This window comes from Chrysemys picta, chromosome 8, assembly GCF_011386835.1.
Source record: "Chrysemys picta bellii isolate R12L10 chromosome 8, ASM1138683v2, whole genome shotgun sequence".
Taxonomy (NCBI): Eukaryota; Metazoa; Chordata; order Testudines; family Emydidae; genus Chrysemys; species Chrysemys picta.
Window position 1 is genome coordinate 55242247 of NC_088798.1, and position 284216 is coordinate 55526462.

At 48.7% G+C, this 284216-nt stretch overlaps 7 protein-coding genes and 2 long non-coding RNA genes across 23 annotated transcripts; 6 read left to right on the forward strand and 3 right to left on the reverse strand.

The window, feature by feature from the left end:
• The first annotated feature begins 6942 nt into the window (after positions 1 to 6942).
• Positions 6943 to 14834, forward strand: RGS16 (regulator of G protein signaling 16). The gene is made up of 5 exons (XM_005290751.4): positions 6943 to 7179; positions 8597 to 8698; positions 9492 to 9553; positions 11050 to 11216; positions 11510 to 14834. The coding sequence occupies exons 1-5, from the start codon at positions 7139 to 7141 to the stop codon at positions 11708 to 11710; spliced, it is 573 nt and encodes a 190-aa protein (XP_005290808.1). The 5' UTR covers positions 6943 to 7138; the 3' UTR covers positions 11711 to 14834.
• A 13212-nt stretch (positions 14835 to 28046) lies between these two features.
• LOC103305973 (2-5A-dependent ribonuclease-like) lies at positions 28047 to 69337 on the forward strand. 3 transcript variants are annotated; one of them, XM_065554491.1, is made up of 8 exons: positions 28047 to 28186; positions 41270 to 41375; positions 47208 to 48860; positions 49183 to 49274; positions 49718 to 49935; positions 50042 to 50177; positions 55731 to 55885; positions 63677 to 69337. In XM_065554491.1, the coding sequence occupies exons 3-8, from the start codon at positions 47411 to 47413 to the stop codon at positions 63813 to 63815; spliced, it is 2190 nt and encodes a 729-aa protein (XP_065410563.1). In that variant the 5' UTR covers positions 28047 to 28186; positions 41270 to 41375; positions 47208 to 47410; the 3' UTR covers positions 63816 to 69337. The 3 variants fall into 3 exon arrangements, with proteins under 3 accessions (XP_065410563.1, XP_065410564.1, XP_065410565.1); XM_065554493.1 differs by lacking the exon at positions 28047 to 28186 and adding an exon at positions 36551 to 36649; XM_065554492.1 differs by lacking the exon at positions 41270 to 41375 and having other exon boundaries at positions 28083 to 28186.
• LOC101946660 (2-5A-dependent ribonuclease-like) lies at positions 28115 to 94138 on the forward strand. 8 transcript variants are annotated; one of them, XM_065554486.1, is made up of 8 exons: positions 71538 to 72879; positions 73949 to 74194; positions 85065 to 86718; positions 87045 to 87136; positions 87580 to 87797; positions 87904 to 88039; positions 89549 to 89703; positions 90736 to 94138. In XM_065554486.1, the coding sequence occupies exons 3-8, from the start codon at positions 85269 to 85271 to the stop codon at positions 90872 to 90874; spliced, it is 2190 nt and encodes a 729-aa protein (XP_065410558.1). In that variant the 5' UTR covers positions 71538 to 72879; positions 73949 to 74194; positions 85065 to 85268; the 3' UTR covers positions 90875 to 94138. The 8 variants fall into 8 exon arrangements, with proteins under 8 accessions (XP_065410561.1, XP_065410554.1, XP_065410558.1 ...); XM_065554487.1 differs by having other exon boundaries at positions 74139 to 74194; XM_065554489.1 differs by lacking the exons at positions 71538 to 72879; positions 73949 to 74194 and adding an exon at positions 28115 to 28186.
• A 1504-nt stretch (positions 94139 to 95642) lies between these two features.
• LOC135973071 (uncharacterized) lies at positions 95643 to 102179 on the reverse strand. The gene is made up of 2 exons (XR_010589777.1): positions 100597 to 102179; positions 95643 to 96177 (listed from the first exon to the last, which is right to left on the reverse strand). It is a non-coding gene; the product is annotated as an uncharacterized LOC135973071 (long non-coding RNA).
• Positions 100202 to 127533, forward strand: LOC103305975 (2-5A-dependent ribonuclease). 5 transcript variants are annotated; one of them, XM_065554496.1, is made up of 8 exons: positions 100202 to 100805; positions 107896 to 109575; positions 110688 to 110779; positions 115352 to 115563; positions 115742 to 115871; positions 118885 to 119000; positions 120643 to 120740; positions 127213 to 127533. In XM_065554496.1, the coding sequence occupies exons 2-8, from the start codon at positions 108093 to 108095 to the stop codon at positions 127263 to 127265; spliced, it is 2184 nt and encodes a 727-aa protein (XP_065410568.1). In that variant the 5' UTR covers positions 100202 to 100805; positions 107896 to 108092; the 3' UTR covers positions 127266 to 127533. The 5 variants fall into 5 exon arrangements, 4 of the variants coding, with proteins under 4 accessions (XP_065410568.1, XP_065410570.1, XP_065410569.1 ...); XM_065554497.1 differs by having other exon boundaries at positions 100204 to 100805; positions 110715 to 110779; positions 115739 to 115871; XM_065554495.1 differs by having other exon boundaries at positions 100206 to 100805; positions 115739 to 115871.
• LOC101947203 (regulator of G protein signaling like 1) lies at positions 122248 to 150467 on the reverse strand. Its single transcript, XM_065554499.1, has 15 exons — positions 150241 to 150467; positions 148703 to 148810; positions 148125 to 148233; positions 146922 to 147115; positions 145668 to 145785; positions 134905 to 135001; positions 134231 to 134360; positions 133052 to 133232; positions 131141 to 131279; positions 130293 to 130417; positions 129998 to 130110; positions 126109 to 126204; positions 124184 to 124259; positions 123759 to 123873; positions 122248 to 122391 (listed from the first exon to the last, which is right to left on the reverse strand). The coding sequence occupies exons 2-14, from the start codon at positions 148797 to 148799 to the stop codon at positions 123837 to 123839; spliced, it is 1512 nt and encodes a 503-aa protein (XP_065410571.1). The 5' UTR covers positions 148800 to 148810; positions 150241 to 150467; the 3' UTR covers positions 122248 to 122391; positions 123759 to 123836.
• On the reverse strand, positions 149653 to 171111 carry LOC135972954 (regulator of G-protein signaling protein-like). The gene is made up of 10 exons (XM_065553641.1): positions 171099 to 171111; positions 166405 to 166487; positions 163569 to 163643; positions 162573 to 162702; positions 159655 to 159759; positions 159242 to 159403; positions 156350 to 157350; positions 154243 to 154305; positions 150241 to 150472; positions 149653 to 149717 (listed from the first exon to the last, which is right to left on the reverse strand). The coding sequence occupies exons 1-10, from the start codon at positions 171109 to 171111 to the stop codon at positions 149653 to 149655; spliced, it is 1929 nt and encodes a 642-aa protein (XP_065409713.1).
• A 9306-nt stretch (positions 171112 to 180417) lies between these two features.
• Positions 180418 to 198160, forward strand: GLUL (glutamate-ammonia ligase). Of its 2 annotated transcripts, none has more exons than XM_065554500.1 (7): positions 180418 to 180482; positions 191279 to 191469; positions 192885 to 193046; positions 194035 to 194181; positions 194701 to 194828; positions 195046 to 195245; positions 196495 to 198160. In XM_065554500.1, the coding sequence occupies exons 2-7, from the start codon at positions 191304 to 191306 to the stop codon at positions 196811 to 196813; spliced, it is 1122 nt and encodes a 373-aa protein (XP_065410572.1). In that variant the 5' UTR covers positions 180418 to 180482; positions 191279 to 191303; the 3' UTR covers positions 196814 to 198160. The 2 variants fall into 2 exon arrangements, with proteins under 2 accessions (XP_065410572.1, XP_005290809.2); XM_005290752.3 differs by lacking the exon at positions 180418 to 180482 and adding an exon at positions 188326 to 189063.
• Positions 198161 to 266489: 68329 nt separating this feature from the next.
• On the forward strand, positions 266490 to 271962 carry LOC135973072 (uncharacterized). Its single transcript, XR_010589778.1, has 2 exons — positions 266490 to 266593; positions 269959 to 271962. It is a non-coding gene; the product is annotated as an uncharacterized LOC135973072 (long non-coding RNA).
• Positions 271963 to 284216: the final 12254 nt, after the last annotated feature.

Genomic DNA, 284216 nt, shown 5'->3' on the forward strand with positions numbered 1-284216 from the left:
CCCGAGCCCGAGCCCCACTGCCTGGGGTCGAAGCCAAAGCCAAAGGTTACAGGCTCCCTGCCTGGGGCTGAAGTCCTGGAGCTTTGCCCCCCCTCCCCCTGGGGTTGTGTAGTAATTTTTGGTGTCAGAAGGGAGTTACGGTGCAATGAAGTGTGAGAACCCCTGGACTAGATGACCCTGGCAGTCCCTTCTAACCCTATGGTTCTATAAATCAGTGACACACAGATTCCCTCCTACAACTGCACATGCACAGATGTGCATACAAACGAATGTATCCATTTATCAATATATTAGAAGCAAGAGGAAGACCAAAGACAGGGTAGGCCCACTGCTTAGTGAAGAGGGAGAAACAGTAACAGGAAACTTGGAAATGGCAGAGATGCTTAATGACTTCTTTGTTTCGGTCTTCACCGAGAAGTCTGAAGGAATGCCTAACATAGTGAATGCTAATGGAAAGGGGGTAGGTTTAGCAGATAAAATAAAAAAAGAACAAGTTAAAAATCACTTAGAAAAGTTAGATGCCTGCAAGCCACCAGGGCCTGATGAAATGCATCCTAGAATACTCAAGGAGCTAATAGAAGAGATATCTGAGCCTCTAGCTATTATCTTTGGAAAATCATGGGAGACGGGAGAGATTCCAGAAGACTGGAAAAGGGCAAATATAGTGCCCATCTATAAAAAGGGAAATAAAAACAACCCAGGAAACTACAGACCAGTTAGTTTAACTTCTGTGCCAGGGAAGATAATGGAGCAAGTAATTAAGGAAATCATCTGCAAACACTTGGAAGGTGGTAAGGTGATAGGGAACAGCCAGCATGGATTTGTAAAGAACAAATCATGTCAAACCAATCTGATAGCTTTCTTCGATAGGATAATGAGTCTTGTGGATAAGGGAGAAGCTGTGGATGTGGTATACCTAGACTTTAGTAAGGCATTTGATACGGTCTCGAATGATATTCTTATCGATAAACTAGGCAAATACAATTTAGATGGGGCTACTATAAGGTGGGTGCATAACTGGCTGGATAACCGTACTCAGAGAGTTGTTATTAATGGTTCCCAATCCTGCTGGAAAGGCATAACGAGTGGGGTTCCACAGGGGTTTGTTTTGGGACCGGCTCTGTTCAATATCTTCATTAACGACTTAGATATTGGCATAGAAAGTACGCTTATTAAGTTTGCGGATGATACCAAACTTGGAGAGATTGCAACTGCTTTGGAGGACAGGGTCATAATTCAAAATGATCTGGATAAATTGGAGAAAGAGTCTGAGTTAAACAGGATGAAGTTTAACAAAGACAAATGTAAAGTGCTCCACTTAGGAAGAAAAAATCAGTTTCACACATACAGAATGGGAAGAGACTGTCTAGGAAAGAGTATGGCAGAAATGGGTCTAGGGGTTATAGTGGACCACAAGCTAAATATGAGTCAACAGTGTGATGATGTTGCAAAAAAAGCAAACATGATTCTGGGATGTATTAACAGGTGTGTTGTGAGCAAGACATGAGAAGTCATTCTTCCGCTCTACTCTGCTCTGGTTAGGCCTCAGCTGGAGTATTGTGTCCAGTTCTGGGCACCGCATTTCAAGAAAGATGTGGAGAAATTGGAAAGGGTCCAGAGAAGAGCAACAAGAATGATTAAAGGTCTTGAGAACATGACCTATGAAGGAAGGCTGAAGGAATTGGGTTTGTTTAGTTTGGAAAAGAGAAGACTGAGAGGGGACATGATAGCAGTTTTCAAGTATCTAAAAGGGTGTCATAAGGAGGAGGGAGAAAACTTGTTCACCTTAGCCTCTAAGGATAGAACAAGAAGCAATGGGCTTAAACTGCAGCAAGGGAGGTCTAGGTTGGACATTAGGAAAAAGTTCCTAATGTCAGGGTGGTTAAACACTGGAATAAATTGCCTAGGGAGGTTGTGGAATCTCCATCTCTGGAGATATTTAAGAGTAGGTTAGATAAATGTCTGTCAGGGATGGTCTAGACAGTATTTGGTCCTGCCATGCGGGCAGGGGACTGGACTCGATGACCTCTCGAGGTCCCTTCCAGTCCTAGAATCTATGAATCTATGAATCACGCATGCACAGACATAGCTACTAGCATAAACATATGCACACACACACAAACACACACACTCGGAGAACACATCACAGCAAAGCAAGCATTAACATACTCTGAGAAGCAGCCCGTGCCCCATGCACACGTGCAGACACATAACCAGCACTCCCAGGAGAGTCTGAGACAGCCCACGTGCCTTGACGCTGCACTGTGGCTGCAGCAGCACTTCCTCCTACAAGAAGCTGGTGGATGTTTTCTCATTGTGTGTCTGAGCAGAAGAATGGAGAGGAAATGGTGAGGAACATGCAGATTACTGAGGAGAACAAACATTACAGGCTGAGGGCAGGTAGTCTTTTTTAAGCTTCTCTTTCCTCTTCTTCTTGTTTGATCAGTATGGTACGCAATAAAAAGAGGCATGCAGCCAGATCCCCATAATTTCCAGTGCATATCCAGGCAAATGCAGTGTTGCATCCTTCACATATTCACTCCTCCATTTCCTTTGTACTCCTTGAAACCCAGGGAAAAAAACATATACAAGGGAACACATAAGAAACAAGACCTCAAATCCCACTTTTAAGGCATAGGGATACATTAACATACACCCCCTCTAGCTCTAAACATATGTCTCTACAGCTAAAGTAAACAAACAAAAATCTTTAAACTAGTTTATTAAAGAGAGCCATGGAGGAGAGGGGTTGGTCTTCTGATTAAAGCACTGTACTGGGGCTCAGAAGAGCTGCACTCAATTCTTGGCTCTTTTGCAACTTTTCTGTGTGACCCTGGGCAAGTCTCTTCATCTTGGATTTCCAAAGGTGCCTAAAGTACTTAGATGCCCAATTCCCATTACATTTCAACTCCCTTAGGCTAGGGTGACCAGATATCCGGATATTAGGGGCTTTGTCTTATATATGCAACTATTCTTCCCCCCCCCACCCCAAAAAGTGTCCTGATTTTTCACACTTGCTATCTGGTCACCTCACAGGCGCTGACTTTCCGAAGTGCTGGGGGATGCTCAACCCCCTGCTCTGCCCCAGGCCCTGCCCCCCCCTCCACCCTTTTCCCCCAAGGCCCTACCCACACCTCGGCTCTTCCTGCCCCTGCTCCACCCCCCCCCACTCTTCCCGCCCACTTCCACCCCTCCCCTGAGCCTGCCGTGTCCTTGCTCCTCCCCCCCTCTTCCCCTGAAAGCCTCCTGTGTGCCACAAAACAGCTGATCATGGCAAGCGGGAGGGTGGGGAGGTGCTGATCTGCTGGGACCGCTGGCGGGCAAGAGGCACTGTGGGGGATGGAGGGAACTGACAGGGGAGCTGCTGGTGGGTGCTCAGCACCCACCATTTTTTCCCCATGGGTGCTCCAGCTCCAGAGCACACAGGCGCCTATGGGTCACCCTACCTTAGGCTCTTTCGAAAATCCTAGCATTAAACTCTCTGTGGCTCAGTTCCCCATCTGTTACATGAGGTAGCACTACTTCCCTACCTCACCAAGATGTTGTGAGGATAAATTCACTAGTGTCTGTGAGGCACTCGGATACTACAGAGATGGCCATATAAGTACCTAGAAAGAGTTAACCCTATCAAGTGTGTTACATACCTATCCTATTTCAGAATATCTCCAGGGCTTTTAGGAATTAAAGGAAGAGAAAGATCTGAACTTTCCTGTGTGCTCCTGTGCTCCAGGGGCCTTTTAGTGCCAGCTGGCAGAAGGCACAAGGGATGGCATGTGAGGGCTCTACTGAGAGCCAGAAGCCCACTGGTTGTAATAATCATTGTGAAATGTATGCACAGGTAATATTTAAGGAGTTATGTATCAATATTGAAAATTAGGTTCTTAAGATCTTGGAGTTAAGGCAGGTCACCATGACTTACCTCAGAGATGTTCTTTGAAGGCAGGAGATAACTGTTACTTATCTCCCTGTCTGGCCATTTTTGTACTGTATTCCTAGTTGCATACTAAGCCAGGTACAAACGGAGAGACTGCAAAATCTACAGAAGACATCTACAGGAAGAAACAGACAGCAGGGGGCATCCCATTTATGAATGAAGACAAAGGATTGGTCCGGTATATCATAGAATGCAAAAGGAAACACACTGATTCCTTCACCAAGGAGGGAAACTGACAGCGTGCTTGTCCCATGAAAGGAGGGTCATAGCCAGCCAGGCTGTAAAGTGCTGCAAGGATTTGGGGTGAGTATTACTTTACAAGACATAAGAGTTACTTGTTGATTAAGTTCTAGGCTCTAGAATGTGTGTTATGATTTTATTTTATATGTAAGCATTTGTTCCCGACACTTCTACTTGCTCTACTTGAATCTCTGTGCATTGTTAAATAAACATATGCTTGATTTCACCATAAACATGCCTGAGTTAAGCCGGAGTGGAGTTCTAAGGAGTGACTACTAAGCTAGGGTGTTGTTTCTTTGGAAGCAGTGGCTCTGAACAGTGAGAGTGTCCAGTGGACCAGGGGCTGAACACTCCAGGGAGACGCTCAGAGGGCTCGAGGAGTGGAGTGTGCTTATCACTAATCTGCAGAGTGACAGCAGGGCCTGTGAGACCAAGAGGGGGCACTGCTTGTGTAGCCCCTGGCTGGTGGAGGTAGAGAGCTGACCCACGGCAGGCACAGACAAAGTTACCTCATGTTAAGGGCAGGTGGTAGCAAGGTTCTCATAGCCCTGGGTATTCCCAGGAAACATCACAGCCACTGCCCTACCCTGGAATAGACTGAATACAGTGTTTAGTAAGTGACCGAGCTTTACCAGATTCCTGTGCCTTTGTGGAATGGAGTCTAAGACAGTACAGGGTCTATGACAAATATCAAGGGCAAGAGTCACTGGAATGCTCTGGATATTTCCGGCTGTTCCAGTGATCCAAAGCAGCTATAAACCCAGTATAATAGACCAGTTAAGTAACCCATTGCTACCAATGAATCTGGCCCCTTATTGTTTCATTGTATTTATTATTTCTGTATACTACTTCAGTTCTACTATTCCATTGCTGGACAGACAGACATAGCTAGGAAGATGAAAACGTGCTTCACGGGTTCTGCTAAAGCAGCTTAAATGAGCTGTTGTCCTGAGTTCGCTGCAGCAGACAGACTGAAATCTCCATCATGCTGTGTTGCTGCCGCCACAGACGCTGCAGCTCAGGCAGTCTAACGTGAGCGGCTGTCGTGGCAGATGCAGCCCATGACAGATGCAGAGGAGGGTAGTTAGCGTTTGTGAAAAATGTCCAACCTGGTGGATGGGCTCACAGTGGCCATGGGGCTGGTTGAGAGGCAGGCAGGAAGGAGCAGACGGGTTTAGAATCACCGCTTACAGATTTGTATTTGAAAGATGAGGAATGTAAGAGCCGTGATATTATGAACTCTGATGCCCAGAGAATTCAACGAAAACAGTGAACCACAAAGTGTTAATGTCCAAAAGCCGTCATGGTGACTGTAGTACTAGAGGGAGCAGGTGTTACTCAGAGAGAGAACTGCATTTCCCCAGCAGAGAGCTTTAGACTCTGCTTGTCTGTCTGTCATGTTTGTCCACCACAAGGGTTTTACACCTTCCTCTGATACTGGTCACTGCTTGAGACAGAATGTTGGTATGGCAATTGCATCCTATCCATCCATCTATCCTCTGCTATATCCCTGTTTCCCATTGATCTCTGTCTGCAGGTGTCTCTTGCTTCCCTTTCTCGCTCCGGCACTGCAGTACAATATGGCATATGAGATGGTGCAGCAGCAGGATGCTGATTCTTGAGCCGCACCTCTGTCAGAAGCTGTTTTATTACGCATTTGGCTGTTTCAGTGGAGCCCTTGGCATGGCCTTAGAGGGAGTGACGTTCTGCTTGTTATAACATTGTGGGAATGTGGGGGCACTATCAGGTTGCAGTACAGTCCCCTACCGTGATAAATTTTCAGAAAATTGACCTTCTTTTTCTACCTCTTTGCCCCATTCTCTTCAGCTCTTCTGTCTTGATCTCCTGCTCCATTCTCTCTTTCCCCTGATTTATTTTCTCTGTTCTTCTGTTCTCTCCTAGTCAGGTTCTTACATTGTGCCTATTACCATGGTATCTTCTCCTTCTCTCCCTTCACCACACGCAGAGCAGAATGAAACAGAGTCTGCAACTATGATCCAGTGTACACTACACATTGAACTATATCAGGTGATCTGGTTACGATAACTAAAGTTGTCCTTCCACACGGTTTTCAAAATATAGGTGAGGCCAAACCCTGTTTTAACAAGTGTCTCTGAGTTGTGCCACAGCTTGGACGTATAGCGTGATTTAGAGGCATGGTTAAAACACCATTTTGCCCTATTGACTATGCAAGGCAGACACTGGGCCTGTTTCACTCGCATGCTGCGGCTGCTTTGCACTGCTCTGGAGATTGTAAACCATTTAAACTGGGCTTATAGTTACTTATGCCAGAATGCTGCAAAATTGCCTGAATGTACTGGTGAATCTGGCCCATTGTGTAAACCCCCGTGAGGACAAGCACATTGTACCTGGTGTTCTCCCAACGTGCTCATATCTGTACTGCAGACAGGACTAAGTGGTCTCCAGCCAGTGGTACTTAGCTGATAACTGCTATGCTTTTCATATATTGTATATTAAACAGATTGTTTTATTTTAAGAAAAAGAAAAGCTTCCCATTCTCCACACACCTGTAACGGCATATCCTCCTTATTTCACGGCAGAAAGTCTAGGGGCAGTCACAATGCTAGAGGCTTCTGATGTTTACATAGCAGGTATAGTTTATAGGTGGAAATTAGTCTGTTTTTCCTGTTATCTGGGAACAGGTTAGGACTGTGATGTTCAAGGACAGCTCTGATTCTCCCCCACTTCCCTCTCAACACACACAAAAGAAACCCACCTAAACCATTATCTTTTCTTACTACTGTCAGAGCTTTTGGTTGGCTAGAGGCTGGAGTTGTGTGTGGCTAACCCCTCCCACTTCCCATGTGATATAAAGCACAGCTCCCAGGCACCGCTTCCAGGCTACAGCACAGGACTACATTAGCTGCTTGTTGCTTTCCAATCCAGTGACAAGGACTAAACCTGTTGTCAGCTACCTACCCTCCTGCTTGTCCAGTTCTCAGCATGTGCCGGGGTTTAGCTGCTCTTTCCACCTGCTTGGAAAGGTAAGAGTTTTTGAAATACTGGGACTCTGGGAAATAAAGGACTTGTTGATACAGAAATATTAGATTCAGTACCAGACCTTATGGCCCCTTTTGCATGGGCAATGATGCTGTGTTTGTAAAACTGGGACACGTGTTGTAGTTAAATCATAGCCAACAGTGGTTCAAGCAATATAGTTTAGCACTATAGTACCAGGGAGGAGGGGAATGCAGGGGTAAGCAATATGAAGGGGTAGTGCTGCTTTTATATTTTTTAAATGCTTGAGGTTTGTCTTGCTATTCCCTTCAATTGCAGAACTTGCTTCGCCCTGACAGTAGCAAATATATTTAAAATAAATATTTCTGCAGACACATTTCAAATAAACAATGATGTGGATGCAGAGTCTTGTGCTACTTGTTTGGCATTGAATCGATGATTTTTATAACAGTCCTCTGAGACGCCTTGTATAAGCAGTAGTATAAATAACATTTGACCTGTACCTTTTCTTCGGGATGGTACTCTAGGGAGAAGGTGATATAGCAGGTAGCTGTCTCTGTATTGTCGCAAAGATGCACTGGCAGGGAGGTATCTCAATACTGTCGCAGAGATGCTGTGGCATGGAGCTGTCTCTGTGCTGGCGCAGAGACGCCACTGCAGGCAGCTGCACCAGTACTGCCGCAGAGACCATGTGGCACAGAGATAGCTCAGTAGTGTTGCAGAGACACTGAGGCATGGGGCTGTCTGTGTAGTGTGGCAGAGACAGCAGGACAGGGAACTCTCTCAATACTGCTGTTGAGAAGAGAGCGGTTTCACTATTTTCCCTGACACTCCAGAGCAGAAGGAAAAAGTACTGAGGACAAGAGGATCAGGAGAGCAGAGCAGAGATTGACCAACAGACACCAGAGTGAAGAGGAAGCCAGAGGGATAATGAAAGGGCCAGACAGGGCAGGCAGCTGCCTCTATACTATACACTAACCAGACAAACACCTCCACACATGCTCTATATGTGTATACAGGAGAAGTGTATACAAGAAAACGATCTCCCAAGGAACTACTGAGAGTTTTCTAGTGGCTTCTGGTGGCAAAGGGTGGGATTGGCGAAGAAAGGTTTTAATTCATAAATAGGAACTCAATGACTAATACTAAAGATAACTGTGGGTTAAACCAATTACAGCAACAAGGGGCTGAAACTTCACTAGAGTCATGGAGCTGTGCCTGTTTCTATCAGTGTTTAATTTGACCCTGTGTATTCATGCTGGATTCAGACAGAGTGCTAGCTAATTGCATCCTGAGGCATTTTTCTGTAAGGATATAATGCTAACAAGCCTGTCCTAACAGGTCTTCCCTCAGTTTGATGAGCATGCACCTCTGCCCCCTAGTGGCCATTCCTTGCCTCTTAGAATCTATTCCATACCCATCTGCTCCTCTTCTGTCTTTCAGAGCCAAACAACTCAAGACTCGTTTAGGGATCCTGCTTCATAAGCCAGAGTTGGGACATGAGGCTGAGAGCTTCAGCACGTCTGAGCAGGGCACCAAACTGAGGTAAGCCACGCCTGCCTTTTCCCCCAACTCAGCACAGGTCCCCTGCTGCTGTACATGGGTAGACATAGGCAGGAGAGCACAGCAGCAGAGCACTGTATCATGGAAGAGTTATATTGGTCCCCAAAGGCTGCCCTGGGATTGGATCATGTTCATGCCCCTCTCCATATGAGGAAGAAAGCACAATATATCAGCAGAACTCGCAACTCTTCACCCACTAAGCCACACCCCCAAATTTTCAGAGGGGAATGTTTATTACCCAGCTCTACCAGTCATAAAACCAGACTGGACAACAGGAGCCCTAGCGAGTGGCATCTGGGACACAGTGTGGTGTCCCAGGTTCAGGCTAGACACCAGAGTGGATTTAACTGATTACTGGAGTCCCCCAACCAGCTGCTGGACTCTATCTGTGGACTGTAGTCAACCTTAGAACCAGGACCCTGAAGGCAAACTCTTTGCCAGAGCTTGTACCAGCTGGAATTGACTCCTTTGAATATCTATATAGAAAAACAACTGGCCATAGCTACACTATGGAGCTAAGATCTGGTGAGTCATCTGGGAGAGTAAGAGAGGGAGAAAGAAAGAGAAAGGAAGGAGAAGACCCAAGAGGTAATGAGATTGCTGGGTCTCTTACTTTAGTTTTCTATAGAGTGTTGCAATCCTCTCCTCTTCCCCTAAACACAGTAGCCTCTGTCATGGAGCTTTTCTATCCCTGAGAATTTGGCCAGATTGAACACTTGTTAGAGTTTGTTTCCATAAAACAAGGTTAATACTTAACTTAACTTTTCCTCTCCAGAAACTCCTCAGAGGAAGTACTAGAATGGAAGAAGTCCTTTGATCACCTGCTGAAGAGTAAAAGTGAGTATGAGTCTCTTGTATGACAGAATGAAGGGGGAAGTACACCAAGACTGAGTGGGAGGGGAGACTAAGGGTTAACAGTGTACGTAAGTTCAGAATAATAGGTAATGTTTGTCCATTCTCAGACTAGAATAAAAGAAAGGTCGGTCTTTAAGAACTGCTTCCTTCTCCCTCCTAAGAGTGCTGCTTTGATGCAAAGAGGACAGTGGAGCAGATAACTGTCTGAACAAGCTGGGTAAAAACCAAACAGAATTGCTGCATGGCCAAGTAGGGTTGCCATTTTTCAGGCGTGGTCCTCTTTCTGGCAGAGACGTTGCATCACGTCATGTTGTTGGGGCATAAAAGTTATCATGCTGATGTTATGTCAGTGGGATGTATCACTTTGTCAAAACCTGGACTGTAAATTGTCATGCAAGCTAAGGTTATTACCCATCTCAGTTTCAATGGACATTCAGTAGAGACCCATGAAAATGGATATTGTTCTTCAACTTTGGGGTTGAGAGGCAATGCTACCACTTGTACTATTCAGAATTTTCTTAGAGAGGGAGAATTCAACAGCTTCCCTCCAGAACGGTAGGAAATGCCCAGCAGTGGAGAAGTACTGATTCTGTGTGATTTTTAGTACATCCATCCTGCCATCCAGACTGTCTGTACTTGCAGAAGTACTGGCTGTGCTATGCACTAGAGTCCCAGTAAGAAAATCTCTCTCACACACAAACACATACGTAAGTACTTTTCAGGGATACACTTTGCAATCAGGTGGGGATTATCTCCTTCCTACATGGCCGCAGTGCCCAGGAGTTGGACTATTAAATAAGTGACATGAGAAATCTTCAAACTAAAGTGGACTGAAAATGTTACTGACATGATAGAAATGACTCCACAGAGGAGAGGCCCTTCTCTACTGATGTGCTCCTTGTTTCAGCCTAACCCAAACTTTGTCACCCATTTTGGTTAACAAATACATTCAGTGGTGTGACTTCATAGACTCTCTTGAACATGGGGCATGTGTGCTTCTGCACTGCTTGTGACTTGTTCCCTGTACAATTGAGTCAAGAAGAAGGAGAAAGTCACCACTCAGATCTGCTCAGATACTCGTGGAGGGCATATAAATTCCTAGATAGATCTCTGTAGATCTATCTATCTGTTCCAAAGCCACAGGGAATACACTCTGGAGAACCATTATAGAAGGTCAGACATGCAGAACATGCTGGAGACACAGGGTATGCCCCATTCCATGCTTGTCTGTGGGAAAGTGGTTTATTGGAACCCAGAGGCCAACAAACAATCTGAGAAGGGTGGAATCTGTCCAGGGTGAAGTAGAATATTATGTCATGGTCTGAACTCCAAGAGAGACTTTTCAATAATGCTAAATTACTCAATAAGCAAGATATATTTTAAAACCTGGTAGCATTCCTTATCTCCCAAAGCTGTATGAAGCTGCTTCCTTTTCCCATTCTTCCATCCCTAAATCTAATTTTCCTTTTTCTTCTCAGGTGGGGTGGCTACATTCCATGCCTTCCTGAAGACAGAGTTCAGTGAGGAGAACCTTGAGTTTTGGTTGGCTTGTGAGGAGTTCAAAAAGTCCCGGTCAAAAACTAAACTGTCATCCAAGGCCCACAGGATCTTTAAGGAGTTTGTTCAAAATGAAGCACCTAAAGAGGTCAGAATTATTTCTAGCTTTGCATTTTATGGTATTGGTGTGGAATTGAGAACTGTTTCACTTATTTAACATAAGTTTGTGACAGTAATGTGCTTTCCCCGCTCAGACAATGGGAAAATTAGTTCCCACACACCAAGCGCCATCTTATATGGAAGACACATCATGTGATTTCCCAGACCATACATAATATTTAGTCATGCCCCCATTTTATTTATGGAGGGAAATCATTTCCCTCTCCATATGGTAATGTTCCCACACCAAAAGAATATTATATGTCCTGTCCTTCCTCACAGGTGAATATTGACCATGAAACCAGAGAAATAACCCGGAAGAACCTGACAGCTGCTACTTCTTCTTGTTTCGATGCTGCACAGGCAAAAACCCGCACTTTGATGGAGAAGGATTCCTATCCCAGGTTCCTGAAATCTACCTCCTACCAGGACTTGACAGAGCAAATCACCAGCCATAGCACCAGCAAGCGGTTGCATACCTGATCCAAGTCACCTGCACTGCCAGAAACTGGGGGGTGAGGGGAAGAGCCACATAGTGAAGCAAAGGTAGAGGAGGCAGGAGCCTGAGAAACAGCGACTGAGGCAGAAAGAGCTCTGAGCAGTGGGGTTTTGGCTAAAGTCCTGGGATTTTAGCCTTATCAGGATCCCAAATGCTTCAATGTACCTCTGAGCTGTAGTGAGAAGCACCGTCCCCCATCACTGGCATGGGAGATGGTGAAATGGGAACTGTTGGGAGAGAGATATGGGTGGACAGTTTCTTATATGCAAGCAAGCGCTCCAGTGACGGGTAGTGGGGGAAAAAAGTATGCAAGAAGAGACTTGCACTAAAAGCAGAGAGAGAGAGAGAGAGAGAGAGAGAGAGAAGGGAGCTGGATGAGAGGCTCCACCTGAGTGGCAGGTTCCATTGAAAACAGGGCAGATTCAATTCCCCCCCCCAAACTGTCCACCATCTGATGTTGAACTTTGTGCAGACAGACAGACGTGCATAAAGAGAAAGCCTCAGTCTGCTCTCAAGACCTTGCCTCTGTACCGACACAAATTACAAACTATACATAGCACTCAGAAGTTTGCAATTTCCACAGTGCTGGGGCCAATGAACCCAAACTTGTCTGCATGTTCCTGCACCAGCTGTAATTTCCAGCATCTCAAATCATAAAGATGCAAGCACAATTTTGGGTTTTCAGCCACAGGAGTCCTGCATCTGCTTTGTTTTGATTGAGAGATTTCAGGTTCTATTCTGCCCTCTCCAATGCATGCTCTGGGTGATCCTTTACACCTCCTTCCAATAAGACATCAGCATAGCATGAACATTTCCCCCCCCCCCCATATAAACTACATGAGCTCATGTTTTGGTCCTCTAGATCATTGCGTGCAATCTTGGATTGCATGCCCCACTTTTTTTATTGTTGATAAAATTTCATAGATGAGCACAGCACTTTACAAAGTATATACTTTGGATAAGCCCTTGCCCTGAGGAGCTTACAACTGAAATTGGATTTATTGTAGATACCACAGTCCTTAGATACCATGGTGACAGGCACTACATAAAAACCCAAGAGAAGTAGGTAGAGAGAATTCCAGTACAGTCAAAGGATGAAGCACAAGAGTGGCAACAGCCAGAGTCCTAATTGGTCAGGGCTGGCATTGTTTTTTCAGAAGACATGGGAAAGGGGAGGGTTAATAGATTTATTGTATGAGTGTGAAATTGGAGAGTGATGTTTAAAAAGGCCCAAAGGGCCAGATTTTTAAAGGTATTTAGGCTACTAACTCCCATAATTTATCATTTGTGTTTTCATCTGCAAAATGTGCCCTTTGGTGATTGTGCCGGGGCTCCTCTTTTTATGTGCCTTCTTCAAATACAGAAGCTCACTAAGACCATGCCTCCTCCCCTGTGCCTCTGCCTCAGCTGCCGTGAAAGGAGCCCTGCAAAATATAGAATAGGAGAGAGACCTCTTCTCCGCACAATCTTCCCCTAAGAGGCTCGTGGAATTTGTTTCTCATGCATGTGCCTACAGAGAAAGTAAAATAGGTCCTTGAATGAAATGTGGAAGAGGAAATATAGAGATTTCCCTTGGTTTTAAATCTGGGCTTAAATCCTCTACCTGGTGAAATCAATAGGCAGAATACTGAGCAGGTTACTTGCATTTAGTGATCCACACAAAATAGAGTTCTGTGAGATGAAGCTAAGCATACAGCTCGGAGACAGTGAAAGTGGTTGGAAGAACCCATTTAACCAGAAGTTGCTGCCCAAGGCTTCTCTGAGGGGCTTGTAGAACATTTCATTTGCTGAGATTTCTGGCACAAGACTTGATTTTCAGAATCCTACCCTGATTAGGTATTCACAGATCCAATAGCTGGATTAGATAATTATTCAGACTCTGAGGGTGCAGCCACACTGGTGCTAGCAACAGTATAAATACTAGTGTAGATCAGGCTCAGGTGTTTTCATTGAAAACCTGCCTTGAGCAAACTTTCCTGGTAAGACAAAAGCATAGTGCAATCTTACCTGAAGCAATTCATTCACAGAAGCCAAATCCTGAGATCGTTACTCATTCTTTGCCCAAACAACCTCCTCTTGACTTCCATGAGCATTTGCCTGAGTAAGGACAGAGAATTTGCCCTGGATCATTAGTGGTGTCCTCCTATTGCAATTTGTCTGGCCAGTGGCTTCAAGAATCTCAAGAACTAGTGGCTGGACTCTCTTCTGCATCCTCCTCTCTTCTTCCTTCCCATTCTACCTCTGAGTCTTCATGAGTTCCAGCTGGGTTCTCAGGAGATTCTAGCTGCTTTAATATTTATTATTTATTTTTTCACAACTGGAACTAGCTTCATAATGCTATTGAGATACACATTGTTCTGATTGCATGGCTAACACAATATCATGATGATGATGATTAGAAAATAAAACAAAAAAAAATTGAGATGGCTTCCCTATTGTCTTTGTTTTTAAATTACACTCTTTTTGCATTGGTAATCGTGGGACATAAATTGTAGTTTATGGCAACATCGCACATGGGTTGCATGTCACTCACAATGTTGTTTTAAAAAATAATTACACTACCAGAAGCAGACACACTAAAGGAATGGACTGTGGAGGGGGACAACATTTTTCACGAGATAGCTGTCTTATTTAAGAGAAATTAACCAGTCCCAAAGATGATGAAAGTAATTATTAAGCTTAAGAACATGTTCATTAATAATATTTAGCCCTGTTATAGCACTTTTCATCTTCAAAGCAGTTTGCAAACATTTACAATTCACAACTCCTGTATGAGATTGATGAAAAGTACTACTATTCCCATTTAACACGGGGGGAACCAAAGCAGGAGAAAGTAAGTAAACTAGGTTTGCCAGGTGTCCCGTTTTTCAACTGGAACACCTGGTTGAAAAGGGACCATCTTCAGCCTGGTGAAAATGAGCAAGTGAGTGAGAGTGAGCGACAGGGAGGGAGGATGGATGGAGTAGCAGGGCGGAGCCTCAAACTCTCCAAGTTCAGAGGGAGTTGGTGTCAGATAGAATTGTAACTCTGGAGTCCCAGCTGCTAAGCCTGTGCTAACACCACTAGGCCAGACTGCTCCTTCTCATTAAAAATGTCCTTTACCAGCAACTATTTCTTTAAATCTTCTATTTTACACACACACACACACACACACACACACACACACACACAAAACCCACAACCTAACCCTTGAAATATTAATGTACAGAATCCAAAATTCAACTCAGTGATACATTATGAAGTATGACCATTCCTTTCCTATTCTAACTCTCTGCTGCTGCTGCCAAGTGCCCATTTGAGGTATAGATTTTTTTTTTTAATTTCCCATTTTCTATTTACTTTTTTATTAAATGTAATTTTCCTTAATGAGTCAGATAAATTAGATTCATTGTACTTGGATCCTGGCTTATTTTTGCCTAAGAGAGGAAAGAAGTTTGAGAGAGGTCAGGATTTTCAATAAAATAGTGTTAAAGCAGAAAAAAAAATACTTTTCAGTTAGGAGCTTTGATTTAAAAAGAAATCAAAGTAACTGTGTTTCTTAATACTCGTTAAAGGTTAATCTGAAACTGAGTTATTGTAGACAATCTTTAAATAGAACAAAATATTTAAATTACCATAGAAGAAAAGAAAATATTTAAGAGGCAACTGAAATCTTTAAGAGTCTGAAGAATAGTCTCTAAAAATTAAGGGAGTGATATAGGGCCAAATTCTGTTCTCAATTATTGTCAGTGGAATTCTTCCAAATTTACACTAGTAAATTTACACAGGGCAAAATTTAACCCTATATGAGCGATACTCAAGTAAAAACTAAAGGTTGTCAGGTAGCTCTTTTTACATATTAGGTAGTTAGGGATAAATTTGCTACTGGTAAATAGAGTCAATGGAGTTACACACCCATTCATGCTAGCAGTGAATTTGACTCCCCATTTTTCTTTTAAAAATATGGGGTCTAATCCATCCCTGGTGTAACTTCAGTGAAATCACTGGACTGGGAGTAATTTGGTCCTTGGTGAACAATGTTCTTTCCACTGTGGCTGAAATCACATTATCAAGTTTGCAGTCTGATTTCATGTCACAGTTCTAGCAAGATTCTCTGGAATAAAAGCAGACCAGTATATTCATGGAATCCATGCTGGAACTCTGCAAGTGATAATCATGGAAACAGCCTTTGCTAGCAAAATCCAATCTTAATTTTCTTAGGGCCTTAAAGCTTTGAAAGCACTAAAAAGACTGGAGAAATATAATCAAAACCCTTATGTTAGTATTTCATTTGGACATGGTGATTATGTTTGATTCCAGTAAAGTCTGACAGTTTCCCAGGGAAAGGGCTGTGAATTTGGAATCAGAAAACAAAATTTGGTTCCGGGTTTTGAAAACTCAGAAACAAACTCAAATCTCAGAACCAGGACCCAGCGAAAGAACTTCAGCCTTCTGTGTTTGACATTCCCATGAGAACCTTTACTTGGTGCTTTTCAAAATCACAAGTGGGCGTGACTGGTCCTGGGAACTGTATTATCATGTTGACCTTCTCTAAGACCTGAGAAGAACATTGTGTAATTTTTGCCTTCAGAAAAAAGTCCCTGTAATTCACCCTTTGCTCAAAGTTAGGGCTACCATATGTCCGGATTTCCCCGGACATGTCCGGCTTTTCGGTCTATAAATAGCTGTCCAGGGGGGATTTTTAAAAATCTAAAAATGTCCGGGATTTCCCCCCGGTCAGCTATTTATAGACAGAAAAGTGGCGGCCAAGCACCACTGGGCACCCTAAGCCCTTTCCCGGCTCCCCCCATCCGCTGCAGCCTTACCACGCTATCCAGCCCCGCAGCTGTCTTCCCCCTTCTCCACTCCCCTGAACGCACCGCCCACCTGCTCCTCCCCCTCCCCTGCTTCCCGCCAATCAGATCTTCGCGGGAAGTCTGAAAAGAAGCAGGGGCAAGCGGGAGGCAGCAGCAGGTAAGCTGGGGCCGGGGGGTGAGAATAGGAGAGCTCCGGGGAGGCGCGGCCCTGGCCGAGCGGCTCCCTCCGGCCCGGGCTGAGCGGTGCCTGGCGGCCCCAGCGTCTCTGGTCCCGGTTCCGGCCGAGCGCCGGCCCGGGCCCGGCCCCCAGCAGCACTGGCTCGGGCCCCAGCAGCGCCGGCTCGGGCCCCAACAGCGCCGGCCCTGGTTCCGGCCGAGTGCGCTGGCCCAGCCCTGGCTGAGCACCTCTGGCCCGGCCCCAAGCCCCGCAACCCCGGCCAGAGTGCAGCCCGATTCCTGGGCTCTTTAAAGCTGGCCCTGGTCAGGGGACAGGGAGCGGGGGTTGGATGGGTCGGGAGTTTGGGGGGGGCTGTCCGGGGGAGAGGGGTTGGGACAGTCAGGGACAGGGAGTTAGATGGGTCTGGGGTTCTGGGGGGGCTGTCAGGGGGGCAGGGGTGTGGAGAGGGGTTGAGGCAGGCAGGTAGCAGAGGGGGTTGGATGGGTCAGGAGTTCTGGGGGTCCTGTCAGGGGGCGGGGAGCAGTTGGATAGGGCATGGGAGTCCCCGGGGGTCTGTCTGGGGGCGGGGGTGTGAATATGGGGTGGAGGTGTGGATAAGGGTCGGGGCAGTCAGGGGACAGGTAGGGTCGTAGGGGGTTCTCAGGAGGGGGCAGTCAGGGGACAAGAAGCAGGGCGGCTTAGATAGGGGGTGGGGTCCTAGGGGGCAGTTAGTGGCAGGGGTCCCAGGAAGGGGCAGTCAGGGGACAAGGAGCAGGGGGGGTTGGGGGTTCTGAGGGGGGCAGTCAGGGGGAGGGAAGTGGGAGGGAGTGGATGGGGGCAGGGCAGGGGCAGGGCTAGAGCGGGGCTCCTCCCCCCCCCCCCAGTGTCCTCTTTTTTGCTTGTGGAAATATGGTAACTCTATCAAAGTTCTGAAGACATCACATTCTGCTGAGCTGACCTGTGTGCTCTCTCAGTCCCCTTTGAGAGATGGCTTCTGTGATTCACACCCATTCCTGTTTCCATTCACCCCTCCCCATTCTCACTCCCATTCCCAGAGCTAGCCAATTCACCTCCTCCCATCCCCGGCCCAGAACTTTCTTGACTGGAGAGTACTATTAAATAGCTGGGGGGAAAAATCTTGGAAACACATAAGAGCATGGAAAACCTCACAGTCAACATTGCAAAAAACACATATCGAATCAGTGAGGGGAGATCCCCAAAAGTTTAGGAACTGAGAGTGGTTAGGATACGTAGCCTCAAGTTCAGAAGGTTTTGCAAAACTGCAGAGCCCCCACCCCACCAGGCTCTGTGACCTTTCCAAAACAATCATTCCTCCCAACAGACCTTGGCTTCTCATACCTTTTGTAATTTTCTTTGGGGGAGCCAAGTGGCCTGCCACTCCCAGCTGGTGTGATTGAGGGAGTACCATCAGTCCACACTCCCTTACAGCATTTGGTGAGACATTGCTTGTCATTCCTCCATCTTCTTTGTGAGGCATGTGTCTCTCTTTCTCTTTCACTCCCCTTCTGAGGGTCCAACCTCTCCTTCTTTCCATCTGCCCTGTCCGCGACACAGCCGGAACCCTCTCTCCTCCCTGCCGTGCCCTCTTGTTACTGCCCTGGGATGCATGTCTGCCTTTCCTTATTTCTATTCCAGTAGCGTCCAAACCATGCTAGGCTCTGCACTGACTTATAGGAAGACAAAGTCCATGCCCTATAGTCTGAAAAGACACAAAGCGGGATGAGGGGTAGGGGAAGGGGCACAGCGTACAAGCAGGTTGATGGGGCAGTGATAGGCACACTTCTCATTAGTGCCTCAATGAGCAAGGGGGGTTGTGTTGTTTAGGGGGGGGTTAACATGGGCTAGTGATAATAGGGTGGGGATGGCTTTGGGGGAGTGGAGAAGTGGGGAGGGGACAGATGGAAGGGAAGAAAGCAGAGATGTAGGAAGGAGTATGGAGGAGATTCAAGTGGGCAGGAACAATGAGGCCCTGAAGCAGGCAGGGTCAGAGAGAGGCAGGGGATCTCAGCATTAACAGCCAATTAGTAAAACATGTTTCAATGACCACGGGGCTGGTAGGAGCTAGAGGCCTTGGCTGGTGCTGGCTGTCCCTGCTGACGACCAAGGAGCTTCAAGGGGCTCGTGTCCCCTCCAGCCTCCCTTGTCCCTTCTTGCCCCATCCCCTCTCTGCTCCTCAGGCTGATGCATCCCGACTGTTTTTTCTCCTCCCCTCACTGCCCTGGAGCCAGCAGGGGAAACTGAGAGCACAGGAGAGATTGTCTTCATGCTCCCCACACTGGCACCAGGCCTCTCAGCAGCCCATGGTGGCCTGGAGGAGCAATCACAAAGAATGCCCTGCCTGGTCCCGCCACCTGCTCGATGAGTAAGGGGATGGGCAATTGCGTGATGCTTGGCTGGTCTGGGGCCAGGCCTCCATGGGCTGGGACCTGGGAGGCCACTGGGAACAAGTGTCCATGGTTGTTTGCCTGTGTGGTCCAGGGACAGGTCTGGAGTCTTCTCTTCCACATGCCCTGAGATTAGCTCTCTTCCCCCAGCCCTGAGGGGTCTCCCATGCCCTGCCCTATGCTCAGAGATTCCCCCCAAGCCCTGGAGTATTCTTTTCCCTTGCATCCGTCTTCCCTTCCCCTGTTGGCAGTGGCGGATTAGCCACTGGGCAAATGGGGCCTGGGCCCAGGGGCCCTGGCCAATTGGGGCACCCCCGCACCCCAATCTGCTCTCCCTGCTCACCTGGCGCTCCTGCCGGGGAGCAGAGTCAGGGCACAGAGACTTGCCCCACTCTCCTGGCGCTCCTGCTGGGGAGTGGGGGAAGCCCCTGCATCCCATCCCCGCTCCCCAGCAGGAATGTTGGGCGGGGGGACTGTAGGCAGAAGAGGTGGGGTGGGGCCCCCACTTGCTCTGGGCCAGAAGCCCAGAAACCTCTAATCTGCCTCTGCCTGTTGGCTCCTCTCCTTGCCTCCCCTCAGTGCTTTCTCTCCCTCCCCTTCCTTCTCTGAACTCGCTTCTTCTCTCCACTCTGGCTTAGTGCCAGCATCAGCATGTGAATGAGGCTGATGATAGTTGCCTCTTCCTGCTGGCTTCTCTTGATGCAGCAGAAGCAGAGGCATTGCTAGGAGCAGAGAGCACAGTGAATAGCCAGATAAAGCAGGAGAGAGAGAAAAATGCAGCCACAGGGGAACTTCAGTCCCCATTGCTTGGGACTGGGAAGCAGCTACCTGAATTAGAAGATAGGCCAGAACACTGGGACTTTCCCCACCTGCAGACAGCACTGCTGGTAGCTGCAGGAAGGTGGCTTCAATGTAGTAAGAGCACAGCTCTTACCCTCACTGTATAATATCCATTACTCAGCACCCAAATGCAGAGGTTTTCAACCTTTTTCTTTCTGAGGCCCTCCTGAACATGCTATAAAAACTCCATGGCCCACCTGTGCCATAACAACTGTTTTTCTGCATATGAAAGCCGGTGCTGGCATTAGGGGTAGCAAGCAGGGCCACTGTCCAGGGCCCCACAAAGCTAAGCTGCTTAAGCTTAAGCCCCACGTGGCAGGGCTCCAGCTTTCTGCCCTCGGCCCCAGTGAGTCTAATGCTGGCCCTGCTTGGTGTACCCCCTGACACCTGCTTGCAGCCCCCCAGGGCACCGCGGACCTCTGGTTGAGAACTGCTGCCCCTAATGTATGTGGTGATTGGCACTGCAAAGAAAGGAATAACATCTGTTTGGAAAGGTGCCTGAGGGATATAAGTATAGAGTGGTCAGGATCCAGAGAGGGGGCATAGTTAAGGTTGTTTGCTAAATCCAAATTTCCTAGTGTTCAAAGATTTATTTACTGAAAACTTTACCTTAAGCTTTCCTGGCTTTCATCACTTGTTTTATAACCCACCATCACCATCTACAGTTTCATGTTTATTTGTGTATTTGCTTACATCCGGGTGTGGCTTTGTGTGGGTGCTCATGATTATGTGCATCTGCAAATTATACATGCTTCTGTATCCCCATGTATACACACATATGAGCATATGCATGTGTTTTTGTACATGGTATTTATATATGTGTATGAACTTAGATGTGTGTGCATGCATGAGTGCATGATTTCATATGTATTTGCATGTCTGTGTCTATGCACATGTGAGTTTGTGCATGGGCATTGTATTAATTTAGATGGAGTATGCGGCCCAAAGAGTAAAAGGTGTTAACATGACCTAGTTATTGTCCGACATATAACAATTTTCAACGGGGTTCAGTATGCAGAGGCCTCAGCCTGCTTAGTACTACGGCAAACAGACCATTAAATATCTTTTTAACCTTTTATTAAAAAGATAGAAAAGAAGAAAAACAGTTAATGTTTGAATTGTAAAGTATTAAGTAGGCCTTTCATTTTCACAATATCCCTTGTTCCCTTTCCCTGGAGAGAGTTTTGGAGCAATACCTGACACACACAGTCCCATTTGACAGCCTCTAGATGGTATTAAAGATGTCAATAACTGTCCTTTTTTGGCAAAAAAGAAAAACGTAGTTGAGATGGGCTGAAGTTGCTGTTGCTAGGGAGGCCACTATGGTTTTGGTGCCCGACCCCTGTGCTGTGTATTCACTGTCAGGTTTGGCCTCCCTCTCACCTGAGGAGGCAGGTCCTTTTGTTCCCACGGGCTCTGCCCACCAATCCCAGTTATTAAATAGGCTGGCATTATATTTACTTTTTGTTTAAAAGCATAAAAGACAACTTGTTGTGAGGGGAGTCCTAGCTTCAACGCCAGCATTGGCTCTTTAATCTTTCTTCCCCAGAGAGCAGCTTTCCAGCTCTCTCTTGAGATCTGTCTTTGTAGTGGGGATTGAAAACTAACTAAACTGGGCCTTTTTCTTTTAAATGTGGCAAACATAAGTGCAGGAACCCAGGTAACAGCTGGATGAGTGACAGGCCCAGGTATACAGTTGTATATACCTCTACCTCGATGTAACGCTGTCCTTGGGAGCCAAAAAATCTTACTACATTACAGGTGAAACCACGTTATATCGAACTTGCTTTAATCCACCGGAGTGCGCAGCCCCGCCCCCCTGGAGCACTGCTTTACCACGTTATATCCAAATTCGTGTTATATCGGGTCGCGTTGTATCGGGGTAGAGGTGTAGTTGTTTTATAAGCAGTTGTTTCACTAGAAGCTGTAGAGACATTTATGAGGTGTATTTAATGCATCCAGTTGTTAATCTCATAAATTTTCATTTTAATGCTACATCATTATGAGAGTCTGGAACTATTTCTATGTAGTATGGAAACCAGGGAGCTGATCTTGCAAAAGCTTACAATTGTAAGTGTAAGCAGAGTCAGGATGAGCTCTACCCTGACATCTGGTGGTGAATTATGGCGAGTGTGGAAAAGAACTCCAGGGGCTGATCTTGTTTGCATAGGCACACCCACTCGCCTGGCACGAAACAACAGCAACTCAAAGTGGTTACTTTGGCTGGTGTGGGATCCCCAGTTTCTTTGTTATTGGGGCAGGAAGAATAAAGTTTTGTTACCCTGATTCTGTGAATCAAGGGCAGTGAACCTGTTGTATGACAGAAGGACTGAGTGAGTCCTTCACCATTACCTAAGTAGCACTTGCTTGACAAGGGGCATGGGTTACAAAACCCAGTGAATAGAGAGAGGATGGGGACAGGTATTTGTACCTGATGGTATGGGTCCCTCTCTGAGGAGTTGAAACACCAATTGCACTACCTCCTCTCTCCACTGTTGAATATCAGAGCTAACTTTGATTCTATTAGAAGTCTAGTTACAGACTGCTGAACTGAATTCAATTAGTGCCAATGGTGCACTAGTACTGGGGCTCCCCTACTATGAGCTGAAATTGCAAAAGAGCTGAGATCATTGAGGCTGTGTTAACTAGTGGGGGAGCCTGAAGCTATAATGCTAAGCGGCTGGTGGAGCAGCTAGCAGAGTGGATCCTTGCGGGACGGTTGGAGTGGAGCTGAGCGACTCACAGGTCGGTGAGTGCAGCGGAGTGGCTGGAGGAGCAGCTAGCAGAGCGGAGCGGAGCCTTGTGGGAGTGGCCCAAGGGACGGCTGAAGTGGAGCAGAGCTGAGTGGCTCACAGGTCGGTGAGCAGAGTGGAGCAGCTGCCAGAGCAGTTCGTGGGACGGTGGGAGCAGCTCACGGGACAGCTGGTGGAGTGGAGCGGCTCGTGGTGAAGGCTGTGGCGGAACCCCGTCGGCCTCAGATCACGTAAGGTGCCCCTTAACGCCCTGTGTGCCCCCCCCGAACTCTGGGGCTGCACTGACCAGGGACAGAGACTTTGGGGGGTTGTTGGACTTTTGGGACTTTGGTGATCCTTGGGTTGCTGGTTTCAAGAACCCAAGGGAAAAGACACAGCCCAACTTGCTGGGGTGGGTTTTTTTTGCTCATGGTTTGTGTTATGAATCCTGTTTGTGGTGTTTTTTCCAATTTAATGCTGATGTCGTTTACCTCATGTTATTAAACATTTTTTTGTTACACTCAGACTCCGTGCTTGCGAGAGGGGAAGTATTGCCTCTTAGAGGCACCCAGGGGGTGGTATGTAATTGTCCCAGGTCACTGGGTGGGGGCTCGAGCCGGTTTTGCATTGCGTTATTGAAGCGGAACCCCTAGATACAGAACCCGGCCCTTGTTGCTGCCAACTTAGATGGGCAGAAGGGTTACATAAGTAATCCTGAATCCTGTGAGTAGGCTCACTGAAGCCAAAGGCAGTACTGGCATGAGTAAGTATTACTTATTGTGACGGGGCAAGGCCAGACGGCTACAGTAAAGTAGTGAGGAATAGGTATGTTAGCCCCAGGCTAAACAAATCCCTGGTACCATGGTAACCAAATGGCAGTTGCTCCAGGTTAATCAAGGGTATGTCTACACTACGGGATTACTCCGAATTTACAGAATTTGATTTTGGGCAACCGATTGTATAAAGTCGAGTGCATGCGGCCACACTAAGCACATTAATTCGGCGGTGTGCGTCTATGTACCGAGGCTAGCGTCGACTTCCAGAGCGTTGCACTGTGGGTAGCTATCCCATACCTATGCCATAGTTCCCGCAGTCTCCCCCACCCGTTGGAATTTTGGGTTGAGATCCCAATGCCTGATGGGGCCAAAAACATTGTCGCGGGTGGTTCTGGGTACATCCTCTCCCTCCCTCCATGAAAGCAATGGCAGACAACCGTTTCGTGCCTTTTTTCCTGGGTGAACTGTGCAGATGCCATACCACAGCAAGCATGGAGCCCGCTCAGCTCAAGACAGCAGCCATGAACATTATAAACACCTCCCGCATTATCGTGCAGTTTATGCTGAACCAGGACCTGAAAAACCAGGCGAGGAGGAGGCGGCTACAGCAGCGCGGCAATGAGAGTGATGAGGACATGGACATGGACACAGAATTCTCTCATACTGTGGGACCCGGCACTTTGGAGATCATGTTGTTAATGGGGCAGGTTTTAGCCGTGGAATAGGGAGGGGGAAAATAGAGTGAGACTGGTCACCGAATAGGGAGCCTGCCACGTTTGCTAGAGAACTCCCATAGCCAGGGGGAGCTCAGCCTGAGGCAGTTGCTAACCTTTTTCTTCCATGCGCTCCCATCCTTGTTTGGGGCAGATTGGCATGACAAACTCAATATGGGCGAAGGCTCTAGAGGGCTTCTTCCAGTCAGAAACCTGCGGTGGGACCTGGGAAGCGCTGGCAGCGACTAGAGACAAGGAGACTTTAAATTGGGCTCTGGAACGACTCCAGGAGCGAGCTGAACTGCTGGGAGCAGTAAGATTGCTTAGGCGTGGGGGCTCCTGGAGGGGAGCCCAGGGCAAGAGACTCAAAACTACTGTGGCTGAGCCCGAGCACAGGGTCAGCCAGCTACAAGGACCAAGATGGGAGCTGAGTAGCTTAGGTCCCAAATCTCTGCTAATAATGTGTATAAGGTTTGGATGTCCATAGGCCATTAAAGATTGCTATCTGTTTATGTTGCTTGGATGGGTTTGGGGGAAGGCAAGAGAGACCCTAATAGGCATGTCAAACAGTTTCTCCACTACATTTGGTGCAGCAGCATTTAGTTGCGAGGCTGGAGTTGGCAGAACACACTGCCCAGCAAGACCCTCATAGCCCTCTGATTTGCCCATACCAGTACTTAAATCAGGAAGTCATGAAGGGGAGCTGTCTGAACAACAACACAGAGTGTCTGCCTGTCTCTGTTCCAGGCCCTGCTGGTGATAGACCAGGGGTGGGCAAACTTTTTGGCCCAAGGGCCACATCTGGGTGGGGAAATTGCATGCAGGGCCATGAATGTAGGGCTAGGGCAGGGAGTTGGGGTGTGGGAGGGGGTGTGGTATGCAGGGAGGGGCTCAGGAAAAGGGGTTGGGGTGGAGCAGGGGGTGCGGAGTGTGGGAGGGGGCTCAGGGCAGGGGGTTGGGGGCTCAGGGCAGGAGGTGTGCGGCAGGTGGCTCAGGGCAGGGGCTTGGGGTGCAGGAGGGTGCAGGGTGTGGCGGGGGCTCAGGGCAGGGGGTTGAGGTGCAGGAGGTGTACGGCAGGCGGCTCAGGGCAGGGGGTTGGGTTGCAGAAGGGGTGCGGGGTGTGGCAGGGGGCTTGGCAGAGGGTTTGGGTGCAGGAGCGGTGCGGGGTGCAGCAGGGGGCTCAGTGCAGGGGGTTGGGGTGCAGGAGGGGTGCGGCAGGGGGTTGGGGTGTAGGAGAGGTGCGGGGTGCAGCAGGGGGCTCAGGGTAGGGGATTGGGGCACAGGGTGCAGGAGGAGTTTGGGGTGTGGGTACCGGCCTGGCACCACTTAACTGGAGTGGCTCCAGGGTGGCAGCAGCATGCAGCGGGGCCAGGCAGGCTCCCTGCCTACCCTGGCCCCACGCTGCTCCCAGAAGCAGCTGGCACCAAGTCCCTGCGGCCCCTGGGGGAGATGGAGGGAGGCAGAGGGCTCTGTGCGCTACCCTCGCCTGCGGGTACCTTCCCTGAAGCTCCCATTGGCCACTGTTCCCCATTCCCAGCCAATGGGAGCTACTGGGGGCAGTGCCTGCAGGAGAGGGCAGCATGTGGAGCCCTCTGCCCCCCTGTCTTTGCCCCAGGGGCTGCAGGGCCGTCGGGCCGGCCGCTTCCGGGAGTGCCATGGCGATGGCAATCCCAGGGGCCAGATCCAAAACCCTGATGAGTCGGATCTGGCCCATGGGCCGTAGTTTGCCCACCCCAATGCTAGACTCTGGCTTCCAGTCCTGGTTTCTCCTCGACTTTGCACTTCAATTGCTGTCGGTCACCTAGTGCCTGACCCAGGCATCACAAGGCCAGATCCTGTAAACAAGAGTCAGGGTCAGTCAGGCTGGAGTTGGAGACTGGAGAGCAGAGCAGCACCGGGCTAGAATTTAGTGTCAGGAATCAGGGCAGAAGTCAGGCTGGAGTCAAAGTCTGGCACTGTAGCAGGCCAAGGTCTGTATGGTTGCCTGAACAATCCCTGGGGTTAGGAAGGGGCACTTGGCCAATCAGAGGGCTGCAGGTTCTGGCACTCTGAGTCTTGTGGATGGTTCGTCCTTTGATGCCTACTCTCCACAGTGCTCCTTACAGTTAGTAGCATACATGGGCCCTTTATATGTAAATGACTGAACGACAACATTTCATCAGCTTCTAAAAATCAAAGAGTAGAGATTAACTATAAAAACAACCTGACTGTATGGAAACATAAAGGGCCAGAGCTCTGCCATGACCAGCTCCCACTGGGTGCAGTAGGGAGGGGATGATCCATGAGCTAGCTATGATGCCCTGATTCTCCAGTCAGCCCAGGGTGTAAAATAGAGCAGCCTGTGGGCTGCTCTAACATGTGAGCTGGCAATGGTTCCTAAAGGACGCCTTGCCAGCAGATGGCAACCTCATTATTCAGTGAGACCAAACACCAATTGGAGATTGCTGGAGCATATTGTGTTTAGTCCATATCCCCTGCATTGCGGGCTCTGAGGAAGGGAGTGTAGCCAGCTCTATGCTCACTAAGGATAGCGAGGGGTTTGTGACCAGTCTCTTCTCCACGTATGCTCCTGACCAGTGCAAAGGGAGCAGAACCAGGTAGAAAATCTGCTCTGATTTTTATTCCATTTTTAATAATAGCTCCAATACTTCTGTTTAAATCACTTCCAGATTCCACACTTTTTGGGGGGTTATTTTCCTGAGTCTGTTTTGCATGAGACAGTGAGCAGAGTAGTGACTGAGCAGTCTAACTTTGGGAGCTGACAACTTATATCTGAAAACTATATTGTATTAAATTCACCTCTGAAAATACACAGGACACAACCTGGATAAGAGGGAAGCATTTCCTAGAGAACCTTGCCACTTGCCTAGTACAGTTTTTATGGATTTGTGTTTGCAGGCAATTGTTGCTGTCTCTTGTACTAAGGATAGGCTATACATCGGGGTGGGAAAACTATGGCCCGCGGGCCGGATCTGGCCTGTCAGGGCTTTGGATCTGGCCCACGGGATTGCCACCTTCGTGGTGCCGCGGGCCCCGCACCGCTCCTAGAAGCAGCCGGCATGACGTCCCTGAGGCCCCTGGGGAAGGGGGGAAGGCACAGGGCTCCACATCCTGCCCTTGCCTGCAGGCACCGCCCCCCGAGCTCCCATTGGCTGGGAACCTCTTCTGCATCCTGCACCCCAACCCCCTGCCCTGAGTTCCCGCTGCACCTCAACCCCCTGCCCTGAGCCCCCTCCTGCACTCTGCACCCCTCCCTGCACCCCTTTCCTGAGCCCCCTCCCATGCTCTGCACCCCCTCCTCTGTCCCAACCCCTTCCCCTGAGCCCCTTCCTGCACACCACACCCCCTCCCACACCCCGCACTCCTTCCTGCACCCCAACCCCCTGCCCTGAGTTCCCGCTGCACCGCAACCCCCTGCCCTGAGCCCCCTGTCACACCCTGCACCCCTCCTGCACCTCAACCCCCTGCCCTGAGCCCCCTCCTGCACTCTGCACCCCTCCCTGCACCCCTGCCCTGAGCCCCCTCCCATGCTCTGCACCCCCTCCTCTGTCCCAACCCCTTCCCCTGAGCCCCTTCCTGCACACCACACCCCCTCCCACACCCCGCACTCCTTCCTGCACCCCAGCCCCCTGCCCCAGCCCTACATTCATGGCCCTGCATGCAATTTCCCCACCCAGATTTGGCCCTCGGGCCAAAAAGTTTGCCTACCCCTGCTATACAACAACTAGGAACCCTGATGAAGATTTTACACGGCAAACATATCCATTCGTTAAAATTATCTATGATGTGTCATAAAGGAAAAGACCATAAGGAAGTCTCTGACTTCCTTCCTAAGACACTGCAGGAGAAACGAAACTAAAATACCTCACTGAGCACTCAGTGCACCTCTCTCCTCCATTACTCTGCTTTTTTCTTCTCCGTCCCTTGCAGTCCAATCCTCTGTTCTCCCGCCTCTTTGCTGAGCTGTGTGGCTAGAACTCTGAACAAACAAGAAGGCAAACACTCCTATGTGGGACTGCAGGCCTCTGAGGAAGAAGGGAGGTGAGTGACTGGTATATACAAGGTGGGCTGAGGAAGACAAGGAGAGCTGTTTGGATCCTCAGTGGGAAGGTTGTCGGCTGAGTTATTCCAGTCTTTTTAATGAGGAAATATTTACTGTTTGCTATGATTTTTTTCTTCTAATGTGTCTGTGGTGCCTTAGTAAAGGAAAGAAAAGGCGAGAGGGGCTATGGGCAGACATGCTAACCCTGCAAAAAAAAAAAGGGGGCAGAAATTGGGCTTGGTTTTGGCTTAATTGGCTTCTGAGTTGCTTGTAGCTTCTTCTTTTTTTTTTTTTGATCAGCTCCCGGCAAGGAGGGGCAAGGGTGAGGGGAGAGAGTCAGGTGTGTACAGTGGGCCCACCACAGTCCCAGACTGCACACCGGGGGGATCTAGTCACCGGGGCAGCGAGCTATATGGGCCCGTGGTGCACGGGCTTCAGGGATATTCAGGGCTGGGAGCCCGGCTCCACCAATGTTTGGAGACGGGTCTCTCCCCCGACCCTTCCTGAATCATCCCCTGGCCCCTGCGCGCCTCCTCTGGGCCCAGAGCATCCCTGTCTGATTAAAAGCGGGCAGCTGCCTTGCTGCTCCACCCTGCTCTCCCTTGTCTGCACTGCTGGCTGCTGCTGCCTAAGGCTAGGCTACAGCACAAGAGCAGGGGCTGGCCAAGACAGCTGGCTGCTGCTGCACGGGAGGAGGGGGAGGAGGCGCACACATGATTGGCGCCCTCTCCTCCCCCGGCATTGACAGGGAGGGGGCTTCCGGATGGGAGAGGTCTGGACCTCACTCACCTGGGCAACTGCTGGGGCTTTGGTGAGTGTCTGATCCTATGATCCATGCCCCCGCCCCTCCTGCCCCATGCTGGCAAGGGGCAGCCCCATCCCCCATGAGGCTACGGTGAGGGGCAGCAGGCTGCAGCAGGGGAGGAAGCCACATGTGATGTCAGCCCCCTTCCTCTTCTCCCCCCACCCCCCGGCACCCACCACAAGGGAGGCGGGGGGGAGCCTTCCTGGATCTGAGCAGCTGGGGCTTGGGTGAGTGTTGTGACACCGTGTGCCACCCCCAGTCACCTCTCCTGCCCCACGCTGAGCAAGGGCAGCCCCACCCCCCACCCCCAGTGAGGCTACGGTGAGGGGCAGCAGCAGTGGAGAAGGCCACATGTGATGGCAACCCCCCCCCCCCCCCGGCACCCATCATAGGGGAGCGAGCGGGCTTCCTGGACCTGAGAGGGGCCCTAGGAGCACGTGCAGTGACAGTGGTGCAGGGTGAGTGTGCTGTTGGGGTGGTGGGGAAGAGGTGGGGTCCCTCCCCCGGAGCTCATTGTTGCTGGTGGGGAGAGGGTTGGGGGGAGTCCTCCTCTCTGGCCCTAGCCCTGGGGCAACCTGTCTTCATCCCAAGCGCCTTATCCCTGGCCCGCCTCACCCCACCCCAGAGCCTGTGCCCCCAGCCAGAGCCTTCACCCCCTGTTCCCCAACCCTCAGCCCCAGCTCTGAGCCCCCTCCTGCATTCCAACCCCTTGCCCCAGACCCTGCACCCAAACTCCTTCCCAGAGCCCGTCCCCTACACCCCATCTGCCTGCTCCAGCCCGCACCCAAACGCCCTCCCAGAGCCCACCCCCTGCACTCCAACCAGGGCTGGCTCTAGGATTCTTGCCACCCCAAGCGCAAAAAAACCCCCAACCTCTGGAGCAAAAAAAAACCCACCTCCGGAGCCGCAGCACACAAAAAAAGAAAGTGTCCTGAATGCTGCCCCTGCCGCCCCGCATGTGCTTCGTTTGCTGGTGCCTAGAGCCGGCCCTGACTCCAACCCCTTGCCCCAGCATAGAGCCCGCACCCAAACGCTCTCTGAGAGCCCGGCCCCTCCCCCCTCCTGCACCCAAAATTCCTCTCAGACGCTTAGGGAGGTGTGTGTGTGGGGGGGGGGGAGGAATGACTTGGACCCATTCTAGGCACCACCAAAAATTATATAAATCTGCCACCTCTGCTAGTCACATAGCGTGTTGAGGTTCTTTAGGATTGGCTTGTTTTGAAATGGGATTAGCTTGATTTTTGGCTTATTGTGAAAGTCGGGGTGCTTATTTACTGTGTGAAAGTTGGCAACCGTGGCTAGGGTGGTTGAAGGCATGGTTCAATTTGAGTCTGGCTGTATTACAAAGGCAAGGAGTGCAAGAGAAGACAAAAGCAGAGGAATGATTAAATCCAGGAAGATTGTGATTCCTCTTTCCAAGGCAGTTAGTTGGGCCACAGTGACAGTATTTCCAGAGAAGATGCACACTGCTTAGGTCAGCCATTGTGCTCCCTCCCTCATCCTCCTGCAGCTGCTTTCCCTGTCCCTTTCCCACTGAAGGCCAGTGACATCTGAAAGTGGAGAGGCAAGTCTGACACCATCCCACTCAATAAAGCTTTATCAGCATGATGAGTGTTGCCAAAGTGTTAAAAGGAGCCAGCACCTCAGAGGCGTCAGAGCTGGGAGCCATCTGCCTGGGATAGGGCTTCCTGATGTATTTGAGGTCTGATCCCCTATATCCATTAGTCATTATTGCCCATCCCTGAGGAGTTGACAGAGTTCTCTGTAGCATGGTGTTGTCTGTACTTTCTCTCATCTTTCTCCCAGGCTTCAGGGGCAGTTTTTTTCCTCATCACTCTTTAATGACGAATGCTCTATTGTTGCTGATAGTTGAAGGAGTTCTTCTCACACTCCCTCTGATTTTGGACACTGTGGTAGGAGGGGCCTCTCTGTTTTAGGATATCCTCTATCACACTGGTTGCTCTGTCATTCATCTCTGAGTTTACACTCTGCTTTAGACCTTCTACCTCCAGGTTACAATCACTGCCCATGGATGTAGGAACTGGGAGCTTGTAGGGACTTTAGCCCTTCCAAAATGTTAGGGATTGCGGTAATAAATAAAGGAAACACAGGGTTTGGAACAGAAGCTCATCTGTCTCTATTAAAAGTGGACACATTTAGCTATGATACAAAACTACTGATTTAAAGCAATATTAAACAGCTATTATTTTTTTTAACTCTAGCTCCCTCTCCCCTCCCCCCCCAATAAAAAAAGGTGGCTATGCCGTTGCTGTTTCTCTATTTCATAGCATCATAGGACTGGAAGGGACCTCAAGAGGTCATCTAGTCCAGTCCCCTGCAGTCACGGCAGGACTAAGTATTTTATCTAGACCATCCCTGACAGGTGTTTGTCTAGCCTGTTCTTAAAAATCTCCAATGACAGAGATTCCACAACCTCCCTAGACAATTTATTCCAGTTCTTAGATTTCCTGACAGAAAGTTTTTCCTAATGTCCAACCTAAACTGTCCTTGCTGCAATTTAAGCTCATTGCTTCTTGTCCTATCTTTAGAAGTTAACAAGAACAATTTACCTCCCTCCTCTTTGTAACAACCTTTTATGTACTTGGAAACTGTTATCATGTCCCTCTCAGTCTTCTCTTTTCCAGACTAAGCAAACCCCATTTTTTTTTCTATCTTCCCTCATAGGTCATGTTTTCTAGACCTTTAATCATTTTTGTTGCTCCTCTTTGCAAATAAGTCCCAGGTAACTTCAGCCTCTGCCAGCATTCCAGGCCTGTGAGCTGCTGCAATTCCCAGAGATGGCCACAGGGTGTAGGACAGAGGTTCTCAAGCTGGGGTTTGGGAGACCTAAGGGGGTCATCGGGTTATTACATGGGGGGGGGGGTTGTGAGCTGTCAGCCTCTACCCCAAACCCCGCTTCGCCTCCAGCATTTATAATGGTGTTAAATAGATAAAAATATTTTTTTAATTTATAAGGGGGTCGCACTCAGAGGCTTGTCTGTGAAAGGGGACACCAATAAAAAAATGTGAGAACCACTGGTGTAGGGCAAGTGGCTTGAAGAATCCTTCTAGCAGCTGATGAGGCGTGATGAGCTCTGAGAATCACCACATGGTTCTGAAGCCCTGGGTGCCTCTCAGTTGTGCTCAGCAGGAGCCTGGGGAGAGAGGAGGTGATGCCTGTACCTGGTGAGGCCGTTTAGGCCTCTCTAAGTACAGGCATCACCTCCCAAGCTCCGGCTGAGCACATCTACACTCAATGTAGGCAAAATAGAGGGCAGTCCAGGCCCTGCCTGGGGGAGATCCTAAACAAGGTGTTTGACCTCGTGCTTACACAGTAGAATACTCCTCCAGCATGAGAAGAAGTAGTGAATGGAGATGAATAGAACCCAGAGCTGAGGTGGGAGATGAGGAAGAGAGAACTGTCAGGTTGGGGAGAGGGACAATTTGACATAGTCAAGTGATAATTTTTCCAGTCATGCAGGTGCTGGGCCGAGGTGCTAGAGGGGTTGAGGCCCATTTTGCTGAATTTCAGGCACTTTTCTCTGCCTCTTCCTCAAAAGGAAAAAATCACCTTACACTCAGCAGAATATGCACACAACCCTCCAGAGCCTGGGGTCTCATCAGCTAGACCTCAGCTTAGTTAGCAAATGTCCGTTGAAACCATTTTCAAATGTTGGCAACTCTGGCTAGTGTTTATAAAGCACTTTGATGGTTAAAGGTGCTAGATAGTGTAAGTGCTACATGCTGCCACTAGTGGGCATATCTAAACCAGATGGTAGGACTTCTCGGGCTAGGGTTAGGGTTCCCAAGGTATGGCTTATGGGGTTATGGTTAGGCTACCATATGATAGGACTATTAGGGATAGGGACAGGGTTCCAGATGGTGGGGCTCTTGGGCCTAGGGTTTTGGTTCCAAAACATAACACTCCAGGGGCTAAGTATATGGTTTCAAAGGGTAGTGCTCCCCGGCTAGAGTTAAGGTTCCAAAGGTTATGGCTCCACATGCTAGGGTTAGGCTTCCAGAGGGTTGGGCTCCCTGGACCAGGATTAGGGTTTGGAAGGGGAAAGCTCCCTGGGCCAGGGTTAGGGTTTCTGAGATTAGGATGTCCTGGGCTAGAGTTAGGGTTCCTATGGGTATGGTACTTGCAGCTACGGTTATGGATCCTATAGGTGGAGCTCCCAGCCCTAGGGTTAGGATTCACAGGGTATGGTACTTAGAGCTAGGGTTTGGGTGGCTATGGGTAGGGCTCCCCGCCCTAGGGTTAGGGTTCCTATATGTAAGTGGGAGAATGGTCCTGCTATTGTGGGGAACTTTCCTGGCTTCTGCACTACCCCGGTGAAGTGGGCTAGCAAAAGGATCTGAGTCCTCGCTCCCACTCCCTTTACCCAGAGGCCTCCCTGCCCTTGAGGACTCCCCTTCCACTCTCCTGTCTGGCAGAGTCCTTGTAAACTCCGACAAGGCTGGGCCCAGTTTTCCTGGGGGTCTCGACCCCCAACCCTGCTGTGGTCACCCAGGACAGGGGCTAGGGTGTTCCCACTCCGGGGTACTCTCTTTGCACTGGGCACCTCGGTGACCCACTGATCATTTCATACAATTTAAAGCAAATACAAGTTGTTTAATTAACAATTAATTTAAAAAAATAATAAGGAAAAATGGGAAAAGTTAAAGGAAAACACATCACCCTGCTCTGTGGCAGGGAACATCACAAACAGTGTCTCTGGAACGTCAGGGCAGTTCAGTCTGTTCCTTGTAGGTCCCAGGCTCCTTCTCAGGCCCTGGCTGTGCTGCAGAGATGCTGCGGGTCGAACACTTGCTCTGGCGGTGGCCACACACTCTCAGGCTCTAGGTGGCACGACCCTTATTCCCAGCGTTGCCCCTGCCCTGTCAGGGTTACAATCCACCTCCAAGTCTGGCCTGCAGAGCCTCTTGGCTGAGGTGTCTCCCTGCGCTGGGCCTGCTGCCCAGGGTCCCCCTTGCTCTCCCCAGCTGCTCACCACACCCAGTTCCAGACTGCTCCAGCCCCACACTGCCTCAGCCCGGCTGCTGCTGCTGATCTGCCTTCAGCTCCCTGGGCTGCTTCTCTGGCCTCTCTGGCTCTGGTTGCTGCAGCTCTGCCCCCAGGACAGGTCTGCTCTGCAGGCTGCTTCTGTGACTCTGCTCCCAGCTCTACCCTGCCTCCCAGACTGCTTGTCTGGCCCCTCTGACTCTGGTGGCTGCAGCTTTGCTTCCAGCAACTTAGCTCGGGCCCCTGCTCTCTCCTTAGCTCGGCCCCACTCTGTCTGACTCAGGCAATTCCAGGTCACACAGGGAGGATGGGACCCCCTTGGCCTCCTGACTCTCTGATTAGCCTGCCTGCCCTGTCAATCAGGCTGATCTGGAGCATTGGCCTCTCCCCATTGTTCCTGGGGACTGTCAGTCTCAGGCTCCTGATTTCCCATCGACTCTTCCCCTTTTAGTGCTGGGAGCTAGCCAACCAAAACACTAGGGTTACCATATCTATTAAATAAAAAAAGAGGACTCTCCACGGGCTCTGGCCCCGCCCATTTCCCCACCCCCACCCCACCCCAATTCCGCTCCTTCCCTGCCCTAACTCTGCCCCCTCCTCCCTCCCACTCCCAGCCACGGGGAAAGGGCTGCTCGAGTGCTACCGGCTTCACGGTTTGCCGGGCAGCCCCCAGACCCTGCACCCCTAGCCGGGCACTTCCCCTCCGGCGGCGCAGGGTCCGGAGGCATGGGGGCTGCCCGAAGCCGGTAGCGCTCGGGCAGCCCGGCTCTGTTTAAGAGCCGGGCTGCCCGAGCGCTACCGGCTTCGGGCAGCCCCTATGCCCGGCTCTTAAACAGAGCCAAAGTGTCAGGGGAGGAGCAGAGCCGCGGAGGCTCTGCTCCTCCGCTGACTCTTTGGCTCTGTTTAAGAGCTGGCTGCCCCAGCGCTACCGGCTTCGGGCAGCCCCCATGCCTCCGGACCCTGCACCGCCGGAGCCCGGGAGGGGAAGTGCCCAGCTGGCAGCTGGGGTCTGGAGGCAAGGGGGCTGCCTGAAGCCCATAGCGCTCGGGCAGCTCAGCTCTTAAACAGAGCCGAAGAGTCAGGGGAGGAGCAGAGCCGCCATTTTCCCGGACATGTTCGGCTTTTTGGCAATTCCCCCCGGACGGGGGTTTGAGTGCCGAAAAGCCGGACATGTCTGGGAAAAAGAGGACGTATGGTAACCCTACAAAACACTCCCACTGAATGTTAGTAAGGGGGCAACAGTCCCCTTACATATGGGTCAGGCTCTGTGCCCTAGAGTTAGCGTCTCTAGGGAGAGGGCACTTGGAGCTAGGGTTTGGGTGGCTATGGGTAGGGTACTTGGAGCTAGGGTTGGGGTTTCTATGGTAGGGTTTGCTCCCTAGCATATGGGTTGCTATGGGTTGTAGCCTGAACTCAGGGCCGGTTTTAGCAAGAGCGGGGCCCAATTCCTGGGGGCGGGGCTTGCGGCAAGCCCCGCTCCCAGGAATCGAGGTGCGCTCCGGCCGGGGTCGCCGGGCTTGGGTCCGGCCCGGAGCCGCTCAGCGGCTGGGCCAGGGGGCCGGAGCCACGCCGCGGGGGCCGGGCCGGGCCAGGCCGGACCTGAGCCAAGCCAAGCTGCGGGGGCCGGGCCGGGCCCGAGCCGAGCTGGACCCGAGCCGTGGGAGCCAGACCAGGCCGGACCCGAGCCAAGGGGGACAGGCTGGAGCCGAGCCGGGCCGGAGCCGCTGGGGCCGGCACACTCGGCCGGAACCGAGGCCGGACTGGGCCGCGCCTCCCCGGAGCCCTTCTCGTGCCCCCCGCCACCCCAGCTTACCTGGTGCTGCCTGCCCGCCCCTGCTTCTTTTCAGACTTCCCCCGAACCTCTGATTCACGGGAAGCAGGGGAGAGGGAGGAGCAGGGGGCGGAGCGTTCAGGGGAGGGGAGGAGGGGGAAGTGAGCTGGGGGTGGAGTGGAGAGCTGCGGCGCGGGGCCCTCTTAGCGTGGGGCCCAATTCAGCTGAATCGGCTGAATCAGCCTAAAGCTGGCCCTGCCTGAACTGTAGTTTATGTATTAAGTCCATTGATTACTTAAGAATCCCCAGTTATCACTTTGAGGGTTGACAGGATCTTGTCCCAAGATCAGGCCCAGTATTATTCAAATTATAATATAGTTGGGAACCCCCATGTGCACAGTTAGAACACACACACTATAGGAACTCTTCTGTATTTACATTTAGCACAGTCACAAACACCCCAACTCAGTAAGATAGACAGGGATATCACAGAATGTACATCGGCACATCCATATACTCCCACTATCTGTTGTGGAACAATCTGAAATGTTAGCCATCATCTTCCTCATCACCATCACCTTCTCCCTCATCACCCATGGCCATCATTCTGGCACATCCCAAGGACTACATTTCCTTCTCCTACTACCCTTAGGCTGGGATGCAATTTTTATAATATGATATGCTGACAAAGCTATGTTTGATGCATATTCAGTAGGGATATTTCCCTTTTTCCTTATATGTATATCCTCACCTTACTAATTTTGGTGTGTCCTTCTCCTATAAGTTCGTATATCAATGATCTTAACTTATTATCATATATGTCAATCCACTACCATGGGCCTCTTGTGGTTAGGTATCTACAGATGTAGCTCCTGTACCTGGTAAGTATCAGTTTGTTGCCATGACACTCTTGTAGTTGGGTCCTGTTCCTGTGGTCAGAAATTCCCCTTAAACACTCTATTTTCAGCTCCCCAATACTTGGGGTTTCCATTGGGCCGTTTATCTGTGCAAAGTTTATCTGTTCAAAGCTCATAGGCCTAAAGCCTTATGCTAACTTGCTGAAGCTAATCTCTTACAGGATACAGGCCTGTAGGTTTCTTGCCTTACTGCTGGATATAGTGCAAAGCAGAATATAATGCAAAGCAGTGAATATAATAAAGGCAATCTAGCCCACTGGGCTACAGGGTAGGGTACTTGGAGCTAGGGTTTGGATTGCTGAGGGTAGGGCTCCCATCCCTAGGGGAAGGATTCCTGTGGGTCGGGTAAATGGAGCTAGGGTTACATGGCTATGGTAGGGTACTTGGAGCTAGGTTGTGGGTGGCTATGGGTAGGGTCCTTAGAGCTAGGTTTTGTGTGGCTCTGGTAGGGTACTTGGAGCTATGGTTTTGGTGGCTAAGATTAGGTTACTTGGAGTTAGGGTTAGGGTTCCTGTGGGTATGGCTCCCCACCCTAGACTTAGTGTTTCTATGGGTAAGGTCAAGGGAGCTAGGGTTACAGTTGCTATGGGTAATGCTCCCTGCCCTAGTGTTAGGGTTCTTATGGGTAGGGCTCCCCTCCAAGGGTTAGGGTTCCTATTGACTCGTTGCCCGAGGGTTAGAGTTCCTAGAGGTATGGTACTTGGAGCTAGGGTTTGGGTTGCTATGGGTAGGACTCCCCCTCCCCGCCACCCCCCGAGTTAGGGTTTTATTGGGTAGGGCTCCCCTTCTCCCAGGATTTGGGTTCCTATGGTTAGGGTAAATGAAGCTATGGTTACAGTTTTGATGGGTGGGGCTCCCTGCCCTAAGGTTAGGTTTCCTATGGGTAGGTCTCTTCTCCGCCCCCAGGGTTAGGATTCCTATGGGTTACGGTTTCTAAGAACACAAGAATGGCCATACTGGGTCAGACCAAAGGTCCATCTAGCCCAGTATCCTGTCTTTTGACAGTGGCCAATGGCAGGTGCCCCAGAGGGAATGAACAGAACAGAACCGGCAATCATCAAGTGATCCATCCCCTGTTGCCCATTCCCAGCTTCTGACAAACAGAGGCTAGGGACCCCATCGCTGCCCATCCTGGCTGAAAGCCATTGATGGACTTATCCTCCATGAATTTATCTAGTTCTTTTTTTGAACCCTGTTATAGTCTTGGCCTTCCAACATTCTCTGGCAAGGAGTTCCACAGGTTGACTGTGCATTGGGTAGGGCTCCCTACTCCCCCAGGGTTAGGGTTCCTATGGGTAGGGCTTTCCCCCCAGGGTTAGGTTTCCTGTGGGTAGGGCCCCCTGCCCTAGGGCAGTGGTTTTCAAACTTTTTTTCTGGCGATCCAGTTGAAGAAAATTGTTGATGCCCATGACCCAACGGAGCTGGGGATGAGGGGTTTGGGGTGTGGGAGGGGCTCAGGGCTGGGGCAGGAGGTTGGGGTGTGGGAGGGGGTCAGGGCTCTGGGCTGGGAGTGCAGGCTCTGGGGTGGGGCTGGGGATGAGGGGTTTGCGGTGCAGGAGGGGGCTCTTGGTTTGGGGGGGCTCAGGGCTGGGGTAGGGGATTGGGGCTTGGGGTTGGAGCACGGGCTTACCTTGGGCAGCTGCCAGTCAGTGGTGCAGCAGGGGTGCTAAGACAGGTTTCCTGCCTGTCCCAGCACCGCGGACCCCGCTGCACCCTGAAAGCGGTCAGCAGCAGGTGCAGCTCCTAGGTTGAGGCGCGCAAGTGGCTCTCGTGTGCAGGCATTGCCCCTCCAGGTCCCATTGGCTGAGCCAGTGCTCGGGGTAGGGGCAGTGCACGGAGCCCCATAGCCCCCACCACCTAGGAGCCAGATCTGCTTCTGGCCACTTCCGGGGTGCAGTGTGGTGTCAAACAGGTAGGGACTAGCCTGCCTTAGCCGGCAGTACCGCTGACGGGACTTTTAACGGCCTGGTTGGCAGTGCTGACCAGAGCCGCCGCAACCCATTGCCTTACATTCTGCCACCCAGTACTGGGTCGTAACCCACAGTTTGAAAACCACTGCCCTAGGGTTAGGGTTCCTATGGATAGAATAAATGGGGCTAGGGTTACGGTTGCAATGGGTAGGGCTCCTATGGGTGGGATACTTGGAGCTAGGTTCGGGGTCCTATCAGTAGGCCTCCCTGGGCTAGGGGTCTAGTGGATAGGGCTCCCTGGGCTAGGGGTAGGTTGCAAATGGTACGATTTCTCAGGGTAGGGTTAGGGTTCCAGTGGTTTGGGCTCCCCTGGGTAGGGTTATGATTTCAAATGGTAGGACGTGTCAGAACAGAATATGTTTCGAGAGATTAGGGATCTGTGCACAAGGGTATTGTTCCAGAGAATACCACTCGCCAAACTAGGGTTCCAAACGGTAGGACATGTTGGGATAGGGATTGGGTTCCCGAGGTGGTGCTCTCAGAGCTAGGGTTAGCAGAGGTGCAAGTAGAATCCATTTTTTACCAGTACGGGAGGGGGGGCACCAGCTAAGAGGGGACACATGACCTCCCCATGTGACCTTCCATGTAACTCCTCCCTGCCCCGCTCCCAGTCCATTGCCCCCACGCTCTCCCCGTCCCATCCCCATGATTCATCTGTGACATTGCACACCATATGTTTTATGGAAATCTGCTTATAAGTGTGAATATTACATAACTGGAATATGCTTTATGCAAAAGGTCTCTTGTAAGGTATCATTACAAAGCCTATAATCTACTGAGTGTGTTCATCCTATTTGTATGCATGTATCTTGTATCTGAAGCTAGAAATATAAAGTATAGCTCTAAGGTCCTATTGTAACTATGCAAAGTGTGGGCCATTGATGGTGGTTTAGAATCTTGATGGCTCTCATTGACTAGGACAATTGGTTGTAGATGGTTTATTTACCTGCAAGCCTTCCTGTGGACGTGTAGGTCAGCCCGTGGGTAATGAAGAATGAGGTCTTAGAGTGACATGTGACCATGTCACATGATATTGGGATCCATCTTAAATCTGATACTTTTCCATTTAGAAGGAGGATTGAGGACCAGAGAGATACAAGATTCCTGCCTTGTGCCAAAGCTATAAAAGGGGGTGGAACAGAACAAAGGGGGCTGCCAGTCATGAGAGAACCCGTAGTTACTACCTGAGCTAGAACTAACAAGGACTGTACTGGGGAAAGGATTGGGCCCAGACTAGGAAGGAGTCTAGTTTGTGAAAGAAGCTTATTGGAACATCTCTGAGGGTGAGATTTTACCTGTAATCAGTTTCTTAATATATTAGGCTTAGACTTGCGTGGTTTTGCTTTATTTTGCTTGGTAACTTACTTTGTTCTGTCTGTTATTACTTGAAACCACTTAAATCCTATTTTTTATACTTAATGAAATGACTTTTGTTTATTAATTAACCTAGAGTAAGTGATTAATACCTGGGGGAGCAAACAGCTCTGCATATCTCTCTATCAGTGTTATAGAGGGTGGACAATTTATGAGTTTACCCTGTATAAGTTTTACAATTTACCGCCTCTTTTTACAATTTATGTCAAAAACCTAGTGCTGTGAGCAATTTTTCCATTAAATGTTTTTCAGAAACCAACATTAATCCTGACATATAAATAACTTGAATGGTATGTTTCAAAGTTCTAAAAACGGTGCTTAAGCGATTTAAAAAATTCCAGCTTTTTAAAACAACTACTTTTTAGAATCATTAAAAAAAAATCTGCACCTTTTAAAGAAAAACTATGGTGCAATTTGTTTTGACGTTCCCTGTGATATACACATGACAGCAGTTTGTCATAAATAGAAGTTCAGCAATGTAAAGCAAGTTTTTCTTTTTTATTAAATAAAAGTTTTTATACTTAAATTTAAGCAAAGAATATAAAGAGATGTGACGTCTATTATAACAGGAGTTAAAGTAATTTTTACATGGTTTAAGCAAGATTTATTTTACTCGTTTAGTGGTAAAAATTGTGTCTGAATTTCCATTTATATATGTCAACCAACCTTTTTTGTTTGTCTGTTTGTTTTTTGTTTTTAGTGGCATGGGGAAATCTGCCTCTCTTGCGGGATTTGCAGGATCCAAGTTTTTTGTGTGGCTGGGAGCAGGATAAAAATGCAAGAAATAATGCAGGGGAGGGGAGGAGTGGATATTGCAGGGCAGGGAGAGATGGGAAGGGGACTACACTAGAGCTGGGATCGACACTCTGAGATCGATCCACTAGTGGTCGATTTAGCAAGTCTAGTAAAGACCCACCAAACCGAGTGCATATCGCTCTCCATTTGATCCCTGTACTCTATCCCCAACAAGAAGAGTAAGATTTGCTCCTGTCAACCCCCTGCGGTGTAGACCCCGCGGTAACTTGACCTAAGGTACGTCAACTTCAGCTATGTTATTCACATAGCTAGAGTTGCACAGCATAGGTCGACTTACCGCAATAGTGTAGACATAGGCTGCAAACCAAGGGAATTATTAAATCTGGGAGACATGGATCCTGCTTTCCAAAGCAGCTAGTTAGGCTACGTTTCGGGCGATAAGTGAAAGTGCACTGCCAAACTCACCTCCCTCTTCCTTCCCCAGAATGCAAATGCAACTTACTTCCAAATCTTCAGCAGTGGCCTGAGACTAAAGGTGGAGTGGCAAAGTCGACAACTAAGGCATGAGCAGACTCTCTTCACAGCAGCAGGTAAAGAGCTTTGCTTATCAGCCCTTCTGGTCAGATGAGCCGCTGTCTCTCCCTCCCCCTTTGTCACGCAAGCAAGCGGAGCCAAACTGGCCGGGTCTGGAGTCTGCATTGTGCGAGCCCAAGCCAACAGGCCTCAAAGCTCAGGGGAGACTGACTCGCTTTCCATCCCCAGTCACTGTGTGTATTGTGAGCCTGCACTGCGCCTGGAGGAGATCCAGGAGGGAGCGACTCTCCAGGACGGAGACACATGCTTCCTAGTGTGCTCCTGTGTGCTTGGAGGGAACACTCCCTGGTCCCCTGGGAAAAGTTACTGAAAGCCAGCGTTCCTGAGCTCTACTTCCCTAACTGCCACTGAAATCAAGGGTTAAAAATTCCTGCAGTCCACCCCTTAGCAGGGCCGATGAATTATGCTGGGAGCCATCCTCTACCATATTTCAACATCTATCCATCCATCCATGCATGCATCCTCTTGGCTGTAAGCACTGGACTTTCTAAATGTAGTAACCCTTTCCCTCATTCCGAGAGCGTGTGACAGCACTGCCTGAAAAAGCAGCATGTTAGCTAACTCCCACAAACACCTGCCCTCTATGACATGAATCAGGAAAAGAGGGCAGAATAGACAGTATCATAGAAGCATGTTGTCAGTAGGACTGTGCCAGTGCTCAATAAGTAAACTTCTGAATCTTTGTTCTACCCTTTTTCAAGACTCTTGTTTCCCCGCCTCTTTATATGTTAAGACTCTTGGTAATAGTTCCCCTAACAAGGCTGTAGCTTTTTTGATGGCTTGGAGAAGAGCCTTTTATTTTTACTGTATGTCTCCAAAGATGTAGAAAATAAGCATTGCGAAGTTACTCAAACATACGTAAGCAACTTTTACATTGCTTTTTAAAATTTTAAAAACTTTAACAAAAACTGTGATAAGTGACTTGATTCATTTCTCAGAAGATAATCAAGCTTATGTGAATTAAACCTTTCCTGTAAGACTTTGCAGCTTCTCTGCCAGTTTCCCTTTAAAAGAATTCTTTTCTGTCAGACCCACAAACAAGCGAGCCCAGAAGGAGCTAGTCCTTGGTAAATGTCTTTAACAACTGTCACCTTTGACAGTTAGGCTAAATTTTATTGTTCTGTAACGGCTATAACCTTTCTTTAAAGGGGAAAAGAAGTTATTACTTTTGTAACTCAGTTTCTTTTCCTTCATAAGACAGAACAACAACAAACCTTAACTGGAATAAAATACCCTTTGATCCTGGAGAATATTCATTAGAGACCTTTTTAATTTCATATTGTCCCATTTCCCCTCCTCACATTATATAATGCTGTGAGCCCTTACTCGCATTTGATTATGATATGTCTAAATTTTAACTAATGGCCCATTTTATATCTGGGGGGAAAAAAGTCTTAAATGTACCCACTATTCTTAAAGACTTTCTGATAATGGCCTGTCAGTGATAGGTGTGCCTCCAGACCCTGAATTCCTTCCTGATTGACCCCAAAAAATGATGAAAGGGTCCAGAAAGTCTAACAGACAAATATGGACTTCTCACTGGGCAGAGAGGGAGCAGGGGTAAGGTGGAACTTTTTGTCTAATACTACTTTCTGATTGGTCTCTTCACAGGGCTAAGGGCATAGCCACCTGTCCAAAACTTAATGGGGTAATAGATATGCGTATACTTATATTCTCCAACAAAGAACAGGAAGCATCAGGTTTCAGAGGGGTAGCCGTGTTAGTCTGTATCAGCAAAAACAATGAGGAGTCCTTGTGGCACCTTAGAAACTAACAAATGTATTTGGGCATAAGCTTTCGTGGGCTAAAACCCACTTCATCAGATGCATGGAGTGAAAAATACTGTAGGCGGGTGTAGTATATATATTACACCACATGAAAAGACAGGAGTTGCCTTACCAAGTGGCGGGGGGGGGGGGGGGTGTCAGTGCTAACGAGGCCAATTCAATCAGGGTAGAAGTGTCTTATTCCCAACAGTTGACAAGAAGGGGTGAATATCAACAGAGGGAAAATTACAGCCACTCCAAGTCTTTATTTAGCAAATTAATTTCAGTTCTGCAGTTTCAAGTTGGAGTCTGTTTTCAAAGGGTTTTTTTTTTGTTGAAGAATGGCCACTTTTAAGTCTGTTATTGAGTGTCCAGGGAGATTGAAGTGCCCTCCTACTGGTTTTTGAATGTTACAATTCTTGATGTCTGATTTGTGTCTATTTATTTTTTTGCGTAGAGACTGTCTGGCAGAGGGGCATTGCTGGCACATGATGGCATATATCACATTGGTAGATGTGCAGGTGAATGAGCCCCTGATGGTGTGGCTGATGTGGTTAGGTCCTAAGATGGTGTCCCTTGAATAGATATGCAGACAGAGTTGGCAATGGGGTTTGTTGCAGGGATTTGTTCCTGGGTTAGTGTTTCTGTTGTGTGGTGTGTAGTTGCTGGTGAATATTTGCTTCAGGTTGGGGGGGCTGTCTGTAAGCAAGGACTGGCCTGTCTCCCAAGGTCTGTGAGAGTGAGGGATCGTCCTTCAGGATAGGTTGTAGATTCTTGATGCGCTGGAGAGGGTTTAGCTGGGGGCTGTAGTTGATGGCTGGTGGCGTTCTGTTACTTTCTTTGTTGGGCGTAGTAGGTGACTTTTGGGTACCCTTCTGGCTCTGTCAATCTGTTTCTTCACTTCCCTAGGTGGGTATTGTAGTTTTAAGAATGCTTGATAGAGATCCTGTAGGTGTTTGTCTCTTTCTGAAGGATTGGAGCAAATGTGGTTGTATCTTAGGGCTTGGCTGTAGACAATGGATCCTGTGATGTGGTCTGGATGAAAGCTGGAAACATGTAGGTAAGTCTAGTGGTCAGTAGGTTTCCGGTATAGGGTGGTGTTTATGTGACCATGGCTTATTTGCATTGTAGTGTCCAGGAAGTGGATCTCTTGTGTGGACTGGTCCAGACTGAGGTTGCTGGTGGGGTGGAAATTGTTGAAATCCTGGTGGAATTCCTCAAGGGCTTCTTTTCCATGGGTCCAGATGATGAAGATGTCGTCAATGTAACGCAAGTAGAGTAGGGGCGTTAGCGGACAAGAGCTGAGGAAGCGTTGTTCTAAGTCAGCCATAAAAATGTTGGCATACTGTGGGACCATGTGGGTACCCATAGCAGTGCCGCTGACTCGAAGGTATATGTTGTCCCCAAATCTGAAATGGTTGTGGGTAAGGACAAAGGGCTGGTCTACACTGGGGGGGGATCGATCTAAGATACACAACTTCAGCTACGCGAATAGCGTAGCTGAAGTCGAAGTATCTTAGATTGAATTACCTGGGGTCCACACAACGCGGGATCGATGACTGCGGCTCCCCCATCGACTGCGCTACCGCCGCTCACTCTGGTGGAGTTCCGGAGTCGATGGTGAGCGCGTTCGGGGATCGATATATCGCTTCTTAACGAGACGCGATATATCGATCCCGGATAAATCGATTGCTACCCGCCGATACGGCGGGTAGTGAAGATGTACCCAAAGTCACAAAGCTCAGCCACTAGGTTTGCCGTGACATTATCGGGAATACTGTTCCTGAAGGCTTGTAGTCCATCTTTGTGTGGAATGTTGGTGTAGAGGGCTTCTACATCCATAGTGGCCAGGATGGTGTTTTCTGGAAGATCACCAATGGATTGTAGTTTCCTCAGGAAGTCAGTGGTGTCTCAAAGATAGCTGGGAGTGCTGGTAGCATTGGGCCTGAGGAGAGAGTCTACATAGCCAGACAATCCTGCTGTCAGGGTGCCAATGCCTGAGATGATAGGACGTCCAGGATTTTCAGGTTTATGGATCTTGGGTAGCAGATAGAATACCCCTGGTTGGGGCTCTAGGGGTGTGTCTGTGTGGATTTGTTCTTGTGCTTCTTCAGGGAGTTTCTTGAGCAGATGGTGCAGTTTCTTTTGGTAACCCTCAGTGGGATCAGAGGATAATGGCCTGTAGAATGTGGTGTCAGAGAGTTGCCTAACAGCCTCTTGGTCATACTCTGACCTATTCATGATGACTACAGCACCTCCTTTGTCAGCTTTTTTTATTATAATGTCAGAGTTGTTTCTGAGGCTGTGGATGACGTTGTGTTCTGCACGGCTGAGGTTATGGGGCAAGTGATGCATTAAGTGTTTGGTACATATAATGAAGGTCATGTGTATTGTGCAGCAAGTTTAACCTAAATTTCACAGCAAGACCCATGGTTTCTGTGGCACTATAGTGCTAACTTCTGTAGTGAACTGAAACTTCTGCAACAGCATCTGGAAAATGTAAAAGTTAAGAGAAGCACAGTAGCTGGATCTTTCTAAAACACTTACTGGCAGTGAATAATTAAATTTCCTCATTATGTTCCAGAGTCAACATTCAGTTAAGATCAGCTTCTGTTCAGATCATATTCGAAAGGTTATCTTCACAGTCATGATGACAGAGTCATGTTTTTTGAAAATTAAAAGATTGGAATCTCCTGCACTCTTCTGTACAGAGAGTAATTCTGTAGGAACTCAAGCAGCTTCAGAATTGCAGAATACACAGCCATATTTATATAACCCAAGTACCCTCAACAATATCTAATGACAGAGTAAATCAGATTACAAACACCCTTCCTGGGGTGTCTTCTCCCCACTGATAAGCACACCCAAAAGTACCGTGCACTTGCTTAAAGGTACAAACCACTTTTCCCACCCCTACCAATTCATTATGATTGTCAATCTGTACTGATAAGAAACTCAGAACCAAATTAGCAGGGGCTGTTGCATGTGGACCCAGAGGAAAACTGATATAATCCCCCTTTCCCTCCCCCCCCCCCAATCACTTGTGGCTCTGAAAGCCATGTGGTGTAACCTTCACCGTCCTGTCTCTTACAGATCAATAGACTATCACTAAAGCTGCAAGTTTGTCACGGAAGTCACAGCTACGTGACTTTCCATGACCTCCGTGACTTCTGCAGTGGCCGGTGCAACTGGCTCCTGGTCAGGCAGCCCTTGGGCCCATTGCAATGGCTGCTGCTGGGGCAGTCTCAGGCCACCGCCTCTCCCCACCCAGTAGCAACAGGAGGAGTTTGGATGGAGGAGGTGGGCCTCAGGGCTGGGGGTTGGGCATGGGAGGGGGTGAGGGCTCTGGACAGCATTTTCCTTCGGGGGGGGGAGCTCCCAAGAAGCAGTAACGTGTCCCTCCCTCAACTCCTAGCTCAGTGTGTTGCCTCTGCTCGCAGGCACCACCCCCGCAGTTCCCATTGGCTGTGGTTCCCGGCCAATCGGAGCTGCGGAGCTGGCAGCGCTCGGAGCTAGGAGCTTGGGAAGGGACATGTTGCTGCTTCCGAGAAGCCAGGTAGGGAGACTGCCAGTCCTGCCAACCCCTCTCAGCCCCCCAGCACCAGTGGGGGTCCCGGGCTGCTCTCACCCGAGCACTTGCGGCGCCCTCCCGTGCCACCCTCCAGCACCCATAGTGCGCCCCCGTACCAGCCCCACCAAGCACTTGCAGGCCCTCCCCATGCATCCGCTGCACCTGCCGGGCCACCCCCGAGCACCTGCTGCTCCCCTGAACCTCCACAGCCCCCCACTCCAGCACCTGCTGTGCCCCCCGGGACGTCCGCCTCACGAGCAGTTGCAACCCCCTCATGAGCACCCGCATCACTCCCAAGATTTAGTCAAAGGTATTGTACAAATCATGCACAGGTCACGGGACGTGAATTTTTGTTTACTGCCCATGGTCTGCCCATGACTTTTACTAAAAATACCCATGACTAAAATGTAGCTTTAGCTATCGCCTATCAAGCACAATTGTAAAGTCTTAAGAGTCAATACATAGGTTTGTTTTCTCTCTTTGCTAATAAGGTGGAATATGTGAAGCATGGAGCCCTTGGAGCCGGATAGTGCTGGTATACTTCATGAGCAAAACTCCATTCATGTGCCGACAACAAAGGACTGACCAATCCGTGCCTTCCATCTTAAAGGAGAGCCCAGGAAGTACATTCTATTGAAAAATCTCCATTTGAAAGGGACACAGAACAAGAGCACAGCCACTTATCTTAACAGTCATGGAGGCCACTGGTAACAGCCAGGAGGAGGTATTGACCTCCAGAAATGAAACAGCAGCAGACAAACCCTCTCTGCTAAACTATGCTGTCCAAAACCATTCACTAGAGACAGTCCGGCAGCTGTTGGAGGAAGGAGCAGATGTTAATTCCAAGGTAGAAGGTGGTTGGACACCTCTGCACAACGCTGTACGGGGTGATCAGGAAGAGATCGTTGATCTTCTGCTGGAGAAGGGTGCTGATCCGTGTGCTAGGAAGAAAAACGGTGCCACTCCCTTTCTTGTAGCAGGGATAGTGGGAAATGTGAGACTTTTAGAGCTCTTCCTGTCTAAGGGATCAGAAATCAATGAGTATGATGACAATGGTTTCACAGCTTTTATGGAGGCTGCTTGGTATGGGAATGAGGAGGCCTTAAGATTCTTGTACAGTAATGGGGCAGATGTGAATTTGCGGAGGGTGGTTAACGAGGAGAAAAGGACACTGAATAAAGGGGGGGCAACAGCCCTGATGGATGCTGCCAGGGAGGGCCACCTCTCAGTCGTAAACTTTCTTGTCAGTGAGATGAAGGCTGACATTAACATCTGTGACAACCAGGACAGGAATGCTTTAATCCATGCCTTCCTTCCAAGTGATAACAAGACAAAGGAGTCAATTCTCCCGATAGTTCTTTTCCTGCTGGATTGTGGTGTTGATGTGAACAGAAGAGATGAACATGGGAAAACTACCCTCATCCTGGCAGTCGAGATGCGAAGTCTGGATTTGGTGAAAGCTTTATTGGAGAAGAATGAAGTTGACATCAATGACGCTGACAGAGAGGGCAAAACAGCACTGATGATCGCTGTAGAGAAAAACGATTATGAAATAGCAAAGCTACTGTGTGAAAGGGGGGCAAGGACTGACCTTGGGGACCTTATTGGGATTGTCAATAGGAAATACAATAAGAAAATGGCAGATCTTCTTCGCCAGTACGGCGCCAAGGCTGGTCCAAGTCAACCTCAAGATTGGGAACCCACCAGCAAACGCTGGGGAGAGCAGCTGAAGGTTCTCTACAACATGTATCGTCCTATGATTGGAAAACTTAAAATCCTCCAACATAATGATTTCAGGATTCAGAGAACTTCCCAAGGGGGCATCTACCTGGGACTCTATGATGGGAAAGAGGTGGCTGTGAAAATATTCTGCATTGGCACAGAAATTGCTAAACAAGAGAAAATGTGCCTTGAACAATGTCTGACTAGCAACCATTTAGTAAAACTTTTTGGTGCTGAGGAAAAGAAACCCTGCCTGTACTTGTGCCTCTCGCTCTGTGAGAAAAACCTTGAAGAACACCTGAGTGCATCAGAGAATGAAGTGAATTGCAAGGGTGTTCTTAAGACACTCTTTGAGGCAGTTCAAGAACTACACATGTTTGGATTTGGCCATCAGGATCTACACCCATGTAATATTTTGATAGGTTAGCTTGTGTGCTCTTATCATTCTTATTCTATTCTCCTATTGCTCATAGTTGAGAAAGCGAGGCATTATAGAGCTGACCGTATATGTCACAATGTAGAGATCTTTATGCACAGAGAGGGTGTGTGTGCATTATTGCTCATGTAGTACAGCAGCCATAAGTATCACATTAGTTTTGCCCTCCTACTGAGAGATCAGGTCATCCCACTGAATAATCTACCAGAGAATTCTGGGGTCATGCGAATAATTCAACTAGGTACCAGAGAAAAGGAGCATAACACACAGACAAACAACAGGCTTAACTATTCCTGTTATTTTGTCAGATGCTGCTGGTAAAGTTCGCTTAGCAGATTTTGATAAGAGCAAAAGATTGAGTGAAGGACAGAAGGATGATGTTATAATCAAAGACCTGAAGGTAACTTTCCATTAAACCAATATTATGTTTCCGATTACCCCTCACACCCTTTGTCTTTTGCTTCCTTCTTTCTATTCATTTATTTTCTTTGCTTTCTTGGGGCGAATCAGCTGATCTTCCTGCATATTCAAAAGGAATTGTATAACAGCTTGGTTTCTGGAAATTCTGATAGCACAAGAGACCACAGTACAAGGAAGTGAGAGTGATTAGGAACGAAGATTTTCTCTGACTCCTGGAAGTCACTTCCTGATTTTGCTCTATGCTTTCAGTGTGGTGGGCTCTCTAATACAAACACTTCATGAAGTAATTGCAGCCATACACGTACACACATGCATACACACACTCAGAGTGCTGATTTCAGAAGATAGTTTCTCTGTCTCTGTTTCTCTTTGGTGGGAGGTTGTGTGCCCTGGAATGAAACAGCCATTTGTTCTCATACTCAGGCGCTCAGAAGGCTGGTCCTGTATGTTGTAACAGTGGGTAAGGTCCCCTTTGAGGAAAATGATAGACACAATTTGGATGTTAATTGTTCAGAGGATGTGCAAGACTATGTGGAGATTGCAGACCTTAGGGAAAGTCTGGTCTTCCCTGATGAAGGAAGCCCAGTTGAGAACCTGCTGAGAGACTTGATCCAACATCCCTTTTTCTGGAGCAAGCAGACGTAAGTACCATGAATGAAAATTACACACCCTCAGACAGCAGATTTACAAGCTGTCCCATTCTGTGCAGTGCAGCAGGATATCCCCAGTGTGCCTTTGATTCCACAGCAGGTACAGGTTCCTGAGAGACGTTGGGAATGAGAGCGATATCAAAACACGCAACACCAAGCATCACAACAATGAGAGTGAGATTCTGAAAGCTTTGAATTGTGATGAGCACCCTTTGCAGCAGTGGACTGAGCAGGTAAGCTGTTTTGCTGTGGATGCGCAAGGGGAAAGCTTTCTTATAGGACTTACAGGCCCCATTTTAAACCTTAACTGGAAGTGTCACTCCATCCCTATCCAGACAACATGGAGGCAAAATCTAACCAAATCTAGGAGATTTAAAAACTACCATCACTGTCTGCTGGAGTGGTGTACCCGGAGCTTCCAGAGAGTGGTTTGTAGACATCGCCTTAGCGACTCGCTGCTTAAGTTGTGACAAGCCTTTTAAATGGAGAAGGTGGTTAGAGTAATTTGCCCTGTGTTGGACTGCAGCTGTGAGGGTGTGCAAAGGGAGGAAAAAAGAGGGAACTTGTTAAAAAGCATTTGAGCTTGGAAGGTGCTTGACAACAATGGCTATGAGTGCAGTACAGAAGAATCTTAGACCTGGTTTACACTTAAAAGTTGTATCTGGGTAAATAACTGTCGGCTAGGGCTGTTATTTTAGCTGATGTATTTGTACTGGTATGAGCCCTAATGTGGACACAGTTACATCAGTATAAAGGTGTCTTATACAGGTACAGCCTATTTTGCTTCCAGAACCAGAATAAGCTGTACTGATACAAGGCACTTTTCTATGGATATAACTGTCCACGGTAGGGGGTAGGTTGCTGCTTTAATTATACTAATATAGTTAAAGTGACAAAACTTTCTAATATAGACAAGCCTTTAGAGAGCTTTCACTTATTTAACGAAATAATATACAAAGACTAACATAGGCATCCATCCTAGGCCCATGTGCCTCACAGTTTCAGCACAGTAAAAAACCACAGCTGGACAGTGTACCACCCAGATCCTCTGCCCCAGTTCTGTCCCCTTCAGACTCTTCCGTGGTGTACACGGGATGGAGGGCTGCCCTAATGGAATAACTGAGGATTCCTCTTGGACATAGAAATATCCAGGTGTCATAAAAACAATGTAGTCAGCTCTGACAGTTGTTCCTAGCCCTAGGGTGACCAGACGTCCCGATATTATCGGTACAGTCCCGATTTTAGGGGATTTGTCCTGTGTCCCGACCTTACATTGGTCAGGACGTCTGGTCACCCAGAGGGGGACCGCAGCAAGCCGGCGCCGCCGGCGCCACTCACCTTTTCTCCCTGGGCCCTAGGGTAGCGCGCAGCTGAGCTCCCGGCGCGGCAGCGCCAGCCCATGGGGCCCACCGCCTGGCCAGCAGGAGCCTGCAGAGCACAGCCCTGCCCTGGGCACACAGAGAGGCAGCAAGGCAGCCTCGCTCCCCTGCGTGCTGCAGCGGGGCGGGGCTTGTAGACTCCGGCAGTGGGCAGCGGTCGCCGGGCAGAGAGCCCTCCCGCCCCTGCCCCCCTCCCCTCGACCCAACCCGACCCTAGGAAGGGGCCAGAGGGACTGGGAGGGACCTGCCTGCTGGATGCTTCCTGGGAGCCGCTCCAAGTAAGCACTGCTGGGCTCACTTGGCCTCCTGGCAGGTCCCTCTGGGGGGGCTCCCCTCAGCCCCACTGCCTCAGCCCCCACCCTGACCCTGTTCCTCAGCCTCCCCTGCAGTCCCCCCTGTGCCCCCCACCCTCATTCCACTGCCCTCAGTCCCCCTGAACCTGTTCCCTCTGCCTCCCCCCGCAGTCCCCCCTGTACCTCCCACCCTGAACCCACTGCCCTCAGTCCCTGCCCTACCCCAAATCTCTTCTTCAGCCTCTCCCGTCATCCCACCCCCATCGCTCCCCCTGCTGTCCCACCCCCTCAACTTCCCCCCATTCCAGTCCTGCTCCCCTCTGTCTCATCCCCTCCAGAGCCTGTCCCTCTCCCCAACCCCCCGACCCTCCCCAGCCCAGCCCCACTCTACACAGCTCTCTACCCTGTCCCATTCATGCTCCCCTCAGCCCCTACCCTACTCCACCCATCCCAGTCCTGTCCCATCCCCCTCAGCCCCCCTGACTCCCCCAATCCCAGTCCTGTCCCGCTCAATCCCTCCACCCTGCTTCCCCTGGTCCATCCCCACACACCCACCGACTTCCTCGACCTCCCTCCCCCCCAATCCCACTGGCTGGACTCACCCCCGTCCCACTCAGGACATGCAGGAAAAAGAAGCAATGGGCTTAAATTGTAGCAAGGGAGATTTAGGTTAGACATTAGGAAAAATTTCCGAACTGTAAAAGTAGTTAAGCACTGGACAAATTATCTAGAGAGGTTATGGAATAGCAGTCATTGGAGTTTTTTAAGAGGTTAGACAAACACTTGTCAAGGATGGTCTAGTGTTGTTATTACTCAGTCCTGCCTCAGTGCAGGGGTTTGACTAGATGACCTGTTGATGTCCCTTCCAGTCCTACATTTCTGTGATTCACACTGAATTGCCTTGTGCCACTTTTGTCTAGTAGTAATGGCACACAGTTCTCTGACATGCAGGTTTATAAAATTGTAGTTAATATACAGTTTAGAGCATAGCAGTTTTAAAGCTCTGTATGTTCGGACCAACTGAGCTGAAAATTGTGATCTACAGTATTCAAAACTATTAAGATGTGGGCTGAAATAAAATCAGCATGAATTGCTCAACAATATCAATGGAATCAGCATTGCACTGCTATATATTGTAAAACATTACAGTGAAATCTTGCAAGTATTACATAGCACGCCGCCTTGCCCAAGTGGTAACTAAGCATAATATCTTCCTGTTTCAACATTCTTAACTTGTATCCCATAGCTCCTAAAAGTTTTTTTTTTTCAAACACTGAATACTGCTAAGTTATGAGTTTTAACAGGTTTTTTTTCTTTTAAACCACAGCACTGAATGTTATTCTAAAATTGTTTTCCAAATATTCTTAAACTCCCAGTTTATCCCCTGCTGATGTTCATTGTGAAAAGTATTGCAGGTCTAATAATAATATTTGGCACTTTTGTAATTCACTGTCCAACTTGTGTTTTGTGCCCTCCTCTGGTGGATTTTTAGAGGATAACTGTATAGCTATCAGCTAATTCAGACTGGATATAAGGCATACCTTTTCAATGGTGAGAGTAATTAATGATTAACAATATACTAAGGGTCATGGTGTTTTTCTAAAAGCTTTTTCTAAAAGCTATCCTCTAGGAATTATTTTGGGAAAGTTCTATGTCTGTGCTATACAGGCGGTGAGACCAGGTGATCACCGGATCCCTTCTGGCTTTATAATCTCAGAACTAGGTACATCAATTCACATGCAAAATTCTCATTGAATTCAATAGGTGTCCTTGCCCTATGGCTTGTGGTGCAGGCTGCAGCAGGGGCTGTACAACCCGTCTCACAGCTTCCTAGGGCCCCCTCTCGCAACTTCCTAGGGTCCCCTCTCATGGCTCTGTGCACGTGTCTGTCATTGTCGTCCTCTCCCCCTCCCCCCGCCCCGCTCGCCCAATGTGTCCTGATATTTCACTCTTGCGATCTGGTCACCCTACCTAGCCCCCATGGGGTAGGGAGCATTGCTGGAGTGGAAATGAGGATGGCCAGGGTACTCTGAGGTCTGGGGATCCTCGGACAGTATGGTAGTCCATATGGACCTTTCCAAATAGTGTCACAACTATGAGAGTGGAAAGGTGATACAAAACCACCTTTGTCCCTCTCACCCAGTAGAACTCAGACACCCCTGAAGATCTAGCGCTAAATCAAGATGACAGCCATAATAATAATCATGCCCTTTTATCTCTCAGCCCTGCTTTTCCCCAAATGCCTGTGCAAAGAGAAGGGCATTTGGGAAAGAGATGTGTTGTGTCCAGAAGATTAACAAGTCCACACCCTGGCGAACCCAGTGAAGAATCAAATTCCAGATCCAGGGCCTTTATGGTGAATGGCCTGCCATCAGCTCTCTTCTGTTTAAATCCGGGTATTCCAACTGGAGTGGCTCTGCTGGGGACCGAGGAGATGTGAGAGGGCGGTCTGCCCCTTTAAGGGCCAAGAGGCCTGGGCCAGTCAGCCCTGTTCAATTAGCCCTGGGTGTTGGTCTTGAAAGGAGGAAAGCCCAGCAGTTGAGGGCTGTCTGGGGAGAAGAGTGGACAGGCTGCTCCTACCTGAGGGCAAGAAGCCTGGTTGAGGGCCAGGAGCTGTCTGAGGACTGTAGCTGGCCAGAGCCCTTTATAGCAGGGTTGGCCTGGACTGTATTGTTGGGTTGACCAGGGCCAAAGTAACCATTGTAGGCATTGAGACAGCCCTATTGCAGTTGGGGCCCGCCTGCAAGGAAGGGGGCTGGAGGTTGAGCCCAGCTGGGCTGAAGATTCCTTTGTTTTAAGTTGTCCTTTGCCTAAAGGACTCTTACCCCAAAGGGGTCGAATTCTCTAAGGGGGCTTGGCCGGTGGGCCTAGTCATAGCTAAGGCTGGAGTAGGCTGAAGAGCACGGTGGGGAAGCTGAGACAGAGCTGCTGCAAGGCCACGCTGCACCGAGAGGGGGTGCTCTGGCATGGTAAGTCTTGCATGGGAGATCTCTCTAATTTATTTGTAACTTTAAAGGCTAAAATTAGCACCTTGACACCACCTGGAAACTCTCAGGCAACCCGTGAAACTTGCAGAACCCTGGTATTACGTGCTGTTGGCATGTTCTGCTGAACAAGCAGCTGCATTTTCCAAGTGGTCTCTAGATGTAGTCACATGCAAAGTGCATTAACACAGTCTGTCGTCACGGTACCAAAGGCCTGAATGTGTGCAGCAAGGCCTGCATCCCAGAGAAAAGGCCACACACCATACTGGGCACAGATGGCAAAACGTTTTCTGATAGCTAGAACTCCTCCAGAAAGGTTAATACTTGGTCTGCCTTAAACCAAGACAACATTGACTCAACCCTATAACTTAAAGGGCCTGGTATCACAGTGCTCTGCAGCATGGGTCAGTGTCAATGTGCAAGGAAAGGGGGAGACTTAGACTTCTCCCACTGCATATACCCTCTTCTTGGGATCTTCCTGAAATGAATTGCCCCAGTGCCCTCTGCACTAGAGTGGGGCACCCTTCCTAGCATCTGGAGAAAGCAGGGATTTTGGCATGTTCAGACATGCTTCTCATTTCCATTACAGATGTGAAAATACCAGAGATGCAGCCCTTAGTCATAAAAACACAAGTGAAGGTTTTTGGAGTTTCCTACTGCACATGCATATAACATATATGTACCGTTATTATATTGTTCGCCAGCAGCAAATGCTCTCCTACAGACTGAGAAGTTCTTTTCCTTTTAAATTGTCCTCCGAATTGTTCCCGGCTTTCTTATAATTTCCTTTCTGAGTTGTGATGAAACATCACATATTTGATCTCAACTTATTAATATTTCTTTTTTGGAGAGCTGGAGAGCCATGTTTGAGTTATATGCATGTGAAGAGTAGACTTTCTGTTTTTTTAATCTATTTTTCCTTTTGCATGCAGATAGCAAAAACCAGATAAAACCATAGAAATTTTGTATGCTGTTAAGCATACATTTTAATATAAGTGCCATAAAATATTGCTTCATCGATGAGAAATTTGTGTGCATGATATTTCTGCAGAGTGAGACTGCTGCAGCTAGGGGAGGCTGTATTTTGTGATGTGTGAATGGGATGGAATAATCCAGAGTGTTTATTTCAGATTGACAAATTGGTTCTGGACAGCATGTTGAACCCCTTCAACAACAACAAGAAGAACCAGAACAAGAACAAGAAGAAACAGTATGAAAACTATGTCACAGACCTACTGAAGTTCATCAGGAACATGGGCGAGCACTTTGATGAGAAGGAAGAAAAGTAAGTGATTGCTTCACAGTCTGTGCCAAGGATGAATAGTCCCTGGGAATCTTTGTCTGACTGTAAAAGGCTGTGAGTCCCGGTAGGTTTAAGACAGGAATCCCTTCTTCAAAAGGACATGCTACCATTCTAGGAGGGTAAAAATATGGAGGGTGTAGGAAAAAGAGCGTTTCCCGGTACCCCAGCATGTTATAAACTAAAGCGTGTCCAGGTTATGAAGGATAGCTCCTCAGGCAGCACAGTGCTGTGTACTTGCATAGAATAATGTTATGTGGATACAGTGTATCATATTATGAAGTCACAATACTAAGTGCCAGGCTGGGTACTCTAGATAACCCCAGGCTCACCACCCAAAGGCAGTTTACATGATCAAGATGCTTCTGGGAACTAGTTTTTACTTCCAGATCATCACTGTGGTCACCCATTGCTCAACAGCTCTTGTTCCATGGGGCCATTAGCCTCTCCTCCCATCCGCAAAGGAAGTTCGTTTCCCAAGTTCAGTGGTGCTTTTAGCCCATGCTCCTCTGCCCACTTTGCGGTGAGGAGTCAGGCTAAATTACTGCAGTGCTGATAGTCCTCCAAACCCTCCCACGTGGGCCCAGAAGGACAGACAAGTTCTCCCACAACTTACTGGGGAATAATCGTAGAGCAGCTCTGCTTACTGCAGCACAAAGAACCGTAGGATATGATTCCAGAAGTCCTAGCAACACACAGAGAGAAGTGCAACAGCAGTGAGAACACAGTAACAAAGTGTGCTTTGTCATGTGGCTGCAGTGCTCACACCCTGTCTAGGCTAAGCCAGGTTCCAGTCACCCATGTTATCTCTGCAGTGAAGACATGCCCTATTAAGGTGCTTTGACTGTATGAGGATTTTGAAAATAATGAGATAAATGGCCCCTCATCCATGAAGAGATTAGTCCCGTGGGATGGAGAAATAGAAGGATAGTGGGAGAGATTGGAAAAGGCAGAATGTCTTAGATCAGGAAGATAATGGATATTCTTCTTTGAGTGCTTGTTCATGTCCATTCCAATTAGGTGTGTGCACGTTGCTTTCACAGACATCGGAAACTTTTCCCCTTAGCAGCTCCCATGGGGATGGCAGAAGAGCCCCCTAGAGTGGCACTCTTATGGCACTGTATATAGGACCCTGCCAGCCCCCCCCCCAGTTCCTTCTTACCATTCGTGACGGCGTTGGAACGTGCTCTCTCGCTTGCAAGTGATCCCTTAGCAATTCAGTTTTTACCAGTTAGACAGTTGTTCTTATATAGTTTATAAGTTACTTAGGTACAGTTTTAGTTAGAGGTGACTGGGATTTAGTTCCAGGCACCAGCCTTGGGCTGCAAGGCATGCCACAAGCCCAGGAGTTTAAAGCTTGCATACCTGCCTCAAATCTATGCCCAACAGCGACCCCCACGACTCCTGCCTTAGGTGTATGGGGGAGGCACACCAGACTGAGTGCTGAAAAATTTGCAAGGCCTTTAAGCTATGCACTAAGAAAGAATGAGACTTTCATCTTAAGCAGCTGCTCATGAAGGCCACGTTACAACCAGCAGCCCCAGACCACCTGGTACTGGGCCCGAGCTCCTCGGTGAGAAGTGCCCTGGCATCAGTGCACGATTCAGCACCGGGCTCTAGAGATCCCAGGCACTGTAAATCTCCGGCACCGAAATGAGCCAACCAGCCCCGGCATCGCTCAAGCTCCCCGGCACCGGCCAAGAGCCATAAGAAAGGGGAAAGAGGACGTTCCCCTCAAAGAGCGACCAAGACACTCAGAGAGGCTCCTACCACTCAGAGACAGGACTCTGGTTTCCACCAGGAGCCAGCACCATTGACTCCAGCGCCTCAGGCACCGTTGAGTCTGGTGCCCAGAGTCTTCAGCGTGGACCAATGTGTAGAGGAGGTCTTGGAACCCCCCTCTACACCTGACACATTTGAGGCTGCAAAGGACCTCATTGAACTGTCGGCACCTAATCCACTCCCATGCAGGAAGAAGCCTCTGGCACCGCCCAGGCAGGTGTTGTCCAGAGAGAAATCGGCAATAGTGCGCCGCTCAAGGTCACCGATCCGGCACCGCTCACGGCACCGCTCCCGTTCGAGCTCACCGCAGCACCACTCCCCGGAACCGACAACTCCACATGAGGTTACGGCACCAGATGAAGACGCGACCTCTGCACCGCCACCGGGGACCCGGCACCGCTCCACATCGCCATCGGTAGCTCGGCACCGAAGCACGGTACCAGCCACTTCCCTGGCACTGCATATGCTCGGGTGGTCCAGGTTTTGGGATAGCCGGTACCGCTCACTATCCTGATCCTCTTAGCACCGGTCCCCAGCCCGCACCTCGCAGCACCTCACGGTTGCCCAAGGACCATCGGCATTGCCTTGGTCCTCCCCTTCAGCCTCTTCAGACTCTGAAGCCGACCCCGGTCGCTCCAGTTATAGCAGACCATGACCAGCAGAGAGTCCCACACAGCTTGGAAGCCGCAGTGGCCGCCTCTGGGGCAGTGGCCCTTTTGGACCCCATGGGCCTACCACCATCAGCAGGGCACATTTTATAGAGCCTCTAGATCTGGGCACTCAATGTGATGCCACTCAAGGTTGCCATATAAGCACACCTCGAGGGCAAGAGAGCAAAGGCACCGACTTCTACAGCACCGGTGGGTGCTCAACCCCCCTCTGTCCCTGGCCCCACCCCGACTCCACCCCTGTCCCGCCCCCTCCTGCCCCCATTCCAACCCGTTCCCCAAAGTCCCCACACCCTCCCTGCCCCTATTCCGACTCCTTCCCCAAATCCCCAGCCCCGCCTCTTCCCCGCCTCCTCCCCTGAGTGTGCCACGTTTTCCACTCCTCCTCCCTCCCTCCCGGAGCTTGCTACAGCTGTTTGGTGGCGGCAAGCCCTGGGAGGTAGACGGAGGAGCGGGGACGTGGCATGCTCAGGGGTGGAGGTGGAGGCGGAGGTGGTGGTGAGGCAGGAGGGACGGGGCGGGGAACTTGGCTGCCGGTGGGTGCAGAGCACCCACTAATTTTTCCCTGTGGGTGCTCCAGGGCTGGAGCACCCACGGAGTCAGCACCTATGCAAGAGAGGCCACGCTCTCTAGGCCGACTTCAGATCTCCCAGAGCAGCCGAGAGAGGCAGGTCCATTGCCCGCACCATTACCGAGAGGCATGACCCCAAGACCTCAGGAGGCACAGTCTACATCTCAAGAGGCAATAGCCTTGACAGGCCCCGACACGGCCCAGGAGTATGGGGAACTACAAGAAGGTCAGGATGATGGCAACCAGCCGCAGCCCACGTCCTCTTCCTCCTCAGATGAAGCAGTGGCGGGTACATCTGTATCAGGACCCCCACCTCTCGACCATAGGGCCCATCAAGAACTTCTCTGCCGAATCGCCCTTAACATGGGCCTTCAGGCGGAAGAGGCTGTCGAGCCGGAGGGTCCGATGGGTGATATCCTGGCTCCAGAAGGTCCCTCAAGGGTCACATTGCCACTAATTAAGACTACCCAGAGTAACTATAAGACTATCTGGCAACCCCTGGCCTCTATTACACTGACGGCCAGGGGAGTGGAGAGAAAATACTTTGCCCCATCTAAGGGCTATGAATTCTTGTTCTCCCACCCTCCATCTTGCTCCCTGGTCATGTCAGCCATAAATGAGAGAGAACGCCAGGGTCAGCAAGCCTCGGCACCAAAATCCAAAGACCTTTGGAAGGTCGTCGGGTGGCCTGCAACTCAGGATAGCCAGCCAACAGGCCAAAGACACAACTTCAACTCTTGGAATGCTATGTCCAAGTTTAAGGATCGCCTGCCACAGAATTCGCATGCAGAGTTCTCTGCGCTAATTGAGGAAGGGAAAGCAGTAGCCAAAACATCTCTGCAATGCTCCCTCAATTCGGCTGACTCTGCGGCCAGAACCATATCCTCAGGAGGGTTATGAGGCGTTCAGCATGGCTACAGGGGTCAGGCCTCCCTCCTGAGGTCCAAAACACTGTGCAGGACCTCCCCTTCTAAGGCTCTGGCCTCTTCTTGGAGCAAACAGACTCCAGGCTGCACAGCCTCAAGGATTCCAGGGCTACGATGAAATCCCTGGGGATGCATACACCAGCAACCCAGAGGAAGCCCTTCAGGCCTCAACCTCCACAGCAAAGGCAATACCAAACTCACGCTAGACAAGACCCCTACTGCAGGCGAGGCAGAAATAATAGATGCAGGCCATCCAATAACGCAGCTAACCCAGGCCCAAATAAGCCCTAGCCAGGAAACAAGCAAGGGTTTTGAAGGCATGCATGAGAACAGCCTACCAATCCAGTCCCAGGATCCCTCCCCACAGCTTTTAAACCGGCTATCCCACTTCTACCGTGCGTGGTCCCATATAACATCGGACCGCTGGGTCCTACGCACGGTGCAGGTGGGATACTCCCTCCAGTTCTCCTCCTTCCCTCCCTCCCACCCACGCCCCTTCGCCGTCTCTCTTCAGGGACCCCTCTCACGAGCAACTCCTTATATTGAGGAGCGATTGCACCTCCTGCATAAGGGTGGTGGAGGAGGTTCCGCAGAAACTAAGGGGAAAGGGATTTTACTCCCGTTATTTCCTAATCCCCAAGGCAAAGGGGGGTCTATGACCCATTCTAGACCTTCACGGACTCAACAAATTTATGGTCATGCTCAGGTTCTGCATGGTCACCCTAAGCACTATCATCCCATCACTGGATTCAGGAGATTGGTATGCTGCCCTCGACATGAAGGACACCTATTTCCACATTGCCATCCATCCGGCACACATATGCTTCCTATGCTTTGTGATAAACCGCAAGCATTACCAATTCACGGTGCTTCCGTTTGGCCTTTCCACAGCCTCCCGCGTGTTCACCAAGTGCATGGCGGTGGTGGTGGCCATTTTGCGTAAAAGACAAGTTTGAGTGCACCCGTACTTTGACGATTGGCTGCTGACAGGAAGCTCCAAAGATCAGGTTCAGTCCCACGTTACACCGGTCATGGACACATTTCACAGACTGAGGCTCCTTCTCAACATAAGCAAGTCGTCACTCAGACCGACCCAAAGGATAGAATTCATAGGGGCGGTCCTGGACTCAGTAGAGGCAAAGGTGGGCCTCCCAGAACCCAGGTTTCAGGCCATAGAACAAACTGTCAGGATGATATTACAATACCCCACCGCAACCGTCAGGGGTTGCCTGAAGCTAATAGGATATATGGCAGCCTGTACTTATGTAGTCAAGCATGCCAGACTGAGGCTCAGGCCCCTACAAGCGTGGCTCACATCATGTTACTGCCCAGCCCGAGACAGCCTGGACATGATAGTAATGGTACCCGGGCAAGTCCGAGAGTCTCTGCGTTGGTGACTGGACCAATCTGTAGTCTGTGCAGGTGTCCCCATCGCTACACACCAAACTTCTCTGACGCTAGTAACAGATGCATCAGATCTGGGCTGGGCTGGGCTGCACAAGGTCTGTGTCACAGGACGAGATACCCCTTCATATAAACCTGAAGGAGCTCAGAGCGGTTCGTCTGGCCTGTCAAACCTTTCACGCCACTTTGCAAGGTCACAGCGTGACAGTCCTGGCAGACAACATCACCACCATGTTCTACATAAACAAACAGGGTGGAGCTTGCTCCTCATCCCTCTGCCGCAAGGCTCTTCTCTTCTGGGTCTTCTGTATAGCCCGGTCCATTCGGCTGGAAGCATCCTACCTCCCCGAGGTGAGGAATGAGCTGGCCGATCGCCTCAGTAGATCCTACCAAGCTCACGAGTGGTTGGTCCGATCAGATGTCCTGCAGTCAGTTTTCCAAAAGTGGGGTTATCCCCAAGTCGATCTATTCACCACTAAGGATAACAAACAGTGCCCTATGTTCTGCTCATTTCAAAACCACAGCCCGGGCTCTATCGCCGACACTTTCTTAAGGCAGTGGGGCGAGGGCCTGAAGTATGCTTTCCCTCCAGTCCCACTGATCCACCGGGTCCTGCTCAAGATAGGCAGGGACAGAGCAATGGTAATCCTGCTTGCCCCATCCTGGCCACATCAGCATTGGTACACGACACTTCTAGAACTATTGGTAGACGCCCCAAAAGTCCTACCCCTGTATCCGGACCTGATCACTCAGGACCGCGGGAGCCTTCTCCACCCGAACCTATGGTCCCTGCACCTCGTGGCTTGGAAGCTCCATGGCTAAACTCGATGGAGAGCCAGTGCTCTCAGCCAGTGAGACAAATACTCCTTGGCAGTAGGAAACCTTCCACCAGGTCAACTTACCTGGCCAAGTAGAAAAGGTTCTCTTTCTGGTGCGAACCCAGACATCTGCTACCGCTTCAGGTATCTATCCCAGTTATTCTGGACTACCTGCTTCACCTCAAGCAACAAGGCCTATCCCTTTCATCCATCAGAGTGCACCTGGCAGCTATCTCAGCTTTCCATCCAGGGGAATCTGGGTGCTCGGTGTTCTCAAATCCCATGAAAAGAAGAACAGGAGTACTTGTGGCAAATCCCATGGTGGGATTGGAAAGGGTGTACCCTTACTCTCGACCACCAGTACCAACCTGGAATCTGAACCTGGTCCTCTCCAAACTCATGAGCCCACCATTCGAGCCCCTGGCCACTTGTTCCCTCCTCTACCTTTCATGGAAGGTAGCATTCTTGGTGGCCATTACCTCAGCAAGGAGAGCGTCTGAACTAAAGGCTCTCACCTCTGAACCCCCTTATACGGTGTTTCATAAGGACACGGTACAACTTAGACTGCACCCTAGATTCCTCCCCAAGGTGGTCTCCCAGTTCCACATGGGACAGGACATTTGTCTGCCAATGTTCTTTCCAAAGCCCCACACGAACCCGCAGCAGTGGAGCTTGCACATGCTAGATGTTCGAAGAGCCTTAGCGTTCTACATAGAGCACATGAGGCCTTTTCACAAATCAACCCAACTGTTTGTGGCCATAGCCGATAGAATGAAGGGCCTTCCAGGTTCTGTGCAGTGCATATTGTCCTGGATCACAGACTGCATTCATACATGCTATGTGTTGGCTAAGGTCCCAGTTCCAGCAATCACAGCCCATTTGACGAGAGCACAAGCGTCTTCGACTGCCTTTCTGGTGCAGATACCCATCCATGAAATCTGCAAAGCAGCTACCTAGTCTTCAGTGCATATGTTCGCAGCCCACTATGCCATCAACCAACAGGCCCAGAGATGATGCAGCAGTTGGCAGGGCTGTCCTCCAATCAATCATTCCATGACTCCTACCCACCTCCGATGGTCAGCTTGGAAGTCACCTAATTGGAATGGACATGAACAAGCACTCGAAGAAGAAAAGACGGTTACTTGCCTCTCGTAATTGTTGTTCTTCGAGATGTGTTGTTCACATCCATTACAATACCCGCCCCCCCTTCCCCTCTGTCGGAGTGAATGGCAAGAAGGAACTGAGGGGGGTTCGGGCTGCCAGGGTACTATATACTGTGCCATAAGGGCGCCACTCTAGGTGGCTCCTCTGCCATCCCAAGGGGAGCTGCTAAGGGAAAGTTTCCGACATCTGTGCATGTGACGTGTGCATACCTAATTGTAATGGACATGAACAACACATCTCGAAGAACAACAGTTACGAGAGGCAAGTAACCGGCTTTTAATCATTTCTAGGAAATTCTCTCTTGTTTTCAGAAAGCTGCTGAAATGGCTTTCACTCTATAGGGAAAGAAATGGGGAAACCTGACCATTTGTTCTGATTCTTTGACACTTTTTAGCAGGGTAGGCTTCCCAAGTGAAAAATCAATTGTTGTTCTTCTGTTTCAGGGTCAAGGAAATAATCAAGGAGCCCTCGGAGTATTTCCTGAACCTATTTCCAGAATTGACAGTTTATGTCTACAAGTGTTTACGCAGCATACAGCATCATAGACATTTTCCAAGCCCTCAGAGTCTTTCTCAGCTGTAGCATGTTGTATCACTTCAGGTTATATGGCTGAATCCCATTGACTAACTTCCTTTTCAGCACCATTTCTTTCAGCTGCCAAAAAGTGTCATACAAAGTGGGGAAGGGGCTGGGTGGGCAGAGGGTATTGGAATTTCAGTCAGTGGATCTGATCTCTGGATTCAGCACTGAAGCACTCAGCTGTAAAGATGCTATGTTTGAGCGGGTTCATGGAGGACAATTACATTGAGGAAAGGAAGAACTAAGTGCTAGAAGGGCAAGTGCCAGATCTGGGGCTGCAGGATAGGTACCCCTCCTCCAGCAGGTCCAGGCTGGGGGAGGGGCACCCCAGCTGCACCTGGGTGCAGGCCGCACCAGATCAGGCCATGCCTTGGTCCGGGCCAGGCCTGGGTTGGGGTCTGGGCCGCTCCGGCCGCACCTGGGGCTGAGCGCCATGGCAGGTCTGGGCCGCAGCAGAGTTTGGGCTGGCAGAGGGGCACCCCTCACCCAGCTGAGGCGGGTTCCCTGAGCACCCGTGCATCACTAAATAAGCTGCTGCGCGGCCGTGCAGCTTACAGGGAACTTAGGTCAGGACCCCTTCCTCTGTTCAGTGGCTGCTTCCTTTCTCCCTTCTGGTGCAGTTAATTGATGGACAGAGAAAGAGGGAGCAGGAGCGGGTCCCTTGGAGCATTTAGACCTTCTTTCTATCATTGAGTCCCCCTCTTGGAAAACATTTCCAGCTGATATTCAGGAGACAGAGTGTCTATATGTCAGGATATTCCCTGCTGGTTTTCCCACCTGTTTCCCAGTCCTTTGTCTCCCTTCCTGCTTGATGGCTCTGTTTACTGCTAAAATGCAAATTAAGTGGAGCGCACGTTCCTTTGTTTGAGACAGACCTGTTTGCAAACCACAATTTGGAACATGTGTTAATTACACAATTTCCCTGTAGAATGTAACTTCACATATGGTGTTGCCACACACATTTTATTAGGACAATATTGACCAGCAAATTATGGGTCTTCAAATGATACTAACAAGACATACCTGGTACAAAGATTATTACAATAAGGTGTGGACATGGGTACATTCTATCACACTTCCATCCTCTACCTGTGCTGTGTATTCAATGTCAGGCTTGGCTTCCCTCTCACCTGAGGAGGCAGTCCTTTTGTTCCCATGGGCTCTGCCCACCAATCCCAGTTATCAAATAGGCTGGCATTTTTTTGTTTAAAAGCATAAAAGACAACTTGCCATGAGGGGAGTCCTAGCTTCGACGCCAGCATTGGCTCTTTAATCTTTCTTCCCCAGAGAGCAGCTTTCCAGCTCTCTCTTGAGATCTGTCTTTGTAGTGGGGATTGAAAACTAACTAAACTGGGCCTTTTTCTTTTAAATGTGGCAAACATAAATACCGGTAACAGCTGGATGAGTGACAGGCCCAGGTATACAGTTGTATAGTTGTTTTATAAGCAGTTGTTTCACTAGAAGCTGTGGAGACATTTACGAGGTGTATTTAATGCATCTAGCTGGTAATCTCGTACATTTTAATTTTAATGGTACATGATTATGAGAATCTGGAACTATTTCTATGTAGTATGGAAACCAGGGAGCTGATCTTGCAAAAGCTTACAATTGTAAGTAATCCTGAATCCTGTGAGTAGGCTCACTGAAGCCAAAGGCAGTACTGGGATGAGTAAGTATTACTTATGTAAGTAAGGCTTTGCAGGGTCCAGGGCCGGCTCCAGGGTTTTGGCCGCCCCAAGCAGCCAAAATAAAACAAAAACAAACAAACAAACAAAAAAGCCGCCATCTCGATCTAAAAAAAGCCGCGATTGCGATCTGCGGTGGCAATTTGGCGGGAGGTCTTTCGCTCCCAGGCGGAGTGAGGGTCCATCCGCCGAATTGCTGCCGAATACCTGGACGTGCCGCCCCTCTCCCGAGCGCCCGCCCCAAGCACCTGCTTGAGGAGCTGGTGCCTGGAGCCGGCCCTGGCAGGGTCTGCCCCCAGATTAAGCGCAGCACTGGTGCAGAAGCTTTGATGCGTGGAGCTTCAAGGAGTGAATACTTTTTCCTGTGTGTATTCACAATACACATAGATTCTTTTGACATGTAATCTGTGCAGTTAAATGCCTGCAGGGTTCTTTGCTTTTTCATCTGTACCTGCTTTCTCCCCTATCTCATATACACAGTTATTGGATTTGATTGTCTTTTACACTGAGGTTTTTGTCATCAGTATTCCCAGATACAGACCTAAATCTGGAATAAAGTCGGTTGGACAATCCGTTCTTATTGCATCTGAAGATGACTAGAGTATAATGTAGATCTCCGTATAGAAGGAGAGTGAGTGACAAGTGGGCGGGTTACAAGGCCATGTAAATACCCTAGGACTCGGGAGTTCTTCAGCACTCCTGTGGGGGTAAATTGGGCAGGGAGGATGAAGCTTAGCACCTACTCAGAGGAGGCCCTTTCAACACTCTGAGTGGGAGTCAAGCTTCAGTTGCAGAAAGGGAAGGGAGAGGAAGACTGTGATGTGACATGCCCCCGTCCCACGAGTTGAAAGTCTAAAGCATTCCTGCACTCAGGCAGCACCAATTAGGCACACCTGCAGAACATGCTCCACCCAGAGAAGTGGACCTTAAAAAGGGTGAGACTGGCCACAGAATAGGGGCGGGGAGAATAGGGTGAGACTGGTCACCGAATAGGGAGCCTGCCAGGTTTGCTAAAGAACTCCCATAGCAAGGGGGAGCTCAGCTGAGGCAGTTGCTAACCTTTTTCTTCCATGTGCCCCCATCCTTGTTTGGGGCAGATTGGCATGACAAACTCGATATGGGCGAAGGTTCTAGAGGACTTCTTCCAGTCAGAAACCTGCGGTGGGACCTGGGAAGCGCTGGCAGCGACTAGAGACAAGGAGACTTTAAATTGGGCTCTGAAACGACTCCAGGAGTGAGCTGAACTGCTGGGAGCAGTAAGATTGCTTAGGCGTGGGGGCTCCTGGACAGGAGCCCAGGGCAAGAGACTCAAAACTACTGTGGCTGAGCCCGAGCACAGGGTCAGCCAGCTACAAGGACCAAGATGGGAGCTGAGTAGCTTAGGTCCCAAATCTCTGCTAATAATGTGTATATGGTTTGGATGTCCATAGGCCATTAAAGATTGCTATCTGTTTATGTTGCTTGGCTGGGTTGGGGGAAGGCAAGAGAGACCCTAATAAGCATGTTAAACAGTTTCTCCACTACATTTGGTGCAGCAGCATTTAGGGTTCAAAGTTGGATATACGGAGTCACTCTGCAGGAAGATCTACTGGCTGGTGGTCAAGAAACCTGGGTGGGAAAGAAGAAATTCGGTAGTCTTTGCTCACTTGTCCTCTGGACTGATGGGGCTCTTGCATGTCAGATATTTTGTCTCTGATGTTCTTGCATCATAATTAGAAACTATATCAACAAGAGGGATTCCATTTTGGAATGGGAAACAAAATGATGCCCATATCCACACAGAGCAGGATTAGGGGGTTACAGTCATATCAAGGATTGGTGTATTCAAATCACAGGACTAAACCAGGGGTTGTCACATCAATTATTTGGTGGCATCTTCCTGGTGGCTGCTCTGATATTTTCCTAAAATACTTAATTAACTTTAGGAAAAACAAATGTATTAAATATTTTGGCTGTTTTTCTACATTTTTATATATTGATTTCAATTACAACACAGAATACAAAGTGTATTTATTTTTATTACAAATATTTGCACTTTAAAAATGATAAATAAAATAAATAGTATTTTTAATTCACCTCATACAAATACAGTAGTGCAATATAGTCTTGCCTCTTTATTGTGAAAGTGCAATTTACAAATGTAGATTCTCTTTTTGCATTTGGGTGGTGGCAGCATCTACCCATCCAAGGTCAGAGAAAAGCTGTATCCTTTTCTGTATTTATGGTTTAACAATGCGATTAAAACTGCGATTAATCATGATTAATTTTTTAATCGGTAATCGCGATTAATTTTTTTGAGTTAATTGCATGAGTTAACTGCAATTAATCGACAGCCCTCATTAATATGATCGTGAGAAACACCTTACGATTACAGCTTCTCTATCACTTGAAGATAGAAAACTGTGTATTCTAACGAATGACTAGTGACTGATGTGTAAATAGAAACATTTTCTGTGATGGGGATGTGGTGTTGGATTATGAACTAAATTCTCTGCCTCTCTCTTCTGAGTGAGTATTTTATTGTTTTAAGGGTTAATATGTTCTGAATTTTGTTTTATCTTAATACAGGTTTCAAAGTAGTAGCCGTGTTAGTCTGTAGCTGCAAAAAGAACAGGAGTACTTGTGGCACCTTAGAGACTAACAAATTTATGTAGTCTTAATACAGTTGACTTAATATATCAACATGTTAGTGCCTTGTTTTGTTAATCTTGAGATAGCTGGTATCAAATGTAAATTATATTGTTATCTTATAGTTTTCGCATCATTTTGTCATGGCTTAATAATACTCTACTAAACATGAAACATAGTGAAACATGTCAGATCACATCATGTTAAGGCCCTGGAGGGCTGGAACATAGCACCATGGTGGTTTTGGGCTACTGACACTACCACATCACCACAGGAGGACCCTGTGAGGTTGGAGTTAGCAGAATGTACTGCCCAGCAAGACCGGAGTAGCAGCCCCTCACAGCCCCCTGATTTGCCCATACCAGTACTTAAATCAGGAAGCCATGAAGAGGAGCTATCTGAACAACAACACAGAGTGCCTGCTGTGAGGTTATTGACATGAACAATGACCATATAGATCATTGTTGCAACTAAGATCCTATAGTTGCACCAAACCTTGTACAAAGGAGGTCAGGTAAGGTGTCTATGAAAAGGCTGTAATTTGCTTGTCATGATTATGCTGTCTGTATGTGTATCATTTTTGTATTTGAAGTTATGAATATTGGCTATGTACTTGTATCTCAATGTGTTTGCTTCTAAGTAGCATTAGTGAAGCATTTGGTCAGTTTCTTGAGAAAGTAATTTTCAGATTAAATGCCCAATCAAGAAACACTTAACTAACAATGGACCTTGGGAGACTCCAATCCACATATGAGGAGCCTCCCTGGGAATATTCAAGGTGTGAGCAATGGCTGCTCTACCTGTAAAGAACTGAGTCATGCATGGTTATGTGGCTTGCTCAGGTGACTCCAAACTCCACCTTGCTGCTGTGATTTTCCACAGTAAGAACAAAGAGGTGTCGTTCCACATGGCAGAGGATAGAAAAGGGCCTGGAAACCCCTCCATTTTGTCTTCAATCCTGCTTCTGACCACTGGAGGAACTTTGCTAGAAACTGAAGCTCTGGACAAAGGACTGAATGACCCATCCAAGCTGGATGTTTGTACTCCAGAGACTTGATTGGTTTAAATCAGCAGTAATCCCATCACGCCTGAAACAAGCCTGAACTAAGAACTTTGCAATTGTTATATGTATTTGATTCCATTTAACCAATTTTAACTCTCATCTATATTTCTTTCTTTTTATGAATAAACCTTTGGATTTTAGATTCTAAAGGATTGGCAACACCGTGATTTGTGGGTAATATCTGACTTGTATATTGACCCGGGTCTGGGGCTTGGTCCTTTGGGATCAGGAGAACCTTTTTTCTTTTACTGGGGTATTGGTTTTCATAACTATTCATCCCCATAAGGAGCAGTGCTGGTGGTGATACAAGGGAACTGGAGTATCTGAGGGAATTGCTTGTCTGACTTCTGGTTAGCCAGTAGGGTAAAACTAAAGTCCTCTCTGTTTGGCTGGTCTGGCATGCCTTAATAGTAAAGGAACTCCAGCTTTGGGCTGTAACTACCCTGGTCTAAGCAATTTGTCCTGAATTGGTACTCTCAGTAGTGCCCCACCAGAGGCCACTTTGTTACACCTGCCTGTCTGTTCCAGGCCCTGCTTATGCTAGACCCTAGACTCTGGCTTCCAATCCTGGTTTATCCTTTACTTTGCACTTCAATTGCTGTCAGTCACCTAGTGCCTGACCCAGGCATCACAAGGCCAGATCCTGTAAACAAGAGTCAGGGTCAGTCAGGCTGGAGTTGGAGACTGGAGATCAGAGCAGCACTGGGCTAGAATTTAGTGGCAGAAATCAGGGCAGAGGTCAGGCTGGAATCAAAGACTGGAGATCAAGAGACAAGGCAAAGTCTGGCACTGTAGCAGGCCAAGGTCTGTATGGTTGCCTGAACAATCCCTGGGGTTAAGAAGGGGCACTTGGCCAGTCAAAGGACTGCAGGTTCTGTCACTCTGGGTCTTGTGGGCCGTATGTCCTGTGGTGCCTACTCTCCACAGTGCTCCTGGGGTAGGGCTAAGCATAGCCCCCTGATGCCCCAAGCTCTGTAAACCTGGGTTCTAGTCCCCATGTTCTTACAGTTAGTAGCATACATGGGCCATTTATTTGTAAGTGATTGAATGCTGATTTATCAACAACTAGTGAACAGACATTTGCTTTTTTACATTTTAATGGCAACGTTTCATCAGCTTCTAAAAACCAAAGAATAGAGATTAACTATAAAAACAACCTGACTGTATGGAAACATAAGGGACCAGAGCTTCCCAATGACCAGCTCCCACTGGGTGTAGTAGGGAGGGGATGATCCATGAGCTAGCTATGATGCCCTGATTCTCCAGTCAGCCCAGGGTGTAAAATAGAGCAGTCTGTGGGCTACTCTAACATGTGAGCTGGCAATGGTTCCTAAAGGACGCCTTGCCAGCAGATGGCAACCTCATTATTCAGTGAGACCAAATACCAATTAGAGATTGCTGGAGCATATTGTGCTTAGTCCATATCCCCTGCACTGGGGGATGTGAGAAGGGGAGTCTAGCCAGCTCTATGCTCACTGAGGATAGCGAGGGGTTTGTGGCCAGTCTCTTCTCCACGTATGCTCCTGACCAGTGCAAAGGGAGCAGAACCAGGTAGAAAATCTGCTCAGATTTTTATTCCATTTTTAATAATAGCTCCAATACTTCTGTTTAAATGACTTACAGATTCCACACTTTTTGGGGGGTTATTTTCCTGAGTCTGTTTTGCATGAGTCAGTGAGCAGAGTAGTGACTAAGCATTCTAGCTTTGGGAACTGACAATTTATTTGAAAACTAATGCTGCATCCGAAGAAGTGAGGTTTTAACTCACGAAAGCTTATGCCCAAATAAATCTGTTAGTCTTTAAGGTGCCACCAGACTCCTTGTTGTTTTTATATTGTGCTAAATTCACCTCTGAAAATACACAGGACACAACCTGGATAAGAGGGAAGCATTTCCTAGAGAATCCTGCCACTTGCCTCGACACATAGTTTTTTGGATGGATTTGTTTTTGACAGGCAATTGTTGCTGTTTGTTGTACTGAGGATAGGCTATACATGTACCAACAGCTAGGAACCCTGATGAAAGTTTTACACTGCAAATTTGTTAGAATTATCTATGATGTGTCATAAAGGAAAAGACCATAAGTCTTTGACTTCCTTCCTAAGACACTGCAAGAGAAACGAAAGTAAAATACCTGGCCGAGACCTCAGTGCACCTCTCTCCTCCATTACTCTGCTTGCACTGTTTTTCCTCTTTGCGTCCCTCTGCTTTTTTCTTATCTGTCCCTTGCAGCCCAACCCTCTCTTCTCCCGCCTCTTTGCTGAGCTGTGCGGCTAGAACTCTGAACAAACAAGAAGGCAAACACTCCTATGTGGGATTGCAGACGTCTGAGGAAGAAGGGAGGTGAGTGACTGGTATATACAAGGTGGGCTGAGGAAGACAAGGAGAGCTGTTTGGATCCTCAGTGGGAAGGTTGTCGGCTGAGTTATTCCAGTCTTTTTAATGAGGAAATATTTACTGTTTGCTATGATTTTTGTGTCTTCTAATGTGTCTGTGGTGCCTTACTAAAGGGAAGAAAAGGAGAGAGGGGCTATGGGCAGACGTGCCAATCCTGCGGAAAAAAACACAGAAATTTGGCTTGGTTTTGGCTTAATAGGCTTGTGAGTTGCTTCTTGCTTGTGTAAGCGGGGGAATGGTCCCGCTATTGTGGGGAACTTTCCTGGCTTCTTCTCTACTTCAGAGCCCTCCCTGTTGCTTGTTGCTTTTTCTTTTTCTTTTTTTAAATCAGCTCCCGGCAAGCGGGAGCAAAGGTGGGAGAGAGTAAGGTGTGTCCCAGACTGCACACCGGGGGATCTAGTCACCAGGGGCGACCCGTGGTGTCCAGGCTCCTGGAATGTTCAGGGCCAGGGGCCCGGCTCCACAAATGTTTCCAGCCGGGTCTCTTCTCCGGGCCTGCCTGGAGCGTCCCCAGGTCCCTGCCTGCTGCCCCCCGCACGTGTTTCCCGGGCCCCAGAGTGTCCCTGTCTGATTAAAATTGGGCGGCTGCCTTGCAGCGCAGTGCTGCTCTCCCTTGTCTGCACTGCCGGTGTATCAGCACAAAGTGCTGCCCTCCCCTTTTGCTACTGGGAGCGGTTTCTGCCACGCAGCGTAGCAGTTTGGTAAACTGTTTGTTAACTTGCTACCGCCTGTCCATGGGGTTGCGAATCAGGAGGGGATGGGGTATGTGGTCAAAAACAATCCCGATCTGCTTCCTGACCGGAGTGGCCGCTTTCATTGAATTCGTGAAAGGGGAGGTAGGGTTTGTAGGTATAGAGCGTGCCCCTGAGCCCAAGTTGAGACCACAGTGGCCCCTTTTCATTTTTTCCACTGGCTTCTCCTTGCTTAGTTCCAATGACTGGGCTGCTCATGCACCTGTCACTGGTCCAGGGATGGTTGCAAAACGGGAGGGATGGGGTTGTGGTGGAAAACACTCCCGGTCAAGGTTACTGGGCATGCTCAGTTCGACTGAGCATGCTCAGTACACCCAAAGTAGCGAAACGGGAGCGAGAGCACTTTGTGGTGCTACACTGGCTGCTGCTGCCTAAGGCTAGGTTACAGCACAAGAACAGCGGCTGGCCGAGGCAGCTGCCTGCCGCTGCACTGGAGGAGGCGCACCCATGATTGGCAGCCCTCCCCTCCCCCCCGCCCCGGCACTTCCGGCCGGCCGGGAGACGTCTGGACCTCACTAATCTGAGCAGCTGCTGGGGCTTTGGTGAGTATCTGATCCGTGTCCGCCAGTCACCTCTCCTGCCCCAGGTTGGGCAAGGGGCAGCCCCACCCCCTACCCCCAGTGAGGCTATGGTGAGGAGTAGCAGTAGGGGAGGAGGCCACACGTGATGGCAGCCCCCCCCCCCCCCTGCCGGCACCCACCTTAGGGGAGCGAGGGGGCTTCCTGGACCTGAGAGGGGCCCTAGGAGCATGTGCAGTGACAGTGGTGCAGGGTGAGTGGGCTGCTGGGGGGGAGGGGGAAGAGGTGGGGTCTCTCCCCCGGAGCTTGCCACTGCCGGTGGGGAGAGAGTTGTGGGGAGTCCTCCTCTCTAGCCCTAGCCCTGGGGCAGTCTGTCTGCCTCCCAAATGCCTCATCCCTGGCCTGGCCCTGCCCCAGAGCCCTCACCCTCTGTATCCCAATCCCCTGCCCTGGCCCTGAGCCCCCTCCTGCACCCCAACCCAGACCCTGCACCCAAACTCCCTCCCAGAGCCTCCCCCCTGCACCTCCTCCTGCACCCCAACCCCCCTCCCCAACCCAGACCCTGCACCCAAACTCCCTCCCAGAGCCTGTCCCCCCACACCCACTCCTGCACCCCAAACCCTTGCCCCAGCCCATCCCCTGCACCCAAATGCCCTCCCAGAGCCTGTCCCCCCACACCCACTCCTGCACCCCAAACCCCTGCCCCAGCCCATCCCCTGCATCCAAACGCCCTTCCAGAGGGTTAGAGTTCCTAAGGGTTTGGTACTTGAAGCTAGGGTTTGGGAGGCTATGGGTAGGTCTCCCCCTGTTCCCCCCGAGTTAGGGTTTTATTGGGTAGGGCTCCCCTCCTCCCAGGATTTGGGTTCCTATGGTTTGGGTAAATGAAGTTATGGTTACGGTTTTGATGGGTGGGGCTCCCTGCCCTAAGGTTAGGGTTCCTATGGGTGATGTACTTGGAGCTATGGTTAGGGTTCCTATGGGTAGGTCTCTTCCCCGTCCCCAGGGTTAGGGTTCCTATGGGTTAGGAACACAAGAATGGCCATACTGGGTCAGACCAAAAGTCCATCTAACCCAGTATCCTATCTTTCGGCAGTGACCAATGGCAGGTGCCCTAGAGGGAATGAACAGAACAGAACCAGTAATCGAGTGATCCATCTCCTGTCACCCATTCCCAGCTTCTGGCAAACATGCTAGGGACACCATCCCTACCCATCCTGGCTGATAGCCATTGATGGACCTATCATCCATGAATTTATCTAGTTCTTTTTTGAACCCTGTTATAGTCTTGACCTTCACAAAATCCTCTGGCAAGGAGTTCCACAGGTTGACTGTGTGTTGGGTAAGGCTCCCTACTCCCCCCCCCCCCCCCAGGGTTAGGTTTCCTGTGGGTAGGGCCCCTTGCCCTAGGGTTAGGGTTCCTATGGACAGAATAAATGGGGCTAGGGTTACGGTTGCAATGGGTAGGGCTCCTATGGGTGGGATACTTGGAGCTAGGTTCGGGGTCCTATCAGTAGGCCTCCCTGGGCTAGGGGTCTAGTGGATAGGGTTCCCTGGGCTAGGGGTAGGTTGCAAATGGTACGATTTCTCAGGGTAGGGTTAGGGTTCCCGTGGTTTGCGCTCCCCTGGGTAGGGTTATGATTTCAAATGGTAGGACGTGTCAGAACAGAATATGTTTCGAGAGGTTAGGGGTCTGTTTACAAGGGTATTGTTCCAGAGAACAGCACTCCCCAAACTAGGGTTCCAAACGGTAGGACGTGTTGAGATAGGGATTGGGTTCCTGAGGTGGTGGTCTCAGAGCTAGGGTTAGCAGTGGTGCAAGTAGAATCCATTTCTTACCGGTACGGGGGGGGGGGGCGCACCAGCTAAGGGGGAATGTGACCTCCCCATGTGACCCTTCATGTGACTCCGCCCTGCCCCCAGCCTGGGGCCCCCATGCTCTCCCCGTCCCCTCCTCATGATCCAGCCCACATTACCTGGAGGGGGGACGGGCTCTGTCCTCCTCCTGCTGCACCAAAGACTTCGGAACTACAGCGGGGAAAGGAGCGCAACCCCTAGCCCCGCCCCTGTCCTTTCATGGAGCTGTGTCTCCTCCAGCTCCGTCTGTACAGTGGCAACCTGGCCGGAGGACAGGGCTGGGGGGCGGGGCGGGGCGGGGCTGGAGGTGGTACAGCCGCCAGAGGAACTGCTGACGTTCTGCTCCTTTCCCCATTGCCTCTTCTAGCGGGGAAAGGAGTAGAACTCTCAGCTCTGCACCCCCAGCCCTGTCCTCCGGTCAGGTGTGAAAGTACAGTAACTTTTCACTTAACGTTGAAGTGATGTTCCTGAAAAATGCGACTTTATGTGAAACAATGTTAAGCGAATCCAATTTCCCCATAAGAATGAATGTAAATGGGGGGGTTAGGTTCCAGGGAATTTTTTTTTTTTTTTTGCCAGACAAAAGGCATTATATACATTTTAAACAAGCAATTTAATACAGGTATAAGTTGTAAACACACAGCACGTGCACACTACTCCCTCCCCCAGCATAGTATTAAATTGCTTGTTTAAAAATTGTTTAAAAACAGTTGGGAGGTGCCCCTGCCTTACCCTACACAGACACAGCCCACTGGCACTGGAGATGAGGCAGGCAAGGAGGCTGAAGGTGCTGTAGGCTAGGAGAAGCACCTTGCGCAACAGCAGCAGCTTCCCCTACTCTGCAAGCACGGGGGGGCTCAACCCTCAGCCCGCCCACTGCCCCCCTTCCCTCAAGCCCCCACCCTTGACCTGCCTCTTCCCCCCTCCACCACCTCCCCCTTTACTTCCCACGCTGCGTCCTCGCTCCTCCCCTCCCTTCTAAACACTGCAAGCCAGCTGATTGCCGCTGGCGGGAGGGAGGGGGAGCCTGCACCCCAAGTCCTCGCTCCTCCCCCCTCCCTCCTGCCTGGGGCAATCAGCTGGCTTGCGGTGTTTAGGGGGCAGGGGGGAGGAGCAAGGACTTGGCGCGCAGGCTCCCCCTCCTTCCCCTCCTGCCCAGGGCAATCAGCTGGCTTGCGGCGTTGGGGAGGCAGGAGGAGCCTGCGTGCCGAGTCCTCGCTCCTCCCCCCTTCCGCCTGCCCCTGAAACGCCACAAGCCAGCTGATTACCATGGGCGGGGGGGGGGGAGCAGGGGGAAGGTGCTGCTGATTCCCAGGGTCTGCCGGCAGGTGGGAGGCACTGTGGGGAGGAGGGGGGCGTAGGGAGGCTGCCAGCTGTGGAGAAAGCAGGCAGCCAAACAACGTAAGAGTGGAGCATTGCACAACTTTCAATGAGCATGTTCCCTAATTGATCAGCAACATAACAACGAAACAACGTTAACCGGGGCGACTTAAAGTGAGGAGTTACTGTACTATATTCCTTTCTGGAGTCTGATTTGTCTTGCATATCCTAGGTTTCACCTCACTTAAAAACTACTTGCTTATAAAATCAGACAAAAATACAAAAGCACACTCTTATTGAAAAGTTGCTTGCTTTCTCATTTTTACCATATCATTATCAAATAAATCGATTGTACTTAAAATTCAGTGTGATACTTGAGCCTGTTATTCATTTGTGAGCCTTGTCTGAAGCCAGAGACCTGCAGCCTGGAGCTGAAGCATGTAATTTAGCTTTGCAGAGCCCCTTGTGGCATTAAGCCCCAGGCAATTGCCCTGCTTAACCCCCCCTAATGTCGGCCCTAAACCCATCCGATGACCCCCCTGGGAGTCGCAACCCTCAGGTTGAGAAACACTGATCTAAATGAGTCCAGTACCTCCCAGAAGACCTTTATGGTTGAGAACCACTGTCCTAGAGTATCTTGTCATTTATACTTATGGATACATGTTTTTTTTAGACAGTCTTGACTCTGGCAGGCAATTTTCGCTGTTCAGTTTTAACTGGTAGGCCTTACCTTTACTGACAGTTGGTAACCTTTGCTGAATGTATATTGGAGCTAGTGTGGCTGTCATGTCATGTCATCTCTAGATTCGGGAAGGGCTGCAGACATGGCAAAATTGTGTGCAGTTCCACTTGGGTGGTGGAAGGAGAAGTTTCAGAATTCACCCCCCTGTTGTAACCTTTGATTTATGTAGTCCCAATTAGTACTTTAAAGATAAGGAATAAAACCAAGTTGAATTCTTTATGGTTCAAGCCTACAGGGCAATTACAGATCATTTAATTTAGTGGAGGACTGTGAATATCACAGTGAGAGATAAGACTTAATTTAAAATAAAATATAAGTATACACTGCTTATCATACTTGCATTTTAAGATGAAACGATGCATGCAGGGGTGATTAATCCCTGGAAGGGAAGAATGGGTATAATTTTTTTTCTAACAGTACCTTCATGGTGAATGGGTGCCCCAATCTAAAATCAGCATGCTACTTTTTTCTTAATCATAGGAAATTAACACCTCTTAATTAATTAACATTACCTTTTACCATATTTATATTTCCATTACCATAATGAAAGATTTTGTAATTTTTTATTGTCTATTTAACATTAAGTATTGTCTTAATTAACATCTGCTTAAACACTAGATAGTGTTTTTCAAAACACAAACATTTTATTTAAAACACTTGTAAAAACCAGTTAGGACCAAAACGTGTTTACAACATGACCTAGGGTTATGCCCCAACTTATTTTTAATATACCTTTTAATTGTTTTACTTTACTTTTACAAGGCCTCTTTTGACTATTGCCAAGCCTATAGTGAGGAAATAAATTTTTGGGGCTACTTACATTTCAGTACATTTCTTTAAGCAAGCACCATCTTTGTAGATGACACAATCCCTCCTTTGGTGCAGCTGATGCTCACTTCTTGCACCTGTGAGGCCCAGCTCCTGAGCCCCAGGTTGTAGAGGGATAGGAGCAGATCCACAGGCCATTCCCCACCAGGGAAAAGGGTGCAAAGTGTAGCAGATACTACTAGAGTCCTGAGGCTGCAGTAACTATTGTGGAGAGGCCGCATTGCAGCTCCTTGTCTTCAGGAAGGAATCCATGCCTTCCTATCCCCACAAAACCACCCCACACAAAGCCTTGAAATTTGGATTTAGTGTCTAACTGGTGCTGGGAGAAAATTGCCCCTAGGTGTAAAAACATGTAAATAGTCCAGGAGTCGGCAATCTTTCAGAAGTGGTGTGCCGAGTCTTCATTTATTCACTTTAATTTAAGGTTTCACGTGCTGGTAATACATTTTAATGTTTTTTAGAAGGTCTCTCTCTATAAGTCTATATATTATATAACTAAACTATGGTTGTGTTGTAAAATAAACAAGGTTTTCAAAATGTTTAAGACGCTTCATTTAAAATTAAATTAAAATGTTGATCTTACGCTGCCGGCCCACTCAGCCCGCGGCTGGTCTGGGGTTCTGTTCACCTAGGCCAGCAGTGGCTCAGCCCGCTGCCGTTCAGGGGTTCCATCCACCGGCTCCTGCCAGCCGAGCTCCCGGCTGCCAGACCTGCTCAACCCGCTGCTGGTCTGGGGTCCCGGTCTTGCCCACATACAGTGGGTACCTACCTTCTCCCTGGTTCTGGCCCATTCTCTTCCTCTCTCTCTGCACTGAGCTGAGGGTGGGGGTGCATTGAGCACAGGGCTGGGGGTGAAGGAGCAGGATAGGGGTTGGAGTGTAGGGTCTGGCCAGGAGCTAGAATGAGGGAGGGGACTCAGGGTTGGGGCACGAGGTTTGGGTGTGGAGCGCTTACCTGGGCAGCTCCCATTTGGTGCGAGGGGTGCAGGTGGGAATGTGTGTTGGGGGGGGGTGCAGGAGCTCCCGTTTGGTGCTCAGGGTGGTGGTGGAGATGTGGGGGGTGCAAGAGTCAGGATGTGGGGAGTGCATGGGATGTGGGGGGGTTGGGTATGTGGGGAGGGTCCAAGAGTCAGGGCAGAGGGCTGGGGGCAAGTAGGGGGGTGCAGGTGTCAGGGCATGGAGTGTGGGGGGCCTGGGTATGTGTGGGGGTGCCAGAGTCAGAGCTGGGGTTGTGGGGGGGGGGTAAAGGAGTCAAGCAGAGGGCTGGGTGTGTGTGAGGGGGGGTACAGGGCTCAGGGCAGGAGCCTGGGGTGTGTGTGGGGCTGCAGGGCTCAGGGCTGGGGGTGGGGCTGGGGTCATGGGGTGCTCATGGCAGGGGGCTGGAGGGGATATGCCCGATTCCACCACCCCCCTTCCCCAAGGCCCTGCCCGCGCTTCTTCTCTGCCTCCATCCGGAGGAGCAAGCATGCTGACTCTGCTCCGCCCCCACCCCCTCCCTCACAAGGGCCATCAGCTGGCAGGGAGGGAGGGACGGAGAGGAGGAGGAGGGGCAGGAACACAGGACACTGTGGGAAGAGGCAGGGGAGCCGGCAGGACCAAACTTCTGCCCCTTGCCCCCGCAGTGCCATAGGTTGCCGACCCCTGAAATAGTCCATTAGAATTATCTGCGACATGTCGTGGGAAAAAAAATATTAAGAAAAGTCCTTATATTCACATTTACCTTCTTACATCCACCTTCCCCTGCAGTTGTTGCCTCCCCCCAATGCATTCTTGTTCATGCTGTTTCTCATTCCCCTCATTTACACTTTCGTTTTATCCACTTCTTACTGTCTCTCTTCCTCCCTCCCATGCCTAGCCCTCTATTCCTCACCCCTTCTTTGCCCAGTTGAGCTAAGCTGTTTGTCTGGAACTCTGGTTGCTAATTGCAGATCTCTGATGTAGTAGGGAGGTGAGTGCTTGGCATGACTGGAGTACTGTCATGGATGGATATAAACTGTTGAGGAAGGACAGGCAGGGCAGAAAAGGTGGGGGAGTTGCATTGTATGTAAGAGAGCAGTATGACTGCTCAGAGCTCTGGTATGAAACTGCAGAAAAACCTGAGAATCTCTGGATTAAGTTTAGAAGTGTGAGCAACAAGGGTGATGTCGTGGTGGGAGTCTGCTGTAGACCACCAGACCAGGGGAATGAGGTGGACAAAGCTTTCTTCCAGCAACTAACAGAAGTTACTAGATCATAGGCCCTGGTTTTCATGGGAGACTTCAGTCACCCTGATATCTGCTGGGAGAGCAATACAGCGATGCGCAGACAATCCAGGAAGTTTTTGGAAAGTGTAGGGGACAATTTCCTGGTGCAAGTGCTGGAGGAACCAACTAGGGGCAGAGCTCTTCTTGACCTGCTGCTCACAAACAGGGATGAATTAGTAGGGGAAGCAAAAGTGGATGGGAGCCTCAGAGGCAGTGACCATGAGATGGTCGAGTTCAGGATCCTGATACAAGGAAAAAAAGGAGAGCAGCAGAATACGGACCCTGGACTTCAGAAAAGCAGACTTTGACTCCCTCAGGGAACTGATGGGCAGGATCCCCTGGGAGAATAACATGAGTGGGAAAGGAGTCCAGGAGAGCTGCCTGTATTTGAAAGAATCCTTATTGAGGTTGCAAGAACAAACCATCCCGATGCGTAGAAAGAATAGTAAATATGTCAGGCGACCAGCTTGGCTTCACAGTGAAATCCTTGCTGATCTTAAATGCAAAAAAGAAGCTTACAAGAAGTGGAAGACTGGACAAATGACCAGGGAGGAGTATAAAAACATTGCTCAGGCATGAAGGAGTGAAATCAGGAAGGCCAAATCACACTTGGAGTTGCAGCTAGCAAGAGATGTTAAGAGTAACAAGAAGGGTTTCTTCAGGTATGTTGGCAACAAGAAGAAAGTCAAGGAAAGTGTGGGCCCCTTACTGAATGAGAGAGGCAACCTTGTGACAGAGGATGTGGAAAAAGCTAATGTTCTCAGTGCTTTTTTTGCCTCTGTCTTCACGCACAAGGTCAGCTTCCAGACTACTGCACTGGGCAGCACAGCATGGGGAAGAGGTGACCAGCCCTCTGTGGAGAAAGAAGTGGATCAGGACTATTTAGAAAAGCTGGTCGAGCACAAGTCCATGGGGCCAGATGTACTGCATCCGAGGGTGCTAAAGGAGTTGGCGGATGTGATTGCAGAGTCATTGGCCATTATCTTTGAAAACTCATGGCGATTAGGGGAGGTCCCGGATGACTGGAAAAAGGCTAATGTAGTGCCCAATTTTAAAAAGGGAAGAAGGAGGATCTGGGGAACTACAGGCCAGTCAGCCTCACCTTAGTCCCTGGGAAAATCATGGAGCAGGTCCTCAAGGAATCAATTCTGAAGCACTTAGAGGAGAGGAAAGTGATCAGGAACAGTCAGCATGGATACACCAAGGGCAAGTCATGCCTGACTAACCTAATTGCCTTCTATGACCAGATAACTGGCTCTGTGGATGAGGGAAAAGCAGTGGATGTGTTATTCCTTGACTTTAGCAAAGTTTTTGATACGGTCTCCCACAGTATTCTTGCCGGCAAGTTAAAGAAGTATGGGCTGGATGAATGGACTATAACAGGGATCAGCAACCTTTGGCCCACAGCCCGCCAGGGTAAGCACCCTGGCAGGCCCGGCCAGTTTGTTTACCTACCGCGTCCGCAGGTTCAGCCGATCGCGGCTCCCACTGGCCACGGTTCGCCATCCCAGGCCAATGGGGACGACGGAAAGTGGCGCGGGCCGAGGGATGTGCTGGCCGCTGCTTCCTGCCGCCCCCATTGGCCTGGAGCGGCAAACTGCGGCCAGTGGGAGCTGCGATCAGCCGAACCTGTGGACACGGCAAGTAAACAAACCGGCTAGGCCTGCCAGGGTGCTTACCTTGGCAGGTTGCGTGCCACAGATTGCCGATCCCTGGACTATAATGTGGATAGAAAGCTGGCTAGATCGTCGAGCTCAACAGGTAGTGATCAATGGCTCCATGTTTAGTTGGTAGCTGGTATCAAGCGGAGTTCCCCAAGGGTCGGTCCTGGGGCTGGTTTTGTTCAATATCTTCATTAATGATCTGGAGGATGGCATGGACTGCACCCTCAGCAAGTTTGCAGATGACACTAAACTGGGAGGAGTGGTAGATATGCTGGAGGATAGGGATAGGATACAGAGGGACCTAGACAAATTAGAGGATTGGGCCAAAAGAAATCTGATGAGGTTCAACAAGGACAAGTGCAGAGTCCTGCACTTAGGACGGAAGAATCCCATGCACTGCTACAGATCAGGGACCGAGTGGCTAGGCAGTAGTTCTGCAGAAAAGGACCTAGGGGTTACAGTGAACGAGAAGCTGGATATGAGTCAACAGTGTGCCCTTGTTGCCAAGAAGGCTAATGGCATTTTGGGCTGTATAAGTAGGGGCATTGCCAGCAGATCGAGGGATGTGATCATCCCTCTCTATTCGACATTGGTGAGGCCTCATCTGAAGTACTGTGTCCAGTTTTGGGCCCCACACTACAAGAAGGATGTGGAAAAATTGGAAAGAGTCCAGCAGAGGGCAACAAAAATGATTAGGGGGCTGGAGCACATGAGTTATGAGGAGAGACTGAGGGAACTGGGATTGTTTAGTCTGCAGGAGAGAAGAATGAGGGGTGATTTGATAGCTGCTTTCAACTACCTGAAAGAGGGGTTCCAAAGTGGATGGATCTATACTGTTGTCAATGGTAGCAGATGACAGAACAAGGAGTAATGGTCTCAAGTTGCAGTGAGGGAGGTTTAGGTTGGATATTAGGAAAAACTTTTTCACTAGGAGGGTGGTGAAGCACTGGAATGGGTTACCTAGGGAGGTGGTGGAATTCCCTTCCTTAGAGGTTTTTAAGGTCAGGTTGACAAAGTCCTGGCTGGGATGATTTAGTTGGGGATTGGTCCTGCTTTGAGCAGGGGGTTGGACTAGATGACCGCCTGAGGTCTCTTCCAATCCTGATATTCTATGATTCTATATGGGTTCAGTGTGCCGGGAGACAGGTCGGGGCCATGGAGATGCTGTACAGCAAGTACTTCCGTCCTCAGGAGAAAGGGTGCTGGGCTGAGTTATTAGTCTTGCTTCCTTGCTGCTAATGACAGCATCTGCTTGTGATGATGATGTGCCCATTTCGTTTTGCTCACTGAAATACAAGAGGAAAAGGATCTAACGGGGACTGAGAGCAACTGCATGAAGTGCAGTAGGATGTCAGAGCTGGCAGCAGGGCTTGTAGCCTTCACAGCGTCAACAGCTTAGTCTTACTCATGATATTGCTTTGTACACCAACCCCACTCGCAGCCTTTGGCATACAGGGTATGTTGGCAGCATGCTGTGCCTGGAGAGTATTCATTAAAGACCTTTTTAATTTCATATTGTCCCATTTTTCCCTCCTCACTCACTAATGGCCCATTTTATATCTCAGGGGAAAAACTGTCTTAAATGTACCCACTATTCTTAAAGCCTGCCTCATAATGGCCTGTCAGTGATAGCCTCCAGACCCTGAATTCTTTCCTGATTGACCCCAGAAAATGATGAAAGGGTCAAGAAAGTCTAACAGACAAATATGGGCTTCTCACTGGGCAGAAAGGGAGCAGGGGTAAGGTGGGACTTTTTGTCTAATATTGCTTTCTGATTGGTCTCTTGACAGGGCTAAGGGCATAGCCACCTGTCCAAAACTGAATGAGGTAATAGGTATGCGTATACTTACATTCTCCAACAAAGAACAGGAAGCATCAGGTATTTGGTGCATATAATGAAGGCCATGTGTATTTTGCAGCAAGTTTAACCTAAATTTCACAGCAAGACCCATGGTTTCTGTGGCACTACAGTGCTAACTTCTGTAGTGAACTGAAAATTCTGCAGCAGCAGCATCTGGAAAATGTAAAAGTTACAGAGAAGCACAGTAGCTGGATCTTTCTAATACACTTACTGGCAGTGAATAATTAAATTTTCTCATTACGTTCCAGAGTCAACATCCAGTTAAGATCAGCTTCTGTTCAGATCATATTTGAAAGGTTATCTTCACAGTCATGATGACTAGAAACTTGTTTTTTGAAAATTAAAAAATTGGAATCTCCTGCACTCTTCTGTACAGAGAGTAATTCTGTAGGAACTCAAGCAGCTTCAGAATTGCAGAATACACAGAGCCATATTTATATAACCCAAGTACCCTCAACTGTATCTAATGCCAAACACCCTTCTTGGGATGTCTTCTCCCCACTGACAAGCACACCCAAAAGTACCGTGCACTTGCTTAAAGGTACAAACCACTTTTCCCACCCCTACCATTTCATTATGATTGTCAATCTGTACTGATAAGAAACTCAGAACCAAATTAGCAGGGGCTGTTGCATGTGGACCCAGAGGCCATCTGATATAATCCCCCTTCCCCCCCACACACAATCACTTGTGGCTCTGAAAACCATGTGGTATAACCTTCACTGTCCTGTCTCTTACAGATCAATAGAGTCTCGCTAAAGCTGCGAGTTTGTCACAGAAATCATGGCTCTGTGACTTTCCATGACTTCTGCAGCGGCCGGTGCGCTGGTTCCAGAGCTGCCTGAGCAGCTCCGGCAGCCCTTGGGCACATCACACTGGCTGCTGCTGGGGCAGTCTTAGGCCACTGCTCCCCCCACCCAATAGCAGAAGGAGGAGTTTGGGTCGGGGAGGTGGGCCTCAGGGCTGGGGGTTGGGGCGCGAGAGGGGGTGAGGGCTCAGGGCAGCGCTTACCTTGGGGGGGCGGGGCTCCCCAGAAGTGGTAACATGTCCCTCCCTCAGGTCCTAGCTCTGCACATGTCCTCTATCCACAGGCACCGCCCCTGCAGCTCCCATTGGCTGTGGTTCCTGGCCAATGGGAGCTGCGGAGCTAGCAGCGCTAGGAGCTTGGGGAGGGACATGTTGCTGCTTCCGAGAAGCAGGGTAGGGAGACTGCCAATCCTGCCAACCCTCCCCGTCCCCCAGCACCAGCAGGGGTCCCGGGCTACTCTCACCCCAGCACTCTCAGTTCCCCCTGCGCCGCCCCCCCAGCACTCACAGTGCCCCCCTGAGCCACCCTCCCAAGCACCTGCAGGCCCCCCCTGCTCACCTGCTGTCCCCCCCGAGCATTTGCGATGCCCCCAAGGCTGCCCCCCAAGCCTCTGCAGGCCCCACCCCAGTACCCCCTGACCACCCCAACCCCCCATGACCACCCATGGCCCCCCCGCCAGCACCCGCAGGACTCCCAAGATTTAGTCAGGGGTATAGTACAAGTCATGGACAGGTCACGGGCCGTGAATTTTTGTTTACTGCCCATGGCCTGACCATGGTTTTACTAAAAATACCCGTGACTAAAATGTAGCCTTAACTATAGCCTATCAAGCACAACTGTAAAGTCTTAAGAGTCAGTAAATAGGTTTGTTTTCTCTCTTTGCTAATCAGGTGGAATATGTGAAGCATGGAGCCCTTGGAGCCGGATAGTGCTGGTGTACTTCATGAGCAAAACTCCATTCATGTGCCGACAACAAAGGCACTGACCAATCCGTGCCTTCCATCTTAAAGGTGAGCCCAGGAAGTACATTCTATTGAAGAATCTCCATTTGAAAGGGACACAGAACAAGAGCACAGCCACTTATCTTAACAGTCATGGAGGCCACTGGTAACAGCCAGGAGGAGGCATCGACCTCCAGAAATGAAACAGCAGCAGACAAACCCTCTCTGCTAAACAATGCTGTCCGAAACCATTCACTAGAGACAGTCCGGCAGCTGTTGGAGGAAGGAGCAGATGTTAATTCCAAGGTAGAAGGTGGTTGGACACCTCTGCACAACGCTGTACGGGGTGATCAGGAAGAGATCGTTGATCTTCTGCTGGAGAAGGGTGCTGATCCGTGTGCTAGGAAGAAAAACGGTGCCACTCCCTTTCTTGTAGCAGGGATAGTGGGAAATGTGAGACTTTTAGAGCTCTTCCTGTCTAAGGGATCAGAAATCAATGAGTATGATGACAATGGTTTCACAGCTTTTATGGAGGCTGCTTGGTATGGGAATGAAGATGCCTTAAGATTCTTGTACAATAATGGGGCAGATGTGAATTTGCGGAGGGTGGTTAACGAGGAGAAAAGGACACTGAATAAAGGGGGGGCAACAGCCCTGATGGATGCTGCCAGGGAGGGCCACCTCTCAGTCGTAAACATTCTTGTCAATGAGATGAAGGCTGACATTAACATCTGCGACAACCAGGACAGGAATGTTTTAATCCATGCCTTCCTTCCAAGTGATAACAAAACAAAGGAGTCAATTCTCCCGATAGTTCTTTTCCTGCTGGATTGTGGTGTTGATGTGAACAGAAGAGATGAACATGGGAAAACTACCCTCATCCTGGCAGTCGAGATGCGAAGTCTGGATTTGGTGAAAGCTTTATTGGAGAAGAATGAAGTTGACATCAATGATGCTGACAGAGAGGGCAAAACAGCACTGATGATCGCTGTAGAGAAAAACTATTATGAAATAGCAAAGCTACTGTGTGAAAGGGGGGCAAGGACTGACCTTGGGGACCTTATTGGGATTGTCAATAGGAAATACAATAAGAAAATGGCAGATCTTCTTCGCCAGTACGGCGCCAAGGCTGGTCCAAGTCAACCTCAAGATTGGGAACCCACCAGCAAACGCTGGGGAGAGCAGCTGAAGGTTCTCTACAACATGTATCGTCCTATGATTGGAAAACTTAAAATCCTCCAACATAATGATTTCAGGATTCAGAGAACCTCCCAAGGGGGCATCTACCTGGGACTCTATGATGGGAAAGAGGTGGCTGTGAAGATATTCTGCATTGGCACAGAAACTGCTAAACAAGAGAAAATGTGCCTTGAACAATGTCTGACTAGCAACCATTTAGTAAAACTTTTTGGTGCTGAGGAAAAGAAACCCTGCCTGTACTTGTGCCTCTCGCTCTGTGAGAAGAACCTTGAAGAACACCTGAGTGCATCAGAGAATGAAGTGAATTGCAAGGGTGTTCTTAAGACACTCTTTGAGGCAGTTCAAGAACTACACATGTTTGGATTTGGCCATCAGGATCTACACCCACGTAATATTTTGATAGGTTAGCTTGTGTGCTCTTATCATTCTTATTCTATTCTCCTATTGCTCATAGTTGAGAAAGCGAGGCATTATAGAGCTGACCGTATATGTCACAATGTAGAGATCTTTATGCACAGAGAGGATGTGTGTGCATTATTGCTCATGTAGTACAGCAGCCATAAGTATCACATTAGTTTTGCCCTCCTACTGAGAGATCAGGTCATCCCACTGAATAATCTACCAGAGAATTCTGGGGTCATGCGAATAATTCAACTAGGTACCAGAGAAAAGGAGCGCAACATACACACAGACAGACAACAGGCTTAACTATTCCTGTTATTTTGTCAGATGCTGCTGGTAAAGTTCGCTTAGCGGATTTTGATAAGAGCAAAAGATTGAGTGAAGGACAGAAGGATGATGTTATAATCAAAGACCTGAAGGTAACTTTCCATTAAACCAATATTATGTTTCCAACTACCCCTCACACCCTTTGTCTTTTGCTTCCTTCTTTCTATTCATTTATTTTCTTTGCTTTCTTGGGGCGAATCAGCTGATCTTCCTGCATATTCAAAAGGAAATGTGTAACAGCTTGGTTTCTGGAAATTCTGATAGCACAAGAGACCACAGTACAAGGAAGTGAGAGTGATTAGGAACGAAGATTTTCTCTGACTCTTGGAAATCACTTCCTGATTTTGCTCTACGCTTTCAGTGTGGTGGGCTCTCTAATACAAACACTTCATGAAGTGATTGCTGCCATACACGTACACACATGCATACACACACTCAGAGTGCTGATTTCAGAAGATAGTTTCTCTGTCTCTGTTTCTCTTTGGTGGGAGGTTGTGTGCCCTGGAATGAAACAGCCATTTGTTCTCATACTCAGGCGCTCAGAAAGCTGGTCCTGTATGTTGTAACAGTGGGTAAGGTCCCCTTTGAGGAAAATGATAGACACAATTTGGATGTAAATTGTCCAGAGGATGTGCAGGACTATGTGGAGATTGCAGACCTTAGGAAAAGTCTGGTCTTCCCTGATGAAGGAAGCCCAGTTGAGAACCTGCTGAGAGACTTGATCCAACATCCCTTTTTCTGGAGCAAGCAGACGTAAGTACCATGAATGAAAATTACAGACCCTCAAACAGCAGATTTGCAAGCTGCCCCATTCTGTGCAGTGCAGCAGAGCATCCCCAATGTGCCGTTGATTCCACAGCAGGTACAGGTTCCTGAGAGACGTTGGGAATGAGAGCGATATCAAAACACGCAACACCAAGCATCACAACAATCAGAGTGAGATTCTGAAAGCTTTGAATTGTGATGAGCACCCTTTGCAGCAGTGGACTGAGCAGGTAAGCTGTTTTGCTGTGGATGCACAAGGGGAAAGCTTTCTTATAGGACTTACAGGCCCCATTTTAAACCTTAACTGGAAGTGTAACTCCATCCCTATCCAGACAACATGGAGGCAAAATCTAACCAAATCTAGGAGATTTAAAAACTACCATCACTGTCTGCTGGAGTGGTGTACCCGGAGCTTCCAGAGAGTGGTTTGTAGACATCGCCCTAGTGACTCGCTGCTTAAGTTGGGACAAGCTTTTTAAATGGAGAAGGCGGTTAGAGTAATTTGCCCTGTGTTGGACTGCGGCTGTGAGGGTGTGCAAAGGGAGGAAAAAAGAAGGAACTTGTTAAAAAGCATTTGAGCTTGGAAGGTGCTTGACAACAATGGCAATGAGTGCAGTACAGAAGAATCTTAGACCTGGTTTACACTTAAAAGTTGTATCTGGGTAAATAACTGTCGGCTAGGGCTGTTATTTTAGCTGATGTATTTGTACTGGTATGAGCCCTAATGTGGACACAGTTACATCAGAATAAAGATGTCTTATACAGATACAGCCTATTTTGCTTCCAGAACCAGAATAAGCTGTACTGATACAAGGCACTTTTCTATGGATATAACTGTCCACAGCAGGGGGTAGGTTGCTGCTTTAATTATACTAATGTAGTTAAAGTGACAAAACTTTCTAATATAGACAAGCCTCTAGAGAGCTTTCACTTATTTAACACATTAATATATAAAGACTAGCATAGGCATCCATCCCAGGCCCATGTGCCTCACAGTTTCAGCACAGTAAAAAACCACAGCTGGACAGTGTACCACCCAGATCCTCTGCCCCAGTTCTGTCCCCTTCAGACTCTTCCGTGGTGTACACGGGATGGAGGGCTGCCCTAATGGAATAACCGAGGATTCCTCTTGGACATAGAGATATCCAGGTGTCATAAAAACAATGTAGTCAGCTCTGACACCTGTTCCTAGCCCCCAGGTGGTAGGGAGCATTGCTGGAGTGGAAATGAGGATGGCCAGGGTACTCTGAGCTCTGGGGATCCTCGGACAGTATTGTAGTCCATATGGACCTTTCCAAATAGTGCCACAACTATGAGAGTGGAAAGGTGATACAAAACCACCTTTGTCCCTCTCACCCAGTAGAACTCAGACACCCCTGAAGATCTAGCCCTAAATCATGATGACAGCCATAATAATAATCATGTCCTTTTATCTCTCAGCCCTGCTTTTCCCCAAATACCTGTGCAAAGAAAAGGGCATTTGGGAAAGAGATATGTTGTGTCCAGAAGATTAACAAGTCCACACCCTGGCGAACCCAGATAGGAATCAAACCAGATAAAACCATAGAAATTTTGTATGCTGTTAAGCATACATTTTAATATAAGTGCCATAAAATATTGCTCCATCTATGAGAAATTTGTGTGCATGATATTTCTGCAGAGTGAGACCACTGCAGCCAGGGGAGGCTGTATTTTGTGATGTGTGAATGGGATGGAATAATCCAGAGTGTTTATTTCAGATTGACAAATTGGTTCTGGACAGCATGTTGAACCCCTTCAACAACAACAAGAAGAACCAGAACAAGAACAAGAAGAAACAGTATGAAAACTATGTCACGGACCTACTGAAGTTCATCAGGAATATGGGCGAGCACTTTGACGAGAAGGAAGAAAAGTAAGTGATTGCTTCAGACTCTAGGGATGAAGAGTCCCTAGGAATCTTTGTCTGACTGTAAAAGGCTGCAAGTCCCGGTAGGTTTAAGACAGGAATCCCTTCTTCAAAAGGACATGCTACCATTCTAGGAGGGTAAAAATATGGAGGGTAGGAAAAAGAGCGTTTCCTGGTACCCCAGCATGTTGTAAACTAAAGCGTGTCCAGGTTATGAAGGATAGCTCCTCCAGCAGCACAGTGCTGTGTAGTTGCACAGAATAATGTTATGTGGATACAGTGTATCATATTATGAAAGTCACTATACTAAGTGCCAGGCTGGGTACTCTAGTTAACCCCAGGCTCACCACCCAAAGGCAGTTTACATGATCAAGATGCTTCTGGTAACTAGTTTTTGCTTCCAGATCATCACTGTGGTCACCCATTGATCAACAGCTCTTGTTCCATGGGGCCATTAGCCTCTCCTCCCATCCACAAAGGAAATTCGTTTCCCAAGTTCAGTGGTGCTTTTAGCCCATGCTCCTCTGCCCACTTTGCGGTGAGGAGTCAGGCTAAATTACTGCAGTGCTGATAGTCCTCCAAACCCTCCCACGTGGGCCCAGAAGGACAGACAAGTTCTCCCACAACTCACTGGGGAAGAATCGTATTGCAGCTCTGCTTACTGCAGCACAAAGAACCATAGGATATGATTCCAGAAGTCCTAGCAACACACAGAGGGGCTAAGCCAGGTTCCAGTCATCCATGTTATCTCTGCAGTGAAGACATGCCCTATTAAGGTGCTTTGATGATTAGACTATATGAGGTTTAGGAAATAGGATAGTGGGAGAGAATGGAAAAGGCAGAATGTGTCAGATCAGAGAGATAATGGATATTAATCATTTCTAGGAAATTCTCTCTTGTTTTCAGAAAGCTGCTGAAATGGCTTTCACTCTATAGGGAAAGAAATGGGGAAACCTGACCATTTGTTCTGATTCTTTGACACTTTTTAGCAGGGTAGGCTTCCCAAGTGAAAAATCAATTGTTGTTCTTCTGTTTCAGGGTCAAGGAAATAATCAAGGAGCCCTCGGAGTATTTCCTGAACCTATTTCCAGAATTGACAGTTTATGTCTACAAGTGTTTACGCAGCATACAGCATCATAGACATTTTCCAAGCCCTCAGAGTCTTTCTCAACTGTAGCATGTTGTATCACTTCAGGTTATATGGCTGAATCCCATTGACTAACTTCCTTTTCAGCACCATTTCGTTCAGCTGCCAAAAAGTGTCATACAAAGTGGGGAAGGGGCTGGGTGGGCAGAGGGTATTGGAATTTCAGTCAGTGGATCTGATCTCTGGATTCAGCACTGAAGCACTCAGCTGTAAAGATGCTATGTTTGAGTGGGTTCGTGGAGGACAATTACATTGAGGAAAGGAAGAACTAAGTGCTAGAAGGGCAAGTGCCAGGTCTGGGGCTGCAGGATAGGTGCCCCTCCTCCAGCAGGTCCAGGCTGGGGGAGGGGCACCCCAGCTGCACCTGGGTGCAGGCCGCACCAGATCAGGCCATGCCTTGGTCCGGGCCAGGCCTGGGTCGGGGTCTGGGCTGCTCCGGCCGCACCTGGGGCTGAGTGCCATGGCAGGTCCGGGCTGCAGCAGAGTTTGGGCTGGCAAAGGGGCGCCCCTCACCCAGCTGCGGCGGGTTCCCTGAGCACCCGTGCATCACTAAATAGGCTGCTGCGCGGCCGTGCAGCTTACAGGGAACTTAGGTCAGGACCCCTTCCTCTCTTCAATGGCTGCTTCCTTTCTCCCTTCTGGTGTAGTTAATTGATGGACAGAGAAAGAGGGAGCAGGAGGGGGTCCCTTGGAGCATTTAGTCCTTCTTTCTATCGTTGAGTCCCCCTCTTGGAAAACATTTCCAGCTGATATTCAGGAGACAGAGTGTCTATATGTCAGGATATTCCCTGCTGGTTTTCCCACCTGTTTCCCAGTCCTTTGTCTCCCTTCCTGCTTGATGGCTCTGTTTACTGCTAAAATGCAAATTAAGCAGAGCGCATGTTCCTTTGTTTGAGACAGACCTGTTTGCAAACCACAATTTGGAACATGTGTTAATTACACAATTTCCCTGTAGGATGTAACTTCACATATGGTGTTGCCACACACATTTTATTAGGACAATATTGACCAGCAAATTATGGGTCTTCAAATGATACTTACAAGACATACCTTGTACAAAGATTATTACAATAAGGTGTGGATATGGGTACATTCTATCACACTTCCATCCTGTACCTGTGCTGTGTATTCACTGTCAGGCTTGGCTTCCCTCTCACCTGAGGAGGCAGGTCCTTTTGTTCCCATGGGCTCTGCCCACCAATCCCAGTTATCAAATAGGCTGGCATTTTTTTTGTTTAAAAGCATAAAAGACAACTTGCCATGAGGGGAGTCCTAGCTTCGACGCCAGCATTGGCTCTTTAATCTTTCTTCCCCAGAGAGCAGCTTTCCAGCTCTCTCTTGAGATCTGTCTTTGTAGTGGGGATTGAAAACTAACTAAACTGGGCCTTTTTCTTTTAAATGTGGCAAACATAAATACCGGTAACAGCTGGATGAGTGACAGGCCCAAGTATACAGTTGTATAGTTGTTTTATAAGCAGTTGTTTCACTAGAAGTTGTAGAAACATTTACAAGGTGTATTTAATGCATCCACTTGGTAATCTCATACGTTTTCATTTTAATGCTACATCATTATGAGAGTCTGGAACTATTTCTATGTGGTATGGAAACCAGGGAGCTGATCTTGCAAAATCTTACGATTGTAAGTAATCCTGAATCCTGTGAGTAGGCTCACTGAAGCCAAAGGGAGTACTGGCAGGAGTAAGTATTACTTATGTAAGTAAGGCTTTGAAGGGTCAGGCCCCAGATTCAGCACAGCACTGGTGCAGAAGCTTTGATGCGTGGGGGCTGGCAGGAGTGAATATATTTTCCTGTATCTATTCACAATACACATGTCGATGCTTTTTCAACTGTACCTGCTTTCTCCCCTATCTGATATACGCAGTTATTGGATTTGTTTGTCTTTTACACTGAGATTTTTGTCATCCGTATTCCCAGATACAGACGTAAATCTGGAATAAACTCGGTTGGACAATCCGTTCTTATTGCACCTGTATAGAAGGAGAGTGAGTGACAAGTGGGTGGGTTACAAGGCCATGTAAATACCCTAGGACTCGGGAGTTCTTCAGCATTCCTGTGGGGGTAAATTGGGCAGAGAGGATGAAGCTCAGCACCTACTCAGAGGAGGCCCTTTCAACACTCTGAGTGGGAGTCAAGGTTCAGTTGCAGAAAGGGAAGGGAGAGGAAGACTGTGATGTGACATGCCCCCATCCCATGAGTTGAAAGTCTAAAGCATTCCTGCACTCAGGCAGCACCAATTAGGCACACCTGCAGAACATGCTCCACCCAGAGAAGTGGACCTTAAAAAGGGTGAGACTGGCCACAGAATAGGGGCGGGGAGAATAGGGTGAGACTGGTCACCGAATAGGGAACCTGCCAGGTTTGCTAATGAGCTCCCATAGCCAGGGGGAGCTCAGCCTGAGGCAGTTGCTAACCTTTTTCTTCCATGTGCCCCCATCCTTGTTTGGGGCAGATTGGCATGACAAACTCGATATGGGCGAAGGTTCTAGAGGGCTTCTTCCAGTCAGAAACCTGCGGTGGGACCTGGGAAGCGCTGGCAGCGACTAGAGACTTTAAATTGGGCTCTGAAACAACTCCAGGAGTGAGCTGAACTGCTGGGAGCAGTAAGATTGCTTAGGCGTGGGGGCTCCTGGAGGGGAGCCCGGGCAAGAGACTCAAAACTACTACATCTGAACCCAAGCAGAGGGTCAGCCAGCTACAAGGACCAAGATGGGAAGTCCTGAACCTCTGCTAAGAACATGTGTAAGTTTTGGATGTCCATAGCAATCTTTAATGGCCTGTCTGTTTTATGTTGCTTGGGTGGGTTGGGGGAAGGCAAGAGAGACCCTAATGAGCGTGTCAAACAATTTGTCCAATACATTTGGTGCAGCAGCATTTAGGATTCAAAGTTGGATATACAGAGTCACTCTTTAGGAAGATCTACTGGCTGGTGGTCAAGAAACCTGGCTAGGAAAGAAAAAATTCAGTAGTCTTTGCTCACTTGTCCTCTGGGGACACTTGTCTGACGGGGCTCTTGCATGTCAGATATTTTGTCTCAGACATTCTTGCATCATAATTAGAAACTATATCAACAAGAGGGATTCATTTTGGAATGGGAAACATAATGATGCCTATATACACACAGTGCAGGAATAGGGGGTACACTCATATCAAGGATTGGTGTATTCAAGTCACAGGACTAGAGCAGGAGTTCTCACATTCCACATTTCCAAATCATTGTAATTTATTTATGTAGCGTTTTTTTTCAGACTCAATAATAAAAATAATGTACAGTTGTATTTTAGTGCCCTTGGTCCCCACTGCCTCCCTTGATCTCACTCACCCATTGCTTCTGCCGCCCCCCCCCCCCCATGTCTCCTCCAGGCTCCCCATTGCCCCCTGGGGCCCCATTACTCCCCCTACCTTGCCCCGGGCTCCCTTCCCCAGGCTTGCACCCTGGGCTCACCCCGCCCCTTGCCTTTTGACTGTGGTGAATAGTAAGGCCAGCCCTGCTGCTCTGGGATGAAGCCCTATGGCTGGATCCAGAGGCGGCAAAGCCCAGAGCCTCACCATTCAGAGGGGTGGAAGCCCGGAGCCCTGCAGCTGAAGCTGGGGTGCGGGCTGAAGCCTGGAGCCTGCTGCCAGAGCCCCAAAGCTGAAAGACGGGGAAGGGGGGGGGCTGAAGCAAGAGCCCCATAGCTGAAGGAAGGAAGGGGTCTGCCAGGGGCTGGAGCTAGCCGTGCAGCAAGGTGAGCCCAGCACCTGCTGGAAAGCGTGGGGAAGGGCCGGGTGGGAGGCTGCAGGCCAAGCTGGGTATGGTCACCGCTGCAGGATTCGATCTCCTAACTTCCATCCATGGAGGATTCAGCCTGGTACTTGATTTCCAGCCGGATCTGTGTCCGGCACTTCTACCCAACCAGGGCTCCCAGGGATACACCATCCCACCGGCCTCCCCATTGCACCCCATGTGCTAGGGCAGAACCCGCAGCACAGAGAAGACTTGGATCCTTGTTGCTCTGCAGGGAACTTTGCAGTGTCTGTTAGCTCCAACCTGGCTCAGGTGCAAAGGACCCACTCAATCAAAATCATCTCCCCCAGCAGCTGGTAAATCCACCCGGGCCCCTCTAAAGGGCAGCAAGTCTGGCGAAGCCCTCGCCCAGCCTGGGCTGGGATTCAACACCAGGCAGTGGGCAGGATTGCAAGCGGAGACTTATTGCTCTGGGCCCCTGACCCGGTTACCAGGCCTCTTGACACTAATGGAGACTGGGTGCGCCACCCAGCCTCTGCCACTAGGCAGTGGGAAGAGCAGCAGCTGTGGCTGGAGGCACATGGAGGAGCTGCTCTCTGCTCAGCTGCTGACGCTTAACAGTGGCTGGCTTCCAGACTGGACTCCAAGAGGTAGGTGGTGCTGCCGCGTGGGGGTGGGAGTGGAATCACGTCCACCCCCTCTTCTCCCCAATTGCCCTGGTCCCTCCCTACAGGGACCGGCCCTCCCCTAGAGGTGCCAACCCTCCAGGATTGTCCTGGAGTCTCCAGGAATTAAAGGTTAATTTTAAATTAAAGATTATGTCCTGTGACAAAACCTCCAGGAATACGTCCAACCAAAATTGGCAACCCTCCTCTCCTCGCCCCGGCCCCTTGCTCTGGGGACTGACCCTCGCCATGCCCCTATTGCCCTGGTCCTGGCCCCACACTGCAGGGACTGACCCCTCCCCACTCCAGCCCCTTGCTCTGGGGACTAACACCTCCCCACCCCACTGTGCCCCTATTGCCCCCAGCACGACACAACGCTCAGCAAAGGTTTGAACAACAGATACCATGTATTAAGAGTCAATGTAATACAGAAAAATTAACATGAGGCCTGTCAAGTGATTAAAAAAATGAACAGGCATTCTCATGGCACTGTTGCAAGATATTTACATGCCAGATGCACTAAAGATTCATATGTCCCTTCATCTTCAACCACCATCCCAGAGGACATGCGTCCATGCTGATGATAGGTTCTGCTCGATAACAATCCAAAGCAGAGCAGACTGATGCATGTTCATTTTCATCATCTGAGTCAGATGCCACCAGCAGAAGGTTGATTTTCTTTTTTGGTGGTTCAGGTTCTGTAGTTTCTGCATCATAGTGTTGGTCTTTTAAGACTTCTGAAAGCATGCTTCATACCTTGTCCCTCTCAGATTTCGAAAGGCACTTCAGATTTTTAAACCTTTGGTCGAGTGCTGTGGCTATCTTTAGAAATCTTACATTGGTACCGTCTTTGCATTTTGTCAAATCTTCAGTGAAAGTGTTTTTAAAATGAACAACATGTGGTGGGTCATCATCCGAGACTGCTATAACATGAAATATATGGAAGAATTCAGGTAAAACAAAGCAGGGGACATACAATTCTCCCCCATGGAGTTCAGTGGCAAATTTAATTAATGCATTTTTTTTTAATGAGCATCATCAGCGTGGAAGCATGTCCTCTGGAATGGTGGCCAAAGTATGAAGGGGCATATGAATGTTTAGCATATCTGGCATGTAAATACCTTGCAACGCCAGCTACAAAAGTGCCATGCAAATGCCTGTTCTCACTTTCTGGTGACACTGTAAATTTTTCTTAGCCATAGGCTGGACAAGAAGTAGGACTGAGTGGACTTGTAGGCTCTAAAGTTTTACATTGTTTTGTTTTTGAGTGCAGTTATGTAACAAAAAAATCTACATTTGTAAGTTGCACTTTCACGACAAAGAGATTGCACTATTGTATTGGTATGAGGTGAATTAAAATACAATTTCTTTTGCTTATCATTTTTACAGTACAAATATTTGTAATAAAAAATAAGTACACTTTGTATTGGGTGTTGTAATTGAAATCAATATATAAAAATGTAGAAAAACATCCAAAATATTTAATAAATTTCAATTGGTAGTCTATTGTTTAAAAGTACGATTAATAGCGATTGATTTTTTAATTGCAATTAATTTTTTTTAGTTAATTGCATGAGTTAACTGCAATTAATCAACAGCCCTCATTAATATGATCCTGAGAAACACCTTACGATTACAGCTTCTCTATCACTTGAAGAAGATACAAAACTTTATTCTAACAAATGACTAGTGACTGATGTGTAAATAGAAACATTTTCTGTGATGGGGATGTGGTGTTGGATTATGAACTAAATTCTCTGCCTGCTCTCTTATGGGTAACTATTTTATTGTCTTAAAGGTTAAAACAAAATTCAGAACATATTATCTTAATACAGTTGACTTAATATATCAACATGTTAGTGCCTTGTTTTGTTAATCTTGAGATAGCTGGTATCAAGTGTAAATTATATTGTTATTTTCTAGTTTTTGCATCATTTAATAATGATGCAAAATAATAATACTCTACTACACGTGAAACATGACAGATCACATCGTGTTAAGGCCCTGCAGGGGTCTTAACATAACACCATGGGGGTTTTGGGTTGCTGACACTGCCACATCACCACAGAAGGATGAGACTAAGCTTCTACAGGAGGACCCTATAAGGTTGGAGTTGGCAGAATGTACTGCCCAGCAAGACCAGAGTGGCAGCCCCTCACAGCCCCCTGATTTGCACATACCAGTACTTAAACCAGAAAGCCATGAAGGGGAGCTGTCTGAACAACAACACAGAGTGTCTGCCTGTCTCTGTTCCAGGCCCTGCTTGTGCTAGACCCTGGCTTCCAATCCTGGTTTGTCCTTGACTTTGCACTTCAATTGCTGTCGGTCACCTAGTGCCTGACCCAGGCATCACAAGGCCAGATCCTGTAAACAAGAGTCAGGGTCATTCAGGCTGGAGTTGGAGACTGGAGAGCAGAGCAGCACCGGGCTAGAATTTAGTGGCAGAAGTCAGGCTGGAGTCAAAGTCTGGCACTGTAGCAGGCCAAGGTCTGTATGGTTGCCTGAACGATCCCTGGGGTTAGGAAGGGGCACTTGGCCAATCAGAGGGCTGCAGGTTCTGTCAATCTGGGTCTTGTGGGTGGTATGTCCTGTGATACCTACTCTCCATAGTGCTGCCTGGGTGGGGCTCAGCATAGCCTCCAGGTGCCACTGTAGGACTATCAGGTGCCCCAGGCTCTGCAGACTGGGTGCAGTAGGGAGGGGATGATCCGTGAGCTAGCTGTGATGCCCTGATTCTCCAGTCAGCCCAGGGTGTAAAATAGAGCAGCATGTGGGCTACTCTAATGTGTGAGCTGACAATGGTTCCTAAAGGATGCCTTGCCAGCTGATGGCAACCTCATTATTCAGTGAGACCAAACACCAATTGGAGATTGCTGGAGCATATTGTGTTTAGTCCATATCCCCTGCATTGGGGGCTCTGAGGAAGGGAGTGTAGCCAGCTCTATGCTCACTGAGGATAGCGAGGGATTCGCAGCCAGTCTCTTCTCCACGTATGCTCCTGACCAGTGCAAATGGAGCAGAACTAGGTAGAAAATCTGCTCTGATTTTTATTCCATTTTTAATAATAGCTCCAATACTTCTGTTTAAATAACTAAGGCTTGGTCTACACTAAACCCTCAAATTGAACTAAGGTATGCAACTTCAGCTACGTGAATAACGTAGCTGAAGTTCGAAGTACCTTAGTTCGAACTTACCTCGGTCCACACGCGGCAGGCAGGCTCCCCCGTCGACTCCGCGGTACTCCTCTCGTCTAGCTGGAGTACCGCAGTCGACGGCGAGCACTTCCTGGTTCGACTTATCGCGTCCAGACAAGACGCGATAAGTCGAACCCAGAACTTCGATTGCCAGCCGCCAAATTAGCGACTGGGTGTAGACATACCCTTAGTGTTTACAGATTCCACACATTTTTAGGGTTATTTTCCTGAGTCTGTTTTGCATGAGTCAGTGAGCAGAGTAGTGACTAAGCATTCTAGCTTTGGGAGCTGACAACTTATATCTGAAAACTATATTGTATTAAATTCACCTCTGTAAATATGCAGGGCACAACCTGGATAAGAGGGAAGCATTTCCTAGAGAACCTTGCCACTTGCCTAGACACATAGTTTTTTGGATGGATTTGTCTTTGGCAGGCAATTGTTGCTGTCTGTTGTACTGAGGATAGGCTATACATGTACCAACAGCTAGGAACCCTGATGAAAGTTTTACACTACAAACATATCCATTTGTTAGAATCATCTATGATGTGTCATAAAGGAAAAGACCATAAGGATTGTTAGGTTACAGATATTCAGACCTGTCTGCAAAGGCCTATACTTTAAGAATTTAGGTGTATTCTTATCACTTAGCTAGTTACAGAGGTATAAAAGAAAGAATCAAAATCACTCTCTGACTGTGTAAGGGCCTTTTCTCACTGTGACAGTCTGAGGCCCTGTTCTTAGGCTAAGGCCTTCAGCTAAGCAGCAGAAGTGTATGGTCACATCCTTACATTACAAACTAGTCACATTGAAATAAGGTGCTATTGGGCTGTTAGGAATACAATCCTGTCCTGATATTCCTATCACCTTCAGAGAAAGGGAAGAGCCTAGAAGATTAAAAGGAAACTTAGTTTGATAGCATCCTGTCATTTATCATAGCTGGGATGCGAAATCCTCATTTCTTTATTGTTCTATCACTGTAGTCCCCATTTCCCTATTGTTTGTCTGTATAATCTCTGTCTGGTTCTGTGACTGTTTCTGTCTACTATATAATTAATTTTGTTGGGTGTAAGCCAATTAAAGTGGTGGGATATAATTGGTTAAATAATCATGTTACACTATAAAAAAAGAACAGGAGTACTTATGGCACCTTAGAGACTAACAAATTTATTTGAGCATAAGCTTTCGTGGGCTACAGACCACTTCATCGGATGCATGCAGTGGAAAATACAGTAGGAAGATTATTATATATATATATATATATATATATACACACATACATACATATACACACAGAGAACATGAAACAATGGGTGTTACCATACACACTATAATGAGAGTGATCAGTTAACTGTTTGTAGTGGTAATGAAAATGGCCTATTTCCAGCAATTGACAAGAAGATGTGAGGAACTGGGAGGGGGGGGAGAATAAGCATGGGGAAATGGTTTTACAAAGTAAAGTAAAACTATTTCCCCATGCTTATTCTCCCCCCTCCCGCCCCCCCCAGTCCCTCACATCTTTTTCTCTCCTGCTGATAATAGCTCACCTTAACTGATCACTCTCGTTATAGTGTGTATAGTAACACCCATTGTTTCATGTTCTCTGTGTGTGTATATATATATATATCTTCCTACTGTATTTTCCACTGCATGCATCCGATGAAGTCTGTAGCCCACAAAAGCTTATGCTCAAATAAATTTGTTAGTCTCTAAGGTGCCACAAGTACTCCTGTTCTTTTTGTGGATACAGACTAACACAGCTGCAACTCTGAAACATGTTACAATATGTTAGGATTGGTTAGTTAAATTTCAGTAAAATGACGGTTAAGGTATAGCTAAGCAGAACTCAAGTTTACTATATAGTCTGCAATCAGGAAGTAAAGGGGGGGAATTGAAATCATGTTTTGCTAAGGGGGGAGGAATGGGAACAGGGACACAGGCAAGGCGGACACTGAGGAAGGAAACTGGAATCATGCTTGCTGGAAGTTCACCTCAATAAAAATTGAATTGTTTGCACCTTCGGGTATTGTTGCTCTCTGTTCATGCGAGAAGGACAAGGGAAGTGAGCGGTTGAAGGAATAAGCTCTCTAACAAGGAAGTCTTTGACTTCCTTCCTAAGACACTGCAGGAGAAACGAAACTAAAATACCTCGCGGAGCCCTCAGTGCACCTCTCTCTTCCATTACTCTGCTTGCACTGTTTTTTCTCTCCTCTTCCCTCTGCTTTTTTCTTCTCTGTTCCTTGCAGTCCAACCCTCTGTTCTCCCGCCTCTTTGCTGAGCTGTGTGGCTAGAACTCTGAACAAACAAGAAGGCAAACACTCCTATGTGGGATTGCAGGCGTCTGAGGAAGAAGGGAGGTGAGTGACTGGTATATACACAGTGGGCTGAGGAAGACAAGGAATGCTGTTTGGATCCTCAGTGGGAAGGTTGTCGGCTGAGTTATTCCAGTCTTTTTTATGAGGAAATATTTACTGTTTGCTATGATTTTTGTGTCTTCTAATGTGTCCGTGGTGCCTTACTAAAGGAAAGAAAAGGAGAGGGGGGCTACGGGCAGATGTGCCAATCCTGCGAAAAAAAACCCCACAGAAATTGGGCTTGGTTTTGGCTTTATTGGCTTGTGAGTTGCTTGTTGCTCGTGTAAGCGGGGGAATGGTCCCGCTATTGTGGGGAACTTTCCTGGCTTCTTCTCTACTCCGGTGAAATGGGCTTACGGAAGAATCTGAGTCCTCACTCCCACTTCCTTTACCAAGAGGCCCCCCTGCCCTTGAGGGCTCCCCTTCCACTGTCCTGTCTGGCAGAGTCCTCGTAACTCCGACAAGGCTGGACCCAGGATTCCTGGGGGGCTCGACCCCCAATCCTGCTGTGGTCACCTAGGACAGGGGCTAGGGTGTCCCTACTCTGGAGTGCTCTCTCTGCACTGGACACTTCCCTGACCCACTGATCATTTCATACAATTTAAAGCAAATACAAGTTATTTAGTCAACAATTAATTAAAAAAAGAATAAAGAAAAATGGGAAAGGTTAAAGGAAAACACATCATCCCGCTCTGTGGCAGGGAACATTACAAACAGTGTCTCTGGAACGTCAGGGCAGTTCACAGTCTGTTCCTTGTAGGTCCCAGGCCTCCTTCTCGGGCCCTGGCTGTGCTGCAGGGATCCTGTGGGTTGGACACTTGCTCTGGTGGTGGCCGCACACCTCCGGGCTTTGGGTGGTGGGACCCTTCTTCCCAGCGTCACCCCCCCATCGGGTTAAGATCCCCCTCCCAGTCTGGCCTGCAAGAACCCTTGGCTGGGGGTGTCTTTCTGCGCTGGGGCCTTTACCCAGGATCCCCCCTTGGCTGGCCCCAGTTGCTCACCGCACCCCGCTTCAGCTCCAGCCCTACTATTTTAGCTCCGGCTCCACTCTGCCTCAGCACTGATGCTGCAGCTCTGCCTCCAGCCCCCTGGGCTGCTTCTCTGGCGCCTCCAGCCCCCTGGGCTGCTTCTCTGGCCCCTCCAGCTCTGGCTGCAACTCTGCTCCCAGCACAGGATCTGCTCTCCCTGGGGTGGGTCTCTGGCTCTGTGGCTGCAGCCCTGCTCCCAGCAAAGGGTCCACTCTGTGGGCTGCTTCTGTGACTCTGTTCCCAGCTCTAACCTGCTTCTGGGGCTGCTTTTCTGGCCCTTTTGGCTGGCACAGCTCTGTTCCCTAGCTCAGCATGGGCCCCTGCTCTCTCCTTAGCTCAGCTCCACTCTGTCTGACCCAGGCAATTCCAGCTCACACAGAGGATGGGACCCACCCTGGCCTCCTTACGTCCTGATTAGCCAGCCCGCCCTGTCAATCAGGCTGACCTGGAGCATTGGCCTCTCCCCATTCTTTTAGTACTGGGAGCTAGCCAACCAAAACATCTCCACTGAATGTTAGTAACAGTCCCCTTACACTTGTTTGGCTTGTTGCTTATTGCTTTTTGATCGGCTCGGGGCAAGCAGGGACAAGGGGGGAGGGGAGAGAGGTGCACAGCGGGCCCACCACAGTCCCAGACTGCACTCTGGGGGGATCTAGTCACCAGGGATGGTGAGTTATATGGGCCTGTCAGGGCCGTCCTTAGGCATATGCAGCATACGCAGCTGCATAGGGCACCATGAAATTTGGGGCACCAAATTGTTCCAAATTTCATGGTGCCCTAGGCAGTTGTGTGCTGCATATGCGGCAGCACCAGCCCCGGTGACCAGCCCTATCCCTCGGCCGGCCCCCCCTGCAAGGGGCAGGACCATCCCTAGGTGGGTGTGGGACCCTGGACAACTCCCTCCACCCTGCCTCTTACCCTTCACCCCGCTCCGCCCCCATTCCACCTCTTCCCCCAGTGACCCCGCACTCACCGGCAGCGATGGGAAGCGGAGCAACCCGGCCCCAGCCAGCTCTACTCCGCCAGCTCCCAGCTGCAGCGCTCGCTTCCCGCCGCCGGTGAGTGCGGGGAAAGGATGGCCCCAGCCATGTCGCTCGGGTTGGGGAAAGGACCACCCCCCGCTCTCACCGGCGGCGGGAAGCGGAGCGCCGCGGCTGGGAGCTGGCGGAGTAGAGCAGGCTGGGGCCGGGCTGCTCCGCTTAGGTCAGCCATTGTGCTCCCTCCCTCATCCTCCTGCAGCTGCTTTCCCTGTCCCTTTCCCACTGAAGGCCAGTGACATCTGAAAGTGGAGAGGCAAGTCTGACACCATCCCACTCAATAAAGCTTTATCAGCATGATGAGTGTTGCCAAAGTGTTAAAAGGAGCCAGCACCTCAGAGGCGTCAGAGCTGGGAGCCATCTGCCTGGGATAGGGCTTCCTGATGTATTTGAGGTCTGATCCCCTATATCCATTAGTCATTATTGCCCATCCCTGAGGAGTTGACAGGGTTCTCTATAGCATGGTGTTGTCTGTACTTTCTCTCATCTTTCTCCCAGGGTTCAGGGGCTGTTTTTTCCTCATCACTCTAATGACGAATGCTCTATTGTTGCTGATAGTTGAAGGAGTTCTTCTCACACTCCCTCTGATTTTGGACTCTGTGGTAGGAGGTGCCTCTCTGTTTTAGGATATCCTCTATCACACTGGTTGCTCTGTCATTCATCTCTGAGTTTACACTCTGCTTTAGACCTTCTACCTCCAGGTTACAGTCACTGCCCATGGATTTAAGAACTGGGAACTTGTAGGGACATTAGCCCTTCCAAAATGTTAGGGACTGCAGTAATAAATAAAGGAAACACAGAGTTTGGAACAGAAGCTCATCTGTCTCTATTAAAAGTGGACAAATTTACCTATGGTACAAAACTACTCATAAAAAATAGCTGTTTAAAATTGCTTTAATATTGCTTAATATTGCTTTTAGCTCCCTCCCCCCCCCAAAAAAAGGTGACTATGTGTTGTATCCACCAGGCAAGGTATTAACGAACTTCAACAGAACTTTATTTACAGTGGAAATCTCTTTACCAAGCTGTGGCTGCACACTCTGTAACTCTCCCAGCCTCCTCAACTCCTCCCCCCTCCTTCCTGTTTCCTGTCCTTTCAGACTCGCAACAGCCAGTGCTCCCAGTTCTAATAATCACATGCAGCATCTAAACACCACATTCCCTCCTCTCTTAAGAAACTTTCCAAATTACAATAAACATTGTTGTTCTAACCACAGGAACAAATATGAAACAAGACACTATACTGTTGGCAGGAATATTACACTGCAAACACTGTAGATACTACATAACATAGTCTCTAGTCCAGGCTGGTGGTCGTCTGGATCTGACAGGCCATCTCTCAAGCCCCGGTTCCAGTGCAATGTCTTGTTGTGTTGGTTCTACGGTGAAGTCATCCAATGCAGACTGGGTGTTGGCATAATCTCCTCTTGATGCATAGGCAGGTGCACAGGCCAGAATGCCGCCCCTAAAAATGTGCCGCCCCAAGCACCAGCTTGTTTTGCTGGTGCCTAGAGCCGGCCCAGCCCCCGAGTGGACCGATGCCTTGCAGTTAGGGGAGGCAGACAAGGCCCCCGAGGAGCTGCCGGAGCTGCCAGCGGCCGAGTACTCGGAGGAGACAAGGATCTTTGGACCACAGGACCCTACACCCAGACTGTGGTAGGAAGTAGCCCCGGGGACCAGACTCTAATCCCATTCTGCTGCCAGAGTGAGAGTGAGCGTGCTGTGGGTGGACCCTCGCTGACCCAGTGGCACACCCATCCACCACTGTTAGCCCCTTGGGCTGGGAGCCGGTGGAGTAGGGTGGGCCCAGGACTCTTTACCCCCTGCTGCCAACCCCACCCCTGGGCCTGTGTGTTGCTTGTGGTCTGTCCCAGACAGGAGTCTGCGGGCTCCAGACTGTTTGCTTCCAGGCTGCTTTAGCCAGGAGGCCTTGGCAGAAGTCTGCTCACTGCTCTGCGCCACCCTGCCCAGAGCCTTTGAGCAGGAGTAGTCCATTATTTTTTGTCAAGGTCCAAATTTCTTGGTCAAGGAATAGTCAGGGTCCACTCCAGACCAACCCCCCAGTTCTCCTCCCTTAACCCCCAATTATCCCTACAAGCTCCCAATTACCTATCAGTCCCCGCCCGTTCTGCCCGTAGAGTTAGGTGACCTTATTTCCCTCAACTGAAAACAGGATGCACGAGGCTGGCTGGAGTCATCTGGTGTTGCTGCTTGCCCCCCCCCCCCTCAATGTTCCTCTGTGCCCCCAATTGAGCCACGTAGCAGAGATGGGGTGGGAGGATGGGTATGGGCTGGGATCTGGACAGCAAAGCAGGGTGTGAACGTGTGAGTACCTTTGAGCTCGTAGCTAGGAGGTGAAGCTGTTGGACTATGATCCAGCCAGCAGTGCGATGCCCTTTTTGGGGCTGGGATAACAGAGGGGCAGGAAGGAGGCTCTGGGTAACAGGAGGGACCAAGGAGACTCCAGATAGCAGCCCTGGGGAGATGGCGGGAGGCTGGGATGTGGCAGAAGCAGGTGACTGGAGGTGGACTGTGGAGGGAAAGAGGCCAGTTGGGGCCGGGTATGGGGCCTGGAGAGGACATGAGGCCAGGGTGGGGGGACTGCGGGAACCACAGGTGCCAACTTTCCAAAGTGCCGGGAGGTGTTTGACCCCTGGTTCTGCCCCAGGCCATGCCCCCACTCCACCCCTTCCCCCAAGGCCCCGCCCTGCCTCTTCCTGCCCCCATCCCCGCTCCACCCCCACCCCACCTCTTCCCATCCAGCTGCCCCCTCCCCCTAGCTTGCTGCATCCTTGCTCCTCCCCCTCTCCCCCAGAGCCTCCTGTATGCTGCAAAACAGCTGATCACGGCAGGCGGGAGGTGCTGGGAAGGAGGGGAGATGTTGATCCGCGGGGCCCGCCGGTGGTCAGGAGGCGCTGGGGGTGGGGGAGGTGCTGATAGAGGGGCTGCCGGTGAGTGCTCAGCACCCACTATTTTTTCCCCATGGGTGCTCCAGCCCTAAAGTACCCATGGAATCAGCGCCTATGGCGGGGATAGCTCAGGGGTGCGAGAACAGGGTGGGTGGGCTGGCTCCAGGGACTGCTCGTGGGTGGGGGGCACGAGGCTGGGGTGGGACAGGTCGACTCCGGGGACCACTCAGAGCACAAACATGGATCCACATGCTCCAGCCCCAGCTCAGCTTCAGCCTGCATGCAGAGGCGGCATTAGCTGTGGCTAGTGTGTGGGTGGGGGGCACAGATGAAAGGTTCTGGAGGGTTGTGTGACCCCCACCCCCACTGCAATGTGACTATATTCCAAAAGGAAAAAGGGAACACTGCGCATGGTGCTGGTCCGTGCCCTGTTCTCCCCCCCCCTTCCTTTTGATGGGTTGGCCCGTGCCCTGTCCCCACTCCAATCTCTGTGCCAAGGGCTGGCCTGTGCCCTGTTCCCTCTCCCTCTCCCTCCCCTCCCCTCTTGAGAGGTGTCCCCCCTCCTCACACACACTGGTCTGGATGGTTTGCGAAGTAGACAGCAGTGCTGGAGCTCCAGCTGCAGGAAAGAGGAAGCAGCCCCATATGGGGGGCGCGGGGAGAGGAAGAGCTCAGCCAGCTGCCATGCTCCCTCCCCACGCTGCACAGACACACTGAGAGCACAGCTGCCAGAGGTGTCTGGAGAAATGTGCGGGGGGGGGGGGGGAGCGAGGGCATATGACCCTGCGTGCCCTGCCCACAGGTCACCTCTGCCCCAAGTGGCCACTGAAAAGTATCTGGCTGTCCAGATTTGGACTGTGGTCTGCCTACTGACTACCCCTGCCTTAGAGACTGTGTTTTCTGGCTGCCTTAGCCAGGAGGCTTAGGTAAAAGCATGCTCCCTGCTCTGCCCACCCAGCAGTGTTCCCTCTAATTTTTCCTACACGTGTGCGGAATGAATTTTGTTATGTGCACCAATATGGAGGTGATGTGTGACACATCACCTCCATATTGGTGCACATAACAAAATTCATGTGGTGGGGGTGGGGCCTAGGGGTTCGGAGTGTGAGGAGGCGGCTCAGGACTGGGACAGAGGGTTGGGGTGCAGGGGTGTGAGGGCTCCGGCTGGGGGTGCAAGCTCTGGCATGGGGCTGGGGATGAGGGGCTCAGGGCTGGGATAGGGGATTGGGATGAGGGCTCTTGGGTGGAGCTGGGCATGAGGGGCTTCAGGCTGGGGCAGAGGGTTGGGGTGCAGGGGCTGAGGGCTCCAGCCAGGGTTGTGGGCTCTGGGGTGGGGCCAGGGATGAGGGGTTTGGGGTGCAGCAGGGAGAGGGGCTGGGGATAAGTGCCCCTTCCCAAGTCACAGTAGGTCCGGGGCTGAGGTGGGGCCAGGGGAAGGGTGTCCCAGCTGCTGCAAGTCCAGGCCAGGGCTGGTTCCCTGAGTACCTGCACGGTGCGAAATAGGCTGCTGTGCAGCCGCGCAGTTTACAGGGAACCTAATCACCCAGCTGGCCAGAGCTCCTTCGTAGACTGTTACTTCCTGTCTGCCCTGGACAGAAGGTGCTGGGCTAAGGACTGTTTGTGGCTCTGCCCTGCCCACCACAGGGCCAGAGCTCCTCCTCCCCCTAGACTGTTCCTTGCTGTCGGCCCCAGCCAGGCAACTGCAGGCTAAAGACTGGCTGTGGCTCTGCCCTGCCTAGAGGTCCAGAGTATAAACTTGCTGTCTGCCTGTAGTGAGGCAGAGTGGCCTCCCTCCCCACTCGAGAGCAAGGGACAATGCCACACTCCCTCTGAATGTATTGATCTATCCATTTAGGGGGTTACATAATACAGCATTTTAGTGCACAGAAGATTTTCACCTCTTGGGATTTAGGCACTAATCCAGGATTAAGAAAATGAGTTTAATAGTATTCATCTTAGTCCCTTAGAAAACATGATCTCCCCCTCTGTTCCCATGAATTCATTATAAGTTGGAGTACAGGGGAGGGGAGTAGAGTGGGGATGGCTCAAAAGGACACTTATTGCAACTGTAAACTCTGGGATTAAATTAACAGGAGATGCTACTTTTTCTGTTAACCAGGTGAAATAGCTGAAAAAACCTCCTGAGGGAATCTTCAGGACTGCACAGCGAAGCACTGTGTGCTGCTCTCATCAAAGGCAGATGTAGATCCACGCCCTTCTTCCCAGCTCGATTGTATGGGAAATACATTTTGTTCTAAAAACTGCTCATGAAAGGGACAAAGAGGCGCAAAGGGCACAGCCACTGATTTAGCCTTCATGGAGGCCACAGGCAACAGCCAGCCGGCGGCACCAAACGGCTGCAGAAATGGAACAGCAGCAGCCACAGCGTCTCAATTACATGATGCTATCAAAAAAGGTTCAGTAAAGACAGTCCGGCAGCTGTTGGAGGAAGGTGCAGATGTCAATTCCAAGGTAGAAGGTGGTTGGACACCACTGCACAATGCTGTACAGGCTGATCAGGAAGAGATCGTTAACCTTCTGCTGGAGCAGGGTGCTGATCCACGTGCCAGAAAGGACAATGGTGCCACGCCCTTTATTATAGCAGGCATAGTGGGGAATGTGAGCCTTTTGGAGCTCTTCCTTTCTAAGGGGTCAGAAATAAATGAGAAGGATAACAACGGCTTCACAGCCTTTATGGAGGCTGCTTGGTATGGGAAGGAGAAGGCCTTGAAATTCTTGTATGAGAATTTCTCGGATGAGAAAGAGATGGATGTGAATTTGGGCCGGATGGTCAGTACACAACAAAGACAAGTGTACAAAGGCGGAGAAACAGCCCTGATGGATGCTGCCAGGAATGGCCACCTCTCAGCTGTGAAAACCCTCGTGAAAGAGATGAGAGCCAGCGTGCATGCCTGTGATAACTTTGGCAGGAACGCTTTGATCCATGCATTACGGCTGCCTCTGAAGAGGAACACCATACGTAGACAAAACGAGAATATAGAACAAATAGTCTCCTTTCTGCTGGACTGTGGCGCTGATGTTACTGGAAGAGATGAAAATGGGAAGACTTCGCTCATCCTGGCAGCAGAGAGGCAAAGTCAGGATTTGGTGGAATTGTTACTGAAGACAGGCAAAGTTGACATTAACGCCATGGGCAATGATGGCAAAACAGCACTGAAGATAGCTGTGGAGTACGACCATGAGGAAATAGCCAAGCTGTTATGTGAGAACGGAGCCAGGGCTGATTGTAGTGACATTTTTGCGGCCAAAGAGAACTACAACAATGAAATGGTGGCGCTGCTGCTCAAATACGGTGCTACGGCTACTAATAATCAGCCTCCTAAAGATTGGGAACCCACCAGCAAACGCTGGGGAGAGCAACTATGGCGTCTTCACAGTATAAATTCCCCTCAGATCGGAAAACTCAACATCATATTTGATGAGTATTACTGCATTGAGAGCACCTCTGAAGGTGGCATCTACCTGGGATTCCATGCAGGGAAAGAGGTGGCTGTGAAGAGATTCCTTCTTGGCAGTGATAAGGCTAAACGAGAATCCATGTGTCTCAGTCACTGCCATAGCAACAGGCATATGGTAAAACTTTTTGGGACTGAGACTCATGGCAACTGCCAGCTCTTCTGCCTCTCTCTCTGTGAGAGCAACCTTGAGGATCATCTGAGCAAATCTGCACAGGCAGTCAATAATCATAACATCCTCAAGACACTCTTGGAAGCAGTGAGAGATCTGCACTCTTTGGAATTAGGCCATGGGGACCTGCACCCACGTAACATTTTGATAGGTTTGTGTGTTTTACATTTGGTTCCATTTAATCCTGCAGTCTGTCTGGGTGAGAAATTCTAGAAAGCAGGGTTGTAAAGGTGCGGGACTCACCCCTGTGGCGCCTCCTGCTGGTGTCTTGGGAATTAGTTTGTTTCCAGCCTTGGAGCGCCCTCTGCAGGCAGGTGTCCCACTGCCGCTTGGCCCCCCATGTCCCTCCCAGGGCCTGGTGCCTCGTTACCTGGGGTGCTGCCCCCTGGCCATACACCCCTCAGTCTCAGGGTCTCCCCACCCAGGGAAACCCCCAACCCTCTATCCCCACCTTGCCTCAGTCATGGGCTACTGCCAGTCACTAACTAGCCCCCGTTCCCTGGCTCAGACTGCAGTATATGCCACTCATCACTGGCAAGGAGGGTTTGGACCTGCTGCCTCTGCCTACCTGTGGGATGCCCTCTGCAACTCCCAGTACCTGTTGGCCTTAGACTAGGCCACAGCCTGGGGTTTTCCAGGCCGGAGCTCCCCAGCTCCCGTGGCCTTCCCCCAGCCCTGTTCCACCCAGGTACCCTGTCTCTAGCTCCCTGCAGCCAGGCAAATCTCCCACTACAGCTAGAGAGAGAGACTGCTTGGGCTCCTGGCTCCAAGCCTCCTATATAAGGCCAGCTGAGGCCTGATTGGGGCATGGTCCAGCTGCAGCTGCTTCCCCAATAAGCCTATTAGCTGTTTTCCCTGCCACAGCCCTCTCTCAGGGCCGTTTTAAGCCCTTCAGGGCAGGAGCGGGGTAACCACCCTGCTATAAGGGTATTATATAAGATTCAAACCCAGTGACTTGCACGGTGTGTGTGTTTTCACAACAAGGATGTTATGCATGTGTACAAGGATGCTTTAGTATGTATATGTGTGCGAGACAAAGTATATTGTGTGTGTCAGAGACAGACAGAAGTGGAAAGGAAACCTAATCGCAGCAGCAACAAAGCCTGTAGTTCAGCAGCTTTACCATCATATGGACGGATCAGGGCATCCCTCTGAGTAACCCTGCTCCAGGGAACAAAGGGTTAATTCAGCTACACACTAGAAAGGTGGAACACCGCACAGGAGCCATTAATTTACTATTAACAAATCATATTGCTTTGCTAGATGCGGATGATAAAGTTCTCCTTGCAGATTTTGATAAGAGTAGCAGTTTTGCTGAAGGTCAAAGGGAACTTATAATCAAAGAAGACTTGGAGGTACTTTTTCCTTAATACCAATATTGTGTTTACAGTTTTTCAACTTTCTGCCCTTTTCTGATTTTTTTCCTAGTCTAGGGTTACCATATTTCCACAAGCAAAAAAGAGGACACGAGGGGGGGGGGAGGAGCCCCGCTCTAGCCCTGCCCCTGCCCTGCCCCGCCCCCATCCACTCCCACTTCCCACCCCCTGACTGCCCCCCTCAGAACTCCCAATCCCCCCCTCTCCTTGTCCCCTGACTGCCCCCTCCTGGGACCCCTGCCACTAACCGCCCCCTAGGACCTCACCCCCATTTAAGCCATCTGATTCGCAGGAAGCAGGGGAGGGGGAGGAGCAGGTGGGCGGAGCGTTCAGGAATGGGGAGGAGGGGGAAGACAGCTGCAGGGCCGAACAGCGTGGTAAGGCTGCAGGGGCTGCAGGGGATTCGGGGAGCCGGGAAGGGGCTTTGGCTGCCGAGTGGCGCTTGGCCGCCGCTTTTCTGTCCATAAATAGCCGACCGGGGGGAAATCCCGGACATTTTTAGATTTTTAAAAATCCCCCCCGGACGGCTATTTATAGACCGAAAAGCCGGACATGTCCGGGGAAATCTGGACATATGGTAGCCCTATCCTAGTCTCTCTTTCTTTTAATTTCCTGGTGGGAGAGATCTTAGCCCTCTCTGCTCGTACAAGAATAACATGCGGTTATGCCTTTTGAGCCAAGTGATTAGCTAACATTTGGAATCTTGGGGGTTGATTCTGTTAGGAAAAGAAATAAATTATGGAGCCAGGTATTTCTTTGATGCAATCCTGCTTCTTTACAAAGAATGCACATAAAGTCCAGTTTCTCTGAACACAAAAGAAATCAAAACAGCAGGCGACAGTTTTTTTGCTCACAGTCCCAAGCCTTTTGCCCAGCTAGCACTCTACCCAAAAGTGCTGTCTCTTAGCTTTTGTCAGCATCAGGCTGCAAGCGCATCTTTGGCTGTGTCTTTGTTGCCTTCTCTGTCTGCCTCTGTGCGTTTCTGCCCCCCCGCGCGACAAATCCATCTCCAACAAACAATATACCTCAAAACCTCTCTTCCCATGTAGCTCAGTTTCTGACCTGATCTGCATGGCTGGTGTTTTGAGTGGTGGCCTTTATAGTTTCAGCTATCTATTCCATAAAGGAGCTTGATTATTTCTTACATTTATATTGAAGGAAGGGCAGTGGTTAACTAGGGTTACCATAATCCAGCAAGCAAAAAAGAGGACGGGAGGAGCCCTGCCCCTGTCCTGTCCTAGCCCCACCCCATCCTGTCCTAGCACCGCCCCTGCCCCCCCACTACACCCCTCAGAACCCCCAACCCTCCCCCTGCTCCTTGTCCCCTGATTGCCCCCTCCTGGGACCCCTGCCTCTAACTGCCCCCCAGGACTCCACCCCCTACCTAAGCCTCCCTGCCTCTTGTCCCCTGACTGCCCCCTCCTGAGACCCTCCCCCCATCCTAACTGGCCCCCTAGGACTCTACCCCCTACCTGTACCCTGACTACCCCAACCCTTATCCACACCCACACCCCCAGACAGACCCCTGGGACTCCCACGCCCCATCCAACCACTCTCTACCCCCTGACAGCCCCCCCCAAAACTCCCGACCCATCTAAATCCCTCTGCTCCCTATCCCCTGACTGCTCCGATCCCTCTCCCCACCCCTGCCACCTGACGGCCCCCCCCAAACTCCCAAATACCCTCCCCCCGCTCCTTGTCCCCTGACTGCCCCCTCCTGGGACCCCTGCTCCTAACTGCCCTCCAAAACCCCACCCCCTACCTAAGCCTCCCTGTTCCTTGTCCTGTAACTGCCCCCTCCTAAGACCCCCCCAAATGCCCCCCAGGACCCTACCCCCTACCTGTACCCTGACTGCCCAAAACCTTATCCACACACACCCCAGAAAGCCCCCCCCTGAACTCCCGACACCCCCCCCATCTCTTGACTGCCCCCTCCAAAACCTCCCTGCCCCTTCTCCGACCCCCTGGCCCCCTTGTTGTTGGCCTTTCTTTGCCTAATGTCTCGGTGAACTTCGGACACTGGGCAGCAGTGGGGGAGGAGCTCCAGACAGCTGGAGCCGATCTGCGATGCAGGGAGGGAGGGAGTGATTTCTGCTGCAGGGGGGAGGAGGAGGACGTGCTCTCTCTGGCTGAGTGTCGGAGCCCCATGTAAGTGGCACCATCCGGCCAGCTGCACTGTTAGCCGCGCGTGCTCTGCATGGGGGGGGAAGTCCGGACATTTACAAATTCCCCCCTGACGCTATTTTTAGCTTAAAAAGCCGGACATGTCCGGGGGAATCCGGACGAATGGTAACCCTAGGTTAACCCAACCCCCAACATAACAATACAGTTGTTGGTCTCTGCAGAATCAAACATAGAAATAGACAATGCAGAAGGTCAGAGTATTGTTCAAAGCAACAAAGAGTCCTGTAGCACCTTATAGACTAACAGATGTATTGGAGCAAAAGCTTTTGTGGGTGAATACCCACTAAGTCAGACACATGTGAGTATTGTTGATAGGAAATCAATTTGGCATCAGATGGCTTGATTTTTTGGACATTCCAATGCTGCTAAAAAAAAAAATACAAATTGCAGGTGCATGTGATAGAAATAGTGGATTATTCCGTCACTTCTGATAAGGGACCTACTTGATACTGTAATTTCGACATGCTAATATAATGATGTGTCAAAACAGCCAAGAAAGCAAAGGGTTGCAGCCCTGTTGTGGCACTGCAATCTATTCTTTAGACAGAGCCAACTCTCCCTGGCTAGATCTACTTCTTTTCTACCTATACTGTTTTCATTGCTATACTAGTCCATTGGAGCTGCGCAGGCAAGGAGCTTTGGAGGAAGGGGGCTGCCAAGTGCCAGATCTATTGTTAGGAAGTTGCTTTGCCCTGTGGGGGTACGAGATGAAACGGAACTCCATCGGTGAAACAATGTATGTGAAAATTTTACAAACCAAAGTTCCGTCCCTTTGCTTTACACACCGATGGAGACAATCTGGCCCATAGTCTTTTCTATGTATCTTGTTTTCAGTTTATTTTAAACTTGATATAAAAATACAATGGTCATGACACTTACAGCATAATGCAGCATATGGGCAAGTTGACCAGGAGCTGGTCAGCTTCTTGAAGTAGATCATAAGAAGTTGACATAGCTCCTAGGAAAATGGAATTTTTAATAGAAAAGGGTATTTTCCCCACCAGAAACAAGGCCTTTGGGCATTACAAAAGGTGAACATTGAAGACTTTTTCCTCTGAGCTATTGCAAGTTGCTATTTACAATGTGCACTAATCTGACAAGAGGATCTCTGCTATTCTGGTTGAAATGGCCAGTATGTTCTAAACTGCAAAGGGGCTGACTGCCGTAATATATTTATTAGTGATCATTTCAAATTAAACAGACAACAATTGGCTGCAAAGCTATAGCTAAGTTACTTTTTAGTTTCTTTTATTGTAGATCAGTGTTTCTCCATTTTTTCAGGTTGGCAACCCCCTATTGAAAGTTAAAAAAAATGTTGCAACCTCGTTACATTTACTATAAGAGTAAGGATAAAAAAGTATCAATGATAATGCTAAGCTTACATAATGTATTTGTGTGTGTGTTTTGAGAGGTTGACAGAGAATACTTGATTTTGAAGGGTAAGGTGTATTGGGAGTGGTGGAGCGAGATTTTCTTTGCTTTAGATTATAATTAAAAATTTCAATGCCTCATGACACCCCGGTTACCTTTCATGACTCCCTGGGGTTGCAACCTACCCATTGAGAAAAGATAAATAAAAACTGTTGAAGGACAAGTCATTTCCTTATATTACATGCACAGTAAAGGGAGGGAAACAGATACCTAAAATAGGCCTTAGGCCCCAATCCAATTGACTTCAGTGGCATCACTCACTGTGTGTGAAGTTAAGCAGATGCGTTAACCTTTGCAGGATTTAGGCCTACGGGAATACAGCGGAGGCAAAGCAGTTCATCCACTGGTTCAATTGTTCATCCAACTCCCAAAGAGAAAAAAAACCATTTCATTTAAAAAAACGGTGAAGGTTGCTAAGTATCAACAATTTATTTAACTACCACATCATTTACAAAACCCAAACCTTTAACAGCAAAGAAATGAATAGTTAAAACATCATAACATCTTACAGCCATGTAAGAAACGTAAGCATGTTATTCTTTCTTAGTCTAAAGAAATGTATATTTCATTACAACACAACAACCTTAACCTTGATCCACGGATTCCATTATTTTACATGCAGCATTTTTTTAAAAAGCCCAACAATCTTGATTTCAGTATCAAAACAGCTTCTTTTAAGGGATCGTGTTAAGTGGGAGATATTATCAATTCATATATCTATTTTTGGTAAAGATCCTGTACCTGCTGTTTCTTGAGAATAGCATAACAAAGAGAATTTGGCCCATAGGATGAATATATAACTGAAACTTTGCAGATTCTGGGCTCAGTTCTGCTCCTTCTGGACTCAAGGGGAGCAGGAGCAAACCCTGTATGTTCTCTCTGCTGGAGGTTTTGGCTCTGGAAGTGAAATATTCTGATGCTTGTTCTCTTGCTCAGGCACTCGGGAGGTTGGTCCTATATGTTGTAACAAGGGGTGAGGTGCCTTTTGATGGACCTGATGGAGAGGATGTGTCTGCAAGATGTCCCACAGATTTGCAGGGTCACTTGGAGATTGAAGATCTCATAAGAAGTTTGGTCTCCCCCCATGGAGGAAACTCAGTTCAGTTAGGAGACTTGATCCACCATCCCTTTTTCTGGACCTGTGAGAGGTAAGTTAACAATAGTTCTAAGATCTCAAACAACAGATACAAAAGATGCAATGCTCCTGCCAAAACCTCCCCACTCTGGGATAATAAATGTGCCATGACGACCCTGACTCACCTTCAACTCTATAGCAGGTACACATTCTTGAAGGCCATCCCTTCCTCTCTTTCAATTCCACAGCAGGTTTGAGTTTCTTGTGGATGTTGGGAATAATCCAGACATCGAAAAATACAATGCTGGGAGCCAGATTGTGAAAGCTTTGAATTGCAATAAGGCAACAACTAAGAAGCACTTCCACCAGTGGACTAGGAAGGTAAGCTTTAATTAGCTAATTATATATTAAGAATAATCCTCCAAATAGGCTTCCCACTGTGTCCTGTTTTCTCTGTATCTTTGTTGTATAGTGCAAATGTTCCAGGGCTAGGACCGTTGTCAGTTAGTGTCTTATACAGCACCCAGCACGCTGCTGGCATTTAAATCATAAAATAAATAAAAATAGGCAGCTTGTACTAGGAAAGGTGTCCCTGAAGACTTATAGGCACTAAGGTTTTCTGTATGTGGGCCACAGATGTCTCAGCCCAGATTCCTTACTGTGGATCAAGATTAATTTCCTTTTCTGTCTTCTTGGTAGCATCATCATAGTCCTTTCTGCTTGATGGTTGGTTGGACTACTGCCTGTATTCAACCTTTTCTCAGTCTGCTCATGTTCTGTGTCCACCGTGTCTTCAAAGACAGGATACCTGTTGCTGGTGGCAAGGCTGAAGGAATCCATAAATGCTTTTTATTACTCAACCTGTCCATTGCAAAGTGAAATGGAGGCCCTCTTGCCAAAGCCTATTTGATTTAGTGATCAAAAGCAGCTAATGGCCAACCAAGGGATTTGGCAGAATGAAACTGACACATAATCAAGGCATCATCCAATATACATATTTTTCCAGTGCACTGATACTAAATAACTTCATTATCAGTGGATTCCTGTACAAAATGGAATCTGAATTGGTTTGCCAAATTGCTAATATACATTTGATATTTAAAATATACTTTAGATATTTTCTTCTTAAGAATATGCATTGTTTTTTCCTACATTGCCATTTCATATTTTAAATATCTGAAAACTTTATCAGTTTTGTACCTTTTCAAGTACACTTTTTTGCCATTTTTTCATTCCAAATCCCCTCCCCCACATACTATCATGCAGGTTGCACACTTAAGCACTCAGAAATCAGGAAATGACAAAATTAAGGTTACACATGTAATGCTAATTATTATTTATTTTTGTATTAAAGTAGTACCTAGCAGCACGTACCAAGATCAAGGCCCCATCATGTTAGATGCTGCATGAACATATAGTAAGAGATAATCCCTGCCTTCAGGAACTCACAATCTAAATAGACGAGAGAGAAGGTGGGAGAAAGAAAGTATAATTTTCATTTTACAAATGGAGAATGGAGGCACAGAGAAATTCAGAGGGAGTCTGTCACACAGGGAGTCTGCTGGAAACTTGAATCCAGAGCCAGATCTCCTGAGTCCCAGTCCAGTGCTTTAACCATAAAACCATCGTTCCGCTAACTCGTCCTCCTTGTACATACCTGAAGATATGTAGTGAATGGGCTCCACAGGGCCTGATCCAATGCCCGTTGACGTCAATGGGAGCCTTTCCATAGGTGTCAGGGATCAAGCCCTCACTGCACGTCTTACAAGATGCGCCTTTCAAGGTTCATGGGGAAAAAACCTGTGTTGTGTTGTATTATTTGAGAAATAGTATATAACATAATTAGAGTCTCTGAGCCAAATTCTGAACTCTGTTACATGAATTTGGTCCTGAATACTATGCATTACGTATAAGGGGAGTTAAGGCTGCATATACAGTCTTAACTGTGGCACTTCCTGACTTTTGATGGGATTCCTATGGCTTGAAAGGAAAAAAAAATTCCATAACTTAGAATGGATTGGACCCACCAGAATTCTCTGTATCAGGTGTGCAGTGACTGTGCACCTCAGTCAGTAAAGCAAAAGGTTCTGTGGAGCCCTACCTATTGGAATGAATACTTTTGGTGTGCAGTAAAAGTACACTCACTGAGGCCTTTGTGCAGGGGTGGCTCTAGCTTTTTTGCCACCCCAAGCACGGCAGGCAGGCTGCCTTCGGCGGCATGCCTGCAGGAGGTCCGCCAGTCCCACGGCTTCGGCGTACCCGCCGCCAAATTGCCGCCAAATCCACGGGACCGGCGGACCTCCCGCAGGCATGCCGCCGAAAGCTGCCTGACTGCCCCCCTCACAGGGACCAGTAGAGCGCCCCCCGCAGCTTGCCGCCCCAGGCACGCGCTTGGAGCGCTGGTGCCTGGAGCCGCCGCTGCCTTTGTCTAAATTGCTCTGTGTGGGTAGCCCGCTATACTTCAGTGAGTCTCTGTACAGATATAATGGTCTGCCTGCATGAAGGAGCTTGCAGGATTGGGGCCTCAATGGGAAACATAGCTGTGCATGCTCACAGTGCATCTAGAATAGCCGTGCACATGTGCAGTGCTGCATGCCTGCATTTAGAACTCTAAGAGTGGCTAAAAAAACCCTGTACTTGTACAAAGCACTGTGCATGTGCAAACTGTGATTTCAAGACCCTGCAAACTGCCAGGGCCGCCCAGAGGGGGGAGCAAGTGGGGCAATTTGCCCCAGGTCCCGGGCCCCACAGAGGCCCCACAAGAATATAGTATTCTATAGTATTGCAACTTTTTTTTATGGAAGGGGCCCCTGAAATTGCTTTGACCCAGGCCCCCTGAATCCTCTGGGTGGCCCTGCAAACTGCAGAAACAAAGCCACAAGTCACCAGAGGTATTTCTCTTTACATTGGTCTATTTTCTCCCAGCTAAATTTCAACTTTCTTTGATCTAGTCCTTTTGGCTCTCAGGGGTTGCAGGCTGGGTGGTTGTTTTGTTTATAATAGGGAAGGTTCTTAATTTTTTTTTTACATGTTCTTAACAGCTGGATTGTTTTAGCTCATACTTTGTGAAAAAACAAAAACAGCCCAATTCATCCCCAGACAGACACTGAACCTGGAAAATTTCAGCTTGAGACGTGAAAAGTTTTGGAGAGATCTGAGTGACTGACAGTAGGGGGTTATGATGGAAACAATTATACAGCCTTAACTATCACTATAGCTATAAAATAGGTGGGTCAATTCTGTTGAAAATATAAGAAATAATGGGATAGTGACTATGTTTCCAATGTGGGAGATCTCAGTAGCCAGGGGACAAGAAGGAGAGGGAAGGAGGAGAGTATTTTCTATGGTATGGGAACCTCATGGAGTGACCGATCTCTTATGGGTCATTTTTCAGATTGATCAAGATGTTCTGAAAAATATGAAAGAGAAACGCTCCTATAAAGATACTGTCACTGACCTGTTGAGGTTAATCAGAAATGTGGGGGCGCACTATGGTGCAAAACCACAATGGTAAGTGGTCATATCGGTATTGATGTCCCAGATGAAGATAGTTTCGGGGGGCTGCGAGAGGAGTTGAGTGGGAGGGGATCCTTTTTTCACTTCCAGCATAGTAGTATACGGCTTGATAGCATTCATCACCATGCAATTTTGACAGGTCTGTATGCCCAATTAGGGCCCATTTCGGGCTTATGTCCCGCCTTGCCACCCCATTTCTGGTTGCGCCAAAGTTTGGCACAGTTGGCCATTTTGAAAATTTTGTGTGTGTGTGTGTGTGTTTGAGTAGGGGTAGTGTTGTGTGTGTTTGTGCTTGGATACATGGAGAGAAAAAGGTTGAAAGAAGAGAGAGAGAGACTGTAAAGATGAAAAAAGAAAGTTTGAGTAAGGTTTAGAGGAAAAAAAGGAAAGAAAGCCTAGACACAAAGACATGTCCATCCGACAACAATTTTTTTCGCACTTTATCCTTTTTCTCTTTTACAAATGGCTGTGGCTCCATAAAGTCTTCCTCTTTCTTCAGTTCAATTTCAGGATGAAAGACGGGGGTCCGCAATGGTCCTGCCTCATTAGCAAAATAAGCATAAAGAGGCCTTCTCTTCTGAACACGTACTGGTGCACCCAGGGGCAATTCCGGCTTCTTGGCTTCAGTAGGCGTCTTGTACATGGACATGTCTTTGTGTCTAGGCTCCCAGTTTTAAAGGCCCACTCGCAAAAATATGTGTTTTTATACACAGGGCCAAATGCTTATTGGTTAGAGTTTTTCAAATAACCCACCAAGCAATAGTTCATTTCTAAAAGGTTCTTGTTTAAAATCTTGGGACTACAGGATTGGTTTAACAAGTGCATTCTGTGACCTAGCTGTAAACAACCTCTGATTGGTTCACCAAAAGGTGGGGCTAGCTCCCTAGGCTCGTCACCCAGAACAGCTATCATTTCACTATCAACAGTTGCTGGGGTAGGATGTTTCGCTCTGCATGTGTTCAGTAACACAGACTCTCTTACTGCTTTATTTTTTCCTCTTTCTATTCTTGAATAACCTGTCTTTACCAGCCTCTCTCCTGACTCAACCTCCCCCAAAAAACCTCTCTTTCCTTTTTTTCTCTAAACCTTACTCAAACTTTCTTTTTTCATCTTTACACTCTCTCACTCTCTTCTTTCAACCTTTTTCTCTCCATGTACCCAATACAAACACACACAACACTACCCCTACTCAAACACACACACACACACACACACTTTTTCAAAATGGTTGACGGTGCCAAACTTTGGCGCCACCAGAAATGGGGTGGGATGGCGGGACATAAGCCCTAAATGGGCCTTAATTGGGCATACAGACCTGTCAAGATTGCATGCTGATGAATGCTATCGAGCCATATACTACTCAGTATTATAAAAAAAAAAAAAAAAAAAACTTTTTTGCAACCAGATTTTGAAAACTAGTGGCCAAAATCCCCACCACCACCAGTGAAGTGATTTTTTTTAATCCCCAGGCAGGGGAGAAAGGAAGAAGCCACAGATGCAAAGCAGGGAGAGCACGGACCTTAGTTTGTTTCCAGGAAATTCTCTCAAGGCTGGTGAACAGTGGGAAAACCTACTTCTTTGATACTTATCAATGAATTGGGATGCCCCACGTAAAATCATCTGTTTTCTATTCTAGGTTCAAAGAAATAATCCAGAACCCATCACAGTATTTTGTTGACCGGTTTCCAGATCTGACATTTTATGTCTATGAGCATTTGCGCCGTGTGGACAGAGGTTGGTGGGATTTAATTACCTATTTGGTAAATACCTCCAGTTTGGGAATTCAAATAAACTGATTAATTTTCACAACTGAATAACAAAAACACACTCTGCCAGTCTTAATCAGAATGGAGACAAGGCCTTCATTGGCCCCAAGGCCGATGTATCTTTATGAAAGCTCTCGATTCCTTGCATCATCTCTTCTCTCTTCACAGTTCTAGACACACTCCCCTCAAAATTGGGAGGCTGAATTGGAGACCTCCAGAGCTAAATGCATGGGCTGCTACACCTTGAGCTAAAGTTCTCTAGGTGGGGTTGTAACAGACTCTTATCCTCTGTGTATCAAGCCCAGAAGAGGACCTGCACAACTAGTTGGTTACACCTGCCCCACAGAGGCCGGGGCGACATGAGCAAGCAATACCTGGCCTCCTCATAGAGTAACCCTCATACAGCCAGGCCAAGGGGCATTGGGAACTTCTTGTTCACTCCTGTGTGAGGACTGTTTACAACCAAGGTATAAGCCAGCGGTTCTCAAACTTTAGCAATCCAAGGACCCTCATTTTGATTTAAAAATTTTTAGGGACCTCAAGCCCCCCCACTCAGCCCTTGCCCCACCCCTTCTCTGAGGCCCTGCCCCCTCTCAGGGCCATCCCCCCCTTTCCTCCCTCGCTCGCTCTCCTCCACCCTCGCTCACTCTCACCAGGCTGGGGCAGGGGGTTGGGGTGCAGGAGGGGTTACAGGCTTTGGGAAGGAGTTTGGGAGGAAGTTGGGGTGCAGGAGGGGGTGCAGGGTGCAGGCTCTGGGAGGGACTTTGGGTGCCAGCTCTGGGCTGGGGCAGGGAGTTGGGGTGCAGGAGCGAGTGAGAGGGGCGGCGCTTACCTCGGGCGGCTCCAGACAGGCACATCCCTCTGGCAGCAGCTCCTGGAGGGGGGGGACAGGGGGGCAGAGGGTCTCAGTGTGCTGCCCCTGCCCACAAGCACCACTCCCGCAGCTCCCATTGGCCACAGTTCCTGTGGGCCTACACAGTCAGTGCTTGGAGCTACACAGTCAGTGCTTGGAGCGGGGCAGCGTGTGGAGACTCCTCCCGTGGCCCCCCCCCCCAGGGACTGCAGAGACGTTGCCGGCTGCTTCCGGGAGCGGCTCAGAGCCAAGGTCCCCACTCCTCCCCCTCCCTCCCAGCGCCTCCTTCACGTCGGGGAACAGCTGTTCCCCGGCATGAAGGAGGTGCTGGGAGGGAGGGGGAGGAGTTTCTCAGTGGGACCCATGGATCCGCTGGAGTATCCTCAAGAACCCCCAGGGGTCCACGGACCCCAGTTTGAGAAACACTGGTCTAAGCTACCAGGGTGTAAATGCCCTGGGCCCAGAAGTTCTCTAGCATCTCCAAAAAGGTGATCAGAGTGAGAACAGGAGATGGATTCAGAGGCTCATGTGGTGTGTTTAGAGTCTGAAGGGACAGGAATTCACCGTGGAGGTTGCTCTGCTATTTATATTTAGAGGCAGACAGAAGGGCACTAGGAACACATCTAGTGAACAAAACCTTTTATTCTCTGCACTTGCTAGCATCTGAGCAGAAAGTTTCTCTGTGCATGTTGCTTGAAACTCAGAACTTTTTTCAGCCATTGCAGCATCCACTAATAACATCAGAGCACTAGGCTTCCCGCTGTCTCTGTGGAGGGGGAAAACACTTTACATCACAGGCTGCAATGACCTCTGGGCAGTTAGTAAGTGAGAAGGATAGTGGGGGACGGATACAGCTCCCTTAGGCCTTGTTTACCACTGGGGATTTCAGCCAGCGCGGTAGCTGCACTAGTGTAGGCAGGCAAAGAGGCTTTAAACTGCGGTTAGGTTAGCAACGATGCAGCTTGCCCTGGCTTCAAGCAGTGTCAAGCTCCCCCAGCGCAAATTGCAGCTTGCAGAGCATTTGCCTGCCCACACTAGGGGTTTGCACTGGTGCAGCTACCTGGGTGGCTGGTGACTGGTGGCTGTAACTGGGGCATATCCCCAGGGTAGACAAGGCCTTACAGAGAGACCAGATTCTCCTGCAATGTTGCTTCAAAGGCACAGAGGGGGCCCGTTTGTGTAAGTTGTTGGAACAACTCCCTCTGAGAACTGGGACAAGAGCATTACACCCAGGGAATCGATACGCCCAAGTAGCAAACCTATTAATTATTATTTATTGGTGTTACGGAAGTGCCTAATAGCCCCAGTCATAGACCACAGCCCTAGGAGCTGGACAAACACAGAACAAAAAGACAGCCCCAGCCCCAAAGAGCTTAGAATCTCAAGATGAAACAACAGATGGAGATGGATAGACAGGGAAGTACAAGGAAACAATGAGACAATATTGTCTAAATAGACTAGACAGCCCCAGGCTGGGGGAAGGGGTCTAACACACAAGCGGAGCGGTCAGCGGGATGGCAGCAAATGTTATGTTCATTCCACAACTATTTTGGGCCTGGGTGAGGGGTGGGTTTACTTAGGAGGGGATCAGCCAAATGGAAAGGGGGGTGAAGGGGACAGGGCAGGGGAGGAGAAGATAAGGCGGGCAGGTGTGGACTGAAGGTGAGGTGAAGATACTGTGAGGAGAGGGAGGGAGGGTTGGAGCAAACAGCCAGTCAGGGCAGGGAAAGTCAGAACTGGCTACAGTTTTGACTGCGATGTCTAGAGGTCCCTGCTTCGGCTGCTCCTGCCCCGCTGGCTGGAGTTTCTGGCTGGCTGCTCTCTGCTATTGTCCCCCAAGTGGAGGAGTGGGCAGACACTGCCTGTCCTAGTGCCTAGGCCTATCTACCTACCTCCCGTGACCTTTCTTTCTTTTTTTGCTTCCACTTATTTCTTTATGGGGGAAGGGGCCAGTGATTAAAGAACATTATTGAAGGCAGAAGATGCCATCATTGTCCACAGCCAAGGACTATGAGAACAGGTGTTGTGCAATCCATAGGTCTGCCAAAGCACCTAATGCCTGAACTGCCACAACCCCTGATATTCTAGTCCAGACCTCCCACCACGGCCCTGCTAGTGCACCTCAGTCCTGACCTGCAGCACTGCCGTGCCTTCAGAGCCAGCCTCCGGGTGCAGAGTTGCTCTCACTCAAACCATGAAAACGGGGATGGATTAGGATGGCTTTTTAGAAGCATCTTGAAGCTGTTGCCTGAAGGAAAAAGAGCAAGAATGTCAGGCAATGCCAATCCAAGATGGGCGGGGGACAGGAGGGCACCGACCCTGTACTATACAAACGCACTGGAATTGCAACACAGCTGAGAAGCCAACAATCCCATCCACCCCTAGCTGGGGTTACGTTCCCCACTCTTCATTGTGCCTGGGGTAGGTTGGGGGGACAGGGAGTTGGCATGCCCACACAATTTGTACTCAGCCTAGGAAGCGAATGAGATGGGAAATCATACTAGGCACTCGTACTGGGTCTGGACGGAAGGAGATGAGGTTTCCCAGTCATTGCCTACCCGATCTGTTGGGTCATGCAGATGCCAGATGGAGGCTTTTTCCAGTTGAGGCTTTCAGATGATGCTGAGACAAAACCTGAGAGAGAACTTTCCATCATGAATTGAAAATCATCCCCTCCACACAAGCAACCAGCAACATTCTAACATCTAAGCCTCTTTTTTCCTGGGCAGATAGGAAGGTGAACTAAAGAGAAAGAGCATTCCTAACTTCTCCTTGGGGTAAAGAGATCAGCAGGGGAACGTGATGCTCCCAAGGTGGCCTGGCAATATCTACGCAGGTGCAGGGCTGGATTAACTTTTTGTGGGCCCAGCGCCAAACATATTTGTGGGCCCCCATTGGGAAAATAGGGCATGTGCTGGGGGGTGGTCCGCAGAACAAGGGGCCGGTTGGGGGCAATGAGGCACAGTGGGAATGGCCCCACTCAGCCTAGCACAAGGGCACTGTTTACAAACCCACAACTGCTAGATGCACACTGGCCCACCCAGTCCTGTGCTGCCAGTGTGCCCCTTCCCCACTGCCCCCCTGCCCAGTGCCCTGCCCTTATGCCCAGCACCCCCTTACCCAGAGATTTCCCCCACAGATCCCTATGCCCAATGCCCCCGGACCCGCTATGCCCAGCACCCCCTGCCCAGAGACCCCTCCTGCTGACCTCCCACCACAACTGCACAGCATCCTGCACACCATACCCCCCCTGCCCAGCTCCCCCACCCACAGATCCCCCACTGTCCAGGACCCCCTTCACAGTCCCACCATCACAGCTGTACAGCACCCCCATTCCTGAGGGAATTCTGCATCAAATTCTGTGCATAATATTTTAAAATTCTGCAATTTTTTTTTTACAATAAATAAATGTGGAAGCTCCACCATGGCAGTGGGGAGCACAGGTCACTGGCTGCCTGGAGGTGGGAGAACAACCTGCAGTCTCCCCGACCCCCCTGGGACAGGGACTTGGCAGTGAGGCTGAACCTGACCCTGACACAGCACAAGGGCCATGCCTGCCACAGAAACACCCTGGGGCCCTGCCCCTTTTGCACCAGGCACACCAGATATGGGCAGGGAGGCTCAGCCTGGCAGCAGGATCCAAGTGCAGAGGGACTTAGTGTGGGGGGATCCAGATGTGAGTAAGAGGGTTCTGTGTGGGGGGTAAGAGGGTTCTGTGTGGGGCAGTCTGGGTGCAGGCAGCTCAGTGGGGGATCTAGATGCACAGGGAGGTTCCAGGTGCAGGGGCAATGGGAGTCTGCAGGGGGGACCAAGTGAAAGTTGTTGGAGCTCAGCGGGAGGAGGGGGGAGGGGAAGAGGTCTGGGTGCAGGGAAGATGGGGTATATTTGGGTGGGGGTCCAGGTGTAGGTGGTTGGAGCTCAGCGGGGAGGGTGTCTGGGGGGGCTCAGCGGGGGTGGTATAGATGCAGGGGAGGTGGGGCTTGTCAGGGTGAGGGCTTGATGGGCCTGTTTAACAGAGGAGCCCCAGCTGCTGCCAAGGGGATCCGCATGTTGGATCCCTGCTTTCCCTATCCCCTTCTCCTCCCCATCCCACCCCCTTCCTTCCCCACTGCCTCTTTCCCCCTGCCCCCGCTTCCCCTTCCCGCTGCCCAGTGAGTGCAGGGTGAGCCCGACCCCTGCTGCAGCCCCCAGCCAGGACGTAGCTCAGGGGAAGGGGTGGAGTGGGGGTGGGCCTGGGGCAGAACAGGGGTGGGAAGAGGTGGGGTGGGGCAGCTTTCCTGGCTGGCTCAGCCGGCCGGGGAATCAGGCTGGCCGGGGCCCCTTCTGACTCTGGGCCAAGCATCATGTTGCCATGGTAAACCCAGTACTGTGCAGCTGGGGACATGAATAACTAGAGACAGGAGAGTCTGATTTCCCAGGCTCCTTCTTCGTCACTAGGCACTCGGTTCCCAGGTTAGAGAGCCTCAGGGGCAAAGTTACTTACACTTTTGCTCTGTAGAAGAATCCACTTCCTCCCGAGGTTGAGGTAGCAGCAGCTGGATCCCCTTGAGCAGCGTGAACCTAATGATTGGATAGTCCTCTATTGAAAGAGGAGGCAAAACAATACACCACAGTAACTTCTCCAGAAATGGGATCCTCCTCTAATGCATCCAATAGATTCCCCCTTCCTCTGCTCTACCACCCAGCTGCTCCCACACAGATTCGCAGACCTTGTCAGCTCCTTTCGTCTGGATTGGCAGACAGGGTTGAGGAGGGACTGGAGAGTGAGATTGGATTCCCCTCCCCATCCCATATTAAATGACTGGGATGTGACAGACACGTATCCTTGGGCAAGAGGGGGAAGGAAGCGGCTCAGGGTAATCCAACAAGCATCTCATTTGATGTTGTTGTAGCCTGTTCTCCTTGAACATCAGGCACAGTCAATGAAACAAGATGAGAGGACAAATGAATAACAGAAGAACAGGAGTACTTGTGGCACCTTAGAGACTAACAAATTTATTAGAGCATAAGCTTTCGTGGACTACAGCCCACTTCTTCGGATGCATAGAAGTGGGCTGTAGTCCACGAAAGCTTATGCTCTAATAAATTTGTTAGTCTCTAAGGTGCCACAAGTACTCCTGTTCTTCTTTTTGCGGATACAGACTAACACGGCTGCTACTCTGAAACCCATGAATAACAGAGGGAACCACCTCCTGCCCTAGGTTCTGCTGCAGCAGTGGTGAACAACAGGGGTACGAGCTACTGACTATCCCATGCGTGGTACAGGTCTTGAAGGATAGGAGGTGGGGCCTTGTGTTTAGTCGGATGTTGTTCAAGGTGGTTTGTTTGGTTGTGTGAATGGAGGGGGAAAGAGGAAGGTGGTACAAAGACACACAGCTTTACACACAGCCGCATGGTTTAACATATTGCCACACACACCCAGCCACATCCATAGTCCAATATATACATGCAGCCAGCCAGCTGGTGTTTGCTCTACAAATTGTAGGATGAAGCACTATCTTCAGCTTCATGTGGCAGATGTCATTTGAATTTCTCCCTCCCTGAATTAGCAATCTGAAGTTCTGAATTATATTTTTTTTTCCCCAAGCTTTCCTAAAGAAGGTACTTCACCACATCCTCAAAGGCTACAATCCCAGCTGAGACATCGCTTTGAGCACCAGAAGCTGCCCAATCCTCTGCTGATGACAAAATAAGGCACAAGCGGAGCAACAGTGACACTATGTGGCCAGATGGAAGAAAAATTCAAGTCTCTTCCTTGGGAATTTCCCAGAAAGAGAGGCACCCAAGGGGAGTGGGGTTGGGAAGAGAGATGAATTTAAAATATGCATATGCGGTGATACATTACTCTGCTCATCTGCTTCTTTGCAGTGAATGTAATCCCAGAAATAAACTAAAGTTTATAAAGGTGCTTGTGTGTGATCAATATATATTTAGGATATTTTTCCTAGTAATTTTAGAGTTCTTTTTTTTAAAAACTATTTAACCCATCCTGTCAATAACCTCACTAGGTAAAGCTTTTACTTTAGGGTGTGATCACGATCAGGAAGGTATCTTGACAGAAGTCAGCAGAAACAGTTCAGTTTGCAAGTCGAAACAAGATTTTTCTGACTGCCTAAAATACACTTTTATCCTGGGTTTGGAAATCCAGCTGGGTATTTTCCCCTCCTCATACAATGACACCAACAATACAGATTCTGCCATCGGAGATTGGCTGGCAAGTGCGTGGATGACATGAAGCAGAAGTGAATCTGCTTTGCTCTCCCACCACTATCTCAGCTTTGCAGTGCGGACACTGGTAACAACTACAGATGGTTCTTCTCATTTAATGGGCAGCTCTAGAAACTGACACAAACACAGTGAGTAGCTATAACACAGAGATCAGAGTGATTTATGTGTCGTCCTCTGCCAGCTCTAGTGAGGATGTTAGTCTGTTAAAGGCCTAGCTACAGAGTTTGGATTCTGCTAGGGGCCCCAGTCCTGCAAGGAGCTTTGTGCAGGCACAGGGGTTTGCCCAATTGGCACTCCTTGCCGAATTATGGCCAGGACGGGACGGAACAAAATGCCATTTCAATGTATTCCATTTGCAGTCCAGTCCAGAGCAACACTTGAATACTGGGATAATGATTGGTCACATCTCAAAGCATCATGGTTTTTAACATGAACTCTGGTGCCTGGGAGTAGACAGCATGGAACAGAAATAGTTAATGACTGTAATAATTTGCAAGTACTGCATATAACTCTCTCCATAAAGCTTTTTACGAAGATTTGTTTACCCTCCCAAACAGCCTTGTCAGGTAGATACCCTAAGTCTTTTTATGTGCAATTGAAATTTTGACTGACGTCTGGCTGAGAATAATCATGTGATGAATCAAATTTTGTCTGCCTCCTCGGGAGGTCAATAATCCTGACTTTGGGACTAGAGCCATGATGTATTGAGGAGCTGGTCTCAGAAGCCCCCTGATAAACATTCCACAAACAAATAAGGAAGAGAGGTTGGCATGGTTACATGTAGTAACTTCCACTTTGAGTGAAAATAAGATCTATTGTTCCTTGGGATAAATATTGAGCTCTGTTTGGCCTGGATCAATACATCTTGATATGCATCTCAACAGACATCAATGGGCTTGATTCACCACTCAGATCAATAGAGCCACATAAAACTGCTATAACAAAATAGAGAATCAAGGCTCCAGATCTTCATTTTATATGCAGGGAAACTGAGGCACGGCAGTTGCATGACTTGACCAAGGTCATTCAATGATGGAGTAGAGAGAATAGAACCCTAGACTCCTGACACTCCGTTTTCTATTCTAACTATTAAAGAAAATAAAACAAACTCTCTCTTTTCATAAAAAAAAAAGACTATTTTGATTAAAAGTGGTAAGTCAATTAGAAAATTGCCACATGAATATTCAGTGAGGAATCCAAGGTGTCAGAGGGAGTGACAACCACTTCAGTGCTAATGTCTTAGAATCATTTCATAGTTTGGTTCTTAAATGAGCTGGTACTAAGTGCCAGGCTGAGGAGTGAAAATTGTCCCTGATCTCTAGGACAATGTACTCTATACCAGTCACTCCACTTCACATCTGAACTCTAGTGAGTATCACCCCCGAGCCCTGACTGCAGCTTCTCTGCATTGTAAGTGCTCAGTTCAGCCCTGGTGTAAAGCCACTGATGTCAGTGAAGTTACATGAGAGATGAATCACTCCTCAATCTGCTTTCATCTCCGAACCTGGCTGGGAGCAAATTCGCAAACCAGAATGACTTTAGTTTAATTTCTGTTTTGAAGGGTTGAATATTTTTTTGGGATGTGGTATAAGGAATCTAGTGTGTTTATCGTGGAGAAAGTGCAATTGATGGATATGACCCTGATTTGACTTTCTGTATTCAGTAGCAGATGTACAGTTATGGGACTTACCACGGACGGGTTTTCATGTACTATCTAGGAGGGAATGAAGGGAAAGGCTCTAGCTGTTTTGAGACCATCATGCTGATTGAAAATGATCTCCAACATAGGAAGATAGGAATTGCCTGATCAATATTAATCCATCAATTCTTGTCTTCTGCTTCAGTTACAGTATCTGTATCATTACCTGATGTTTCACACAAAAAACTCCCCTAGACAATTGTGCAGCACTTTACCTGGAGGAAGATTCCTTCCTGACCTGATCCAGTGTACACCATGAAGCATGACAGCTGCCTGATCTGTACAAATGCTCACCAAATAAAGGTATTTTAATATCAAATTTTGCCTCTCATACAGAACCACTGGTGAGCCGCTACCTGAGGCTGAGAGGAGTAACGTGCAGCATACGTGACACGGCTAACACATCAGAGAAAGAGAGGATGAGGAAGAGGCAGTCTCAGCTTACCCCCACTGAAGATACCGGATGTTATAGGTGATGCCTTAGCAGGGAGTGGAGAGAGATTTTTTTTAATCTTCGGGTACCTGCGGAAGGATTCCATTGCCTTCCAGTTACAGTATCTGTAGGGGAAATGTTAAGGTCAAGGACAGACAGCAAATCAAGTCTAACACATTTGAGGAATACAGCTAGCAATAACGTCCCTTTCGGACTTCCTTCCTTCCAAAGAACATGTAAGGCGAGAAAGCGCCCAACACCCACCTCTGCACCCCCCTCACCCAGTCCAAAAGAGAGGGATTTTTACCTTTTCCAGAAGTGTATCAGAACCGGGAAGACGTTCAGCAAGGCCACGTGATAGAGGCTGCGATCCAGGACTCCTTTGGAAACTAAATTCCGGATTAAATCTTTCTGGCCCTCAGAAATGTTCACCTGGCCACAGAACAGAGACCACTTCACAAATGGGGCGTAAGGCACAGGTGGCATCCCTACTGAATCCCAGAGAGAAACACCCCTAGTAACTCCCCCTGCCCTCGCACCTTCCAGGATCCTACATTCCACTTATAGAGCCCTGGTCACAGTTCAGAGCTCTCCAAGCAGGGTCTTGGTTTATTTCCTGGCTAACTAGCCAAAATCCAAAGGAATCCCCTTTCTGCCCCTTCCCTCACCATGCTTTTAAAAGGGATTTAAAAAGAAATGTGGTTAAAACAGCAGTGTGCCATGGGGAGGTGCAGCGTAATGGGGAGGGAGAGTATGAGTGATCTCTAGTGAATACAGACCAAAAGGCTCTTCTCTATTGACCGTAAAGCCAGCCACTGTGTCTCAGCCCTGACCAGAGGGGCCAATGTCTACATGGTCATTCGGTCGCCATGCCCACTCACTCACTCTCTCTGGATTACCAGTTAGCGTCAGTTGTGAGAGTGGTTTTGGTGATCATGGACACTCTCCATTAGGACCTGGATTGAAGCTAATAACTTCGCACAATGTCAAAGTCATCAGAATTGCAGTATGTTCAGCCGGAGCAGATTGAAACCTGGGTCCCATTATTAATTCCCTGAGCCAGATATCCCCCAGTCCATAAGGCTCTCAGGTGATGATTTGCAGGCCCCAGGCCTCCCTGGTAGTGAGCGTGCAGGGCGTGTTACAGCCTCCTACCCGCAGTTTAGGAGCGACTTCGGAGTTCAGGAAGAGTTTGGTGATTGTGGCCACTTTGGTCTTAAGAAAGGTGACGTCCCTCTCGGTGTACATCCCGCAGGCTGCGAGCACTGCGGCTGAATCAGCCAGGTGACAAAATCTGCCAGGACAAATGGAAGGGGACGTCTAAGAGAGAAGCCGTGGGTGTGGCTGTCTCCTCAGACTCTGATACAACATGTGGCCTTTAGCTGTGATTTTCTAAGCCACGTTGGGGATTTTGACCCACTTCCCACTAACATTCACCCCCTGCCCTGTGGCACATGTCTTCCTCCAAAGAGGGTGTGATAGGGTGTATATGCCACACTGGTATAGAAAGGGCTAACTGGAGCCAGAGAGCAATGAATGCATCCAGTTGCACCTGGAGGATGGGCCAGGTCCAATTAAAGATGAAGCCTAGCTGGGAAGGATCTGGGAGTTATAATGAGGTGAAGGAGCCACAATGAGAAGGTAAGAACTGCAGTCCCTCTCTGGTCAATAGAGAGGCCTGTGGGCCAATGGCAGGATTTCAGAACAGTAGAGGAAAGAGGAAGCCCAGGGATGGAGATGGGGGAATAGGCCTTGGGGATCCTCTCCTGACACGAGAACCCTGGAACAGGCCAGGAGAGACACTGGGAAGACAGGGGGGTGGAGCAGTCCCTCCGAAGGGAGCTCTGACAAAAAGGAACAGGACTTCCAGGGGGAGAAACTCGGGGAAGTATCGCTCACAACAAGAAATGGAAAGGACTCAGCCCAGAAAGGGGCAGCAGGAAGTCCACGGTAGGAAGCACTCAAATGAGGAGTCTGGGAGAGTGGACCTTGTCTGCTTCCACAGGGTCCCTGGATTGGAACCCAGAGAAGAGGGAGGGCCTGGGTTCCCCTCCTGGCCACTGAGGAAGGTGGCATGATACCTCCATACAAAAAGTAGGGACTCTGGGAAACCTGGAGACAAGGGGTGTAAAGATCACTGGGTCTAGAGTCAGGGCTGGAAACCTGACCTAAGGACATCAGGCTGGTGTTTGCAGGACTTTCTGCTACCCCGGAAGGGGTGGGACTGGATGTGGCCTGGCCGAAGGGTTGAGTCACCGGAAGAGGCAGACCACCACTAGGCTGGAACAGCTGTCCCGCAGTGGGTGCCAGACCAGAGCCTGCTACACCACACCTGGCCAGCGGTGAGTCACTCTATGACAGAGAGGGGTGGGGGATGGCATAAAGGTTCCCAGATACTTTCATAGGGGCAACTACACCTCAGCAGAGGGATTGTCTTGTGCTTCCCACCTCTGCCATTGGCCATCACGACATCCCCGTGGCAGCTCCAGCAGGAAAATACCAAATGTCAAACCAGGAGCAGCAGCCAGTAGTGTGTAACTAGCCCGCTCTCTGCAGGCCACCAGCAGTGCACGGGTCACAGTTAGGGTAACGCAATGCAGACACAGGCAGCATGGCTTAACTTGTCCCCCCCCCCCCCCTTAAACAACCTCCTGCCATGGAGACACACATGTGTCACTGCCATTCCTGTGCTGGCTGGGAGAGTGAAAGTGAGCGTCTTTCAGTGTTCTGTTACTGCTGCTCCCTGATCAGCCAACAGGTGTCGCTGCAGAGCACTCAGCAACAGGTACTCATTCACACCAAAGACTCCCTTCTGGATGTGCAAAGGGGGCTTCTTTGTGTAAAGGAACAGGCCTTTGAGTCTTGTCTCTTTGCCCTGGGAGCTGAGTTCAGTACCTCCCAGCACCACATCACTGCAGTGTAAGCAACAGATCAGCTGAGTGCCCAGCAGACTAGCGTGCGGTGCTGCTCTGTCTGAGCCAGCCCATCAGGCCAGGGATTTTATCCCTGCAAGACAGGAAGAATCCCAAGGTATTTGAAACAAACGGACAGGGCGGGCAGGCTTACTTCTCAATCTCCAGGTAAAAACTGAGGTCGTTGACCAGGAAGTTGATGGAAATGTGCCGCTGATTAAAGAGCCGGCGCTTCACCTGTATCACCTCCACATCCTGTCCCGTGCTGGCAGTCGGCACGGCCTGGCGGGGGCTAGCCATGGCAATGGTACTGCGCATGGAGCTACTGGGCAAGTCTGAGTGAGGACAAGGGAAGACCTGAGCAACTCATCTCCCTCAAGCTCCTGCAACCCAGATGTTGGGTAAATTGATAGAGAGACAGTGCGTGCATGAGACAGGGAGGTGACAGGGCCAGCACTAATGGGATTGATCCACACCTCATTTCAATCCCACGTGTGTCTCTCTATCAATTTACCCAGTCCCCCGACAATGCAATCCTGTACCCGGCCTAACCCCCACCTAAAGCGCTCTACTCTTCTGTCTACGGTTTGCTGCTGGTGTCTCTGGCCCTGTAATCCTCAACCTGTACACTTCCCCCAGTACACACAGGGCTCATCCAGAGCCCTTCTAGTTCACATTACTCTCTAATCCCCATACCCTCCTGCCCCCACAGCACTACCCTAAATCACAAGGAAAGAACTTACATTAGTGCTACGCCCTAAACCACCACATGGAGGAAATGCTCACAGCTGAAGCCAGGTACTAAGTCACTGCACAGACTTACTGAACATTCAAGAAGCAGCTGGTGGGGGCTGTCTTCAGATGAGCTGAAAACATAAGGCGTAGGCAGCTTCCAGGTGGGTTATGCAGTACAATTAGTGCTTTAAACAGTTAGGACCTGATTTTTCATTATAGTGCCTAATGGGTGCCTAAATTAGGCTGCCCAGCTCCTCACATGGGTGCTCAAATAGCACGAGCTGCATAAAATGCCACTTTGAGTGGCCAACTGCAGAGCTGCCTGCCCAGGTTAGCAAATGGGATTTCCCCTTCTCCAGTGGCTAACTTCTTGCTGGGTTGGAGCAGATTCTTGCTATGGAGAGAACCACCCAGCTGCTTCACTCCCTCTGAGCCAGCTGGTATTCTGGCCTCTTATATGCCTCCAACAGAGAACTCTCGGGTAAGAAAATGACAGCAGAGGACAAGCTGCCAGGTTTCTGCTATTGCCTCCCCTAGAGTCTGCTCACCCCAGGTGGCAACAATGGTAGGCAGGAGAATGAGCGGGATCTGGACATACTTTCTTTTTGATTTACAAGCTCCCTCCGGAGAAAGTCCTCAAAGTCTTTGCGGGATTGCCGATTGTTCATCTCCCTCCGGAACTTGCAGATGCTCCTGATGAAAGCCTGGAGCACAAACCACACTCTCTTCTGTGGGCAAAGAGCATGGAGGGTGTCAGCTTATGTACAGCACTTGGAAAGGAAGCAAGGCAGGGAACGGAGGCAGTAAGTAACTATGGGCCTGATGGGAATGCCTTCAGACTAATTATCCTGATTATTCCCTGGGGATCTGTGCCCAGGCAGACTGCCACTCTGAACTAATGCATCAAAATGAATCCACACATTATGTGGAATTACTGATCCCACGGAGCCACAGTCATTGCTTTTCAATGTCACTGGGCTTCAGTCAGATCCCTGGGGGACATTGCCGTTAAATGAATTTCCTGACTAAAGTCAGTGGGGCTCTGCGTGGGCACAGGGGTCTGTTTGCACAGATGAGCTTACAGCCCAGGGGCTGTAGACATTAACGCTCTTGTTCTGGACAAAGACAGTTTGTTCTGCAGCCTTGCATGACCCCTCAGCCCACTGGCATCAACACATTCACAGAGAAAAGCATCCCCTCCCCATTCTCGGGCCTGTGCTCTGGGATCTAGCTGGGGTATCAGCAGGTGGAGGGCAGGCCATCCTTACTTACCAGCTTGTCCTTTATGAAGGATCCCCTTCCCTGCCTTGTGACCAAGTGAGTGTCAAAAATAGCGCTTCCAGGGTACAAATCTTGGTACATCTTAAACCTGCCAGGATGGAAGAGTATTAGAGAAAGCAGAAAGAGCCAGGAGTACTTGTGGCACATTAGAGACTAACAAATTTATTTGAGCATAAGCTTTTGTGGGCTAAAACCCACTTCATCGGATGCATGCAGTGGAAAATACAGTAGGAAGATCTATATATACACAGAGAACATGAAAAAATGGGTGTTGCCATACCAACTATAATGAGAGTGTGACGGGTTGGATCACAGAAACCCCCTGGGGAGCTGCCACCTGATGTGCAAAGACTACCTCTGCTCCTGTTTTCCCTGCCAGCTCAGGACTCCAGCACCCTGTCTTGCTGAGCCAGACACTCCCGTCTGCTGCAACACAGACCCAGGGTCTGAATCGCTTGTCCCAAAGCTGCAAGTTTACCTGAAAACAGCTCACAGAAGTGTGCTTGTCTTTAGCACTCAGATACCCAACTCCCAATGGGGTCTAAACCCAGATAAATCCGTTTTACCCTGCATAAAGCTTATGCAAGGCAAACTCATAAATTGTTTGCCCTCTATAACACTGATAGAGAGATATGCACAGTTGTTTGCTCCCCCAGGTATTAATACATACTCTGAGTAAATTACTAAATAGAAAGTGATTTTATTAAATACAGAAAATAGGATTTAAGTGGTTCCAAGTAGTAACAGACAGAACAAAGTAAGTCACCAAGCAAAATAAAATAAAATGCGCAAATCTATGTCTAATCAAACTAAATACAGATAAGTTCCTCACCAGTTCCAGAATGCTCCCTTTTACCGGCTAATCTCCTTTTAGCCTGGGTCCAGCAATCACTCACACCCCCTGTAGTTACTGTCGTTTGTTCCAGTTCCCTTCAAGTATCCTGGGGGGGTGGAGAGGCTCCTTCCTTAGCCAGCTGAAGACAAAATGGAGGGGTCTCCCACAGGTTTAAATAGACTCTGTCTTGTGGGTGGAGACCCCCGTCCTATGCAAAGTCCAGCTCCAAGATGGAGTTCTGGAGTCACCTGGGCAAGTCACATGTCCCTGCATGACTCAGTCTTTACAGGCCGAAGCCATTGTCCACATGGTATCTTGCATGTCTCCGGGAAGCCTTCTTATGTGGATTGGAGCATTCCAAGATGCATTGTTCCCCAAGTGTTTCCTGATCAGGTACTTAACCTGGCGAATTCCTTCCTAAAGAAGCTGACCAAATGCCTCCCAAAGCTTACTTAGAAACCAAGCCAGCATACAGCCCATATTCTTAACCTCAAGTAGAAAATGATATATATGTACAAATAGGATGAATAGATATAGTAGACCATAACCTTTATGGAGATATATTACATGGCACAGGCAGCACAAAACATATTCCAGTTATGTCATACATACATTTATAAGCACCCCCTCCCCATAAAGCCTTATGGGGTACACTGTCACACCCTCCCCCTGAACTTACTGCCAGAGACTTGAACACTGTCCATGGCGGAGGCAGTACCTGTAAAATTTCTGTTTGTCTTTGGTCACACTCCTTTTCAGTACCTTGAAACCATATGATGTCACTCCTAGGGGTTCTAGCCCGTTTTGGGGTTCCTGGTCCCCAGATGCTTGCAAACAGGTTGGGATGTAGTATTGCTAACAGAATGCAGACAGCAATATCTGTTAAAGTGGAGGTGTCTTGGCATTTAGCCACCAATGCCATGAGGCGGTGTGCCTCAGTTTCCCCTTCTACACAGCAGCATGGGCCTGTTATGCTTTTGCTGCTTTTTACAGGTATGGGCTATAAAGTAACATGCTGGTGGGGCTGTCTTGTCACCATCCCCAGCATGTACAACAGCTTCTTCCACAAATTAGGTATGTCCCACATCTTTAAAGGGTTTACCACTAGTGTGAATTCTTTTGTTTTATCCCATAGGTGAATTAGTAAAAGACACAAGGTTAACAGCAAATCTACGGTGGACAGGCTTCGTTCACACAATTTGACTTGTTTAGCATCTATTGCATTTTCCCAGTTCTCTGTGCCCTCTGGTAGACACTCTGATGCAGATTCCTCTGCCTCTTTGGGGAAGACTTCTAGTTTGGGCATGTGCTTGGGTCTTTGGCCAGGAAAGGGTGTACTACAACCATGCTTGTCCTCGGCCCCTCCCTCTGGAGTTTCTCTGGGCTGGGCCCCACACCCTTGTGAAGTTCCTCCCATGAAGAGATTTCCCCCCCCCCCCCCTTGTCTTGGAGAGAGAGTTTTATCTCTTGCAAGTGTAGCAAGAACAGCAGCTTTCCCTGGGGTGCTCTGGACCCCTTTGGGCATCCCACTTTTTGTTTCCAATGGGTCAGCTGGATGGACCCCCTCATCCCGGAGACCTGCCCCCCAGGTTTCCCTTAAAACCTGATCCACAGGAGAGGGGGCTGGCATTTCGAATGCAGACTTTTCACCCTCCTCCTGGGAAAGCCCCTCCCCACAAAAGGTGGGTGGACTCTCTGGCCCCCCCTGACCTTCCATCTGGGCTTCCCTCTTTGGGCTCCCCTCCGGGTCCGACACTCTGTGTCCCCTGAAAGGGAAGGTGATCCTGCCCCAGCTGTGGACTCACAGCTACCAGCTACGACAGACCTCTCACTGGCCAGCAAAATCCCTCCCCTTCCACTTGGACTACAGAGTCCCTGGGGCCTGTTCCCACCGCAGCGGTCCCCAGGACCCCAACTTCCACCTTTGGGATACACGCCTCTGCGCACCCCAGGGCAGGCCCAGCCCCCTGCTGACCTGCAACTTCCTGGCAGTCAGCAGCTGTGGTGGCCTCCTTGCTACAAGGTGGTACATCCCCCTCCCCAGGGGAGATGATTACGGGACAGGAGCTGGCTTCATCCAGCTCCCCCCTCTGGAACTTCCCTTGAGCCCCGGGGCTATAGGAACCGGCTACAACCAGCCCTGCCCCCGAAGCTGCATCCTTTACTGCTGCTGGGGAATCTAAGGGACACTCTCCTATTCCCCCAGCAGTCCGTGTGATTCACCCCCTCCCCCCCGGGGCTTTTAGCACAAGATTCCTTCTCACTGCTAACCAACCCTGGGACAGATTCTGCCACACTAAAGAAATCATTCCCCAGTAGAAACGGTGCAAAATTGTGTACCACCGTTGCAACCGTCAGCTCAGCCTGCAAATCCCGAGTTTGCATGTGTACTTTAGCTAAAGGTCCAAGGACTTTGTAACCCCCTACCAGCTCTAATTCTGCCACTTTACCTGGCAACAAATCCTTCTCCTGGATCAGGTCCCTCCTGACCACAGAGATCTCAGCACCCGTGTCCCTTAATCCAAGAAGCATTTGACCATTCCATTTAACAGCATGCATATGCTCATTGCTTGGTTGTGTGGAAGCAAGCTTTACAAATCCTGTGTGGAAAGAGGCCACAGCCTGGCTCTGAGAAGCTGCAGCTTCATGAGTTACTTGTTGCCTGTTTCCACTCAGCAAGGGACACTTATTCCTCAGGTGCTAAGTGGACTTACAATGATAGCACCTCTTGGGCTCCTCTGCTAGCACAGGAAATTTGGGACGAGTACCAGGGGAATGGGGAGGTGACCGCCCAGCCTCTTTTTTCCCAGACCCAGGGGTAAAACTATGATTTTGCTTTTCCCCAACCTTATACCCCTCTGCCAGTGGTTTATGTTTGATTGCAGCATGTGCTTGCTCATAAGACTCTGCATACCCAGCTAATTCACCCACTGCATTTACCTTTTTGTCCCACAAATACTGTTTTACCTCATCACTGCACATATTCAGGAACAACAAAGAGTCTGGTGGCACCTTAAAGACTAACAGATTTATTTGGGCATAAGCTTTCGTGAGTAAAAACCTCACTTCTTCGGATGCATAGCGTTCCTGAGTAACGAGATCACACATATCCCTTCAAAGCTTGTAATGCCTTTCCCCCCCGCACCTATTTATCTACCAAATCTCTCATTTCATTGGCATAAGCCACATTACTTAATCCAGATCCCCTCTTAAGGCTCCTGAATTTAACCCTGTAGGTTTCAGGTGTAACCTGAAACTGTTTCAAAACCAGCTTCTTAAATTTACCATAGTTTGAAGCATCATCAATAGGCATCTTATTGAATATGTCCAGAGCTCTGCCCGTCAATTTTGCTATCAATGTGGTCATCTTCTGATCTTCAGGGATGGCATGGAGGGTGCACAGTCTCTCAAAGGTGATGAAATATTCGGCGATATCGCTGGACTCGTCATACCGTGGACATAGTCGCTCCCATTTGTGGATTTTTGGGGAAGTGAAGCCAGCAGGGGGAGGGTTTTGTCTCCTCAACTCCATAACAGCCAGTTCATGTTTCTGGGCCTCCCTCTGAGGCTCCATAGCCCTCTCGTGGGCAGCTGTCTCTGCCTCCATAGCTCTCTTGTGGGCAGCCTCTTCCCTTGCATTTTCTGCCTCCACAGCACTAATTTCTAGTTGTCTTAGTTCCAGCCGTCTCTTATGTTCATTTTCTTTCTCTTTTGCTTCCAGTTTGGCCAGCTTTAGTTTATTAGCAGCGTCACTAGTACTCATTTTCCTGCTCTCTTGTGCTGGGCTACAACCCCTCTGCAGTTCACTGAAACTAAGATCACTAGTACTCATTTTCCTGCTTTCTTGTGCTGGGCCACAACCCCTCCGCAGTTCACTGAAACTGAGATGCACTCAACTCAGGGGATTCTTAGTTAACAGAGACTTTCACAGTGCCCAGCGTTCAGCTTTTCTGGGCAATTTGTACCCTTTGCAGTTTTAGTTTCTTCTGATCTTCCGTCTTACTTATTTTGCTTCCTTTTCTGTCTCTACTTCCCTTTCCCGAAATAAGCAAACAGAAAATAACAAACCAGGAACCACTTTGTCTGTTCTCCAGCCACCACACTTAAAACTCACATAAAATCACTACCAGTATCTCAAAGCAATCAGCTGTGCACAGACCCTGCTCGACTATGCCACTGTGACGGGTTGGATCACAGAAACCCCCTGGGGAGCTGCCACCTGATGTGCAAAGACTACCTCTGCTCCTGTTTTCCCTGCCAGCTCAGGACTCCAGCACCCTGTCTTGCTGAGCCAGACACTCCCGTCTGCTGCAACTCAGACCCAGGGTCTGAATCACTTGTCCCAAAGCTGCAAGTTTACCTGAAAACAGCTCACAGAAGTGTGCTTGTCTTTAGCACTCAGATGCCCAACTCCTAATGGGGTCTAAACCCAAATAAATCCGTTTTACCCTGCATAAAGCTTATGCAGGGCAAACTCATAAATTGTTCGCCCTCTATAACACTGATAGAGAGATATGCACAGTTGTTTGCTCCCCCAGATATTAATACATACTCTGAGTAAATTACTAAATAAAAAGTGATTTTATTAAATACAGAAAATAGGATTTAAGTGGTTCCAAGTAGTAACAGACAGAACAAAGTAAGTCACCAAGTAAAATAAAATAAAATGTGCAAATCTATGTCTAATCAAACTAAATACAGATAAGATCCTCACCAGTTCCAGAATGCTCCCTTTTACAGGCTAATCTCCTTTTAGCCTGGGTCCAGCAATCACTCACACCCTCTGTAAAAAGAACAGGAGTACTTGTGGCACCTTAGAGACTAACAAATTTATTAGAGCATAAGCTTTCGTGGACTACAGCCCACTTCTTCGGATGCATATAGAATGGAACATATATTGAGGAGATATATATACACACATACAGAGAGCATAAACAGGTGGGAGTTGTCTTACCAACTCTGAGAGGCCAATTAATTAAGAGAAAAAAAACTTTTGAAGTGATAATCAAGATAGCCCAGTACAGATGGTTTGATAAGAAGTGTGAGAATACTTACAAGGGGAAATAGATTCAATGTTTGTAATGGCTCAGCCATTCCCAGTCCTTATTCAATCCAGAGTTGATTGTGTCTAGTTTGCATATCAATTCCAGCTCAGCAGTCTCTCGTTGGAGTCTGTTTTTGAAGTTTTTCTGTTGTAATATAGCCACCCGCAGGTCTGTCACTGAATGACCAGACAGGTTAAAGTGTTCTCCCACTGGTTTTTGAGTATTTTGATTCCTGATGTCAGATTTGTGTCCATTAATTCTTTTGCGTAGAGACTGTCCGGTTTGGCCAATGTACATGGCAGAGGGGCATTGCTGGCACATGATGGCATATATCACATTGGTAGATGTGCAGGTGAACGAGCCCCTGATGGTATGGCTGATGTGATTAGGTCCTATGATGATGTCACTTGAATAGATATGTGGACAGAGTTGGCGTCGGGGTTTGTTACAAGGATAGGTTCCTGGGTTAGTGGTTTTGTTCAGTGATGTGTGGTTGCTGGTGAGTATTTGCTTTAGGTTGGGGGGTTGTCTGTAAGCGAGGACAGGTCTGTCTCCCAAGATCTGTGAGAGTAAAGGATCATCTTTCAGGATAGGTTGTAGATCTCTGATGATGCGCTGGAGAGGTTTTAGTTGGGGGCTGAAGGTGACAGCTAGTGGTGTTCTGTTATTTTCTTTGTTGGGCCTGTCTTGTAGGAGGTGACTTCTGGGTACTCGTCTGGCTCTGTCAATCTGTTTTTTCACTTCAGCAGGTGGGTATTGTAGTTTTAAGAATGCTTGATAGAGATCTTGTAGGTGCTTGTCTCTATCCGAGGGATTGGAGCAAATGTGGTTATATCTTAGAGCTTGGCTGTAGACAATGGATCGTGTGGTGTATCCTGGATGGAAGCTGGAGGCATGTAGGTAAGTGTAGTGGTCAGTAGGTTTCCGGTATAGGGTGGTATTTATGTGACCATTGCTTATTAGCACAGTAGTGTCCAGGAAATGGACCGCTTGTGTGGATTGATCTAGGCTGAGGTTGATGGTGGGATGGAAATTATTGAAATCATGGTGAAATTCCTCAAGGGCTTCTTTTCCATGGGTCCAGATGATGAAGATGTCATCAATGTAGCGCAAGTAGAGTAGGGGCGTTAGGGGACGAGAGCTAAGGAAGCGTTGTTCTAAGTCAGCCATAAAAATGTTGGCATATTGTGGGGCCATGCGGGTACCCATAGCAGTGCCGCTGACTTGAAGGTAAATATTGTCCCCAAATGTGAAATAGTTGTGGGTGAGGACAAAATCACAAAGTTCAGCCACCAGGTTAGCTGTGACATTATCAGGGATACTGTTCCTGATAGCTTGTAGTCCATCTTTGTGTGGAATATTGGTGTAGAGGGCTTCTACGTCCATAGTGGCCAGGATGGTGTTTTCTGGAAGATCACCGATGGATTGTAGTTTCTTCAGGAAGTCAGTGGTGTCTCGAAGATAGCTGGGTGTGCTGGTAGTGTAGGGTCTGAGGAGAGAGTCTACATAACCAGACAAGCCTGATGTTAGGGTGCCAATGCCTGAGATGATGGGGCGTCCAGGATATCCAGGTTTATGGATCTTGGGTAGCAAATAGAATACCCCTGGTCGGGGTTCTAGGCATGTGTCTGTACAGATTTGTTCCTGTGCTTTGTCAGGGAGCTTTTTTAGCAGATGGTGTAGTTTCTTTAGGTAATCCTCAGTGGGATCAGAGGATAATGGCCTATACAATGTGGTGTTAGAGAGCTGTCTAGCAGCCTCTTGGTCATATTCCAATTTATTCATGATGACGACAGCACCTCCTTTGTCAGCCTTTTTGATTATGATGTCAGGGTTGTTTCTGATGCTGTAGATGGCATTGTGTTCAGCATTGCTGAGGTTATGTGGCAAGTGATGTTGCTTTTCCACAATTTCAGCCTTTGCACGTTGACGGAAGCAATCTATGTAGAAATCCAGTCTGTTGTTTCGACCGTCTGGAGGAGTCCACGCAGAATCCTAAAGCAAATACTCACCAGCAACCACACATCACTGAACAAAACCACTAACCCAGGAACCTATCCTTGTAACAAACCCCGATGCCAACTCTGTCCACATATCTATTCAAGTGACATCATCATAGGACCTAATCACATCAGCCATACCATCAGGGGCTCGTTCACCTGCACATCTACCAATGTGATATATGCCATCATGTGCCAGCAATGCCCCTCTGCCATGTACATTGGCCAAACCGGACAGTCTCTACGCAAAAGAATTAATGGACACAAATCTGACATCAGGAATCAAAATACTCAAAAACCAGTGGGAGAACACTTTAACCTGTCTGGTCATTCAGTGACAGACCTGCGGGTGGCTATATTACAACAGAAAAACTTCAAAAACAGACTCCAACGAGAGACTGCTGAGCTGGAATTGATATGCAAACTAGACACAATCAACTCTGGATTGAATAAGGACTGGGAATGGCTGAGCCATTACAAACATTGAATCTATCTCCCCTTGTAAGTATTCTCACACTTCTTATCAAACTGTCTGTACTGGGCTATCTTGATTATCACTTCAAAAGTTTTTTTTCTCTTAATTAATTGGCCTCTCAGAGTTGGTAAGACAACTCCCACCTGTTTATGCTCTCTGTATGTGTGTATATATATCTCCTCAATATATGTTCCATTCTATATGCATCTGAAGAAGTGGGCTGTAGTCCACGAAAGCTTATGCTCTAATAAATTTGTTAGTCTCTAAGGTGCCACAAGTACTCCTGTTCTTTTTGCGGATACAGACTAACACGGCTGCTACTCTGACACCCTCTGTAGTTACTGTTGTTTGTTCCAGTTCCCTTCAAGTATCCGGGGTGGGGGGTGGGGGGTGGGGTGGAGAGGCTCCTTCCTTAGCCAGCTGTAGACAAAATGGAGGGGTCTCCCACAGGTTTAAATAGACTCTGTCTTGTGGGTGGAGACCCCCCCCTTCCCTCCTATGCAAAGTCCAGCTCCAAGATGGAGTTCTGGAGTCACCTGGGCAAGTCACATGTCCCTGCATGACTCAGTCTTTACAGGCCGAAGCCATTGTCCACATGGTATCTTGCATGTCTCCGGGAAGACTTCTTATTTGGATTGGAGCATTCCAAGATGCATTGTTCCCCAAGTGTTTCCTGATCAGGTACTTAACCTGGCGAATTCCTTCCTAAAGAAGCTGACCAAATGCCTCCCAGAGCTTACTTAGAAACCAAGCCAGCATACAGCCCATATTCTTAACCTCAAGTAGAAAATGATATACATGTACAAATAGGATGAATAGATATAGTAGACCATAACCTTTACGGAGATATATTACATGGCACAGGCAGAGCAAAACATATTCCAGTTATGTCATGCATACATTTATAAGCACCCCCTCCCCATAAAGCCTTATGGGGTACACTGTTACAGAGAGTGATCAATTAAGGTGGACTATTATCAGCAGGAGAAAAAAACTTTTGTAGTGATAATCAGGATGGCCCATTTCCAACAACTGACAAGAAGGTGTGAGTAACAGTAGGGGAAAAAATTAGCCTGGGGAAATAGTTTTTACTTTGTGGAATGACCCATCCACTCCCAGTCTTTATTCAAGCCTAATTTAATGGGAGGAGACTGGCGTGAAGGCAGAGACAAGGAGGAGAGAGGTGGTGAGGGGAATGGAGGGCCTAGTCCCAGAATGCTGGATAACCCTGGATATCACTTCTATTGCTGCAGTGAAACCTGATGAGGAGGGTGAAACTGATCATCCTCTGATCCCCTCCTCACCAGCTTCTGCTGCTGCAGGGGGCCGTGCTATTCATGGGTAACCCCAGCAATGCAAGGACCAGATCAACCTGCCCCTTATAATATATCACAGACACAGTAGTGTATGAAAAGTTATGAGCCACACCCTGCTGTCCTTATGCAGGTAAAACCCTCGTCAGCTGCAATGGGAGCTGTGCCAGAATATGGACTCAGCACTCTGGCCACTGCTTAGGTGTATCCTACTACGGAGTATGTGTGTGTATAACCTCCAGCAAGTTTAGCAACAATGCCATCGGCCTCTCAGGAAGTGTGATGGGGCATCCACCCCTCACAAGGCTGGAACAGGCTAAAAGGGGCCAATTAACCTTACAGGCGGCACCTGGAGGAGAGCCAGGGATGGATAAAGCCTAGTGGAAGATGAAGCCCAGCTGCGCATGGGCAGGCTGGGCTTGAGTAAAACCAGGAAGCTGAGAGCAAGAGGGGGCTGCAGGGAGGGGCTCTGCAGTCACTCCCTACACAGAAAGGGAGTTGGCCAGGGACAAGGAGTTCGAGGGGGAGCGTAAACCCTAAGATCCCATCCTGGACTACAGACTCCGGCAAGAAGCGGAGGGGGGGGGGGAATAGCCTCTTGGAGCGGAGGAAGCTTGGGCTAGTAAACCCAGAGGTGGGCCAGGAGATAGAGAAGTGAATTAGGAAGGAGCCCAAGGAAACAACAACCGGGTCAGAGATTGAGTAGACTGTGGTTGCTAGGCATAGGGTCCCTGGGCTGGAATGCAGGGTAGTGGGCAGGCCTGGGTTCCCCTACCAGCCATTGGAGAAGTGGCACTGGACCTGGACTTGGACTTGGCCTGAAAGACTGACTGACATGGCATATGGACAGCTTGTACAGTCGGACTTTAAGACCCCCAGAAGGGGAGGACCAAATAGTGACCTGGCTGTAGGGCTGAGTCACAAAGAGGAAGCACCCTAAGTCCCAGAGAGATAGAGAAGCCATGGTGCAGGCAACTGAGGGAAAGGGACACCAGACCAGGTGAGAGAATCCCCAGACCCAGCCACAAGGAGGCACCCCAGTGGTGAGTGTACCCCATTAAAGTGAAATGAGCCAGGACTACTCACCATTTCTCTTCCATTGCTTTCAGGACAAAGCTCTGTGCTGTGAATAGCATGGAGCTGGTGACCAGGCCAGCCTTGGGTATATCTCTGATGATGGAAGCTTGGCATTGCAGCAGTTCCTCTAGAAAAGACACACAGTCACCTCCTCTCATCTGCACCAGACATTCTAACATTGTAAGGACCTCCTGAGCCATCCATGAATCTCCATCCCTTGTGTTCACAAGGTCCAGGACCTTCATCACAATCATTACCCCCTCGACCACGTTTGCCCAATAAATTTTTCCTCCTTCCTTGGCATTTTCCCCTTTTATAACATCACTTTTTAACCCAAGAAGAAGTCTGCAGGCCACGTAAATACCAAGGCACCTCACACACTTTGCAAGTGACACTACTGAGCTCAAAACATCTAAAGAAGACAGTAGGGAAGAATATTTCCCTCCACTGCTAGAATCACAGGGCGAAATTCTATGCAGGAGGTCAAATTAGCAGATCATAGTGGTCTCTTCTAGAAATCTGTGTGGCAGTAAGAGCAGGAACCTCAGGAAACAGTGAGATGAAAATTAGAGTTCCTGAAGAGCAGATGCCCCACGGGTTTGGGCAGTGAGAGCTGGCAAGGCCCTGTGCACTCTACTGCAAGCTGGATCTAAACCTTGCTGCAAGGTCCCTGGATTTGGCAGCACTGTGGCACAGCAGACTGGAAATGCCAAATGAAAGGCCAGACCCTCTGCCTCCACTAAAGCCCCGTTGTGGTGCTGAAGTGATACAACGGCATCTTAAGCCAGCCCTAAGCAGGGCAGCTGAGAATGCTCCCAGTGGTCCAGAATCCTCGCCAATTTGTGTACAGTTGTATCAGGGAGAGTAGCAGTTCCTCCAGAGCCCTGCTGTGTGCCCACGTACTCCCCATGCTGGAGTAAGTGGACAATGCGCCGGCTTCCCCTTCCCTACCAATGCACCAAACAGTTGAGGTGGTACAGGGGGTTGTCCTACTTTGCTGTGGGTGTGGCCCAGCAACAAATGACTATTTCCCTCCCACTCTGGAGCAATTGGGAAGTGGTGAGTGAGTTGTACCCCTCAGGGGTGTCTGCGGCACAATGCATGCCCGGGCCACTCCTGGGATGGTGAGCTTAGGCACTGCCCTTTGCACAGAGAAATCATTCTAGGCTGGGGCATCCCTTTCCCTTGTAACCTTAGTGGGTGGCCTGGATCATGTTTGCCTTCCTGGGTAGCTCAGCTCTGTGGAGTAGGGAGTCTGCATACCAGCAGGCACTTTGTTGTGGAAGAAATTCTTGAGGATACTGTTGATCAAAGCTCTCTGAGCTTTGGGGTTGGACTCGGTGTTGAGCTTCTCCACCGCCTGCCAGAAGAGCAGTGGGGCTTCGGCGTTATGTTGTTTGAGGAATTGCCTGAAAAACTCCAGGTGGACGGGGTTGTGCAGCACTTCCATGAGATACCTGGTGGGGAGGAGGCACTGGGTGAGAAAGCAGCACCATGGCAGGGCACTGTGCCCTTATCAAGAGCTGGAGCCCTGCGCCTGCATCTCCATTGGCATGGGGAGTTTTTGTCAGACTCCCAGTGATGGTGAGAGAGTAGAAAGCTTGGGGACCTCCGCGCATGGGACCTGATGAAGGCAGAGTACGTCTTCTCCATACCAAGGGAAAACAAATGTGTGCCTCCTCCCCAGCTACTGATTCATTGAGAACCATGGGACCAGATGAACCCACTCATGGCTCAACAGCATTGGTGGAATTTACCAGACCTGGCTGCCACCAAAGGGAGCAACTGAGTCAAATACTGACCTGGGTTACACCAGTGTAAATCCTGAAGCCAGTGGAGTCATTCTGGATTTACGCTGGTGTACCAGACAGCAGAATCTGACCCAATGGCTCTGCACCTGCCATGCTTAACAGAAGATCCCAACCAGAGAACTAAGGTGGGAGCAAGGTTAATTTCACTAGAGTTCAGCTGTGCACTTGAAGACATCTGCCCTGGCTGCCTTGGAACCCACAAGTGATCAGCAGCACCCAGGCCATATACTGCTTTGTGCTGAAGGAGAATCAGCTCAGCAGGGAATCAAACTAGACAGGCACAAGAAATAAATGAATGAGGGGAGGAAGCCTTATTATGATGCTCAACAGCTCCACCTGCTGGGTAACTACGAGTGCTTCAGCCCTCCGGGATGAAGCGGATGTTTCCTGTACAAGTAGATGAGATGTGAGATTGCATATGAGGGTACGTGTGGGGGGGAGGAAGAGTTTCTTCCCCTCCTCCCCCATTCCAGTGCCAGGATCCCAGCTATATCAATGTCTCTGTCTGAGAGAGCTCTACTCTCTGAGGCAGGCGGGACTGGTTCCACAGGAAGATGAATCAGATGGCAGGAGTTTGGGGGGCTTAGAAAACATGACTCCGGAGAGAGTGACGGTGGTAAAAAGGAGGAAAGCTCCATGACACACAGTGCAGTACCTGGGTCTTAGAGAGGGCTTCCTTAACATGAGGGTCTCCTTCCTCATGAGGGACAGACTTGTCTTGCTCAGGCGAACACACTTCCTCTCTTCGTATTCAAGATCGAACGCTGTTACAAAGAGAAGAGAATTGGGTCCGAGGTTACTGGGAGCCATGTCACAGCAAGCACAGACTGACTCAGCCTCCAGGTGGAGGAACTCAGGGCTCTGAGCAATCTCCAAACCCACCATGACAACATTCATGTCGTGAGGCCAGCCCAGAAGAACCTGTGCTGTGGGAGCTCGTCACCTGAATATGGCCACGTCCCTTTGGGGTTGGCTGTTGCGGAGCGTTCCTTCTCCCTGAACTCTGGGAAAGGGTGCTGGAGTGCAGGCCTTTCTGGGGGGCCAGGACTCTCCTCTCCCCCTTCCTTCTGGAGATGATCACTTGAACCATAGGAAGGAAGTAGGTGGGCCTCTCCGCAGCCTAATCCTCTCAGGATGCCTTCCATGCTCAGTCCTTCAAGGTTGTGTCTGCTATTCTCTGCCCATGAGTTTGTTTTAAGTCTGCCCTAGTTCTAGCCCCTCATAAGCACTCACCAAGGGAGGGAAACATGCTGCAGAAGAGCTCATAGTCCTCACTTAACACCTCTACAGCCATTGAAGGATTCCTGAGGGTCAGCTCCTCGAATGTCATGCTCCTGTAGTCTGATGGGGCAGAGAGAAGAGGGGTTAGACTAATCACTTGTTCAGCCTGTGGTTACCAGTCAGCCTTGGGAAGGTGCTTGAAGAAATAATTCATAGTGTTATATCCACAGGAGTGCCAGTCTTCCCTCCCACTCCCCCGATTCCTTCTCCATCCTGATCCCTTGACTCTCCCACCACTGTGATGAGCAATGACCAGGACAGGTGGTCCACAGAAACTCAGGCTTCACCAAAACTGCTTAATAATAGTAACACTTGGCACTTTCCAAACATTACTGAAGTCTCCCAGCCTCCCTGCGAGATGTATATTGCTGTTCCCATTGTACAGATGGGGTTGATGAAGCACAGAGAGATTAAATGGCTTTCTTCAGGTCACACAGTGAGCTAAATTAATCTAAGGGTCTACAACAGCTTTTGCCAGCATAGAACCTTGTGCATGGCTCTAGGCAGCAGAAGTCCACTGGGTGAGAGCATGTGATACTGCCACAACCTCCCCTCTACTGAGGGCCCAAGGCAGTCCAAGATGTGGGATTCAGCCAACTGGGCATGGGTTTCCATGCATTCCTGCTGCAGCCTCCACCCGGTGTAATGTCCCAGAATGGGTCAAAGAGGCACAGTTTGCTCCTCCTGTGCCAGCGCGAGGGGATCTGACCCAGTGAGTCATTGACAAAGCTGGAATTACAACTCAGGTATCCCTGACCTCAAAGCCCTGCCCCATTCCACACTCTCCTGGGCATATCAGATGGGCTTCCACTCCATATGTACCTTCAGACACCCTACGCAATGGGAGACGTGTACTGTGTGTTGTGTCAATCCATATCACTTGGTCAAATCAAAATCACCTTTTACCAGATCACCATAGTGGGTGACATCCCAGCCAAATTTCCATTGTCTGCCATCTCCCTCTGAGCTGTTCAAATAAAGGGTCACAAAACATGGCATGAGTGTATTTTTCGCCACTCTTTGTAGAGAAAGGCTGAACAAAAGGACTGTGCAAAAAAGGTTGAACAGTTTTTGCTCAAACATTTAAGGTTTGGTTGTTTTTTAAATGTGCTGTGAGGCTGAGATCAAGCATGGAAAATTTCAACCCTAAGTATCAAAGTTCAAGGTGGCTATAAGCAACAGAGCTTGTCCAAAAATGCAGAAAAAAATGTTGCTGGAATTTTTAAGACATTTTTTGCAACTTTTTAACTCTAGAAGCTGGTTGGAAGAACAGCTGCCATTTTTGCAAAATAATATTGTCAACTATTTACATTTTTTTCCAACCAATAAGCAGCTGAAGAAGGTCTGTTAGAGGGAAAACACTTTTTCCAGGTTACCTCTAGGGATTGCTGTAACCCTGCCTACACTATAGTTCAGTCTTCCTCTAGCTTGACATGAATGCCTCTCTCTCAAGTGACTGTGTCTGAGCCCCCAGAAGACACTCCTTTTACCTGTCTTGCGCACAACAGGCTCCAGTTCAACCTGAATCGATCCCCCTTTTGTGAGATCCTGAGTGGCTATGAATCTCCAGTGCTCCTTTGAGAGTGTCTCGAAGTCCCTCACTCCATATAAGGCTTGGCTCAGAGTCAGGGATTCGTTTATCCTCTTGGCCAGCAGAAGGTGTTCATCTTTTCCATAAGTCTCCTCTTTTCCCACAGGCTTCTGGACCTTGCTCCTCTGAGACTACGGTCAAAAGAGTGGAGAATTATTGCCCGGAGCCCAGATGACATTTTCAAAATGGCTACACTAGAACAGACTGGCAGCCTCTCTGCTGGCTCAAGCACCAGCTGCATTGCACAGCTAGCCATGCTGTAAGGTGGTCACAGCCATACTGTGTTTAAACGCGAGTGGTTTGTTTTAGTATAGGCAAGGCTCGGACAGTTGTTGGTGCTGGATGCTTATATTGCAGTAGCACCCAGAGGCCCCATTGTACTAGGTGCTGCACAAAGCAACAGTCCTTGATCTGAAATGGTTATGATCTAAATACGCAAAAGAAACAAAGAGTGGGAGAAAGGGGGTGCTACAATCCCCATGTCTTACGTGGGAAACTGAGGCACAGAGAAACCACATGATTTGCCCCAGGTCACACATGGAGTCTGCGGTAGAGCCAGGAATTGAACCCAGGTCTATTGAGTCCGGTGCCTTAACCACAAGACCACCCTTCCTCTCCATTATGTAGAGGAAACCCTCAAAATGCACCTAATTGTATAATAATGTGGAGGACAAGGTAGAGGATGTTTCTTCCTGACACCAATTGATGATCAGGATGTGCCCTGAAGCATGAGAATTGTTCGCCCTTGAAGTGTAGTCTAATTTAGAGTATCTGGTAGGTAACATAAAAAATGCTCATATTATTCAGACACTGGCACACTCATGGCATTTTATTTAACTCACGGAACAAACAGTGCTATTGGGAGAGAAACAGTCCATTCCTGTGACTGGCTGAAACTGCTGATGCACTGCATAGGGTGACCAGATCACAGAGGTGAAATATCGGGACGTGGGGTGGGGGGGGAGGAGAAAGGAGAAGGGGGCGGAGCCAAAAAATAAAAAAGCCAGTGGGGAGAAAAAAAAAAAAAAGCACGAACAAGTGGGAAGCGCCTACGCTGGCGCCAGCCACACGCAGATGTAAACAGCGGCCCCCGGGTCCCGGTACGCAACAACCCCTGCCCGGAGCCCAAGGACTGACACCCCGACGCCGCGGAGATGGGCACGGACAGGGGGAGCACCCCCACCAAGTCCCTGCGCGGAGACCGGCCTGGGCTGGCCGCGGGCGTGCCAGCGTGGGGCAGCCCCTTCCCTGGCAGGCTCCAGCTCCCCGCGGACCCGGGAGTGTGGAGCTGTAGCAACCTTCGTGCCACTGGGCTACACCCCGGTGGAGAAGCGGGACCTTGCCGCGGCCCCCAGGCCGGGACTCGTCCAAGCATCGCGGGACAGGATCTCCTCACCTAGGGTCGCACACCCAGCCAGGCACGCACTGCTCCCCCTGCCCTGCCCCCCAGAGGCAGACAGACTCACAGATTCTAATTATCCCCAGCACTGTGGCGGAGCCGCCGCCCGACCGGCCCTTCCAGCCGCTCCTCCGCCTCTCCCTCGCCACGTGTCAGGCAGAGGCATGCGCCTGGCACCCGGCGCCAACTACACCCCTCCGGGGCCGGGGCGCATGTGGCGGAGGTGAAGCCCCGAGGAACCGGAGTCCCCACGCGGGTAGCTGCTGCCCCCCAACCCCCACCCATGGGCGCATAGGGAGCCGGTTCCCCAGGCCGGACCCGGGCTGCCCCCCTGCAGGTACCCCACTGCCCTCCTGCCTGCGCTTGGCCCAGGGCCAGGCCGGACTCACTCCGCCGTCCCCGGGCCTCCTCCCTCCAGCGCTTGCCTGGGAGGGAGGAGGAATGTGGTGTGCTTTGGAAAGAGGCGGGGATTTGAGGAGGGATCCAATGGGGCAGTGAGGGGGTGGGGCCAGGGCGGGGATTTGGGGAGCTATCCAATGGGTGAAGGAGGGGATGGAGTTGGGGTGAGGGAGGGGGCGCGAACCAGAGCGGAGGGCAAAAATTGCTTGTTTGTCCAGTGTCCCGACCAAACATTGGTCAGGACGCGGGACAAACGAGCAAATATCGGGACAGTCCCGATAAAATCGGGATGTCTGGTCACCTTAGCACGGCATGACACCATGAGCCCAATTCTGCCCTCCCTTACGCCTGTGTGACCTCACTGGCTTCAGCAGAGGCTCTCCCCTCCCCCATGCAGCCAAACTATATCCTTCAGGCCCTGCTACTGGCTGCAGGTTTGGGCCCTTAACACTTAAGTGAGCAATTTGGATGTGTCACAAGGCAACATGATTAGAATGTCCTTTACCTGAAAATTTTAAGATGTGCCTACAAGCTGCCTGACCTATCCTTGGTGCAACTCCATCGACTTCCATAGCGTGACACCAAGGATGAACTTAGCCCAGTTGCTTCATACCCTGCAGACATCAGGGTTTTAGCACCTGCTGAAGTGCTAATTGCATTCATGTGCCAATTCTGTGACCTGAAAGGTAATTTCCCTGTCAGGGGATGCTTAACTACCTGGCTAATTAATTAATTTACAACCATTAGAATTAATTAATAAGGGCCAGATTTTTAAAGGCATTCAAGCATTGCTGCACTCAGTGTTGCAAGGTCTAACAGATTTAGGATCCTAAATGTCATTTTAAGGGGATTTAGGCACATTGGAGCCTAAATCCCATTGACTTTGATTCTTACATGCTCTGTAAATCCCACGGGGTGCCTAGCTGCATCTTTAGGCACCTAAATACCTTTGTAAAACTGGCCCAAGATCAATATTTTTAGAAATGGCCATTGGTTTGGGGATCTGCTTCAGAAAACGAAGGTCGGATTTGCAGACAGACATGCTAAGCGCCCAAGAAAAGGGTGGCTGCAAGTGCTCAGCACCTTTTAAAGCCAAGACCCAGGTGTCTCAGGTTGGAACTCAAAACCGAGACACTCAAAAGGAGAGGTCAGTTTGCAAATGTTGGCCTGAGTTAGCAGCATGGTCCATGTGGGCTCTGCAGGAATCCAAATAAACCTGGATATTTTAGCACATCTGCTTGAAAGTATGTTTTTCAAAGGCATTCTTGCCTCAAGGTGCCATTTATGGGGCTGGTATTCCATGAGATCTGGTCTCCTTGTGGAATTTCAAGCACCGGTTAAGAGCAATGCCATGGGAAGAAGAGAACTCATGTAAGTTGGTTCCTTAAGGTAGTGAAAAAACAAACACAAGTAAAGCACAGTTAAAAATGCTAGGTGCCCCTCCCATTAATGAAGGCCTTTATTGGTTGCAGGGTCACCTGTCTGTGTGTGTAGACTTTTTTCTCTTTGTGTAATAATGGCAGTACCTGCTCTGAGCAAGGGAAAAGAGGTGGGTCCTTAAAGAATGTATCAGTTACTCATTGTATTTCCTACCCCTGGTTTGTGTATGCGATCGGTACCTTGTTGTGTTTCCTTCCCAGAAAAGTTATTTTTTGTTGCTACTCTGGGGTGGTTTTTGGTCAGGCAATTCTCCGGACAGCTCTTTCAAGACACCACCAATAGGCTGCTAAATTCCAGGGGTTAGTGGCTAAGGAATTCAGGAACACTGCTCCAAAGAGCTGGAGAGAGAGTCTTTTACACACACCTACATGCACACACAGCAATATTCACAGAAACCCTTCCCAGGTGTGCACGGCCATTGTATGCTCAGAACACGTGGGGGTGCAGTGCACAAAGGGACACAAACATCCTCAGACACACCGGCCAGGACCCATCCTTCCAGACCCTCACCCGCATCACAACTAGGGTGACCAGATGTCCCAATTTTATAGGGACAGTCCCAATTTGGGGGGCTTTTTCTTATATAGGCTCCTATTACCTCCCACCCCCATCCCGATCTTTCACACTTGCTATCTGGTCACCCTAATCACAGCCTCCTCTTACCACAAAACGAAGAAACGTTTCATCATCATCAGCAAGAAAGTCGTTGTAGAAGAAGCTGAGTATCTGATAAGGCAACAAGAACATGCTTTGTAAGCAAGCGCTCGCCACTTCTGCTAGCAGAGCTCTCAGCTTTCAGTTTGCCAGGGAGTGCTTTGAAAAACCAGTGTAGTGCTGGGAATAGTGCTGGATTAATACCCTCCATGGATGCAGGAATCCATTGCAGAGCCATAAAGGACAGCCCAGATGGCCCCAGAGCAGGTTTGCCCCACACTCCCCTGTCCATATGCCTCAACGCTGACCTGGAAGGGTCATGGCTAGGGGGAAAAGGGAATTCACTCTTGGTCCGTGGCTAAAGGGCCAGCTAAAGGGTGTTTTCAGTGATGTAGACTGGGTAAAGCCCATTAAGTCATTTTGCATAGGCCACCCAATAGCAATGGTTATAATGGTGTTCAGTTACGGACTACATCACACTGAGAACACCAGCCTCGATGTGAAAGGATCCCTAGCATAGTTTCCCACGCCATCCAGCCCCCTGGCTCACACATCTTTATTGGCTGGGCACACTGACTAGTGAGCTCCCCACCCACCTCTACCTGGTCCACAAAGCAAGAGCTAAGGTCTTGGAATCAGACCATGTGGAAGGTCATTTTTAACTCGAGGCAGCACTACCTCTACCAAACAGAGAGTAACATCTGTTGCATCCTTGGGGAATTCTGATTCCTGACCAGACAGTATGCAGCATGGCATGCTCTTGCACCTCCACTTTCCTTTCTCTGCCTCACCTCGGAACTGAAGCACCATCCTCATTAAGTAGGCCCTAAGCTGCTTTTACAAAATCCACATTTGTGCTTGCAAATGGGTAGCTGCTCATCTAAGTACCCATTTTGCATGCCCCAGTTTCTGTTTGCAGGTGTAAATCAGGCACAAGAGCTGTGTATGCAAGTTTTGTGAGCAAAACATAGGTGCTAACCTTTGAAAGTTTAGCCTTTCGTGCAGGGCCAGCTTTAGGCCGATTCGGCTGAATTGGGCCCCGCGCCAAGAGGGCCCCGCGCTGCAGCTCTCCACCCTGCCCCCAGCTCACTTCCCCCTCCTCCCCTCCCCTGAATGCTCCGTTCGTGGGAAGTCTGAAAAGAAGCAGGGGCGGGCCGGCAGCACAAGGTAAGCTGGGGTGGTGGGGGTGCGAGAAGGGCTCCGGGGAGGCGCCGCCCATTCCCGCTGAGCACGCAGGCCCCAGCGGCTCTGGCCCGGCTCGGGTCCCCCGCGGCGCGGCTCGGGTCCAGCCCGGCCCCAGCCGGACCCCCGCGGCGCGGCTCCGGCCTGGCCCCGGCCCGGATCCCGCGGCGCGGCTCCGGCCCCGGCCCGGTCCCCGCGGCGCGGCTCCGGCTCCGGCCCCAGCCCGGTCCTCGCGGCGCGGCTCCGGCCCCGGCCCAGTCCCCGCGGCTCCGGCCCCGGCTCCGGCCCCGGCCCCGGCCCCGGCCCGGCCCCCGCGGCGCGGCTCCGGGTCGGACCCAAGCCGGGCAACCCCGGCCGGAGTGCGGCTCGATTCCTGGGGGCGGGGCTTGCAGCAAGCCCCGCCCCCAGGAATCGGGCCCCGCTCTTGCTAAAGCCGGCCCTGCTTTCGTGTCTGGGAATAATCCCTCCTGGAGTGTCTGGTTCAGAGGTTGACCTCCTACAATGGGACCTTAGAAATCGGAAGCTCCAGGCACTGTATTTGTACGTGTCCCGTGCAGGGCCGGCTCCAGGGTTTTGGCCGCCCCAAGCAGCCAAACAAAACGAAAAACAAAACAAAAAAGGCGTGATCACGATCTGCAGCGGCAATTCAGCGGGAGGTCCTTTGCTCCGAGCAGGAGTGAGGGACCGTCCGCCGAATTGCCGCCGAACAGCTGGACGTGCCGCCCCTCTCCGAAGTGGCCGCCCCAAGCACCTGCTTGGTAAGCTGGTGCCTGGAGCTGGCCCTGGTCCCGTGCACATTGTAAAGGGATCATCAGGCATCAAAGTACTCAGTTTTGCAATGTTACAAATGACTTCCATTCATGCACAGCAGCACCCAACACAGAGAATGTCAATCACAGTTCCCAGCATTAGCATCATGGGCAGCATTTCCTACCTTGCAAATCTCTTCCTGTGCTTTTAATATCCAAGGAATGACCTCTCCAGACGGCAGAAGATCTTGCAGGTTCCTGAGAGTGTTTGGCTTCAGGGGAAGGTGCTGGTGGTTGCTTTCTGTTAAATAGATCTCACATATCCTTTCACCCATCAAATGGCGCAGGAGGAAGCTGCCGCCTTTGCTGGAGCTCAGCACCATGCACAGAAAATCCTCCAGATCATGCCACAGATCCAAAAGATGAGTCTCCACAGCATAGTTCTTGCTCCTCAAGAACTTCCTGAAGGGGCGGCCAGCACAGCTGTCGGCATTAAGTGCCCAAGGAAGGAAATCCAAAGAAGAAGAGGATTTGACAATCTTTTTCAGGGCTAGCAGTGAAGGCAGCTGGGCAATGGGTGTAGAAGTACGTAGATCAGAGAGGATTCTCCTTTTGCCAATCTCCTCCAGTTGAAGAGGCAACTGGGCGTTAGGGCTGGGTGTTTTGAAAGAAGTGGCCTTTTCCATATCTTTAACACCCCTTTCTGGATGTTGTGCCCACACAGAAGTCTTTCCCAGGGCATCCTCTTTAGGAGGTGGTTGCTTCGTGTCTGTCAGACTAGTTGCACTCCAGTCTGAGCTTGGCTGCCCCTCAGGCTGCAGCCCATGTCTCCTGTGTTTCTCTGTTTCTTTAGGTTGTCTTCTACAAGTTACGAGATCCCAGATCTGCTCCTTGGCTTTTTTACTGGAGTACGGCTCTGACGTAGCCCGGCTGTTCCTGATACTCATTGTGGGTGCTGGAGACACTGCCTTCTCCTTCGAGCCCACCTGTAATAAACACTCTTGGTATTCCCACAGCAGAGGCTGGCAGGCCTCCTCCTTCTCCATGTTCAGCTTGCAATGAATGAAGAAGTTAGGGAGCCAATAACTTTGGATCTTAAACAGGGCTACTTTCTGCATCTCGCTCAGGAGCTCCCTCCTGGTGCTGATGTGCTGAGGGTGCCAGCCTGAGATCTTCAACAGAGACTCTGAAAAGGGCATGGAGAATTGTAAAGAGTAAGGGTTTAATCCAGAGCTCACTGCAGTCAATGACAGTCTTTCCGCTGACTCACTAGGCTTTGGATCAAACCCTGCAAGAGTAGGTTCTTGAGAAGTGAAGAGTAAATACGGCAGGGGAGAGAGGAGTCCTACAGACTGCACACTGCTCCCCATTCCATTATTTCTCATTGCAAGCGGCATGTACACAAAGCTATTGCAAGGATGAGTCTAATTTTAATGACTTTTTTTAAACTTGGATTTTTGATTGTGGTTTATCTGTTCCATGACAAAGCAACACATGCGCTGTGGCCATTTTTGTTCACATGCACAATCCCGGCATACAGCATGGCAGTCAGCAAGCAAAATAGCTCACTGCTTCCAGCCACAAGACAATGGTTTAACGCAAGGGGAAATAATAGCAATAATAATACCTTGCACTGTAGAGTGTTTTGTAATCCACAGAACACAAAGCACTTTATACAGGAAGGTAGAAGTGCATTTACTGCCCCGTTTTCCAGATAGGGTAATGCAGGCACAGGGACTAGCAGTTAAGTGACTTGGCCTAGGTCATGCAGTGACCCAGTGGCAGAGTCAGCAGCAGAATGCAAGCTGACTGCTTTTTAGCCCTTTGCTTGGTTCATCAGACTCCGGCTGCTCCACATACACCTTCATTTAGTAAGGGCCCAGTGGCAGGGTCATAACCCCACCAGGGCTTTCTGGGAGTTAACTTCTTAGATTAGCTTGACTACAGTACCAATTTGATGATGGACCGCACAAGCCCTCACCCCCGCTGAGGTGGGATAACTCTCTCAAAAGGATGCCAGGAGCAGTCAGTCTCCAGTTTTTCTCACTCTTGTGTTTGCCCTCTCTGCTCCACCACTTTACTTCAGCTCTGCTCTGGAACAACTCCCCTCCCTTGGGTAAGAGAACGGATTTCGTTTCCATCTCCCGTCAGTTCTAGTCTCCACCACTGCTCCTCAAGCCTGAGCAGGTGGAGAGATGGCCCTCTCTGGGGTGAAAGAGGGATTTGGTCCTTGGGGGGTGCATGAGCCCCCTGTTTGGGGAGGCTAGTGCCTGGCCCTCCCCCTTCTGTCCCACCCGAGCCCCCCACCATGGCCAGAGGAGCCCACACCCCAGCCTTCCTGAGTCCTGACCCACCAGCCAGCCCAGGCCGCCGGCCAACCTGCCCCAGCCGCCTCAAGCCCAAGGCTGCAGGCTAGGGTGACCAGACAGCAAATGTGAAAAATCGGGACGGGGATGGGGGGTAATAAGAGCTTATATAAGAAAAAGACCCAAAAATCAGGACTGTCCCTATAAAATCAGGACATCTGATCACCCTACTGCAGGCATGCCAGCCCCAGCTGCCCTGGCTGGCCCAAGTCCTGGGCTGCTGGTCCACCTGTCCCAGCCACTCTGAGTCCCAACCCACCAGCCCGCCCATCCTAACCCCAGTGCCTGCTGGTTTTGGGGGAGAGGCTGAGTGAGGGTGGGAAAAGGAGCAGCGTGGGCAAGGTCATGGGGGAATAGCGGGATGGGGGAGGGGCCTCAGGGTGGAGCATGGGCGGGGCCACACCTGGCTGTTTGGGGATGCTTAGCCTCCCCTGGCCTATGATACCAGCCGCCCGTGATCTGGTCACATTGTTCATTGAGTGCTGGTCTCTCTGGAACTATGAGATCTCTAACCAAGTGATACTGATGTCCATTCTGCAAGGTGGAACTGTATGAACTGATTCCATGTTCATCAACCCCCTAGTGGTAAATACAACCCCATGTTTCTATCCCCAGCTCCTCAAGCCAGGCTTGGGGTGCTGGACAGAACCAGATGCACTGAAGTCTTGCTGCTCCTGGAAGTTCGGATTCCCAGCCTCAGATTCTCCTTACCAATGCTCATGCTGCAGAGGGTGACTACTGTGGAGCCCTCCTGCAAATGAGTGGCCCTCAGCACTTGGAGCAGAGACAGGTAGAGATCTCGCTGGGCAACATCTGACTCATCAATCTCCAAGATCCTTTCTGCAGCAAGCCAGAACTTTGTCAGCTCTTCCCCTGTGGGTCAGACACACAGCACAATGGTTAAGGGCAGGGAAAGAATGAGAAAGTGGGGAGAGCGAGCAGGAGAGACATTCCCTGAAAGCATTGCTGATGAGACAAACAGGTGCTATTCTAAAGTAAAAGAGTTCTATACGTGGTTTAAAGTTACATATCCCAATGTCCAGATGCAGGGATTGCCACTCTGCACAAACATCTGGATACATAGGGAAGTAGGGGGCAGTATGAAGGAAGCTCTCTGTGCTCACCTGCCATTCCTTGGATAAAAGAACGAAAGCGCCACATTCCCCTGCTACCGCTAATGCACTTTTCAAGCAGCCATTGATCTGCACTTTTCCATTTCAGCATCTCTGCTGCAAGAGAAAGTGAAAGACATCACATCAGAATGTACTCGAGCATGTGCATGTGCAAACATATCCCTATGGAAATTCCAGTAGACCCCTCTAGAATCCTTCAATTGATCTCTGTTAGTTTCTGCAGGAGGACCAGCAGTGCCAGGAGACAGCAGGTCAATGGACCTTGGCTGTTCCAAAACCTAGATGCCAGCTGGAACAAATAAGAACCAGTTGCAAATGCTCAACTGGAATTCCCACTAGTGATACCCAACACATGAACATATGGACATGTAAAACCACACACATGCCCTCCAGACCCTGATATCCACTTCCCTGAGTTAGCCCCTCCCCCTTCCTATTTCCATTTTTTATCTCAACTGGGGCTTCCCCTCAAATCTTCCTGGTGTCTAACATTAAACCTAGGTTGCAAGAAGAAGCCTGAGATGCAGAGGAAAGATCAAACTGGTGTGAACTTTGCTCCTGTTGACTTTATAATACAAGATGAACATGGCTCAGCTATCTTCGCAGCTCTTCTGATAATGACATTATGACTCTGAGCTTTTGTTGAACTGCGTGGACCAAATTAATCCAGGGTGTAACCCAAGTTTATCCAGGATGTCTGGACCTTGCACTGCTATAGCCACCCAGGGGTTAATAGGCAGAGCAGCTACTTCCCTACCTGCAGGGAATTATGTGACTAGCAACAGTTGGGATAAAAGGCTGGAGCTCAGACAGAGAGTGATTGCTGCCCAGGAACCTGGGGAGGACTGCACCAGCACCAGACTGGGAGGAAGCTATGCAAGGAGCCAGAGCCGCCAAGGACAAAATGCTGTAACAAGGTTCTCTTTGAGAGGGGCCTGGAGGTCAATGAAGGTAGGAAGTGGCCCAAGGAAGCACATCTTACCTGCTTAGTACAGAGTCCCTGGGTTGGAACCCAGAGGAGAGGGAGGCCCTGGGTTCCCCTCCCTGCCTCCAAGGAAGGGGATGTGAAAGCCCGCCTGATGCAAGGGAACAAGAACTAGTAATCCCAGTATGTGGCTGAAGATGTGGCATAAGGTCATTGTACTGTTTTTTTTGTTAGACTCTCTATTACCCCAGAAGGGGTGGGATGACAAACCATGTGGTTGGAGGGCTGAGTTATAAGAATGGGCAAACCACTACAGGCTCAGAGTGGCCACCAACAAGGGCCACCAGAGTCCAAGAGGCTGCTACACTATGCCCAGTCACTGGCTGGTGGGTGACCTTTCTACACCCAGTGACTGCATTAAATATTGGCTTCTCTGGAGTTACACCAGATGAATCTGGCCCTATGTATTTGTGCCCCATGATACACCAAGAGCATCCTGTCTGCCTTTCTCCCATTTGTCTTCACTTTCAACAGCTTTGCATTTCCCTGGTAAACAGGCTGTTGTCCTCATGTTTTGGGGTAAATACTATGGCCCAGATTCAGACCTGCTGCAACTATGACACAGACTGGCCAGGACACTATTTTATAAGCACAGGACACAGCAGACAAGCAAATAGCCCTGATTTAGGCTTATTGGTGGGTTATCTCCTGACCCACCAAACCTACTATACATCACTGGAACCGTGGGACTCCCAATGGAATATACCATTGGTTTCTATCTAGGATCGTTCACAGGATATCATTTTTAAATGGTTGCTGCTCCTTCAGATGAGGAAAAAAACAGGTCATCTCAGGACATTTATAAGACAGGATTATTTCAGCATCTCAGGCATTATGGGACAGTCCACTTTTGGATGCAATTCCCATCAAGATTTTAGGGAGAAATTGACTGGCTGGTGACTTTAATGGAAGTGTGCAAGTTAAACTTGGGTACAAGTGGTAAATGGTTTTAAATGCCAAAAAAAAGTGTAAGTGGTGAAGTAAGGCAACTTGCAGCAATTTAACACTCAGTCGTGGGCGTGCAAAAGGAATGTAACTTATGGAGAGAGAGAAAGGTGGACAGGAGCAGAAAAACCAACTACAGCAAGTCCCTTCACTTTGGTCTGTGCTCTTCTGATATTTGCTTTTTCTACTCCAAGTTTCAGGGTATAATTTGCTGCACCCCTTCTGCATGCTCATAGTGTCAGAGTCCCCTTCGTGTAACCACAGTTACAGCATAGTGTGACCTTGTATGCATTGTAGGCGTGGGGCCATGCTGGTGGAGGTGGAGTACCTGCACATAAAAAATCAGGATTGCACTACTGCTCGTGCCCATAGTAGCTGAGTGACTCCTAGAGGAACTACCAGCAAATTCTCTCTCTCTCTCTCTCTCTCCAATATCTGCCTATAGAGGGGAGCTTGAAAAGTTAAAGGAATACGATCTTTTTATGTGTGAACTGAGCACATTTGACCTGGAATCACTGAGGCAGAATAGAGTCCTCGGGTGCTAAGGCCAGAAGGGACCAGTCTGACTTCCTGCATAACACAGGCCATAGAATTTCACCCAGTGATTCCTGCATCCCACCCGCCACGTCTGGTTGAGCCAGAGACTCTTTTAGAAAGCCATCCAGTCTTGATTAAAGCTCCCAAAACTGAGAAGTCACTGGGTTCCATTGTAAGTTGCTACAATAAACAATGCCCCTTTTGAGCCCTTTCCCACAGTTTACAAGTATTTTCCCCCTACACAAATGAAACCATTTACAAAAAATGCAACCATTTTATAAGCACGATGACCTAGTCCAGAATGCGTCTCCAACTCTTCAAACCTCAGTCAGCACACACCAGAGGTGAGCGCCTTAACTGAACAGAACCAGGGTACAGCACTGCTGATGTGCTAATCCTGCCCTACATTAGAATGTTTGTGCTTAAGGTCACCTTTGCTTACCTGCCTCCTTGGATCTAATGAAACTGAGAAGCTCCTGACAGAGAATGTAATGAAAACACAAGTTGGTTTTACAGAAGTGCGGCAACCGGTACTTTTCCATCCAGGTCAATAAGCCTTTGTACTTTGGCACCTGTATCCCCCCACCCCCCAAAAAAAGATTGATTAGACTGTGAGGAATGATCTATCCCTGGTGTAGCTCCATTGACTTCATTAAATGAGAACCCATTAGGGCGAGGGGCCTGTAAGACTCCCAGGGCTCAAAGCCTGCTAGGACTTGTTTTTCATGACCTTTTCAGGGTAATGAACATTTGGGGGGACTTAAATCCCATTGATCCCAATGGGGTTACACCTAGGGGGACAAGAATTTGCTTCCTGTCAGTGAAGCCAATGGAAGGAAGAGGTGGTGATGATGCAGCTGGAGCATTGGGGAAGCAGGATCCCCAGTAAGAACAGCAGAGCTCAATAGTGTCAAAGCACAGGTGAATCCTGCTTGTAGCAGTGGAGAGGAGATCCTGCAGGAGGTGGCTTAGGGTGAAGGCTCCTGGTTTTGCAAAGACAGCCCTATCCTGTTTAAGGATGGAATGTTCTGCTCCACACTGTTCTATCCAATTCAACAAAACTTCTGCACATGGGGCCTGATCCTCACTCTCTCCCCCCCCCCCCCCGAAGTCAATGGGAGTCTTTCCATTTACTTCAATGGAATTTGGATCAAGCCCCATAGAACTTCCCCAGGATCAGGGCCTTGATCACTTGTGCTCCTGATTGTACCCAGGGTTCATAAAGAACATGATTCCCCACGTTAAAATAAATCAATTAACGGAATAAACATAAGGAGGGGACAAGAGGGAAGGAGAGTCACCCTTGGGAATCTTAAACCCCACTTGTTCTGTCCACCCCTGTTGTTGTCCCTCCCTCCCTTCTTCCCCACCCACCCCCTCCCTTTCAGTGGAGAAGGTGTCAGCCCTCCACTGCATGCTAAGAATGTTACTGCCTCACCAGGTAGCATGGTAACTCTGGCCACAGGAACCACTGGCAAATGTTGGCCATGTAAATTGGTGTCTGGCCAAAGACCTGTGAAGAAAGAACAGGAGAGAAGTGAGAGAGATTGGGGTGTGGGGGAAGGGCTGATTAGTGGAGACAATAATTCCTCCTGGAAAACCCATCTTTCCCATAGACAATCATCACCACTTATTCTTCCAAGTCATGGAGAGTTCTTCCAACCTTTCTTGGTAAGCAGAGACACTCCTCAGGTACAATTATTAATAATAAATGAACCAACTGTTTAAAACTGAAGTGACGCTACCCCTCTCTATAGTCACGATTCTCAGTCTGTGGTCTGTGATGTATTTGTATTACAGTGGGGCCTAGGTACCCTAGTGTATTAGTGTTATATGTACAGTGAGTAAAGGGAAGCGTTTCCCCACAGGGCTTACAGTCTAAACAGACAAACAATGGGAGAAAGGAATGATTGGTCCGGAGTCGTGAGCGGCGGCATGGCCTCAACTGGAAGAGGTGGGGCCTTTAAATCTTGATTTAAAGGCCCCACTCCGGCTGTGGCTGGGAGCCCCGGGGCCTTTAAATCACCCCCGGAGCTACCAGCTGCAGAGGCGGCTGGGAGCCCTGGGGCCAAGGGGCGATTTAAAGGGCCTGGGGCTCTGGCCGCCGCTACCGCGACAGAGCTCTGGGCCCTTTAAATCACCGACAGAGCCCTGCCACCGCTACCCCAGGGCTCTGGCAGCCAGGCTCAGGCACTGCTTTAAAGGGCTGGGGCTCCCCGCAGTGGCAGGAGCCCTGGCCCCTTTAAATCGCCGCCTGAGCTGGGCTGGCGGAGGCCCGGGGCTCGCCAGGCGATTTAAAGGGCCCGGGGCTCCAGCCGCTGCAGGGAGCCCTGGGCCCTTTAAAGCACCAGCCTGGGGAAGCCGATCTGGTCTGGCACGGCGTACTGGCTCTTGCCGGTATGCTGTACTGGACCATACCGGCTTACTTTCACCTCTGGATTGCTCCAACTTTACAGATTAAGTGATTTCCTGGTACTTAAGGTCACCCAGGGAGTGTGTGGCAGAGCTGGGACTTGAACCCAGCCTTTCTGAGGCTTAACTCACAAGCTCATTCCTTTTCTTCCATGAGCTCTGTCCTACTAGGCCCAAAAGTAGCCATTTTAGGAACAAGCTCTGGAGAAGCTGGGAAGGCAGAAGGGATTCAAGCAGTCAAAATCTCTGTTTTACATCTCAGAAGACATCACCTCCAGCAGTTCAGCACCAGTCCAAGCCTGAACATCTACACTGCTATTTTTTATCCCCATGGGACTCAGCCAGTTGACCCGGGCTCTGAAACTCAGTACCAGGGGGTCTTTTATTGCAGTGTAGACATATTCAGGGAAACCAATGGTGCTGAAAGTAGTGGGATTGAGTCTATATTTTTCACTCCTCTCTGATCAGTATTGAATCATTGTCCCAACAGGCTGTGATGCTGGCAGGCCAGCTCGTGTCAAGGCTGCAGGTTTTAACTAAGAACCGACAGACTCATAGCTGGAGACCAGACCAATTCATTTATGTGTTAATGTTGTTCAAAATAGGTATTAGTCTTATAAGTATGTATGTAGTGTTTAGACTCTACAGGATGTTTGTAAGTTGCTGCATGCATTAATCTCATTTGTACTGTCTGTATTCTATGCTATAAGGAAATAGGTAAGCTTTGCTTTATGGCTTCGAAAATGTTTGCTCTAAACTTGTGAACTCATATGAAAAGAGTGTTTCTCCCTCACTCTCCACTGCTTGTCCAGAAGGACTATCAAAATCAGATGGGCCATCAAGGAATATCACAATACAAAGGATTGGTGAATGGTCCTATTGCACCTGGGAAATGCTACGTGCAAGGCCCATCCTAGGGACTTGGAGGCTGAATGAAGGAAATAAAAAACAAAGACACAGGAAAACTTGTCATTTCTTTGCTGTTTGAACTCTCACTGGGCCAGAGACTCCAAACTGAGGCAGAGATCCCTAGGGGGTGACTTCTTGGGTCCACCCTGGAAGACGTCTTGAATTGACAAACTACCACATCTCTGTCAACTTTAGGATTTAGATTGCAACTCATTAGTGCATATATGTTTGCTTGCTTTAACCCTTAAATAACTTTCTTGTTTTGTTTTTTCCTTGTTAATCAACCTTGAAGTTAGTTTATTAGAAGATTGGCTACAGGCATTGTCTTTGGCGTGAGATCTAAGACACAGATTGATCTGGGGTAAGTAACTGGTCTCTTGGGACTGGGAGCAACCTGAATATTTTGTGATTTTTGTGACCATTTATCATTAAGTCCAGCTTGTTTGAGTGGCAAGATAGACTGGAGAGTCTAAGGGGACTGTCTGTGACTCCATGGTAAGACTAGTATAGTGATCCAGGAGTTCACATTTGTTACCGGCTTGGTGAACTCTACTTGTAGAACACACCACCGGTTTTGGGGCATCTGCCCTGTTTTTGACAGTCTGCCCTGAGGTCGGCAGTCCCTGTTGTGAGCCACTCCATACAGCGCGACACAGGCACTACGTGCAAAAATAAGGTGTTATTCCCTCTGTGCTGCCCAAAGTCCAGCTAGGATAACTACATTCTGCCCATCTAACACTGCCCCCCACCCACCCCCCCCGGACTTAGCTTGCAACAGCTGACAAAATTACATCCAAAGATGCATGCCCATGGAGCAGGTGTAGGGATAGCTACCAGAGAAGTGCTGGCCTGAAATTCACAGAGTTCCCTAAGACCTGCAAACTCACCGGGGTTGTGGGTGGGAGGGTAGAATCCGGAAAGAGAGTGAGCTAAACTGTAAGATGGAAACTTACGGGGAGATTCAGGAATGTGTTGAAAAAATCTACAAAGACTTCATCTTCCAGCAGAACCACCAGCTCCGTGGAGGCTATCGTTGCTAGGGTGGGAGAAGAAAAACAATTACCCAGCTTTTGTTACAGAGAGGGAGCGAAACTGAACCAAAAAATGAATTTTAAAATGCTAGGGTAGCCCACTGGGAGTGCTATAGGGCCCCCTCTGTGCTAATTACAAGAGAGATGGATCTGTTACAGCCATAATTTGCAAGCTGACGCTCAAGCTGCAGCTCACACCTTTAGCTCTGGAAGTTCCTAGTTCAATCCCTGGTAGTCCTCATACTAGAAAAGACAATTGTTTAAAACAGTTCTTAAATAATTCCTTCTAAAACCAGTTTAAGGAATACAAAAGGAGGAGAACATTTAATAGATTGGGTTCCTGTAACACTGAAAACTCTGAGAACACTTCCACAGAGAGGCTTGGGAAGGGTAAACAAGTTCTCTCTCAGTACACGGTGGAACAATTCCTACAGCAGCTCAAGTTAGTGAGGTGCTTAGAATCCTGGGATATGCCTCAAAATTATCATCGTGCCTGACCTGGGTTACTGCAATGCCAATGTGGACACAGCTGTGACTCAAAGCACCCCCATGTTCACACACTACTGCAAAGATGTTTGTACAAAATATGCCTTTTAAGGTGGTATTTGAAAACTAATAGCAAGTCTATAGAGATGTATAAAATCATGAATGGTATGGAGAAAGTGAATAAGGAAGTGTTATTTATCCCGTCACATAATACCAGAACCAGAGGTCACGCAATGAAATTAATACACAATAAGCTTAAACAAACAAGGAAGTACTTCTTCACACAATGCACATTTAACCTGCGAAACTTGTTGCCCGGGGATGATGTGAAGGCTAAAAGTATAAAAATTCATGGAGGGTAGGTCTATCTGTGGTTATTGGCCAAGATGGTCAGGAATGTAACCCCATCTTCTTGGTGTCCCTAAACCTCCGACTGCCAGAAGCTGGGACTGGATGACAGGGGATGATCACTCAATGAATTGCCTTGGTCGGTTCATTCCCTCTGAAGCATCTGGCATCAGCTACTGTTGGAAGACAAGATACTAAGCTAGATGGGCCATTGGTCTGACCCAGTATGGCTAGTCTTATGTTCTAGCACAATGGTCATTAATATCATTGTAAAATGCATGTATTAATCTAATATGTGAAGTTATGAGTTTCCTCTGTATAATGTTACTAGAAGATGTGTAAAGAAGACAGCCTAGATAAGCAAGTCCGTCCTAGACAAAGAAATGAGGGTTTACCTCATTTAGTCATTAACAAAGCTATAAAGCAAACCAGCTTGGGTTGTCTTGAACCTGAACCTGAGACACACAGGATTAACATGGCTCCTACACACCAGAGAGACCAAATTCCCAGGAGGCCTTTCTAACCTTGAGAACAAAAACAATTCTTTGGGAATATAAGGAACAGAGAGAGACTCCATCTTAGCTTTCACCTAAGACAAGAGAAACCAGTACCTCGTACTTCTGTGGAAGGGTCCTGACTGAGAGACAGTCAGCCATGCTGGACCAAGAGCAATTGGTGAGCAAAACCATCTTAAACAAAGACTGTGCCTTGCGAGGTTGATTTTTAGACTTCTAGATGCACGTTTTCACTTTTGTTTGCTTGTAACCATCTCTACCTTTATTTCTTTTGCTTGGCTTCACTTAACCTATGTCCTGTTCGTGACGGGGTTTACCAACCCCGCACTAGGCCAATGGAGTGGGACCAATCACTGTGGGCCCAGAGGCCACGCCTCCTCACCTCTGCTACACATGCTCCAGGTGGAAGGGACAGATAAAAGGAGACAGCCCAGCTCAGTCTGGGCTGGCTGAGGAGGAGGAAGGACGTGTGTTGCAAGCGCCTGCAGAGATACCTGAGACTCCACGAGGCAAAAACCGTGGACCCAGACTACGCTGCGAACAACCAGACAACCACAGAGATTTATGGGGACACCGAGCCACTGCCAGCTAGGGAGAAGCCTGGGCTGCACCTTGTGGTAGGAAGTGACCTAGGGAATGTAGTAGAAGCTGATGCTTAAACCCTTAACAGGGAATTTTCCAGCTTCATAGGGCCCTTGGTTGGAACCCGGTGGAGCAGGATGGCCTGGGTTCTCCTACCCTTCCCCACTTTCCACTAGATGTGGCTACTGCTTGTTTGCTCTGCCCCGCCCAGGGGCTACAAACTGACTGTTTGTTCTGCCCTGCCCAGAACGTCAGAACCCCCAGTTGCTATTGCCTGCCCCAACAGGAGGCTCAGGGGCCATACACTGTTTGTTTGCCCTGCCCCGCCCTGCCCAGGGGCTGCAGGTTGATTGTTCTGCCCTGCCCAGGGGCTGCAGGTTGATTGTTCTGCCCTGCCCAGGGGCTGCAGGTTGATTGTTTGCTTGACCCCACCAGGGATCCTGAGTCCACCTTGTTGCAATCATCTGATCCCACAGGGAGTCCTGACGATTGTGTGATGGGGTGTACCAACCCGGCACTGGGCCAACAGGGGCGGCCCCACTTGACACGCAGGGTCCCCCCATCACGTTGCTAATAAAGTTGTTTATTTTAATCTAAATCAGCCCAGTGCTGTGTTGAATTTAAGTGACTATTAACTGCAATTAACAGGGTAAACTGCTGGGTATTGTCTTTCTGAAGGAGCAAATGAACTTTATTATTTCTCTGAATGGTCCAGGAGAGGGCTTGACCTTTCAGGGCAGATGGTTTTGTACAAATTCAGGACTGGAAGTGCATTGGGGTCATTTTGCCAGGAGTAACCAAACCTGGGTGGGGCTGTTGTGTTGTAGGCAGGCTGTTGCGGTCAGAAGTACTGACCCAGGGCTGCACCGCACACAGACACTTAGGATATTACATTCTTGTCTGGTGGCTGTTGGTGTCCAGGCTGTGAACCACAGCAGCAGAACGTTTAAGCTATCCTTGGTTACAGGGCAGGCAGTGACATAACCCCCTACTGGTCTGGATTGCACCCCAAAACATGACCTGGCTACATGAGTATGAGTCAAGTGTGGCTCCATAGCATTGACACTTGTGGGTGGGCGTGGCTAACCGGGGTGTCCATTCCTGGATGCCCAGACCTGAGTAAACTCTGCAGTGAAGACATATCCTGAAGGAGGTTTTACGTAGCCAGAGTTTGTCCCAGTGTGGGATCCCAGGTTCTGAAAGGTCAAAGGGCAACTCTCTAAACAATTAAAGTGTCTAGCTCATGCACGAATAGTATTAGTACTCTGAAATCAATGAGTCAGTGCAGTACAAAATAAAGAAGAGACACTGTGGCTGACTGCAGGAGAGGACCAATCCCAAAATAGATTTTAAGACTAAAACATCATGTGCCAGAGCTCTGGCTGGTGTGGATAGGAATCGCTCCTTTGACCCCCCCTGAAGCTACCCCAGCTTACACCAGCTGAAGAACTGGCTCTGTATATTGGTACCCTTTAACTGCCTTTCTGCAGAGCATGCTAATAAATTCCCAGAAACCACCACAGGTCAATGGACAAGAGAGACAAAGTGACTCAGGTTATAGTGACAGTGAGTAACTTCAGAAGCTCCATCCATCCAAGGATCGAAAGGTAGTATATGAACATTATTAATGAACGGAGTCTCCCAATATCCCTGTGAGCTATTATTACCCCTGTTTCACAGATATGGAAGTGAGGGATAGAGGCAAGATGGGCACCTAGAAAATGTGCACTCCAAATTAATGGATACGTCTGAAAGCTTACACTTAAGTGACCAAGATCACACAAGAAATCTGTGACAGAGGCAGGAACGGAACTTAGATTTCCTGAGTCCCTGGCCTGTGCTCCCCCCAAACCAAAGGTGGGCAAACTAGGCCGACGGGCCACATCCAGCCCGTGGGACCGTCCTGCCCGGCCCCTGAGCTCCCAGCCAGAGAGCCTAGTCCCCAGCCCCTCCCCCGCTGTCTCCCCTCCCAGGCTGCCCCATGGGCCGCACTCTGGCCTGCCGCTGGGCAGCGTGGGGAGCGCAGCTGGCTCTGGGCCAGGTATCTCAGCTGTGAGCTCCTGCTGCTGGTAAGGGGAAAGGGAGTGGGGGGATTGAGTAAGGGAGCGGAGGGTTGTGGGGGGCAGTCAGAGAGGAGGGGGCGGTTGGATGGGGCAGAGGTTCTGGGGGGGTGGTCAGGGGATGGGGAACAGGGAGGGTTGGGAGTGGGAGTCCTGGGGGGCCTGTCAGGGGGCGGGGATGTGAATAAGGGTTGGGAGGGCAGTCAGGGGACAGGGAGCAGGGGGTGTTGGATAAGCGGGTGGGATCCTGGGGGGCAGGAGGTCCCAGGAGGGGGTGGTCGGGGACGAGGAGCAGAGGAAGGTTGGATAGGGGGTGGGAGTCCTGGGGGTCAGGGCATGGAGGTGTGGATAGGGGTCAGGGAAGTAAGGAAACAAGGAGCAGGGGTGTTGGATGTGTTGGAGGTTCTGAGGGGGGCAGTCAGGGGGTAGGAAGTGGGAGGGGGTGGATGGGGGCATGGGCCAGGCTGTTTGGGGAGGCACAGCCTTCCCTACCTGGCCCTCCATACAGTTGCGCAACCCTGATGTGCCCTCGGGACAAAAAGTTTGCCCACCCCGCCTTAAACCCTCTTTCCCTTGTTATTTGCTTGCTAAGGCCTCCAGCAAGGGTGTACTGCAGGTAACTCACCAGTCTTGTTCATGTTTTCCCCTGTCCTTGAGATCTTTGGTCTGGCTTGGCAGTGACAGCATTCTAAAGGGAGTTGTTCCTTTATGATGCGTTAAGTATTGCTGCTGTGCAGAGTTCCACACTCCACATGGTACCAGCTGGTGAAAGTGCAATGTTACTCTGAAAATGGCACTGCAGAAGTCCATCTGTATCATCTGCTCATTGATTCCCAGATCAAATCTGCCAATCATTTCTTTTCTAACTGCAAACCTTACAAATATACTTTGGGAAGCTCAGAGTCAAGCTGGGGACTTTCCGTCTCAAGCATCATCCCCTGTAAGAAAGATTCTGTAGGCCCAACGTACGCCCTTAGTGACCTCTGTAACCCTTTTATCTTCAGATTAGGCCATCACCTATCCTCTGGCTTCTTAAATGGTGTAAAGAGCTTCCAGTCCTGTCCCGTAGCAAAATCAGCTTCAAACAAAACACATTTGCTGTGGAAGCCACAGAGGAAATACTGGATCCTACAATACAGCCAGTCACTTCTCTTGATTATGGTCACAATCCTGCAATGAGCTCTGTCCCCACTGCAGGAGCCCCATTGAAGTCAGAATCAGCACAGAATCACCTTCTACCCATATGCACCAGGGAAAAGAAGAGCTTGTAGGTAGTGTGACGGGTTTGATCACAGAAACCCCTAGGGACTGTCACCTGATGTGCTGAGACTACCTCTGAGCCCATTTTCCCTGCCAGATTGGCCTCCAGAACCTTGCCTTGTTGAGGCAGACAAGCCAGTCTGCTCCAGCACAGACCCAGGGTCTGAACCACACGCCCCAAAGCTGCAGACTTAACTGAAAACAGCTTAAGAAGTGCTCCTGTCTCCAGCACCCAGACACCCTGCTCCCAATGGGATCCAAACCCCAAATTAATCTGATTTACTCTGTATAAAGCTTATACAGGGTAAACTCATAAATCGTCGCCCTCTATAACACTGATAGAGAGATATGCACAGCTGTTTGCTCCCCCAGGTATTAATTACTTCCTCTGGGTTAATTAATAAGCAAAAGTGATTTTATTAAGCATAAAAAGTAGGATTTAAGTGGTTCCAAGTAATAACAGACAGAACAAAGTAAGTTACCAAGCAAAATAAAACAAAACATGCAAGTCTAACCCTGATACATTAGGAAACTGATTACAGATAAAATCTCACCCTCACCTCCAATAAGCTTCTTTCACAGACTGGACTCCTGCCTAGTGTGGGCCCAATCCTTTCCCCTGGCACAGTTCTTGTTAGCTCCAGTTCAGGTGGTAATTAGGGGATTTTTCATGACTGGAACCTCCTTTGTTTTGTTCCACCCCTGTATATCGCTTTGGCACAAGGTGGGAATCTTTTGTCTCTCTGGGTCCCCAACCCGCCTTCTAAATGGAAAAGCACCAGGTTTAAGATGGATTCCAGTACCAGGTGACATGGTCACATGTCCTGTGAGACCCCAAGCCTTCATTCTTCCTGGCCTGACTCACAGGAAGACTTGCAAGTAAACAGAGCTATGTACAATCAACTGTCCTAGTTGATGGGAGCCATCAAGATTCCAAATCACAATTAATGGCCCACCCTTTGCATAATTACAATAGGACCTCAGAGTTATATTTCATATTTCTAGTTTCAGATACAAGAATAATACATTTATACAAATAGGATGACAACACTCAGTAGATTATAAGCTCTGTAATGATACCTCACAAGAGACCTTTTGCATGAAGCATATTCCAGTTACATTATATTCACACCATTAGCATATTTTCATAAAATCATATGGAGCGCAACATCACAGGCAGCAGCATCAGCTCACCACCCTGGCTTCTGAATCTCAGCTACTGCTCTATTCTTTAGGTAGCTCGGCTTGCCAGCTTACACTTCAGACTTCGCCCACTCTAGGACTGCAAGCTGGACTCCAGCTCAGGCTCCAAGACCCCTTGCTGCCCATGCAATGCAGGGAGTTTGCACTGTAATCCAATTAGCTCCCCTTTGTGGGGAAAGCTGGAAAGGCAGCTGAAGGCAGGTCCCAGAATGGCAGGGAGACAAAAGTGATATGTGAAGTGCCAGGCAGCAGCAGAATGGTGAATTCCACTGCAGAAATGCAGATTCCTGTGGCATTGGAGAAATGCCATATGCCATGGCCATCTAATTGTGGAATCCACAGGGGCCTGTCTGAGATGAGTGGAGCAGATCACACCTCTCAGAACTATTGTTTCAGGCTGCCTGCAAACTCAGAAAGGTGCTGCTACGTCACTTTACATTAAGGGCATGTCTACATGTACAGCGCTGCAGCGGCGCAGCTCTACCGATGCAGCTGGAGCATGTCTGGTGAAGATGCTCTATACAGACAGGAGAGAGTTCTCCTATCGGCATAATAAAACCATCTCCGCGAATGGCGACGCTATGTTGCCTGGAGAAGCTAGCTCAGCGCACACGGGCACTTATGACGGTGTAACTTATGTCTCTTGGGGGGAGTGGTTTAGACACACCCATGAGCGACATAAGTTATGCTGACATAGGCTGTAGTATAGACATAGCCTAAGCTAATGTGTTCAACGTTATCCCCACAACCCTAAAAGGTGAGAACTGAGATTGCGGAGCACAATTCTGCAGGCAGGGGTGAATTCCATGGCACTTTAAGGTTTCAAATTGTTTTAATAGGAAGATATTGTAAAAGACATGTGATCTGATTCACTGGTGTCCATGGCCTTGTTTAATGATGCACACTAGTGCAAAACAAATGCAAAGTCAGTGTAAAGCTAAATGGTAGCATTCAGCTCCACTTTGCACTAGTGTAAATGATATGAGTGTTAGAGCAATGGTGAATCTGACCATCCAGTACTCAATGTGGCAGATGGACATTCAACAACTATTATTTTTAATTATTCCATATCTATTAATATTTTAACCTCTATTTATATTATATATATTATCTTCTTTAATTGTAGGATAAATAATCTTTCTATCTAAAAACTAGCAAAAATAAATAAATAAATCCTCCCTTTATATTTTATTCATAAGGGTGAAGAAATCAAGTCCCAGAAACAAAGAAGAGTTAATTATCTCTCCAGATGACTATTTGAATGCTAATAAGCCTTTAAGGAAACTCTGTTGATGGGAAGGTGTTACATCTCTGGAGCTATTAAACAAAAGGAAACAACGGATAAAATTATGCCCAAAGGGGAAGGGAGAATGTAGACTCTTGTGTGTGTGTTTTACAATTTCTGGATTATTGGATTTAAAACTAGAGAAAAATGGAAATTATTTGAATGGTGACTTAGAATATAGATGTCCATCAACATCTGAACAGGAGGAACTCAGTCATTCTTGGCACCTATATAGCACTTTATATTTGCAAAGCTGTGTACAAACACGACCTAATCGATTTCAAAGACTGTGTTGGACATGGACATAGAAAGAGTTATACCTACTCTGAAACCTGTAACTGAGTTATTCAGGGGAGACAGCTTCTAGTAAAATATCAACAAGAAGAGTAGATTGGGGAAAAGGAAAGAGATCTTTTTGTATTGATAAATCTTCCAAGGAAAATTGCCCTATATTTATCCTAAGCACTGTCCAAGTAGAAGTACATTGGGTCACATTCATCCTTAACTTAACTTTATTATGGAAGTCTATGGAACTACAGTGAGGATGAATCTGGCCCATTGCTGCTATGGTATTTCTGCCCTTTGCTGGAAACAAGAACTACCAGAAATGCTCCAGTTTTGCAGGCCCACTTCTGGTAGTTTGGCAAAAGCTCAGATAAACTACCAGACACGTGGTTTCTTATCAACATGAACCTCAAAACCTTCTGAGATTCCCCCCTCCCCTTTAATATGGCATGTGTGTAAAACAACAGGCTCTCTCTCTCCCACATACTAGATCTATACATTTTATTTCTAATTTACAGCATCTTGTCTGAGCTTTGAAGCACAGCAAGGATGTGAGTAAACAAATCTTACTATTCTTTGAAACAGGGCGCATACCTGCTGAGAATCTATGACATCACCGTTAAAATGCAGGCCTGGATTACCCTGACAATGTTAGTTTCTAATAAAAACGAGGCGTCTGGTGGCACCTTAAAGACTAACAGATTTATTTGGGCATGATCTTTCATGGGTAAAAAACCCACTTCTTCAGATGCATGGAGTGAAAATGATAGAAACAGGCATAAATATATACACTGGCACATGACGAGAAGGGACTCCTCCTGCGTGGACTCCTACTGATGGTCAAAATGACAGACTGGACTTCTACATAGAGTGTTTCTGCAGACGTGCACAGGCTGAAATTGTGAACAAACAGCATCACTTGCCCCATAACCTCAGCCGTATAGAACGCAATGCCATCCACAGCCTCAGAAACAACTCTGACATTATAATCAAAGGGGCTGACAAAGGAGGTGCTATAGTAATCAAGAACAGGTCAAATTATGAACAGGAGGCTTCCAGGCAACTCTCCAGCACTACATTCTACAGGCCACTATCCTCCGATCCCACTGAGGAGTAGCAAAAGAAACTACACCATCTTCTCAAGAAACTCCCTGCTATAGCACAGGAACAAATCTACACAGACACACCCCTAGAGCCCCAAACAGGGGTATTCTATCTGCTACCCGAGACCCATAAACCTGAAAATCCTGGATGCCCCGTCATCTCAGGCATTGGCACTCTTACAGCAGGATTATCTGGCTATTTGGACTCTCTCCTCAGACCCTACGCTACAAGCACTCCTAGCTATCTTCGAAACACCTGGGGAAACTACAATGAATTGGTGATCTTCCAGAAAACACCATCCTGGCCACCATGGATGTAGAAGCTCTTTACACCAATATTCCACATGAAGATGGACTACAAGCCGTCAGGAACAGTATCCCTGGTAAGGCCACAGCACACCTGGTGGCTGAGCTTTGTGACTTTGTCCTCACCTACAACCATTTCAGATTTGGGGACAACTTATACCTTCAAGTCAGCGGCACTGCTATGGGAACCCGCATGGCCCCACAGTATGCCAACATTTTTATGGCTGACTTAGAACAACGCTTCCTCAGCTCTCGTCCCCTAGTGCCCCTCCTCTACTTGCACTATGTTGATGACATCTTCATCATATGGACCCACGGGAAGGAGGCCCTTGAAGAATTCCACCTGGATTTCAACAATTTCCATCCCACCATCAACCTCAGCCTGGACCAGTCCACACAAGAGATCCACTTCCTGGACACTACAGTGCAAATAAGTGATGGTCACATAAACACCACCCTATACCGGAAACCTACTGACCGCTATTCTTACCTACATGCCTCCAGCTTCCATCCAGGACACATCACACAATCCATTGTCTACAGCCAAGCCCTAAGATACAACCGCATATGCTCCAATCCCTCACACAGAGACAAACACCTACAAGATCTTTATCAAGCATTCTTAAAACTACAATACCCACCTGGGGAAGTGAGGAAACAGATTGACAGAGCGAGACGGGTACCCAGAAGTCACCCTACAACAAGACAGGCCCAACAAGGAAAATAACAGAACACCACTGGCTATCACATACAGCCCCCAGCTAAAACCTCTCTAGCACATCATCAATGATCTACAACCTATCCTGGAAAACTATCCCTCACTCTCACAGACCTTGGGAGGCAGACCAGTCCTCGCTTACAGACAGCCCCCAACCTGAAGCAAATACTCAGGAGCAACTACACATCACACCACAGAAACACTACCCCAGTAACCAATCCCTGTAACAAACCCTATTGCCTATTCTGTCCCCATATCTACTCTAGCGACACCATCAGAGGACACAACCACAACAGCCACACCATCAGGGGCTCATTCACCTGCACATCTACCAATGTGATATATGCCATCATGTGCCAGCAATGCCCCTCTGCCATGTACATTGGCCAAACCGGACAGTCTCTATGTAAAAGAATAAATGGACACAAATCAGACATCAGGAATGTTAACATACAAAAGCCAGTAGGAGAACACTTCAATCTCCCTGTACATTCTATAACAGATTTAAAAGTAGCCATGCTTCAACAAAAAAACTTCAAAAATGGACTTCAAAGAGAAACTGAAGAGCTACAATTCATTTGCAAATTTAACACCATTAATATGGGCTTGAATAGGGAGTGGTAGTGGCTGGATCACTATAAAAGCAATTTCCCTGTCTTGGTATTGATACCTCCTCATCAGTTATTGGGAGTGGACCACATGTATTCTGACTGAAGTGGCCTTGTCAACACTGGTTCTCCACATAAAAGGTAACTCCCTTCTCTTCATGTGCTGGTGTATATATTTATGCCTGCATCTGTAATTTTCACTCCATGCGTCTGAAGAAGTGGGTTTTTTACCCAAGAAAGCTTATGCCCAAATAAATGTTAGTCTTTAAGGTGCCACCAGACTCCTCATTGTTTTTGTGGATACAGACTAACACGGCTACCCCTCTGATACTTAGTTTCTAATGGCTAAGAGCAATTGGTGTTCCATGACAGCAGGTGGCACCGTCAGATTAGAAATACTAAACTCACCACTTTTTGCAACTGTGCTTTGATTCTTGGAATCACATTACACTGGATACATCAGCAGAAAGACAGGAATCATTAATACAAGGTCACTCCTTTCAAGTCTGGCTTGCTATTCCCCTCCTCCTTGAGGTAGATGTAGCAATACCCTTCAGGTTTGCACACACAGAATCAATGCCTCTAGAAGAGACAATGCCTAGTGGATTGAGCATGGGCCTGGGAGTCAGGAACTCTGGAGTCTTAATCCTGATTCCAGTGACACTGACTTGTTCTGTGGCCTTCAGCAAGTGATTTCATCTCTCTGGATCTTCTCAGGCCATGTCTACTGTACAAACTTTGGTTGATGCAAGTTACATCGGCATCAAGTCGCCGCAGTTAGTATAGCGTTTGTGCTGGTGCTGCAGTGTGGGAGTGTTTGTGTTGGTGCACAGTGCGGTGCACCATGTGTATGTATTCTAGTGTGTGTAGTTTTGGTAATACATGATGGGGCTGAAATGAATCATGCAGCTGCCTGCTGTGTCCCGCATAATACATTCTGGGCCAGATTCTCTGGTCCATTAGGTCCACTTTGTGCATGTGACATAGTGGACTTGAACTGGCTAATGAAGAATTCTCTGTGCAAGGCAGCTATCCACTGGCATAGAATTGGTAAAGCCAGTGGAGTCAGAAAGGGCATTTATAGGGTGGGTTGGGGGCAGGAAGAAGCATGGCAGACTAGAGCTATGCTACAGCCGATCATCCACTGGTGTAAGATCCCAGAGGGACCATACGCCATTGATATGAATGAGAGCTGCCTTTTCCGATTTATGCCAATCCCACATGACATGGGATCTCGGATCTGCAAACAGCTCCCTGCACTGTGCCCATCTCATGAGAGCTCAACAGAGTTGGGTGGGGTGGAGAGTTGGGCCCGCAGTTTTACTTATACTCTACACAAGCCATTCCTTGTGGTGGTGCATTGATATTGGTGTGATGGGGTTCAGTAACAAGAAGTAGCTCCAACCAGTGTTCTTGTGCCAGGCTACCACCAAGGCTACTGACCAGCTAGAATCCAGGGTTTGTGAAGGCCATTCTCTACTGGTGGGATGTTGAAGGAAGGGCAATGGGACCTGCTCCTGCTCCCGCTCCCATTTAAGTCAATGAGAGCTTTGCCATTGATTTCAGTGGAAATAAGATTGGACACATTTACTGTTATATACTCGAGTTCTCCTGTGAAACTTATGTAGAAACCAGACTCCCATCTTGGCTAATGGTGTCACTTCTCTTTTCCAAAGCAGCATGATGGTGGCGACCTACAGGAGGTTCAGAAATCCCCATTTCAATTAACAAGCCCATTCCCAGCCAATACATTTGATGAGAGTAGCAGGTGCTGACATCAGAATGCCACTTTCTTTCTTTGGCATCACCCAGCTAGAAAGCCTCCCTTCAGTGCCAACATTGCATGGACCTCCCCTCAGTGCCAACATTCATGTCAGTCCAGGTGAGGGACATGTAGGCTGAGAGATCAGTTTTGGAACCTCTGCCTTGGTCTCATGGTTTTCAAAGCCTTCTTATAGGGGCCTGATCAAGTGTCCATTGAATCAGAAGGAGTCTTTCCGTTGACTTCAACAATGGGCACTGGATCCAGACCCTTGCATTGGTGAGCTACGCCTGTCTTGTGCACTATAATGTCATTGTCACAGTTGCCAACATTCACATGATGCACCATGATTGGGGTTCTTGGTTTGTTACAGCAAATGTTGCAAAAGCACAGATGACTCATGGCATGTTTTGAGTCAGTCACAGACGTGTGACTCACCTGGGTTTCTGCATTCTTCTCACCACTCATGCAAGGGAGCAGGAACAGAGTTTTCCTCATGTCCCTGGAAGGTCTTTTTACTTCCTCGGCAGGGACACCCAAGGGAGGTGGGGTGATTCGTATCACTCTGCAGTTGGGAGGCTCAGGAAGGGATTGGCAGGTCCCTTCAGCCAGAGCCAGATCAAACAATGCTTCAGAACTGCAGCTACTGGCCCGCTGTCCCAGGTGTGGTGGGACCACCAGTACTGACATGAGATGTGGTGCTAATGGTCTGGTGCCATGTGGGGTGGGGAATGCCAGCAGCTTAGGGTGAATGATCTCCAGGGTGATAAGAATCAGACACCTCCATGGGAATCAGGATGTTCTTCTTCAATCACAGTCCAGGCTGGGGTATATCACAAGTTCCCCCCCCCATTCCTCTGTCTCCCCAAACACTACACATCATCTGGCCACATTACCTGCCCTTCCAATCTGATCTATCACAGGAGTCTGGGGCAGGTATGGAGCAGCAAAACACTGCTAATTCTAATTAATTAGAAGAGAGGACAGAGGTGCTACACATTGTGCCTCATGAAATGCTGGAGACAGAGCTATACATTACAGTTTGGAAACACAGTGAAAAGTATTTCTGATTACAGATCCACCCAGGAGCTCTCAGTTAATCTCAGTCCCAGGAGGGGCCAGGTAACCTCTGTGTGACACTTTATTTTTGCCATGACTGTCACATGCATGACTCTCAGATAATGACTCAGTTAGGAAGAAATCCATCATCCTTTCTGTTGGTAATTGACCAAATTGAGGGTTAGAGGTGCATTGGCAAAACTAGCTGCATATGCACAGTGTAGCGGGGCAGGAAAAGGTAGGTGGATTGAAGAGGCAGCCACAGCTGTGGCCACACCCAGTCAGGCCACAGCTGGCCCTGATATAAGGGCTAATGGAGGAGTTTGGTTAGTCTCACTCCAAGGCTGGAGTGAGAAAGACCTAGCTCCCTGGCAGAGACTGGGTACCTGAAGCAGAGTAGCACTCAGTAGCTCTGGCCTGGTGAGTCCCCAGGCTGAGATCTTGCTGCAGGCCAAAGGAGATACTGGGGCTGCAGGGAGACAGCAGGGCTGAATCCTCTTGCTAGTGATGAGTGGCTATTACAGACTGCAGTTTGCCCCAGAGAATGGGGGCTAGATGATGACTGGCAGTCACCACTGAGGCAAGGTGGGCATAGAGGGTTGGGGGTTCCCCTGGGAAGGGAGATGCAAAGTGTGGGGACTGCTGGGGGCAGAACCCCAGGGTAAGAGGTATTGGGGTCTAGGAGGGATATGGGGCCTGTGGCAGGTGAGACACTGGCCAGCAGGAGGCACTCAGTGCTGGAACTGAGCTAATTCCTGGATGACCAGCAGGAGATGATGTGGTGGTGAGTCAAATCTGCTACATACAGAACCAGGCTGAACTATGCCTGGCTCCCTCTAAGACTATTGGGCACACATGTTGTGGAGCTGTACAATTTACCCATGCTTTCCTTCCAGGAAGGGATGGGGAGATTATTTCTCATTGGAATCCATTCCCGACAATCAGCACCTATTCCAGGATCCCTGACTGAAACTCAATAGTGACTTGGTATAGATCCAAAACACATCCCACCACTTCTGCATGCAGCTGGTTCCAGACAGCAGTGGCTTGCTGGGGACCTCTAGGGATAGTGGGAGCCACACTCTAGAGCAGGAGTTTACATGGAGGAAATGGTGCTGTATTATCATTTCTTTTCTCTCTTTCCCCCCATACCCAACACTCCCTACCGCTCCAGCACACCTGCCTCTGGACCAGTGAGAGAGTCCCTCATTGTTGGCCATGAGTGTGCACTGGTGCTGTGGGTTACATTGCACCCCCACTCTTATCCAGAGTTTGGGGGTGGGACTCTAGCTCACTGCTGATGCTTTGCTTCTTTAAAAGGTCTGTATTCAGGCCAGCAGGAGCCTTAGAAAGCTAGGCCTCCCAGAGGCAGGAGCACTTCAGGGATAAAGGAGGCTTATGGTGTAATTCCCTCTTTTGCAAAGTGTAGAGAAGGGAGTTTCAAACTCTGAGGCCTGGGAAAAGGTGCCAACTTGGAAGAGAAGACTTTGTGCTGAGGCTTTGCTGGCCTACAGAACTGAGGCAAGATAGGGTAGCTGTGATTCCTCCTGTTTGCCCCATTGAACTGTGGGGCACCTAATTGGTCTTCTACCCACTCAATCTCACAGGCTGATGCACCAGCAAAGGGAGTTGTAACTGGGCTGTCAAGATGAAGAGTTAAGAGTGAGGGGATGTGCAGGAAACATAAGTTTTTCTTGGGCCCCATCTGGCCCCACATTCCCCTCTCTGCTTTCAGAGATTACCACTTCCCCACTATCCTACATGTATCATTGACACACACAGGTAGCAGCTAAGCCAACGGTTCTCAAACTGTGGGTCACAACCCTATTTTAATGGTGTTGTCCGGGCCAGCATTAAACTCGCTGGGGCCCAGGGGTGAAGCCAAAGCCTGAGGGCTTCTGCCTAGCATGGCAGGCCCCAGGTTCTGCCCCCACCCGGGGCAGTGAAGCAGCAGGGCTTGGGCTCCAGCCTGCGCTGAGTCATCTAAGATTTGTTGTTAGAAGTGGGTAGTAGTGCAATTAAGTTTGAGAACTGCTGATTAAGCCTTTCAGCACCAGATGGGGGATTTTAAAAAAAACAACCCCCCAAAAACCTGCCTTGCAGTGCAACCCAGAGATAACTGCTAGCCTTCATTGCTTTTCAAAACCAGCAATCATCTACCCTTGACCTGGCAGCTTCTTCAAAGCAAGCCCGGCACCTCTTTCAATATTTATTCATTATAAAGTAAATTGGGTGCATAGGAATAAAAAACTTGCTTCTGGGAATGTCATCAGCCTGATACAGAAATCAAAGGGATAAAAATCTGCTGCAAGATATGCAAGGTCAGTGCCTGCTGCACCTGTTTAAGTCACTGAGAGCAACTGGTGACCTTCCACCTCCCTGGATTAGTTAATCAAATGCACAGGGCAGCCACCCCTGTGACTGCAGTGTCTCTGATGTAAATTCTATGCCATCATGACTAGCTGGATAATCTAAAGGCTGGCCAATAGAAAAATGGGTGCTGCTTCCTCCCATTATTTTATTAGATGGATTTTGGAAAATTAAACTGCTACCATTATATTGGGCTTGATTTTTCAGATCCCCTGTCCCTGTGGCCTGAGCTCTGCCCTTCTAGGGATGCCTGCTTTCCATCACCCCATTTAACCCCTCTTCTGCATGCAATGCTGTACTAAACTACCTTCTCCCAATTCCAAACTACACCACCAAACATCCACAGTGGTGAAGGGATAATGTGGTAAAGGGGTGTGTGCAGAAGAGTGAAAGGTTGCAGTCACTGTATGGTCTAAAATGTGTGGTAGTTGTGGAACTGGTAAGGAGTGTGTGCCTGTAGGTAGACGGTATGCTTATGTGGGTTTGTTATATCTATAGCAGCCCTAAATGCTTCCTGGCTAAGTGTGTGTGTGTATTAAGAATTGCATCTGCAGTTACATTGGTGAGGACTGCAAATTTATGAGAACTATCAATCCTCATGCTTCAGGATGTAACTTAATGTAATCAGTTGGGTCAGGAAGAAAGTTCTCACTTCTCTCCGCTATGGTATTGAACAGGCAGGTGCATTATGGATGTGTTCTGCCTTCTTCTGAAGCATCTGGGATTGGTCACCCCCTGAGACATGACACTGAGCTAGGTGGGCCATTTTTCTCCCTAGTATGGTATCTCCATTAATAAAAATATTTTTTTTAATGGAAAGTGACTTTAGTGCTGGTGAAAGATACAATACCAGAGATTGTCCTTAGTTCTTTGTATTAGTGAGGCTCCAGCCAGGATTGAGGCCCCGTTGTGCTAGGTGCTGTACAAACAGAATAAATGGACAAGCCCTGCCCTGCCCTACAGAGTTTACAGTCTAAATAGTCCTGGAGCCTGAAGTTCTCTACTTAACCAGTGAATAGTTACAGCATGAGCAGTAGCTGTGTAAGCTGCTCTGCCAATGAGTCTTAACTATGGCTACTAGTAAAGAAAATTCTTTTCATGCTGTTTTGGTCCTTGGCTTCTCTGCTAAGACTAGCAAGCAGGCTGCTGAGTAGTGCCGAAGGAAGGGATGACTTCTGAGATGGCCATTTGTGTAGTTAAAAAACTGGAGGGAGTCCACCAGTTCATAGGGCACAAAACCAGCATTAGAAGGTAACAAAGGCCCCAGTACTTCATGCAGAGACTTAATCCTGCCCAGGGTCCTGCTATAGTCAATGGGATTTGGCCCAGGTGCTGATGGATTCAGCTTTAGGATCTGGGCCTACCTTTGCACACTTACCACTCTGGGCTAGATTTGAATTCTTGCTTTTTCATTGTGAATCTTGAGATTTTTTGGGGGGGAGGGGTTCATAAAGCCCCCAATTTCTGGAGTTATGTTATTACCTACAAAACTCAGTTTTCATTGCAAAAACAGTAAGTTTCTAACTTGACTGCAGAGAAAAGCTTGGAAATGTGAATGGTGAAGTCTCCAACACTGGAAGACACAAACAAAGAACCCAGCATTTATTATCTTTAAACTCTTGTGATTTTTTTTTTTTGAACGCTTGGGCTTGTCAATACTGGAATTGCTGTCCTAGACACTAATGGCTCTGTGTACCAGCTATTACCTGTCCTTTCCAGTCTCATCCCTACCCTGGCAGTGCCTCTGTTCCTAAAATATTTTAAGATGCCCAAAGTAACAGCTTAAGTAAGGGTGAGGGGATAGAATAGGGGTGGGCAAACTTCTTGGCATCTGGGTATGGAAACTGTATTGGGGGGGGGCAATAATGCTCACAAAACTGAGGGTTGGGGGGGATGCAGGCTCTGGGGTGGGGTTGGGGGAGCAGGAGGGTGCTCTGGACTGGGACCAAGGGGGTCAGAGGGCGGGAGGGGGATCAGGGCTGGGGGTGGGGCATGGGAGGGAATTGGGGGGCAGGCTCTGGACAGCACTTCAAGCAGCTCCCAGAAACACTGGCATGTCCCCCCTCCAGCTCCTACATGAAGGCGAGGCCAGGTGGCTCTGTGCACTGCCCTCACTGCAGGGGCAGTGCTTGGGGTGGGGGCAGTGTGCTGAGCCCCCTGGCTGCCCCTAGGCATAAGAGCCAGAGGGGGGATGAGCCACTGCTTCTGGGAGCCATGCAGAGTGGGGCAAGACCCTGACCCTGCTCCCTGTCTGGAGCACCAGAGCGGGGCAAGTCCCAGACCCCACTTCCTGGCAGGAGCTCGAGGGCTGAATTAAAATGTCTAGAGGGCCAGCTGTGGCCCCCGGGCTGTAGTTTACCCACCTCTGGGATAGAGGTATGAGATAAAGACAAACATTCCCCCAAAGATTACAAATGGGTAGGGAGAAAGCATGCACATTTTTATTATATTCCCACACCCTAAATGCTACTGTCTTTCAAAGGCTTTACATAAACAACCTAGGGAGCTATGCTGATATATACCCCTTCAGAGTGGGACATGTTGGTTATCCTCATCTTCTTGGACAGGCTTTCTCTCTAAAATTAAACACTGACTAGAATGAGGGTCAGTGGGGCACACAAGAGGGAATGAGTGATCTGTGCACCCACAAAAATAAACTGCAACTGGAGGAGGGGAACACAAGCATGTAAACAAGTGAAATGGAGCTGGCTAAGGAAATGTGTAATTCCCCCTGAGATCTCACTAGAGGCACTGTCCTTACACCTGCCGAGCCAGGCCTTTCTCTCTCTTCCCTGTAAACAATTCCTGAATAAGAGAAGAGTGCCTGGGAGGTGGAATGAATACTGAGCAGAGTGTGCAGAATGCAGCATAGTACAGGGCTATTTTCACTGAATGTGTCTGTTGCAATGTGAAACAGGCATTGAATAACCGTGAGAGTCTTGAAAACAGAGATTGGGGAGAATCTCTTCTGGAATTTCCCCAGGGGGAAGAAATCCACTAACAAATACCAGGTGATGCATGAAGAGGTTTTTAATACCCTGGAATCTTCTGATCACTCTAATTAAACACCAGGACTCTTGAAATCTAGAAAACAATGAGATTTAAAATAGATTGAAGTGGGGGAGGGTTATTTGCATCAATAAACTGAGCTTATTTGCAATGTACTACTTGTCTATTTCAGAGAAACTTTAGCTATCCAAGCTAGTATTTTCCTGATGCACCCTCACTGCAGACCTGAGAAAAAGAGACTTGAATATAACCCGGGTCCAATGCACCTTTAATTACAAACACCCCCCATTTGCTGGGTTGATCTTTCTGCTGCAGTCTCCCGAGTCCAGTTCTGCAGCAGGAATGCTGGCTCAGGCGTGGACTGACATGATCTCTTCCCAACATCTGACACTTAATCTATTTTTTTCAAATGACCAAATCTGACCTGCCCTCTATTCTAGTACAACGTGCCAGTTTATCTGTCTATGGTTTGAGTCAGGCGTGAAACAGGTCATTCAGCATCAGCTTCTGAAAAGTGGATGTGAAGAGCAACAATGCATGCGCAGGATGAGGACTGAAATGGAGCTGTTAGAAAGGAGTAGGAAACAAACATCAAAGGAGAATTGAGGCAATGCAGTCATAGCCTCACTACCTCTCTTTCATGGCTGATAGCAGGTATTAGTACCTGCTTAACCCATAATAGCAGGGTGGGGATCTTTCTGTAATGACTGCACTGCCTAAGAGCTTTGATTGGCGGCTGCTGGCTATTTGTACTGCTTAGCTATAGCACTACAGGCTTGTGCTTTTAGTGCTGAAAGGCCTGGGTTCAAATCCTGTTATCAAGCCAGCTGGTTACAGGTATGCTGGATTTAATGCATCCCTTTGGTTTTTGTATCTAACATTTAAACCTGGGCTTTCTAGGCTCCAGGAAATTGCATGTTGGGAGACAGGAGGAGAGGTCCGGTCTGGGGCCATGTCCCTTGACTCTTCCTCCAAAATGCTAAAAGAAACATGTGTACCTATTTCTCACTTAAGGTGATGGGGAGGGTATATAGACATCAGCCTTGGGACTAACTCTGGGGAAGTAACATGCTTTTATTGCCCTCTCTGAGCTGACGTGCAAAATACTTGGCTCTCCGTATAAATGCTGCCATCCCTTTTCCAAGGAGGAATTCAGCTGTTAAGGGGGATACACTACCCGTGAATTGACACAGCTCCATAGACTTCAGTGACACTATCCCACTTTGTACCCATGGAGGATCTGGTCCACTCTGACTACAGCTAGCGTTAGGGATGTGCAGTGCCATTCTACCTGCCACCACCTTGCTGATGGTGCCCCCTTGGTGCCCAAAGAGCTGGGAGCAGTGGCAATCAGATTTCCTCTTTGAACTAGGTAGAAGCTGAGAAAAGTGAGAGCAGTGTTTGTGCTGGAGAGCTCATTTTGGGGGGAGGGGAGAATCTTGGTGAAGTTCGGGTCTCTGAGCCTTTGTACTTGCAGGGTTTGGATTTCTAAGGGGCTAAGAAATTCATTCACCTCCCCCCCCACATTCTGAGATTATGCTAAGGCAGGGGTGGGCAAACCTCAGTCCAGGGGCCACATCCAGCCCTTCAGACATTTTAATCCGGCCCTCCAGCTCCTGATGGGGAGCGGGGTCTGGGGCTTGCCCCACTCCACACGTGCTGTGGCTCTGCACGGCTCCCGGAAGCAGCGGCATGTCCCTGCTCCAGCTCTTATGCATAGGGGCAGCCAGGGGGCTCCGCACGTTGCCTCCGCCCCAAGTGCTGCCCCCGCAGCTCCCACTGGCTGGGAACTGGCCACCTGGATGCACCTCCATGTAGGAGCCAGAGGGGGGACATGCCGCTGCTTCTGGGAGCTGCTTGAGGTAAGTGCCACCCAGAGCCTGCACCCCTGACTGCCCCTACACCCCAACCCCCTGCCCCAGCCCTGATCTCCCTCCTACCTCCTGAACCCCTCGGGCCTAGCCCAGAGCACCCTCCTGCACCCCCAACCCCTCAGCCCAAGCTTGCACCCCTAGCTGAAGCCCCAACACGCTGCCCCAGCCCGAAGCCCCCTCCTGCACCCTGAACTCATTTCTAGCTGCCCCCCCAGAGCCTGCATCCCCAGATGAAGCCCTCACTCCCTCCTGCACCCCAACCCCCAATTTTATGAGCATTCATGGCCCACCGTACAATTTCCATACCCAGATGTGGCCCTTGGGCCAAAAAGTTTGCCCACCCTTGTTCTAAGGCAATTCAGGGAGCAGCCCCACTGCCTCTTGTGACAGGGAGAGGAGGCAAATTGAATGCAAATGGCGCACTGCTGTGATAGCTGCAGTGGCCTCTGAATCCTGATTCTTATGAATGTGCTGGAAAGTGAGGAGGGCAGAGCAGAAGAGGGAGAAGATTCCATTTGCAGGATGGAAAAATACTGGCCAGCCCTTCTAGCGGGCCATCCCGACCGCTGTGCGCTTCCCTGCCATCCCCAGTCCTAGGATGTCAGCCGCCCTGAACTCCATTTCCCCCTCCTCCCTGCGGAGCCAGGAGCCGAAATTAAAATTAAGGTGCTCAAAGCTCTGTTTTTGTATAGGCAGGGGGGGAAAGCTGGGTACTGGGCTGGCGCCCCCCACCCCTGCCCAGTAAACCTTTGGGTGTCCTAGTCAAGACAGCTTTCCCCTCTCTGCCCTGTTGAGCGAGCGCGGCTTGTTTTTGTGCATGCAGTTATATAAAGAAAGGGCAGCTGTTAACATAAACACTTGGGATAGCAGGGAGAGTTGATCCTGTCCCCACTTTCCAAGAACCGTTAGAGGGGGAAAAACAACCCCCTCCCCCTGCTTTCTAAACCCGGCTTGGCCTTTCCCTCCCCAGAAGCATCTAGTGAGTGGGGAGAGCTCTTGCTTGCCAGAAAAGAGCGGCCCAGGGAGTGTAAGCAGACAGCCGGAGATCCGCAATGCTGGGAATCCAGTGGGAGAAGGGGGGGAAGCTAACTTCACCCTAAACAGAGTTTTACTGTTACCGGAATTACAGTGCAAACCCAGAGCCGCACCTTCCTCGGGCGGCAGCGCCAGCAGAGTCCCAGAGCCGCTGTCTCTGGGGTGCTTCCTTTGTTTTGAAACGGGGAACAGAGAGAACCGGCCCACACCGCTCTCGGGATCGACTCGCAGGGCTCCGGCAGAGGGGGCCAGGGCATGCACAAAGGAGCCAGTGTGCGGCTTCAGGAGCAGGCAATTCATTCTCCGCCTGCTGCTGCACTGAGCTTGTTTTCCTCTCCCTGCTGGAGAAGGCGGGGTCCCCCGGCCCAGCAGGAGCTCGCTCTTGTTTTCCCCTTTCCCCGCTCCCCCCTGCCAGCCCAGCCCAGCCCAGCCCCGCTCTCCTCTGTCCCTCCCTCCCGCCCCCTCGCCCTGTCTTCGCTGGCCCAATGGCTGGGATCCACGGGCCGCCCATCAGCTGATCGTGTCGTGCTCATGTCTTGAGGAAGCCAATCGGACAGCCCGGGGGCCGGCACGGGCAGCCGATAAATGGGCGAGCAGGGAACTGGCTTCTCCAGAGCCGAGCATGGGAGCACCTCGGGGGAAGTGAGTACTCGCCCATCAGTCCACCTAGCCTGCCTCTCCTCTGCATCTCCTCTCCCTGCTCAGTAGCCAAGGTAACTGCTTCTGTTCCCACGGGGCGGGGGTGATGGCAAATCTCTGCCCGTTCTCTCCCATGCATTGGGTGGCTTTGCGCGGGGACGTGTACTGGGAATGTGTCGCCCCGCGTATGGGATTGGGGGTGCTCCAGGCTGCTTTGATGCTGTTCACAGGCAGTGGGGTGGGCTAGGAGGACGCTTTGCTTAATGTGGCGTTGTTGGGTTTTGCTGCTTTCCCTTAGAAGATGGCCCTGCCCCTGCTCCTCTTAAATCAATGCACCCTAAGTCTGGCAGGCTGTTTGTACAGCGCCAGAGAAATCCCGCAGGGCCGGGTCCCATACGGGGCTCGGCTCGGCTCGGCTCGGGTCTGCAAGGCTGTATTACAAGGTGACTTTGCGGATGGATCTTGTCTTTTCCTGAAATGCCTCTCCGTGTGTTTCCCTATTTCATTGTCTTGCTTCCAGTCAGTCTCCGATTCCTCGAGCAGGGAGATTCCTGCCTTGATGACAAAGGGACGGCTGGGTGTGTGGTACCTTTATTCCTGATGGTGTCTGGGGCGGGTACGCCGGCATAGCTCCCCTTTCTAGGCCGCTGTGTTTGGCTGCTTTATGTCTCCGAAGCAGCCACTCCAGGGGGCAGCTCCGATTTAGCTCTGTAAAGGGGAGGGGAAACTAGGTCGCTCAAGATCTTCTAAGGGGCTTTTCTTTGCTGGAGCTTTCTGGGACAGAAGATCTCCTCACCGTTGCTCTGCACAAAGCTCCTTAGCAGTTTCCTTAAAAAAACGGGAGTGCAGGCTCCTAAGGAAGGAGAACAGGGGAGGAGGGATTTGCGTGAAGAGAGAAACAGCCATAGATCAAATTTCTTCGCTGACCATAAAGAGAAGCCGTGGGGGGCAGCAGTGGGTCCTTCAGTTGGAAGCTTTTACAGGCCCAAACCTGGACTGCCACTGTAGAGGCATGAAATCAAATGGGCAATAAATGCAGTGACAGCAAGGGGGATGCAGAGAGGGAAGGGGAATCCAGGGAGGTTTGTATCATGGGGGGTGGTCTGCCTTCTGGCCAGTTGTAGGGGAGAAGCAGGCTGGTTCTGAGACCCCAGCTGTTTCCAGGCTCGAGTCACCGCAGTGCTGCTTTTATTGCCAAGAAATAAATAAAGGCAGGGAAGGGGCTGAACAAAATCTTGTCTGTGCAGGTCAGAGGGGTGGCTGCTTCTGAGAGTACCAGAGAGGGCTCGACTTGGGGGGGGGGGGGGGTGCTGCTGGGAAGGCTGGGATAGGGTTAGCAAGGGCCAGCAGGGCTCCATGACCCCCGGCACAGCTGCTGGTGTGACAGAGGCAAATCTGCATTCCTCATATGGGACAAGGGAGTACAAGTGTCTTCAGTCAAAGCAGCTACTTCTCAGAGTCAGGGGCTTTTGCCCCAAGTATGCAGAGCCAGGGGGATGTAAAAGATCCCCAGTGACCTCCAGTTGCATCCTCTGAATCTGCTACAGCTCTCCCTGTATGTGAGCAGGGCTCCATGGCGGAGAGGCCTCTTGAGTCTCTGCTGTTCAAAGGTTACTTACTTTGCCTTGGGCTGTAGTTAGGGGCCCCTCTCATCTTACTTAGCTAACAGTATTGTATATCTTCAGATCACATGGTCTGGAAATGGAGCTGTCTCTGGCAAATGGTCCTTACTGGAATGGGGAAGGACCACAGAAGGCCCTGTCTAAGCCAAAGTGGGCAAAAACGCTGCTCCAGGGCAATGTATGCTCTGAAATTGCATTTTTGTGAGTGAAGAGTTCACAGTGGAGTCAAGGAGTCCTTCTGAGGGGCTGCTGATCTCTTAATGATCATAATAGCTAGAGAGGGAAAAGACCAAGTCCATCAGCTGCCAGGGCAGGACCCAACCCCTCAGTAGTTGAGATCTCAGATATCCTGAGACCACAGGAAATCTTTGAAACCAAATGATTGTTGTAGCTGGTCCCAAACCATGTTATTGAACTGCCGTATTGATACACTGTCTGTTTCCTATAGTGTAATCTACTGTATTCAGATTCACAACTGGTGTAATCAGCTATGATGCAGTCTGGGATATTCCAGCATAACTGTCTAGGGGACACTCAGTGCACGCATCTCTCTTCTGTTGCTGAGCTGTGAAGATCTCCCACTTGGTCATTCTCTCGTATAAGGGTGTGAGAACCCATTCGGGACACAGAAATATTCATGGTTGGCTTTTCCCTCCCCTCCTGGCAGGACCCCAGTAACGCACCCCGCAGCCATGGCCACCTCAGCGAGTTCCCACCTGAGCAAAGCTATAAAGCAGATGTACATGAAGCTGCCTCAGGGTGAAAAGGTGCAAGCTATGTACATCTGGATTGATGGGACTGGGGAGCACCTGCGCTGTAAAACCCGGACGCTGGACCAAGAGCCCAAGAGCATTGAAGGTAAGAGGGCAGGTGTATGGGTGAATGCTGGGACTACAAGCAGTTGCACCCAGTGGGTTTGCAGCAATATAGGACTTGGCTTGGGTTCAAGCATCTGACCACAGAGCTGTAAAACGCTGCTGTGCTGTGGGAAGGCAAAGCTCCTTCTCTTTGAGTTGGGAGTGGGGGTGTCTCTCCCACATGGGGGAAATCTGGACCAGAGACAGTCAGTGCATTCCCACCCTTGAGTTCTTTGTATCGAGTGCATGATGTGGGATAGCTCCCACCTCGCTCCTGGTGTGTGTTTGGGAAAGTGGACAGGCTGAGCGAGATGCACTTCGTAATCTCCTGATGTGGAAGGAGATCTGGAAGACCACTCTTCTCCTTGTGGGGCAGAGGTGTAAATAGAGCCGGGAATCGGTGACGTGTCCCCCATCTGCGCTAAAGGGGTGTCCATCTGCAGGGTATTCCCAGCCTGCTGGCTCTTTACCTGTAAAGCTCTTCTGGCCCTGGGGAGATGGCAGGAAGGAAACGATGGGAAGATAATATATCCAGTGTAATTAAGAGCTTGTGTGTCTCAGAACAAACAGCCCCAACTGACATGATAATAGCATTCAGATTTCTTCACTTGTTGCCATGGCACTGGCCAGGACAGTTATAAAACCAAAGTACTGTGCATGAGCAATCAGAATGATCTCCCTGCCTTACTGAGGAAGTGGCTGGCACAGCTTGTTTGGCACCCATAGCACATGGAAGGGGATAACAATGGGGGCAGAGTTAATTTCTTCACAGCTGCTTCACATGTGCTCGCACTGCAAAAGCAGTATTCAGTGGGGGCCCTGAGCCATGCTCAACTGGAGGGGCATAGGTAGTGTAAAGGGGATGTTCTCTCCCCACAATCACTGGACTATCCAATTGATGATATTCCCCCTTCAGGCAGCTCTAGGCCTTGTGCATTCTCCCAAGGTTCCCTTCACCAGGTCTGTGCAGTTGCATCAATGTGGAGGAGCTGTTTCAGGGCCGTCCAGCAGTCTGGAGACAACTGAGGACACCGGAATCCCTCTCTCATTCCTTTTGACTTGTAGCATCTCCCTGATTCCCTTTGTTTTGGCTAGGGAAACCCATCGGGGTCTTCATCTTACCATAGCGTGTTGGCTACAAGATAGGAAGTGTTCATCAAGGACGTCTGCAGTGCAGTTAGCTGAATCGGACTTCGCTGATGTCCCAGCTTTTTGTTTTTCCACAGGGTAGCAAAGAGCAATTCCCTCACCCCATCTTTCAATGGGAGCAAAATCAACAAAGTGCAGTGTGTGCCAGTGTCCTTTAACAAGCAATCTTTTTTGCACAATGGTCGTGCTGAATCGGCTGGTGAACTCATCTTGGTGGTTATGGAAAGCTGCTAACCTAAAGGGGTGAATTTTTCTCTCTTGCTCTAGATCTACCTGAGTGGAACTTTGACGGCTCTAGCACCTTCCAGTCTGAGGGTTCAAACAGTGACATGTACCTTCTCCCTGCTGCCATGTTCCGGGACCCTTTCCGCAAGGACCCCAACAAGCTGGTTCTTTGTGAGGTCTTCAAGTACAACCGCAAGTCAGCAGGTATGGTGCAGTGCCTCCCCCGAGAGTGGCTGCAGTAGTTCTGGGAGGGGTGAGAAGGCTTGCTCCCTCTTGGAGTAGAGGAGGGTGGGTGGAGGGGTAACTGTCAGAACAGTAGTTAATGGAAGACTATACCAAGCACCATTAATGCATTAACACTGTACAAGACATACAAATATTCCTGCCCTGAAGAGCTTGGCTATAAAGAAAACAAGATACAGTAGGCAACACCAAGGGACAAAGTAGCTTAGATGTTTATCTATTCTGGTCTAGCCTCTCTTGTCACTGGCAACACGGAGATGGAGGAGTATGACATAGGTCAGTGCTTGGGAATATTGAAGGAATCGTCAAGAGGAACTCCAACGCTGGGAGGGATGTGGGGACTGGGAAATCATTCTATGGGGCAGCATGGAAGGGAGTGGGGAAAGAAGTGAATTGGGTGGTATCACTGATTGATGGGAGTAATGTGAACCTGAAGGAACAAAACCTCTGACATGTGAGATGTAGGCCTGGTCATGGACGAGTAGCTTCTGTGCACATGATTGCCAGCATATGGTTCAAGAGACTAAGAACATTATGGAACAGTACAAGGAAGTCCATAATATGGCATCAACAACCAATAGGGCACCCACTATTTAAGGCCAGCAGCCCTACCTACCACTTAGATCGTATATTGGCTAATGATGATGGTCACAGGGCAGTCTCTTTGGGTCTGAATTTCTGGGCTTCCCTAGAGGTCTGGGTGGGGAAATGAGTCCCCCAGACAGCCTGTATGGTAGTGGCTTTGTCCAGAATACATTGGCAAGTCATAGCTTCCATGGAGGGATAAGAATCTGAGCTGTTCCACCAGAGCAGCTCACCAGACTCATTTTTTTACCAGTGGCTAGAAGCTACTCGTCCATGACCAGGCTACATCTCACATGTCGGAGGTTTTTGTTTGTGTCTAAAACATTGGTGAGCTAATAAGCTTTGTGCTTTTCTTCCATTCTAGAGTCAAACCTCCGGCACACCTGTAAACGGATTATGGATATGGTGTCCAACCAGATCCCCTGGTTTGGGATGGAGCAGGAATACACTCTTCTTGGGACAGATGGACATCCATTTGGCTGGCCTTCCAATGGCTTCCCTGGGCCCCAGGGTAAGCTTCCAGGAGTTAATATCTGAACTAGGAATAAGAGATCTCATGAATACTTAACCCCAAATCATAATGTTATCAATCACTAATAAATGGGATTAATTGGAAATGTTTAAAGTGAGACGAAAGATTCAAGGAGTTGCTAAAACTTGATCACCAAAAGCTATGCTGACAATGACCAAAACTAAACAATGAAAGTAATCTTTAGTGGCTGTATGGTAATCTTACGACATAGACCAGACACATATCCAGTGTTAATTCCATTAGTCTGCAATTCATTTAAATATGACCAGTTGGGCAGGGTTTTCAGAAGTAGGAGCTCAAGTTCCACTGACTCTGACTGGAGTCACACTCTGGAGGTACTTTGTTCTACTATTACCCCAAATGAAAGCAGTATAGAGACTTTCCTGCGACCTGTGCCTTCTGGGAACCCTTTCCTAACTACTCTGTGCTCTTCACTGCACTCAATCACAAGCTATTTGAAGACTATGTTCACCTTTCTTGTGCTCTGTGCTACTGCAGGTCCATATTACTGTGGCGTAGGAGCAGACAAGGCCTATGGCAGAGACATTGTGGAAGCGCATTATCGTGCATGTCTCTATGCTGGTGTTAAAATTGGAGGAACAAATGCAGAAGTGATGCCTGCACAGGTAACTACTTTGGCTTCACCTGCCATTGCAGTCAGCTGGCACCAGCCAATGATGCAATGCAGAAGCTCAGGCTGCTAAACTCTGCCGCTGCAGTCAGTATGTACCCTGGGGCTTTGCAAATGTTGAGAGTGCAGGAGGGTGAACAGCATCTTGCAGCAAATAGTTCTTCACCAGACTGAGCCAATGGTTCTTTTTTTTTCCTCTCTGCTCTCTGTAGTGGGAATTCCAGGTGGGCCCGTGCGAAGGGATTGAGATGGGGGATCACCTCTGGATTGCACGCTTCATCCTACATCGGGTGTGTGAAGACTTTGGGGTAATCGTGTCCTTCGATCCCAAACCCATCTCTGGGAATTGGAATGGAGCCGGTTGCCACACCAACTTCAGCACCAAGTCCATGAGGGAGGAAGGAGGCCTCAAGTAAGTTTCTCTGCAACTGGGCTAGTTGCATCAGTCTGGCAAACTCAGCTAGGGAAAGTGGACTTTACCAACAGCAGCAAGACTTCTACAGAGCTGAGACTGCACCTGAGGCACTAGTTAGCTTGCCAGGGGAATAGTGACATGTCTTGCTCCATGCAAAAGATTTTTGGCTTGAATACCCCCCAGAGATTCTAGATTTATTTTATTTTTTTTAATTACCTGGAACTGAACTCCCTTCCCACTGTAGCTGTTGCACCCAGAGGTTATCTGCACTGAAGATTGAGGAAATTCCCCCAGTAGTGGTCTAACACTGGTACAGTTCCACCAGCACTAGTAATGGTGGAAGTGCTAATAGACAAGGGACAGCTGTTCTTACCACTGTCTAACACTGGATTACCCACCTCTGTAAAAAGGCCTGTACTCCGTCTATAGTAGGAGTTTATCTCGTGCTAGACCAAAGGAGGGAGAATTTGCCTCACTGTAAACAAGGCCAAATATTAAAAGTAGATTCAGATTGGACTATTCTTAGACCATTGACTTACAGATTCCACTGTACTTGAGAGTCTGGGACTTTGTTTTTCAGGGACTAGATTGTACTTTTCAAGTACAATGTAATTCTGTTAAGGATCCACTTGGCCATTTCTCTGCCCACTCCTCCCCCGTAACTTCAATGGGTGCATTCAGATTATCACTACACTTGCAGAACTCATAAGCTTCCGAAATAATAAAACGTGTCGAAGCACAACCTGTGTCTTCCCAAGGATAAATTTACCAGGCATATTTAGTGGCAATGCAACTCAGCCAAATTATTGGTTCTAACTGGTACCCCCACAAGCTGTAATGTTCTTTCCCTCCAGTCAGTGAGAGTCTTACCTGCCTTTGGGATCCCCCCCAAAAATTCTGAGAGCCTCACTGGTCAGAATAGGCAAGGATGGGAAAACACCCAGCCCCACATGCAGGGGAACTAGCTGTAGGAAAGTAGGATTTGAACCATGTAACCAAGTGATACAGTGGATTCAGTTTCCCAAAGAAACTCACTATCAATGAGAGGAAGGGTCCCATGGCTGGTACTAGCTGGAATGGGAATGCTTGCAGATAAGGGACTGAAACATGGGATTTGTGTGCTTGGGTGGGGTATGGGAGAAAGCCAAGTGGGTGAGTTCCTGCCAACATTATCCATGGCCAAGTGAACAGCAGCACAGCCAGTGTTCTTGCCAAAGGCTCACAACCTCCCGCCTTCTGTCTCCAGGTATATAGAAGAGGCCATTGAGAAGCTCAGCAAACGGCACCAGTACCATATCCGCGCTTACGACCCAAAAGGGGGGCTGGACAACGCCAGGCGCCTGACAGGCTTCCACGAGACATCCAGCATCCACGAATTCTCTGCTGGCGTGGCCAACCGTGGGGCCAGTATCCGTATCCCCAGAAATGTGGGCCAAGAAAAGCAGGGCTACTTCGAGGACCGCCGGCCCTCTGCCAACTGCGACCCTTATGCTGTGACGGAGGCACTAATCCGTACATGTCTTCTCAGCGAAACCGGGGATGAGCCCTTTGAGTACAAGAACTAAGTGGACTGCCCCCTGAGAGACACCGCCTACCCCCAAATGTCCCTTCTAGATGTAATTTTGAGGGCACAAGTTACCACTTTGTTTGTGTCCCAGTAACTCTTGTTGTGTTGGGGGGAGGGAGCATTTAGTTCTTGTTGATGTCTCATTGTTGATGCTTGAGAGGAGGAGTGTGCGTTAGAGAAGAATTTTAACCACTGTTTTGTCTAATTCATCTGTATGTCTGACAGGACCCAGTGGCTTCCATGGACACAGGGTGATAGGCTGAAGGAAGGTGGATGGACAAGAGGCTGTAGTGGGTTTTGCCCAAGAGAGTCTAACTCCCATGATAACGACATACATAACTCAGCTCTCCATAGACCAATTGTCCTCGGATTAGAGTTATTCGGGGGAGAAAGGAGTAAAGCAGCTATGATAGATTCTGACCCCTTTGCACACTTACACATGGTGGGAAATTTCCCTTCTCTGGCTTTGATAAGACTCTTGGGCATCTTCTTGCATTCTGCTGTCCCAGCTAAATGTGGGAGCTGGTAGCAAAATTCCTCCTTGCTCTGTCATTGGAAGCCACTCGATCTCCTGTGTATAACACAGAGTGAAGTAGTATTTTTTTATATTTAAATGTAAAAACAAAAAAAACTATATATAAATTTTTTTTTAAAAAAAGACGTTCCAATAACTCAGCCAGCTAGAGCAGGCGGGTTCCTGAAGGTACTGTTGGAGGTGGAACTCCAGTGTGGGCTAGAGCAGAGGGTAGAATGGGGGGTGGGAGGGGGTCCAGGAGGGAAGTTGACTGACTTTTTTTTTTTTTTTTTAACTTTGAAGTGTGGCTTTGCCATTCTTGGCAGGGCATTGGTTCAGCACTTGGAACTAGCAGTAACGATCATAACTTAAACTCGAGCTGATGCGGGCGCGTGGCGTGGCTGAAACACAAGAAGATGCTCTAAATTATGAGTTGGCTGGTCAACTTAACTGTGTTAGCGATGGGGTCATGGGTGTTTTATTTTCCAGTGGGATTAGCATGTCACTAAAGCAGGGCTTTTGATAAAAAGAAACAAGTTTTAGATTTTAATAATGTTTTTAGTGTTTCTAAAGTTGTACAGTTTTACAGAGACCATTGGTGTTAACTGTTGATATGTCCAGGCACGCAAACTGCCTGCCACCTAGCCAGGACTACACTAATGAGGGGGCTCTGTGCCCCCTGCCCTCCCCCCCCAGGCTGCCCCTAAGTTCTCTCAGGGGAATGCCTAGTGGGTTCAAACGTTCTGAGATTTTTGGATGGTGCCAATATATGTCATTGCATTTGGATTTACGAATAGTTTCTTTTATAATAACAAAAAACCTTAATTCTGACTTCTTTCTCTCTCTGGTTTTATTCCTCTGAAATGTCATGGCGTGGGCTCTTAGCTATCTGGAGGAATTTCAGCCTGGATTTTCTCTCTCTCCTGGGATAAGATGGGGAATCCTAGACACACATGTTCATTCTCTGGGCAAAATGCCATTGTTGGCCTGGAGGAACTCTTGGGATTAGGGTTGCCAATTTTGGTCAGATGTAGGTTTCATTGCATGACATAATCTTTAATTCCTGGAGACTCCTGGACAATCCAAGTAGGGGTGCCAACCCACCATCGATGAGCTGGGGAACTCAGACATGGGATCTTCATTTAAAAAGCCCCCCCAAATCTGAAGCCATTCAGTTGTGTAAGAACACATTTTACAAAGCCGTTTGGCCAAATTCAGCTCATTATGCCTGCATCTGTGTACCTGAAATGGGGCTGTGACCTGCTATTGTTCACATTACTTTTCCTCTAGTTGTCTGCCCCGAAAGAGTCCAACAAATCAAACCCCCTTCTCTTCAGAAGAGGTTAATGCAGGAACCTGGGGCTAGTACCAATGACTTGCCTCATACAATTTTCTAAACAGAAGGCCTAAGTGGTGTTGACTGCCTGCAAATCCTGTCTGTTTCACTTGGGATCAGGGTCACTGTGATAAAGAATTAATCTCACATTTCCTAATTCAAAAGTCAGACTCCTAGGGTGGGATTTTCAAAAATGCCCCATGTTAGCCTTCCTCTGCTCCCATCTTGGGCATTTTACTGTTGACTGCAGTGGAAACCGCTAAGCCAAGGGCAAGTGCTTTTGTGTATCCCACACATAATCTTTCTAGACAAATGTTTATCATTCTTAACTTCCCACGCTACTTGAGATGGGCCTCACCTTCCTGAAACCATAGAGTCCATGTGTTGAAAGTGACCTCGAGCTCTAGCTCCACCCCCTTGGAAGACTCCGTGAAGCATCTACTTTCCTACTTGTGCCAGATAGCCTCTGGTAGGAGATGCCCTCACAGAATTCACATAATGTTACTGGAGAAACCCCGGTGCTCAGTGCATGGGGCAAGTCTGTACCTAGGGTTCTGTGGTAGCCTAGATGCCAACAGGTTCCCAAAAGTGAAGGCTGGTAATATAAGACCAGGCTAGCTGGGTCTGACTATCCAGGTCCCTCAATAGAAGAATGGATGGGAAAATGAGTGTTTGCCCTATACAGCCTGGATGGCAGCAAAAACTTTCATAACTCCAGCCATCAAAAGAAAGGCTGCATGCATGATTCAGATGGGCTGTTGCTCTAGCCTCTAAGGCATACTAGGCCTGATCATGCTGGCACCATTGAGAAGGGGGAAGCTTGGCCATTACACGCCCCAAGGAATGCTGGTTGAGGGAAGAGTACAGCTCACTCAGGTTTTTCTGTTGTGCTGGAGGTTTGTGAGGCCCTCCACTGTGGCCATGGTACTTTGTGCAAGGCTGGGCTTCTCACAGGTGCAGAGGGGAGTTATGTGCCCAAAGCCAAGGAGATGTGGGAATTAAATGCTGACCTGGCTCCTGTGAGTATCCCAGCCTGAATGCTTCGATAAAGGTGAAAAACGTAACTCTCCTCAGAGCTGACAGGATTTCTGCTTAAACACTGACTCACCTGTTTTCCTAAAACAACAAAGCAGCTTTCCACACACAAAGCCACCCTTCATGGCAGCGGCCCTGCTGTGGGTGCACAACTCAGAGATTAAAGTGTAAGTGGCCCTCCCTGGAGGGGCAGTGTGGGCTGGCAGCTAGGCTAAGGGAATGGGAGCCAGAAATGTGAGTTCTAGTCCCAGCTGTGCAATACGCTTGCTGGGTGACCTTGGACAAGGTAGTTTAACATCTCTCCCTCCTCTTCTGTCCTGGTAACGTGGGGAGGCTGCTTACTTAACGAGTGGCCTGTGGCTTAAATCATAAACCGGGTCTGTCCTCGGTTAGCAATGCTACAGAAATGCATGTTATTAAAGGGCAGTCTGAATCCTCTCCTGCATATGATGCTTTGTCTACCCTTAGATCACAGTGCTTTGGGATAGTTTTGGGCTACTATAATATGCTGCCTATGGATCACTCCCCTGTTTTTAACATGCAGCTACTTTCAGGGTGGAACATGTCAGCAACACAAGTGAAGAATGAATTGTGCAGAGGGGCTTTAAGGTAGCAGAAAGTGATTAACACTCTTGACCAAATTCAAATTTGGGGTAATGTTCCTGCTCATGTCAGACGTGTCATGGGTGTTGTATGACCAGCTGTGAGTGGTGATGATCTCAGCCTTACCCCTGTGACCAGGAACACCAGCGCCGTTCTTTCTGTGCTTCCTCCCTCCATCCTGGCTGTCAGTTCAGCACTGCCAAGCGTTCTCCCACCCCCACCTACCCCCATCACTGTCCTACAGAGCCTGGGATTTCATTGGACATCTTCCCTCCAGCACCGATTAGGCCACACCCTGGGTAAGCTTGAGATTTGACAAGCTCCCTGCCCATTGTGGCACACATGTAGGGTGCCAAGAATCCAGCTGTTTCTTCTTCTTCATCTTGACATCCCACTTTTGTTTCTTATGGAGTCTTTCCCCTCACATCTTATTCTTAAAATAGCCCAAGGCTGCACGTTCCCCTCAGATCTTCCATGAGGACTAGTCCTGTCCCCCTGCAAAGCAAGCAGCCAAATAACATCCTTCCCAGAGTAAGCACTCCCAGAGCACCCTGAATTTGCAGACAAAAAGCCACCCCAAAACTCCTGTGCATGCTGTTATCTTTAACAATCACCCATTTGAGGCTCAGCAAGGCCAAAGATCTGCTTGAGTCCCTCTCTCTCCCAATTCTTTCCCTGGTTCTTGTAGCAAGTGGGAGCCACATGCTCACCTTTATTACATGTGCGAATGAGCAAAATAGTAGAAAAAGCCCCTAAACACGTGGCTTTTGATAGCAGAACTACTCTCCACTGGACATTCCCAAATGTGGCTGAGATATTTGAGTGGAGATCCACTAGGTTAGACTAGTAGTAATCCCCTTTTATCTCCCTTAGTGGGGAGAAGATGCCAGCCTAGAAGGGTTTGCTGGAGCCTGTGTGTTTTGAATAGATCAGGGGTAATAGAGCAGAGGATTAGGCTTTTCATAGTTATGCACTTTTTTTTTTTTTTTTTTTTTTGCAGGCTGCACCTATTATTTCCTGTGCGAGCCCCCAGATCCATCTCCATCTCCCAGGGAGACAGAACCAGGCAGGCAGACATTTGTAATAGAGTTTTTACTCTCCTCCAGAGGTTCCCCAGGCACAAAAGAGGGCATGTGATCCCAGGTTAGCCCATGAAGTGTGCTGAGGGCCAACGGCTGCAGGGGAGGGGCATCTGTGTTTTATGCTAGGGCTAAGTGCAACCCATTTCCCTGCAAATGGCAGTGGAGGACATGGGGCCTTTTTAATATGTACATATAAAGGGTTACATGGAGGCCTATAGGAGGTGCTTGGAAATGACATGATCAAATGCCTTTGAATTGACAGGCACCAATAAAATAATGGCACTGTCTCCCCAAGTCCATTGCTTCTCAAGTTGTCTAACGTACTAATTAAAACCTGGTACTTGTAATTTATAACAGCACTGCTTTCTTCTCTGCTGATAAAAGAATTAAATCTACTCACATTTAACAGGTCCAATAAATACTGGGCTGAAATTTGATAACCATCATTGTTAAACTATAAAACTGATTTCCACATTTTAAAATCTAATTTATCTACTTTTTTAATTAACCCCCCCCCCCAAGCCTAAATTAACAGACTCCTTCACTGATAGGGAGAAAAAATGCTTTCTTTTCAGAAAACCTCATCTGTAAATCTTCATTTTTGAGTCTCTTATTATTATCTGGGCATTACCTCTTAGTTAGTTAGAGTGCAAAGAGCTCATTTTTTGAGATTGGGACTGTTAAAAAGTAAAAATTCTTCACATGAAATCCTCAGAAGATGAATTTACTATTTTTTTAAATCAAATGTTTTGACTCCTGCACTAAGCTATTAAAAAAAAGTGAATTGGTTTTATGTTCACATTTTAAGGCAACGTTAATAAACAATGATGCAAAAGTACATTCTTCATAAAAATAGAAACATAATTAACAGACAATTCAAACCTTGCTCTATAATGCCAGTAAAATACGAAACATGCAGACTGAAGGCAGTCAGAATGAAATCACCATCTTTTGGATGCACTTGTCAATTGCATCCTTTTTTGTGAACCGCAGCCTTCTCAAATCTAATTACCAGGCAGAGAAACATTGAGACAAGTGTTAAACTCTCTAATGTTCCAAACTCTTTCTGATTCTCTTCTGATGCAATCAAAATAAGATTATCCACAAGTCTCTTCAAAGGTTTGACTGTGCAAGTGAAGATGATTTAACTGTGATCACCCTCCTAGGTTCTTTTAATAAACAGTCATTCCAGTCCAATTATTTTTTGTGTGGAGGTGCCTGGGAATGAAATTTTCCATGCAAATCCCTTATTTATTATGAACTCTTATTGCAAGTTTCTTCTGTATTTTTCCTGTTAAATTTTCACAGTGCCCTGAGGGATACCAAATGTCTCGATGTCAATTCCTTTTTCATGCTACAGTAGAGCTGTTTGATCTTCATGGATCTCTCTGTAAATCAGCCTTTATGCCATACAACATCAGCCTCTGTACTCACTACTAAGCCTTTCTTCCTGAATGCAGCTTCCATGAGGTCAAACACGTGCTTTGATAGGGTATTTAAGCGACTATTGGAATGATTAGCGATTATCTTTGAGAACTCATGGAGGACGGGTGAAGTCCCAGAGGACTAGAGAAGGTCAAACTTTGTACCTATCTTTAAAAAGGGGAACACAAAGGACCTGGGGAATTAGAGACCAGTCAGCCTAACTGCGGTACCTGGAAAGTTACTGGAACAAATTAGAAGTAGCTAACGATGAGTGAAGTAAGCCAGGCCCTGTCACTTTGCCTGGGGGCCAGGCTCTACAAAGCAGCCTATTAAAGCAGAGCAGAAGGGTTGCTCCACCTGAGTGATTGTTAATGTGCGTCCATTACCCTAAGGAACAGCAGATTGGGTCTTCCCTAGCCTTTGGGCTCTGTGAGAAGAGCAGTGGCTCTGACCTGAATCCTGGACTGCAGCAACAGTTTTAGTGGAGAAGGTGGGTGATGGGGTGACCTGCTTGCTTCACTTTTTATTTCTAACCTTTCAAGTCTGTTTTCATTTCCCCCTGCTTTGTGCCCCTCCAGCAAACCTCCCCCACGTGCACAGTCTTAGAGTCGTGTTGCTGGAGGCAAAAGGAGTATCTGTGTTGGCTGAGGGCCCCAGCTGAATGTTCCAATCGGCTGTTATTTATTCCACAGCTTCCAGCTCACCCTCATGGATGCCAACCGCTACTGGTAGGGTGGGGCAAGCAGGGGGCCTGTGTTGGGGAGGTGGGGGCAGAGCACGTGGCAGGGAGGGGTTGGGGCTCTTGAAACCGGCTCTGACTCAGCCCTTTCTCCCCTCGGATCCCCACCTCGGGCCCCCTGCCAAACCCAGGACCCTGTCTGCCTGCTGGGTGCTGACACTGCTGCTGATTGTGGGGGTCCTGGCTGGGACCCCTGAGTCCCCCAGCTAAACCTGGAGTCAGGGGCCAGGCAGCCTGGCTCTGTCCCTCCAGCCAGAGCTATGGCGGGGCCCTGATGCCTGAAAAGGTGGGGGGCCCCTTCCCAGTTCCAAAGGCTCTTTCCTCTTCTGGAAAATGAGACCGGCTCCATCTTGGTGCAGCCCCCAGCTGCGTTATGTTCACACGGCATGTGGGCTGGCTGGGATGTAGGCTGCATTTCCTCAGTCCCTGGAAAAATCATGGAGCAGGTCCTCAAGGAATAAATTCTAAAGCACTTTGAGGAGAGAAAAGTGATTAGGAACAGTCAGCATGAATTCACCAAGCGCAAGTCATGCCTGACTAACCTAATTGCCTTCTATGAGGAGATAACTGGCTCTGTGGAAGAGGGGAAAGCAGTGGACGTGATATCCCTTGACTTTAGCAAAGCTTTTGATACGGTCTCCCACAGTATTCTTGCCAACAAGTTAAAGAAGTATGGGCTGGATGAATGGACTATAAGGTAGATAGAAAGCTGGCTAGATCGTTGGGCTCAATGGGTAGTGATCAATGGCTCCATGTCTAGTTCGCAGCCGGTATCAAGCGGAGTGCCCCAAGGGTCGGTCCTGGGGCTGGTTTTGTTCAATATCTTCATTAATGATCTGAAGGATGGCGTGGACTGCACCCTCAGCAAGTTTGCAGATGACACTAAACTGGGAGGAGTGGTAGATACACGGGAGGGTAGGGATAGGATACAGAGGGACCTAGACAAATTAGAGGATTGTGCCAAAAGAAATCTGATGAGGTTCAACAAGGACAAGTGCAGAGTCCTTTACTTAGGACAGAAGAATCCCATGCACTGCTACAGACTAGGGACCAAATGGGTAGGCAGCAATTCTGCAGAAAAGGGGTTACAGTGGACAAGAAGCTGGATATGAGTCGACGGTGTGCCCTTGTTGCCAAGAAGGCTAACAGCATTTTGGGCTGTATAAGTAAGGGCATTGCCAGCAGATCGAGGGATGTGATTATTCCCCTCTATTCGACATTGGTGAGGCCTTATCTGGAGTACTGTGTCCAGTTTTGGGCCCCACACTACAAGAAGGATGTGGAAAAATTGGAGAGTCCAGCGGAGGGCAACAAAAATGATCAAGGGGCTGGGGCACATGACTTACAAGGAGAGGCTGAGGGAACTGGGCTTGTTTAGTCTGCAGAAGAGAAGAGTGAGGGGGGATTTGATAGCAGCCTTCAACTACCTGAAGGGGGGTTCCAAAGAGGATGGATCTACACTGTTCTCAGTGGTAGCAGATGACAGCACAAGGAGTAATGGTCTCAAGTTGCAGTGGGGGAGGTTTAGGTTGGATATTAGGAAACACTGTTTCACTAGGAGGGTGGTGAAGCACTGGAATGGGTTACCTAGGGAGGTGGTGGAATCTCCTTCCTTAGAGGTTTTTAATGCCTGGCTTGGCAAAGCCCTGGCTGGGATGATTTAGTTGGTGTTGGTTCTGCTTTGAGCAGGGGGTTGGACTAGATGACCTCCTGAGGTCCCGTCCAACCCTGATATTCTAGGATTCTATGTGTAGGACCATGGCTATCCTTAGGCATACGCAGCTTATGCAGCTGCGTAGGGCACCCAAAAATTTGGGGCACCACTGAGACCGCAGGTAAGAGCGGATCGGTTCCTGCACACCCAGTGGGTGCTGCAGCCTCCTTAGGCAGGGGCCATATTCACAGAGCCGAATGTGCCGTCGTGGCACATTCTGCGAGAGGGAGAGGGTACAGGGGTCTCTGCAGGGAACTATGAGTCTCTGCCAGGGCTTTAGAGCTGTGCTCCGGCTCCGCTCCAGCTCCAGGCAAAAATCTGCAGCTGCACTGCTCCGGAGCTGCTCCGCGCTCCAGCTCCGGGATCCGCTCCAAAGCCCTGCTCTCCGTTGCCATGAGGTGGGCCGGGTGGCTCAGTATCCTTTTCTGCCTTGTCCCTCCTTCCCCCCTCCCCCCCCTCGAGGCTGCGAGCCTGGGCTGCTGCAGCATCTGCTGCATACAAAGCTCAGTGTGTGTCAGCAATGCGGGGAGGGGGGTTCTTCTGGGGGTCCATGGGGGGGGGGGGGAGTGGTTGTGCCCCAAGTCGGGCATAGGGGCACCAGCTGAATAATACTGGGTAGGGTCCCATAAATCCTAAGGACAGATGAGAAGAGTGTTGAGAAGACCGACTCCCTTCCCCGAGGGGCTTGCAAGCTAGATACAGTGCAATGGTCACTAATATTACAGAGCAAAATATCAAGTAGTGACCAGCTCACTGGAACCGCTTCTTGAGAGCACTGGTCATTTTTTCATAACAAAACCCCATGGCTTTTAATTAAGAGACCCCCTAAGAGTCCTGGGATTTTTGTATCCAAAATCATGGCTGTGCCAAAACCCACTGCCTAAATTACTGTCCATGATGTAGAGCTTCCCTGTCCAATATTTTTTTGTTAAAATCCTATAACCGTTTGTAATGAAGACCCACCACTACACAAAGCTTCTGAGGAAGGCTTAATAAGCAGTTCTCTTACTGAGCTGAAACATACAAGAGTGTTCAGTAACTACCCATGAAAGCTTATGCCCAAATAAATCTCTTAATCTTTAAGGTGCCACCGGACTCCTTGTTGTATTCACAAAGTATCTTAAAATGGGATCTGCAATCAGAATCTTTCATATCAAAGTTCCTATGTAGTGGCAGATTCAAAGACATAGTAGATGAGGGAAGGGATAAACATCACTAAGTAATATAGTGACTGGGTACTTCTTATTATAGACTGGATGGCGTTCAGTATAACTCAACATGTGGTTTAGATTCTTCATTTAAATTACTTTCTACAACAACATGACCAACAACAAGAAGAGCTGAGTGAACTATTTGTTTCAAATAATACTAGTTGCCAATTTAGCTTCCTTTTGCAGAGCAATTTGGCCATGAACCAACCTGGATTTTCTTCACATGTGTTCATTAGTAGTAATGATTCACCAGATCGTTGGGATAAATAATTTTCAGATTGTGGGTTTTTCAGATTGTCGACTGTTTGCTCTTCATTATTTGTGGTGTGTGGTTGGTCGCCTGAATCACATGGCATTGTTTCTGCTTACTGAAAAAGTTTGTCCTCCAATCAGCAACAGAATAACAAATAGTACTAACTAATGCATTTCCAGCCTGAAATTTCAGACAAATAATCATTCTTGGTAAATCTGCGAAACTTGTAACTAAAAGTTCCCTAGTGCATGTTAACATAGCGCTGTTTGTTAACACATTGGTGCACTTTAGAAATCACACCCCTGTTAAGCGCACATGGCTGCCTCGCATAGCCAAGCCCTTATGGTTGTAATCCTTGTCCTTCCTCCACCCTTTGCTTGTCATCCCTTACTGTCTAAATACACCCCTATCATGCGAATGCTTATGCGACTCTTTAAATTTACTCATGTGAGTAGTCACACTGAAATCAATGGGGCTGCTCGCATGAGTAAGTTAAGGAGGTGCAGAATCAGGGCCAAAGACTGTAAGCTCTTTGGCCAGAGACCTGTCCTTAAGTGCTGGGAAAGACCATGTACGTCTATGACAACATAGAAATGAGGGCCCGTGGTCAGGAATCAAGACCTGTAGCTGAGCTAGTCTCCAGCCAACTTGCAAGTTGCCTGATTGTCCATGACACCTGATTAGCTGGAGGGACCAGCAGTCTGGGTATTAAGCCAGTAGCAGCAGCTCACTGGCTGCTCAATGCTCACACCCATCACTGTGATGTCTTTTGGGTTTCTGCCTTACACCCAGCCTTGCCTTAGTCATGGCCCTGCCTTGAACCCCTCCTTGCCTGTTACCCTGCTCACTCCAGTTCCTGACCTCCAGTTTGACCCTTGGCTCTGGATACCAACTACTAACTCCAGCTCGGACGCTGGTTCCGACACTTGATTCCTGATGCCTGCTCTGATCACTAGGCTAGACCACCCTCATCCCAGTCATCTGACACCCACTCAGTCCTGTTCATATTGACATTTGACCTGTATTAAGAAACTTAACATGGTTTTAAAGTGACTCACATTAAAAAATTCTAAACTTTTACAACCATGCAGGAGCCCTTCTAGGCGGTGAGTCTCACACCGGTTTCGGTTTTGGATCCTATTTGTCTTAAACCCATTTAGCTGTAAGTGTACACAAGGGTTTGTGGATTTTACTAAAGATCTGCTAAAGTGTCATGTAATGCAATCCAACAATACACAGTGGCTTTGTGCCACAGGTGGCTTTGCCTACTAAAATACCTAATTTATTATATCAACTGGTGGCAAACTCTCCAATGACTACAGAGAACCATTCTCTTGGCTCTGGAAAGAAGCGTGATGGCAGGAATGATGACCCTGTGGCTGAAAAAAGGTGATGCCCTTAAGCAACCAGGTTCCATTTCTAGCTCTGCCACTGACTTGCTGTGTGACCTTGGGCAAGTCATTTAATCTTTCTGTGGCTCAGTTCCCCTTCTGTAAGATGAAGACATTAACTTTTCCTTACTGTCTTGTCTACATAGACTGTACCCTGTCCAGGGCAGTGTAGCCTGATTGGTAAAACTGGAGGCAGAGGGCCCTGGTCCCTGAAGGGGCTGTCATTGAGGCGACAGCAGGGGAAAGGAGATGTGGAGCGTTAGACTGGAAGCAACTCAGCCACGTGGCCAGTTTAGCCTGCATTCAGCTGCACTCTTAGCAAATGAATCAGGCAGATAGTCTCTTAATCTGTGCATGTACAGCGCCTAGCACAATGGGTGCCTTAACTGTAAGAGAACGAATAATAATGTGAGTGACTGTGGCTGGGCTGAGGAAAGCAGATTAGGTTAGCTCCCCTGTGTTTCTAAAGGCTTTTGTAACACCACTAGTAAACTGGTGTACTTCAAGAATGTGAAGTAAAATCCTAGCCCTAGTAAAATCAATGGTCGATTTGCAATTGACTTCAACAGGTCTAGGATGTCACCCTGATCAGTTACTAATTAAAGGCAAGGAAGACTCTAAAGCAGTGAGCCACTGAGGAAACCAGTTTGTAGGATGAGAATGCTTCTTGAAAGGCAGGGAAGATGTCATTCAGAGTTTCCCTGAGGGAACAGATCTGTGTAATAGGCGTGGCTGGATGGCAAAGTGCTAAAAAGATATACCTGGGACTGCTGTTCTTCTTGGAACCTTTGCAAAACAAGTCAAAGCCTAGGAGTAATTCATTAATGGGAAGAACAATAACTGCATCAGAGTCCTTAGGCATCAAAGCTTCCATTGTCTTTCTGGTTTTTAGTTGTTGTTAACCAGGTATGCTTTGAGCAGGGGGTTGGACTAGATGACTTCCTGAGGTCCCTTCCAACCCTGATATTCTATGATTAATTCGATATAGTTGCTGGTTTCATGCTACTGGATTTTATGGCTCTTAATTGCATTTCCAGTCCTTATTCTGCTCACCCAGTGTACTGGGTTGGAGCTGCATATTACTCCAAGCTGTGGATGTGTCAGCTCTCAGATGGTAAGCAGGCTTTAGTTGGCTCAGTACTTGCATGGTTTACAAAAGGAATAATACCTAGCTCACTTTTCAGTAGTAGATCTCAAAGTGCTTTACAAAGGGGGGTCAGTACTATTATCTGTATTTTACATATGGGGAAACTCAGGCACAGGGTAATGAAGAATCATGCCCAACATGCAGGGCACTGGCCCATTTCAGTGGTCTACCCACTAGGCCACATGGCATCCAGGCTTTCTGTTCAGGCCAACTTTTGGTTTGGCTAATTACCCATCTAAAATCTTCTCTATGGTTCTAACTAGGAACAGTCTTTATTTGCCTGTTCTAACCCTATCTCATAGTATGTAGCCACCCACCAATGAAGGGCTAAGTGATCCTGTAATGCCACATAGTTTGTCTAATCCGTTAATAAAGTTTGTGAAGTGCCACAAGATCCATTGTGACGCATGTGAGATTTCACCAGGCCAAAGGGCATGTTCTCTTTTATTGCTTTAGTGTAGATTTGATTGCCCCTCCGCCTGGAGAAACAATATTCACTGAATAATCTAATTTATCTGTCAAAGTGTAAAATAATAAGTTTTTCCCCATTATTTTTTCATCTTGTAGAGCTGAGCAAATGATATTACCCTTGTTTGTTTCTGGCGGCACTAACAAACAACAAGGTGCCAGCTGCTTTGAGATTAGCCCCATCATTTATGCGACGAATTTATTCAATGAACTTTCTGGAAATGTATGAAGGAGAGGCTTTGTGCTGTTCTAGCTGCACACTTCTTACATTCAGTACCCTGACTGCACTGAAATATAGTCCATCACCAAGATACTTGTATTCTATGTGGGTTTTTTTGTTGTTGTGTTTTTGTTTGTTTGTTTTTTTAGAGGGAAACAAATCAGAGTTAGGCAATTTTCCCCTCATCTCTCCCACTCAGCTGTCCTTTCTGCCCCTTCTCTTCCTTCATGCTGCTTCCATTTCCCAGCAATCCCTAGGCTTCCCTCTATTTCCCTTTAGTTGTTCACTGTGCTCTGGGAGAGGGAACATGGATCACAACCTTTTCTTCTCGTCTGTAAATCAGCATCTTCACAGCACTTTGGGGTTAGGAACGTGGAGCCTTTCCTCTGGGTTAGCCAGTCTGACAAGCCCCATAACTCCTGCTTGACTTCACCTTCTCCCTCTGAAACTCAGGGAAGCTGTAGTGCATTGAGGTTTAAGACCTGCAACCACTGTGTGTGGTTACTGAACCTGTAAGATTTGGAAAATGCCATCTGCTAGAGTTTTAAAAGGCTGGGAGAATGATAGCTGGATGCTGGAGTCCAGATCCAAGAGTGGAATAGGCTGGGTTGAGCTTCTAAGGACCTACTAACTACTCATTTCACTTCCTTGTTCTTCTGATCCAATTAAAGCTGCAGTTAACTAAACACTAACAGTGAGGATGGGATTGCCTTGATTGATGGAATCCTTTAGCACTAACAAGGTGACAAATGGTCATTGGGAGAAGGAAGGAAAATGAATCTTTAAAACATCTGAAAATGGACAATGTCTATGTTGATTGAAAGTGAAGGCTTTGAAATTTGTCTACAAAAGTATGGGGCACTGGGCTGACAATTAGGAGTTCTGGGGCCTATTTCCAGCACTGTCACTGGCCTCTCACTTCACTGTTTTGTGCTTTAATTTCCCCCTCCTGTCTACTTGGATTGTAACCTCTTTGGGGCAGGGATTCTCTCTCTCTCTCTCTCTCTCTCTCTCTCTCTCTCTCTCTCTCAAAATGGGGCACCAATGTGGGTTGGGATCTCAGAGTTACTGTAAAAAAAGTTTTGAGTGGTAGCCATGTTAGTTAGGGTTACTATATTTTGAGTGTCCAAAAAGAGGACCCTCCACGGGGCCCCGCCCCCAGCCCCGCCCATGCCCCCACCCCAACTCCGCCCCCTCCCCTGCTTCCCGCGAACATTTGATTCGCGGGAAGCCTGAAGCAGGCAGCAGGTAAGGTGGGGGCGGGAGGCGCGGCCCCTGGCCCAGCACCGCCGGCCCGGCCCGACCCGGGGCCCAGCACCGCCAGCCCCGGCCCAGCATGTCCCATGTTTGGCTTTTTGGGATTTCCGCCCGGACGGGGATTTGAGGCCCAAAAAGCCGGACATGTCCGGGAAAATCCGGACCTATGGAAACCCTAATGTTAGTCTGTATCAGCAAAAAGAATGAGGAGTCCTTGTGGTACCTTAGAGACTAACAAATTTATTTGAGCATAAGCTTTTGTGGGCTAAAACCCACTTCATCAGATGCATGCAGTGGAAAATACAGTAGGAAGATATATATACACAGAGAACATGAAAAAATGGGGGTTGCCATACCAACTCTAACGAGACTAATCAATTAAGGTGGGCTATTAGCAGCAGGAGGAAAAAAAACTTTTGTAGTGATGATCAGGATAGCTCATTTCAAACCGCTGACAAGAAGGTGTGAGTAACAGTAGGGGAAAAATTAGCCTGGGGAAATAGTTTTTACTTTATGTAATGACTCCTCCACTCTCAGTCTTTATTCAAGCCTAATTTAATGGTGTCCAGTTTGCACTGTGTGCCTTGTGTCTGCTGCTGGTGCATATGTATTCTCTCTGCTCTAGATGCACAGAGATGGTGGAGTGCTGTGCTGGAGGAAGGAGGGCACAAGAGACATAACAGGCAGGCAGGAGAAAAGGTGAGGGAATAACAGAAAGCAGCAGGAGCTGCAGGGAGACAGAGGAGGAGGAGCCTCTTATGTACCTCTCTAGCACCCTCAGGAGCCTGGACTGATTAACACCAGCTTCTCAGGGAGTTTCTGGTTTCCTGCTGCTTCCCTGAACTAGGGTTACCATACGTCCTGCAGCTCCCCCCCAGACACCTCAGCTACGCAGCTGAAGAGCGGAGCTGCCGCCGAGCTACCAGCTTCACGGTTTGCCGGGCAGCCTCCAGACCCTGCGCCCCGGGCCGGGCGCTTCCCCTCCCGGACTCCGGCTGCGTTGGGGAAGCGCCCGGCCCAGGGCGCAGGGTCTGGAGGCTGCCTGGCAAACCGTGAAGCTGGTAGCGCTCGGGCAGCCCTTTTTGTGTGGCTGGGAGGGAGGAGGAGGGGGAATGCAGGGTGCTCAGGGGAAGGGGCGGAGTTGGGGCGGGAAGGGGTGGGGCCAGGGCCCCGTGTAGTGTCCTCTTTTAATATGGTAACCCTACCTGAACCCACTTGAGGAGAACAGGCAGTCAACTGAAGTAGTAGGAGCCAGTTAGGCCCTTAAGACGCTGATATCTTCCCTCACTCAGGCTCTGCTACCAGCCTGATTATTTGTCCCCTTCAACTGAGTGTTGAGAGCCACTATAGCTGGCACAGAACAGCAGTCACGAGTGAAAGAAGAAAACGCCCCTCTGGGGCAGCATTCAGAAAAAGAAAGGAAGCTTTTCTATCTAAGCAGGAAGGAGCTCTCCTGAGATCCATAGACACAAATGTTCACGGTGAGCCTTCCGGCCCCAGTGAGGATGTGAGTGGTGAGGAGAGGCCTGATCTTCCAGTTAGTCAGAGTGCAGGTGACCTGGCAGCTACTGCAGCATCCATATCTCCATCTCAAATGGATGTAACTGTGCACATTCCTGAAGAAAAGTGTAGATCAGAGAAGAGTGTGGTGGAGGCGCAAGAAACAGCTGCTACTGAGTTTAGTTCCTTAGGTCTAGATGATTCAGGACTGTGGACCCACTTGAGCAATAGCCTGGGGGACTTCCTTTTACTGCATGGGCTACAGCAAGTGAAAAAGTTCATGTTCATAAAATATCAGGGACCTCAGGAGATCATCTAGTCCAACCCCCTGCTCAAAGCAGGACTAATCCCCAGACAGATTTTTGCCCCAGAACCCTAAATGGCCCCCTCAAGGATTGAACTCACAACCCTGGGTTTAGCAGTCCAATGCACAAACCACTGAGCTGTTCCCCAAAGACAATGAAAATAGAAGTTTCCATCCAACACATTACCGGCGTGAAATCCCCAATGGTGACAAAGTGGAGAGGCCATGGCTTATGTACTCAAAAACCCAGAATGCTGCATACTGTTTTTGTTGCAAACTCTTCCAGTCTAATGTTCCAGCCACATTGGGTTCTACAGGAACAAAGGACTGGAAAAATCTGGCTAGAAATCTGGCATGCCATGAGAAGGCAGCAAATCACCAGAGAGCATTCCATAGGTGGAAAGAGCTTGAGATGAGACTAAGGTTAAAGACCACCATAGATGAGCCGCATCAAGAGAAGATTGCATCAGAGTCTCTTTACTGGCAAAATGTTCTGAAAAGGCTCATTGCCACTGTGAGAATGCTTGCTACCCAAAACCTAGCACTGTGTGGCTCTTCAGATCAGCTGTATGTGCCAAACAATGGAAGCTTCCTTAAAATTGTGGAGCTGATGGCTGAGTTTGATGCTGTACTCCAGGAGCATCTAAGAAGAGTCACCACTCAAGAAATGTACACACACCACTACCTTGGAAAAACAATTCAAAATGAGATCATACAATTACTGGCAACAAATGTCAAACAGAAGATTGTGGCAGATCTGAAGTCAGCAAGATATTACTCTGTTATTCTGGACTGCACACCTGACATCAGCCATATGGAACACATGACTTTAATGGTGCGTTTTGTAACAGAACCTAGTGAAAATGTCCCTGCAATGGTGCCTGTCAGAGCATTTTCTAGACTTTATTGACATTGATGATACTACAGGAGCTGGTATGACAAATGTGCTTCTTAAAAAGCTGGAAGATACAGGAATTGTGATAGCCTTGACCTCTTGTGTCAGCTACGATAATGGTGCCAACATGAGAGGAAAGAACAGACACACAGTGCAGACACGGATTCGAGAGTTAAACCCTCGAGCTTTTTTTTGTCCCATGCAGTTCTCATTCATTGAACTTGGTGGTCAGTGATGCAGCATCAGCTTCTAGTGAGGCTGCTGAATTTTTTAAATTTAATTCAAAGGATCTATGTATTTTTCTGTGCATCAACTCATCAATAGCAAATTTTGAAGCAACCTCTGGGAACATCCTCTCTGACTGAAACCACTGAGTGCCACATGATGGGGAAGTCAAGTGGAGGCAATAAAGCCTATCAAACACCAAATTGGGAAGATAGATGATGCCATAGTTGCCATTATGGAGGATAATGCTATGACAGGAACTGTTCATGGGAGAACAGTGGCAGAGGGAAATGGAATCAACAGAAACCTACATAACTTCAAACTTCTGTGTGGTTTAGTGTTGTGGCATGACATACTGTTTGAAATAGATGTTGTAAGCAAGAGACTCCAAGATATATCTGGAGCAATCATAGAATCATAGATTATAGGACTGGAAGGGACCTCGAGAGGTCATCGAGTCCAGTCCCCTGCCCGCAGGGGAACAACTGGACAAAGCAAAGTCATACCTACAGTCTTAACGGTCAGATTAGGGATTTCAAAATATTCTGAAGAGTGCACAGAAGTTGGCAGAGGAACTTCACACTGAAGCTATTTTCCCACCTATTCAAGAATACACGAGTCACCGAAGAAGACATTTTGATTATGAGGCATTGGATAATCCCATAAGAGACCCCAAACAACAATTCAAAGTTGAATTCTTTAACCAGGTGCTAGATTGTGCAATACAGTTGAAGAACATTTCATGCAGCTCAAGGGACACAGCAGTATATTTGGGATGTTATATGATATTCCAAAACTCCTCACTATACCTGAAGAAGACCTACACCAGCAATGCAGGGCACTAGAGACAGTGGCACATGATGACATGCGCGATATTGATGCGAGTGATTTAGGTGATGAACTGAAAGCCCTTTCAAGAAACATTTCAGCAGGATCAACTCCAAAGGCTGTTCTGGAATATATGTGCACAAATAAGATTACCACCCTCTTTCCAAATGCTTTTGTTGCTCTGCGCATACTTCAAACACTTCTTGTAATAGGTGCCAGTGGAGAACGCAACTTCTCCAAGCTGAAGTTAATAAAAGCACTTCTACGCATCAAGTGTCCGTCACACAACATGGTGGTGCCGACCCCTGCTGGACAGTCTCCACTGCATGTCTCTTTGCAGCACTGGATCACTGAATGCTGTTTGTAGTGCTTAGAATAAGCCTCACTGAGCTGCTGTGCCGGACACTGGCAGTTCGGCATCAGGATGGGTTTGATGAATATACTGGCTAAGCTGTTCAGAACTGTATTTCATTGAATGGAAATACACTGAAAGGCAATAGGGCAGGACTCGGGGAAGTGAGCTCCTCAGTGATCCCAGCCATATGTGTGGAAAGCTTTAGGGCTCTAGTCACAACTGCGGACCCTTACTAAAATGCTGATGAAAGGGCAGAGAAAACTACTTCATTTGTTTAATTGCTTTGATTTTTATTTTGAAACCAGTTCAAAACTTAAAACTCTCCCTTGCTGCAATGCCTAAAAACACCCTTGACAACGATTAGGCTGGGGGTGTGCTGACACCACTGCCTGTCATGCTGCACAGTTTGTCTGGATCCACGAGATGGTAAGTTCTTTGGGGGCAGGGCCCTTCTTTTTGTTCTGTGTTTGTGCTCCTAGGTGCTATGGTAATACACTTTATAAATATATATAGCTACAGGATTGAGGACCATGCAGAATCCTCAAGCTGGAAGCAGATTTTAGAACCTTTAAAGCCCTAAAGGTGAGCCCACTCTAAATCAGTGGCTTCAGCCCTGGTTTCATTGAGAAATTAGCCACCCTACATGCACTGAAAGAAGCAATCAACCAAGTGAAGGAGAGAATGTCGACTTTAACTCTGAATATCTTGCGTCTTGTTAATACCAAGACGAGAGCTAAGATTCTAGTGATTTGATTTTTTTTTTTCCTATATCCGATGACCGTATAACCTTGGCATGTGGTGAGCTATTCAAATAGCCGAGGGCTGCTCGGGACTCTTTGTACAGTGGGCATGTCCATGATAAACAGTAACTAATGCTGCCATCAAAAGATTAGGAGTACTTGTGGCACCTTAGAGACTAACACATTTATTAGAGCATAAGCTTTCATGGACTACAGCCCACTTCTTTGTGTAGTCCACGAAAGCTTATGCTCTAATAAATGTGTTAGTCTCTAAGGTGCCACAAGTACAGACTAACACGGCTGCTACTCTGAAACCCATCAAAAGATTAGGTTCCTGCCAGGTGGACAGAACAGTTTCAGGTTTCTGTCACCATCTCCGCCCTTCACGTAATCCTCATACCCTTATTGTTTTCTTTCTGGTCTACTAGGTAAAGCTGTGCAAACTCATGATGCTGTAGAATCCAATGGCACGTTGTCGCTGGGCAAAGTAGTTTTCAATCCGAAAGCCAATTATCAATAATTGTCTGCAGCAACATCTTACAGTGTTTTAGGTGCTTTCCAGATATTCAAGAAGGGATGATCCCTGTCTCAAGGAGCTCCCAGACTAAGGAAGGATAGATTAAAAGAAAAGTAATTTAGAAAAGGGGAACAGTAAAGGGATTTACTATCCAGCTAAACAGGATTCACCGTAGAGCTCACAGCAGAATGGATTTTTAAAAGAGAGACTTAAAAAAAAGAATCCCTGGAAACCTTGCCCAAAATGCAAACCAAACTCCAGACAAACAGAGGTTTGACAAAGTTCTGGTAACTTGGACATTTCTTTTGCATATTCATGGTGTCTCTGTGCTTTCAGAACCTGTCAGAGGAAAATGGCTGAACTATTTCTTGTATCCTTTTTGGAGAGCGTGTTCTCATGAGCTTTCCTGCCCAATATGGCGGACCCAGGAGGATCTGATTGTTCAGCTAAGTTTCTGAATGTGGCAGGGCAGGGGTAAAACCCCCTTTAAAGCCCTGCCAAAATGCTGGCTGCAGTCAGGGCCAGTGCTACCATTAAGGCAAACTAGGCGGTTGCCTAGGGCTCCAAGATTTGGGGATGCCAAAAAGCAGTGCCCCCAATTTTTTTTTTTTTTTTTTTTTTTTTTTTTTTTTTTTTTTTTACAGCGTTCCTACGCCCCCTCCCCGAGCGCGCAGTTGCTGCTCCACTTCTCTGGCCTCCCAGGCTTGCAGCACCAATCAGCTGTTTGGCGCTGCAAGCCTGGGAGGGGAGGAGAACTAGAGTGAGGGCAATGTGCTCGGGGAGGAGGCGGAGCAGAGGTGAGCTGGGGTGGGGAGGTGAGCTGGGGTGGGGAGCTGCCGCACAGCTCCCCGGACCGGGGGGTGGGGAGCTGCCGCGGGGGTGCCTCAGGGTGAGGGGGGGGGAGCTGCCGCAGGGCTCTCCACCCCAGCTCACCTCTGCTATGCCCCCTCCCCAAGCACACCATCGCAGCTCCACTTCTCCCCCCTCCCAGGCTTGTGGCGCTAATCAGCTGTTTGGCGCCACAAGCCTGGAAGGGGAGGAGAATTAGAGGAGGGCAGTGTGCTCGGGGAGGAGGCGGAGCAGAGGTGAGCTGGGTTTGGGAGCTGCCGCACGGCTCCCCAGTGGAGGGAGCTGCCATGGGGGGTGGCGCTTCAGGGCAGGTGGGGGGGAGCTGCTGGGGGGGGGGCACCTCAGGGAGGAGGGGAGGCAGGGATCTGCCGCAGGGCTGGAGGGGGGCGGGGTGCAAGGTGGAAGTTTCGCCTAGGGCGCGAAACTTCCTTGCACCAGCCCTGGCTGCAGTCTGCTCTCGGCCAGGAGGCCAGGGTAGAGACACAGGTATTCAGCAGTGAGCCCAGCTGCAAGCCCTAATCAGGGCTGGCTCAGAGGAGCATGCTGAGTTGAGTGACAGCTGGGCTGAGGCACGGGAGGGCTATAAAAACCCTGAACAAACCTCAGTGAGGAGGCTAGACTGGGAGGAGATGGGAGGGTAGTATCACTGTCTCCTTACCAAAGAGGGAAACCTCAAAGGCAGGAGACCTTGGGGAGGATCTGTGGGGCGCTAGCTGTTGGGAGACCGAGGAACTGCACAAATACTGTAAATAAAGACACTTGGGTGATCCAGCCAAAGAAGGCGTGGAAGACTCTTTATTATACCAGCCAAACAAAGGGTGCAGGCACAAAAGGGGGAGAGCCTGCACTGACCCTGTGACGCTGAACTTGTGGGACTGATCTGATCCAACCCTCGAGAGAGAGTCGTCCATCCCTAGTCCAGAAAGGATGCTGGCAAATCTGACAATGCTTGGCATGTTTTTCCAATTCCCAGACTAACTTTAAGTTGAAGTTAAGGTTGCAAACATGGATCAGTGATTTTAGGGGAAAGGCATCCAGAGAGCATTGATGGTTTGTAAAGACACTAATAGGAAATTCTAAGTTAACCAAAAGCCTCTAAGTATTAGAAAATATGGAAAGGAGAGTCCATGCTTGGTTCAGAGACTTCTGTGGAGCTCGTGAGTTTAACTTGCTATGCTAAGGGCTTTAGAGAGCATGCAGGCTTTGACTGCCTGGTCTTCAAAGTCCTTTGAGGGATTTACTGAACAGCTAGTGCAAAGCAACTAGTTCAGCAGCATGGGATTATTCTGAAGTGCGTAAGACCGTGGATCTGTGAAAATAGCAGCAGAGCTCACGAACTGGGAGTCCTAGGGGCTACTGCATTACAAATAACCAGCTACTGAGAGGCTCAAAAGTCCATAGCAAATAAATACATTTGTAACCAAATCAAACTTTCTCTTAAATACTCCAAACATAGGCTTTCATCAAAGATAAATGATTAAAATAAATGTTTTAATATAACCTACCAGAAATATATCATATCAGGCAAATAGCTGTGACAATTCATAACCGGCACACCCCTCTCACTGTCTGATTGCCATGTCCCTGCAACGCCTCATCACCCCAAAATTCTCCTGTGGCAAGAGATCGCAAGTAAGCAATTGGGGGCCAGACCCCCCCCCCCCCCGCCCCACACACACACACACTGGTATAAAGTGATGTAGCTCCCTTGACTTTAGTGAAGCTGTGCTGGTATAGACTAGCGGAGGAACCTGACTCTAGCATACCAGAGTTGGTTTTCGGGAAGGGAAGTGGGAGAGACAAAGGTTGAGTTAAGTCAGGCTAATAATGAAAGGCTAATTATAATGTGTAACCTTCAGGCCAGCTCCCGAGGGGTGTTGAACCCACACTGAGGTCAGTAAGTGAGGCCCTTGACTCTGGCCATTGACTTCAGCAGAGCAAGGTCGATTTACACCAGCTGAGAATTGGGCCCTTCATAATCTCTTAGGAGGATCAGGCCCTTATCTATGGACCTCTTATCTGCTGCTGCCTTCTTATTCCTTTTAAACCTCTTCCCTATCCCTTCCCCTCTTTGTTTCTCTCCTGTTTTCTTTCCACCCCAGCCCCCTTGCCACTACCATTATTTCCTGATGGAAGAGTGTCAGATCAGTCAGCCTTGGGACCGGCTCAACTGTCTGGGACCCCCACCCGGCTCTGAACACCCAACCCTGCTTTACACTCCTGAACAAATAGCCCCAGTCAGGGACTGCAGAAAAGTTAAGCATGATCTTGTTTTTCTCTTCACACAGAGCTTCACTCAGGCTGGCACAGCCGGGTCATTTTCCTTTCATAAGCTCCATTATGTAACCCTCACCCTGAGTGGTGACATGGTGTCAGGTTGGAATTCAGAGTGAGGGAGAGAAAGGAAGGACCAGCATTCTTGTGCTGCTGGGTTTAATCTCTGCCACTAGGCACATTTAATTCACCAGCAGCAGTTAAATGGCTGTGCTTGGAGATTTCTAATCTCTCCTGCATTTGCCCATCACAGGTGTAGGCTGGGCATGTGGCTTTGAGTTCGGTGCTTGTCCCTGACTGCCTTCAGCAGCTTTCATTTTTCTACAGCTGTAACAATACTTGGCCCATATCCTTCCTAGGATCTTTTCACCAATGCCATTCATTAAGCTTCACAACGCACCTGTGACTTAGGTTAGTCTGCTTAGAAAGCTGAGGCGCAGGGAGGTTAAGGGACTTGCCCAGAGTGAAGCAGCAGATCAGTGGCAGAGGTTGGAATGGAACCCAGAATTCCTAAGTTCCTGATCCTTGCTTTAACAGTTGGGCACACTGCTGCTCGCACAGAGCCAGATTCATGCCTGCACCAGTGCTAGCATGGAGGGGAGCCAGTCCCCACTGCGTTGTCCCAGTGAAGGCTTAGTCAGCCCAGCCCTAACTTGTGCCCCAATGGATCTTCTGGAGATTTGCAGGGGTGCAGAATTGCCAGGATGCAGTTGCTGTGACCCCCACCTGTCCCCAATGTACCAGATCTCTAATGTGGCCCACTCCTACCCCACTTTCCCACTCCCCCTGCCCGCCCTGGAATGCCACATGTCCCCAGAGCTGTTGCCACAGAGGGGGCCTGGATCTGATAGAGCTGATTCTGCACCAAGGTGTAGGGGCCATATGCTCCAGGGCTATTCCCCAGCAGGCCTGGGTAAACACAGCCTTGCTCTGTTTGCTTCCTTCACTCCCACACCTGGATGCTGCCTTCACCACCGTGTGCTGGTAACAAGAAGGGCAGGCTGGCCAATCCCAGGCAGTTTCTCTTGGTAGAAGGAGCAATTCTTATTAGTCCCTTACCTCCTGCCCTTCAGCTCCTGGTCTCCAGTGAGTGTCCAGGCCAGGCTAGGCAGTGACCTACAGGAAATGAGCCAGTGATCTCAGCCCAGCTCCCAGGGGCAGCTGTGTGCACATCACAGAGATCAACCACAACTAATACTGAGTCAGTCTCAATTCAGCAGATTAGGCTGGATAGGCCTCACTATCGCTCTCCCGTTGCCAGAAAAGGTCCATCTCTCCAGTTGAGTGTAGGTACATTGGCAGAGTATGTGAAAGTAGAACAAATTATATTATAAAAATAGAATAGATTAAAGAAATGCTGTATGTTCCTTTAAGCAGGAATAAGGAATGTTGAAATATAGTTGTCAGGAAGAGAAACATTAAGGTATGAAACAATGGGTCCACTTAAGCTAATGGTGGGACATTAACAGGAGATCGGTAATAGTTAGTAAGGAAATAAGATATGTATGTCTAGCCCCAGGTAAACTTATCAGTTGTGCTTCCTTTTGTTATCTTGTTAAGTTCACGCCCTTTTATCTGTATAAATAAGATAGTTTGAGTCTTGCATGGTGCTCACATTATCTGGGTGTATTAGCAGAGCACTTTGCTAATAAACAGTTGTCTGACAAATTGTGAGTCCCGAGTCTGACTTTGACAATTAGAGGGGAAGAAGTTTGCACTGCCAGTGCCTATACCGTACAGTAGTCCATTCTGTAGATTAATAGGAGACTTCAGACTCCAGAGCTAAATTCACTTTAAAAAGTATTATTAAAATGAAAATCTGATTTCCACACAACATGGGATTCTCCAGGCCTTGTTTTAAATTGTACGCTTTCATGCCAGGTTGAGACTTCAAACATGCAAATGTGGTCTGTGTGGATGCTGCCTTGTTGATTGTGTGCTGCCAAGGTGTTTTTGGCTTCCTGAGTCCAGGAAGTCCTTGGAAATCAGACCTGGCTCAGGGGTGAAGATAGATTGGAGAGGATAGAGAGCACAACCCTGGAAGGTTTCCCTAGTTCTCCATTAGGATCTAGGTAGGGATGCTTGGATATAGATAATTAATTCATGATCTAAAGTACTGTAGGGTTTCGAATCTATCCTCTAAACCCACACAAAGAACAATCCGCTTGAGCCAAAGGCCTTCCCCCATCTAGTGAAAGTGACGAGTTCCTGAGTGAGCTATCAAGCTAAGTGGATAACAACGTTTAGGATTCTCTCTCTGTGTTGTCAGGAGATTGTCATCCATTAAGAAGCTGGTCTGGGGATTGTGAGGCCATCTGTCTGTCTTGAAATTTGCAGGGCAGTACTTTAGTCTACAGGATAGTTGAAAGCCATGAATTTATTTGTAGCAACTCGTGTTGCGTAGCAGACCTCAAAACAGGGTGACCTTGCTTCAGCACTACGGCGCAGCATCACAGCCCCTCCTGCATGACAAAGCCCAAAACATGAAAGCTGATGATTAATTTGCTCAATTTCCCATCTTTATTTTTGCGGTCAGCAGCTTTTGCCAAGATCTTAGTGTCAATTCTTGGAGCAAAAGTGGTTCTGACCTTTGTTGTTGTTGTTCCCTTGCACAGATGCCGTTCCTTACTGCAATGGGGTAGGTACCCCACAGAGGAAATGAAAGACTTAATTGGGGACAGAGAGCAATCGGTGCACTTGGTTGCACCTGGAAAGTGGGACAGGTCCAAGTCAAGATGAAGCCCAGCTGGGGGGTGAGCATAAAGGAAGGAAGCACAGCTGAGAAGGGGAAAAAAATCTGCCCTCCCTACTCTGCTTGCTAGTATGTAGGGGAAATGCCTAGAGAGAGGCAGATCTACAGTAAGCCTGGGGGGCTGCGGGAAAGGGCCTTGAAAGAAGGCCAAGTGAGGAAGAAGTCCAGGGAGGCAACAAGGAGGCTGAGAGAGTAGCTGCTGTTCTCCAAAGGGTCCCTGGACAGAGAAGAGGGGGGGGCCTGGGTTTTCCTACCCATCCACTGGAAAAGGTGGTGCAAAAACTCCCTGCCGCAAAGGGAAGATGGACTATTGAGTTTGGAGCCAGGCCTCCAGGGAGGAAGCCCTGGGAGGCGTCGCTCTGCACAGGAGCTGGAGAACAATCTGGCAGAGCCACAGAAAGAGGGAAGAACGTGTACAGGTGCAAGCCCAGATGGGGGCAAAAAATGAAGTTGCCTGAGTTTAGTTTATTGGGTTCTTTGCTTACCCTGGAAGGGACAGGACTAAATGTGACTTAGCTGGAGAGCTGAGTCCTGAGAAGAAGCGGAGCACTGGAGTGTCTGTCAGCAGGGGATGCTATGAGGAGAGCCTGCTACACCATGCCCGCCATGAGGAAGCCACTGCTTAGTGTCCTCTTCTACGCTCACATGCAACTGTTACGTGAGCATTCAGGTCAGCACTGCCATGCTGTAGCATGTGGATCTCTTGGAAGATTTGCACTAAGAGATGGCTATTTCAGCCTGGAAGGTTTTGTATGAAGAGCTCTAAATACGTGGGCTCCTCCTGGATGTCCCCTCAGGCTGCCCTGCACATGATCCCTTGCCTTAGTTTCCCTCTTGATTCCTCAAATAAATGCAGTACAGCCTTCAAAGTATATAAATAGCCCTTTTTGCAAGGTTCATTGGTTTCCAAAAGTCCCATGCCCATAAACCTGAATTGCCACCCCCCCAGCACAGTCTAAATAGTACTTAGACTCAGATTCCAAAGCCAGAAGAAACCCCATTGATCATCTCATCTGACCTCCTGCATAACACAGGCTATAGCTCCTGCCGCCTCTTTGGCAGTAATCCCTCCGCTAAGAACAGCGTTTCTCAAACTTTGGTACTGGTGACCCCTTTCACACAGCAAGCCTCTGAGTGCGACCCCTCCCCCCCTTATAAATTAAAAACACTTGTTTATATTTAACACTATAATAAATGTTGGCGAAGCAGGGTTTGAGGTGGAGGCTGACAGCTCACAACCCCCCCATGTAATAACCTCACAACTCCCTGAGCGGTCCTGACCCCTGGTTTGAGAACCCCTGGCTAAGAGTATAGTACTTTAGCAGATGCAGGTCAGACCTGTGCTGAGCAGTAGCCTAGACACACACATTATACGTGTAGCTTTACAAACTGTTTGTGAAAGATGCTGGATTGACAGTTCTGGAGGCTGAAGTCCTCTGTTTATCAGTTGAGCTCCTCAACTTGGAATTTCAGGCTGTCTAGAGTGGATGTGTGGTGGGGTGTTTTGGGAGGGAAACTGCATTTTTTACATAAGGTTTTTGTGTCTGAAGTAAGTGAAAGATTCTTTCAACTTGAGGTAACCAAAGCTTTTCTGCCTAGGACTATGTTGTGAGCCAGTATCGTACTGAACGATCATTTGTTATGAAAGAATGGACATGATCTAATCACATTTCATGTTAATTTACCATAATTTTTGGTAAAGGAAAATGTCCATTTTAAAGTGGCTTCTCTTCAAAAGAAATTCCCTAAATGTGATACTATAAACTAACAATGCCATTTCTAGGAAACAAATGATAAAATTTAGATTTTTAATCCTGCCACTTGTTAAAATAGGTTCTGCTTTTTTTTTTCCCCTTCATTTGTAGTGATGCAGGCAGGGGGATTGTATGATACACTGCTACCTCGATATAACGCGGCCCGATATAAGACTAATTCAGATATAATGCGGTAAAGCAGCGCTCCGGGGGAGGGGGGGGGGAGGGGGCTGCGCACTCCAGTGGATCAAGGCAAGTTCAATATAACGCGGTTTCACCTATAACACTAAGATTTTTTTTTTTGGCTCCCAAGGACAGCATGTTATCGAGGCAGAGGTGTAGGAGTTTTCTCTGATAATGGGTCAGTTTTCTCTCTCTAAACGCATGGTCTAAGGCAGGGATTCTCAAACTTCATTGCACCGCAACTCCCTCCTGACAACAAAAAGTACAACATGCCCCCAGAAGGGGGGACAGAAGCCTGAGCCCCACTGCCCTGGGGGAGAGGCAGAGCCTGAGCCTCCTGCTCCAGGCGGGGAGGGAGGGCGGCAAAGTTGAGGCTCGAGGGCTTCAGCCCCAGGCAGGGGAGCTGTAACCTCAGCCCTGCCACCCAGGGCTGAAGCCCTCGGGATTCGGCTTCAGGCGGTGGGGCTCGGGCTTCAACCCTGGGCCCAGCAAGTCTAAGCCAGCCCTGGTGACCCCATTAAAATGGAGTTGTGACCCACAGTTTGAGAGCCTCTCGTCTAAGGTCAGTGACCTGGGTCACCTATTGTGTTTGAAATACACACATCACAGCCATGAGAATTAAAACCCAACTACAGATGGCTCCATTTGGGGGACTGTGAGGCAGGGGGCACAACTAGAGGGATGATTGGTGAGGCTTGATTAGGACTCGGCATGCAGAATTTCTACAGCGTGGGCCCATTTCTTGCTGTCCTTTCTCCCTCTTTTCTGTGTGTGCAGAATTCCTATTCCTCCCAACAGCTTGGCTCTCAGGTGCGGCTCTGGTCTGGCATTTCTCCCCATGCCTCACCCCACGCCCTTTACTGGGGTGCTTCTCCACCCCGACTGTTTCACAGCTACGACTCCAGCTCTTGCCTGGAGACATCTGCAGATTTACCCTCTTTCCCCCCCCCCATCATTCCTCAGCCGTCAGTCCTTTCTGGGCCTCTGGTTTTAGCTCAGACAGCCAGCAGCCATCTCCCTCTGCTACTCTCAGACTTCAGCCCTGTCCAGCCATGGCTGTCTGGCCTGGGGAAGCTTGTAAGGGATTTCCCTCCTGCCCCCCATGACTTGCTTTCCTACCTTCTGTATTCACCAGCCTGACCTGGCTCCATTGCTCAATCAGGGGTCTCTCACCACTCTCTCTGTCTGGGGCATCCCCTCCCTGAAGCACCCAGCCCAGCTCTTCCTCTGAGCTCTTTTTATTCTCAGGAGGCTTCTGAGCGCTCATTTATAACTCCCAGGGGCAGCCCCACCCTCTTCATTACACCAAACTAGGGTGCACCTGCATTGGAACAGGAGCACTGAGCCCAACTTCAGTTAAGGGACCGGCTACCCTGGTACAAGCTCTGTTGGGCTTCTGGCTCTCCGTTGATCCTGCAATTACCCATACAGGAACGGTGATGTCTCGCCTCTGCCCTTCCTGCTCCAATAGCTCAGGCATTTTAAGGCTTACTGAGATGTGCCTGCCTTGCCTGGAAGGTATTGGCTGCATATGCTGAGGGATAAAGACACTTAAAAACAATTCCTGAACAAATTTGAATACAGATGTTCAGACAGACATGGGGCTTCCCTATAAAATAATCATGCAGCCACTGTAGGGGCATGATCTACCAACGTACAGCCTTGGATGTGATCTTGCCACATGTCCTAGGGAAAATGGGGCTGGCCTGGATTAGGATGGGAAAGCACTAGGGAAACCCCAAGAGGGGCAGAAAGCTGTGTTGGTGGCTCAGTGCTAGACCTCTGCTCCACGGAAGTGTGGTGTGCTGCTGGGCATTTTGGGTCTAACTCTCCAAAGCCCTACGTTGTCATTGCCACCCATGCAGAGTGGCTATACAGTGACCCCAGTCTGAGCTCTGGACTGTTCACACCCCCCTCTGTACAGGTTCAGGTGCACAAAGTGTAAGGTGTGCAGGTTCAGGTATGCTGGAGAATCCAGTGCTTCGGACGGGATGTCAAACTGTGTTCCTACTGGCTCATAGTCATTAAAGATTTCATGGCACTTGTACATGAATAGGAGTGTTGGCTCCAATCTTCTGCCCAAAAGCCAACTGTGAGATAACTACATTAATACTTTTTAAAAAATCTGCTGTAGTGTCCCCCTCCCCCCCCCACACACACATTTTCTGTTGTAGAGGATTGTTTTGGGTGTGCTGTTGAACGGCTGCTATGTTTTGCCCAGATGGCTGCATTGCAATAGGAGGTGAAGTGCTCTTCACAAATCTTGGGCTACATCCATGGCTGGTATGAGTCCGAGCTATGCTGATTTACACCAGCTATGGCTCTGGCCCAGGGTTTGTAAAGCACTTTGGGGATCCATGGGGAAAGAGAGCTGTATAGACTGTGACTGTGACAATAGTCACTCCTTATTAACACAGAGCACCTGCAGAACTCAGCCAGCTGATCTACCAGAGATTGCGTCTGGTCAGGCTTTTCATAGCCCTGAGAGACTTCTCACTGGGACTTGCTTTTAAAAAGACAGTCCGATATAAACTATCCATCTTAAAAATTATAGCCTATGTATAAGCTTAGAGCAGTATACAGGTCAGTGTGCTTTGTGCAGAACACCTGGGCGTAACGTGTGTGTGGACAGCTATATAGTGTGCCAGGAAAAGAGACAAGAATACAAAATGTTGGCAACTATCTAGTGCTTCAGGGAAATATGAGCAAAACTGAATGTTTGTCCCATGGGTAAGCTGTGTCTCAGTTTGCCAGGTGCCACAGGGCAAACTCCAGGCCCTGGTTTGTGCTTCAAAAACAACTTGTTTTGAATTTCAACAGCACTGGGGGCAGGAAAGGGCAGTACCAGATGTTCCAGAGATTGAAGTTGACCCTTTTCTCCAGCACACCTGAGTGTGTTTTCCTTTACAACAAAGACCATTACTGCTCAGGAGTCTCCTCCACAGCTGTAGACTTCTAAGAACTCTTCTGATTTTTCAGGTGCTGGTCCAGCTCCCATTGAAGTTAATGGCAAATCTCTCATTGACTTTGGGGAGGGCAGGACTGGTCCCTGCCATGGTACTGGGGCTCTGACAAGCCCAGTATAAACTGGAAGAGGCTTGCTTGAAATATAATTCAGTGACCTCCTTTTCCAAACGCTGCCTTGGCCTGGCAAGTTGTCCTAGCACCGCCAGAGCCTTCTGCACTCTACAAGAGGGGAGGGTCTCAGAGCCCGGGCTCCAGCCTGATCCTGAACATCTACATGGCTATTTGTAGCCCCGCAGCCTAAGCCAGCTGATCTGGGCTCTGAGACTCGGTGCTGTGGGTTTTTTTATCAGTGTAGCTACACCCTGTCTGATGAGACACCTGTACAATAATAAACCCAGGACCCTGCCCAGGACAGAGACTTGCAGTGTGCCTGGGTTTGTTTTCATTGTACATTCCTCCTTAGGTGGGAGCCTGTGCCATGGTGCGACATAGTATCTGCTGTCTCCTTCCTTCCTTCAGCTCCTCCTGGTCCGTTTCCTGCCTTGGGCCATATTCTGTGGTCTGACCAAACTGCACTTAGTGCAAGATAGGAGGTGAGCAATGATCCTGTGGCCAGTGAGCACTGACATGGTCCCAGGAACACACTAGAGCAGTCACAGGGCTACTCTAATATACCCTGGCTGCCAATGACCAGAGGGATCATTCCTATAGCAGGAGATCAGTGGAGTGTAGGAACAACCTAGCCGTACCTTCTTCTCCTCACCCAAGCCCCCCACACCTGGGGCAGGCTGAGGGGTGACCTAGAAGCTGCTACAGTGGCCCTAAATCACTGGGGGATTCACCTATGTGGGGGGAATCCTCCAGTGCACTGAGGTACCGGCACGACACTGCCTAATGGAGACTCTGGCCGCCATATTGGAGAGCCCTGAACTTTTCTGTATAACTTGACTTGTAGCCCTTCTGGGTGTGACATGGAGTTCCTGTGATCAGTCTGGATGCACAGCCTGTGTTTTACACTAATGCCATAACACTTACATTGTGCCTCTGATCCTAGGGTTACAAGTGTGTTACAGTGACAAATGTCCTTCTCAACATCTTAGGGTGAACAGGGAAACTGAGGCATACAGAGGTTAAGCGACTAGCCCAGAGTAACACACTTAAATCAGCTTCTAAGCCAGGAAGAGAACCGGATCCTCTGACTCCCTGTTTCCAGCCCTGGTATATCTGAGAGTTCCTGGTGTCTCCTCACACATTGGCCTAATGCTTTTGAGCGAGTCCTCCTCTAGTGGAAGCAATTACAACAGCCTACTACTTTTTCAGAGTAGAGGAACTCTCCTGTAGGTGAGTGGTAGAGGCTTGTGTTTACAGAAGGTCCTGGGTCCAATCCTTGCTGATGACTATGTGCAGCCATGGTTCATTACACGTGGAGCAATATTGTCCACTGCTAGGTAGATATGTTTTGCTTTCTGATGCTTCATGTCATATTGATGTTGAGAACTGTTCTAGGAGCCTTTGCTCATCAGAATCGTGTTTATTCTAGGGCTGAATGAATACCTCCAACCTCCCTGCCATTTTTGTTGTTGTTAAAAAGAAATATGATTTTGCTCTAACAATGTTTGCACCCCTTTCACGTTTGCCATATCTGGATATCTTGTGATTTCAGTTTATGGGTAGGAATATTTGTGGAAATATCAACTTTTAAGTGAATATTAGAGCATATTTATGGAAAGTGAATTTTTGAACTTGGAAACTTTATTTGCCCCCAAAGTGTGATTCCAAGAGAAACACACAAACCATACCATGTGACTTACGTTCATTTTGACTGGACACCTCTTGAATACGCACAACTACTTACAGGCTGATTTTTTTCAGAAAGTGTTCAGAGAATGATTCAAAATCATGATGTGATTTAAAATAATAAAATTGGGTTTGTTTAGTCTGGAGAAGAGAAGACTGGGAGGGAGATAACAGTTTTCAAGTACATGAAAGGTTGTTATAAGGAGGAGGGAGAAAAATTGTTCTTCTATCCTCTGAGGCTAGGACAAGAAGCAATGGGCTTAAATCCAGCAAGGGAGGTGGAGGTTGGACACTAGGAAAAACTTCCTAACTGTCAGGGTGGTTAAGCACTGGAATAAATTGCCTAGGGAGGTTGTGGAATCTCCATCATTGGAGATTTTAAAGAGCAGGCTAGACAAATACCTGTCAGGGATGGTCTAGATAATACTTAGTCCTCCCATGAGTGCAGGAGACTGGACTAGATGACCTCTCGGGTTCCCTTCCAGTCTTATGATTCTATCATTTTTCTTAAAGCTTGAACAATTTGCGAACAGAAAGACACAAAACTAATAAAATAAATTATTCCCATCAATTATTTTCTCTATTCTTGTTGGTTCATCTTTACTTGGTGTGAATTGGTTGGTTCTATTCTGTTTATTTCCCACCTCTAGATTTAGTTTTATTTTCTGTGCCAATAAATCATATGTGCATATAAAATACAATAGTGATAGTGTGCCTTTCTAGAGGAGCTTTCATCTGAGGATTTCTTACTGCTTTACAATTTTTTTAATGCTTGTACGTGGCAAGAGAGAATTCAGGGGTGAACTAATGAAGCCACCTCCCACTCTATCCGTATGTGGGGGATATCACTTCAGCCATGCCAGGGGGAAGACAGAAGCTGTTTAATAGCATACAGCAACATTCCAGAGCAGTTTGGAACAGGGAATGAAGAATCTGTAACTGCAGGGGGGATTCAGGCAGGCAGACTGATACTAGCCAGGTCAGCATTTGGCCAGGACACGAGTGCTAATGCTTCCACTTTTCTGAAAGCATCATGGGATCTGTAATGGCCACATGTGGTTCAGACCATCGCTTTGTCTCATCCAAAAGACAGCCCGTTCAAGAGCTCAGAGCCCCACACTGGAGCCACTGGTTCCGTACTGACTTGGGGCTAATCCTGCAAGATGCTGAGCACCCTTCTGTTTGATGGACTCCAACAGGTGTGAGATCACAGGATCAGGCCCTGAGAGGAGGAGCGCCTCTGAATGAACACCACTTCTTCCAGCACTTCTTGTTCCATAGAGGTTTCCCAGCCACATGCTAACCTAGCCCCACCTGGTTAGCAGATGGGATGGGAGTACAGCCAGGTTTCAGGCTCTCAGTCTCGGAGCACCTCTGCCCCCTCTCCCCAACCTCTGCTATCCTGCAATAGGCTCCCCACACCTGCATATTCCAGCTCTGAGAGCAGGGGCAGTCCCTTCCTGTCCCCTATGCATATGTGCAATGACCTGAAATGCCCTCGGTCTGGCAGAAAGAAGAACAAGGAAGTGCTGAATAAGAATACAAGTTACCCATCTCCTCACAGATGAGCAAATGAATGATTAACTTTGGCGGTGAGTTTTGAATAGGGTTACCATATCTCATAAATAAAAAAAGAGGACCCTCCACGGGCCCTGGCCCCGCCCCTTTCCCCACCCCTAGCCCCGCCCAACTCCGCCCCTTCCCCACCCTAACTCCGCCCCCTCCTCCCTCCCACTCCCAGCCAGGGGGAAAGGGCTGCCCCAGTGCTACCGCCTTCAGGGTTTGCTGGGCAGCCCCCAGACCCTGCGCCCCCAGCTGGCGCTTCCCCAGTGCAGCTGGAGCCCGGGAGGGGAAGCGCCCAGCCAGGGGCGCAGGGTCTGGAGGCTGCCCGGCAAACCGTGAAGCCGGTAGCGCTCGGGCTTTGGGCAGCCCCTATGCCTCTGGACCCTGCGCCCCCAGCCGGGCACTTCCCCGCCCGGGCTACGGCGGTGCAGAGTCCAGAGGCACGGGGGCTGCCCGAAGCCGGTAGCACTCGGGCAGCCCGGCTCTTAAACAGAGCCGAAGAGTCGGGGAGGAGCAGAGCCGCCATTTTCCCGGACATGTTTGGCTTTTTGGCAATTCCCCCCGGACGGGGGTTTGACTGCCGAAAAGCCGGACATGTCTGGGGAAAAAGAGGACCTATGGTAACCCTAGTTTTGAAGGTGTTAATTCTCTTTGTTTGGAAGAACTCTCCAGCCCACTGCTGTACTGAGCATGCAAACAGAGCTGCTCAGGCACACCCATTTTCTTAACCAGCTGTAGGACTGACGGCCTAGTCCCTTGTCTAACTCTGAGAGTGGCTCTCCCCTCAGTCTGGCAGCTGTTCCTTCCCATTGTGTTGTAAGGTTGAGTGGCATAGTGGGAGAAGCATCAGGTCTAAAATACCTCACCAGCCTGGAACTACAGGTTTGACTCATGGCAGGGTAAACCCAGCCAGGGCCAGTGCAACCACTAGGCGAACTAGGCGGTCGCCTAGGGCACCAAGTGGTTGGGGGCGCCCTTAGGCATAGGCAGCTGGGTAGGGCACCTGAAAATTTGGGGCACCACTGGGTCTTAGTGTCCACCCGACCGGTTTTCCTATCCTTGTTCTGACCCTTCCTGCAGCCAGGCTCCGAGTCTTCCTGGGAAGGGGATCTAGTATACCTCTACCTCGATAGAACGCTGTCCTCGGAAGCCAAAAAATTTTACCTCATTATAGGTGAAACCGCATTATATCGAACTTGCTTTAATCCACCGGAGTGCGCAGCCTCCACCCCCGGAGCGCAGCTTTACCATGCTATATCCAAATTCGGTTATATCGGGTCGTGTTATATCAGGGTAGAGGTGTAGTTAAAAGAGAGAGAGCCTCCAGCCTGCCAGACCTATTAGCACAACACTGAAACTGTTAAAGAGCCATTTAAGGGGTAATGAAGCCATTAAACAGGCATTTGCCAACCCCCAGGTATATACTATCAGTTTCTGAATGTACTGACAAAAACAGTTGTGCATTACTGTAATATTTACTCAGGATGTGTCAGTCTACAAGACCTTAGTTTAAAATTTGCTTTAAAAATATTTCATTAGTGAGTTGGTGAAGATTATAAAATCACATCTCTAAAAAATCCTTGCATAGATTTTTAGATGCACAATCATCTTTAGCCTTAAATGCTTGGATCTTCAGACATATAGTTTTTTAAATAAATTCTTCAAAAGACCTAAAATACACATTTTAATTACTATAGTAAAAAAACTGATTTCCAAAGTCTTCCTGTCCTTTCTGTCCATCCATTTCTCCCTTCACCCCCTCTTTGCCCCACCCCATTGAAGAGAGCACTTAAAGGGACAACACCCCTTTGCTTCCAGATAGCTGGACAAAGAGTTTCCCTTTCTTTATTTCTGACTATCTGATGAACTAATTTTAAGGGAACCCTCCAGCAAAATCAGTACCTTAGTAAGATATAAAATCCTTTGTTATGCCTAAAATCTTTGGAAACATATTTTGTAAATATTTGGTGAAATTTCATAAACGTATATTGTTATGGAGATCACACACAGTAAATTAGTGTTCCCTTTTTCTAAAAGCAATGAACATTGTTATGAACACACTAAACCTCTGTGACTGATTAATTTAAAATAATGTCTGTTTCGGTGAGTTAAATATGTAGTAATCTGGAATGATTACTTTATGAAGGCTTAAGAGTACATTTAAAATATAAAATCAGCTTAGAAATACTGATTAAGAAAATGTAAAACAGAAAAGAGCTGCATCATGTATTTCATAATATTTAATGTTGTATTCAGCTAGGGTTACCATATTTCAGCAAGCAAAAAAGAGGATGGGAGGAGCCCTGCCCTAGCCCCTGCCCCTCCCACTTCCCGCCCCCCCAGAACCCCCAACCCTCCCCCCGTTCCTTGTCCCCTGACTGCCCCCTCCTGGGACCCCTGCCCCTAACTGCCCCGCAGGACTCCACTCCCTATCTAAGCCTCCCTGCCTCTTGTCCCCTGACTGCCCCAACCCTTATCCACACCCCCACCCCCAGACAGACCTCTGGGACTCCCACGCCCCATCCAACCACTCCCCACCCCCTGACAGCCCGCCCCCAGAACTCCCAACCCATCTAAACCCCTCTGCTCCCTGTCCCCTGACTGCTCCGATCCCTCTCCCCACTCCTGCCCCCTGACAGCCCCCCCCAGAACTCCCAACCCATCTAAACCCCTCTGCTCCCTGTCCCCTGACTGCTCCGATCCCTCTGCGCACTCCTGCCCCCTGACAGCCCCCCCCCAGAACTCCCAACCCATTTAAACCCCTCTGCTCCCTGTCCCCTGACTGCTCCGATCCCTCTCACCACTCCTGCCCCCTGACAGCTCCCCCCCAGAACTCCCAGCTCCCCACCCCCCCGCTCCTTGTCCCCTGACTGCCCCCTCCTGGGACCCCTGCTCCTAACTGCCCTCCAGAACCCCACCCCCTACCTAAGACTCCCTGTTCCTTGTCCCCTAACTGCCCCCTCCTAAGACCCCCCCCCAACTGCCCCCCAGGACCCTACCCCCTACCTGTACCCTGACTGCCCAAAACTTTCTCCACTCCCCCCCAAAAGCCCCCCCCTGAACTCCCGACCCCCCTGTTTCTTGACTGCCCCCTCCAGAACCTCCCTGCCCCTTCTCCTGCCCCCTGGCCCCCTTACCCTGCTGCTCAGAACAGGGTGTTGGGCTCTGTGCGAGCCGGACACGTGGCTGCGCTCCCCAGCACAACACACAAGCCGGTCCCTGGCCCTGCACAGTGCTGCCGGACCGGGGCACTGGGCTGCAGGGGAGAGCTGCTGGCTCAGAATGCAGGGGGGGGGGGGAGGAGGAGCTCCTCTACAGCTGCTCCGGAGTCCAGCCCGTGACTTTCCTGCAGCCCTCCCAGCCGCTCGCTCTGCTCTGCCGTGGAGGGGGGAAATCCCAGACATTTTGAGTGATTTAAAAATTCCCCCCGGATGCTATTTTTAGCACAAAAAGGAGGACATGTCCGGGTAAATCCGGACGAATGGTAACCCTAATTCAGCAAGACAGCTTACTCATCCTTACTACAAAGTTTTTGCAAATAAATGTCTGACAAACTTCAGGGCATATCAAAAAACCTGTGACTGACATTTTTTATTCCCCAGTTTAGTGCTTTTAATTAGATACCTTCTGCATGTCCATTCTGCGTGAGGGAGAAGGTACAGGGGTCTCTGCAGGGAACTGTGACTCTCCGCCACCGTGAGGCGGGCCGGGCGTCTTGTTTTTCTTTCTGCCTTGTCCCTCCGCCCCCGCCGGGCTGCAAGCTCAGGCTGCCATCGGGCATAGGGGCACCAGTTTAATAATACTGCATAGGGCCCCATAAATCCCAAAAAGCAGTGCCTTGGCTCGGCAGGGAGGAGCCGCCTTCCGGAGGCACTGGAGAGCCAGAGCGTCTGCTTGTGGGGGCAGCGAGCCCCAGCCATGGAGGAGCTGGTGTGGCGCAGGGGGGCAGGAGCCCTGCAAAGGCTGCGGCACTGCTAGCGGGGAGCAGCCGCGCCCCTTGCCCCTCCTGCCCAGGCTGTGGCCTGGCGCCCCCCTGGGAGCTCCTGCAGACTGCAGCAGATGCATGCAGGCAGAGGGCCCCATGCGCCCCCCCAGCTCCCGCCTCACCGTGCTCGGGCTCTGCGGCTCCTGGGCATGTGAGCTGTCACTGGGGCGCGGGGCTCTGAGCCTGCTCCGGGAGGGGCAGCGGCAGCTCACACTCCTGGGAGCCACAGAGCCTGAGCGCGGTGAGGCGGGAGCTGGGGGGCGCACGGGGGCCTCTGCCCACATGCATCTGCTGCAGGAGCCTCCAGGATGGGGGGCGCTGGGCTGCAGCCTGGACAGGAGGGGCGGGGGGCGTGGCTTCTCCCCGCTAGCGACGCCACCACTGCCTTTGCAGGGCTGCTGCCTCCCTGTGCCGTGCTGGCTCCTCCATGGCTGGGGCTCACCGCTGCTGCAAGCGGGACCCTCTGGCTCTCCCGTGCCTCCGGAAGGCGGCTCCTCCCTGCCCAGCTGCTGCAGCAGCCCAAACCTGGCAAAGCCAGTGAGTGGACTCGGGGTGGGGGCCGCCTGGGTGGGGTAGGGAGGGCTCATGGGGGGCGTGCACCCTTCAGGGGAGCTCAGGGGGCAGGGAGGGGGGAACCTGGTCTGGGGAGCAGCCCCTGGGCAGGCTGGCCCCTGGGGTCTATAAAGGCTCGTTGGGATTTGCCCCTCAATGAACCGAGGTGTGTGTGTCGGGGGGGGGGTGTGGGGGAGGGCAAGGTGGAAGTTTCGTAGGGTTACCATATTTTAATTTTAAAAAAAGAGGACACTTCATGGGGCCCCGGCCCCGGCCCCTGCCCCAACTCCGCCCCTTCCCCAAAGTCCCTGTCCCAACTCCTCCCCCTCCCCTGCTCTCTCCGCCCCCTGCTCCTCCCCCTCCCCTGCTTCCCGCGAATCAAATGTTTGCGGGAGGCCTGAAACAGGGAGGCAGCAGGTAAGCTGGGGCTGGGGCGTGGAGCGGCCCAGTCTGGCCCCCCCCGGCCGAGCGGCTCCCTCTGGCGGCTGGCCGGCCCAGGCCAAGAGGCTCTGGCCCCGGCATCTCCCGCCCAGCTCGGCTTGGGCCCTGGGGCGCCGGCCTCTGGCCGAGCAGCCCTGGCCCTGGCCCTGGCCCTGGCCCTGGCCCCGGCCCCCGGTCCCCAGCCGAGCACCGCCGGCCCCAGTGGCCCCGGCCCCTGGCTGAGCACTGCCGGGCCCTCCCTCCCTGTTTTCCCAGACATGTCCGGCTTTTGGGGATTTCCTCGCGGATGGGGATTTGAGGCCCAAAAAGCCAGACATGTCCGGGAAAATCCGGATGTATGGTAACCCTAAGTTTCGCCTAGGGCGCAAAATATCGTTGCACTGGCCCTGAACCCAACCCTTGTCCTTTCAAGGCACCGGAGGCAGATTGCGTTCCATGCAGTTTGTGTGGCTGTCTTTTGGATGAGGCCTTTACAGCTGAGGTCCTGGCTGCTCTGTATGGATGTGGAAATATGGCTCTGCTCTGAAAACCAGCTGTTAATTAAAAAAAAAAAAAAAGCATCTTGTGATTCTATGTGCACAGTGTCTGAGTCACATTCGGAGCAAATGCTCCGCTCCCAAGTGAGAAGAGGGGGTTTCTAATTACGAGTCCTGCAGACTCAGCCTGGGATCTGAAAGACTGTGTTTGGGCTTGTGCATCACTAGAAGTAAAGACTCCGAAGGCCAAATTATACCTTTAATTACAGCTCTAGAACTCCACCACTGCCTTCCACTTCTGCCCTCACTTACCTGTATGCTCCCATTGTTTTCAATGGGATTGCACAGGCATGGCTGAAAGCAGAATTTGTCTCTGCAATTGGAACCTAATCCCTGCTGATGGGCGAGCCAGAACAGAATCTAGCTCATTCTTCCATAACTGCACTGGCTAGGGTTACCATCCGTCCGGGTTTCCCCGGACATGTCCGGCTTTTTCAGTGTTAAATGGCCGTCCGGGGGGGATTTCTAATCAAGTAGAAATGTCCGGGATTTCCCCCTTCCCCTCATGCGGAGTGCGGCATGGCTGATTGGATGCCTGGCCTGATTGAAAGCCGCTCGCAGCCACTAGGGCCTCTAGCAGCCAGAGTCCCTCCCCCTCCTCCGCTCCCTCCTCCCCCACAGAGCAGCGCGGCTGTGTTTGATTCCACGTGGAGCCTGCATTTCTCCCTCTGCCGGGTGAGTGGGAGGAGCAGGGCAGGCGGGGTGTGTGTGTGTGTGTAGAGGCTGCAGGGACAGGGGGCGCAGAGGCTGCAGGGCGAGTGGGGAGCGGGGGGCACAGAGGCTGCAGGGGCAGGGGGGTGCAGAGGCTGCAGGACGAGGAGCAGGGCATAGGGGCTGCGGGGCGAGTGGGGAGCAGGGAAGCACTTAGCAACCCCCAACCAAGATCAGAGCGGGAGGAGGGGGAATGCGGGGTGCTCAGAGGAGGGGGCAGAGTTGGGGCAGGGATTTTGGGAAAGGGGTTGGAATGGGGGCGGAGAAGGGGTGGGGTTGGGGCGGGCCGGGTGGGGAAGGGGCGGAGTTGGGGCGGGGCCGGGGGCGGGGCCCCGTGGAGTGTCCTCTTTTTTAAATGTTTGAATATGGTAACCCTAGCACTGGCTCCGGCAGAGGCTAAAAGAAGTAAAAACTGATTTGGACAGCAAAGTATAGAGCCATAACTTGGAACACACTCAGAGCAGATCTGTGGAATGCAAACGTGCCATTTTTACTGTCACTTTCCTGACCAGACCCCGCACCGTAGAGAACTTATGGCTCTTTGGGAAGAGTTGGGTGTCTGTAGCAGGAACACAGGATACATTGGGAGCTGCTTTATGGGGCTGTGCGGTGGCAGTGACAGCTACTTCAGATTTTACTGTACAAGGATATGCTGCAGGCTACTCTGGGGTGAGTGATGGGAATGTAAGTCATTTTGTGATGCATGGCCCAACATGCTATAAGGGATGCCCTTTAAAGGGTCTTACAGTGTGTATTGTATTGTCTTTATTCCTACCCCATGCTATACTCTCATGCAATATTCCATTAGGGATGTGGGTAGGGTGACCAGACAGCAAGTGTGAAAAATTGGGACGGGGGTAGGGGGTAATAGGAGCCTATATAAGAAAAAGACCCAAAAATCGGGACTGTCCCTATAAAATCGGGACATCTGGTCACCCTAGATGTGGGCTGCATAAAGAAATATTAACTTGCAATGAAATTCCAGAGCAGCCTGGTGTCTTGAAGAAACTCCAGGGTACTCTAACACCCCAAGTCAGCTGGTTCTTGATACAAACTGCAGCTAGGGACAAGGGATGGAATTTTCAAAAGAGCCTAAGAACAGCCAACACCCCTTGGGTGCTTCTGAAAACTCCACCTTGGGTGTTTGGAACCTGGTGCTAATATAGCAAAAACACATTCTCATTTACATGTGTGTGTTTCCATTCATTAAAATGTACCCACCCGATCATTTGGGTCAAAGTACGTATCCTTGTTACAAAGAGACAAGATGCTAAATAATCAGGGACATTCATTTCATAAGAAGAAAAGACATTTTTCCAAGAGAGAAGATAAATTAGCATGGCCCTTAGACTGTGTATCTTTAAATTATATGGTGTTGGTAACCTGCAATGACAGAGGTACGGTAAGTCTGATACCTTTGGAGAGGGAGATGAATGCATACCTGTGAGGACAGAGGTCTTTGCTAGGAACAAGTAACAAAAGCAGTTGGCAAATCCAATAATGCTAAGCGTCCAGGCCAGCACACAGACACACTGCATCACTCCGAGAGTACAGGTAAACCCTAGGGACCACACTATCAAAAATGCTCATAGATACCAGCCTAAGTAGCTAGCTTTTCAAAGGAGCCCATTACCCAACGTGCTGAGCACTGTTGACAATCTGGCTCCAGTTGCAGGTGCTGAGCACTGGAAAATCTGGCCCTCAGTTCTTCTGAAAAAATGGCTCCACCTAGTAGGCATTCTATTTAGGGAGGGGTGAATGGGTTGGGATAAAATAAAAGCAGACAGGAACCTAAGATTAAAACCCAGACTTCCTCGATGATATAAAAAAAATACTTTCATGGCCTTCTCATACCCTATCCAGCTTCCTGAGTTACTTCCTGTGAGCTGTCCAGCCCAATAACCAGACAAAAAAGGGTTGGGGAGGAGTTGGATTAGCATCCAAATACTTCTCTGACCTGAACCTGGCAACTTGCTAATGTTTTCAGGTTTGTCAGCAATCACAATATCACTGGGAATTATGCCTTCACTGAGGCCACCTGAGCAAAGTGGCTCAGACTGCACCATTACCAGACACCAGCTGCCAGCTGGGCTGACACACGGGGAGTGAACAACATGGCATCGAAGCATTCAGTAGCCTCTAAAGATTGGGCCTTTCTGAATGCATTTTCCAGGCCCTAGCTCCCTCCTCCAGCAAACCTGGTGGGAGGATGACTTAGGAGTTATGGGCCTTTCACACCTAGAATGCCAGTTCAAGTCCAGCTCAGGTCACTAGAGATTTACTTCTGTGTCCAATGAATTTGGTCTCTCAGTCAAGTAAGCGTTCATTGCATAAAACTGCTGTGTCTGGTACTAGCTGATGCTCACAGTATCCACCTCGTGTGAGGAGGGAGTGAGCTATGGAGACTCTCTCTTCTCACCTCTCTGGTGTGGAAGCAGAGAAAGAACTGACAGGAAGGGGATTGCAATGCATGACAGTTCTTTCTCTGCTTCCACACTGGGTTGTCCCTAGGTACCGTGACCTGGAGATACCTGCACTGCTACTCCATGTGCTGGACCCGTGGTGTGGCTAAACAGAGGGTTCCAGGTGTCCAGGAGCGCCAACCAGCATCTTTCACCATTGCTAAATGCACTTAATGAGCTGGTTGGGTTTTGAAATCCCGCAGTCTTTTGGGATGGGTTATATTGGGATGCGAGGAGAGCAATGCTGAACGCATGGGGACGGATCTTTCTCTTTCGCACAGTGTTGATGCTGTGCCGTTGAGAGGCGGATATATATGTTCCCATAGTGTGTCTCCATAGTAACGAGCTTGCTGAGCTGCACTCCGGGGTGCGGGAACAATTTGTACAGTGAGGGTGCTGAGAGCCATTGAACCAAACTGTAAATGCTGGATATAATGGAAACCACTGCAGCACCCCCAGTTCCAGCGCCCGTGGCTGCACTCCCTACACCAGCGTGCCTGAGGTGGAAGGAGTTAATTCCTGATCCCAGCTGCTTTCCTTACAGTGTTCAGCGGGCAAAGGGATTGTGATAGGCAGGGGCACCACCGAGTGGGGGAGGAAAGAGCCTTATGTTTGGACCTTTTACCTAATTTCCTAAAGTTCAGCCCTGAAAGCCCTAGCAACAAGCTAACAGCAGCCTGATTGGAGGCTCCTCCCAGCTCCAGGCTGCCCTTCCAACCAGAGGCAATCAGATGAGCTGCCTCCACTCTGCCAAAAAGCAGTTTGATTTGGTTCAGTACATTCTACCTTCCCCTCATTCAAAGAGAAGAGATCAAATAGCATCATCTGGGATCCGAAACTGACAAATTAGCGAGGGTAGCAATGTGGGCGCTGTGCTGGGGATTAATGTAGTTGAGTGACTATTTGCTAGCAAATTCTATAGCGAGGGTTGCGATTTTATAACCTCCCTGTTTCTCACAAAAAATAAATCCTATTTTGGATGAAAGCTATCAGCTGTTTTTGAGTTGCAAATGTATGAATAAAATATACTTCTCTTGCTGTAATATTGCAATATATTCCCCATCCCCTACACCAATCATACAAAACAGTGTGAGGACTATGCTTGTGGAGTGGAAATTAACAAAGTGTTGGAAATTTGAAAAGCTGTTATTATGTAGTAAGATGTGCCTGGCACTTTCCAGCTAAATAAAAATCAGGGTTTCACCGCAAGGAGCTTTAAAACCTCAGGATCCTGATCCTGCAAATTCTTTTCATGTAAGTAGTCCCAAGGGAGTCTTGTGATGATAAAGATCTGCAGCATAAATTAGATGTAACTGCAAGAGATGACAATAGACCAAAGACAGAGAAAGGTTTATGGGGCAATGAGGGTTTCGAGAGATCATATGTTATTGTTATATATGCAGCTAGTTAGTTCCTCTTTTGAATTTATTTCTGTTGCTCAAACTTCAAATTCAAATCCAGGCAGTGCCCAAGCTAGAAAAAATATAATGTGGCTCTAGTCAGAAAAGGAGCCCTGTAAAATGTGCATCTTCTTACTCAGTAGATCTGTGTACATTCTGAGTCACGGCTGCACACTTTAATGACACATGCACTTTATTATTTGCTAGCACTGTACAGTCTATGAGAGAATGAGCTAGACTCTATTCTGACTCATGTAGAATTGATATTAAGACACAGTAAACATGGAAGATCTTGGCAATCACATCTCAGAGCAAAAATACCCTTTAAACTGAACTGGTGAACTTTTCAGAAAATTATCCACATGTAAAAATAGAGAATTATAATAAAAACTGTCAGGTGCTGTAATTGCTGTTGGTTTTTCTGGGGAATGTGTGTGTGTATTTATATGTAATATATAAAATAGATATGGAATAGCTGAACTGGTTAAAAAAATCAAATTCCCTGCCCCAGAATTTTAGCCTCCTCCCAGCTCGGTCAAACCTCTGGAGGCTGAAAGAAGTTTAGTTACATTTATTTCTCTGTGCTGGAATGATGTTATATAGGGTTACCATACTTAAAAAATAAAAAAAGAGGACACTCCACGGGGCCCTGGCCCCGCCCCTTCCCACCCCACCCGAACTCCGCCCCTTCCCAACTCCGCCCCTTCCCCAAAGTCCCCGTCCTAACTCCGCCCCCTCCCCTGAGTGTCCCGCATTCCCCCTCCTCCCTCCCAGCCACACGGAAAGGGCTGCCCGAGCGCTACCGGCTTCACGGTTTGCTGGGCAGCCCCCAGACCCTGCATCCCCGGCCGGTGCTTCCCCAGCGCAGCTGGAGCCCGGGAGGGGAAGCGCCCAGCTGGGGGCACAGGGTCTGGAGGCTGCCCGGCAAACCGTGAAGCTGGTAGCGCTCGGGGTTTGGGCAGCCCCCATGCCTCCGGACCCTGCGCCCCCGGCTGGGCACTTCCCCTCCCGGGCTCTGGCGGCTGCTGTGCTCCCTGAACTCCTGGGCTCTGTAAGCGCCAAGCTGCCCGAGCACTACCGGCTTCGGGCAGCCCCCATGCCTCTGGACCCTGCGCCTTAAACAGAGCCGAAGAGTCAGGGGAGGAGCACAGCAGCTGCGGGAGGGGAAGTGCCCGGCCGGCGGTATTTTTCCCGGACGTGTTCGGCTTTTTGGCAATTCCCCCTGGACGGGGGTTTGATTACCAAAAAGCCGGACATGTCCGGAAAAAAACAGATGTATGGTAACCCTATGTTATACAACATGCACCGACAGTAGCAACAGCACTTTCCTTTTGTGATTGCCTTCTTCTCAGCAAGGCCCTCATTTGGCAAAGCGCTTAACAGGTGCTTAACTTTAAATCAATGGCACTTAAGTATATGCTTAAAGTTAAGCATGTGTTTAGTACTTTGCTAAATCAGGACCTAACTCCTCTCCAATGTGGGGTGGCCTCTTACAGTAACTTTTCCCACAGCATGCCTTTCTGGGCCTGGGCCTTTACATTTGGCAGAGTTTATTGCATCAGTGTCTTTTCCAGCTGGGTAACTTTTCCAGCAACCTGTGGTGATTTCCCTTTTTCATTCTAGAGGAGATGGCACATTCTCATTAACCCCATTTATTTTGCACTCTCTTTGCACGTCTGACTCCTGGCTGGGAAGGGGCGTGCCGTAATGTAGGGTTTCTCCAGTTTAATTGGAAGCAGGAACTTCCCCCACATCACAACTGTTGGGACAATGTCTCCCTTCAGATCCTGCTAATGCTTCCCCTAAATCAGGGGTCGGCAACCTTTCAGCAGTGGTGTGCCAAGTCTTCATTTATTCACTCTAATTTAAGGTTTCACGTGCCAGTAATACATTTTAACGTTTTTAGAAGGTCTATTTCTATAAGTCTATAATACATAATTAAACTATTATTGTATGTAAAATAAATAAGGTTTTTAAAATGTTTAAGAAGCTTCATTTAAAATTAAATTAAAATGCAGAGCCCCCCGGACCGGTGGCCAGGACTCGGGCAGTGTGAGTGCCACTGAAAATCAGCTCGTGTGCCGCCTTTGGCACGCGTGCCATAGGTTGCCTACCCCTGCCCTAAATCAACCCATAGGCACAGAGTGGTGAACACTTCAAGGCACTTCTATTCCACATCCCCTGGCAGATCAGCACTTGTTGACTCTGCTTCTACTGAACCTAGGAGCAAATAGTGAGGTCTCTTTGAAAATACCGGATGTAATTAGTCACATATCCAAAACTTTAGGACATTTAATAATAATAATAAAAGTGTTTACTAAATCCAGAAAATGACTAGACCACACTGTGAATCAACAGTCTGTCAAAAAAACATTTAGTGGCCTTAGGTCAGGTTGTACTTTTTATAGGTGTAATGCATGCATTCTCTTTGGATATATAGGGAAGAGAGATCCCAAAAGGTGCTGAGTAGGGCTGATTGAAAATTTGCCATCAAAACTGTTTGTGATGGAAAATTTGGGTTTGTCAACTAAACAACTTTTGTTGTTTTGTTTAGAAAGTGTCTGTTTTCTGTGGAAAATTTTGACCTTAAATGGAAAACCCATATGCTGAAAATTTATCCCCAAGAAAACAAAACCCAAAAGCTTTTGAAAAATTGTGATTTTGTTTTTTTCCCAACAGAAGATCAAAACTTCCTACAGGAAAAACAATTAATTTTCTGAGCACCTTTGGTGCTGAGCACTCTCAATTCTTGCTGACTTCAATGGGGAATTAGGGTTCTCAGCACCCTGCAGGATTGAGCCGATAGGCAATGGTGGGATGCTCAGCAAATCTCGATGGTGCTGGCAGTTGCTGTGAAAGTTGGTATCTGGTTTTTCTAAAGTTCACAGATCATTAGTTCCCCTGCTCACTAACACATGCCTGGAGGTTGTGGCACGAGTGACTGTGAAAGACAAGGGAGTAGTCGATGGTTTGTAGATATAAACATCTGGATTCTGTTCTCACAGTGATGTAAACCTGGAGTAACGCCATTGATTTTAAATGGAGTTAGTCCTGATTTATACTAGTGTAAATGGGAGCAGAATTTAGCACCAATTGCCATATTGTATGAGCCTGATTCACCTGTCGCACCCAGATACCAAGATATTTCTATACCTAATGTATAAGTCATTTGCACGTTTTGAACCACTAGTAGAGTAAAGACAAGCTATGGTATTTCTGTGCCAGCATCCAACTTTCTACCTGAAATGCCTTTTGAGGTGGGCCTCCCTCTGCATCCCTTCCCCCATCCAGTGCTAAAGGGATCATTACTGGGTTGATACAGCCAGCTCAAAACTGAATGACTAAGGATGAACTAGACTTTGGATTTGAATGGGCTTTGGGTGATCGTCTGTATGAAAGATGCCTATAAAATAAACTTAGGGATTGTATTGATTAGGACCAGATCACACCTTTGCCTAGCCCTTAAACCAAATTTGTACTGGACCTATTTTGAGGTGTGGTTGCTTTGCATGTGCTACTGTATTAGTGCAAAGCACATGTTCTCACTGCAGTTCTGGTCTTGTTGAATATGTTGGCAGTTTCTTGAGGGATCCCATTCTCATGAGATGTCTAGACCCAGGAGGGTTGGCTAGCTCTGTTAAGGTTTAGATGGGCTTCCCAACCTTTGGATGCTAGTCTTTTCACCCATCACTATGGCAACAGATATAGCAATTAATCAATGAGGTTTGTGTCACTGTGAGCCAATATATAATTCCATGGTGTGGGGATGGGTAGCCAGAGCCCTCCGGGAACGAAGAACAGTGAGGGGTGATTTTGCAAATTCACTCAGGTAATAACATCTTCTGAGTGATGCCACCATTGGGAGAGGCTCACATATACTGATTTAAACTCAATTCTCCAGAGACCACCAGACAAAGAAAGGACTTCGGGATAAATAGCTTGAGTTTAAACTGACTCAGGGCTTTCATTCTGATCCAACAAACGGACAGGCCCTTCTGTCCAAGGGAGGCCCCAATCCTTCCATGGAAGGGCTGGAAGGACTTGACCTATTAATGGGGTGCTTGTTCTGAGCTAACAGCTGTTATGAACATGTGACCACAGAAAGCTCCTTGGTGGGGGTTGAAGGACTGATCATCTGCCAGAGGTGGGGTGATCTCTGGTAAGTTTATTAGCATGTGTGTAGGTTCTTTTATTATTTTCATGTTTTCTCTGTAATGCTTTTACCTTAAGAATAAACGTGCTTGCTTAGAAAGGGCTGCATGGTAACTTATAGCTGTGGGCAATTATGCTGTTTATAGCTAGTGAGGAGCAAAGCAGGCGTGCTTAGGCAGTCTGGCTTGCTGGAGATATTACAATGTAGGCAGGGAACTGTGCAGCCTAGAAAAACCCTTGTCAGGAGTGGGAGAGATGTGGGCTTCTGCCTAAGAGAGGAGACAGCTGGGGAGCAGGAAGCCTAAGGGTAGGTGCCCTTGGTGGATCATAGAGGAGGAATGCAGGTGCAGTTGCCCTGAACAGTCTCAGCTATAAGTGACATAAAGCCTTTAGAGGCCATTTGTCAGTTTCATAGCTATGTGGCCAAGAAATCAGATTCCTGACCTGTACTCAAGAGCTGCTGCTCCTAGATCTGTGTGATTATGAATAGGGATCTAATCAGGCCAGGTTCATCAAAGGGACAAGGAGATGTTAATTGTCTGTAGAACTTTAATGAATAAACAGCATTCCTTCCTATTCCTTATTTATCTACTTCTAAATTCCAGTGGCTAATTCTAGTGATAACATGCAAATTTGGTAGCTTACGGAAAAGCAGCATTTCATAGATACTGAATTGTACTCAGTCAGATCCCTCTATAGCATGTACTGGTTTTCTATAGGTTGCAACATATCATGATTATAACACTATAACCATGCGTTAGGAATAAATGACATTTTTCTTTCCTAAGGGACAGGTGTGGTCTTCTGCTCAGAGTGTGAGACTGGGAGTCAGGAGACCTGGGTTCTCTCTCTGAATCCATTACTAACCTCCCTGTGTCTATCTGATCCCCTGAAAAATAAGGGAGTTAATAATAGTCTAGTCCCCCATCACGTGGGGATCCAGGAATGAGAGGTGTTGCACAATTCTAATTCTTAAGCCAATAAATAGAGGAATTGGTAATGGGATAATAGAGAGCTTCACCTGCCCAAATCCAGCCTAGGTGAGTAGTGACCAAAAGCTGTTGTGAGCACCTGGTAGTTGCTTGGAGATCTATATTGTATGAAATGAGTTCAGTAGGTTTGGTCCAGCACCTAGCAGACAGGTGTCTGCATCCCCCAACTCCCAGAGCGAGTGCCGAATGGCACCCTCATTGCTAATCTCAGCAGAGGCCAGGGACTGGATGGCTCATAGCGATGGAACTACCTTCTCAACCCAGTGGTAAGGGATGAGCTGTGTTAGCCAGAGAGCATGGGGGAAGCTTGTGCTGCTGCTGTCTGCACTGAACAGGCTCTGAGGATAAACACAGGACATGTGTTTCAGGGCTCTCAATCCAGCTCTCATTTCACACAAAAAGGTAGTTAACATCCCCTTACCCCCCCCCCCCCCCAAATCTCTCCCTTTTCTCTTCTGGTTGCACCCAGCCAGCCTTCAGTTTGGTAGGGGTGGAGCTTTGTTTTGCATGGACTCAAACCAGCTTTGAAAAAAAAATCACAGCAAAAAGCCTTCCCTTCCATAAAGCAATAAACAAGTTCAGTTCCCAGATGTGCAAGAGGGAAATGCCCAGCATGCTTGTTCCTGAACTCTTCCCTTCCAGATGTGAAACAGTGAGGAGCCATGACATCAGCAGCTTTCTGGACAACAACATGGCTCTTTAATAAAAAGTCCACGGCAGGAGCCCCGGAGGAAGCCCAGAGGCAGCTGATAGCTAGCCAGGAAAAAGGCTGCACGAGGAACAGAGTGGAATTTTCCTCTGGAAAACCCTTTGAACCTCACTGCTCGGAGTCAGTGGTAAAATGGTTTTGTCTGCATTTCCATTTGATTAACTGTTTCACAATAGCTGGGCTTGGTCTTTCCATGCTGTTGGGAGGTGGCTTTGAGTTGCAGGCAAAGGGGGGTTAAGGAGGAGATTTCCTTCCTTTTGAACTCCTTCCTTTGTGACCTAGGCAACACTTGAACCCCCACCCTGCTACCCAGGCTGGAAAGAACTAACCTAGTGGGCCAGACTCTCCCCTAGGCAAATGCACCGCAGGGCTAGCTTGACTTGCTCCTTGGGGCGTCCCAGGCAGTGAGAAGCTGGCATAGCAACTGTATGTCACACCCACGCACCCCCTTGATATAAGGAGAGTGGTGGAAGCATCTCTGTGCTCAGGCTGTTCCTGGCTGCTGGAATGGCCCTGTTGACTTGACAAGGGACATGGCTATCTGGGAGACCGTGCGTCTACCCCACAGCATTCAGTGGTAGCTGCAGTCAGCTAAAGTGCTCAAGCAAAGGGTCAGCTTGTGCAAGAGGCTGTTCTTGAAGGGGGAGTCCCTGGGGAGCACGGGGTTGCATGCGGACTATAGTGCCTTTACACCTCCGGTTGCTGGCTCAATCCACCCCAGCAGCTGGATCCTATACACTTTACTCGGGTAAGTAGTTCCCTGGACTTCAATGGGGCTACTCATGGTAGTAAGTATTGCAGGACTGAGTTCTGGGGTTGGTGACAGGGACCTGAAGTTGTTACCGTGTGCGGTCTAAGATAATCAGTGGTCTCTGTGGGATTAGTTGGGTGGTGTCCAACCACTGTTGTGTGCATCACCAAACCCGCCCCACCACCACACATGACTTTCTTGTTGACAGTCTCATCAGATGTCCAAGGATTGAATGGGCCACGGTACCTGATCTAGCCTTTTCTCCCTAAATGGTGGTTCCTTCCATGGCAGGGGCAGAGCAGGGCCGGGAAGCTCACCCTGTAGCTGTCTGTTCTATGGATGGACAGAGGAGTTCAGTATTCACAGCCTTCAGAAAACATTCCAGTTCACATGTGAATAACTGCCCCCTCCCCCTACAAGCCCTCACTGCTCCATGGCCAAGATGTTGGAGGCCCAACCTGAGAGAACTTGCAGAGGCCTGATTTTCAGAGGGTGGGTGCTCCGGTGTCTCGAGGAGCACCCAGAAATGAAACTGCCCCAAATCCCTCCGCACGTTTGAAAATCATGGCCTTGTGTGTCTTTATTTGAAGAAGCAGAGCTCCGATCTCCCCTCCCAAACTCCGTCCCCTGCCAGTTTGAGCTCTTGTTTTATCCCAAATATGGGAGAGGGCCGACTCTCCTTTTTCCTGGCTTTGGGCCCTGTTGGCTTGACCCTGTCCCTTGCTGAGCCTGCATCTCGCAGCTGGTGACACGGCCCTGAGGTAGAGCACTTCCACATGACCCAGTTCGGGATTACCTAGCATGTGGAAAATTTTCTCTGACTGGTAACGTGTTATTAAGTGGCCAGCTAAGAATGCAGTTGAGATAATATGTGTTGACAAGAGACTGGCTGCTAATTGGACTTTTGCCTGTGCCTATGTGAATGTTCTTAATTAAAAAGGGGGGAAAGGCTGGGGGGTTAGTAGGAGATGGGGGGGAGAAAACACAAATAAAATATTGAGTGGGGGAGCAATGGAGACAGAATTTCTAGTGAGATTGAAAGCCCTCCTAGGAATGCACAAGCCGAGATACATATGCTTATACTAGAAGCCACTGACCCTGTTATTTCTGGTATCTGCAGCACTAGCATGGTGGTATTAGACACGTGAAAATGGCAGGTCCCTGCCCCAGGGAGTTGCAATCTATGTGATGGGAATTTACAGATACTATCCAGTCTACTTACTATTGTAATCTGGGTTCCTTTCTGGTGGCAGCGTGAACACAGGGTGCTGGAGCTGTGCCAGTTTCACTGACTGAGACTGACCAATAAAATAACCTGGCAAATTATATTTTTAAAAGTCTCATTGAGACACACACAGCTAATTCTCAGAAACTCTTTATTGTTCCTCTGATATCCATGACTGAGTGTAGAGCAGTGCAGGGAAATGTAATTCCGTTTCAAGGAGGATTTTAATCGTTTGAAATTTGGTTTAAGTTCAACTTGGAATAAAACCCCCAAATTTTGAAATTCTTCACCAAAGGGAATGGGTCCCTTTCTCCAAGCCAGACAGCAAGATAAGGCTATCCTGGAGCTGCAGACCCTGGAACCCCTGGGTTCCCCAGCTCAGTGGCAGTCCAGCAGGCAGGCTGCCGAGGAACCAGGCAGGTAAGCTGGCAGGAAACCGGGTGGGATTTAAAACTTGCCTGGGTTCCATTGGAACTTCCTCAAAATCAAACTGTCCTTGCAAGATGCTTTTGATTTGGACAGATCTCCAAATTCAAGTGAAAAAATGTTTCACTGGAATTTTCTGACCAGCTGTAAGTGAGTTAATATTGCTCTGTACCTTCAGGCCCCCTTGGGGTGTGTGTGTGTGGGGGTAGCTAGTCAGTATTAGCATGACTCCCTCAGGAATTGTGCCTCCACTTGACAGGAGGTGGGGCCACAGGAGCAGCAAAGAGGGGACAGATTTGGGCTTGTTTTCCCATTGGATTTCCTGGGACCCTCAGGTTTTGGGGGTTGTACCTCAAGCTCCCTCTGGCTTCTCTCCCTCTTAAAGGGCAGATTTAAAGGGAACTCACAGCACTTCTAGTCCCACATTCCAGCCTGTCTCATGACTAATTCTGCAGGAGGGCACAATTAAGCCTTGCTTGGCGATGGCTGGAATTAACTCTAGTTCGGATAAAGTCAGTTCTCCCAGTCCTAGCAATGATCATCCCTCTTTACACAGCCTTAGTAAAGCAAAAACCAGGAGTTTTTGACTCCTGACTAAATAATAAAAAAGGAGATAAATGAGATAGAAAGAATCCGAAGGAAGGAGTCAAAGATAATAAAAGGATTTAAGAGAATGGCCTTTGCAGAGAGATCAAGGGAATTTAATACATATAATCTAGAAAAAGGAGATCAATAAAGGATATGCATGTCTATAGTAAGTATCAAAGATGGGATGCTGGTACCACTTAAAGTGGTAAAAGGGGGCAGAAGTGGGGAGAGATTCTTAAAATGGAGTCGTGAACTGAAATTGCAAAACAAGAATACTTGAGGTAGACTCTTGGAAAAGTTCTTTATCAATAAGGCTGACCAGGGAACAATTTGTCAAGGGAAGCAGTTAAGAAGTCATCATTACAGGGTTCAGGAGGAGACTAGATAGGAAAAATTCCAATTAATGTTTTACCCTTACCCTTCTCAGTTTGCCCAGGAAGTGAATTTTTTCATTTTCTATTCTATCTGTCTTAGAGTTTTAGACTGCTGCCCATAACCATAATATCTGAGCACCTTCCATGTCAAATCAATAGTAATAGCAAAGTCCCAAGTGGACTACACACAGTCTCTGGCATGTCTCCCTTTACAGGGTCAGAACTCTGCTCAGGGCTGGATGTTTTGGGGGGAAGGGGAGATTTGAGAGAGCTTTGGGAATTTGAATTTGAGTCTGGGGTTTGAATTGTGAGCATTACTTATGTTGAAAAGATTTTCTCCAAGAGGATGGTTTTGTAATGTTTCTTCAAGAGGCTCAGACTCTATAGATGTGACTCATCTCCTCTGGAGATTGTTTCATAAGCAAGACCCCCTCAACACTGAATACTTTGTCCCCTGTTCTCACTTGCTTCATCTCAGGTTTTGTGATCTGCATTGTCCCAGGGGATCACAGCTGTCACGGGGATTCCTAGATTGAAATGTGGTCTTTGATGTAACTGGGGCTTGATCCATCAATTGAGAACCAACGGAGGGACTTGAGCACGAGCTTGATGTGTACACAGCAGCCTGAGGCATGGAGAAGGTGTAGCTATGTTCTGTACCGGCTGGAGTCTATACATCATCTTTACATTCAGTTTCAAGTACAGTTATGCAGCCTGAAGGTGACAAATGCATGGATTTCTGTGGCCAGGTCCTCGTCGGGTGGGACTAAGTTTCCTAGAAAGGTAGAAGAAGACATTTTTGGACACTGATGCTACCTGGCCACCCAAGTTTAGTGAAGAGTCAAACGGGACCCCAAGGCTTCACACTGCTTTGACAACCAGGGGATGCATGGCTTCATTTGAAGGTGGAGACACACCTTGGCCAGCTCTTTGAAGTTTTTCCTGTCTGAATACCATCACTTTGGTCTTGCTTGGGTTCAACTTGAGGCAGCTGCTCTTCATCCAAGAACAGATCTCTTCTTGACATTCTGTTATCTTATTAATGGCTGTGATTGCACCAGCTGTGAATGAAGTATATAGTTGGGTGCCATTGGCAGCTGAGTCCATGGCATCTCACTGCCTCCCGCAGTGGTTCCATTTAAATATTGTAGAGAAGTGAGGCTAGTATGGATCCCTGCAGAACCCCACCAGCAAGGGCCTTCATAGAGGAGGAGCAGTTGCCTATCATCACTCTGAGCTCTGCTGGCTAGGGACAAATGGAACCACTGTAGTGCTAGACCATCTACTCCTGCTGTGTCACGTAGGTGGGTTAGCTGCCGAGAGGTCCAGTGGTATGATCATGCCTGTGTCCATAGACAGGAAGAGGTCATCTTTCAGTGCCACTAGAGCCATCTATGTACTGTGCCCTTATCTGAACCCCTTATTATAAGGCATCTATGTTGGCTGATGTCACATGTTGTTGGAGCTTGATTGTTACTTTCTCAGTTCTTTTGCCCAGCAACAGGAGGTTGCAGGTGAGATGGCAGAGGGGAGATCTTCCGGGTCAAGTGTTGGCTTCTTGAGGACGGGGTGAGCTATTGCATTTTCCAAGCAGTTTTGTAAGGGGGCGTGTGTGTGTGTGTGTGCGTGCGTGTTTTGCTCAGGTCACTCAGAACTGTGAGCCACTGTTACCACTCTGCCACACTAGGGCTGGAGATGCCTTTCTCCCCTCAGCTGTTTCCCTGTCCTCAGTTCCCTCCTGGAACTACAGAACAATATTCCTTCTTCCTGCGGGTTACAGTATTAGCAGTTTTAGACATAGTTAATACGTCATTTCCCACAAGAATTTCTGCAGGACTGCAATCCAACACACCAACTCTTAAAATGCCTTCTGCACCTTCCTATTCCAAGTGTACTTTAGCTATAAGCACAATGGTTTTAAAACTTCCCAGTGCCAGCAGTTCTATAATTTCCCCCTGCTGCGTGCCCTCTCCAGCCAGAGAGATCTGGGTGCTCGTGTCTCTCCACCCATTCGTTCATTGCCATAAACCTCCGATGGGTCAGCCCTTACAAGGCATATCAGGAATCCTGCAGGTTTCTGCCCTTCTCTGTCTCATGCTCATTAGGCACTCTGGCTTGCACATAGGAATCAGCCAGATCGACAACATTCTGTACAGAACCCAAAGATTTATCCCAAATTACTTCTCTGATCTCCTCGGAGCATATGGTCAGGAAATGTTCTTGTGCCAAGAGGTCAAATAATTGATCAGAATTCTCACAGCCCCTTTTCTCTTTGCCCATTTCCTCATCAAATCTCACATTTTATAAACATATATTCTCTATGACTCATATTGACACCCTTTTCTAAATCTCACCCAGTACATAGTACAGCAGTAATGCGAAACCTTTGCCATCGAGCCTTTTTAAATACACCCGATTTTAATAGCTTGCCTAGCATCCATCTCATTAAATACACTGAATGCTTTACCAGACAGCTGTGCAATCAGTGTGGGGACTCCCTTGTCCTCTGGCATTGATGTAGTTCACAAAACTTTTCCAAAGTGGTGACCTATCCCTCGATGCACTCTGTTCTTTGCAGGGGAGGCACAGCTTATCCCAGCTGGGTGTTCTATGGGTGGGGAGCACCTCTGCGCTGTGAGATCTGTCCCTGCTCATCCAACATGCTCAGCTTATACAGCCTCTGTTTCTTGGGCTTCTTTCTCTCTTCGTTCCATGGTTTTTCGTATGCCTTCTCCTGCTGTTACTTTTCTGACTCCCTCTCCTTGGCTCTCTGGTCCACTCCTTTGGTTCTGTGATTCGCTTCCCACCTTTGGTATTTGTGCACTGCTTTTGCAGCTTCCCATTCTTTATCTTTCTGATCAGCCTTCATCCTGGCCAGTTCTAAATTTGCTGTGTGTAAATCCAGTTTGACTATGCCAGTGTGAGCGCTTGCTCAGGTCACTCAGAACTTCGAGCCACTGTGTTACCGCTCTGCCTTCTCAAGACAGAGCTTTGCTGCATCTAAGCTGTGTGTCTGCCCTGCCAGCAAACTCTTCAGGACTCTGTAAGTCCAACCCTTGCCTTGTAGGTAACAGGCAGTGAACCCAGTTCCCGAGTTCCCCAGAGATGTCCTTCGGCAGCATGCAATCCCTCTCCCTGGATTCTCTCAGAAGTTATTACGTTCGCTGCCTCCATAGAGACAGGGCACACCCCGGCCTGTTAGCTTAGCTAAGGATTTCACCCTTCAGTGTAATACACAGCACTGATATGGCTTTTGTAATAAAACAAGAATAAGTTTATGAACAAAGAACAGATATTTAAGTGATAAATAAGAACAGAAGACACAGGTATGGTTATAGGTAAAACAAAACACACTTTCTAGAGACTATAACTTAGCTTCAGCAAGTTACAATCTTTGTCTAAGCAGGTTTCTCACCTATAGTCAGTTCCAGCTCCCCTTGCTTTTCAGGCCAAGAGGATCCACGTTTCATGAGCTCAAAGGGCGCTGTTCCCCCTTCGTCCCCACATGATGGATGTCAAAATGGTGTTCTGCCTTTGCTTGTATTTCCCAGTGTCTATTGTTTCTGTTCAAGAGCCAGGAAGGCTTCCTGGGGGTGCAGGCCCCATCCCCCATTGTGATTGCTAAGCCGTCTTCCCCCTTGCCTGTTATCATGATAGATTTGTTTACCTTCTATGTAGATGTGCTTTTCATTGTCCCCCGGCTCAATTTACATTGGACTCACACGAAATCAGGTGAAACAATATTTCTTGGTCTAGGACAGGCTGGGCTTATGCCCTGCTTGCAAAACACCTTTTAAGAACATCTCCAGCACACATCTGTATGTCTTTATACACTGCCTGTACATACGTCAGATAATAACATTAATGACCAGCATGTTATCTGTTCATATGTGAGACCTTACATGTCACCTTTCAGGTGCTGATTCTGACCCCAGTGTGTCAGGCCCGATGTGAGTTATGGTATGGTATGGTGTGCTCTCTGCCAGTTGGTTTCCCAGGCTCGCAGTGTGCTTCACTGAAGAAGGCATTTCCCTTTGTAGTAGGCACAGTTCTTTACTGGCTTTCACCATCTAAGAGGGACCTGGATCCGCTTCAGAGGTTACGGCTTGTCACAGGTTAGGGCTTCTGGAACTTCAGCGTGTGTGATGGGGCCAAAATCAGCCAGAGGTGGTGGGGCGAATAATACAGTCTGGTCTGGGGTGGAGTTTTCTCTCCCAGTTAGCGCCATATGTATACTGTTGAGCTGCTCAGCAAAGTATGCTCATGATATCAGTTTCTCCCTAATGCGCAACGGAAGGTTTTTTTGCAGGTAACCACACACACACCCCATCCCCACACAGCTGTTTCTGCTCACCGACAGGCAAACTGGGCTGCAAGAGCTAGCAAATGTTTTCACCTTGTGACCATACTGTGAACACGTGCCTCCTTTCCCAATAGGGTGTGATTCTACCATCCCCTGTTCCCCTCTGCCCTGTGTGCTCTGGGGGTGCCCTATCCACATGGTGCATTCACAGGGCCTTGGGCCTAGAATGAGGCAAGTCCCCAGGGTGCTGTAGGAAGGAGCATGGCTGGCACAGTATTTCTCAATCCTGCTGCTGCTGAATGGGCAGGCAGAGGCAGGTTGTTTCCCTGAAGATGCAGACAATGGATTGGGGAACAACAAGCTTAGTAGGTGGCCCTACAAAAGCAAGGAACAGGGTGACAGAACTTGTGGTCTTCAAGCCACCCCTCTTCCCCCCAGCACTCCTCCATGTAAGTGTGTGGGGTCCCACCTCCTATCGGAGGGTGAATGGGTCCCAGGACTGGCAGGGGAGGAATTATGGAGAGAAGAGTCAGAGCCATGGGCTGTTTGGGGGAAGGAGAAAGGTGCGGCCAGTCCAGATCTTCTCATATTGGCTGTTAGTGCAAAGGTCCTACCTGCTTGTAAAGCGTGTCTCCTTAGAAGCCTTTGCAATGAGGAAGGGAGCAACAGCCCCATTCAGATGCCAAGAGAGGGGGATGGGAACTGCAGCGTGACTTGTCATCGGTATAAATCCTGGACCATGGACGCTGGAGATGGAGAAGACCTATTAGAATGATCAGAGTCCATTCCCCTGCAGGGGCAGGACGCAGTCCCTGATGAGATATTAAGTGGATACTAGACTTTTTATTTTAGCCAAATGGCCTCTTAGTTGACACCTAAGAGGAACTTTCTGCTCCAGAAGCTGTGTGGGTCTTGGGGGTTGTAAAGGAGATCACTGTAAGGTTGTCTTATGCCTGACTTCTCTGGCCCAGCTCACACAATGCAAAGACTGTCTCTGAATGATCAATAAATGCCACTAATGCAAAGCTGGCAGTAGGCATTGTCCTTTCGTGAGGTGGGGAGGTGCACGGGAAAGACCTGATAACAGCCATGCTGACCCTTTGTCGCTCCATGTTTTCTGCACACCTGCTTGGTCAGCTTCAGGGGAGGAATCTTGGGCAAGGAGAAGGGGATATCAGTTGGAGTACCGCACTGTGGGCGGGCAGGCACCAAAAATCACATATTGCGGGTCATCTGCTGTGCTAGGTACCAGTGGCTGGCCAGCTTCTGGGTTTGTAGCCTCATGCAATATGGAAATGGGGTGCAGATTGGCTGTGAGCAAACTGCAATGCCAAGAAGTAAGTGACTTGGCCAGGTGACACTGGTATCTAGTGCATCAGCAAGAGTAAGGAGATCTGAATTTTGCCAGTAACTTGCTATGTGACCTTGACCAAGTCACACAAGCTATAATTTTCTAGCCTAGGCACCTAAAGTTCAGCAGCTAAATCCAAATTTAGACAGACACTTTGGTAACTTTGACCTGACATTTAGTGGTGAGCACCTGCAGTTCTCATGGACCTCAGTGGTGTTTGTGAGTTCTGAGTTCTTCTGAAAATCTGGCCATTTTATCTCTGCCTCAATCGCCATTTGTAAAATGGGGCTAATACTATTTGCTGTGTACCTTGTAGTTAGGTGCTATATAAACCATATGATTTTAAGATGTCCATACTCGCAGGAGAAACAATTAAAGCACACAGGATTAAAGAAATCTCAAGAATTTATGGCTCCTCCAAACTAGCGGGGTTTTAAAATGTTAACGGGTGAGATACTTGTTATACACACATCTATTTACCTTTCCGTGAAGGTGCACAGGATAGTAGTGCTATGAATACAGGACCAAGGTTGTTTGGGTAACCTGAACTCTGAGCATTCGTGTTTTACATTGGTTGGGATTCTTTAGGAGTAACCTTCAGAGATTAGTATTTGTTGTTAACTTCCTGGCTTTCATACAGATTTTTTGTCCTTTAAAACTGGGGTTCTGTTAAATCTCTCCCCCCACACCTTGCCATTGATTGGCTTTTAACACAGTCTTAATACCATTTTACACTCTTTTTGCTGGGGGGATGTATATGTTCTACTGCAGCAGTAAAATTCCTGAATTCCTCTCTACCGCTCAGTGGGTGATCCCAGAGGGAGGAATTGGTGGTGGGAAAGGAGGCTGGGGATGTGGTCAGGCAGCTGTCCTCTTGCTTGTTCTCTCTTGGGCCTGGTCTACACTACGAGTTTAGGTTGAATTTAGCAGCGTTAAATCAAATTAAGCCTGGACACGTCCACGCGACGAAGCCCTTTTTTTCGACTTAAAGGACCCTTTAAACCGGTTTCTTTACTCCACCTCCGACGAGGGGATTAGCGTTGAAATCGGCCTTTGCGGGTCGGATTTGGGGTAGTGTGGATGGAATTTGACGTTATTGGCCTCCGGGAGCTATCCCACAGTGCTTCATTGTGACCGCTCTGGACAGCACTCTCAACTCAGATGCACTGACCAGGTAGACAGGAAAAGCCCCGCGAACTTTTGAATTTCATTTCCTGTTTGCCCAGCATGGAGAGCACAGGTGACCACGCAGAGCTCATCAGCACAGGTAACCATGATGGAGTCCCAGGATCGCAAAAGAGCTCCAGCATGGACCGAACGGGAGGTACGGGTAGGGTGACCAGATGTCCCGATTTTATAGGGACAGTCCCGATTTTTGGGTCTCTTTCTTATATAGGCTCCTATTACCCCCCACCCCCCGTCCCGATTTTTCACACTTGCTGTCTGGTCACCCTAGGTACGGGATCTGCTCACCATATGGGGAGACGAATCAGTGCTAGCTGAACTCCGTAGCAGTAAACAAAATGGCAAAATATTAGAAAAAGTCTCAAAGGCCATGAAGGACAGAGGCCATAACAGGGATGCACAGCAGTGCCGCGTGAAAATTAAGGAGCTAAGGCAAGCCTACCACAAAGCCAGAGAGGCAAACGGAAGGTCCGGGGCAGAACTGCAAACATGCCGCTTCTACGCGGAGCTGCATGCCATGTTAGGGGGTGCAGCCACCACTACCCCAACCGTGTGCTTTGACTCCATCAATGGAGAATCACTCAACAGGGAAGCAGGTTCGGGGTACGAGGAAGATGATGATGAAGACAATGAAGATAGCTCACAGCAAGGAAGCGGAGAAACCGGTTTCCCCAACAGCCAGGATATGTTTATCACCCTGGACCTGGAACCAGTAACCCCCGAACTCACCCAAGGCGTGCTCCCAGACCCTGAAGGCACACAAGGGACTTCTGGTGAGTGTACCTTTGTAAATATTACACGTGGTTTAAAAGCAAGCGTGTTTAATGATTAATGATTAATTTGCCCTGGCAATCGCAGCCAGTACAGCTACTGGAAAAGTCTGTTAACGTGTATGGGGATGGAGCGGAAATCCTCCAGGGAGCGGAAATCCTCCAGAAAGCTCTCCTTCATGTACTCCCAAAGCCTTTGCAAAAGGTTTCTGGGGAGGGCTGCCTTATCCCGTCCGCCAGGGTAGGACACTTTACCATGCCAGGCAAGTAGCACGTAGTCTGGAATCATTGCATAACAAAGCATGGCAGCGTATGGTCCCAGTGTATGGTCCCATGCGGACAACATCCATTCCTTATCTCTCTTTGTTATCCTCAGGAGAGTGATATCATTCATGGTCACCTGGTTGAAATGGGGTGATTTTATTAAGGGGATATTCAGAGGTGCCTGTTCCTGCTCAGCTGAACAGAAATGTTCCCCGCTGTTAGCCACGTGGTGGGGGGGAGGGGTGAAGTGATCATCCCCGAGAATTGGGAGTGTGTGTGTGCGGGGGGGGGGGGGGGGGCGGTAGTTGGGTTTGTGCTGCATGTTAACCCGGAAACCGCAGCCCCTCCTTTTACATTGCAAACCCATTTTAAGTGGCCAACCCAATGGGTGCTTGGTATGGGAAATGAGGGCGCTGCTGTTTGAAACCATTCCTACATGTTATGAAGGTTAAAAAAGCCAAAAGCTGTGGCTTACCATGGCTGCCTGCAAGCCGAATTCTGTTGCCTAGCACTGCGTGAGTGATCTCTCACACCAAACCGACAGGCCCTCAATAAAAGAGGAAAAATACGACCTTGTAACAAAAGCACATGTGCTGTGTAATGTGAACAGCAAAATTTAACGTGAAAGAGTGTACCCATTGTTCTCTAAAATGTGTCTTTTTTAACCACCTCTTCCTTCTCCTCCACCAGCTGCAAATGTTTCTCCTTCACAGAGGCTAGTGAAGATTAGAAGAAGAAAACGGCGGACTCAGGATGATATGTTCTCGGAGCGCCAGATGTCCTCCCACGCTGACAGAGCACAGCAGAATGCGTGGAGGCAGTCAATGTCAGAGTGCAAAAAGCACAATATGAATGAGAGGAGAGGTGGCGGGCTGAAGAGAGCAAGTGGCGGGCTGAAGAGAATAGGTGGCGTCAGCTTGCTGACAGAAGGCAAGAGTCGATGCTCCAGCTGCTGGAGCATCAAACTGAAATGCTCCAGCGTATGGTTGAGCTGCAAGAAAGGCAGCAGGAGCAGAGACCGCCGCTACAGCCCCTGTGTAACCAACAGCCCTCCTCCCCAAGTTACATTGCCTCCTCACCCAGACACCCAAGAACGCGGTGGGAGGGCCTCCAGCCACCCAGCCACTCCACCCCAGATGATTGCCCAAGCATCAGAAGGCTGGCCTTCAATAAGTGTTAAAGTTTTAAAGTTTTAAACTGCAGTGTGTCCTTTTCCTTCCCTCCTCCCGCACCCCTCCCGGTCTACCTTGGCAGTTATCCCCCTAGTTGTGTGATGAATTAATAAAGAATGCATGAATGTGAAGTAACAATGACTTTATTGCCTCTGCAAGCGGTGCTCAAAAGGGGGAAGGGAGGGTGGTTAGTTTACAGGGAAGTAGAGTGAACCAGGGCGGGGGGGGAAGGGTTCATTAAGGAGAAACAAATAGAAGTTTCACACCGTAGCCTAGCCAGTCACAAAACTGGTTTTCAAAGCTGCTCTGATGCGCACCGCACCCTGCTGTCCTCTTCTAACTGCCCTGGTGTCTGGCTGCGCGTAATCAGCATCCAGGCGATTTGCCTCAACCTCCCACCCTGCCATAAATGTCTCCCCCTTACTCTCACAGATATTGTGGAGCGCACAGCAAGCAGCAATAACAATTGGATTATTGGTTTTGCTGAGGTCTATCCAAGTCAGTAAACTGTGCCAGTGCTCTTTTAAACATCCAAATGCACATTCTACCACCATTTGGCACTTGCTCAGCCTATAGTTGAACAGGTCCTGACTACTGTCCAGGCTGCCTGTGTACGGCTTCATGAGCCAAGGCATTAAGGGGTAGGCTGGGTCCCCAAGGATAACGATAGGCATTTCAACATCCCCAACAGTTATTTTCTGTTCTGGGAAGAAAGTCCCTTCCTCCAGCTTTTGAAACAGACCAGAGTTCCTGAAGACGCGAGCATCATGTACCTTTCCCGGCCATCCCACATTGATGTTAGTGAAACGTCTCTTGTGATCCACCAGGGTTGCAGCAGCATTGAAAAGTACCCCTGCGGTTTATGTACTCGGTGGCTTGGTGCTCCGGTGACAAGATAGGAATATGGGTTCCATCTATCACCCCACCACAGTTTGGGAATCCCATTGCAGCAAAGCCATCCACTATGACCTGCATGTTTCCCAGAGTCACGACCCTTGATATCAGCAGGTCTTTGATTGCGTTGGCTACTTGGATCACAGCAGCCCCCACAGTAGATTTGCTTCTCAACTGTGAGGGCTGCTCTCAGCCTGGTATTCTGGCGCTTCAGGGCAGGGGAAAGTAAGTCATAAAGTTCCATGAAAGTGCCCTTACGCATGCAAAAGTTTCACAGCCACTGGGAATCGTCCCACACCTGCAACACGATGCGGTCCCGCCAGTCTGTGCTTGTTTCCCGGGCCCAGAATTGGCGTTCCACGGCATGAACCTGCCCCAGTAACACCATGATTTGCACATTGCTGGGGCCTGTACTTTGTGAGAGGTCTATGTCCATGTCAATTTCCTCATCACTCTCGTCGCCACGCTGCAATCGCCTCCTCGCCTGGTTTTGCTTTGGCATGTTCTGGCTCTGCATATACTCCAGGACAATGCGCATGGTGTTCATAGTGCTCATAATTGCCATGGTGATCTGAGCGGGCTCCATGATCCCAGTGCTATGGCGTCTGGGCTGAAAAAAGACGCGAAACTATTGTCTGACGGAGGGAGGGTGGGAGGGGCGAGTGACGACATGGCTTACAGGGAATTAAAATCAACAAAGGTGGCTGTGCATCAGGAAGAAAGACAAACAACTATCACACAGAATGGCCCCCCCAAAGATTGAACTCAAAACCCTGGGTTTAGCAGGCCGTTGATTTCATGGAGGGAGGGGGAAGCAAATGAATACAGAACAAATCTGGTCCATCTATTTTTTACATCTTAGGCTGGCAGCAGACGGTGCAGCATGACTGATAGACATCGGCATCTTCTGGGTGCTTGGCAGAAGATGCTGTACTACAACTGCTAGCCATCATCGTCAAGACGGTTCAATAGGACTGCCGGCAGGACTGAGTCTCCAGGAGACAAAACATGTCTCCCCAGGTGCCTCTGACCAAACTCACTGAGGAGTACGACGATGACAGATACCAGTCGTAATACACCATCCACTGCCAAAAGGCAAGGAGCTGCTGTTGCATAGCAATGCAGCCCCACGTCTGCCAGCACCCAGATAGCCGATGACAGCTACCAGTCATACTGCACCGTCTACTGCCAGAAGGCAATTAGTTGCTGCTGTGTAGCAATGCAGTCCCATGTCTGCTGGCACCCAGATGACATATGGTGACGGTGTGCTGAGCTGAGCGGGCTCCATGCTTGCCGTGGTATGTTGTCTGCACAGGTAACCCAGGTAAAAAAGCGCGAATCGATTGTCTGCTGTTGCTCTGACGGAGGGGGAGGGGCCTGACGACATGTACCCAGAACTCCCCGCAACACTGTTTTTGCATCATCAGGCATTGGGATCTCAACCCAGAATTCCAATGGGCGGTGGAGACTGCGGGAACTGTGGGATAGCTACCCACAGTGCAACGCTCCGGAAGTCGACGCCAACCTCGGTACTGTGGATGTGGTCCGCCGACTTAATGCACTTAGAGCATTTTATGCGGGGACACACACAATCGACTGTATAAAACCGATTTCTATAAAACCGGCTTCTATAAATTCAACCTAATTTCGTAGTGTAGACATACCCTTGGGGTTAACTAACAGTTTGATGGATTTTAATGTTAATTTCTCCAGCCAGGGAGCCACCTCTGCTTTAAATTAAGAGAGAGGAAAGATTAAAAAGAACTAAATTCAAAACAATTACGAAGCCAGCCCCTTGCGGGAGCCCAGACAGAGGAAAAGTGCAGTTTGGAGGGGCCGTCACACTCTGCCTCCCATTTGGGCAACAAAACCAGCTAGAAGTCACGTGCTGGGATCTTCTTTCAACAGTCTGTGTTTATGTGGGGGTTTTTTTTTTGAGGGGGGAGCGTTTGACATAAATTCTGATTCCAGGAATCATGCTAACACAGGATATGCAGCAGGGAGCTTAGTAAACAAGACACAACAGCCGTCCTGTAATGGAATCGGTTCTGCGTATTAGCTGCTCCCTGCTCATGGACCTAATTAGCACAGCAGCTTTCAGAGCTTGGACAGCTGGGCAGGACTCAGAGGGTTAGCACAGGGATGGGACAAAGGGAAGGGTGCAAGGATTAGTCAAAGGGAGTGGCGGGCCAAAGATACCCTGGGCAGAGAGAAGCAGCAGAGAAAACCGATTCTTAGAACAAGTAGCAGAGGGGATTCCAGGTCTGGCTGGCTCAAGCAGGTGCCGGTGGACTAGAACAGGGCACGTCAGCATTCTCCCATGGGACAAGGCCGTGGTGCAGTGTGTTCTGGGGAGGGAGGTGTGGGTGGGGACGGGAGCATAGTGTAGACTTCCCGTACGTACAGTGATGCAACAGCTCAAGTGCTCCAAACTACTCAGAACTATTATTGAAAACGCTGCTGTGTCTGTGGCGAGGGGATTAGCACTTCTGACATGTAGGGAAAACTCAATCATGCTGTTGCTGTCTGGTTTCTGATGAATCATTAAGGGCCTCTTCCCTCCCCTGCTTCTACCATACCCACCCCACTAATATTTACTTGAAAACATTCTCTGACCTCTTCTGCCTGCTTATCACCTCAGGCCTCTGAAGTCAGGAATAGCTGCTGGGCTGGTGAACAAACATTTCTTTCCCTCCCCCGCCTTGGTGGCTGGTCTGTCTCAGTAAGGTCACTGCAGTTCTTCCTAACAATTCACATTCATTCACAAAAAGAACAGGAGTACTTGTGGCACCTTAGAGACTAACAAATGTATTTGAGCATAAGCTTTCGTGGGCTACAGCCCACTTCTTCGGATGCATACGTTATGCATTTTGTATGCATCCGAAGAAGTGGGCTGTAGCCCACGAAAGCTTATGCTCAAATAAATTTGTTAGTCTCTAAGGTGCCACAAGTACTCCTGTTCTTTTTGCAGATACAGACTAACACGGCTGCTACTCTGAAACCATTCATTCACAAATCTCTTGAACTCTCTGAACTGGTCCGCAGCAGGATTTAATTTGTTCCCAGTCTGGTTTCTTTCAGAAGTCACTCTCGCCCCTTTTTGGTCTTTGAGCCACTCTCTAGGAGGATGAGAGCTGCTTGGTGTTGGGTGTAGGAAAGCTTTGACCTCTGCTCTGTCACTCGGCCGCCTGCCTTTCCCCTTCACAGATCCCCTCTCCTGCTGCTGCCGCCAGTTGGCTGCAAACTGGACAGACCCCGGAGAGGTAGCTGAATGTTTAGAGAAGCCATGTTTAGCAGGCCAGGCACAGAGGTGGTCAGAGGCTGAGAAGGGGGGTCGTGCTAAGCAGAAAACCAGAAGCTGTGTCTTCATACTGCCTACACCCCAAACTCCACTGTGTGCATGCAAAGTGTAATGCAAGAGGCTGACTGTAGAGCTGGTCAGTGTTTATTTCAATGGCAAAAATGGCTTGCAACAAAAATGGAAATTTTCATGAAAAAATGTCCATTTTCATCAACTTTTTGTGGACCAACAAATAAAAAAAAATGTTCTGCCCAGCTCTAACTGTAAAGCACCACACTGGGGCCAGCAAAGAGACAGCTAGGCCCCAAGAGACAGAAAAGATGGGCAGTGCACCATGGAGGGAGGCCAGCTAGCCAAGTAATTATATCACAACTGGAACCAGAATCCCGCTTACATCAGAATAGCCAGCATGTTCCAGCAAAACCCTGGAGGAGAGGAGTGTAAGAGCCAGCCCAGCTAGATCTTAAGCCCAGGGGAAGATGGGGGAAGAATCAATGGCAGGTGAATTAGCAGCAGAGCAAGTTGGCAATTTTTCAATGCAACGTAATATAATTGGATAATGCTGATGCGTTGTCATGAAATGTTTAACTGAATCTACTACAGATTTAACAAAACTTTCTCCAGAACACAGGCAGGTTTCCATTTGAAACCTGACATCATTTCAGAGTCCACAGCTCCAGCAGGAAGCATACCAGCTGTTGGAGCCCAGACTGGAGCCAGAGCTGTGGTTTGGGGTTTTAAGGTTTCAGTTTGGTCTCCTGGGGCTGACAGGTTCCCTGCCCCAGAGCAGCTACCTGGGGCCTCAACTGATTATGTAGGGATGCCCCCATCTCTATGTCACCCATGCCTGCTTGGTGTGGCACTCTGTCCCCCTCTAGTGGCAGCTAGACCAGCTACACAGCAGTTCTCAAATTGTGGGTTGGGACCCCAAAGTGGGGACGCTGGGGCTAGTGTAAAAAGAAGAACAGGAGTACTTGTGGCACCTTAGAGACTAACAAATTTATTAGCGCATAAGCTTTCGTGGACTACAGCCCACTTCTTCGGATGCATATAGAATGGAACATATATTGAGGAGATATATATACACACATACAGAGAGCATAAACAGGTGGGAGTTGTCTTACCAACTCTGAGAGGCCAATTAATTAAGAGAAAAAAAACTTTTGAAGTGATAATCAAGCTAGCCGAGTACAGACAGTTTGATAATAAGTGTGAGAGTACTTACAAGGGGAGATAGAGTCAATGTTTGTAATGGCTCAGCCATTCCCAGTCCTTATTCAAACCGGAGTTGATTGTGTCTAGTTTGCATATCAATTCTAGCTCACCAGTCTCTCTTTGGAGTCTGTTTTTGAAGTTTTTCTGTTGTAATATAGCCACCTGCAGGTCTGTCACTGAATGACCAGACAGGTTAAAGTGTTCTCCCACTGGTTTTTGAGTATTTTGATTCCTGATGTCAGATTTGTGTCCATTAATTCTTTTGCGTAGAGACTGTCCGGTTTGGCCAATGTACATGGCAGAGGGGCATTGCTGGCACATGATGGCATATATCACATTGGTAGATGTGCAGGTGAACGAGCCCCTGATGGTATGGCTGATGTGATTAGGTCCTATGATGATGTCACTTGAATAGATATGTGGACAGAGTTGTTTATGCTCTCTGTATGTGTGTATATATATCTCCTCAATATATGTTCCATTCTATATGCATCCGAAGAAGTGGGCTGTAGTCCACGAAAGCTTATGCTCTAATAAATTTGTTAGTCTCTAAGGTGCCACAAGTACTCCTGTTCTTCTTTTTGCGGATACAGACTAACACGGCTGTTACTCTGAAACCTGGGGCTAGTGTGAAGTTTAAGTTTAAGAATCACTGAGCTAGATTGATGAGCCTACTACAGCCTTGGCTAATAGAGATGTGTCTTTTAGCTCATGCAGTAGAGCAGGGGTCTCGAAGTCCCAGCACGCAGGCCAGCTGCGGCCCAAGAACCTCCTCACTGCGGCCCACAGAGAAGAGACCCATGCAGCCATGCTGCCTGCTCTGTCTGCTGCAGGCCCTGCCCCCCGCAGCTCCCATTGGCTGGGGGAGAGGGACAGGTATACCATCACTAGTTGCTGGACAGAGTCAGCCATGGAGGCAGCATCATTGGTTGCCAGGCAGAGTCAGCTATGGAGGCAGAGTCACTTTTTTCCACAATGAATATAAACAAGTCAAAATACCGAACACAACTATCCTGAAGGTTTCAACTGCTCAGTCACTGAGGCCAAACATCAACAAACTGACAGAACTGAAGCGTTGCCAGGTGTCTGGCAAACACTAAAAACGCTCTAGCAGGCAAAGAATTGTATAAAGTTGTATGACAGTTTAATTATTTCTAAGAAATTCAAAATAAAAAATACAATATAAACATTTTCTTTTTTGAACACCATCTTCAGAGACATTATTGGCCCGTTGGGAGGATTTAAGGACTGGCACTGGCCCTAAGGTAAATTGAGTTTGAGACCCCTGCAGTAGAGGCTCTTGCATTATGCTCCCAGAAGTCCCAGGTTTGATCCAAGCAAGGCATGGGTTGCATCTATAAATATTAGAATTCTCCATCTTCTGGCACCCATTCCCTGGGTAATCACAATTCCGTGAGTACCTGAGGATCAGTTGGACCACACCCCAGACCAGAGCACTCTTAATAAACATCTGAAATTGCCAACTTGTCTCCTAGGCTTCACCCAGAGGGACTGACTTAGCCCTTTTATTGCAAGCTGACATCAGTTTCCAATTATTATCCCTTGTCTAACAAGAGGAAGAATGGGAACGAGTGCCTCTTTTTAGATCCTATCTTGTTTGATTTTACAAAAAGAGAGGGAAGAAGGGAAAAAGGTAACCAGCCAAACTGATTCTCCACCGGGTTTCTGCCGAGCCCTGGGTTCACTCGATTTGGTTATTTTTAGCCAATCCAGAAGGCACAAGGTCTGGAATCTCTAGAATTTCCCACATGAGCTCCCAACCAACTCCTCATCCCTCCCATGGGTTGGTCTGAAACCAACAGCTGAGGAGGGGCTCAAGTGTCCCAGCAACATCCGTGTCCAGGGTGATGTCAGAGCTGTACAGAAGCAGGGACTGTTCTTTCAGGCCTCATGATGATCACTATTCTAACCGGTGCAAAACACCATCATCCATTACCTCACAGACTTGCATTTGGGTCCAAGAAGTGAGCGAAGGCTTCACCCTAGGCAGCAGCTGTGAGCTCTAGGGAAACAAGATCGGTCTGTTTGTAATGACAGAATTAGAGCTGAAAACAACAACACTTCAGGCCCTACTGGAATGAATGCCAATTGTAGCAAAAGGTATGATTGTTGTCACAAGGCTTTTTGTGCTGGTTAGTCCCTCTCTTTATCCCCCACCACTTCCATTCTCCTCCCCTCCCCCCATTTCCTTTCTTCTGCAACACTGCCTGTGTTTCCTCTCTTGGAAAGCAGCCACTTTATAAAGTGGTTAGGAGACAGATCCCGCTCCTTTTCAGGTCAATGACAAAGCTCCCATTGACTTCAATGGGACGAGGATTGACCTTTAGAGCCAGAGTTTTGAAGCAGCCTTTGCATTTGTATGGGCAGGTTTTTTGACCGTACAGTTTTGGGGTACCCAAGACTCATATTGGCATGTACAGACAGCCTTGGCAAGCCGAAGTTGGGTAGGTAGACCTCTGACTCCCTGATCTAGATGCCAGTGGTGTATGAAAAGCCAAATTCTTGGAAGCCCCAAAGCTTGAGCACCTACCGATAAGCTCTGCCCCCAGCAATAAAAGATCCAGTTGTGGGTGCCCAGATTTATAAACTGCTTCAGAACACTTGGCTTTGAATTTTCAATTTGTGATTCAGTATCGTCTTTATCTATCTATCATCGATCTAGCTAACCTTTTTCCAGCCAAACTCTTTCAATCTAATCCTTCAATTTATTAGGAATGATTTTCAGCCTAGCTTTCTTTACCCTGAAAAGTTTTGATATTTCATGTGGTAAAACAAAGATGAAGGAACAACGTGAATTGCTGGGATTTTGTCTCAAACATTGGATACCAAATTGGGCCGTTGTCCACTCATGGTCTGCAGAATACTGGCTAGTTTATTGAGGAGAACTGTCTGGTATATTGGGAATGGCTCAACCTCTTTGCTTCTGGAGATGCCCAGGCACTCAATTACAAAGAAGACCTTGGAGGTCTGTAAAAGGAGCTGATAGAAAGGAGCAGGAGAAGCTAGCTTAGTGGCCTCCATTAGTAGATGCTGCCATATAAGAAGAGGAGAGTAAATGGGAACCACCTTAGGGATTAGAGCCACCAGTTACAAATAATATACTTTCCTAATCTCACTCTTTCAGGTAAGTGACTGGTGGAGTTACACACAAGCCTGCTGCGACACAGATGGGGAGGTCGTCTCCAGGAAACTCTCACTACTGAGATGTGAAACTTTTCTCCTCCTCTTCCCCATCTTTTGAAATCAGTCATGTAGCCTGCTTTTTGTAAAGCTCTGAGCTCTTCCCCAAAGCCCCAGTCCAAGTGGATTAATACTGCTGTGAGAGATGCAGACCTTCACTCTTTGGTTCAAACCCAGCCTAGGTCCCTACCTTCCTCTGGCTGTTCAGTGGGCTTGGTGAGATGACATCACAATTGAGATTATTTGGCCTCTTTCTTGGCTGTCTCAGCAGACCAGCTAAGGACTGACAAGGCCCAGAGACTGAACTGCCCTCTTACCCAAGAGATGGTCTCTGAAGGTCGGCGGGGAGGCACACTGGTGGGCAGGACAGGAGAAGCTTGCATTGTGATTGTCCATGCGGATCCTCCTCTGTAACCAGTTTGTATGGATGGGAACCAAGGACTGGAATGCCTGACAGGGTCTGTATTAGCCCTTTTGCTACTGGTCTGGTGAATCTAATTATAGAATAAACTACCAGTTTGGGGGATTGCCATCCCTGTTTCTTGCAGTCTGCCCTGAGGTGGCATTCTCAGTGTGGACCATCCCAGGCACCCGGTCACACAAACAGAATATCAGGGCTGGTCAAGTACAGTCAGCCTTCCTCCCAGGATTGCAATCAATATCTGCCCTCCTTCTCACCATTCCCTTTGAAGGTTCCATATCTTCTTAAAAGCAAGAAGTAGGAAAAAGTACCATGTGGGCTGGACCTGCAAGATAACAAGATATCATAGTCCAGCAAAGACGATGCATATGGGGATAGGGAGGATCCCAGGGTTAAGGAGAACCTAGGCTGTAAGCTGTAATGGTCCCGCAGGGAGGAGAATGACAGATTAACAAACTGCATGAGACTCAACAGAAAGTCAGGGTGAGAAAAGACTCTGGGGTTACAAACTGGGTAAGATTCCCCCCCCCCCCCGAACAGAATGCCCATGAAGGAGAGGACAGCAAAGAGGCCTTCCCCCGGGAAGGAGCAATCAAAACCCTGTCTGGTCAGCTCCACCCCATTGGGCAAAAGACCCATTTTAACATCAGAAAAGCACATGTGCAGTGCAGAGCCTGGGTGTCATCTGAGGGTGTCTGACCTGAAATCTCCTTCATTGGAAATCTTTAAGAGCAGGTTAGACAAACACCTGTCAGGGATGGTCTAGATAATACTTAGTCCTGCCATGAGTGCAGGGGACTGGACTAGATGACCTCTCGAGGTGCCTTCCAGTCCTATGATTCTATGGAAGACAATGAGCATGGGTAATATCTGTGCAAAGGAAGCATGCTGATTCAGCGAGACTGGTCGGCTAGGCATATCCTAGGGGTGCTGAAGACACAGGGAAAATAATCCAAATAGCATGGGGTGTGTCAGCCCAGAGGCAGAGGATTGCAGGAGGTCACCCAATGAAAGTTCCTGGCCAAGATGGAGGCAGCATGACCACCACGGGCTCTCCTCCATGGGTGCTAGTGCTGAGCGGGGGCTAAGGAGGGAGTCAGCCAATGGCAGCAGCATTCCTGCTATTATTATTTGTATTACAGTAGTGTTTAGAGTCGAGAATTGGGGCCGCTCTGTGCTAGGTGCTGTACATACATGGGGCGGGTCCTCTGCTGGCATAAATTGTCATTGCTCCTTGGGCGTCAAAGCAGCAATTACAACTTATACCAGTGCAGGATCTGCACCATAGTGCGCAAGAGATAATCCCTGCCCAAAGAGCTTACAATCTCAATACACAAGCCGGGGAGACAGGAAGTCCTATAGTGCCATCCTGAAGGAGAGGAGATGGGGGAGGAGGGGAGCACTGGCACTGGATCTGCAGAGAGACCCTGGTTACGAGGCACGAATCTTGACGGATCAATGATCGGGGAAGCTTTTGGGAGTCAAAAGTTACCAAGATTCTTGCCTTCTGGCCTGGCCTAGCTTTCTCTTCACACACTAGACCATGGCCTGGAGGGGTGCAATATTTACCTATCTCTGCTAAGCACTTCTCTGCTAGTGCTGCTTCTCCCTGTCCCATGAGACCACAGGCAATGCTCAACGCAGGAACATTAACACCTGTAGATTCCCCTCGATGGCTCCTAGTGCATAGGGGCCTCGCTAGTACAGTGCTAAGGATCATGGGAGAACTTAGAGCAGATACAGGAACCAGCTGAAGGATGAAAAGCAGAAGAAATAATAACCTAGCTCTTATATTGCTCTTTCATCAATAGGTCTCAAAGCACTTTACAATGGAGATAAGTATCATTGTCCCCTTTTCTTACAGATGGGGAAACTGAGGCATGAAGCAGTCAAGTGTCTGAGGTCACCCAGCAGGCCAGCAGCAGAGCTTCAAATAGGTCACCTGAGTCTGAATCCAGTGCTCTGCCCCCTAGACCACACCAGGGATAAGTTGCTAAAAGTTGAACAACAGGATCCCAAAGCACTTTAGAGTTTGTATATTTACAGCAGAGATCACTCACCATTGAAATACAGCCACCTCTGGGTGCAACATAGGAACAATTTTGTGCCAACAGCAGCATTACACAACAAGAGAGTGCCCCAGGACACGGTAGTTGCCTCCAGCAATTTAGTGTCTACTAGCATGCCTAGCCCCTGCTTGGGCGTTGGTTCAGTAATGGCTCAGGGTACGTCTACACTGCAGCTGGGAGTGAGCCTTCCAGCCCGAGAGACAGACTCGAGCTAGCCTGCTAATAATAGCAACTGTGCACGTTGTGGCTCTGATCCAGACCTGGTCTAGCCACCTGTGCTCAGACCCGGGGGGGTCAGGTGGGCTTGAGAATCCGAGCTGCTGCCTGTGCCACAACAGCCATGCAGCTACTTTTAGTACCCCAGCTCGAGTCCTGCTAGTAGGAACCTGTCTTCCCGGGGCTGGCGGCTTGCTCCCAGCTGCAGGGTCAGTAGACCCTCAGAGGGAAGGGTGTGCCGCTTTCTGAGTCACCAGTGATAACCCGTCTTGCAGTGTCCTTGGACTCCGCCTTCCACATACTCACCGGGCTCGACCCTGTTGGGCTTCCGAGAGGTGATAAACTCACAGCCCACCATAGTACGGCTACCAGGAAAAGCGTTACCGACGGCATGGCCCAGCAAGAGCCAAACTCAGAATCTGTCAAGACATCATTGGCAGGGGACCTCTGACGCCGCGTCATGTGGAGAGTGAAGCAAAACCAAACCAAACCCAAAAGAGGCTCCAAAGAAGAAAGCGAAAGTTCTACCCTCATGCTTCAGACAGTAAGCCAGTCGGTTGTACAGCACCTAGCACAATGGGGTGCTACAAGAATTAATGATAACTATTAGGGATTGGAATGAGACCTATGGCGGCTGGCTATCTTGTAGCTGTCTACTTTCTTGCACTTGCTTCAGAAGCATCTAGTGCTGGCCACTGTTGGAGACAGGATTCTGGATTAGATGGACCATGGGTCTGATCCAGTCTGGCAATGTCTGTTCCTAATTGGCTGAGATAGAGGAGGAAAGAGAGAGGGGGCACCACTATCTTTCCCCTCTTCCCAGGTCTGTCGTGGAGTGACACCTAATGGGGAGGAGCAAACTGTCTTGCAGAGAAGTTTTGTGAGCCTGGCACCCACTAGCAGACTGAGTTTAGATGAACTGAGACATGCTAAGATTTAAAATACAAACCAATACAGGACAAAAGCCAGACATACAAACCCCAGTCCTATGTTGGAACCCTCAATCATCAGGCTACAGTCACCAGCTCTAGTATCTCTCTGATACGGGATTTGTGGGGGGTACTTGGATCACTGAATAATTTACACTCTGCCTTGCTTGCACCAGATGCAGTTTTATTGGCTGCTCATGTTTCACTCTGATGGTTGGCACAAACGAGCCAAATTGCAGTGCCGTCATCTCAGCTTTATGAGGGTTCCTCTTCTGTCCTTCCACCCTGGGAAAGTGAAGACCTCAGTCCCTCTAAGGCACTAGATAGCTGGGTCGACTGCAGTTTACCCACACAAACCTCAGTGTATTTTGTTTTCCAGGTCCATGATTAACCTGCCCTAAGAGCTTCATTTTGCCAGCTGGATGATTTCACTCTTTAGCATGCCAGCTTTTCCCAACGATTTCCAGTGAATCACTCTTTTTTCAAATGCAGCCTGTTCCTCCTAATAGTGGGTGAACGGTCAGCAGGTGAAAGGTTGGTTGCTCTTCTTTGTATGTTAATCCTTCCCTCTGTATTTGCGTCTCTTCAGTCTCTGCTTGGCTCAGGGAAGATTCATATTTCCCCAACCTCTACCCCATTAAAGTACAAAGGAAACACATTCTCAGGTTTGTTCGAAGTCCCCTTCAAAAAGAAGCTGGGGTGTGCTGACCTCATAAAGAAAATGTTTTCCGTGACTTTGCTCTGTGTTTCATACAGGGCTCTGCACCTATAGCTAAACCTACAGCTCATGGTCCATGGAGCAGGCCTGACTTTCTGAGGACTGTGTGCATTTATGTGTATGTATGCAATTGTACCCATGGTCTGTGTGGGCAGTTATACCTGGTTTACCTGTTCAGCTGTAGTATTTGCAACTGAAAATCAGGCTAAATACCCCCTCCTGCACATAAATACAGACATGTAAATGTATGGCAGATATACATTTGAAGGGTTAAACAAATTCACTTCAGTTGGGTCTGTGCCCTTCTTGAGTTCACTTTTTGCAGATGTTCTAGAGCAGGGGTAGGCAACCTATGGCAAGCGTGTCGAAGGCAGCACACAAGCTGATTTTCAGTGGCACTCACACTGCCCAGGTCCTGGCCACCGGTCCGGGGGGCTCTGCATTTTAATTTAATTTTAAATGAAGCTTCTTATACATTTTAAAAACCTTATTTACTTTACATACAACAATAGTTTCGTTATATATTATAGACTTATAGAAAGAGACCTTCTAAAAATGTTAAAATGTATTACTGGCACGCGAAACTTTACATTAGAGTGAATAAATGAAGACTCGGCACAGCACTTCTGAAAGGTTGCCGACCCCTGTTCTATCAAACAAGTTTACTCGTTGGAATATTCTCCCAAACAGCAAATTTAAAGCAAATAGTGCAGACTATTTGTGGAAAACTCATTCTGAATCACGAGTATTTGCACCAGAAATCTGATTCTAACAGTTCTCCTCATCCTTTCAAGCACCATGTGACCTATGTGTACAATCAAAACAGCTTGGATGTTGAATATTGCACACTTTTCTAATGAACTGTTCATGAACCAGCTATGGACCAAGAGTTAGTTGCAGAAATTACCTGGCAAGTCATTTCAAATCTCAAAAAAATTGGAGAAAACTGCAATCTGTTTGTGGCCAATGCACCACCAGCAAAAGAGGTGACATTCACTGACTCATTATTAATTATTCACTCAGCTGTGTTAAGGAACAATCCTGAACTAATAAGGAGTGGACAAGATGATCCAATAGATATTTGCTCCAGCTTCTCTGATTCTATTATAATACCATGATTGGGGTTTTTTGTACATATTTTGCTGACATTTAGGAAGTAAAATAGGGTCCTTAAGGCTGATTGGAATATTAATGTGTATGGCAGCTCCTTCTGCAACTGCTGATCAGTGAGGGGGCCTGACCACTCTATTTACAGTTCAAGTGCTGCTATTTCAGGCCCTATATGTGTGCTGAAGTTCAGAGCTATTCCTAGACAGATCAATAATTCACAACCACTAAAGTTCAGTGCCTTTCTCCCGTCCCCACGGCCCTGTAACAAATGATGTTGTCATTTTCCTGGACTTTGAAAGCCATGGAGGGGCTGGGGTGAGTTTGGTTATCTCCCAAAGCCATTCAGTGGCTGAAGGGGGACTCCTGGCAAATTGCATTTCATGTAATCAGTTATGTGATTGAATCCATAGGGCACCCCCTTGTGGCAAAGGAAGCAAACCAGAATAAACAGATAATGAGATGCACATATTCTGATTGTGGGGGTTGGAAGTGTCTAAGAGCCCTAACAATTATGCTTAGACTAGCGGAAGCTTTTGTGTCTTGGTTTGGCAGCAAAAAGAAAAAGACCAGTAATTTCACTGAGCTTTTTAAAATTCTTCTTTAGTCATCTCTTATGTATCACAGAAATACCTCTGCTCACACTGACTTGCGTACAGGTGCGCGCACACACACACACACACACACAGAGTTGCAACAACTTGTGCATGCCACTGAGATAGCCCAATTCCTGTATCCCTCTCCTACACTTCTCTGTAGGGGATACCTGTATCTCCCCATGCATCTGCGTGGGAGATGCGCTGTTCTTATCTGTGTGCTTGAAAGAGCTGGTCAGGAAATTGACATTTTTTCCCATGAAAAATTTAGACAAAAACCATTGTTTTCATTGTATTTGGGAGGGTTTTTGGTCAAAAATATAAAAACATGGAATTTGGGGGGTTGTTTGTTTTGGGGGGTTTTTTATGTTTGTTTGTTTTGCTACCAGCAGAAAAATTTCAAAAAGCTCTAGTGCTTGTGCATATGGGCCTTGAGGGGACTACTCAAATGCATGGTGAAGTTTTGTCTGGCTAGATTAGGTCCATAACTGAGTCCTCGCTTCCCAGATTTCTGCAGGAGCCTGTTTTTCATGCTCCAGAACAAGATATACCCTCTCCCTGAATATTCCTGAGTGGTAAACATGCCCCTCTTTGCATGCTACAACAGATGGTCACCTATATCTGCAAGCCTTAGCACTTGAGTTGCACATGAAAGATGCGCTTATATTTTCATGTCTTTGCATCAGTGATGCACCTGTCTTTTCCATGTTCCTCTGGGGGCGCTGTATCTGTCCGTGCATGCTCCTAAGCAAGTGATGCACCTCCCCTTGCATATCCTTACTATACATGGGACAGCCTTTTTGTAGGGGGTTTGATGTATCACACATCAGGGGTTCACATTTGGTTAGATGTATAAATATTATCCACTCTGCTTCCAGGCGCCTCTCTGGGGCTACAGCTCATTTTGAACAGTTTTGGGGAGAAGGAATGGAGGGGGGGTAACTTCACTGCAACGTTGTTGTTTGTTCTGAGTTCCGTGCAAACAATAAAACATCTGTTCTTGAGTCCAGCAGCTGGCCCAAAGTGAAATGACGTTAGCATTAATTATCCTCTGGGATGTGGGGGACCGGGCGATGGTGCAGAGTTCCTTAACAAAAAAATAGCAAACCAAAACAACAACTTGTATGTCTGTATTAAATATCCCAGCCTACGCTCAAATAACATGCCTGCTCAGGGGTGAACCAAGAAACGTTGGATCTTGAAATGTAGGGGGAGACTCTAGCCTTATTTTAAACACATAAAATGAGCTTGAGCCGTCTCTCAGTCTTATGCCAGCACATCACCACAGGGTTCAGTGGGGATATATCAGTGGCATGGATTGGAGACTCAGGCTATATAGTTATGATGAGAAGCTTGCACAGTCTATATAGGCATTATGACTGTTCAAAGTATTACAGGAGTGGGGAGTTCTTGAATGCACAAATTACAACCATTTTAATATAACATGTTTCTATTCAAAATATGTGATGCTCACATTAAGGACCCAATCCAGCACCCACTGGTATGATGGAAAGATTCCTATAGACTTCAATAGGTTTTGGATCAGGCCTTAAGAGAATCCAGTCGATATAGACAAGGAACCAAGAACAGTGTAGCAAATTTGAGCTGTACATAATGGCGAAAACCCTTGGGTTCCGGAGCTCTGTGGTGGCACAGATTGGAAATGCAGCAGCAGCTTCAGGTACATTCAAAAATGGAGGCTTTAATTTGATTAAATATGCAAAGGAAAATCACTGGTGTCTCCCTTATTTCTTTTGCTGTTAAATTCCGTTTATTTTGCACTGGCCCCAAAGTGGCAGTGTGCCACAGAATTTTGTACTAAAAACTAGAGTGAATCAGGAAATGTTTTTTGGTCTGGTAACACATCGCGATGAAAGCAAATAAACGTTTTCATCAAAAGTTTTCCTCAACCATTTTTTGGGGAGGTTGTCCAAAAAAAATCACCACTGAACATTTTCCAGCAATAGACAACCAAAACCAGTTGGGTTTCAAGATTTCATGTTTTTGATGAAAATCCTCCAAATTTTGTCAAAAACAGACATTTACCACAAAACATCCACTTTGATGAAAGTCAATTTTGTCCAAACAAAGCCAAAAAAAAATCTCCACTAGCGCCTTGTAGACATTGTTGTGGGGAAGTGGAAAGTTTTGGCAGCTCAGAAGGGACCGTTGGAGTTCATGGACACCAAGCAGCATGGAGGAGGCAGGTTTGGTCACGCTGGCAGTGGATGATGTTTTGGCTCAGGGGAGAGGATGAATTTCTGTTTTCACTTCCCTTTGTGAGCAGGTCTGGAGGTGGTTTTAAATTTTTGGGCGTGAGGACTTGAACTCCTAAGTTTCCTTCCTCAGCAACCCTTAACAGCAACCAGGTGCCTTTTTGCTCCTATCCCAATAGCTTTCCCTGCAGCTAATGAATGATCACTAGTGTATCTGCTAGGATGATCATCTGCGAAATAGCTGGTAATGTTGACATTCAAATTGTCATAATTAGGTTTCAGAGTCAAGATCCCATTCAGGTGAATGGGGCAGTTCGCATCTCTCAGAGCGATTGTTTCAGGCTGTCTTCAGACTCAGGCAGACATTGCTGTATTGGTTTACAGTTAGTTCACAGCTGGTAGTATTGCTATGCAACTACAGCCAGGTAGGCTACTTCCACCCCCGCCCTCTCTCTCCATCAGATTGTCCTCACCGCCAAGACAGCTTCCTTCTGCTGTTCCTCATGCCACCTTTACACAATATGTGGAGGTGGGAGGCATCTAGAGAGAGGAGCACGCTCCACATGTCTCTGTGACTGGTTTTCAGACAGGAGCAGCCAAGAACTAGTCACAGGATTCCCTTTCCCAGCTCCACTGAGGGACATGACATTGGGAGCTCTAATGTAGACAAGGATCCTGCGGCAGCCAATGGTTGTAACAGTCTGCGGTTTAGATTGCGCTGTGTCAGTCCAGGCTGTTCAAGCCTCAGCCAAACACGCTGCTCCAGGAACCTCCCAGAGGCCTGCTCCTTATTGTAAGTCGAGCAAGCCAGAATGAGCTGGCTGCGACGCAGCGAGACCAAATCCATAGTGTAAGAGCATGTGAAATTGTCAGGCCAGCAGCCAGCTTTTGAAAGTAAACATACGTTAAACATTGAAGGCCAGAGGGAGGATAAACAGAAAACCGCGTCATTCAAGAAAGATCCTTGGGAGCCGCCTGCAATAAAGAGGGAAAGTGTAAATGGGCTGGAATGCTTTGTTTAGTTTATATTTAGCGCTGAGCAGTGTCCCAGTAGAATTTCAGGATCCATAAATAGGCACTGATGCAGAAAGGTACTAAGCATGGCAAGCAGGCCTTGTCTATGCTAGCAAGTTGTATTGCTTTAACTATACTAGTGTAGGTAAAGCGGTCCAAGCCTCCGAGTGTGGGTGCAGTTATACTGGTCTAAAGGTGCTTTCTACCAGTATAACTATTCCTGTATGGGAAGGAGACTAGCTATACCAGTGTACAGCACCTTTTATACTGGTATAACTGCTTCCACACTAGGGCTTTTGCTGGTATAACTATATTGGTTAAAAAATGTCACCCCTCACTGAAATAGTTATAGCTGTAAAACTTTCAAGGGGAGACCAGGCTTAACTTTAAGGAAGTCCCACTGGTGTCAATGAGACACCGTACATGTGTAAAGCTAGGCATGTGCTTAAATACCTTGCTGATGCAAGGCCATGGAGATCAGATCTAACTGGCAGGATTTCTTTTATTTTCATCTTCTTATGCATGTCACAGTAGGGGCAAGGCAATAGCTGAGATAATAAACCCCCGGAAGGAAAAAAAGTAATGAAAATTTGCCTGCAATGATGCATCCCTGGGAGAGTGGCTTTTAGCTCCCTTGGGGGTGTTCTGGCCCTGTATTGCCCGGATCCCCACACACATTCCCAGCAGCGTGTTTCTAGGGAGTGAGAGCATGATGATTTCTGCAGGCTAGTGCATAAATCCTGCCTTGTTCCTAGACTGCTAGTATGGCTCTCTACTCATCCACCTGCCCACATACCCTACCGAGAGGTCACGAGACTTAGACCGTACAGGCACAGACATGTGGGCAAAGCAACTCCGGCAAGTCAGCCTTTCATGTTCTTAGCCTCCCACCTTCTTGAATAACTGACTCCTTTGTAAGACACCTCAGCTGAAGGAATAGGAGCTATGCTGCATTATATAAGACTGAAGACAAACATCTGCTGGCACGACTTCGCCCACGCCTTTTGCTTGTCTTTTGCTATAGGGATTGCAATATTGTTTTGGCATAGCAGGTCAGGCAGGTTTGCCAAAGTTAATATACCGTTGCCCTCATTCACTCCTCTGTTACAGTGGTTTTATGCCAATGTAAATTCATTCACCACTATGGGCTAGCGTGTCTGCTGCGCACATATTTTGCAGGCACAGAGGAGTATGGAAGCTGTGAAGGACCTGATTGCAACACACTAACCCTGTGGCTGGTTCTACACTGACCTCCCCACTCTCCCAGAATAGCACAAACTAGAGGCTCTCCTAATCTGCCCTTTCTGGCCACAAGCCCCCAGGGGCCAATGACCAGCCAGGCATTATCAGAGCTCAACATGCTGTGGGCACCTGCTTTGCTGGAGTGGCTGCTAAATCAGGGAATAGCAGCTAGGGAGATCCAGCCAGTTTCTGTCCCTCTTTCAATGCCAGAGGGCCTGGAGTGGGCCAGAAAGCCTGGATTAACACCAGTGTTAAAGTGTATAGTGTGGGGGAGAATCCGGTTCCTTGTATACAGATATATATAGGAAAGAAGTAACAAGAGGTGGGTAGATTGCTTATGATGGGCTTGATTCTCTAGTGCCTTTCACTTGGTGCAGTCATTTACCCCAGTGCAAAGCAGGTGTAAAATGCTGCCAGGTCTGTGTGGTAGTATATCCCCCATACCTTGCACTCACTTTTTGCTGGTGTAAATGACACCCCAGGGTGCCAGGCACTAGAGAATAAGGCCCACTGAACCTGTTACCTATTCCTGCCCCATCTCCCCTCTAGCCCCCACTTACCTACCCTACTATGTATATTAGTAGGTCAGACTATGTAGGCTGAGCTGTACACCCAATGGGGGGGTCGCTCTCCCCCACTATGACCAGGCCCCACACCTGCCCCAGAGAGCGGCTGGCCAAGCTAGGGCATGAGAGGCCTGGCTGGCAGGGTTGCCAAATATCTAATCCCTGAAAACTGAACACCTCTGCCCTGCCCCCTTCCCCTGAGGCCCCACCCATTCATCTGAGGCCCCACCCCCTGTCCCACCCATCCCCCTTCCCTCCGTCGCTTGGTCTCCACTCTCCCCGCCCTCGTTGCTCACCCCCGCCCCAAATCCCCCAGGATTTACCTGCCGCCTTCAGAGCCCGGCTGGGAGGAGCTGATGCGGAGCCTGCCCTCCTGTCCAATTGGGGCACAGCAGGGCACGGTTGGGGTCAGTCCCCAGAGCGAGGGGGTGGGGTGGAAAATCAGGGCAAAGCAGCACGGGGGGGGGGGTCATCCCCAGAATGAGGGCCCAGGGAGGGGAAATCGGGGAACAGCGGGGGGCAGGGGAGTCGGTCCCTGGAGCGAGGAACTGGGTGGGGAAATCAGGGCACAGTAGGGTTTGGGGGGTCCATCCCGGGAGCGAGGGGCCGGGGAAATTGATGCACAGTAGGGTGTGGGGGGTGGCGTCCCTGGCACGAGGGGCTGGGGAAGGGCACAGGGGGGCAGACAGGTTTACACCTTCCCCCAACCAGATGCTGCCGGCACCTATTTTGGAGCCTGGTCCTGGAGCCAGCCAGTTCTCTCCATCAGGCTCAGGGGTTGGGAAGAGCAGCGGCTGCTAAACAGAGCCACTCGTCCAGGCTTCACTAGCAACTGCTGCTCTTCCCCCTCCCAGTGCCGGAGGCTAGTTACTGCAGGTAACCAGACTTTTAGCATCCGGTCAGCCGCTGCCAGTTTGCCTTTTCGACCGGACGTTCTGGTCGAAAACAGGACACCTGGCAACCATACTGGCTGGGGAGTGGGCGGGTTTGCAGGGCCTGGGCCGCTGGGGAGTGTGTGTGTGTTATATGTAATAGCGTGTGGTGAGTTTTGCAAAGAGTACTTTGGGATACTTGCAAAACTCATATGGCAAAGTCATCTACACGTAAGTTTTATATAGCTAACTTAAAACAAGGACAAAAAAAAAACCCTTTTATTTCATTGGTGCATATCAAGCAAGGGCTATTACAGCCTCTAGTCCACATTATGCATGTGGTAGAGGAACTATGAGAAATTAGCGAATTAGAGCAAAAGTAATACAGAAAATATTTTAGAGTTGTAATATCTGTATTAATACTGTTTTTCATAGTGGGCTGCCTGTTGAGTCAGATGCTGCATAACCTATGCGCAGGCCTCAGGAAATAGTCAAACTAATCCAATTTTCAAATCTCTAAAACAGCTTGCCAATTAAGCAGGGCATCATGATTTTTTGAGGTCTGACCTCACAGAGCACCTCAGGCTAGGTACAAATGCTGTCTATCAGATCCCATGGAGCCTGGAATTCTAGTTCTCCAGTAGGCTAAAGCATGGTGTGTTTCTGGCCTTGTGAAATATTGGACTGTAAAAATGTCACTGAGCCAGTTGTAAAATTTGTCAGCCCCGCTCTTTAGGCCATTATAATTTTGCAGACAAACATTTTGGAAAAATAAATAAAAAATTATGAGGCAGTTTCTTTAGCTTTTAAATAATGTTAGAGTCCCAAAAGCCAGAAATCAGTGGGCAAATGAGACAACAGACAGTTCAAAATAAGTGCAGCTTATTTAATGAGGCTGCAGTTTATTTTATGGGTTGTAGGAAAAAAAGAATTTATTCCACACACCACATGGCCACATACTGCAGGTGTTATATGGCATAACATACATACATATATAAAATAGTACACGTGCTTAGCCATTGACTATATGGCTTATTTCTGAAAAACGTGATAAATTCCAGAATTGTGGCATAAACAGAATATTGCAGAACCACCAAGCAAAGTGCCCTAACAGAAAATCGTTTGTAACATAATCACTCAACCCATCGCATGCAGAAATGTTACATATCCTCCTCACTCCTCTGCCAAAAAAGGCAGAGGTTGAAAGCCAGCATGGGACACTTCAGTCCCAAGGAACGTCTTAGAAACCATATAAGCAAGTGTTAAAATGTGGGGGAGGGGTTATCATAGACGTTTCCCGTCATCCTAATTTATGGCTGGTGGTACCTCCTGCTATATATATTGCTAGTATTATACTATACTATAGTCTGTATTTTTTGGGCATTCCTATCATTTGACAAACAATTGATTACATTGGTTTTCTGAGTTTGGTCTGCACAGGGCCCCTAGGTTGAGCACTGAAGCTCAGAGCAATTTTAACTTCACCTGAGTTATGCACCCACAACGCTAGCCTGTTTCAGCAGCGACATGCTGATGCACACCCAACCTGAGTGGCATGTGAGCGAGTGCTACCTCACAGTGTGGCTTACATTTGCTGTCACTGTTGTGACCAGAGGACGAGGTCTGTGTAAGCTCAACAGCTTGTCTCGCTCTCACCAACTCTCCCCCCGACTCTCCCTTACCTCCCCCACTTCCCAAATCTGATCTGACATGGGGGCAGGGGAACTACATGTTTTTAGCAAAGTCTTTCATTTAGCTGAGGACCCAGCAGCGCTGATCTTGTTTGGAAGCGCAGGAGACTGGAGAGGGCCACTAGTGATTACACATCCCCCTGCTCCTTCTGTTTCGGGCTGAGTGACGACAAGAGGACACCGGCTGGGATGCTCCAACTAGCACAGGAATGGGAGATACATTTAATAAGATAAGTCCTACAAAGCTGGATTAGAGAAGGTTTTGTAAGTCGGACGCAGGACTTTATAATCCTCTCTTGAGATCGGGGTGGTGCTGGGAGGGCTAAGGACGAGCCATCCTGAAAGACAGCTCTGTAAGTGCCATGTTTGGAAGGGATTTTTCTTCATGGGGCCTGCTGCCCCAATCCTCTCACCTGTCCTCCTTCCTGTGTTAAGATGGTTTGAAAGGAAGTTTGGTTGTCTAGGCTGAGATTTTCAAAGGGGCCGAAGGGAATCCCATAGCTTACTCCCTTTGACATTCAACTCCCTCTGGCCTCTTTAACATCCCAGTCCCAAAGGCAGGTGTGTGTGCACTAAGCTGAACTGGCTTGCAACAGTTCCCAAGGGGCTGTACTGCTGGTGAAGAACGTTGGAACGTAGTACTTTATGGTTATGCTCCCTGTGCCCTAATGGAGAGGGAGAGCGCTATGCCAACAAGGACTCCCCAACCTGGAGAAACCATGGGTACCTTTCTGTCCCCTTGCTGGAGAGGGCCTGGGCTTTGGCCCTTGGAGTGCTGCACAACAGAGTAAAGGTAAGGATAATATGCTAAAACAATAACATGTCACCCTCTTACAGTGCAAACACATTTAAACAAAAAAAAGGGTCTAATTCAAAACAAAAGGGCCAGACCCCTGATTAAACTCAGCTAGAAGGTAACTCCAGACTTCCAAGTAAATGCTCACGTGTCCTTCAAATCACACACCTTAGTTCTCACAGTTTTGTCAGGCACTTATTGGCTTATGCTTGACATGGAGTGACTTGAGTTGTCTAGACTGTATGTTGGCTTGTGGTCACTCTCCAGAGATGCTGTGCTGTTGTCCTCTGCTGGGTGATAGCAGCGGTGGGAGCCATGCAGGTTGGCTTCCCACTGGACATGAATTACTGATGCAGAGTCTGGAAATTTCCTTAGTGCAACTTGTTTCGTTTACATTATATACACCTGTCCTGGAACAGAAGTGCTCACAAACAGCATGCAGGCAATCCACCAACGCTCAGGTCCCAGGGAGTAAGCTTGCCCCCAGAACTGACTTTATTTGGTGAGAATAAGGCACACACTAACCAACCTTGCTGCTTGCCACAACTCCCCCAACCAAAAGAATGTGCATCGCAAAACTAACACCACCACAAGCAATTCGGCAAAGACCGAACAGAGGGCACTCCCACGCTACAAACCTGTAAGGTGATGTAACTGCGCCCTCTGGGGACTCCCACCGTAACTGCAATGATGCAGGCTGTCCCAACAGGCGCTATAATCAGGGCTGCGGCTAGCAAATGAAGAGGAACTGCTGCAGCGTGTGGCTTGCCATTCACCTATTAGGGTGTAGCAGGTATGTGGCAAGAATGGAGCCTAGTCACACACCTGAAAATAGGGGCTGTCTGACAGCAGGGTTAGACTGCCTTGGTGGGAGTGAAAAAGTTGGACTGAAATACACGTTCATCCCTCTTGCTGCTTAGGCTGCAGGGCTGTGGCCAAAGCCCTGCTGCTTGGCTTGAAGGACTTTGGATTAGGCCCTCAGTCTGGAAGCTGCTGAACAGGAAGCATGAATTCCTCTCTCAGCCCAGCCAGAGTTAGTGAAGGACTATGAGTGGGGAGAGGGATGAAGGGTAAAACTGAATGAGCACCTGGAGACCGTGGCTGTCAGATGCGTCGCTCGCTAGCAGACCCGATCTCTGTGCTGCTAGTACAGTGTGCATGCAGCTACCTCTAGAAACACTTGGAAAAGGCCCTCTTTGTTTTCCCCTTCGTTTTCATTCGGCTGTTGTGAAAAGGGCAGTTGAAGGAGAAAGGGGGAAAAAAGAGAGGCACAGAGCCAGAAGGGGAACATGCGGCACAACACACCCGGCCAGGCAGCACACGGAAGGAATACAGTGGTCCTCGCAGAGGAGGTGGAGGCGAACGTGTAGCCAATCAGAGTCCCTGCACAGATAGTGCCTGGGAAGGTGCATTAAACCGGGCGTGAGGTAATTCTGCAGGTAACAAGAGGCCTGGAGCATGTTATATAAAGGCCGTGTTCGCTGGGGCCTGCTGGCACTGGCATGCCATGAAATATTTGGGGGAAAGCCAAACAATTTCCCATCTATTTTTCACTTCACCGACTACCTCCTGGCTTGGCTCCCTTGCCAATGAACAGACTCGAGTAGTGTCATATTTCCCACCCGGAGTCCCCATCTCCTCACATTTCAGAGTAGCAGCTATGTTAGTCTGTATCCGCAAAAAGAACAGGAGTACTTGTGGCACCTTAGAGACTAACAATGGTGCCACCTTGCACTCGGCACTTGGGGTGAATCAGCGATGAACAGAGGGGTGGGCAGCTTATGTCTCCCCCAGCAAAAGGCTGCTGGGGACAGATTGGTTCATGCCACAAATTAGAGCAGCCCAAGGACTACCTTAACTTGCAACCTCAGTTGCAGCAGCCCCCCACTCACATCCGCCGTCAGGAAGTGCTGGTGTGCAAGTTGGGATTCTTGGGGCTTGTGGAGTGCACAACACCTGCTGTCCTAGGTGTGTGGCTGCCAGGAAGAAGCCCTATACCAGGGATACGTTCTAGGGGGAAGGGCAACCTTACAGCTATTTTGCAGCCACTTCACACTGGAGTAAATTAGCCACAACACAACCATTAATCC

Excerpts from the sequence above, each read along its gene's own strand:
- RGS16 (XM_005290751.4), top strand. The coding sequence starts at position 7,139 with ATGTGCCGGGGTTTAGCTGCTCTTTCCACCTGCTTGGAAAG. Across the intron at positions 9,554-11,049 it reads TCACCTGCTGAAGAGTAAAA|GTGGGGTGGCTACATTCCAT; the intron begins GTGAGTATGAGT and ends TTTTCTTCTCAG. Across the intron at positions 11,217-11,509 it reads AAAATGAAGCACCTAAAGAG|GTGAATATTGACCATGAAAC; the intron begins GTCAGAATTATT and ends CCTTCCTCACAG.
- LOC135972954 (XM_065553641.1), bottom strand. Across the intron at positions 159,760-162,572 it reads CATTAGATCCAAGGAGGCAG|CAGAGATGCTGAAATGGAAA; the intron begins GTAAGCAAAGGT and ends TTTCTCTTGCAG. Across the intron at positions 157,351-159,241 it reads CCTCTGCAGCATGAGCATTG|AGTCTCTGTTGAAGATCTCA; the intron begins GTAAGGAGAATC and ends TGCCCTTTTCAG.
- LOC101947203 (XM_065554499.1), bottom strand. The coding sequence starts at position 148,799 with ATGACATTCGAGGAGCTGACCCTCAGGAATCCTTCAATGGCTGTAGAG. Across the intron at positions 145,786-146,921 it reads CCACAACAAAGTGCCTGCTG|AGGAACTGCTGCAATGCCAA; the intron begins GTATGCAGACTC and ends TGTCTTTTCTAG. Across the intron at positions 124,260-126,108 it reads TTCTTCTACAGAGCAAAAGT|GTTTTGTCTCAGCATCATCT; the intron begins GTAAGTAACTTT and ends GTTCTCTCTCAG.
- LOC101946660 (XM_065554489.1), top strand. The coding sequence starts at position 85,269 with ATGGAGGCCACTGGTAACAGCCAGGAGGAGGCATCGACCTCCAGAAAT. Across the intron at positions 87,137-87,579 it reads TTATAATCAAAGACCTGAAG|GCGCTCAGAAAGCTGGTCCT; the intron begins GTAACTTTCCAT and ends TCTCATACTCAG. Across the intron at positions 88,040-89,548 it reads TGCAGCAGTGGACTGAGCAG|ATTGACAAATTGGTTCTGGA; the intron begins GTAAGCTGTTTT and ends TGTTTATTTCAG.
- LOC103305975 (XM_065554495.1), top strand. The coding sequence starts at position 108,093 with ATGGAGGCCACAGGCAACAGCCAGCCGGCGGCACCAAACGGCTGCAGA. Across the intron at positions 115,872-118,884 it reads TCCACCAGTGGACTAGGAAG|ATTGATCAAGATGTTCTGAA; the intron begins GTAAGCTTTAAT and ends GTCATTTTTCAG. Across the intron at positions 120,741-127,212 it reads TTTGCGCCGTGTGGACAGAG|CTTTCCTAAAGAAGGTACTT; the intron begins GTTGGTGGGATT and ends TTTTTCCCCAAG.
- LOC103305973 (XM_065554491.1), top strand. The coding sequence starts at position 47,411 with ATGGAGGCCACTGGTAACAGCCAGGAGGAGGTATTGACCTCCAGAAAT. Across the intron at positions 49,936-50,041 it reads TTTTTCTGGAGCAAGCAGAC|CAGGTACAGGTTCCTGAGAG; the intron begins GTAAGTACCATG and ends TTGATTCCACAG. Across the intron at positions 50,178-55,730 it reads TGCAGCAGTGGACTGAGCAG|ATTGACAAATTGGTTCTGGA; the intron begins GTAAGCTGTTTT and ends TGTTTATTTCAG.
- GLUL (XM_065554500.1), top strand. The coding sequence starts at position 191,304 with ATGGCCACCTCAGCGAGTTCCCACCTGAGCAAAGCTATAAAGCAGATG. Across the intron at positions 194,829-195,045 it reads CAGAAGTGATGCCTGCACAG|TGGGAATTCCAGGTGGGCCC; the intron begins GTAACTACTTTG and ends TGCTCTCTGTAG. Across the intron at positions 195,246-196,494 it reads AGGGAGGAAGGAGGCCTCAA|GTATATAGAAGAGGCCATTG; the intron begins GTAAGTTTCTCT and ends TTCTGTCTCCAG.